Source organism: Dreissena polymorpha, chromosome 2 (genome assembly GCF_020536995.1).
Source record: "Dreissena polymorpha isolate Duluth1 chromosome 2, UMN_Dpol_1.0, whole genome shotgun sequence".
NCBI classification, from domain to species: domain Eukaryota; kingdom Metazoa; phylum Mollusca; class Bivalvia; order Myida; family Dreissenidae; genus Dreissena; species Dreissena polymorpha.
In genome coordinates, this window is record NC_068356.1 from 94,442,658 (window position 1) to 94,731,015 (window position 288,358).

Consider the following 288,358-nt stretch of genomic DNA (forward strand, 5'->3'; position numbering starts at 1 on the left):
AACCAATGTGTATGCTTTATTATCTTAAAAATAACAAAATATATAACCTTGGCATACGAAGGCTTGTTGGAAATCACACCGGAAGGTATTCAAGTAGCAGTCCGTTCTGTGTTTAATTTGGACACAATCTTCTTTGTTATCAGCACATTTGCTTGGTTCACCTTCATTCCAAAGATCGCTAGACACACCAGTGGCATCTTTCCACACAAAACCATTCGAGTAGTTGCGAGCACCGACCCAGACATCGATGGATATATTCGCCGCATTTAGTCCAAGCTCTGCACGGGCATTGTATAATTTTGAAAATATTACATTATCAAGTCGATACAAATGTATTTGATAGTAAGTGTATTTAAAACAATGTTAATGCACTTAAGATGTTAATTTTTTTCAAAGATCAACAGCAAATATGCATACACAGATAAATCTCGCACACACAATGCAATTTTCGGTGTTGTTTGAACATGAATACAACATGAATTATAAACAAAAAAATCATAAGGCTATATATATATTATTTGTATGGCTAAGAAAATAAGCTGTGTTAAGCCTCAATCGGTTCATTAGTTCCTGCAGTTTTTATCGCATGCGACCTGGTTTCGAAATAGCCCAATATATAATAATAGCAAATGTTAGGAGCAATTATTTTATGTGCTTAAATATTTTTCTTAGAATGTCATCAAGCGTTAGAATCATATTGACGTGATGACTTAGTTTAAGATCCGCGTAAATAAATACATAAGAAATTATTATAATAATACATAGGTCCAAACAAATATTCTGATAAGGTTTCATGCTGATTTGGCAAACTGTTCATTACTCATGTAAATATGTTCCCGTTTAGCTAATATGTGCACATTGTTTTCTGGTAGAGGCCTATTGTCACTTGCATTTGTTTGTTGTGCGTCGTACGGCCACAATTTAAAACAAATGCCACTTTAGGAAAATTTTCACATTAGTCATAATAGGGATCTTATAAGAAAGCAACTCAAACTAAACATAGGTTTGTTTGTTTGTTCATAGTGAAAATCATTTTCTAAATTAGTAAAGTGACCTTTTATTAAATATGGCAGAGATAATATTGAAGTGGTCTTATTTAAATGCTATATTGTTCAAACAATCATATAAAAACCTATGTTTACCTTCGGTTTGTATGATTGACTTTACAACACGCAACTTAGTCAAGCTTTCCAATTTTATAAGAAACGCACCATCCTGCTCACACCTCGCATCGGCCTCGTTCCACGTTGAGCGACTTGTGTAATAGTACTTGTAACAAAATGTGTCAGCCATTTGATAACCACTGAAGCATTCACCTGGTCAAGAATATAGAAACAACACCAGAAATAGTATTTTTAATAATATACACAACATAGCAATTTGTTGGGATAATTTATACTGAACGGATCTGATTTAACAAAAAAAAACACTGCCAGTGTGATGATTTCTTATTTGCTTTATAAATATTTGGAATGATTTTATTTTTGTTCGAACTTAGAATATCGTTTTCGGTTCATTCATTGATTACTACTTTATATTGAATGCTATGTCGGATCTATATACACATGAACTAAACAAATTACACTATTTTGAGTGTGATAATACGTACCTATATATTGTGATTCACATTTTGACATCACACTTAAACATAAACTGAACACAATTATATTGTTAACAGAAGCAATATCCATGTTAGTGTGTCTTATTCTTGACAATAATACAGAGAGTGATTTGATTGTATTATTGAATACGACAAGCACAAGCAATACAGTATTTAATGAAAGGCAATATAATCGAACAACTGTTGCTGACAATGATAAAACCCGGTTGAAGTGCTTCTATCCGACGTTAATCTAACGTATTGAGTAAGAACTACACTTATTTATTATCCGGAAGTACGCACATTTGGATAACAAAAAATAAGTGTTCGAGCTAGGCAAAACAAAGAGGATCTTGATTGTGAGCATCCGTGGTATGATTAACAAAGAGGAGCTTGTTTATATGTTTGTAGAACTTATCGCAACGCTGTTGACAATTTGTTAGTTTTTTAATGTCCTATTATATCTTTGTTTGGATCAAGACTTCAAAGATCCGTTGCTTCAAAACGCAATGTTGATGGGCTTTCTAGCGATAGGTCTTGTTATAAATAAAGCAAATTCCAAGTCTTTATATGTTATTTAACGGTTACAAAAATAATTTAAATATTTGTAATAGTAGTTTTTTTCAACAGGGTGTATGTGTATGCGTAATTTTACTATTAACCGTATAGTGTTATAATGTGTACACTTTAAGTGGGTGTACCCCGTGGCTGAGGACGCATTCATTGCCGCCGCGGTTTCGTCACCGACGACTTCATCTAACCACATATGGAAGGAAAAGTGAGATCAAAACCTGGCTAACTCTTTCGATTGGACAGAAGATTTTAGAAGCGCCATATATGTTTGGCTATTTTTTATCAAGCCCCAGCTAAACAATTTTGAAATAGTGTTTCGTTTTGCATTAAGGTGTTTACATTATCTATGCATAAACACCGGCTTGAACCCAAACTCTGTAATCCAGAGACTGTAGCTCGATAAATCGTTGTGTCCCCTTATAAGATTTTCCACATGAACATTGTTGTGTACTCACAGGCCGGTGTGACTGATAATAACTCACTAAAATCAACATATATAATATACACGGAATATCCCAAGGCCGTATGTTTGGTCCAATGAACTAACATTGTTTACGGTTGACTTTGATGGCTAAAACTCGTAAAAAAAGTTCGAAGATAAACCGCATATAAATTGTGTTTTATTAAATGCGAATGTATATATTCGAATTAAGTTTCCAAACATTTTATTTCAATAACACAAACAATAAAGTTACTGAAACATTAGATGACCTTTATTTATTATCAATGTGCAATAAAGAAATATAAAACAATAAACACTATCAATTTGGTCAGTGAATCGTTGAAGTATTAAGCTACGTAAAAAATTAATAACATTCGGTGGTCGTAAGCGCACACTTAAACACTGATTGAATATTAATATATGAAAAATGCCATCTCCCGGAGGCTATACTAAATATGCACTCATTGGACCAGACCCTTCAATCTTGGAACTGAACATTTAGATCGACATTGGACAAACATACATTGTTCCTGTCTGCAACATATTTTCGCAGAATTAAACCTTGGTACAAATATAATCATTTTTCTTTGTAGAAATGGTCTTTTTAATTCTAAGAACGATGTTGATCTTTGAATTGGAGCCCTGGTTCTTGTACGACATACTTTGCACTATTTTCTCATCTATAAAAATTAAAACCTACTCACTTTATCTTGAAATACAAGTCGATGCAAGTGTGTGCAATAGATTCGTATATTCCAGTAAATTTGTTAATTCTAACCTTTAATTGTGACCTTGTCCTGAGTCAATCAAGAATTAGCCTTGCGTGCGAACAATAATCAAATAGATCATGCCAGGATTGGGTCTTACGAATTATCCGTGAAAGATAGCTGGACGAACCCATTTTATCGGACCTGCACATGATACAAATAACTCAGATTTTCAGCGTCGACCTATTAAGTCACAACAACACCTTATTTTGTATTTCAGCCTTAGCGCGTTTTTTTTTTGCAACGAATTTATTTGCTTGGACGGTCGCGAATGAGACATCTGATTGAATGCTATAAGTTAGATTTCAAACGACATGTGCAACAAATTGAACACGAACAGTTGCAAACAAACAAGATTTTCTTGATTTAAAACACGGTCAAAATAACGGAGAAATTTATAAATGTATAAAAAGAATTGAACAGAACAGAATAGTTTATTCAGAATTAAGCATGTCAAGTCCATCGGCATTTACATACATATACACTAACAGCATGCTTTTAAAGTAAATGCAAATTATGATATCGAAAAAAAGATCAATTGATATAAACAAGAAATAACCGTGTTTTCGTGAGAGTGGTAAACCATAGTGACAACATAAGCGTAGTTTATTCATTATTGCAATCATTACATTGTTCTGTACGTAATTCTTTACTGAAAAATATAATTATTTCAAACAACATATATATGATATTTTCGTTTTATAATGCTAAACTTGTAGATTTTTTCAATAGAGACATGCATGCATGTGAAGACAAGACGCATATTCGCATAAATCCGACTTGGCGGTTGTGTGTTTTATAGCATATAGCTGTAACGTTTTTAGCATTTTCAAGTCTATATTTCTAATGTTATACGAATGAAAATATCCATGTTAGACTTAATTATTAATAGGTATTGTTTTATTATTATCCGGTTGTTGACCACCTATAGGAAAACGAAACTAGAATTGATCTATATGGATATTGTTCCTTAGTGAATATTAAATATGTACTGTCATATTATTTAGAAAACTAAAAGGTCTTAATATAATAGCTCTCTATATATAATAGGATAAACCATAACCCAAAGTCGACAATTTCAGCAAATGGGGTAAACATGACCTATTTGGATACATTTGCTCGTATGCAATTAAATAATCTCGTACGATTTAGACAATAAATACAAGAACATTTCCTTAGCAATAATTATACAATACCTTCAATATTAAAGCGTAACATTAATACAGCAGCAAATAACATAGACATACATAGGACAATGAACATTCAACTAATTCAAGACTAGGGTACGTGGAGAACTATATAATCGACCGAAATAATCATTTAAAACTGTTTACTTAAATGTGTCTCTTAATTTGAAAGCCTTATAATAGTATGTTGCCAACTTCTTCAAACGTGTTTTGTTTTCGCTTTGCATTAAACGTTCATATTAAATCACACTCGTAAGGGTATAGAGATATTTTTTAATATTCTCTCGTTAAATATGGATATATATCAAACACTTAAGAACAAAACGAAAATCGTCTTCAATATTCTTAAGATTGCAGAGGATATATTTTCTATCCTGTCTTGGCACATTATTGTTACGACCGATCTTAATATTTAATTTTTCGGATGATAACTGTAATTTGGCCAATTAATTACTGTATTTTGGATTATCACAACTATCTTATGTTTGCTGAATGTTTTATTTATTTCCGTTTTATTCCTCTAAACACACAACGAGAGACGTTGAGTCTTCTAGTCCTGACCGCCAGTTACTTACATTGATATCGAAAAGCTGGGTTCTTGAGCTTTAGGATGAATATGTATATTTTATTTGATTTCGGATATTACATGGCCTATTTATACAGAAACAGATCACTGTGAAAAACACATAATTTGTGATGGAACAATAGAGCGTATTGCAAAATGTATACGTAGATTATTGGCAGTAAAAACGACCAAACAAAATACGTACAGACGAAAAAATGATCCTCAACACAATAGACGCCGTAGAGGTACTCAGTGTGAAAACGAATAACATACGAATCACAGTTAAACGTATGATGGTTTTGGTAAAACAGTTCCCTTAAATATGTTTTTTTTTCTAATACAACAAAAAAATCTGGCTGAGTAAAACCATAGGGACCTAAATTAAAACATCCCCTATGTATATTATAAATATAAATATACAATAGATACAATTGTCGAATCTCTTACACAACTTAATAACTTAAACAATAGCCCAAAGTTCACTTCTAATGGCAATGAACTGCCTAAATAAACTGTATTATCACAAAACACTCTGCAATAATCTGCCATGTATTATAGCAAAAAAATGTTATTCTTAATGTAAATTAATTGTTACATTAAGATATTTATACAACGCGAAAAACTGATAAATCTAATAGTAAGGTCCGTGTATCTTTGTAATTATGCTCATTTGTTGGTTTAAAATCATTGGCTTGTTTCATTTCATAATGATTAAGAACTAATCCACAATTGGACGCGCATTTTGGCAAGAAATTCGTTGAAAAACTGGATAAACGTTTAGCAGTAATGTTTCACTTTTATTTTTCGGCTTAAGTAATATGTCTCAAACGCGACTTCGATCTTCCCTACAATTAATATCCAACCAATATTGCTTGTTATTACCTGACTAATTGCATTTTAATGCCAGAAGATTCTAGATAATTTAAACGAATTTTATATGTATGCCTTTTACACATATGCAGTTTCATATGCAGTTACATGTACATGCGATCATTATACACGGCCGTTAATCACGGGTGCCACCTCTTTTTAAGATGCATTAATAGATGAGCCAATTCAACTTCAGGGGTGGAGCTCAAGCCCGGATGTTTTGTTGGATAATTTTACAGTGTGATAAGGGTTTATATGAGGGTTTTTTCAGCATGTATCGCATTATTTTTAAAATCGTGCGATGAAGTGCGATTCAGCTATGATGAATTCATCCCAAAATATACAAAACACACGTTCTTAAACCATTTAAAAACGCGAGAACCTTTATAAGTTGTGGCATGGTGGAGTTTAAAAAGCAATTTGATGAGTTTTTCCTGTGTGTCGAGCAAATTTCCACCCAATTAAATCGCTAACAACGTCACGATTGCGTACAACATATATTAGATGCTTCATGCACAAAAATAATGGCTTCTTGCCGTCGGCGTTTATGCAAATAAGGCGCAATTTTCCCGACAGTTCATACACCGATGAAATGCAGAAAAATGCTATTCCATTCTTAAATAATTACTACTCACTTTTATATGAATGCCCTCGCTGATGAATAATTCTAAAGACGAACGACCTTCCATGTTCTGAATATGAACGTAATTGATGTGCATGTTCACAGACATGTGTGCACAATTTGTGTAGTTAACACATATATTTAGAAAAGCTTTTACAGTAGCATAAAGCAGAAAAAATGACAGAGCTAGCAATTAAAAAAATTATCGTGCAAATGTATATATGCCGCACAATGGCCAGTGCTTCATTTGAATGTTACAGTAATTCGTAGCTTTTGAAAGATTTGCACGCAAAGTATATAAAAATATCAAAATAATTGTTTACTTGCATATTGGTATATCCTCCTTCCACACAAGATGTGGATTTGTTGAAATAACAATTGTCTGCCCCTATTAATGTTATAATTCATCATGATCTAAGACAGACAATGTTTTACAGTTCTCGTGGGGCTGTACATATTTACGCTGCTTTTTTCATGCTGTTGTAAAATTCTTCGAAGGCGTAAATTCTCAGTTTGAAAGACCCTTAAGGTCGACAGATCGAGTTTGGCACGATACCGTCTTTAGTGGTCCGAAAAAACGTGTGTATAAAACGTTGGAATCTAATTTTTTCGGCTATTTGCTCTTATCCAGTATTTTTTCGTATATTAATCCTTTGGTAATTAACTTTTTTTCAGAAAATGTCTGACTCTGCTGATAAAATTGTGACATTCAAAGATGAAGCAGTAGTATTTTCCCATTGTTTATATTGACACTGGAATAGGTATACCGTCCCGCACGAACGACAACTCTGTCAGAATTTGATACCCTGATGAACAAATTTGACATGCTGCAAACAAATCTCGAAAAAATTGCCAACATTGAAAAATGCATTAGCAAACTGGATAAACTTGACAAACTTGATGCCATTAAAATCTCAATCAAAGATATTGAAGTAAAACTGTACGACATGGATCACAGATTGACTAGCGTTGAAAAAAATACAAATGCTCTTGAAAGTACTGCTCAGTTCCTCAGTGACGAGTATAACACGGTAAAGAAAAATCAATCTGAACAGAACAAACAACTAGCAGAACACTCTAAAACTATCTATGATTTGTCTACCGAATACCAATGCCGAAAGGAATCTCTAATGGACATCCAATCTCATTACTGCCAAATAAAAACCCAGCTCCTTGACAGTAAATGCAGAGAAATGCGGGGCAATTTAGTGTTTACAAATATTGACGAGATTTTAAACACAAATGCATATGGAAAACCGTATGAAAACACTGCAAACGTATTGTCTGAATTCCTCTCCGCACGTTTGCATCTGACCGACATTCAATTTGAACGTGTCCACCGTGTGCCCACCAATGCTGATACATCACGGAAATTCCCCAGACCCATTATCGCAAAATTCCCATATTTTAAAGATAGGGAAACGGTTCGCCGTTCTGGACAAGAAACTGCGTGGAACAAAATTTGGCATAAATGAACAATTTCCGGAAGAAATCGAACACAAAAGACGTGTACTTTATCCTCTCGTGAAATATTTCCGGGATCTGAAAAAACGGGTGGTTCTAGTGCGTGACCGATTGTTCGTTGATGGCAAGGAAATCAAAGCCGGTGATGTCGTGATTCCTGGTGGTCTTTCAGTTTCATGTTTAAATGTGTGCGGACTCAGATCAAAACTTAACATACCAGAATTTATTGAAAACATAAACAAATTTGAGATTTTCTCCTGCTTTGAAACCTTCTGTGACAATAGTGATGTCATAAGTGTACTAAACAATTACTCATGTTTTTTTTAAACATATCACAAAACGATCGTAAACGATCTAATGGAATCGCTACATTTATAAAGAAAACAATATCGGAAAATTTGAAGAGATTAATACTGAATGTGAATATGTACAATGGTTTAAACTACCGAAAAAAGCAACTGATTTAGATGAGGATGTTATATTCGGTGCTATTTACATGCCACCTGAAAATTCTAAATATTGTGACAAACGTTTATGTGCAATGAAACTGTTCTTTGCAATCTTGCAAAATTTATTACAATTATCTTAAAACGTGTCAAAAAACCACCACCTGGCAAACACCTAAATAAAACTAAAATCAACAAAAGTGCATATATTATGTATTACCACCATGTTTTTTGTACCTGTTTATTTGTTCAGGTTGTCACATATGTCTGCACTTTCTCAAACATGACATATATTTGTTAACTCATATCACATATGTATGTGCTGAGTACTAATAAACTGTTGAAACTGTCAACACGGCATTACGAAAATCCGGAATATAACTGAAATGGTTCGAATTATTAAGCAATGCGGGATCACGGACTCTGGCATTGGAAAACGATCCAAAAAGGAACTTGAACTTCCATTGAATTATGTGCAGTGCTGTGACAAGCTTAATTTTAAAATAAAATGTCATGCTGTGTTGTATGTAAAGTTCGCATTTAATTGGCAATTGATCACCTGTCTCGAATAAAAGACTTGCCTATGTTAAAGAGGCCTCTTCACGTTTTGGTAAATTGACAAAAAAAATGTTCCAGATTCGCAAATTTTCGTTTTTGTTTGTGAGAAAACAGTAATATTGATCATGTACCATGCTCTAAAATAGCCATTATGTGCATCTTTTGACGTTTCAAAAACCTAAAAAATATATAGCGTTGCAACGCGAAACGATTTAATCATTTGGAGAGTTCTGCTGTTGTCGTTGTCTGTTGTGAAACTACGAGCATTGCTTATATAAAGTATAAAATACATCACTCGTTGAATAAGCACGGATGGCCGGATGGTCTAACTAGTAGAATTTTACTCCAGGGGTCAGTGGTTCGAGCCCTGTTGACGGTTATTTTTTTTCTTTTTTTACATTCTATTCTTGATTTTTTACTGGAGCTTTTTAGATTCATAGTTTACATATATCAATATAAAGCATTTAATGACAAACTTCAATATATGCCAAAATCTTTGAAAAGGCCCCTTTTATATAAGTGAAACACAAAAGCGAACATAAATCAAGGAAATGCTGCTTTTATATTATTTCTTATTTGCTTGACACAAGATTAAGAAACGTTTCGATTTATTTTTCTACGATCTTTTAATCGCATGTATTTTCTTACTAAGGAACGTTTCATATTCCTTATAGCACACGCTTTGTATTCTCTTTCACAGCTAACGAGTTTATGTTTATCGCAATTAAACAAGTGTAAAATTTGTAAAAATCGTGCTCGTTGGTCCCTTCATTAATTGTCGAACCATTCCGGAATGTTAAAAGTACTTTTAAAGTTTTTATGAATAGTTATTCGGAGTTTAAATCTGTTTTTAAGATTGTACTTTTCGATTAAATCTCCTAGGTCACTGTTATCGATTGCCTGAATGGACATGTAAACTAAGTTTTGCAAGATTTGTCCATTGCAGTAGCCTAATAGATTAAATTGGGCGCAAATCGGCTTTTAAACTAACGGTTTAAGCTTTGGCTTGATAAAAGTAAACAGGAGAGGAGAGCTAGACAAATAACAAAGTTTAAATGTTGGTATTCTCACCGGCGACACTAACAAGCATAATACTTCAATCATTCAATTTTGATTTGCAGGTAGAATATACTGATATATTTTGAAAACTGTTAACATATGATTAATTACAAAAAAATATCTTCTACCCGATAAGTACGGGTCAATAATTCAGCAACGCTTGTCGAAGAAATGAATAATGCTTTCAACCAACATGCGCGTATTACAACTTTGACAGTTGAGATAAATGTACTAAACATTTATTAAAATGCGGTGCATGAAGACAAATACAAAAGATCGGCGACTTGCCCTATCGTGTTTGTAAAATAATGAAACGTTTATTTATAGTTCCTCTATTTGGACAATCAGTTTTAATAACACTTTTATTACACGCTGTTTCTTTTAGATGACTCACGGACGAAATTGGTTTCGCAATGACTCTGTGGATTTGTATTAATTTTCTTAATATTGCAAATGTTCAGATATATCACTATTTAAATAGACTTAATGTAAGTTGTGTGTGATCAAGTTATTTATTAGATTTTATATGATTAAGTTGTGTGTCCAATTTGTATGAATTTAAGACAATGTTTTTATGTACACACTTCCTTATACTGTCTCTTCGGTTTTTCTTTTATAAACGGGAAATGTCACTCAACAAATAATTTATCGTTTAAAACCCGTCATGTTTTTTTTTAAGTGTAGCAAGAAGTATCACATATTCCACATTAAATAATGCGACAACAAATGGACATAAATGAATCGATACATGTTTTACCATGAGCACTTATGGTGTTATAAATAAAGTCCCTAACAGAGATGCATCTATTTCGTAATCCATGTCATCGATAAATGTTCATATTACCATTGATATATGTAAAAATATTTACATGATGTTGCAATAATCTACTCTTAAAGTCACCAAAATAGAAAATTCCCTTGGTATTTATAGAAAGTTTCTATGTCATGTTTTAAAAACTCACAACAATCAGCGTTTAAAATTCAAAATAAAGTGAGTTCGCTCATCAAATTGTACACCTTTCCGTAATATTATATGCACAAATTACAATTTAAATTATTTTATCGGATGCTTTTGATTCAACCAAACGACAAATAACGAATATCTTCAGATGCTTAATTTTCTTCTTTCTATCTGTGCGACCTCTTTCAGAAATCAAAACAAAGAACACATTAACACAAATCAGAGATCTATTTGGCAAGAAATACTGCGCCAATCCATGCAGTTTGTGCAAAGACCGGATTTGTGGTCTAGTGCTACAACATTTTTGTTAAAGCTCAATGGTCGCAGATTCAATGCCCCGTTCAATCCTTGCTGAATAGCTCTGTTGTTGCACGCGACATTATACCGATGTGCGTTATATTCGGTGCTTCACACCGGGTACTCAACGACCTAGGAGCGTTTCTAAAACGTGTCGTGTAATGTATCTCTCACTGCCCCCCTTATCCGAACTAAAACGTATTCTAGGGCAATGGTCATATGGACAATTTCCGTTGTACTCGATACAAATCTACTAAATACGTAAATACATATATTTTTGTAAACCGATTAAAGTAGCCAGGGCAAAGCTTTAATTGTGTTATTTTATTAATTGCTGTAGCACAACAGCATTGAAATATGGGGATCTACTTACCATGCTAACTACAGAGTCAAGTATATGTATGCTTAAAATAGCCGAATGTTACAAAAATATTTAATCAGAGGGTAAAAACACAATTTATGTCGGTTAAAGCAGTTAATATTGCTTATGGCCACTTTATAATTAATTGTAAAAATAGGTTGCACTGTCCGAAAAAAAAGTATGTGTAATTCATCTCGCACTTTTAACATGATTTTATGGAGACAAATCAACTTGATTTCAATTTGGCTAAAATAAATAAACAGGAAGATAAGGTTTGGATTAATCGCGTGTAATTATCTGCTATCGTAGTTAATACAGAAAGTAAGGGTTTATCTCGCCCAATCGTCTATTATCGAAGTGTTAAAAAGATTCGATCGTCGTGACGTTACAATTATGGTGTCCGCCTAGCGATCGGAAGATCACGGGTTCCACTGTGGGAGCGTTCTTTAAATCTCACCCAGACACCACGCACTGGTTCTACCCCGGGTCCAAGACTCCTTGTAAAGTCAAACTGTTGAACAGTCAATGTGCGTCGATGCTCTAGTGGAGCCCTGTACTGAGTGGGAAAGAAGAAGAAAAATGTAGGGTTAATTGTGCGTAATCGTTTGCTATCATAATTCAGGGAGGCAAAGTTTATCGTGCGCTATTTCGTCTTATATCGTAGTTTAAATCGAAGGTATGGTGTATCGTAGTGTAACACGAGGGTAGGGTTTATAGCGTGCACTCGTCTGCTATCAGAGTGTATACAGGAAGGTGGAATGCATCGTGCGTAATTTTGTCTGCCATCGTAGTTAAAACAGTAAGGTATATTTAAATACTTTTATAATGTTTACAAAACGATTGGTTTAGCCATTTGTGATAGTCCATTCTCGTAGCGTATACATGCCATAAGAAAATTAAAAAGATACAATTCTTGTTTTATGTTTGAACTACGCCAAATATGGGAGGTATTATATAAATCGATACCAATGCGGATAAAAGATGGGGATATTAGCCATATGTGTATATGGCTTTAAGAAATCCAAAATTTTTCAATGTACAAATATGTCAATAGGACGAACGTGCAAAAGAAGAATAAGATATAAAAAAGTACACGCATCGTTTTCATATCTTTAATTGTATATCCTGCGTCAACTTCACATTTAAGAGGAGTTTTTGTCGTCGCTTAAGATGACCCTGAAAATCAACAATGTAAAGTAAATTGTAATTCAGGAGTAGAATATACACCTTAATAACCAATATTAAAAAGTCTCTAGCAAATTAATACTCAACGAAAAAATAACAGAATAAACATTCATGGGTCACGGCTCACCATGATCCTTGATAACCATCGGTAAAAGTAAACAACACAGCAACAGTAGTGAGTACACATACCGAATGACTGACCTTAACACCCTGCCCTCCTTCTTAATAGTACCTTTCAAACAAAGAATGGCTAATAAGGGTTTATATATTTGGGGAATTTAAAATGGCCGATTCATGATGTTTAACGAGCGTTAACGGCAATGTCCCTATATAACCCATATATTCAACATTTCTAAAAAAATACACATTCTTGGAGATGTAACATTATAATTATAATTAAATAGTAGATACACAAACAATATTTTAAGGATGAAACTGACGAATTTGACGTGCATGTTTCATGAGAAACAAACAGCAATAATTTACATAATTGAATTACTTTAAATTAATAGCCGGGAAAAAACCCATGTACTTCAAATGGCAGAATATATTACAGAGACAATATGTTAGTTGATTGCCGCGAAACGTATACTTTATGGGAAAACCGAGACTGTCTTCTAGTTATTTGTTGTGTAACTAACCCTTGCATGGCCACGATAAATAAGATGACAGAGACAGTATGTAAATTGCTTACCGATATAAGCATTATTTCATGTCTTCTAATTATTTGTTGTCGTCTATAGTTAAATTTTACCAAAATTCATTTTTACATTGGTCCTTTGCTAGTAAAAATTTGAGGAAGTAATACCTGCACAGACAAAATTGATTCCAGAAGTCGTTTGTTGTTAAATAGTCGGAAAACTAATATTTACATGGTCAGCATTCTTTACAGAGTTCGTTTCCGATTGAACGGCTGTGACACTAATACTTTAACGGTCAGAGTTGTTGGCATACTTCGTGTACTATTGAAATCCTTCCATGGACATCGTTGATAGCGGATTTCGTGTACTAGTGCATTCTGAGAAACTTAAACTTACACATGATGGATTACACATTTCCTCTATTGGTTAATTGCCGCCAGGAATCATATACTTAAATGCATGGGAAAGGTGTTATTACAGAGCTCGTCGACTAGATGATTGCTTCAAAATATTTATTTACCGGGGCACGATTGGTTACAGAGGTCTTCTTTGCAGCATGCCCTCGTACATGGTTTGCCTGAAATAGTTAAAATGCTCCGTTCAATAACCGCAAATGCATGATTACGATCTTGTGTAAAGTGTTAAAAAATAATATTTGTATAAGTGAAAGAACCCATCATTGCTCCACAACCTATCCAAACGTTATCGCTATAGATCTCGGCGTGATCATAGCCCAGGCGAACTTTAACACGCGCGCTGCTGACGTCATAACACGGAAAAGGTGGCCGACATTTTAAATTATTAAATCTAATTAGCTTGAAATGGGGGCCGATATATGCTGTTGTGATAGTCTAAAACGTATCTTACACACGTTGAACGAATTTCACACTGCATGAATTACTATGAAACTGTAAACTTCGGATACTAACGGAGGAACGGTTGTTAACATGCATTTATCACAAACAATCTCGGATGATGAGCCGATGTAGCCATAAAGCACAAAACAGTATCAATGCTTTAGCATTAGATGAGCTTGTAAAATAAATATCTGGAGTTCTGAATTGACATGCACTTTAAACTTTAAAATACCCCAAATTTGTCATACCATTCAATTGAACTTTTGGAACAATTTATTATTTTAAATCAACATAAACTTGCTCTCAGACCGGCCTCTCTATACTTATTTGCTTATTGTATTGTAAGAGACCATTAATTTCAAATGATTTAAATCGATAAAAATGACATTTAAAAAGTATATATTAAACCGGTCAATTTGTGAATCTATAACAGCCCCAATATTTAATATATTGTGTTGATTGGGTTAATATTTAGCCTTTCCCCGGCTCCGAAATGTATTTATCGCTTAATAATAAACGCATATTCATATGCATGTGCTTTTAATGTGCTTATACCTTGATATGTTTTCCTAAACATGAAAACTTTTTTTGATGGTGATATGTCAAAACAATAAAATCCTCCACCTACTGCGTATTTTTTATATTTGTTACACTAACTTACACTCCCTAAAAACACAAATCAAAAGACAATGTACAAAAAGGGTTAAAGAAACATTTCAAATCTCATTGTACAATGTATAAAGTATTTTTTTCGATTGTAATAAACTGTGATGGTGTGTATACAAAAATCGAAGCTGTAACAATAAAAAAAGTTTTGTTCATGCATTCGAAATACATGGATATAATAAAAAAAACATTAATTTGCTTACCATAAGCCATTAACTGCGCGTGTATGGCTTGCGTTGACCTGCAAGTCTTTGAAACAGACGAAAGATATAAACATTTGAACAACCCCCATGTAAAATTCTTTATCAAAGTATCATATTTATCAAATAAGAACTTTTATTCAAAGCGTATACACTTTCGTTCCAAGATAAGAATATCGTTATAAAAATATATTTATACATTTTTTAATTTAACGTGTCATTTAGGAAATCTAAATTGTATCCATACGGAAACACATGTTTATTTACCCGTTCGGGAACACACCGTGTTCTCCAATACGCCTGGTGCCCATCTGCTGATGACATATCTTCTATTTCACACATCTATAACACACCATATACGTGTCAAATAGGGACAGCGTCATATGATAACACAAAATGCTCGCAGGCATCAACTCCTATAGGTTGACTTTAAATACTACATTCACACCTTAAATTAATTTACATCTGGAAGTATATTTGGTGCAATTATTTCTTATTTCTTGAAAATAAACGGTATATTGCGAATAGATAATTACTTAACATAAAGATAAAAACATGAACTTCACGAATTTTACAACCGATTATCCTCGCATGTGGTTTGATAATGCGGCAGGAAATTGAGAAGTGCTATCTTTCATAATTATAATAACATAACATATACGTGTAAATGGGGGCAGTGCCATATTATGACACAACATGGTAGGATAAAAAACGGAATACATGCCATATAAAGCATTTGATTGTCAAACGGTGTGGCATGATTAGAGAATTAGGAACATGCACAGTAGCATATTATCAAAAAACATGTAATCTTCAAACAGAGATTTGTCGTATAATGACACGCCATATAATCATCTAATAAGGACACAATCATATCATCTCACAACATATATGCGTCAAACATAGATGGTACTATACTATAACGCAAAATAAACCTGTCAAACTGGGAAAATACCATATAATAACACAGTGTATAAGTGTTAAACACACCCATTGCCAATATTCCAACTAATCGTCAAACAGGGGCGATATCATATTATACCATAATATATACAAGTCAAACGGTTCCATATTATAACCCAAAATATACCCATATAACCGGAACAATTTCATATAAAAACACAACGTCTACGTGTCAAACATATTTTTTCATATTATACTTGCACAGCTAATACGTGTCACACTGGGCTTGTTTCATATTATTGCACAACGTCTACGTGTCAAACATGGCTTTTTCATATTTTAACACAACTTCTACATGTCAAACAGGGCTTGTTTTATATCACATGTTTAACACAAATCATACGTGCCAAACAGGGCTTGTTTCATATAATAACACAACTAATACTTGTAAAACAGGGCTTGGTTATAAAATAACACAACTAATACGTGTCAAACAGGGCTTGCTTCATATTATAACACAACTAACTAATTCGTGTCAAAAATTAACGGTTCTGTGTTTGAAATAAATGTTGCGCCGTTGAAGAACTGACAACAAACGGCACGTGTACAGTACGAAAACAAATAAATAAGTCTTAGATAGATTTATAATGGAACACGACGCAAAGTTCGGATCTACAAAACAGCTTACAACAGAAATGTCGGTTTTGCGATTAAAAAAATAAACACAATGTATTAATGAATATGAGAACATACAATGTGAAACCTATTGCGACGATATTACCTCATCACGCCCGCAAATACGGATCTTATAACAATCGTCAATGTTGGCCTGTTGTTCACAATTGAAGCACACTGGACCGCGTACAACGGGGCTGATTGGGGCAAATGCTGGCAAAACATGAAATATGTATACAAGATGGTCTTAAATTTGGTCATTAAACATGTGAAACACATACATATATTGATGTATTGTTTTAACTACACACACAATAAACCTGGATTAAGTGTTGATTTATCCGCTCGTCGTTCCATATCACATTTCGCTGTGTGCGTATAATTATACTATAAATATCGCTGTTGCATATACTTGCTCTTCCATATCACATATCACATACACTGGGTACATACTCAGGCAACGACAGACAAAGTTCGCCGTGGCGTAATGGATAAGGTGTTCGCCTAGCGATCGGAAGGTCACGGGTTCGATCCCCACTCGGGCTGTCTATGAGATGCTCAATAATAGTACTGTTATCTAAAATATTGTATACCATACAACCCAACTTACCAGGACATATAGTCTGGCTGAAGGAAATGTCAGATACAAAGAAGGGTCAATATAAAATAGCTCTCTTTCATGATAAAAAGTTTAATTGTGAATCATAAAAACAGCGCGCTTGGACAGATGGCCTAACTGGAGAAATTGTGAATATAAATGCATATAAAGGAGATAAAACATTCACGTTGCGACGTTTACACCACGACAAAACAGACCTCAGAACTTAGTTAAAATAATCCTAAATACAAAAAAAGCAATTTCCAACAATCACGTTAGCATAGTTGAGGCTGTTGAAACACGATATATTAAGAATGCATCTTTATAAACATTATCAAAATAATTTGTATTGTTAACATAGGCAAGTCTTATAGTTAAGGCTAGTAATCAATTGCCAATAACACGCAAACCTTACATACGACAAGGTATGACTTTTAATTCCCCCCCCCCCGAAAAAAAAATTAAAGCTTAGGTCACAACACTGAACATTATACATATTTGTTGATTTTATATAAAAATGCTGCAGTACCGTCGGAGCCACATCCCCCGGCGTTGCAAAGTGTTCCGTTGCAACACTGTGTGCATGTAACGTTGCGTCCGTCGCTTGCCATGACGTTCAGTGGAAGGTCAAGTTCATCTTTGGATCGTTTTCCAATGCCAGAGTCCGTGACGCCGCATTGCTTTAAACATTCAACAGATATAGATTATGTTAAATATTAAATATTAAATATAAAATACTACTACTACACCAACTACTACTACTACTACTACTACTACTACTACTACTACTACTACTACTACTACTACTACTACTACTACTACTACTACTACTACTACTACTACTACTACTACTACTACTACTACTACTACTACTACTACTACTACTACTACTACTTCTACTACTACTACTACTACTACTACTACTACTACTACTACTTCTACTACTACTACTACTACTTCTACTTAGAATACTACTTCTACTACTACTACTACTACTACTAATAATAATAATAATAAAATGAATAATAATAATAATAATAATAATAATATCATACTAATAATAATAATAATAATAATAAAAATAATAAAAATAATAACAAAATAATTGTAAAAATAATAAGAGTAATACTAGTAGTAATGATGATGATGATGATGATAATAATAATGATATTAATTATATTATTAATAATAATAATAATAATAATAATAATTAAAAAAAAAATAATAATAATAATACTTATTATTATTAATGTTATTATTAGTAATAGTATTAGTATTAGTAATAGTATATGTATCATTATTTTGTCATACCTGTACATCACGTCAACCAAGATTGAAACGTAAGGAACCCACAGACGTCACGTAGGAGTCCACATAGCAAATCTAAAATAGGTCATAAAGCATATCTGCATTTCCAAAGTTATATAAACATTCAACGCAAACATTTTAAATTTAGTAAAACAACAACAGTTTAACAAATCTTGATAATTTGTTTTATATATGTTAACCTTTGTTTTACGCTGCGTTGTGAATCTTTGTACTTTCAGGTGTGTCATCCAAATTTTGCATCGTTTACTTTTTCTTTGGCTGCTACTCAATCATAACCATACGCAAGTATAAAATAGTTTATATCCTTCAGTTGATCACGTGACGATATTAATTCAAATGTGATTTTGAACACTTATCTGGTAGTGAGTCTATGTTAATTTTAATTAGTGTTTTCTGTTTTCATATCTGACTTGTGGCTGGTCTTTCTTTTTATGCCAAACCAACCGCTAGGCCGTCTTCGGCCAAAAATCACCAATAGCGAAAACATGTGTGTGCTTGACATAATGCATGTGGTTCATAATTTTATATTAATCGTCAAAAAGGTATAGAATAAATGGAATATTACTTTATTGTCATTTTGTATCAGTCGAGTTGGTTGTGTGAAGCTGTACCGCGTAAGAGGCACTTTTAGACCAATATGATATATCTGGTATATGTTTCAGTGCAATATACAACTTTTTGGTAACAAATAATGCGATCTCAGTAAAACTACACAAGTATGTTTTTCTCAAATCAAAATAAAACATAAATGCAATATCTTTGAATTAACAAAATCGGTTTGCAATTGTGAGATACATCTCTAAAATTTGTTTTATTCGGTGTATGATCGAATATGTTGTTTTCTCATTGATACAAAAATTTATTATCTTACCATTCTTGCAATTAAATAGAATAGTCATCAAACCAAACAAATATGCGCTGTCAAATGTTCCTACCTCATGACTTCCGCAAATTGTGATCTTGTCACATGTGTGCGGGGACACGGCATCATCACAAGCCAAACAGAACTTGTTATCTGTAACGCGTAAAATGAAAATAAGTGTTTCCACTTACCCTACAGACACAAAATGTCGGTGCCGATAGTTATCATTTCTTTTGTTTTATACCATCATAATGAATTAAAATCGCAAAAGTAACGTGTGCATATAAATAAAGATACGTCGCGCAGAAAGTTTGTATTATTCTGTGATTGAGCACCCTTTTTATAGTGGGAAAAGCTTTATAAAAAGATTTGCCGATCTTTCTTAGTATACGACTGTTTGAAGATTTTAGAGGAAACAATGATTTTTTTTTACTTAATAAGTAAACGAATATATATTTTTCAAGACATCGCCTGCCTGGCCGTTGTTTTTAAAATAACAGTTTTATTTATAGATCATACTGCAAAATTTAGCTTACATAGCGAAGTTAATTATAATTGGCACATAGAAATGTGTTTCCTAACTTTTGCCATGCATAACATTTGAAAAAAAAAGCGTGAAAATCCGCAAGTTTCATATCTTATGCACCAACATAATAATGATTGCATTTGTTAAACAGCAAATACACATACAATATAAACACTATCGTGATCGTCGTGCAAAGGTTGATGCAACGAAAAATAAAAGTAATCAAAACAGCATTACAATTGAAATTACATCGAAAACATATTAGATATATCACTCCATGTACAGCTCGTTATTTGGATTTCTTACCGCGCCTACAAGTATAAAGATCGATAGTGAACTTGTTTAAAAAAAAGCAAATTCTTTCGATGAATGTGCAACTTTCTGCATGGTTATACATTAGGTCAATCAATATGACTGTGTTAATTTAATATTGAGGCAAAGAAAACATTGATACAGGATCGCATAATCATTTATTTAATTTAATTTAATTTAATAGAATGAGTTGGAACGTCTGTCGTGGTAAATGTTGTTGACATAAGCGTGAGACTGTTCGTTGACATAAGCGCAAGACCATTCGTTGACACAAGCGTAGGACCATTTGTTTACGCCAGTGTGGTTATATTAGTTGGTTGGTGCGTCGTGGTGTTTGACGGTGCATGATTAGAAGGAGTTGCGGTATCTATGAGATCTGCGCATACATGGAACCAAATACAAACGCATTTAATACTTTACGTCCAGTAAATATCTTATTTATTTATCAACAAAACGTCTGCTACACGAATTCAACTAGTTATTCGGTATAAAGTACATATTCAATAAATTATAATGCCATAATCAACAGCAAATTTCGCGTTTACAAAGGAGACTAAAGAAAGTTTGTAAAGAATCGCAATTTATTATTTTAAATGACCTCATAATATTTTATAACTAACTACAAGTAACGACAACGTCTGAAAAGTTCTAATTTAAAATAAAATTATCTAAATTATACGTGTTGGAGATTACAGTATGCTCAAAAAAGGTATTTAAAAAGTTTAAAGAACTGCAATTGAAAACAACAGATTTACAAATCGTAGATATTTTTTTAAGATTTCTCCACCATGATTGTATGTGTTACGCAACATTTAAATTTCCTTTGATTGTTAACGTGATTTACCGTTCACCAGCGGAGTGTTTTTAATCAAACTATACCAAATTGACTTCATAAAATCTGGTGAAAAATACGATGTATCGGTTCCTCCGAGGAAACGGAATCGATAGTGTCTATGTAAGCATACTGTTTTGTCCATCAGTGTGGATCAGCTAATTGGTTACCTTGATGCCATTTATAATCCATAACGACGTTCGTTTCGTATAAATGTAGTGGTATGAGTTATTGTCCACAACAGAGACATGGTTAAATACCGCTACTTGGTTTCGCAAACAATTTATAGTGAACGCCATGTATTGATTTCGAGTTGTGATGACGTTGCTTGTGTTCAGGATCTACTCGCAACTTATTGATATAACGACACCGTCTTTACGGAAGGAGCCGGAAACCAAATAAGCCCCTGTCTTGATCAAGAACGCTAATATTAAGGTGCGAAACACTAAGTACATCAGTTCCTCCATGTTTGTCAAGGGTGGTTTCTATATAGATCAAGCTTTACACATCTTCCAATGACTCGATTGTTTCAGAATGATGAGCCGATTTCGATCTGTTCATGATCTCCCCTTTAGGAAGACGGCGTGTAGGTGTTTTTCGTTTAGTTCAGCAACATGTGAATCATTTCCTTCTTGGTTGCGCAGCACTTTATTGGGCGCTTGGGGCTGGCGGTATCAGCGGTGAGTTCACAGGAGCTGTCTGTTGAGTAGCACCTGGAAGTCCTAGATCCACCTCCTCTTCTGCCCTTTGTTATTCACTAACAATCGACCGTTCTGATGGAGTACTTGTCCTTCGTTCTGTTTTGTTCTCATTTTTACTTTACATGACGTTTCTATGTATTCCTTGTTTACTCTTCTACTAATGTTGTTTTATCTGCTATTGTTCTCAAGTTGTTGACAAATGTTATTTGTTTTTCTTGCTTCAAATTTCTCTAGGGCATTTGCTAACATCTACTCCTTGTGAGTGTTCGACTTGGGGCCCTGCTACTTTCATTTTTTGCAATTTATGGGCTATCGTCTCTTCTTAAAACAGCTCCTTTCGGGCATGCTGGCGTTGGTTGCACTCAACTGCACACTTTTTCTGCAGTTTCAGTTTTAATCGGAAAACAAGGAGATGCTGGTCGAAAGCAACGAAACCAGCAATCAATGAGTTCTACATTTCGCGGAATTTAAAGATTTGTAAGATTCTGACAATGATGAAAAATCGAATTCTTTGAACCAGTAATACGGCCAAGGACATATGTGCCAGATTCTCGTTATATGATTTAACAATGCAAAATACAACCTAAAACTCGACAAAGAATGCTTCGAAAAACAACTGTCGATCCTGCATAATCCTGAAAACAAAACAAATTGTGTAATGTTTTTGTTGTGGCCAAGAACTGTTCAATGCCGTAATGGCGATATTAAAGGCTATGCTATTCTGGATGGTGTCGGTGTTTGATACAATAGTGGTAGATATCCTAAAAGATGGGCCTCTTTCTGCTTGCAACTGAGTATATCTCCCTCCGAGTATTCAGAAATAAATGACAGCTGTAGTTTACATCATGGACATTCATTTTAATGCAATTGGCAAGCATGATAGGACTCATGTACCATAAGGTAGCATAAAAGCCAGTCAAATACTTTTAGTTGTGCCATTTCTGCGTTTGAACTACGATTATGGAATGGTCGTTACAGAAATATACCAAGTGGCTGAGTTTTGCATTCATTGGAGCTTTAGAGAGTTTGTAAAAAGTTTGTGATCATTGTTCGATATCAATGAAATAAGGACCCAGTGCACTGCTATCATAGCGTAAGATCATTGTGTTTCATTTATCATAGATACAAGTAAACATATACACAAAATTTATGTTCAATGAGAAAATGATTCGTACCTTAAAGTTAATTAGCCACAACTCCAAACGTAAGACCATCTAGACCCCAAATAACAGCATTATAAAATCAAGTTCGCTATGACAAAAATCAAATTAGACCTAACAACCAAGATCCTAAACACGCCCTATTGTATTGTGCGGTGGATAAGGTAAAGCTAGTCCAGAAAAGAAGGGATATTTGTGTTTGAAAGAAATAAAAGTGATCATTTATTAAAGCAGAAAGATTATGCCGTTTATCGCGAAGATCATATAAAGTTTCATCGACGAAAGGTACGTACGCCTTACTTGGACAACTATCGGGAAACGAATGTTGCTTCAATGAATCATTAAAGACGAGAAATAGCCATTGTGTCCAATACTTTGAGACGCCTGAAGTCTTTAAAAAAATCGTTAAGACTGTACCGTTACGTATAAATAGCGGTAAAGAGGCACAGTAAATTGGAGAATTTAAATCGATTATTGTACAAGGGAGGCGACGAAGATTTATCAGAAGCAATTCATGGACGGAAGGTTTAATCAAGGGGGTTAACCAGTTTCGTTCTTCACATGGCAAACGACGATAAAACTGCTTACGCCGAAAAGCAATAAAACCATCTAATCACGACTTATTCGCTTATTGATTCATACAACGATCTTAAATGGTTACACATACTTTAAGATGTGATGGAGAGCTAAAACACAGCTTAGCTTTAAGAACACTGGTAAGCATAAAAAGAAAGATTCTCACGAAGTATGGAAACTTCAATATAGGATTATGCCTCTAAAAAGCGATTAAGTTTGACACATGTTTATTGAACCGGTGATACGTTCGAGAAGCAATTGCAACGAAGAAAGGAATATTAAGTTTGAAAAGATTGAGCAACATTTTGGATGAACGAGAAAATTAACACATTATAAAATAAGACGAAACTGCTATCCCAATGTCCAAAAAGGACACAACACAGCTACCTTTGTTTTAATCACTCGTTGAATCAACAGACAAGCAGCGACTCGCCTAGTTAACGATTCCTTCTGACACTCAAATTATGGCTTTAATGGTAGTTGTATACAAAGCTTGAAAAGAAAACTGTAAGGAGCAACGACTTTTATGATATATGCATTTACTTATTTTAACGTTTTAAAAAAAATTCGACTTAGAAATACATCTACGTTAAAAGCGACGACAGAAACTCGTACTTTAAAGGCGGTACGACGCACACATTCAAGTTACCTTTTTGTTCCGGAAATGGAAGGATGCGTTGATTCATTTCCGCGCCAAAGAGAAATGGAACGAAATTAACTATATGGATAAAGGACTTTGCATATACTCAGACTTGTGCAGGGAAAGCAGTGTGTATGGATTAGAACGGCCTGGTTGGACAAAACAAGCAATGGTCGGTAGGAGTATACGTGCAGAACCCCATTTCACGTCTCGGTCGGAAAACAGAAATTTGATCATTCGAATTAAGAACGTGGACGTGCCAAATCCTAAAATCATGGTCGGACTATTTCGATGGAGTAAACTTGAAAAACGTCGTTGAGAAAAGTCTAATCATGATGACAATAAGTAAAAACGGGAAAACATCCTTAACCGATCCGGAATCAGTTTTACAATTGTAGACAAATAAACATTGCACTGCAGGCGGTCGTACGTTTGGAACAAAACAACAGATCAGCCTGAATCGGCGCTTGAAAGAGACGGCATAAAACAAGACGATTGTGAACGATTTATAAGTCCGAACGTGCTGAAAAAGGAACATTTATATCGTGTTTAATAAGACATATTTGATATCAAGTATTTTCTGTATATTATAAGGGAAACGGATGTGGTTGTTAGATAAGCTGGGACAAAGTTGAATGGTAATAATTGCAAGATGCTCAGTAAATACTATGCAATTTACGGATCGCCACTCTTGCAAGGGTTCTGGTCGTCAGGAAAACCTATTGATGCAATGAAGTGTATGGTCAGCCATTTTGACTAGGGTTGAGATTAAAAAGATGCGCTAAAAAGGCATTTAACTGCATTCGCCGCATTTTTTAGCGTTGTATTTTCAAGGTTTAGCTAATAAAACAATGCAATCTTATTTCTGCCATTTAACAAGGGTTGTGGTCATTAAGAATCGATGAGAACACAATGCAATGTATGGATGTATTGGCTGCCATTTGGCCAGTTTGGTCGCAATAGTACGCTGTGAAGACGACTTGACGTATATACCGTTATTGATAAGTGTTGTCACACAGATGCGCTGTAAAGACAATGGTTGTTAAGTGCTTTAAGTGCCATTTCGACAGGGTTTGAAATTTGAAAAAAAAAGTTTTATTAATCGAGATCTTTACGTATGTGTATGCTAAGGGCCATGATGGCCCAGAACGTCTGCTGTACAAATATTGTTTTTGCAAATTATCTTTATTTTCCTCATCGGTGAAATACGGCATAATTATGAATTTTTAATTGATGTTTTGTTTTGGTCTTCTTTAAAATGAATTCGTTATCCATGCTAGGAGAGTTGCCCAATTTCAAAATTAACAAAAGGAATCCGTATTTTTATCAAGTACGTGCACGATTTTCTCGAACCATTGTTGTTTAAGTAGTTGTGTAATACTTTACTTCAAGGTAAATGCAATTTGTCAATAATATTCAACATGTCTCAGATAAAAATTAGTGAAACGGTGACGGGCATTGTTTTAGGCCTTTTGAGATGCAAATGCAGTTATAGAAGCAGTCAAAATGAACTGAAACACATGGGCCATGCTTCTTTGGGCAGTATACGGAATATTCGACATGATGCTACTTTACAGCGAAATGATAGATAACAATTATTTGTATTTGTAAAATAACACATAACGGGAATTGTACATATTAATGATTGAGTGTGCTCAAACGTTCATTGATGTAGTTTAAAAATTTCAATTTTAATGAAACATTTGTCCGTGAAGTTTTAGCTAACGGCCAAATTTGTCTATTAATATATGGGTAAGCTCATATCTAGTACTGATTGATCTACTTCATAATTTTTCAGATTATTATTTTACATTTTGTTGGTTAAAATATAGGTAACGGGAATTCGTGCCAATCAATATATGGATATAATGTATTATTTACTGATTTAATTATGTGATTTTATTTATAATAAGGCCTTTATCGGTGTGGTTGTATGTGACGGACCTTTGTTTTATACATTCATGGGTGAATTTGTATTCTTATGATTATTCAGGTATAGATAAACCTTATAGAAAACCTTACGGGAAACGGGCATTATTTATAGATGCAATTGTGTGATGGAACTTAACTGCTTTATTTTTGCAAGCAAATGATACTAATGCAAAGGTTTATTTGAAATATTAATTTTTAATGTTATTATGTTCAGTAGTTGGTTATAATGTTGGTTAAATAATGTATGACCCATTACATTTAGGCCGTGCAGTCCGAACAGGCTAATCAGGGACAACACTTTCCGCTTTTATTATATGTTCTGTTTAAAAGAAGTCTCTTGTTAGCAAAAATCTAGTTTGGGTGGAAAGTTTCGTACCGGATTAGCATGTTCTGACTGCAAAGGCTAATATTGGACGACACTTTACTCACATGCATAAAACCTCTTTTAACAGAGCACGGCTCATTTCCAAAGACGGTTTAATTAGACTAGCCGATCTGTCCGCTTCAAGGCACAGCCTACTTACCGCCACTGTTTTGGTGGCCGGGTCTGCATTTGCAATGGTAGAAAGGCACTTGCGCACTCGCGGTACATGTTCCGCAATTTAGACAAGGAGAGGAATCACAGTGATTTGCTTATCGACATAAAAAACGTCAACATTAGGGCAGTACATGTAAGGTAAATTTATTTGAATTATATAGATAATTAACATAAACTTTCTTGGCATATCAAGCTTGGTTATATTTATGTTAAGTGTAATTTTCAATTAGGTGAGATATCAATATTCGCTTTGATCACCGCAGTCTTATGTCGGGTTTCTAATCGATGTACAATAGTCAAACGTTCTTTCAATGGCATGATTCATAATGCACACTAACAATTCGTTTCAAAATAGTGCATTCTGTTAACAAAAACTGAAATTTTATTTCTTACTCGTTCACACATTATTATTACAACATGAATTGCTGGTACATCCACATTGGTGCCCAATGTAACCGTTTAGACACAAGCATGTCAATTACGGTTTTGTGTTGCTCTGCTTACAAGTACCCTCGGTGTGGCAGAGGTGTGGATTCAAGCGCGAAAATCGTGCCGTGAAGGGAAAGATATAGTATAAGATGTAAACACTAATACTTTAGATTTCACATCATGCAGAGCAAGTGAAAATACATGTGTAAATGTAAACAATTATAATGAGATGTAACATAGGGAAAAGCAAGTGAAAAAAACATAACTAAATAAAAATCTCAAAATAAGATTTGCCATCGTGAAAAGAAACTTGGAACATAATCTCAAATGTAAGTACTTGGGTTCATTTTTTTCTATATGTTAACACTTAATTCCGAGCTTTTACATCAGAAAATGAATTGAGAAGTCATTCTCAAATTAAAATGTAAGCGCTCCCAATACATGTTTGTAATCGGGCAAGGCCAATGAAACTATATTTTTAATTAGTCGACTAACGTTGAACAGTTTACAGTGCGTAAAGTTAATAATAGTGGCACTAACTTCTGACAATGTCAGCATTTAATTATCCCAATTATTTTGTATGTAAGGAGGTGTATATGTTTCAAATTAACATTTCAATATCATACCATACCTTGATCTTTTTTACATGATGTTAACTTCGTGAACTTTTTCTACATGAACTAAAATTTGGTCGAAGTAATAGCTTGTAGTAAACTTGATAATATAATATAGAAAATTAACACGGACAGTTAAATGCGAACACTATCGTATTAGCTGTCAGGCTAACGCATTGGTGAGTAAACGCGCTTATCACCTAAGCGACCGCGGTTCAATCCTGATCCCGTCGCATGTGACGAATAAAAAACACTTTCCACATCCATTTTTTAACGTATGCGCGATAGTGCTTGTTTTCTTTCCTTCAGTATCTTACCATTGTTTTAAGGCAGTTCTAAGTTAAATTGATTAGCAAAGTTTTCTTCAGTTTTAACTTTCTATTTTATTTTTTGTGCAACATTGTTGAAATGATGAAAGTCGAAATGTATGTAATTGTATATTTTAAGCAGAATTCTTAACTGCGATAGTCTTTTATAATTCCAATATGGAATGGCAATATACATTTGACATTTTGCAATTATTTGTATTGTTATAATCATGTATGTATATTGATGAGACTTAAATAAAGATAAAGATACACATGTTAAAACACACGTTATATCACTTTACTAACCCAAAACTTCGCAAACACGAATCAATGACTGATGATAGACAATGAAGATTTCACACCTCAAAGCAAAGGATAAGTCGTTATTGAGATGACGTAGATCAACATTTTAAAAACCTTCACTACAACACATGTATGCTTGCATGGGCGTACACTATAGGAATCATTTGTGAGGTGTATAATCTCGTGCTTACGACATTGCTTACATTTGTTAAGTTACATGTCTGTAATTTTAAGCTATGGCAGGACATTACACTATTTAGAAATATGCACATAAACATTTGTTTCAGTACTTGTTATGGTTAATTGTCTGCCTTTGAATTACAAAAGCATCCGATTAAGATGTATGGTAGATAAAATCGATTCTCAACAGTTCATCTTGACATTTTACATATCATCAACATAAGTTATGCTTTACCTTCGCAGTCGGTACCACTGAAGCCGTGTGTACAATTACAATGGTATGTGCCATGATGCTCCACGCAAACACCGTGATTTTGACAAGGATGACTGGCACACGGATGTGGTACTTAAGCATAATCATGATATTCAGCAGATTATATGATGCCATGTTTAAATTACGATTCAATAGGAAATAACTTAGACTTAAGCAGCAAAACAATTGTACATACAATATATTACATGTAAAGTGGTTTGTCTAAACTTATGGACTAAACACATTCAGTACTTATTCAATAAGCGAGCTAATGAATCTCTTGAATTCGATACATATCTACTTTTAAATAACTGGGAGACCCGAGCATTTGCTATTTATACCGCGTGTCACAAGGCTAAAAATTATGTTGTTGTTATCTTACTTTTTGTACACTTGAAAACAATTATGTGCCTGATAAGGGATTAATCATTCGTGAGATCGACGTTTTGCTTGTGAAGCCCTCACGGTCGTTCAAAAAGTCAAGCGCAATTATACGAGCGTGGGCCCGACGATGACAACGTGTTCATACTCATAGTATAACTCTATGTCTTACAACAAACGGAGTTTGTAAGGAGTTGTATATGTTTAAATTAAAATTGCAATATCATACCATACCTTGATCTTTAACATGGTTTTAACTACGTAAACTTTTTCTACATCAACTTAAATTTGGTCGAAGAAATAATAGCTTGTAGTTAACTTGATAATACAATATAGAATATAAACACGGACAGCTTAAATGCGAACACAATCGTTTTGGCTCTCATGCTAACGCATTGGTGAGTTAACGCGCTTCTCACCTAAGCGAGAATGATTCAATCCCCAATCCCGGTGCATGTGAGTGTGTTAGGGGTTGAAGCCCAACAAGCCGGAAAACAACATTTAAAATCGATCAAAGTGTACTGTTGGAAAAAACAATTATAATTCGAAATTGTCCTCAACCTGTGTGATTCTAGGAAGACTATTAGGTAGGATTGCTGGGACACACTCCTGATCCTAACAAAATGCAGCCTCGTGCGCGGATTGACCTCATAAACTTAAAAATACACACGAATACCGTGTGTTTTGCTTGCATCGACATTGACATATAAAACGATGCACATGGTGTCGTTCCTAAAGTCTATGTCGTAATTTGGCGCGACGTCGCATGACGTCGCTGCGCGAACTGTAACGTCATTATAGACGTCACTACTATTGTTGTTGTTATTGTTGCTTTAACGTACAAATAAATAGGTCGAACCTGGATTGAATATACGTTTTTTTCAAGTACATTTGCAATAACTATACGATCGCCGACATTGGTGCCGTGAGATAAAAGTATACGAGAATGAATTTGCAAAAACTACAAACGCTCCGAGATGGCAATAAACGGGTTATTCAGCGATATTTGGACACTCTGGCAGACGCCTATACGCTATCGCTCATGGAATTTATTGCCACACTCGACGCTCTGGAGAAGAAAATTACGCAAGTTTCGTTGCTCAACGAGGACATATTGTCAAAATTGGATACAGAAGGCATTGAAGAGGAAATATTAGCCACTGACGCGTACATGTTGGAAATCGACATCAAACTTCGCACGTTGCGCACGGTACGAAGTGAGAAAGAGGGCGGCCTCCAATCTTCAAGTGTCGTTACAATGCCGCGATCCGAACTTTCGGTTCACACACCAAGCGCCCACTCCGCGGAACCCATCAGTGAGAAACATGCACAACTAAACCTACAGAACAACAGCCAAACGCTAAGTGATATTTCGTATGTTTCCAACTCTTCACAGTACCACCGACTTCCGAAACTCTCTCTGCCTACATTTAATGGTGATATTTTACAATGGCAAACATTTTGGGACTCGTTTGAAACAACTGTGCATTTAAATACAAATCTATCGGACATTCAGAAGTTTAGCTACCTGAAATCTCTGTTGGAATGCGACGCGTCTAGAACTATTGATGGTTTCGCTTTGACAAACGCTAATTACAAACGGTCTATTGAACTGCTGAAAGAACGGTATGGACAGCAACACAAAATCACCCACGCAATTATGCAGGCACTGCTTCAATTACCGGCTCCTCTCTACAACCTGCAGAGTGTTCGAAGTTTTTATGACAAAATGGAGACACACATCCGGAACTTGGAATCCATCGGCCAACAGCAGGACACGTATGGCGATCTACTTGTTCCGGTTATATTAGAGAAGCTACCGGCAGACATTAAGCGAAACCTGGCCCGAGAACGAGGAGATACTAACTGGAAGCTGTGTGACCTCCGCCGCGCTATCTACAGAGAGCTCGACATCATGGAAGCCGGAAGTGCATCGTATCCGAAAGTCGCCCAGTTCATGAAAACTGCGTCATTCTACGCAGGGACGAACCACGCTAATAAGGCTCAATTCGACAAGAGCGAATCCTTGAATGTGAAGAAACAAACATTTTCTTGTCCATTCTGTCACGAGAAACACAAACCCACAGAATGTTCGAAATATTGCAGCCCTTCCGAGCGAATAAGCGTAGTCAAAAAGGACAAGCTGTGTTACAATTGTCTAGGTAAACATCAAGTTTCACTTTGCAGATCGCGTGGTCGTTGTCAGCAGTGTCACCGGAAACACCACACGAGTATCTGCAACGCCAGCAGCGATGACAAAATTAGACATGAAAGCACACCGGAAACATCGTCTTTGAGACCGGAAGCTACTGTTTTCCACTCTTCTATGAAATACCCACACTCTGGTGTTCTTCTAAAGACGGCAATTGCTACTGTAGGTATCAAGGAGACGGCCGTCGATGCAGCTATCCTCTTCGACGAGGGCTCCCAGAAGTCTTTTATTACGCAGCAGCTGGCAGACCAACTTCAACTTCCGGTTGATGGTATTGAAATGTTGAACATTGCGTCATTCGGTGGAATCACAACGAGAGTCCAACACGTAGATCGCAGTACAATTTACGTGAAAACAGACGACAACGGAATGATCCCATTGAGCGTCCTGGTTGTTCCAACAATAGCGAAACCCATTGACACAAGCCTCGTGTCAGTTGCAGCAACATTTCCCTATCTCCGACGGTTGAAATTAGCCCAACAAGTCTCAGTCGATTCAATGCTAGACATTGCCGTTCTTATTGGCGCAGACCACTACTGGGACTTGGTTGAAGACACTGTCATTCGCGGGAACGGTCCTACAGCTGTGAAGTCAAAGCTAGGCTACCTACTGTCGGGTCCTGTTCATACGGGGACTACATCAAAAACAAAAGGCAAGAGTCACATGATGAACGTGATCGCAACCCGCCCGCCGAACGACTCAATACTTGAGCGATTTTGGAAACTTGAAAGCATGGGTGTCACGTCAGATGGTCAGGACCAGAAAGAGCTGGACTACATACAAGAGTACCAAGACAAGTGCATTGCATTTCGTGACGGACGTTATGAAGTCAAATTACCATGGAAACAAGACCACGCACCATTACCCACGAACTTTGAAATTGCCCTAAAGCGGACAATGGGCACTATTCATAGACTCCGTCGTGAACCAGAAATGCTTCAACAGTATCATGAAGTTATCAAGGAACAGGAAAGACGTGGTTTATAGAGAAAGTTTGTGTCGATAAGGAGTCACCGTCTCAAACAGTTCACTACATTCCACACCATCCAGTACGGAAAGACTCATCTACAACCCCTGTTCGTGTAGTCTATGACTGTAGCTGCCGAAAGTCTGCAAGTCACCCTAGTCTAAATGATTGCTTGGAGTCAACCCCGCCTCAACTGAATGACTTGACAACGCTGCTTGTACGATTTCGAATGCACAAGTATGCCGTTACTACAGATATAGAAAAGGCATTTCTGCACGTCGGCCTCCACGAAAATGACCGAGACATGACCAGATTTCTTTGGTTCGAAGATCCTTACGATACACAGGATAAAGTCGTAGTGTATCGCTTCAAAGCTGTGTTGTTCGGCGCGACCTGTTCACCTTTCATTTTGAACGCCACACTTTTAAAGCACCTACGCCAGAACAAAGACTGTAACGCTGTAAACGTGATTGAGCGTGATCTTTACGTCGATAACGTCATTTCGAGTTTTGAGTCTGAAACGGAAGTGTTGAAGTATTTTCATGAATCTAGAACGTTGATGTCAAAAGCTGGCATGAACCTTAGATCGTGGTCGTCAAACAGCGAAGCACTTCAGAAAGTAGCTTTACGGGAAAACGTCCTAGATGAAGAAGACGTCACCAAGGTTCTCGGTCTACGGTGGAAGACGGAAAGTGATACAATGCAGTTTGTCATAAGGAACATTCCAGAAGTACCTGAGGTCACAAAAAGAATGATACTGAAGTTTTCGTCTCAGATCTACGATCATCTTGGCCTACTCAGTCCTGTTACAGTGAGGGCTAAGATTATGCTGCAGGATATTTGGAAAGGAAACTATGATTGGGATACGCCTCTGCCATCTGCTATTCAAACATCGTGGTCCAACATTGCTGCTGATCTCAACACGGCAACGGAGATGACAGTCAAACGCCAGTTCCTATCCAGCACGGATAATGGCAAAGAAACGAAGTCACCAAAAGAGCTTCATGTGTTCGTTGACGCTAGCATGAAGTCATATGGTGCGGCAACATACGTATCGAATGGGACAGGTACATGCCTAGTGATGGCGAAAAACCGGGTTGCACCGCTGAAATCGTTGACATTACCACAATTGGAACTAATGGCTGCCTTAGTAGGGGCAAGGTTAGCTGCACATATTCAGCAGGCAATTATGGCGGACAAGATAACGTACTGGTCTGATAGCCAAATTGTTCTTCAATGGTTATCAAGTACAAAGGTGCTGAAACGATTTGTCGCAAATCGAGTGTGTGAAACTAAACAACTGACTAAATTTTATGAATGGAGATATTGCCCTACGAAAGACAACCCTGCTGACCTCTTGACACGCGGGATATGTTCTGAAAACCTTTTACACAACAGGTTGTGGCAAGAAGGTCCTCGATGGCTAAATGACAGAGGTCGTTGGCCGACATGGATTCCCAGCAATTCGCATGTTAACACAGTAATGAACGAGCCTATGCCAACGCAACAAAGAAGTGAAATCTTGAACTCAAATATTTTGAATGTGATTGACATAACGAGATACAGTTCATACAAAAAGTTACTTCGTGTGACAGCATTTGTACTGAAGTTCGTAGCAAGATGTAGACGAGAACTTGAACAGAACGCATGCAGTGGTTTGTCAGTACAGAATGTATACAAGGCTGAAACCCTATTGATTAAGCATTGTCAAGAAATGGAGTTTCGAAATGAAATTACTAGCTTACATTCCGGACAAAGTAAATTACCACTAGTAAAACAACTCAGTTTATTTCTGGATGATCGTGGGATTCTTCGATGTCGAGGGAGAATACACAATGCGCCAGTTGACGAAGACGCCAAATTTCCGTTCCTGTTGCCTAAGAAGCACGTGCTCACTCGACTCATAATCCAGGAAACACACGCCCGCCATCTTCATGCAGGAGTGAATGCTACAGTAACCCATTTACGACAGAAGTTCTGGGTTCCCGCGATCCGTCAATGCCTACAAGCCACCCTTCGCCAGTGCGTCACATGCCGCCGCGTTTCCGGGAGACCATATGTGGCCCCAGACACACCCCCATTACCGAAGGCAAGAGTTCAAGATTCTGCGCCATTTACAGTAACAGGAGTGGATTTCACTGGCGCTCTTCACATTAAACAGACTACCGGAAGTGACATGAAGGCCTACATATGTCTGTTTACATGTGCTGCAACGAGGGCTGTTCACCTAGAATTTGTTACCAGTCTGTCAACACAATCATTTCTTCAAGCGATTAGAAGATTTACAAGTCGGAAGTCTTTACCTAAAATTATGATTTCTGACAACGCCACAACATTCATCGCAGCTTCTAGAGAGCTTATGAATCTAAGATATTCAACCTTAGTTCAAGACACACTGAGCAACCTAGGAGTCGAATGGCGATTCATTCCCCAGAGAGCCCCTTGGTACGGTGGGTGGTGGGAGCGTCTTATTGGACTTACTAAGACAACCCTAAAGAAGATACTCGGACGTGCCTACATCAACCTCGAGTTATTACAGACGATCATTACGGAAATCGAGGCTGTCATTAATGATCGTCCTTTGTCACACACGTCTTACGCAATCGATGATCCGGTTCCTTTGACGCCTGCACATCTACTTTACGGTCGTCGCATTACGTCACTTTCGCATGGTGAGACTTCTTGCGTCACTGATGGACTATGGACACCAGCGAGCCATGACACTATACACGCTATGGCTAAGAAGAGAGCGCACATCATCCAGCAGTTCTGGGGTTGCTGGAAGAAAGAGTACCTGACAGCCCTTCGTGAGCGACATCGTGTATCCGGAACCAACGCCCAGACGATTCGGGTAGGTGATGTCGTCCAGATACATGACGAGACATCGAGATGTGATTGGAAAATAGCTGTAGTGACTGACGTGTTGACCGGAAATGATGGACTTATTCGCGCTGCACGTGTGCGCACAAGCAATGGTCTGTCCACAAATAGACCTATAACAAAACTATATCCACTCGAAGTGAGCGAGTTGACAAACAATACTCAGTGAAAATAGTGTAATACGATAGACATTGAATAGTGTGGTGTAATTTCTAATCAACATTGACATGTATTATAAAATAGTGTTTATGTTATGTTAATATTATGTAAGTATTCACTTTGCTTTCTTTGCGCGGCCCCGAGAATGTCGTAACTTGGCGCGACGTCGCATGACGTCGCTGCGCGAACTGTAACGTCATTATAGACGTCACTACTATTGTTGTTGTTATTGTTGCTTTAACGTACAAATAAATAGGTCGAACCTGGATTGAATTACGTTTCTTTCAAGTACATTTGCAATAACTATACGATCGCCGACAGTCTAATATACAATTTTGATAATTGTGTGAAATTTCTTTCCGCACGAAATATAGAGAACATTTGTGATTTGCGGCCCCCTTTATTGATGGGATTGTTACTAGAAGGCAAATGAAGACATCCTATTATTTTGATGTGAACATGTCAAAGGCGTACCGCATAGGTAAAAGCACTTAGACATACAAATTGTTTCCGCACGTTTTCTATAGAGCGCTTTGACATTTTGATTTGTTAAAATTGCGAAGCTGTAGTTGTTAGCATTCGTAAAAATCAAAACGTATGTTCCACAAACGATGTAATTATCTTTGAAAAGCTGGGTAGCATGAAGCAAATACAAATGTATAATCAAACCCGCGACATTTTTGAATTGATGTACTGATGCAAATGACAAATCATCTGGAATCGGGGTATTTTTGCATGATATGTAAGGAAACCGTTAATTAAAAAGTCATGACAAGTTGTGACCAGTTCATACCTGCTGTTGTTGCGTGTGATGCATGCGCCCTAGTGGTCGTCGGGAGGTGGGTAGAATGTGGCGTGCATATTCGGGTATGGTGAACGATGTCTTCGGTGCAGTCGTTACCGTTTGGACACGGTTGCGACTGGCAGAAGCTCTGGACTGTAAGAAAACGGACATGTATCAGATTGTTACTTAATGATCGCGGACCCTTCGCTTACTTGGAAATTGCGCAGATTCTGGTTTCTGCACAATGTTCGGAGACCCGAACCTGGGGAAAAGTCAACTTAGCTTTGAACCGATTGAAAGGCTATCAGAACCGCATACTTACATCAAATATGTATATATTAAAATTAAAATCATACTTATAACATACAATAAAACAGCAAGCAAATTAGAAGCGGTGTATATGAAGCGGGTAAATTCATTGTTTAATGGTCCCGTGTAAGTCTATCAGAGCAATATTGGACGTATTTCCGGTTAGACTCCAAGAAAGATAAGATAAATGAGAATGCTTTCTTTACACTCATGATCGCGTTAAACGTTAATTATACACGTTTTCATTCGCAATGTATTTAACTAATCACGACAAATATCAAATACAATACAGAAAATGCATAGTTGTTTCTTTGATCTATAAACATATAATGGATTGAATATAACTAACTTAAAATTAACGTTTTCAAACTATTATTAAATCTGTATCCCAGAATATGCTGTCCTATTTATAACTGAGCTTCCTTTACCTTTATCAATGATATTCAGCGAGGTATGCCGATTAGAAAAATCGAGCTATCTCAATCGGACTGGCTCAGTCTTTTACATAGGTCGCCATTGTGAACAATTTGTTCATGGTATGATAACTTAGACGAGCTGCTTCGCAGCATCGTCAATAAAAGTGGTTCAGTTAAATCATAACACTATTATAACACATACGCATAACGTCATGAAATAAAGGTTTCATTTTGTCAATTTGATTATAAGCACCAACAATTGTGTGCATCATATATTTATAAAATATAATTATCCCCACGCTTTTAAAAGCGTGGGGATATTGTTTGGTCTCCATCTTTCTGTCCGTCCGTTCGGCCACTTTCTCCTCCTACACTATTAGCACTAGAACCTTGAAACTAGCACACATGTTAGCTATGAGCATATGTGCGACAGTAACGGCGACGGAATTTTCAATTCTAACACGGCACGCGACTTGTTGTCAATAAACAAAGAAGGAAATCAAGTGTGGGTTATTCTGCAATAAACTATGGGCGGAGCTTAATGGTTCGAAAATAGTTCCGAATAAAGAAAGAAAATATTGCAGTAAAATGCACGTGCTAAATCCCGCTCTAAAAGAAATGTAATAAATGTAGCATGTATATAAATGTAATGAAACAACAAATTGTATATTTGGTGATTAGTGGCATAACCACGCCTGCAACGAATGTTATTTGTTAAAAAACATAATTAAGAAAACATTTATAGCATGTCAGCTTTTCAGTAGCATCAATAAACGTGACGTCATTTAGTTTCTACGATTGTTGTTCTCAATGAAAGTGACGTCATTTCCAAAATATTTATGAAAACGACGTAATATGTTTGTACAATTCAATGACGTCACTTTTTATGAACTTTGTACTAAGAAGGGCGGAGTATTGAAAAATATAGTTCAAGTCCGAAAGCTTGAACCAAATCCATCAGAATCGTGTTAGAATCGAAATAATATTTTTCTATGATGGTTTGTTGTCGAATAACCCACAGTAATGAGTATAGATGCGTGTTATCAAATCACTCGTGCTTCGCACTCGTGATTTAATTCCTACGCATCTATACTCCTTACTGTGGGTTATTCGACAACAAACCATGATAGAGAAATATTATTTCTTAAATAAATGGGAAAAATAGGTAAAAAACCCATTTTACTAACAACATGCGACGCAGATGATAATAACGTTTGACCCAGGGGTCAGATCAAAATTCCAAATAGTGCAACGTCGCAATATGCTCATAGCTTCTATGTGTGTAAGTTTCAAGGTTCTAGTCCTAATAGTGATGTAGGAGATAGTGGCCGACCACGCCCACGCAAAATTTTGTTTTAACACAACTTCTTCATTTATTCACCAATTGACTTATACTGGGCACCTATCCAAATATAATCTAATGTATTATTTTCTCAATCAGCATCATTTCACTGAACTACATGCACATTTTTAGGTAGGCTTTCCGTGCTTTAAAAAAAAATTGATTTTTTCAAAACCACCTCCATGATCGGCTTGTGCCCAGTTTATTTGCATCCCTGGTGTATATTAAAGTTCCATAATTCATCCAGACTTCCAAATATTGGAATGCAGTTGGTGTGTACAGATGCAGGAAAGGTGTTTAAAGTTTAAACAAGATGAAATAAGTATTCCTTTACAGACATTTATTTTTTATAACTTGTTATCGTGGAAGAGCGCCATGAAATGTAAGTGGTTTCAGCCAAGTAGAAATTGGGTTGGTTAAAAACAAAGTGTCATAAAATTCAACATAGTATTATTTAAGTAATATGTTGAACTTAGTTTTTATAGATACACTATATACAGCAAAAATACCAAGAAATAGAGAGATTTATCCTTTACTTTTTAAATAAAAATAAAAATGCAACATGCATGATTCGTATTTTCAAAAAATTGAAGAATGGGCATACAAATTGCAACATATTTAACAATTAACTAAGTTTATATGCTATATTAAATCAAATTAAGTTAGAAAGAAAATAAAACGCGTCGCAAAAAGTATGCGTTGTCGGCAGGATTCGAACCTGCGTGGGAAGATCCCAAAAGATTTCAAGTCTATCGCCTTAACCACTCCGCTACGGCAACTTTTACACAGGCTCTTCAATCTTCGAAGAAATCTCGAGAAATCATTATGGGTGCGCTACCTTAATACTGAACATCTCTTATGACAACACGGTCAATCTCGACCATCCATGTCCTAATTACCCACCCCAGGGCCATTGATAAAGAAAAGTGCAGCTTGGTTTCCGTCCTCTTTAAACTTTATCAAGAGGTCCACGAGTACTACTTCCCAGTACCCCCATTTTTTTTTCTTACCCAACATTTTTCGTTCCCAATTTTTGTTCGTACCCAAAAAAATTCGTACACAATTGTTTTTTCTTATCAAATTTGCTTCGTACCCACAATTTTTCATACCCATTTTTTCATACCCAAATTTTTTCGTTTCCAAATTATTTTTTTGCCCAAATTTGTTCGTACCAAATTTTATTTCGTATTCATTTTTTTTCGTACCCAAATATTTTTTGTTCCCAAAATTATTTCGTACCCAAATTTTTTTTCTTACTCAAATTTGTTTTCGTATCTATTTTTTTTCTCATACCCACATTTTGGCGTACCAAATTTTTTTTTTTAGTAACCAAATTTTTTTTTGTACCCACATTTTCTTTCGTACCCAATTTTTTTCGTACCCAAATATTTCTGGGGGCATGATTTGTTCCTACCCAATTTTTTGTGTACCCAAATTTTTTGTGTACCCAAATTTTGTTCGTACCCAAATTTTGTTTTGTACCCAATTTTATTTCGTACCCACATTTTATTAGGTACCACAGTTTTTTTCGTTACCTAGTTTGTTTCGTACCCAGTTTATTTTTCTTACCCACATTTTCTTCGTACCCATTTTTTTTGGCATAATATTTTCGTAGCCAAAATGTTTTAACATAACTTCTTTATTTATTCACCAATTGACTTCAAATTAATACTTAACATCTCTTGTGACAACAAGGTCTATCTCGACCATCCATGCCCACATTACCCACCCCCTCCCCTCCCACAAACATAGGCATTGCCCACCCAAAGTTGCCTTTTAATATAACATCTATGCGGCGTGAGGATACGCGTCGGCCTCTGCCGCGCCACTTCTAGTTTAAAAATGTTTTAGTATCACTTTAAAGGTATATAATTATGTGAAAAAGGAAAAGCGTCCTTCTTTTGGGGGCTAATTTGTTGTAAGGATGTTATGTCTAAAATATTATGCCGTATGAATTCATTATCAAAATGGTGGCCTCCATAATAGCAGGGACCGGTGTCCAGGGTATATATTTTGATTTACGAGATATATAATTGTGTGTGGGGGGGGGAGGGGTTCTCAAACGGTTATGGTCTAAATGAACTGTGGCGTAGCCATGATGACAAATCAAATAAAAAATTGCAAACTGTATATAGAACGAAGAAGGAACTTATTTGCGCATATGTACCATGATTTTAGTCGTTTGCAAGTTCATTTACAGTTTATGCGATCTTTATGGTCGACCTTCAGTGAGGGATATTGAAAACCAGCTATTTCATCTTTCTGTCATTGTTATTTTGTGTAGGAAACGCGTCACTTTCCTTAAATAAAGGACTAGCGAGTGTTAATGAAAAATATCCTGATTTCTGAAATATTACAGTTCCTATGAATATATTCAACGATATTAAATGTACACATTTGGTAAAAAGCTTTATGCTTTCATCCATTTTTAAGTTACAAAGTTAAGTCAGCACCGCATGCAAACGCCGATTTGGGTCTATTACAATATTAACATTATAATGTTAGAAATTAGATGTTAAAATGTATATTATGTGTGAAAAGGCTATGTACGTGGCGAAAGGGAATTCCGCCCCGGTGGATATAATGACTATTAATGCACTGTATGACAGAATGTTGATGAGACGAGATCTTATCCGTCATCAAGTTGCATTAACGTCTATTTGGTAAAATAACCAAATATAGGTATGTGCTATTATGCTTATGGCAAACCCCGTGATTTTGACAAGGTTAACTGGCACATGAAATTCAGCAGATTATATGAGGCAATCGTTAAATTAGGATTCAATAAGACATAACGTAGATTTAAGCAGTAAAACAGTTGTACAACCAACATATTATATGTTAAGTTGTTCGTCTAAACTTATGGACTAAACACATTTAGTATTTAGTTAATAAGATAGCTTATGATTCTATGAAATTCGGTACATATCTTCTTTTAACGGGGCCTTTATGGACTAAACTAAATAAGTATTTATTCAATCAGCTGGCTTATGAATATCTGAAATTCGATACATAACTACTTTTTAAGGGGCCTTTTCACAGATTTTGGCATGTATTAAAGTTTGTCAATTTTAATGCTTTATGTTGATAAATGTAAACATTGAATCTAAAAAGCTCCAGTAAAAATATCAAGAATAACATTTATAAAAAAGGTAAACCTCAACAGAGCTCGCAACACTGACCCCTAGAGTCCAGGAGTAAAAGTCTACCACTTAGACTACACGGCCATCCGTGCTTATACAATGATTGATGTATTTTTTACTTTATTTAAGCAATCCTCGTTGTTTCACTAAATATAACGACAACAACGGAACTCTAAAAATTCAAAACCGTTACATTTTTGTATTGATGTACTGATGCAAATGTACTTATCATCTAGTATCGGGGTAATTTTGCATGATATTACAGCCATACATTAAAAAGTCATGACAACTTGTGAACAGTTCATACCTGCAGTTGTTGCGTGTGATGCCGGCGCCCGTGTGGTCGTCGGGTGGTGGGTTGTATGTGGCGTGCTTAAGCTCTGGACTGTAAGCAAACGGTCATAATCAGATTCTTACTTAATGATCGCGGACCCTTCGCTTACTTGGACATTGCGCACATTCGGATTCCTGCAAAATTTTTGGAGACCCGAACCTGGGGAAATGTCATCTGAGCTTCGAACCGATTGAAAGGCTATCAGAACCGCATATTTACAACACATATTTATATATTTAAATTAAAATCATACTTATCACATACAATAAAACCGCATTCAAATTAGAATCGGCGAATAAGAAGCGGAGAAATTCATTGTTTAATAGTCCCGTCTAAGTCTAAGTCACAGAGCAATCTTGGACATATTTCCGAGTAGACTACAAGAAAGATAAGACAACCGTTCTAAGAAGCTGAAACGGTTGCACTATAAGGAAGAATGATCGTACATGAACATGTAAATTCGAAAACCTTCTGTTAATTTTAAAACTCCAACCTAAAAACAAAAAAAAATGTAGTAACGAGTTTTTTGTCGTGGGTAAGCTGGTTTGCAGGAATAAAAAAAACTTTCGACATACACATGATAAAATACATGGTATATCACTTTACTAACACAAAATTTCTCAAACACGAATCAACGACTGATGATAGACAATGGAGATTCCACACCTCAAAGAAAAGGATAAGTCGAAATTGAGATGACATAGATCAACATTTTAATTACTAGTACCTTTTCTTCAACACATGTATGCTTGCATGTGCTTGCAATAAAGGGATAATTTGTGAGGTGTATAATCTCGAGCTGACGACATTGCTTTCATTTGTTAAGTTACATGTCTGTAATTTTAACCTATGGCATGACGTTACACAATTTAGAAATATGCACATAAACATTTGTTTCAGTACTTGTTATGTTTAATTGTCTGCCTTTAAATAACAAACGCATCCGATTCAGATTAATGGTGGCTTAAATTGATTTTCAACTGTTCATCTTGAAATTTTAAATAACTTCAACTTAAGCTATGCTTTACCTTCGCAGTTGGTACCGTTGACGCCGACTGGACATTTACATTGATATGTGCCATGATGCTCCACGCAAACACCGTGATTTTGACAAGGATGACTGGCACACGGATGTGGTACTTAAGCATAATCATGAGATTCAGCAGATTATAAGCGGCAATGGTTAAATTACGATTCAATAAAACATAACTTAGATTAAAGCAGCAAAACAGTTGTACATATTTTATCATATTACCAGATGAAAATCGATAGTATAACAACGATTGCAGAAACTTGAGCTTTATACTATCGCTATATTTAGATCAAAAATTGGAGAATCTGTTTTTGTGAACTACGGACAAACAAAATCGCAAAAAATGCGATATTTGATATTTATTATATTAAATGGGGGGAAATGATAGGATAAACAGAATATTATGTGAGTTTTGGATAAAAATCAAGTTTATCATGCTCGGCTAGCCTCGCGGTACCATGGTTCTAAGCCTCGAATTATAAACTTGATCTTTATCAAACACTCACATTATATTCCCTATATATGTTAAGTGGGTCGTCTAAACTTATGGACTAAACACAGTCAGTCAGTGTTTATTCAATAAGCGAGCTGATGAATCTCTGGAATTCGATACATATCTACTTTTAAAGGGGCCTTTTCACAGATTTTGGCATGTATTAAAGTTTGTCAATTTTAATGCTTTATGTTGATAAATGTAAACATTGGATCTAAAAAGCTCCAGTAAAAATATCAAGAATAAAATTTATTAAAAAAGGTAAACCTCAACAGAGCTCGCAACACTGACCCCTAGAGTCCAGGAGTAAAAGTCTACCACTTAGACTACACGGCCATCCGTGCTCATACAATGATTGATGTATTTTTTACTTTATATAAGCAATCCTCGTTGTTTCACTAAATATAACGACAACAACGGAACTCTAAAAATTCAAAACCGTTACATTTTTGTATTGATGTACTGATGCAAATGAACTTATCATCTAGTATCGGGGTAATTTTGCATGATATTACAGCCATACATTAAAAAGTCATGACAACTTGTGAACAGTTCATACCTGCAGTTGTTGCGTGTGATGCCGGCGCCCGTGTGGTCGTCGGGTGGTGGGTTGTATGTGGCGTGCTTAAGCTCTGGACTGTAAGCAAACGGTCATAATCAGATTCTTACTTAATGATCGCAGACCCTTCGCTTACTTGGACATTGCGCACATTCGGATTCCTGCAAAAATTTTGGAGACCCGAACCTGGGGAAATGTCATCTGAGCTTCGAACCGATTGAAAGGCTATCAGAACCGCATATTTACAACAAATAGTTATATATCTAAATTAAAATCATACTTATCACATACAATAAAACCGCATTCAAATTAGAATCGGCGAACAAGAAGCGGAGAAATTCATTGTTTAATAGTCCCGTCTAAGTCTAAGTCACAGAGCAATCTTGGACATATTTCCGAGTAGACTACAAGAAAGATAAGACAACCGTTCTAAGAAGCTGAAACGGTTGCACTATAAGGAAGAATGATCGTACATGAACATGTAAATTCGAAAACCTTCGGTTAATTTTAAAACTCCAACCTAAAAACAAAAAAAATGTAGTAACGAGTTTTTTGTCGTGGGTAAGCTGGTTTGCAGGAATTAAAAAAAAATTCGACATACACATGATAAAATACATGGTATATCACTTTACTAACACAAAACTTCTCAAACACGAATCAACGACTGATGATAGACAATGGAGATTCCACACCTCAAAGAAAAGGATAAGTCGAAATTGAGATGACATAGATCAACACTTTTAATTACTAGTACTTTTTCTTCAACACATGTATGCTTGCATGTGCTTACAATAAAGGGATAATTTGTGAGGTGTATAATCTCGAGCTGACGACATTGCTTTCATTTGTTAAGTTACATGTCTGTAATTTTAACCTATGGCATGACGTTACACAATTTAGAAATATGCACATAAACATTTGTTTCAGTACTTGTTATGTTTAATTGTCTGCCTTTAAATAACAAACGCAGTCGATTCAGATTAATGGTGGCTTAAATTGATTTTCAACTGTTCATCTTGAAATTTTAAATAACTTCAACTTAAGCTATGCTTTACCTTCGCAGTTGGTACCACTGACGCCGACTGGACATTTACATTCATATGTGCCATGATGCTCCACGCAAACACCGTGATTTTGACAAGGATGACTGGCACACGGATGTGGTACTTAAGCATAATCATGAGATTCAGCAGATTATAAGCGGCAATGGTTAAATTACGATTCAATAAAACATAACTTAGATTAAAGCAGCAAAACAGTTGTACATATGTTATCATATTACCAGATGAAAATCGATAGTATAACAACGATTGCAGAAACTTGAGCTTTATACTATCGCTATTTTTAGAGCAAAAATTGGAGAATCTGTTTTTGTGAACTACGGACAAACAAAATCGCAAAAAATGCGATATTTGATATTTATTATATGAAATGGGGGGAAATAATAGGATAAACAGAATATTATGTGAGTTTTGGATAAAAATCAAGTTTATCATGCTCGGCTAGCCTCGCGGTACCATGGTTCTAAGCCTCGAATTATAAACTTGATCTTTATCAAACACTCACATTATATTCCCTATATATGTTAAGTGGGTCGTCTAAACTTATGGACTAAACACAGTCAGTCAGTGTTTATTCAATAAGCGAGCTGATGAATCTCTGGAATTCGATACATATCTACTTTTAAAGGGGCCTTTTCACAGATTTTGGCATGTATTAAAGTTTGTCAATTTTAATGCTTTATGTTGATAAATGTAAACATTGGATCTAAAAAGCTCCAGTAAAAATATCAAGAATAAAATTTATAAAAAAAGGTAAACCTCAACAGAGCTCGCAACACTGACCCCTAGAGTCCAGGAGTAAAAGTCTACCACTTAGACTACACGGCCATCCGTGCTCATACAATGATTGATGTATTTTTTACTTTATATAAGCAATCCTCGTTGTTTCACTAAATATAACGACAACAACGGAACTCTAAAAATTCAAAACCGTTACATTTTTGTATTGATGTACTGATGCAAATGAACTTATCATCTAGTATCGGGGTAATTTTGCATGATATTACAGCCATACATTAAAAAGTCATGACAACTTGTGAACAGTTCATACCTGCAGTTGTTGCGTGTGATGCCGGCGCCCGTGTGGTCGTCGGGTGGTGGGTTGTATGTGGCGTGCTTAAGCTCTGGACTGTAAGCAAACGGTCATAATCAGATTCTTACTTAATGATCGCAGACCCTTCGCTTACTTGGACATTGCGCACATTCGGATTCCTGCAAAAATTTTGGAGACCCGAACCTGGGGAAATGTCATCTGAGCTTCGAACCGATTGAAAGGCTATCAGAACCGCATATTTACAACAAATAGTTATATATTTAAATTAAAATCATACTTATCACATACAATAAAACCGCATTCAAATTAGAATCGGCGAACAAGAAGCGGAGAAATTCATTGTTTAATAGTCCCGTCTAAGTCTAAGTCACAGAGCAATCTTGGACATATTTCCGAGTAGACTACAAGAAAGATAAGACAACCGTTCTAAGAAGCTGAAACGGTTGCACTATAAGGAAGAATGATCGTACATGAACATGTAAATTCGAAAACCTTCGGTTAATTTTAAAACTCCAACCTAAAAACAAAAAAAATGTAGTAACGAGTTTTTTGTCGTGGGTAAGCTGGTTTGCAGGAATTAAAAAAAATTCGACATACACATGATAAAATACATGGTATATCACTTTACTAACACAAAACTTCTCAAACACGAATCAACGACTGATGATAGACAATGGAGATTCCACACCTCAAAGAAAAGGATAAGTCGAAATTGAGATGACATAGATCAACACTTTTAATTACTAGTACTTTTTCTTCAACACATGTATGCTTGCATGTGCTTACAATAAAGGGATAATTTGTGAGGTGTATAATCTCGAGCTGACGACATTGCTTTCATTTGTTAAGTTACATGTCTGTAATTTTAACCTATGGCATGACGTTACACAATTTAGAAATATGCACATAAACATTTGTTTCAGTACTTGTTATGTTTAATTGTCTGCCTTTAAATAACAAACGCAGTCGATTCAGATTAATGGTGGCTTAAATTGATTTTCAACTGTTCATCTTGAAATTTTAAATAACTTCAACTTAAGCTATGCTTTACCTTCGCAGTTGGTACCACTGACGCCGACTGGACATTTACATTCATATGTGCCATGATGCTCCACGCAAACACCGTGATTTTGACAAGGATGACTGGCACACGGATGTGGTACTTAAGCATAATCATGAGATTCAGCAGATTATAAGCGGCAATGGTTAAATTACGATTCAATAAAACATAACTTAGATTAAAGCAGCAAAACAGTTGTACATATGTTATCATATTACCAGATGAAAATCGATAGTATAACAACGATTGCAGAAACTTGAGCTTTATACTATCGCTATTTTTAGAGCAAAAATTGGAGAATCTGTTTTTGTGAACTACGGACAAACAAAATCGCAAAAAATGCGATATTTGATATTTATTATATGAAATGGGGGGAAATAATAGGATAAACAGAATATTATGTGAGTTTTGGATAAAAATCAAGTTTATCATGCTCGGCTAGCCTCGCGGTACCATGGTTCTAAGCCTCGAATTATAAACTTGATCTTTATCAAACACTCACATTATATTCCCTATATATGTTAAGTGGGTCGTCTAAACTTATGGACTAAACACAGTCAGTCAGTGTTTATTCAATAAGCGAGCTGATGAATCTCTGGAATTCGATACATATCTACTTTTAAAGGGGCCTTTTCACAGATTTTGGCATGTATTAAAGTTTGTCAATTTTAATGCTTTATGTTGATAAATGTAAACATTGGATCTAAAAAGCTCCAGTAAAAATATCAAGAATAAAATTTATAAAAAAAGGTTAACCTCAACAGAGCTCGCAACACTGACCCCTAGAGTCCAGGAGTAAAAGTCTACCACTTAGACTACACGGCCATCCGTGCTCATACAATGATTGATGTATTTTTTACTTTATATAAGCAATCCTCGTTGTTTCACTAAATATAACGACAACAACGGAACTCTAAAAATTCAAAACCGTTACATTTTTGTATTGATGTACTGATGCAAATGAACTTATCATCTAGTATCGGGGTAATTTTGCATGATATTACAGCCATACATTAAAAAGTCATGACAACTTGTGAACAGTTCATACCTGCAGTTGTTGCGTGTGATGCCGGCGCCCGTGTGGTCGTCGGGTGGTGGGTTGTATGTGGCGTGCTTAAGCTCTGGACTGTAAGCAAACGGTCATAATCAGATTCTTACTTAATGATCGCAGACCCTTCGCTTACTTGGACATTGCGCACATTCGGATTCCTGCAAAAATTTTGGAGACCCGAACCTGGGGAAATGTCATCTGAGCTTCGAACCGATTGAAAGGCTATCAGAACCGCATATTTACAACAAATAGTTATATATTTAAATTAAAATCATACTTATCACATACAATAAAACCGCATTCAAATTAGAATCGGCGAACAAGAAGCGGAGAAATTCATTGTTTAATAGTCCCGTCTAAGTCTAAGTCAAAGAGCAATCTTGGACATATTTCCGAGTAGACTACAAGAAAGATAAGACAACCGTTCTAAGAAGCTGAAACGGTTGCACTATAAGGAAGAATGATCGTACATGAACATGTAAATTCGAAAACCTTCGGTTAATTTTAAAACTCCAACCTAAAAACAAAAAAATGTAGTAACGAGTTTTTTGTCGTGGGTAAGCTGGTTTGCAGGAATTAAAAAAAATTTCGACATACACATGATAAAATACATGGTATATCACTTTACTAACACAAAACTTCTCAAACACGAATCAACGACTGATGATAGACAATGGAGATTCCACACCTCAAAGAAAAGGATAAGTCGAAATTGAGATGACATAGATCAACACTTTTAATAACTAGTACTTTTTCTTCAACACATGTATGCTTGCATGTGCTTACAATAAAGGGATAATTTGTGAGGTGTATAATCTCGAGCTGACGACATTGCTTTCATTTGTTAAGTTACATGTCTGTAATTTTAACCTATGGCATGACGTTACACAATTTAGAAATATGCACATAAACATTTGTTTCAGTACTTGTTATGTTTAATTGTCTGCCTTTAAATAACAAACGCAGTCGATTCAGATTAATGGTGGCTTAAATTGATTTTCAACTGCTCATCTTGAAATTTTAAATAACTTCAACTTAAGCTATGCTTTACCTTCGCAGTTGGTACCACTGACGCCGACTGGACATTTACATTGATATGTGCCATGATGCTCCACGCAAACACCGTGATTTTGACAAGGATGACTGGCACACGGATGTGGTACTTAAGCATAATCATGAGATTCAGCAGATTATAAGCGGCAATGGTTAAATTACGATTCAATAAAACATAACTTAGATTAAAGCAGCAAAACAGTTGTACATATTTTATCATATTACCAGATGAAAATCGATAGTATAACAACGATTGCAGAAACTTGAGCTTTATACTATCGCTATTTTTAGAGCAAAAATTGGAGAATCTGTTTTTGTGAACTACGGACAAACAAAATCGCAAAAAATGCGATATTTGATATTTATTATATGAAATGGGGGGAAATAATAGGATAAACAGAATATTATGTGAGTTTTGGATTACAATCAAGTTTATCATGCTCGGCAAGCCTCGCGGTACCATGGTTCTAAGCCTCGAATGATAAACTTGATCTTTATCAAACACTCACATAATATTCCCTATATATGTTAAGTGGGTCGTCTAAACTTATGGACTAAACACAGTCAGTCAGTGTTTATTCAATAAGCGAGCTGATGAATCTCTGGAATTCGATACATATCTACTTTTAAATAACTGGAGGCCCCGAACATTTGCTATATATACCACGTTTCACATGGCTAAACATTAAGTTGTTGTTATCTTAATTGTACACTTAAAAACAATGTTTTGCCTGATAAAGAATTAATAATTCGTGAGATCGACGTTTTGCTTGTGAACCCCTTACGGTCGTTAAAAAAAAGTCAAGCACAATTAAACGAGCGTGGGCTCGACGCTGACAGCATGTTCATACGCATAGTATAACTATGTGTCTTACTGCAAACGCATGTACGGTTGTTACACCTAAGCTCCTCTCCGTGTGTACATGTGGTGATGTGGCAGTCGCCAGATCGGACACACTCTTCTGCAAAGGAAACCCCTACAGAAAGGCAAAATAAAAAGGATAACGCATACACAAAATGAACTGTAAAATAATATTATATGGAAACAAATTAATATATCGAGTGATGATGGAGTCGAATAGTCGGTTGCTGAACTCTCGCCACATTTGTTTCTGCGGTAATGATTGCTTTTAAATTGCAATGCTTAATTGTCAACACATATTCACATTTTGTTTTCTTTAAGATATTAACCTACATTATTTTTTTCCATTATTTGGTTGCTTCATTTAAATATTTGAATTCGTCATAAAGGTGTGCTTATATGTTAAGTGCTACAGGAATACAGGTGAGCAGTATACATAATTGAGTGTACAAGACCGATGCGGATGACACGTTTATATGGGTTATGCATATGGCGGAAGGTAAAATAATAATCAAGTACAAAATAACATCGTGCATATGGTCACTCCATCATGCTTTAACAAACATTCTTTATTTGTACACTGTGTGCACGGTCTACCTATGTGTATTGACTTGGGAAATCGATCCAATAAATATTATTTAATAGACCTTATATTATGTAAATCAATTTTCAAATGTTTACGTCTAACTTATGCTTGCGCATTTATCTTCTATAGAACTGTTCGTGTTGTCTACATCGCCAAACCATAAGGTCCACATATATTGTCAAACAATGATCTTAGAAAAACATGGAAATTTTAAATAAATTCATAGACAAATTATGTTGTTGCAGTACAGTATGCCAACATTTTTCGTCATGCGCTGCATTGGGTCATTATCGGATTTTACTTTTTGACCATATATTGTTATATTTTTTATATATTTTGCCGCAACCTATAGAAATACTTCGTGACTGTAGTGTTCTGATGGGTTTCATCGCAGAAGTTGATTCTGTAATGATGAATATCGTGATCCCGAGTGGACCACATTTACGTTCAATCAAGGAATGTGATACAAACAAATAGAACACCATACCTTCTTTAGATGAAAACCCCATTACAGATCACAAACGCATCAAATGATGTATAAATCTCGAACACAATCATAACAGTACATATGTAACATCGAAAATATGTACATGCTGTCATGACATTAATATGATATGCACATTTATTTTTACCAGCCGTTAAATACGGAAACGGATATCAGTCTTTGAGGTACGGAGTTTTTGATACCCAAATACGAAGGATAACATAACTGTGGTTTTCGATGATGGTTTTCATCGCATGAGTTGACTGTGTGACGTATTTGACAATCCCGCGGGGCGAGTATATTACAACTTTACGAAATCAATGAGCAACACCAATACTTTCCTAAGACGAAAAACAAAATAGAAACGTCACCAGCGCAATAAATATCATATAAATACCGAACATAAACATAAACATATATTGATGTGTACATGCTATCATGGCGTTAGTATGATGTGCACATGAAAGTCGACAAAAAAGCCCGTTTTTAAGCCCTTTAATGTGGAAACGGATTTCACAATTTCAGATAGCGTTCTTGATGTGGTCATTTGTATTTGATACCAAAACTACAAGAAATGCGCCAGTCTAACGGTCTTAAAATGCACACTGTTCTTATGCATAGATCCTTAGATAGTGACATAAAACCGTCAGCTAAGCATGCTTACCTCTGACACCTTTGAAAGTAAGCCAAGCCAGTAACCTCACGGTGCCTTACTTTTTTATTAGTTTGTACCTTTCCACTCAGTAAGTATATTACGTCTAATTTTCGCAATAATTATACGGTGACTATAAGTCCCGTTCATAGACGCGTTAGCAATTATTCCACCATTGACAGAAAACGAGGTGGAATCATTATTTTTGATATATGAAATACAAACGTGACTGTATCTAAAAGGCTGATTTGAGAAATACAAGTGGTTGAGTTACATCGTAACACTATCAAACATATGCGTATACCGTCATGACAGAAAGGTTTAATGTTGTCAATTTGATTTTAAGCTCCAACAATTGTGTGCATCATATATTTATAATTTAATTTAATATAATTTACAATTTATTAATGTTTTAATATAACTTTAAAGGTATATATGGAACACGAAATATCTTAACAAAGATATACGGCGTTGATGTTGTAATGTTTGCGACCAGTGAAAGTAGACGGAATGAAGAGACCATGTATTTTAATGACGGTAGTGAGCGATTATAAGATAATATATTTTACTGTATTTATAAATAAGAAATGACGAACATGAAGAGGTGAAATTGTATGTTTTATTGTCAATAAGTATTGTAATGACTAGGTTTTCATGATTGAATGAGTAATACATTAGTTTCAATAGGAAAAGAAAACATATTCGCCACTGATAAACTATGAACATAATGTTAGAATGAACTGAAAGATAATGTGTTATAATGTGCTAAGATGGACGTACAGTGTAGACATACTCACTATTACAAGCATCATAGTGATAAGAATTGTTTGCAGAAAGATAGAACATTATATAAAAAAATGAACAAAACAAAGTACAAAGAAACATATTTACACTAATAAAGGCAAATATGAGTTAGAGTAAATCAAAGACAGATTAGGATAGAAACAAGTGAAAATTCGTGGAATTGGAACAATGATTTTGCCAAATGTAAACATATGAATGAAAATAAATAAATATTCCTGCACATATTCACATAATTTGGTTGACTGGACAGGGATTCGAAAGTGCAATCCAGAGATTTCTAGTTTAGAACTTGAAAAAAAGCTAGTACTCCTAGTTAACATTAAGGAAGTATATATGTTCTATATAATAGTTTGATAGAAGAACACAAGGATATTAAAGTCGGTTTCTGAACTCTCGCCACATTTGTGTCCGCGGTAATAATTGCTTTTAAATTGCAATGCTTAATTGTCAACAAATATACACATTTTGTTTTCTTTAAGATATTAACCAACATTATTTTTTCCACGGTTGCTTCATTAAAATATTCGAATTCGCCATAAAGGTTTTTGCATTATTAGCCAATGTACCATTCGGATTTATTCATTTGGGGCCTACTGGCGGGAATTTTCATATGAATTTTAATGGTCACGATTTAAGGTCACATCAGGTCAAAAGTGACGTAAAACAGCTATGCCGAAAAACGAACAGCAGCCTTCTTGTGGGGCTAATTTGTTGTAGTGGTGTTTAGTCTAAAATAGTATACCGTGTGAATTCATTAGCAAAATGGCGGCTTCCATAATAGCAGGCACAGGCGTATTCTTTCCAAGGTATATATTTTTATTTACGACACATATAATTGGTTTTGTTGTTGTTGTTGTTTGTTTTTTCAAACGGTTATGGCCTAATTGTACTGTGGCGTTGCCATGATGAAAAATCAAATAAAAAATTGCAAACTTTATATAGAATGAAAAAGAAAATTATATTTGCGCATATGTACCATGATTTTTGTCGTTTGCAAGTTCATTTACAGTTGATATAATCTTTAAAGTCGACCTTCAGTGAGGGATATTGAAAAGCAGCTATTTCATCTTTCTGCTATTGTTATTTTGTGAAGAATACGCGTCACTTGCCTTAAATAAAGGAATAGCGAGTGTTAATGAACAATATCATGATTTCTGAAATTTTACAGTTCCTATGAATGTATTCAACGATATTAAATGTACACATTTGGTAAAAAGCTTTATGCTTTCATTCATTTTTTAAAGTTACAAAGTTAAGTCAGCACCGCAAACGCCGATTTGGGTCAATAACAATATTACCATTATACTGCTAGAAATTAGATGTTAAAATGTATGTAATGTGTGCAAAGGCTATTTACATGGCGAAAGTGAATTCTGCCCCGGTGGGCATAATGACTTTTAATGCACTGTATTATGGCAAGCGGTTCGACGCATAATCCCAAGAAACTAGGTTTCTCATGAGAACCTAGGTTCTCAGAATGAGAACCTAGGTTCTAATGAGAACCTAGGTTTTCAAATGAGAACCTAGGTTCTTGTGAAAACCTAGGATACCAAACGAGAACTTAAGTTTTCAGAATGAGAACCTAGGTTCTCTTCAGAAGCTAAGTTCTATGTGTCTATGAGAACCTAGGCTCTCATGAAAAGCCTAGTTTCTCATGAGAACCTAGGTTCTCAAGCGTAAACCAAGGTTTTCAAATGAGAACCTAGGTTCTCATGAGAAACCTGGTTTCTTGGGATTTCATAAACCTTGGTTCTCATGAAAACCTAGGTTCTCATGAGAACCTAGGTTCTCGTGAGAAACCTGGTTTCTTGGGATTTCATAAACCTAGGTTCTCATGAGAACCTAGGTTCTCATGAGAAACCTAGTTTCTTGGGATTATGCGTCGAACCGCTTGCCATAATTAACCTCCAGTTGTCTCCCATTGCTTGGTACACGCTGGCGGCATATGTGTAAAATGAATAGAAATAGGCGTGAAACCGTGAATGTTTCTCCCCAAGAGCATTTTCTGAACAATGTTCAGACAATGTTCAGTAATATTCTACGAAACTTATCTGTTGAATATTTGGGACAACAGGCATTAGCCGTCGGTGACCGCCTCTTGTTCATGTTTCCGTGCATGGGTGTTCTTGAGGAATGAAATTAGTAAAGTAATCGGTCGACATTGGTCTGAACACGTTAATAAAAAAATGAACTGTTTATGAAATACATCTTTAATTGTAAATATTATTTTGAGACTAAAAATTCAGATCAATCGTTACATAATGCATTGTTACAGCATTAAATGAGTTTCAAATATACAGTTCCCTTGTTCGGGCCTCAAACGACTGTATGGTACAGTTTTCTATTTTAAGAATGTCTGTGACCTACATGTAGGAAGCAATCATTATGGTATAAAATACAAGTTTTATCTCTATTGATTATGTGTAAAAATGTATTATTCAATCGTAAGATATCGGCAACACTGCAAGAAAAACTTATGCGCTAAAGACTTTGCAAACATATTTCAATAACTTGAGATATCTGCAAAAATAAAGTTCTTAACGGCGTGTTTTCATTCTGTCCAGCCCGTGTGTAATTATTTGTGAACCCCATTGATCCTGCGCCCTGAATAATATGTGTCCCATATTCCAAACAAGCAAGTTTACGCCGTCCGACGCATAATTCTGAAAACCTAGGTTCTCTGAAAACCTAGGTTCTCAGAGAACCTAGGTTTTCAGAGAACCTAGGTTTTCAGAGAACCTAGGTTTTCAGAGAACCTAGGTTCTCAGAGAACAGAGAACCTAGGTTTTCAAGGAACCTAGGTTCTCATGAGAACCTAGGTTCTATGAGAACCTTGGTTCTCATAATGAGAACCTAGGTTCTCATGAGAACCTAGGTTCTCTGAAAACCTAGGTTCTCAGAGAACCTAGGTTCTCAGAGAACCTAGGTTCTCAGAGAACCTATGGTTCCCAAATGAAAACCACGAATATGGCAAGCAGTTCGACGCATAATCCCAAGAAACTAGGTTTTTCATGAGAACCTAGGTTCTCAGAATGAGAACCTAGGTTCTCATGAAAACCTAGGTTTTCAAATGAGAACCTAAGTTCTCATGAAAACCTAGGTTCTCATTTGAAAACTTGGGTTCTTGACGCCATGTGCAATCTTCAAGCGAGAACCTAGGTTCTTATTCTGAGAACCTAGGTTCTCATTCTGAGAACCTAGGTTCTCATGCGAAACCTAGTTTCTTGGGATTATGCGTCGAACCGCTTGCCATACTGTATGTCAGAATGTTGATGAGACGAGATCTCATCCGTCTTCAAGTTACATTAACGTCTATTTGGTTAAATAACCAAATACAGAACTATAATATAGCGACAACAATACAGGAGCTTTAATTGTGTAATTAAGTGTTCTTATATATTCTCTTTTATTGGTATTCTGACTTTAAAATTGCGTTTCGCTATGTTTTATGTCGAGACAGATGTGGAACCATATGACCTTGACTATGAGACTGATAAGGTTGGTTGTTAGATCAGGTTTTTATGTATGTCTCACTAGTAAATTTATCAGATAGTCACCTTTTCGGTGCGAACGCTTCATTAGCGCGGACTTATCTTTTTTAACAAATGAATATTATCTAAAAGCTCAGTCGAGAGCTTTGTTTATTGCATATGTTGCTATAAATCGAAACATATTTACGTTGAAAATATGACTTAACATGTTTGAATTCGACCTCGATAAATCGGGTGTGCTTATTACGTACAAGCAGCACACTCGACTCGCGGTTAAAATTTCAATAATGCTGCATCAGGCATTTGCGCACGTGACCTCATTTCACGTAAACGGTGCGTGTTGGTATGGAACCAAACGTTATTTTCTTATTACTTTAATTTAATGTACATGCCTTAGCGTTTTCAACAGAAAGAAAAACTGTTGCTTAACAGTTCCACTTAAGCTGTCGATTATTTTATAACTTGCAATATTCATTTAGTTTCAAATAATGATCTAAACAGATTCATTTTGGTATTTTCTTGAAAAAAAGAATGACGAAATAATCTTTATAAACAGAATATGCAATAAACTTATTAAAACACGACACGGGTGTTCCTGATGTCCGTTATGGCAAACCTGACAAGTAAAGCCCTCAAATCATTACTGAGCTGTTGTGCAATTATAAACAGCTGTAACGCCGGGGCCGATTTTTTACGTTAAAGCTTTTGGTTTATGGGAACGTTGACTAGTGAAAGAAAAATTGTGAATGTAAAATTAAGGTTTGTATAAAATTTCTTTAAAAACTTCGTTTCACATAGAAATAAAGTATAACAAAAATACCGGTTACACATGATGATATAATAAAATAAAGATATTGCAAAATACACATACGCAATAAGAATATCTTAAATCCCATACCTATTAGACCATTCAGTACTAAAATTAGTCCAAACGGGCCCATCTCTGTCATTGTGCACACTGCCAATGTCAGCACGAATGTTAACTATCTATTTATGTTCAGAGATAAATTCAAAAGTGGAACAATATATGCTTGAGGTTAAGAGGTAAACTGTACGGTGATGTGAATGATTATACCAATTGGTTATACGGAGATTTTTTAACCTTTAAGACACGAATGGCTTGATCTTTAATGCATGTCTTTAATAATTGCAACAAAGAGAACCTGACTTTTGAATAAAACACTGAATTGCAAAAAGATATGTTAAGATAAAAAGCAATATCAGAACATGACACGTATATTTATTTTAATACTATGAAAGGCATACATTTTAAGGCATGCATGTACGATTTATCGAGCTTAAAGGGTAAAAACATATATCCAACGAACAATTAAATGAAAAATATGTGAAATGATATTTTGAAAAAAAAGTTTGAATGTTGAAAATCATTATACGTCCAAATAACTGACTAGACTGAAGCATATGGAACATATTCAATCAATGCTAGTTCACATGCACTCACAGTAAGATAGTCGTTAGTAATGAGCCAGAATGCAAGTGTGAGAAACGTGCGATTGGTGTCTCATATATGTAAAATTTAGAAATAGGACAGCATTGGCAGCAAACAACAATACACGATATTACAAACGAACTTTATGCTGCGTTCAGCCAACGGTTTCCCATCCAGAAATTTGGAACAACAGTGTTTTTATTAACGACGTGACACATTTAATATGCACATAAATGAATAAAATCGACCAGCGATATTTTAAAATTGCGATAAATAACATTATAGCTGAATTTTTTGGATATTTCGCTAAAATAAAACTCGAGACTACTGAAACATTTTTTAAAGTTGTGTACAATATGGCAAATGAAAAAAGACCCATTATAACATTTCCCGATGTTACTAGAATGTACAGTTTTTATTGTTTTAAATATAATAAAATTTTCACTTGGCATCGCTTCCGCCAGTATCAGCAGTATCATGCGCATCGGGCGTGTCCGCTTCTTCCGTGGGCACGTCTTTGCTTTTGGATGTCGTAACACTTATCAGAGGTTCGGATGTTGTAGATTCGGAAAGTGAAATTGTCTTAACTTTTGTTGTTTTTTTTTGTTTGGAAAGGACCTGGTTTTGTGATGCTTTATTCGGTCGACTGTCCGTTTTTGCTAGTTTAGATTCATGTTGCGGAAAGGCGTCTGTGGCTGTTGAGTTTGTTCATAATTGCAGTGTCAGTTGTTTTCTGCGAAACGGAACCGACTTTTACCAAAATGTCAGATTTCGTATTAAGTAATGCATTGTTGCTTGCACTTTCTCTTTTGGTAGACACTGATAAACCAAGGTTATTTGCGTTCATGAGTGCATCGACTAACGTCCTCGCTATGTCTTTCACTAACGATGGTTCTACCTCATTTGTGGTGTGTGGGGCAGCGTTTTCTTCATTGGTGGTTGGCAGTGGTTTCGCGGTCGTCAGATTTGCAGTTGTATTCACGGTAAAATAGGTCGTGGGATCGTGGACAGGCATCTCAGCATTTGAAACTTCAATAAAAATTAAAAAAATACATTTTTTTTGCTTTGTTCATTTGTTCATAGTGGTGAAAGCCTTGCTGAGTAAAAGGTAGTGTGCTTATAAACCGTAAACCAAATGTAATTATGCCGAACGGCCGATATGGTACAAGTACTTCTACAAATACGTGCTAATTACTTTGCATAGTGCAGAAAGTGCGCTAAAAACAAATGACTTTCTTTCGATTACGCTGGTTTTTAAGATTTAATCTCAGAAAAATAAAGTAACGTTTAGAAATAATATTTGGTAAAATAGCAGTTTCAGGACATAAGGTTTATAAAGCAATTTTGCGAGATTACGAGTGTTCCTCAAAATTTGAAGCAAATATTATACATTAGAAATGAATGTACCTTACTAATTGCAACATGTGCATTTATACAGCATATTCGGAAAATGTGTTCTTTATGTTGTGGTTTTCAATAACGGTGTTGAACTTAACAGTGAACTAAACGGACGAAGCAATCTATGCAAGCTGACATCTATGCTAAACTTTTGACACGCCACACTTGATTGGTATCACATTCCGTGATTCTAGATAAAAGTCATTTTGATCTGTACCGTAAAAGTGTCATCGCGTACAAAGTTCGTTTGACATAATTTGACCACAATAGATTATTTATTAGGCATAACACTGTGGTTTACTCTATTACATAAGTATATTAGAAAACAATTCGGTAGTGTACGTAAATTAATATTCGCCAATACGACGTGTTGTTATGCAAAATTAGTTTGCCACTTAAATTCGTTGATTTCCAATGTTATTAAATATTAGGTTCAGGAATTGCGTTTCGTTTCGTAGTACTCTGTCAAAAAAATACGGTTAACAAGGGTACCGCCAAGCGGAAAGTGTAACCCATAATAGACATGGACGATTTAGCAAAAGCCGTTGGTTGGGACTCGGGCTGTGCGGAGATCTTCGATACTTCACTGTTAGCAATGCAGGTACTAACATCCGGTATCGTTTCAAAAGCTATGGTGTTGACAGCGGCATTGCCAGTCGTTAAAGACTGCGTATGAAGCGCAGATACATCTGACCTCATCAGATCGCGTGTGCCAGTTGCAGTATGGGTACTCTGAGCATAATTTGAGTTACTCTCAGCGATTGGAATGTAATGCTCGGATAGAGAGGGTTTTATCTCAATGCCGTTATTCTTTGCAAAATCTGTATTGATATCTGATGATGTGAATTGGCATTGCAATTCTTTCTAAAACTGTTGATTTTTGTTTTATCACCAAACTTGTGTAACCGAATATCGGCCTCTGGGGTAGAATGTCTTAGCTTGATGTTTCTCAATCTAAACCCGTTTATAAAGTAGCGTGTGTTGTTGACTTTTTCATCGCCGTTCAAACTGACGTTCAAATTCAACATATTATCCTGAGTGACGGTCACAAGTCTCTTCAGTTGGTGTAAGCCAAGGGTGCTCGTTTGCCCCAAATTATTCCATTGCATTTTCGGACGGCCTTTGTTTACTAGAGAAAGTCTGTAGCAAAATGTCCGGTCGTAAAGGAACAGTTTAATATGTCGATAGTGCAATATTTTGTTGTTGTTGTTGCTGCTGCTGCTACGGCAACGGTTGTTTTCTGGTAAACAGTGACGTCATCTCTCGCCGCTGACTGGTGAGTGGCTCTGCACGAGGTCTGGTCGTAATGGAGTATTTCGGAATGACGAGGCGCGATCTTGTGATATTTGTACCTGGTTTGTGATTGGAACCGATGAGGTCATCACTTTGTGTTGTCTGCCAGCTCCCTGCACAATCTCGATTTGCGTTCTTTTGGTCTAGAAATTCCTTGTACTAATTATCGTTGCAGTACAAAGTATTTAAAAGCAATACATGAATATATATATAAATTTTTAATGTAAAAAGTATCATTTGACATTTTTACTCAGGCGACGCAAGTGAAAATAAATTCCTAAATGTTACATTAATTATAATGAGATTTAATATCATGTTAGTAAAAATAGATTCCTTAATAAAACACGCATAGTTAGATTTTACATCAAGATAATAAATAAAATTACGATTCCTAGTAGAAGCATTTGCATTCGAGCTTTTACGTACGACAAAGCATTTTAAAAGACATTTCCAAATGCTAACACTGAACGCTGAGATTTTGAATTCAGAAATCAATTAAACATTCATCCCCAAATGCAAGAATTCAAATCTTTTTCAAGCAAATATTTGTTTTCTAAGGTTGAAACTTTCATTGGGCAGACGACATTGAAAAAGTTACTAATGATGGCTGCAACCTCTTGTGGTGTCAAATTTTTATTATTCCAAATATAATATGTGTATGCAATTGATGTTTTACATTTAAGTTTATCTATTAACTCCTGCGTCGATTTTGACATACTGATTCAAGTTACAATTACGATTAATGTGAGTAATAGCTTTTATTGCAGATATTTAAACAATTAAGAATATAAACATGCATAGCTAAAATACGAAAACTGTTGTATAAGCTGTCCGGTTAACTTGGCTGGTACACACGCTTTTTACCTAGGCGACACGCGTTCAGTACCCTCTCTCGGCTAATGTGTGTTTGGTGGTTTGGTTCGGTCTCTCTGATAAATCCGGTTTAGCACAGAGCGCAAGATCACAACACACATTCTATTCTCTCAGTGAAAGGTACATGGCTGGCAAGTGTATGTATAACTAAAATTTGACGTTTATGAAAGTGTCGGGAGTATGTCCTCACGTAATGCATCCGCGGGCTTTGAATTTTATAAATGTTTAATTGTTCCTCTTTCTTGCAGATCTTTATTTATATCTTAATAATCTGTATTGGTTTTAAATATACTATTTATACATGGGTGTATATTTATGCTGTTAAATTAAAGTGCATGTATATGATTTTCCTGTGTATATTAAAAGATATGACCCGATTATAGGAATCGAGAAGTGGTTGTCTATAACTGCCAGCGTTGAATGGAACTATTTCTTGTGCATCAATCATATTATTTGCTGTTATAAATATACGTTTATGGGTCAAAGAGAAGGACACGGGTACTTTTTCACAACTACTGCCTTGGTGTAATCAACTTTTGCTCGCGTATTTAATGATCTGAGTGTATGATTTTCAATACACTTTTGTTGCCATACAGTTTAACCCCACGTACAATATAGAAAGTGGTTGATTCAAACCTGGTTAGGAAAGTTTGTTTAATGTGTAAACAAAGTCTAACTTACTTTCACAATCGTCTCCAGTTATTCCAGCAGGGCAGTTACATTTATAGAAAGGAGAAGTAGAGGCGTGTACACATGTGCCGCCATTCGAGCATGGCTTATGGCTGCAAGGATCTGCTGCAACGCAATAATTAAATGTGCAAATTACTCTCCATTCACAATGGTTTGTGACAAGATACTACACTTAACGCGATAATGATAAAATGGTCGCAATGAAAATTCGAAACATGATCTAAACTATAGATGCTTATTAAAATCGGGAGTAATAGTGAGCTGCACAACAATACACACTACACTTGCCGTTACAAGAATGGAAAGGAAGAGTTTTGATTTAGACGTCACCAGGTCATAGGCTAAGATCACTTGTACGTATATCATGATTTCTTCCGATAGATATCTAGAACCCGCGTTGACATCTGATCATCTAAAATGGTATGCTTGTTTCTTTTCAGAAATGAAAGACGATTATTTTAAGTCACAAGGTGAAAATGCCAAAGTCGCAAGGGCTATCAACATAAAATTATTGTTAGCATAACAACAAGAGAACGCTTTTACCCTAGATCATCGGAATTTGTTTCTGATCACTCAGGAGAAACGAATATGGCATTGTTCTTAACTCTTAACTGTTCAAAGCTCAGGGTCACGGTTGAATGCAACAGTAAACACATTCTTTTCAAACTTTCACATGACCTGGCTGCATGTCGGGTATATACATTTTTTTTATTCAAACAAAAGCGTTTACTCCACGTTCGGCCTTGTATTGTACATACACGTATGGTAAATCATAGTATTATGTTTTAGTTCCCCATGAAGTATTTTCATTTCACATAACAGATTAAACACTTGGCATATCACGTAACGAAGCCACAACTTCACAAACACACAATCCTCAGCATTCAAACACTTTAATTCTTAAGCTTAATTGTATACTCCTTATTAATGCGTATCTACCCTGTTAGACGTAGAAACTACAACTGACGGTAGTAATGTCCCATCTCACAGCAAAGACTGAGTCGCACTGTCATCACGCAGAATCCCCTTCTTTCATAAATTGACTATGACACGTATATGCTTGCATGCACCTATAGCTCAGGATCGACGGAATGGACGGCTTTGTTTCGTTATGTTTTCTGTGAACCTTGTTAGTTAGATTATTCAGGTCTAATGTTATGGTTTCCGAGTATTTATCATCGCAATTGACGCCACAGAAGCCTAGAACTTTGGTATTCATTACAATCATCCATGTGACACCCCTATGATTTTGACATGATTTCGAACACATTGGATTGGGTACTTCTGCATTGTCTTGAAAATCAACATCTAACATAAGGAAAGGGTTTACTTACGATTCATAGAAACAAACGCTCTCGTTTACAGTCAACATTGTATACATATGATATTTTATAAGTTATTCGTGTTAACCATTTGGATAAAAAATATCCTTTTTATTGAAATGATCGGGCATTTGATTCTATGGATCTTAAAGTCGTGTACGATTGTATATACATGTGTCCATGTTACACTACATGAAGGAGGAGATTTCTCCATAGAAAATTTTAGACCTTCTGTATATAAATTCAATTCTTTAACGGGATCTGTGAACGCATATGTTCTTAAAATGTTGCAAACTATATAGAATATGCACTATATATAAGACAATCTGTTACAGTGTAAGACATGTACATCATTCTCCAAGTGTATGTTACGTAGTCTGTACACTGTTCTTGAATCAGTATTTGTATTATTTCTGTTATAAACATTACATAAACAAACTGGCCACTGATTTATTGTATTCAATCACATTACTTTGTAGATTATGTACTCTGTACTGATCTTTGCATTGCCTGTTCCAAGGCGGTGACCCCAGCTTTATTCTTCTATGTTTGTATGTTGTTTCGTATTGTGCTGTTTCGTACTGTTTCGGCAATTGGTCACATGCCTTAAATAAAGGACCAACGAATTGTATAAAATGAGAATGCAATACTGCTCCAGCAGCTGGAGTCTCACTTCGTTATATTATTACCAAAAGTCACTCCATATTATCAGTTGGCAAATTGTATTGTTTTCAAGACATCACGTTCTCATTTTCATCACAACAATTGTTTCAATACCTTGCCATTAATTGTGTTCAAGGGTTCCGAGGTGTTTGAAAGTGCAGCACAACTTTTCCATTGTAAAATCGATAACCATATTATCTGGCAAAATTTGCAAGAGTTTCTGGATAGATAACAAGTGCGCCGTTGTCTTCTATTGCAGCTATGGTTCGCGTCACTGGCTTCAAAGTCGTCTTCATAAACATCCTTGTAGCCCACGACAACCTTATGCTCGCTTTGATCAGCATATTGACGAATCAGAGAGGCATATTGGTCAGATTCAAAGGTACCATGAACTTAGTGGCTGAACATCATAAGGTACGCTTGTTTGTCATTCTCGAGCTCGTTTACACAATTTGTTTTATGCATTCAAAGCATTTCTTAAATTATTACACGTTTTCCATGCTCTTTTTTAAATAATGTAAATATTTGTATCAATCCACTTAGAAATGACATAAAAATATACACACGTTTACAGTCACGTCTTTTAGGTATTTCCTATTGACAAAGTTGTCTATTCAACGTTTGGAATATGAATTAGATATACCTTTAACGCGTCTAGAAAAAAACAGCAACGTTAACCTCATATTGAAAATAACGTGCACAAATACTGTGTTAAACCATGATTACCGGTATACAACCAGTAAGGTTTGTAAATATGAAGTAACGTTTTAATAAAACTCCTATGCCTCAAGGCAACAAAACACGATTCTTAATGAGGAACGAGTAGAACTAAAAAAGACGGGCCATTTCTATGCTATTATTCAAACAACTTATCCAGATAGCCTTTTTATCCCATTTGATTTTAATTCAATATCAATGTTAACGGAAAACAAAACGTATTTAATTGTTTTATTTATACCTACATATTCATCTTAATGTATTTCAATACGAGGTCTACCTAATGGAAACTGGTTAAGGTGCTGTTATTGCTATTTATTGATTTTAAAACACATCTTCATTTTAATATGTTCCAGTTGTTTAAGGTAACTATTTCTTATACCACCACTAACAATAATGCAACTACCCAAATGTCCTGACAGTTTGGGTAGCAAACTCCGTGGCATAATGTTGTCTGATTCAATGCTCCGCTGTTCTATTACACATCTTAGCACTTAAATGTTGCAGTATGAGAACCCGACGTCACCTGTAGGTAGCCGCCGTCTACAAAATCAAACGTGTACAACAATTAACTTTAATATATTCAGATGCAAACAGAATCATCGATAAGAAAATGATCTCCCCTATTAGATTAATAAGTGTTATCAGCCAACAATATTCGATCCCATGAATAACACATTGAGAAATGCATATTCATGTCTAGTACTTGAATGCATGTTTAAGTGCGACCTAAGACAAAAGAAGGAAGACTCTTAACAGTAATATGCTCTTCTTGAGCACCAAATATTTGTGAAACCTTTTGTACCAAGGATGAGAAAGGTCGCCATGGTGTAATGGATTTGGTGTCCGCCTAGCGACCGGGAGGTCACGGATGCGATCCCCACCGTGGGAGCGTTCTTTAGATTTCCCCCAAAGACACGTTTTACGTTATATACGTTTACATATGCAAATTAAAACAGCCACCAATAATAAGTTTAAACTAAAATCTGTTATTAGGGACTCAATGTGTAAGTTATTCATATTTAAAAGATATAAATTAAAATAGATATATGGTGAAACCATTCCGTTAGTATTAACAATGTGTTTGTTCCGTCTGTAGTGGCGACGCAATCGTACTGATGGTCTTCGTTAGAAGCGCGTGCAGAGCATTGGTCAGGTGGCTTTATAGCGGGTTGTGATCTTTCAGCAGACGATCTTCAAAATATGTATTTTTTAATTCACATATTTCTATTATGTCTTGAAACGATGACGACCAATGTTGTAAATATATAGATCACGCTATAGGGAGAACATCTATATATATTTACTGTTTATATAATGATATCATACGCTTAGAATCGCAACGTTGCATTACATTTGAAATATAAAATTCACTTACCGACGTTTCTTTTGAATCAGGCAAATGTAAATAACTAAGATGACCGCCAGAAGTCCAACCACAGACAATGCGGACGCTAACGCAATGATTATGAGGTATGACGCTTCAGTTTTATTGAGTTTTGGACCTTTATGCAAATATAAGCAAAGTGAAACTTAATCTACACCAGCACGAAAGAAAACTGGTATAATATTTAAGCCAAATCACACACGAAACGAATAGTTACACATATTTAAAGATCATATCCATTTTATATAATCTAATTACATCATATTAAGATTAAATCATAAGAAATGCATTTTTGTTTTTCGAAAAAAGGGTCACTTAAACAATGCATACATTAACTACATTCGACATAATAAATATATGTTGAGCTGCATATTGCTGGAAATGAAACATTTTTTAACATACGATTTATTTATAATGTTAAACCATAAACGTGTGTTATGACGAAGGATAAACAATTTCATATTAATGATACATCGTAACTATACAATACGTTTTGCAGTTATTATCAGCGGAGGTCAACACTGATTTTAATTCGCACGTTTTTACAGATAACAAGTTAAACGTGTTGGTGACGGCGAAAACTTGGTGTTCACTTACAAAAACAGTTCAAATCACTTGCAATAATACGCAATAGGCTTTTACTGCAATCAAATCGTTCAGATCATCCTGTGACGTATTGAAATACGTTGTATAAACTTGTTGTTGTATACTAATTACCTTAAACCCAATTGCCCTAATCTTTACAAATTTCCGATACGTACGACACTTAAACACTTAAGTGTTTAATATTTGATTCGAGCGTCACGTTTTGGTTTCCTTTTTTGTTTGTACAGTGTATGCGTACATTTGATTACAATCGTTACGGAAGCGCGTATATTAAATTAATAAAGGAAGTGTGAGGCTAAGCTAGTCCACAACCGGTTCTAACACCCAATGCTTCCATTGACGTTTGAAGGCGGTGATCCTATATTTACTCTTTTATGTCTATACATGTCGTGTTCTGTTATAAAAGAACAAGTCAGCGGAACTAATGAGTATTCTTAACTATCTGACAATTAACAAAATGTAACCTTGGCATACGAAGGCTTGTTTGAAATCACACCGGTAGTTATTCAGGCAGCAGTAACCCTCCGTCATTTGGACACAATCTACTCGGCAATCATCACAGTGGCTTGGTTCACCTTCATTCCAAAGATCGCTTGACACACCAGTGGCATCTTTCCACACAAAATCATTCGAGTAGTTGCGAGCACCGACCCAGACATCGATGGATAGATTCGCGGAATTTCGTCCCGTCTCTACACGGGCATTGTATAATTTTGAAAAATATTACATTATGAAGTCCATACAAATGTATTTGATGATAAGTATATTCAAAGCAATTTAAATGCATTTAAGATGTTATTTGTCTCAAAGAACAACAGCAAATATGCGTACAAAGATAATTTTTGCGAAAACAATGCATCTATCAGTGTTGCTTAAAAATGAATAAAAATGTATTGTAAACAATAGAATCAGAAGGCTATTTATAGATTATTTGTATGGCTAAGACAAAACGCTGTGTAAGCCTCAATCGTTTCATCAGTTCGTGCAGTTTTTACCACATGCGACCTGGTTTCGAAATGTTTTTATGTGCTTCAATATTTTTCTAAGAATGTCACCGAGCTTTTGAATTATATTGACTTGGTGACTTAGTTTTAGATCCGCCTAATTAAACACATAAAAAATAATATAAATAAATCGGTCCAAACACATATTCTGATAAAGTTTCATGCTACTTTTGGGAGATTTTCACATTAGTCATAATCAGGATCCTATAAGAAGGCAACTCCAACTTAACATGGGTGTGTTTGTTTGTTCATAGTGAAAATCATTTCTGAATTAAAGTGAGCTTGTATTAAATATGGCAGAGATAATATTGAAGTGATCCTGTTTACATTGCTTTATTGTTAAAATTTTTATATTAAAACCTATGTTTACCTTTGGTTTGTATGATCGACCTAACAACACGCAACTTAGTCAAGCTTTCCAATTTGATAAGAAACGCTCACACCTCGCATCGGCCTCGCTCCACGTTGAGCGACTTGTGTCATTGTACTTGTAACAAAAGGTGTCAGCCATTTGATAACCACTACAGCGTGCACCTGCTCAAGAATAGAGAATCAACATCAGAAATAGTATTTTGTTCGCATACACAAAACAAGTCGTTGTGATTATAAATACTGAACGGATCGGATTTTTAAAACAAACACTATCAGTGTTATGTTTTCTTATGTCCTTTATTAATATCTGGAAAGATTTGATTTTTTTTCGAACATGTGAAGATATGGCACATATTCGCATAAATCCAACTTGGCGGTTATGTGTTATTTTCATTCGTTTAACATTAGAAATATAAGATTTCGAAATGCTAATAACGTAACAGCTTTATGACGTCCAATTTTATACCTTCAATAAAGGATTCTGCGTCTTTTGAAATCCCTGCTTTCATCCGTGTTAGACTTAATTATTGGTAAGTATTGTTTTATTATCATCCGATTGTTGACCACCTATAGGAAAACGAAACTATAGTTGATCTATATGGATATGGTTCCTTAGTGAATATTAAATACAGTCATATTATTTGAAAACTAAAAGGTCTAAATATATTATATCTCCATATATCTTTTTTGGATATATTTGCTCATATGAAATTAAATTATATCGTATGATTTAGACAATAAAGGAAAGAAAACTTCCTTAGCAACAATTATACAATACCTTCAATAATATAACTTTTAATTAAAGACAACAACAAATAACATAAACATACCTAAGACAATGCACATTCAATTACTTCAAGACAAGGGTACGTGGAGTACTATATAATCGACCGAATTAATCATTGAAACTGTATACATTAATGTGTCTCTTAATTAGGAAGCCTTATGATAGTATGTCGCCAGCTTCTTTAAAGTTGTTTTGCATCCACCGTTTATGTTTAATCACACTCGTAAGTGTATTGTGATATCTTGGAATATACTCTCGTCAAATATGGATATAATTATATCGGACACTTAAGAACCAAAGGGAAAATATCAATATATTCAATATCATTAAGATTGCAGAGGTTACATTGTATATCCTCTCTTGGCGAATTATTGTGACGACCGACCTTAAAGTTTAATTTGTGGGATGATAACTGTAATTTGGCCAATGCATTATTGTATTTTAGATTATCCAACTATCTTATGATTGCTTATTTTGTAAACTTAAGTTTTATTCCTCTAAACACACAACGAAAGACGCTGAGTCTTCAAGTTACTGACCGCCAATCGTTAATATAGATATCGACAAGTTGGGTTCTTAGCTTTAGGATCAATATCTATATTTTAATAGATTTCGGATATAAAATGGCCTATTAATATAGAAAACAGGTCACTGTGAAATACACATAATTTGTGGTTGAATCCGATTTATTGGCATGCCAGTCCTCATGTTCAAGGATTTATCAAAAACACACATGAGTGTATTTAAACATTTACGTCAGAGCATCACACTTAAAAGAGTAATACTTAATAATAGAAATTATTACATTACTAAGTGGTTTATATTTCACCACAGAAACGTAATTTTATTTTTCTGATGCCATTAACTGGCAGCTATCTTACTAAGATCAAATATTTTGAATAGCAACAACAATAAGGAAAGGTAAACCCAACAACAAATCATGATGACGGGTCTTGGCGACAACTCATGAACCAATGAAATGCATTTTTGCGATCGCCTTACTGAGCACATTGCATCTTCACATTATCTATAAGCCAATGTTGTGGCAAAGGTTTCAGAAAAGAGAACAGGTTTAAAAGTATAGCCCATCTCTGTCTAACTACAGACCTAAACGACAACAAGTTCAACGTTCTATCCAACTTCTATCTAACTACAGACTTAAGCCGATGTCTATGCCAATGTTCGGATCATGTAACAAGTGCAGTGTTTTCCGTGGTTCTTAATTGTTAAACCCAAATCCAAGCTTTCTTGCTATTGTGCCAAGAGTTTCGGGAAAGATAACCAACGCTCCCTTTTTCTTCATCACTTTTTTAGATTTTCTTTCGTCACTGGCTTCTTGATCGTCTTCAAAAATATCTTTGTAACCAACGACGACCCTATGCTCCCTTTTCGCGGCGTATTGACCTATCAGAGAGGCGCACTGATGAGATGCAAGGGTACAAGGCACGTAGTGGCTGAACATCATGAGGTACGCTTGCTCGTTATACCCGAATTCTTTGACAAAGTCATTTGACATAGCCTCCAGGTAATCGTAACTTTCTTCGTTGTCGACACTCAGTCCTATCAGTAAAATAAAAAATAAACATGTTAAGATCAAGAAGGGGAGAGACGCTATAAAAAAAAACTCCGTCCCTTCTTTTCAGTCAAGCGATATTAAGCCATTATGGACAACCTTAAACGAACCATAATTAACGAACAGACCAATATCGGATGGAGAAATTGTGACTATGTGCGGGAATTTAAAATAGTTATAATAATAAAGCACAAGTCTTTATAAACTCATTAATGCCAAATAGGTCATCATACGATCAAAATAAAAGGAAGATATTAAAATCAAAATATATTGTGACAATAACAATGTATAAAATAAATACTAGCTTACCCAAACAGGTGACGAAGTTCTCCGTCGAAATCGAGCAACCTCGCCTCTCCGTGTGTATGCTGCCCTTCTGCGTTCAACACAACAACTACGCGACCATGGCGGGTGAATCTGCCACCGAACTGAGGCCGTTTTAGATCACAAAGAAAACTTTTATATTTATCCAGAACGCCGGTTTCGTTGCGCCGTATTTCGTCCCCCTTCATCAGGCAGGCAATCAGGAACTGCTCGTGGTCACCATCCCCTCTGCCGGGCAGATGTTGGGACATTATCTCGTTCGTGTACAGGCCCATCCCTCGCAACCGGAACATGAACTATGCGTATTTATTAATGATTATACCATCCATCCTCTTGATCGGTTATGGACAAATACTATCAATATTTGAGAGTATGCCTTTCTCGCTGGTTTGTAGTATTAAGATTTTGCTACAGAGTATGTATAACAGTTTTTTGCAACGTGGCCAACACAGTGATATGGTTCTATTTCTGTTATTTATCAATTGTATGGGATCCTTATTGTTGCATGTAAACAAATAACGTAAGGCCTTGTTTGTTCGAATAATTAATCAGATAACACTACGCCCATACATGACCTAATTTAACACCTTTACAGAGGGAATGTACGTAATTGTTCACGAAACATACATGATGAAATCTCTCATTTGTTACATTGATTTCACAAAAATATATTTATAATAAATGTTTACATTTTATATAGATAACGGTCAATTAAATGTCAGTATAAACAGCATCGGGACAGGTTACGCCCATCGTAAACGCATGTATACTCCTTGTTTTCTGTTTCTAAAAGCGAAATAGCGGTTTAAAACGGGCATCTATCGATAGAAAACAAACATTTGTCATAACATTTCTATGTGTATGTATGTATATTAGATCTCACATAATATATCATATATATTATATATTGTGTTTTTTATTCTGTTAGGTCTAGTTAGCCACGCCAGTGACATGCAATAAAAAACAATATGTTTATAAACTTCTAAAACTTGTTCCTGCTTTAAGGTTTATGTACATGCCAGTGTTGTCACATTCATAAAGGTAAACATTTAACTGAATATATAATGCAAAGATAAAACATGTATAACACGCGGTATTATTAATAAGCGTATTTTGTCATCAGAATTTACGAAAAATGATAATGGGTTTTTCACCCTACTTTCCACTGATAAATTTTCCAAATGCGTGCATTGATATCATTTTTCGATAATGTAAACATTCTTCTTCGCTGTGCACATGTGACCTAACTTTTTATTGTGATTGTAAGACGTAGTTTTGAATCAACTATGTAATACTAACAATGAAGCGTTTTGCAAAAGGTATATGTGGATTAAAGGCAGTAATAACAACAAAACAAAATACGTAAAGACGAAAAAAAAGAACATACGAATAACAGTTAAACGTATGATGGTTTTAGTAAAACAGCTCCCTTAAATATTGTTGTTCTACTACAAGTACGAAATATGGCTAAGTAAAACCATAGGGACCTTCAATTCAAAAATCCCTATGTATAGTATACATATTAACAATAGATACAATTTTCGAATCTCTTACACAACTTCATGGCTTGAACAATTGCCCAAATTCGCTTTTAAGGGCAATTAACTACCAAAATAAACTGTATTAAATAAAACACTTTGCAATGATCTGACATGTTTTAAGCAAGAAAATGTTATTCTAAATGTTCATAAACCGTTACATTAAGACATGTGTACAACGCTTAAAACTTATAATTCTAATCGTAAGGTCCATGTATCTTTATAATTATGCTCAATTGTTGGTTTAAAGCCATTGGCTGGTTTATTTTTATAGCGATTAAGAACTAATCCACAATTATATTTCGGCTAGAAATTCGTTGAAAAAAATGGATCAACGTTCGATAACTATGTTTCACTTTTATTTTGGATATGAGTAATATGTCTAAAACGCAACCTTGTGGTTCGAATTTCCCTAAAACGCGACTTAGTTGGTTCGATCTTTCCTAAAACGCGACTTTGTTGGTTCGATCCCTGCAACTAATATCTAACCAATATTGCTTTTTATTACCTGACTATTGCATTTAAATGCCAGACGATTATAGATAATGTAAACGAATTTAATATGTATGCTTTTTTAAAATATGCAGTAACTTATGCAATTACATGCGACTATGATAGCGGTCTACTTTGTTACAGCAACTGCATCGGGTTATCAAAGAGTATAGAATTTGCTTAAAGCGTCTGAAAATTAAACAAATATGAAAGAAATTGTGTCAAAGTTCAGTTGCATAAATGTGTCCGAGTTCATAAATTTCACTGATTTTATGTTTCGTTTCCAGCAAAACATCATACATATTTACTGTTATAAACAAAGTATATTTCTGAAATTTAAATGCCTTGGCAGTTGTTATACAATTCGTTTGATGTATGCTGTTGTTTATGGAAGTGAATATAGTGCTAGTGTTCAGCCCATTTTGTTGATCAGGAATTTTGGCAGTTTAATCCCTTGCATTTAATTGTAAGGTACTTTTTTTTATAGGTCCGTGTTAGTAAAACTTACAATAATATGAAACACTCAAATCACAGGAAATACACACTATTCAACACTTTGACTCAATAATTAGATATATTTCCGCGTTTCATGAATATTCGTTGAGAGCCACTACATTTATCTTCCGTGTAATTTGTGTTGTGATATGCTTTGCTTGGTTTCATGATAAAGAGTTAAAGATCAAATTTGGAGTTTATTCAATCAATACTGTAACACCGCTTTAAGGTAGATTGTGATTATAACATTTTAGATGAATATTGGTTATTATTGGTAAAATATTAGTTAGATCTTGGTTTAAATTGGTTCTATTATGTTTCATTTACCTTTCTTGTAAGCAAATCTTTGTTATGGACACAATTTATTAATTATGAAATGAGCGTGAACTTTGATTGAATGTTTGCCAAAACTTTACTTCTAACAATGTGATTTAAGTATGCATTTTGACAGAATGTCTGTTGGCTTGAAAGAACAAAGCCGGTTTGATGTACATCTTTGAGAGGCAAAGGTGTTTAAACATTTTAATCGATTATGTTGTAGACAAATCACGCTCTGTTACGTTTTAAAGGGAGATTATACGATTTTGTCACATATTTATGAATTTGTATAAAAATGTGAAAAAACAATTATACATATATTTCAATATACATTAAAATAAAAGGTAAGAAGAACATGTGTCGAAAAATGCGAAATAAGCCAGATACTTAATTCTGAAATTGAAAATGTCAGTACAGTCGAATTCGCCAGCATGCATATCATGCATGTACGATGTGAATCTAAATTTAGTTTTACGGATCATTTTTAGCGTGAGCGTTAGCTCACACTAATGTTACAGACCATATTTTGCAAATCAGTATGTGCTTAGGAGCCTTAGGTACGGTATGAAAAGACAACCACTGCCTGTTGCAGCAGACAACAAATGCTTTATAGAGCGTCTGCTAGGAAAGATAACCACCACATTTGCCTGTTTATAGTTCACCACTGGTACACTGCAGAGGGTTTATATGACTTATAGTGTTTAACAGCTTGTAAGACGAGATTGGCCAGTCTAGTGTTTATCATTGAAATCTGTACATATTGGCTGCTTTCAGGGAAAACGGGGCTTAATGCATGTCAAATAAGATTAGCCTGTGTATACTAATTAGCATGTGCAATGCGCACAAGCTAATCAAGGACGACATTTTACAACAGCGAACACCTACAGTGCCTTTAGCGCTTTGATAATTTCCTGCAACGATATATATTCATACGACACACGAACACTAACTCTGATCCTAATAAAAGACGAAAGCTTTGGATATTGAAGGAAAATATGTACGAAATATCTTCGTCACAATCGTCTCGGGGCGCTAGTTTGTCTTTGCTGCAGTTTATGAAATTCGTCTTCAATGTACAATTTGTCTTGCCTATTTTGTGTTATTGTAACATATTTTTATCAATATATTACAATTTAACACATATAAAAATCGTATAATCTCCCTTTACGTATGAAATCTTCTTTTTAAATCCTACGTTTCATCCCTCATTTAAAAATGATATGAGCCGCGCTCTGTGAACAGGGGGTCGAATACATGTGCGTTAAGTGTCGTCCAAGAATAGCCTGTGCAATCCAGGGACGACATGTTTCGCCTAACCTTTACGTCAAGAAGAGCCTGCCTTAAAATGAAAATTAACATAAAAGCGGAAAATGTAGTCGCTGATTAGCCTATGCGGATGCACATGCTCATCTGGGACGACATTTTACGCACATGCATAAAATCTTCTTTTCTCATAACACGGCCCATACAAAAAATGACATCGTATCATGCACATACCACAGTCGTTCGTACCCAATAGTTTGTGAGGGTTATGGCCTAATGTTTTCAAGGATTTTGACATTGAAAGCAAATAGGATGATTATGAAACAACAAAGTTTAGCCTGTTAATTGTTAATTCCATCGTCACACTACAATCTTTTAACAACTAGGCCAACCATTTGGCGATATCCATAACCCATAAAAATCATGTTGTCTACATAATAATTGATATCAAAATCCCTTATGTATGCATGTTTTGTGGGACACGAACTAAAATGATCTTATAAAAATGTTATCACAAAATACATTTATACCAAAATACCATCCATCAAATATCTGGACTTCATAACTCTTAACTATATCGAAACTAAAGCAATCTTGAAACATTTACACAGTGTTCACATATTGGGGCTTACACGTGTTACATCTATAGAGGACCACGAGTGGTGAACACTCACATAGATAAGAACAAAGAACAGAGTGATGTTTCGTCTGTTAGTTAGGTGACATTTGTTTTCTTTAACAGATGTAATCACACCAGGACAATGCTTTATTTGCTGATAATAGTGGTCGTTTCCTGCTTACTGGGGCTACTTCCGGGACGGATAGCCGTTCGGCTGGACCCGGAAGCGCGCATGAACACGGTAAGCAGGTCATAATTAATGTGTTTATGGTAACTTTGTATGGTTTGTTGTATACGTTAATTGTTCAATATAGGTTCGAAATAAATCTGGCATGTAATTCGTTTAGAAACACTTGCATCTTAAATATATTGACAGGGCCTTGTTAAAAGATTGTCGAAATAAAAGAACACTATACATTAGAGAGTGAAATACCACTGATGACGTAGACACATATTGAAAAAGAACAGCTTCGTGTATGAAATATAATCAGTACACATTGATTAAACTATGAAGCATTTCAAACGCGAAGCGATTGAATTATGTAAACTGTTTTCAGTTAAATGTGTTACAACACGTGGATTACTTACATCAAGTATAACATAACGGTGATTGAATCAGAATGGCGAAGTGGTCATGACCGTATCGGTTTGATCAAAATTACAATGGTTCTAGCCTTGTCGAGGACAAACTTTTTTCCTTAATTCCATTCGTGTGATTTGAATGGAGCTCTACAGTTATGTTTTTAAAATCAATCAATGTAAGGCAATTTCTTACACACTTCATAAACACGCCGTGTATGCGGATACTTTGATTACAGATGGCACTTCGATACCAGATAACAACAAAAGCCACGCGCGAAAGTTGAGTTCTTCAGCTTTTTTGCATTAATGTTCTGTTTATTTGGTTTAAAGACACGTAACATTGTTTGGTCGATTAATGGTATAGTACTTTGTATTGCGAAGCAAGAAAGTCGTGAAAAAAAAACAGTGGATTATAAAAAAGTGATAAAATTTCATCGATAATCGTCATGAATTCGATGATCAGTACGTATTTCAACAAAATTAAAATACTTGGAAATAAATCAAGAACGTGCCAACTATTCGAAATAAAATATCAATATGTCCATTAATGTTACAACATGTTTAATTTTAGTTGAATAACGTATTTGAGTAAATTCAAATGTTTTAAGAGTCGGATGCCAAATTTTCATGGACACTTCTTTTACCGATCATCTCAAAGACAATGGCACTTCGATTCCAGATAACTCGAAACTTTTTACCAGATATAACACACTCTATTTAGTGAATCAGAAATGCAGAATTCGCTGTGGAACACTGCTATAGTTGCCAGGCAATAAATAAAAATGTATGTACTGACTTAAATTAAAAACGAATTACCGAAACATGTTCTTATCTCTTTGAAATATGATAATAAAAGGGAATGGGAAGTGTAAAGGGAAGTGCTTCCTATAAGTAGAGCTCAATATAAAGGGAGTTTTCCAATCTCTTTTAAATTTTGTGGCTACGCATTAGTTTCGTCTGCATGATGCGATTCTAATGAGCACCAATGACAAAGGATTTTATGAGGTGTATTGGCCGCTTTAAGACCGCTTGCTCCCCTTTTCTAGAGTCCTGCTATAAGTTAAATTGAACACAGTCGTGTTGATCCACATGATCCGTTGTATTTTCAATTCTCTTTATCTTAGTTTACCACTTAAAAACAAGTTTATTATTTAGACAATTATTTTCGGTCGTCACTTGAAATATATTACTTCAGAAATAAGCAGTTGAATCTTATTTAAAATTTGCACTTATAATATTAATTATATAAATTAATAGATATAAGATTTTTGAAAACGAACAACGCCATTGGTTATATTTTACATGTGTATGTAATTACGTTATGCATAGATTCCCAATGTGTCGGGCTTGACAATGCAAATTGATTCGTACTTCAAAATGTTTGGTAAGAATAGCCATAATATACATAAATGCATTTTAGGTAGAAGATAAAACTCGGTTATCAGAGTGCCCAATTTGTTGAAAGTCTCTGTTATCCGAAGTGCCCTATATCGGGAATCAAAGTATCCGCAACTTCATGAATACCACCTATTAAAACATGCTCTATCTTCGTTTATATTTCATTAAATACTCTCAAAGTTTCAGTATTTGAAGCACGGTGAGAAACTCTACATGCTGTAATATCAAACAATTTCTTGCAATATTTTTAAGTAGTTTTATTTTGTTGAAATGTTTACTGTTCATCCAGTTTATGCTGTTTTCCGACCGAATTGTCTATTTTTTGGGCAAAACTGTACCATTCTTCCGTGATGTTTTTCTTTGCAATAGAAAAGGATACACCATTTATAAACTCGCCTTGTCTAAAAACTAATTTTTATGATATAACTTTAAAAAAAATGATGAACTTACCTCTCGCGCGTGGCTTTTGTTGTTATCTGGTATCGAAGTGCCATCTGTTATCAAAGTACCCGCATACCCAGCGTGATCAATGTCCAAATCTGTGAACAAGTCCCTTTAACTCAAAACTATGTTACTCGTATACATATACCTTTCTAAACACAAAATTTACATTATAATAAAGATGAATTAGATCATGACAAACATAAGGTGGAATAGAGAGATAATATGTTATGATCATATGATTACTTTAAAAAATATGGCATTTCAAAAAATAACACAATAGGAAACAGTCCTACGACTTTCCGGAATACCAAAACACAGCAATGAGACACACATTTGATAGGCGACGTATACCTCTGTGTAAACAATGCCGGTGAAATAACAATAATCGTTAAAACGTATCGAGTAAGTTTTGCGCACTACGCCACTAGTAAAACATGACATAAAACAAACAGATCTAGAATAACTGTGTAAACAATGCTGGTGAAATTACAATATCGTTAAAAAGTGTCGAGTTAGTTTTAGCACTACGCCACTAGTTAACATGACATAAAACAAACAGATCTAGGATTACGGACGTTATACACAAACAGTATTTAATACGTAATACCGTGAGTGCCATCGTTGTAACACATAAAAATCCAGATGCGATAGTGCGATAGTTCGATGGCGACAATGCGATAGTACGATGACGACAGTGCGACAATAAGATGGCGACAGTGCGACAATAAGATGGCGACAGTGCGATAGTACGATGGCGATACTGCGATAATACGATGACGACAGTACGATAACAGGATAGTACGATGGCGACAATGCGATAATACGATGACAACAGTGCGACAATACGACGGCGACAGTGCGATAGTACGATGGCGACACTGCGACAATGCAATAGTGCGATAATACAATGACGACAGTGCGACAATACGATGGCGACCATGCGATAGTACGATGGCGACAATTCGACAATGCGATAGTGCGATAGTACGATGACGACAATACGATAAAACGATATCGACAGTAAGACAATACGATGGCAACAGTGCGATAGTACGATGGCGACAATGCGATAATACGATGACGACTATGGAAGGGAAAGACCGCCAATATTATTTATCACGAGAAATGTTGCACGTGTTGAGTATTCAGCTGATATGTTCCATGTTGCAATTATAGATTATAGATACATGTCAAATAATATCCGTTCAAATAAACAATGTTTGATAATTAATGTTTCAATTTTCAACAATGTTAATTTTTAAGGTGGATACATCTCAATTGTTCATTTTGTACATTGTCCAATTAAAACTGTTCAATGACTAAAACATGAAATGTTCAAAATGTAAAATATACATTTACTTTTATTTTTAAATCACATACACAACGCACAAAACTGTGTCACAACTATAACGCTTCTTAACAAATGTGAATGCTAAAGTATACAAATTTGCAATAGTAACTTTAACGAACCGCCGATTACCACTGTGAGCATGTAAACACGTCTGGATTAGTAATCGCGTATCTTTACATCTTGCAATGTTACAAGTTGACATTTGAACAGTTGGAAAGTTAGCCAGGAACCAATGCCTCGCCTACGGACCGGGAACCATTGTAAATGTAAACAATGATTCTTCTAGTGCACAGGTGTTGGGCGCACGACCAAGTCACTTAAAGTAAACACTATCAATATGTCATAAAACAACATAACATGACAAAAAAAATCTGAATTAATATATATTTATATATACAAGGTAGGTATCTCTTGCCACAGGAAAATCACCTACATCAACATTTTTACGACATTAAGTGCCTAAATGGCGGTCGATTTTCGTAAACTATGTACCATTTTGTTGGGAAAGTTTGCCTCGTGACGAAACATGACCACGAAAGGCTACTTGCCAACATAAACTACAAGAAAACACTTCTCGACCTCGTAGACATGCTAGGTCGGCTCTCGTCTGACCGAACGTTCAGTGCCGATTTTTACAAGAGTAAAAGTATCGAAATACCCCAGCTACCGAACATAATCCGCATTAGTACAATAAAGAAATAGGAATTTATCAACTAACAACACATATTTGTCTTTTTGTCCACACCAAACACTAATATAATCGTTATGTTCGAAAGTTTATTTCAATCGTGTACGATGATCTGTCCTTCACCTTACGCTATTTATCTAACTATTGGTTCCGCACCTCAGAGTTACCGAATACCTGAAACCGAGAACCGTATTTACATTGAGTGTCTGATCGACATGGAGCTGGACTCGAAATAGCCGATTAACAATTCCCGATTTACAACGATTTCGACGTTATAACGCAAACAAAAGGACACATCTGTGATGTTCGTGGTCATTTTTCGTCACGAGGCAAATTTTCCCAACAAAATGGTACATAGTTTACGAAAATCGACCGCCATTAAGGCACATAATGGCTTAAAAATGTTGATGTAGGTGATTTTCCTGTGTCAAGAGATACCTACCTTGTATATAGGTCAAAATTATGAAAAATGTTGTTTTATGACATATTGATAGTTTTAAAGTGATTTGGCCACGCGCCCAACACCTGTGGCTACTACTAATGACAAGTTGTACCCTAACACAGGTTGACTTGAAAATTCGTTGTAAAATGTAATAGTGAACACTTGTTAGATGCTGACTTATATCAGATTACTAAAACCGATCGTACACCTTAGAAAATATTCAACATGCTAATGTAACTAGTTTGTCACCAACTTACTTTCAGATGGATCTATTATCTTTTATTTATTATTATGACAACAATATTAGGTATATGAAAATGTAGACCATATAATGCACAATCTTCATTTTCAGATCTGTAGTTTAAGAAGTTACATGTTTGTTTTTAAACATTTAAACATTTTGTAGAATCGGAACATACAACATTTAACACTTTACACTTGTACAAAACATATATTAAAATGTTGCATTTAAAAAATTCTCTTTTAAACAAATGAGCTGAATATTCAACACGTGCAACATTTCTGTAGATGAATAATATTGGCGGTCTTTCCCTTCCATAGACAATAGTGTGATAACGCGATAGTACGATGGGGACAATGCGATATGACGACAGTGCGACAATACGACGGCGACAGTGTGATAGTACGATGGCGACAATGCGATTGTGCGATAATACGATGACGACAGTGCGACAATATTATGGCGACAGTGCGATAGTACGGTGGCGACAATGCGATAGTACGATGGCGTCAATGCGATAATACGATGACGACAGTGCGACAATACGATGGCGACAGTGCAATAGTACGATGGAGACACTGCGATAATACGATGACGACAGTACGATAACGCGACAGTACCATGGCGACAATACGATATAACGATGGCGACAGTACGGTATGTCTTTCGCATTGTCGCGATCGAACTATCACACTGTCACCATCGTATTGTCGCATTGTCGCCATCGTACTATCGCGTTGTCGCATTGTCGCAATCGAACTATCGCATTGTTGCCATCGTACTATCGCATTGTCGCCATCGTACTATCGCATTGTCGCTATCGTACTATCGCATTGTCGCCCTCTGGATTTTAATGTGTAACAACAATGACCTAACGGTATTCCGGTATTTAACGACCGAGGGTAGGGTGTTGTTTTTCAATGAAACCCATTAATTGACAACTATTTTTCTACACAAAACGAATGTTCTGTACGATTTATATATACAACATAAGTCGAAACATTTTTGGTGTTTTATATCATTTAATAATATTATTGACAGAAATTCAATATTAAGATCTGCGATTTCTGGCTTCTCGCAATATATTAAACTGATATTTGAAGATGTATATTACACAAGCGGCTAATAAGATATTCTTATATTTCGGCTGTATTTCGGTATTTTGGTTAGTCATGTAACCCAATAAGAAACATTCGTGGTAAAACACACTCGTGGTGTGATTTCCTATAAATCACATAACCCAAATCTTGTTTATAAATCATTATACAACAATTAATCGAATATCAATTTTTGAAAAGACGTGGGTTTACAATTTCAGACCCAGCTAATCCGCTACCAAGGCTACCTGTGCGAGGAGTACACGATAAGCACTAGCGATGGGTACCTGCTGCAAATCCAGAGAATACCACGTGGTCGCCTTAGCAACACAACAGGTAACTCGTGAAGCACGTGGAAATCAGCATACCATGTATGGGCTGGCGTTCGTTTTTGATTTTCAAAAATCGTTCATATTTTCCACACACTTATATAGGTAGAATTATACCTGTATATTTGTAGTCGATTAACAATGTCTACATTTTTAGTATGAGTAATACAATAAGTAAAAAAACCTGGTATGCATGAGTACACACATTTTAGCGCTACTTACGATCACTTACGTTGGTACGCGGTAAGACTTTCACAATACTTTGTTTGGGCGGTAATGCAGCGTCTAAATTCCAACAAGATATATCTTTAATTTGACCTAGTGACATAGTCTTAAATCCAAAGTCTTACACCCTAAGACTGAAATTGACTTTAGTATAATTGACCAAGTTTCTTGAAAAATAGACGTTTACGTGACATTTGAGTGTCTAAAACATCTGAAAACGCGATATTTGATTTGTATGCACGTTTTAGAATTATTGTATTTTTTTAATGGACCTTGTACTGAGAAAAAGAAGTCTCATGCATGTGCGTACAGTGTCGTCCCGGATTTGCCTGTGCAGTCCACACAGGCTTCTCGGGGACGTCACTTTCCGTCTAAACTTGATTTTTGCTAATAAGAGCATTTCTTTAAACAGAAAATATCATAAAAGCGGGAAGTGTCGTCTGCGGACTGCACAGGCTAATCTTGGAAGAAACTTAACACACATCCATTAAACCCCCTTTTCACAGAGCACGGCTCAAATGTATTTTAAAGGCCACTGTTATGTTTTGTGTCATACGACTAGGTGGACGTAGTCCGGTACTTCTTTGGCACGGTCTGCTCTCGTGCTCTGCGTGCTGGGTGGAGAATCTCGCCAACAACAGCCTCGGTTTCATCTTGGCAGACGCCGGCTTCGACGTGTGGCTGGGAAACAGCCGCGGTAACTCGTACGGACTTAAGCACGTGACCTTGAACACCAGTCAACCTGAATTCTGGGCGTTCAGGTTAGATTTAGTTAAATGGTTGGTATTATAATTTTTAGTGTATGATTGGAGACGATTTCAATTATTTACCATTCACATGTATCTTCAAGTGAACGGTCAATGACAAACGATACAAGCACGACAAAACGTTTGCGACAATCAGCCGACATGTATTCAGCATGCGATTGTTATTTATGCGATGGGGGGAGGGGGCTGAATTCACCAAGGGTGTCTGTCCGTCTGTCTGTCCTTAGACTCAAACTTGTTCGCAAAGATTCTTCTACACTGTGTAACGTGCATTATTCAAGTTCGCATGCATCGCTTTTCACGATATAAAGTTGTGCATGCTCAACATACCGTTACTAATCTACGTATTAACCCAGGATTACTTAAACAGCATTTTAAAATATGACTCATTTTCAAGAACAATGTATGAGCGATGTTATTCAATCAAGTATAGTCTATGTTGTCGGTTTCTGCAACTACTTTGTAACATAACATAACGTTTGAGCAGTCCTTTTGCTGTATGTCTTGTCTATGCGGTCTTGATCAAACACTATCTTCATATACCTCTATATGCCCTGGTCATTTTAGGAAAGCTACCATAACTAGCAGTAGACATTTTAATGAGTCCGCTAATAATCAAATGCTTATAGTGCGTACTTAAAATTGGTGAACATACCATTTACATTTTAATACTCAAAAACCAAGACACAATTTTCACTTAAATCAATTACATGCATTTAAAATAACTAATATGCACTTACCGAATCGCCAACTACATACCTTTAAATTATAACTCGAAGACAAATTAAGGGCTTTTCTATAAACGAAAACATACAGTAAACAAACTATTTCGAAAAAAGGGAACACCACATAATTATTCACTTTTATGTAACCTCCAGTTTTGACGAGATGGCGCTTTTAGACCTTCCGGACACGGTTCGCTTCATCCTTGGGGTGACGGGCGCTTCCAAGCTTCAGTACGTGGGTCATTCCCAGGGGACGGAGATAGCGTTTGCAGCACTGTCTCGGGACCCGGACCTAAACGATTTGATCGGCATGTTCGCCGCACTGGGGCCCGCGGCGTACCTCGCCCACGTGAAGAGCCCCGTAAAACTGCTAGAGGATCTCTCTGAGGATGTAAGTTAATTAAAACAAATAAGCCTCACTATAGGAAAACGGGGTTTAATGCAGTTGCGTAGTGTCGACCCAGATCAGCACAGGCTAATCAGGGACGACACAATCCGCTTGTATGATATGCTTTGCTCAAATTCATTTTAGTGGGAAAGTGCCGTCCGGATGGCATAGTTAAATCTGGTAAGAAACTTTACGCACGTGTATTTACTCCCATTTTCCCAGAACGAGGCTCAAATCGAAAACGCAACAGAGGGATCGATGACAAAATAGTGACCAACCAATCAGCCCAAAATGTTATATTGACCGAAGCCGAAGCTGATGTCCGTACACACTTTTGGGCTTCCTTGCTGAACACTATAATGCCATTGGGACTGAAGTGAGGTTTCATATTTCTTATATTGTAATGACGATTTGTATCATGTTGATCAACATGTGTCTCATCAACTGTTTAATTAACACACATCCTAACCCCCAAAAAATGTATAACTCACAAATTTGGTTACAATCTGGAAAAAAATATTTACACTTTGAAATATGCTTCAAATAAAATGATTTAGTTGAGAATCATTTCAAATACGTTTGAAGAATCTATATTTACCATATAAAGGCATATAACACACTATTATAAACATGTCCAAAAATTGTAGGAGGTCCACAAGTGGTTCGGTTACAACGACTTCCTGCCTCGCTCGGACCTGTTACCGATCATATGTGAGGATAGCATGGCCAGCACGTGTGAGGATGTACTTTTCCTGCTGTGTGGGCCCGATTCCGGAAACACAAACAAGGTAACAATGGCAACGCACCGTGATTGCAACGATGCTAGTGGATTTTGTGCTTGAGATCTTGGTTGACAAAACGATAAGCACTGTGGTCACAGAAGGGAGGCCAATAGTGGTATTATATATATATATATATATATATATATATATATATATATATATATATATATATATATATATATATATATATATATATATATATATATATATATATATATATATATATATATGCTATAATAGAAACAAGGAGTGCAACTTCATTTGCCGTAAAACTACACCATCTTTACTGTAAACCATGTCACTCGAAAAATTTGTTAGGAATCAACTAAATTAACATCAGTGCCCTTGATCCAGTATTTCGATACCAGCCCTCAGAAGTTGAAACTCGTGGAAAAAAATTTGGTCGGACACAAGTATGTCCAATATAGCTTCAATTTCCGATCGTTTCAAACAGAAGAAACACAAAGATTACATGACTGTTCGTCATTTAAACGGTTAGTTCCCAAACAATACATTTTATAGTCATTCACACACCATCAAAAGTGTTTTTCACTCCGATTTGTAAATCAACAACCAAGAGCTTTAATTTTTAAAAGGAAGTACGGGAATCCTCTGACGTCATTGAATAAAGCACACATTTGCTACGGGTCTTTTTATTGGTTGGGCGGAATTTCCCGAGGATCTCCGTAAAAAGGTGAGTGAGAAATTGATGAAAACCGACCAATCGTATTTTGTGTTACAAAATCTCTGACGTCATCAAAGGGTTCCCCAGAGTCAAAATAGAATTGTCTGTTTAGATTTTATACTCGCGGATCGAAAGACGCGATAAAATGGTGTTTACCATACTTTTTCGATAACAATAGGTATTGTAACCGATTGAAAAATGTTTACTGTGCATACAGGTGCTGTATTTCTACCGTTTAGTGACTTGGTTATTGAGTTTTAGCTCTTTAAAGTGATCGACATGGAAAATCTCTATGTCGACACACTTGTGTCCGACCAAACACGATTTTGGAAATGGGTCAATTTCTGAGGGCTGGTATCGAAATACTGCTGGATCAATGGTACTGATGTTAATTTTTCCTGATAAACTATTTTATTAGCTTTCGAAAACAACCGGTGTGTAGTTGATTCGTTAAAACTTGTTCGAGTTACATGGTTTACAGTAAAGATGTTGTAGTTTAACGGCAAATGAAGTTGCACTCATTGTTTCTATTATTGCATATATATATATATATATATATATATATATATATATATATATATATATATATATATATATATATATATATATATATATATATATATAGTATGCATGCTTGATCAAATATATATACACAGATATATGCGTATGTCGATACATATATACACATATTAAAATCACCTGTAGTGAATATGGGCCATTACTCTTGATTAAGCAAGGAAGGTACCTAGTTTTGGGAAATGCCTATTGTTTGTAATGTGCCCCATAGCGAAAATCAAGTGCAATAATCAGCCAAATGGCCCGAGTAACAGTTAGTTCTGGCCCTTGATGTCTCCTAAATTGGTTTAACAGTTTTCATACAGTATTGATGCTTTAACCTTCAGAGAGCATTTTTTACAATTTATTATTGTTTTTTAATGTACGATCTAGTGTATACTGTGAACATCATCATTGAATTATTACAATAACATATGTAAAATATAACAGTATCCAGATTAAGTTTGCAAATCCAGATTATTTGCAAACTTATTTTTTTTATTTATTGAACAATTGTAATGAAATTTTGAATATTTGTAGGGGGGGGGGGGCAATGAGTACATACATATAATTGAAAAAAAGCGTAAAAATGTTTTTGGAAAGTAGAATTATTTGATGATAAAGTTGCCATCCCCCGTTGGGTCCCAACGGGTTTTTTGCTGCCCCGTTTAGAATTGCAATTATTCCACGGGAATTTTTTCCAGACGGGAGAATTTTACCTATATTTTACAAAAAAAGTAATTCATATATTATGCTTTGTTTTCTCTTTCAATATTTACAAATACACATGATTAAGTTATAATTGTAAGAAATATGTACTTTAATAAGAAAATTAAGTGTTTGTAGATTTTTTTTCCCCGTGGGATTTTGACAGGGCCACCCGTGAAACTCCCATTTCCATTAAACTCCAGCGGGGTTTTGACGGGGAACTCCGTCAAACCCCCATTTTCAATGAACCCCAATGGGGGTATTGCGGGGCCTCCCGTCTAACTCCCATTTACAAAGAACACCCATGGGAGTTTGATGGGGGGGGGGGGGGGAATCAGACTTCAATAAACATTTAATACCCATTGCAGTATATTTCAATCCATTGTACAAAGACACCAAACTTTATTAAATAATTGATGTTTTCTTTTTAAGGTGTCAAAATCAATTTATAATTATTGAATTTTCTTAAATCAGTAAAAAATATGTTGAATAAAATCTTTTTGGTAAGAGATTAGACCCACATATTTCTGTAAAGATGAATTTAAAACATTCCATAATTTTGAAAGACTCACTGTATAAAGTGACTTGTCTCGAAAATATATTATATTTACCTTTTGATAATTCAAACGTTGCTTTTTTCCATTACTGTGATGATCAATACAATTCAGAAAGACAATAACATTGGAAACATACTTATTGTCATTCGGAATTGTATTTCTTTTGTTGTTTATTCCCGTGTAACAGTTTTTGAAGTTTTTTGCTCGAAATATTGCTTGGAACCACGTTCGGTGGAATATCGTACCTTAGTGTACCGGTTACATTCCACAAGTTTTTACACAAAATGCCTGAATAGGGCAGTGTGTTATGTTCATTGTTTTGTTACTGTAGTAGTTTTTTATCTTTAACAACACCGTGCACTGGTGGCGTTATTATAAGAGAAATTAGGGAGTCTTCTTGAAACATACTGTACTGGCTACAGTACATTACAACATAACCAATACAAGCAGTTTCAATTATGGGACATAACACCACTTCTCCAATAGAATCGATAATGTTGAAATAAATTTGAATTATATTTGCAGTTTCAGTTATTAACTCTTTTTCTGATAAGGATATAATATCCCAGACGTTAGTTACTGTGCTGTTTATTTTTTCTCTAAACAAACAGACATTTTACATCAAGGACTTTGATCACTTTTCATTATTGTGTATACAATACAAAAAACCACACAAAACTGAAACATATTTGATACAACCCTTATCAGCAGCATGATTTCCTTTCTAAATGTTATAAAAAACTTAATTTCTAAAAAACACTTGTTGTGATACACATCGTTAATTCATTAAACAGATGTTGTTTTCTTCAATGAAGCCATTGTCTAGCACACCCGCACACATGCCAGGTTTTATAATCTTTATCAGGTTATTAAATAGATGTGTGATGTGTATTCGGATCAACAGGTAACAAATAGGTAGATTTAAGATCATAAATGGTAGATTTAAGATTATAAATAAAAAATAATCTTACAGAAGAATTGTGTCCGTACAATTTGAACTGACAATAAAATTAATTAAACAATTTGCAAATTATAACAATGTCAACGATTTTCCTTTGTTAATATATGTTCAAGCTTACATAGGAAAATAATTTATATTTCGAAAATCTTAGCTTGTCAGTTTGCATAGACACTTACATGTATTGCATCATCATCTTAATGTTTTATAGATGCAAAATCGTAAAAATTGTAAATATTGGATGAGACTATAATAATAATATACTCACTATCATAATTCATTTGTGAATTGAAACAACGAACCTCATAATTTTTAAAGCAATTATCAATTTAATTGCATAAGCAATCAGAGTAAAAAAAATGGTTCTTATTGACAGCATACACTTAATTACTACGACCCCGTCTTTCATTATCGGGTGAAGCCATTGTCTAGCAACCGCATCTATGCCCGATTTTATGACCTTTATCAGGTTGTAAAATGCATGATTCACCAGATTAACAAATTGTAATAATGCCATTAGATTAATCCATGTTTGCACGTTTGCATTCTATGTCTCAATTCTCATTTAAAAAGCATTTTTACAATATTTCGGGAGAGAAGTTTGAATTTTATTGTTAGTATTTGTTACCAAAAGTATAAATGTATGCATACCACGTCGGCTATAATAGATTTTGGTATATTGGTATTTGTATAAACAAAACATATGTAGATTAAAGATTGTATAAACGAAACATATGTATATTATAGATGAGAAATACACTCTGAAATAAAAACGTGTGAGGGGCGAGTGGAAAATCTGTGTTAATTGGACATAAATACAAATCGATCACATTGGACAATTAATTGACTGTCGAAAATCTGGCACAATGTAAAGCCTCTATTACGCTAAAAATCAACGAAAATTTCGTACAATATTTCGTAAAATTAATTTAAACAATTAAAAATCAGTGTTCTTTTTAGCAATTGACGTAATTTCAACGCCAGATGTGGTCTGGTTAAATAGATGTTAGTAGATACAAAATGCTCGTTTGTATTATTATTTTGCATTTTTAATTCCATTTTAATTTTCCGCAACGATATCTAATAATACGACACATGAACACTAACGTGGTACTATTTTAGTGTTCGTGTGTCGTATGAATAGATATATTCGCGGGAGATTTAAATGGAATTATTTGTGTCACAAATAAATAAAAACGAGCATTTTGTATCTACAAAAATTTATGTAATCATACCACATATAGCGTTGAAATTGTGGCTATTGCTAAAGGAGCACTGATTGTTTAGGTGTTAACTTTATTTTACGAACTACTTTAAGAAATTTTCGTTGATTCTGAGCGTTATAGAGGCTTAAACAATTAAAACTATTACATACATTGGTAACAGTTTGTTAAACGATAATGGTTTTCAATAAATTTCATTTAATCATCCATAATCAAAAGCAATACAAAGAAACAAACCGACAGCACAATATATCATTTAAAACACCTTTGTTCAAATATAATCAAAATATATTGTCACCAAACGGACCGCTAGCTAATATAACACCCACTGTATTCAAGTAAGTTGTACAGAACAGGTGAAATAAAATATAAATAAGATAGTTTATTAAAGTCTCATCATCATGTACCTAGTAATATAGGACCGAATGAGCCTGATCGATTTGGGGCCGAATGAGCTTGGGGCCGAATTTGCCTGAATATCCACTTGTATAATCGATTATGGTTTTTTTTGTATTTTATGTATCTACTAAAGTAAACATTTTGATTGTCAAATGTTTAAAAAAAAATCCAATAACTGAACAATGATGAAATTATTCACATACTAAAGTGCAATTCAGTGTCGTTAGAGTATTGTAGATCCAGTCTGTGTGGTTAATCAAGTGTACTGTAGATTATTTTAATTTATTGAACATCAACTGTTAGTAGAGGCTGTGGAAGGATATACCCGGACAAAATTGGAACAGATTTGAAACTTATATTTTCTGAAAGGTTATAGCTTGTAGATTCTTAAATCACAAAGTTCCCGAAAATTCCCATCCGGGAAACCTCAGAATCCAAGATGGCGTCCAAGATTGCGTCTATTTTGATACTATGAGCACTTATAAGATTATTTCTTTAAAAGAATAACTCTTTTGTGCATAAATCTTTTGAAAAAAAGGATATAATAGCAAACTTCTACAAATCGCTTGTTTTCATACTAAAATAACCAATATGGCGTCCAATATGGCGTTCAAAATGGCGTTCATTTACCTAACAAGGCTTTTTTTCTAAATTATTTATACAATTTACAGTATTTTATTGTGGAAATTGTTGCCCACATTTACGTAATGTCACAACAATAACATGTTTGCACTTATCGTTTGTTTTATCGACTTGAAAATCCAATATGGCGTCCAAAATGGCGCCCAACATGTCAACAATGTTCCTTCAAATGACCTGTTCTTATATTATATAATAATGTTCGCTCCATTTCGAAGTGGAAATTATCATTACACTATACATAATGTCAAAATTTAAGTTTCAACTTTAATGATTTTGACTGAATTCAGGTATGTACAACGTTTCAGGTATGTTATTGTAGAAGTGGATGGGGTACCGTTAATTTTTACGGCATACAATTAAACATTCTTTAATTGCTTGAAATTTATCATTTTATATATATTTCAAGTACATTTAAATTGAAAATACACTTACTAATACTTGCATCGTAAAGAGTCAAGATATAAACAACATTAGTCTATCAGAGCTCATTACCCTTTAAAACATATCATAGAATAAAGTATACTTTCTAAGCACATACTCCTTTAGATCTTCAAAAGCAATCATGTTCAATTGCACCATTTGAATTAGTCAATAAATATTTGAAAAAAAGAAGAAAATTTGGTATTACATACTTATTAAAGCAATTCATTCTAAATAAAGGTGATTACAAAATGTCGAAACCATAGAACTCTTATCGTATTTGAAATTGTGCCATAAAGTCATGAATCCAAGTTTCAGTTCCAACACATGAACCAATTAATCTTTCTTTGAATTAACGACTCTGCCTGAATCCAACTGTAATGTACAAATATAGGCACCGTTTACTCCACTGATATCTCAGATTGGTTTGTACATGATCCATCACAATGTTTACAGACACTACTGCATTTGAGTCCAAGTTTTCTGCAGGTACATATTGGATTGGCAGTCCAGGTTCATCATTTGTTGGCTCAATGCATTTGGTTGAAACTTTGAATAGTTTAGGGTTATGTAGCTCTTATAAGAAGGTTCTGAAATTTGAAGCAAGTGCAGCTGTCGTGCAAGAAACAACTTTACGAGCACAAAATAATGAATTCGTCCAATACATAGCTGACAATGTAGACCATAATATTGTACGCTGGATGGGTCAACCACTGTCCATGGAATGGGAATAATTGCAACCATAACACCAAAAGTTGAAACAAGTCAAATCATTCCGCGCATCAAGGTAACACGTGAAGATGTTCTTGACGTTGAAAAAATAGAAATTCATTTCTACAAACAAAAAACAAACACTATCAAAGAGATAATATTCAGAGAGCTAGCAGATTTGAATGACATTGAGACATCTGATGCAGAGTTTGAATTTCTCTTAAAAATCATTCGTCCACTGAAACTGCAGTTCCCAGGATGGTCTGGAATAATGCAAATGGTACAGAATGGAACACACCCAGGAGAGTTATCTATCATGTTTATGCCTATGATTAATAGTGCAAGTGACATGTCTTGTATCTACTAAACATTGCACTTTGTAGCACTGCAATCAAAATCATGGGATACAACACCAGCCCTTACTTTTGACCAACCTTTGTACTAGTTACAAATGAGCCAAATGAAAGTTACATCAAATTTGTTGTGTTAAGATTAGGCGGGTTTCACGGTGAGGTGAGCTTCCAATGCTGCATCGGGAGAGAGTAGAAAACTCAGGTATGAAAGAACTTTGAGGGACTATATATGCAGAGAATACAGTAGGTCATATGCTTAGTTGAAAAGCTGTAAAAAGGACAGTAAGAGGCAATTCCTTGTAGACGATGCACTGCAATCTGTATTGTTTGCAAACATGAAAGGACCGCAGACTGATCCCCAAGACTTAAACAATAACCCTTCGATTTAGACTGATCCCGGTAATGAGAACGAGGGGGAAATAACCGTTGAAGATGACATATACAAGATACAATCCCACAGTCCATGAAGCATTTTGTGATGGATATCATGTGGTTCGAAGATGTAATTGCTATTGGAGAGGTCTTTTGACAGATCTAGTGATTGAACAGGTGTTAATGCGGAGCATTAAATCAGTGGGGGGTCTGACGCGAGGACGCGGTATAACGGAAGCTCAGAGAGCACATTGGTTACTATTTGTTCCTGCAACAGCTGAAATAAATCGTGCAATGCAAGACTTTACAGATCAGAAAATGGACACAAGTGAAAGAAGCGAGAATTGAACGAGACGAAAAAAGACAGAAACACGCTTGAAGAATTTCTAAATTAAAGGAATCCCTTTTCAGAATAATCTCATTTAAGAAACATTGAAACATGAGTTAGAGCAGACAAAAATGTAAATGCAGATATTGCAAAAGAAGTGGGACAAAATATATTAAAAACCATGAAGGATCAGAAAATACAAGACTTCAGTTTTAAGAGAAAACATTAAGTTATAACAATGGGTACAAAAGACAGTGTAAATTTTAATGGTGAGGAGTTGAACGTTGATCCACAACTTTTATTCTAAAGGCTTATAACTGTAGCTGACAGCTCTCAAGATGATGTAGAAGGTATGTTTAAATACGAACTTTCTGGGAATCCATCATCTTTATTCGAACCATCGGGCTTATTACGCGAAGCAGAGAAACCATTACTGGCAAATTCCATATGGGAACAAGGGGTATGTGGTGTAGATGAAATTTTAGATGACAATTTACAATACGTGTTGGATTGTGGCTCATTAATAAAAAAGATTCCATGGACCTTTGGAGAGACATTTAACACAATTTGTTTGCACTATACAAACTATGTATTAAGGCATAATGGTAGGGCATGTGTTGTATTTGATGGATATGGTGGCAGTGCATCAACAAACAAGAGGGCCATGATGGCCCTGAATCGCTCACCTGACTCATTAAGATCAGATGAAAACTATGACCTCTATTGTCTACACAATGTTTTTCTATGATTTGACCTAGTGACCTAGTTCCTGCATCTAGATGACCCAAATACAATCCCAATCCAGATTTTATCAAGATAAACATTCTGACCACAGTTCATAAATATTGGATGAAAACTGTGACCTCTATTGTCAACACAAGGTTTTTCTATTTATTTGACCTAGATTTTTGCACCAGATGACCCAAATACAATCCCACCCAGATTTCATCAAGAATTCTGACCAAATTTCATAAAGGTTGGATGAAAACTGTGATCTCTAATGTCTACACAAGGTTTTTCTATTATTTGACCTAGTGACTAGTTTTTGACCCCAGATGACCCAAATAAAATCCCAATCCAGATTTCATCAAGATAAACATTCTGACCAAATTTCATAAAGATTGGATGAAAACTGTGACCTCTATTGTCTACAGAAGGTTGTTCTATTATTTGACCTAGTGACCTTGTTTTTGACCCCAGATGACCCAAATACAATCCCAAACCGGATTTCATCGAGATAAACATTTTGAACAAATTTCATCAAGATTGGATGCAAACTGTGACCTCTACTGTCTACACAAACAAATTGTTGACGGACGAACGCACGGACACACGCAGGCACGCACAACGAACGCCGGACATCACACGATCACATAAGCTCACCGTGTCACTTCATGACAGGTGACCTAAAAATATGTGTCGGAGATAAACATGAACAGTTGTGGTTAAAATCCCATAGAAACAAGGGCTGTTTGTAAAACATGCATGCCCCCCTATATGGGCTATAAGTTGTAGTAGCAGCCATTGTGTGAATACGTTTTTTGTCACTGTGAATGGTGGTGGTGGTGGTGGTGGTGGTGGTGGTGGTGGTGGTGGTGGTGGTGGTGGTGTGGTGGTGGTAGTAGTACTAGTAGTAGTAGTACTAGTAGTAGTAGTACTAGTAGTAGTAGTAGAAGTAGTAGTAGTAGTAGAAGTAGTAGTAGTAGTAGTAGTAGTAGTAGTAGTAGTAGTAGTAGTAGTAGTAGTAGTAGTAGTAGTAGTAGTGGTAGTAGTAGTAGAAGTAGTAGAAGTAGTAGTAGAAGTAGTAGTAGTAGAAGTAGTAGTAGTAGTAGTAGTAGTAGTAGTAGTAGTAGTAGTAGTAGTAGTAGTAGTAGTAGTAGTAGTAGTAGTAGTAGTAGTAGTAGTAGCAGTAGCAGTAGCAGAAGCAGTAGCAGCATTACAAGACCAATACTTAAGAATGATCAAATGGGAAAAGGTAACCTAGCACTGGCAGTAATAATGGGGCTCATTTACAGGTCAGATTTGGAATCTCTGCTGTAAAATGAGATTTTGAATGAATTAAAGGGAGGCAAATCTGTAATTAAAAGAACATGCATAAACCGTAGTTGTTTTCCTTGTTTGAACCATGCTAAATCCTTACAAGTTTGGAAAGAATTGGATGAAAAATTTGGACTTTATTGCATAAACACCATTTTCTCAATTCAAGGGGAGGTAATTCTGTACTTCATGGACCAATAATGCTCATTTTTTGTAGGGTTCGTGTCCTCATTGATATAAAGACACTGTGCAATTTTGGAAAGGATCGGACAAAAAATGTGGAAGATTTTTGAAAGTTTTCACAAAATAGGCAAAAACGAATAAACATGCAAAGTTCAACGAGCTCCTGCGGCCATGTTTTTTGACGAATCAAATTTCTTTGAACAACTTTTTCAGGGGAGCCTTCAAAGGTCATCCCTGTGAAATTTTTTGAAAATCTGATGTGCGGTTTCTGACAAGAAGATTTTTTAAGGTTTTTACCATATATGGTCATGGCGGCCATCTTGGTTATGTGATCAAATTTTTTTTAACAATTCTTTTGTCCCATGACCTAGGGATGCTCCACATGAAATTTAATTGAAATTGGCTCAATTGTTTAGTAGAAGAAGATGTTTACAAATTGTTTACAGACGGACGGACGGACGGACGCCGGACGCCGAGTAATCACAATAGCTCACCCCGAGCTCTCGCTCAGGTGAGCTAAAAATGTGACACATGAGAGGAGAACTAAAGGTATTATAGGAGAAGAAATACAATTTGAAGACAAAACTCGGTTCAAGACTAAAAAAAATGTCTGTTTTGTCAAATGTTGAAAAACTAACAGAGATTTATTAATCTACTATGTAAACACATGAAGGAGAAAGAAATATGTGTTGCCAATGCCAAGAGTGACGTACTGATAGTTGAAATCGCCGTAAAGTATGCCTTTAATGTGCCAACAGTTGTAGTAGGTAAGGACACAGATTTGTTGATTTTAGTATGTTATCATACTGACCAAAATCGAAATAACATGTATTTTACATCAGACCCGAAGATTTACTTGAAAAAGAAAAAGATATGGGATATTAAAAGGACACAAAATATATAAGCCATATACAATTGCAGACTCTTGCCATGCGTTTATGCTTTCAGTGGATGCGATACAACATCACACATATTCAGTATTGGTAAAGGGGAAGTTTTCAAAAATTCAAAAATATGTTGACGGATACTCAATTAAAATCGCAGGCAAATGTTTTCATCAGTCAGAATTCTTCTCATGATGAAATAGAAAATGCTGGGGAACAATCATTTAAGTGCGTGTATAATGGTAAAAAGAATGAGAAATAAGATAGCTTAAGGTACAGAAAATTCATTACTTAAACAGCAACATGTACATGTGTTGTACAAGTCAAAACTTTACCCCAACGGAAACAGCTGGAAAATATCACAGCTTTAGAGTGTATCGTCAAGTAAAAACTTTGATATGACATGAAACAAACCCTCTAGAGTGGCGTAGGTGTAAAGTTATAGTGACAAATTTGTTCCAATAAAGACTGATCTACCTGCTGCACCTGAAAGGTTGTTGAAAATAATTAAATTTAATTGTAAAACAAACTGTGATACAAAGAGATGCTCCTGCAGAAAGCATGGACTTGTGTGTACTTCGTCTTGTTTAGACTGTAAAGGCACGGGCTGCTCTAACAGTATACAGGTTGAAACTGAAGAACTTGAAGAAACATAATATTGTATGAACATATAGATTTGATGTTATTTGATTTGGTACTCAGTGTTGTTATTAGAAAATAAATTCAGAACAACACAAGTGTGATATTGAAAAGAAATTATCTATTTTCCTTAGAAATGTATGTGTTTTGAAAATGTTGACATTTGTGTAATGTAACGTATGTTAGGTGTAATTATGTTAAGTATATTATGTATCAAATTGATTATATAGATTTGAAACTTAACATTCATATACACTGTATATAAGATATTAACTTAACTATAACTGCATGGTCTCCACTAAACGTTATATGGGTTAAAAGCTGAAAGCAGGACAGATTGTATTGCGGCTTTATCCAGATATTTTGTCTTTTGAAATGTAACCAATTATTTTTGCCAAGACATAAAAGTATTTTTTATATATAAGTGTTTTCTGATATAGATGAGAACAAGATTTAAATGTTATTAACATGAAGTCTTTAACTGATCATTTATCACAAAGTTTTAAGAGAAATTCTCATAAAAATAGAAGTCTTGATTTGTATGTAAGTGGGTGGGGTATTGTTATATTTAACGGCAGATTTTTTTTAAAAAACAAAAGTACCTGTTGTATTTCAATATTTTTTAAATGCAGATATCTTATCTGAATATATCACATGTGTCAAAATAAAGGAGACATACTTTATTCCAAGTGTAGTCATTTTATACTAGTTTAAATTCTGATTAAAGGATTCCGAAGATATTTTCTGTTGAAAACAGCCCTTAAACATGACCCGTTTTCATAAAGTTCCAATCGGCTGCTGTCTTTGATAACCAGCGATTGACCCATCAGAGTTTTACTTGTTCTCTACTACAGTATTAATATGATATGTTCATCAGAATGCACACACATACTCTTTAAAACGAAACTGCTTTGTGTTAAAACAGGCAATTGCCTTCCAAAATTGATATTGTGACCTTCAATTTGAGTTTGACCTTGACCTCAAGTATGACAACTAAAAATGATAAAATGTATTGATCTAATGTCAATTAGTTACAGAAGTATTTATGTTTCAATTCTCAATCATAGTTTTTGGGAAGTCAAATTTACGATTTTCCTCTATTTCTACATAGTTAATGGCGGCCATCTTGGAAGCCACTCTGGCTGTTACCTTGGAAACCAGATATTGCTTTACTTCCAGCTGAGAAACAAGTTTTACTTGTATTCTACTACCGTAAAGATAATTATATCAGAATGCACCATTTCCTCTTACAAACGTAACTTCTTTGTGGTAAAATGGGTAATTTTTTTCAAAATTTGACCTTTGACCTTTAATATGACCTTGACCTTGACCTCAAATATGTTAACGACAGGTGATAAAATTTCTAATCTAATGCAAATAAGTAACACGAGTAATACTATAATACTATTACTAATCATACCTTTCAAAAAGTGATATTTCTGATTTTACCCCTGATCTTAACTTACGGCGGCCATCTTGGACGCCATCTTGGATTCTGAGGTTGCCCGGATGGAAATTTTCGGGAACTTTGTGAATTCAGAATCTACAAGCTATAACCTTTCAGAAAATCTAAGTTTCAAATCTGTTCTAATTTTGTCCTGGTTAAGACTGCTTTTAGGTTCTACAGCCTCTACTATGTTCACACCAGGTTTGCGTCTGCTGCATATTCTAGGCTTGAAAAGCCAAAGGTTGTGAATATACATTATCGTGCTTATGACAATGTGTGGACCTGGTTGGAGCTCCTGCAGTTTAGACTCAAAAGGTGGGAAGAATTTTAAATATTAAGAGCTTAATTCTATGCAATAATCTCTGACTCACTGAAAGTGAAAAACATATTTTAAAGTTGACATGGTCTTGTGCAATGTGGGTCAACCAGAGTACCTTTTAAGGGTGTCAGACAATTCACCCCCAAGACAATTCACCCCCTGGACAATTCAACCCCAGAATTTTATTTCTTTGGACAATTCACCCCCAAAGACAATTCACCCCCAAGACTATTCACCCCCATATTTGTATATGAGATTTTATTGTCATTTGCTTTTGTCATATTTGAAATTATGTTGTGAGCAGATGTTTAGGGGTTATAAATTTGACTTTGCAGCACAATTTTGACATGGAAATAATAAATGTAGTATGTAAACGAAAGATGACATTGTAATTTTTGCCAAATGCAATTCAACCAATGTATTTTTCTATAAACTGTGTTACAACAACATAAAATTGAAATAAATTAAGTATTATGTAAAATATTTGTGCATTTGTTTTAAATACTATTATTAGGTGACTATTTTATTATTACTAATTTGTCAAATATTGAAGTCGATTAATTAGTTTCATTGAATTCTTAGAATTTTACATTATCATAATTACTTATTTATTCATGTTAGATAGTATAATTAATTTAATAAAATACAATGGTTTAATTGATAAGAAAACCTTTATTAAAGAAAGGAAATTTAATCTGGTTGGGACCGTGTCATTAATGGGAATCCCGGACAATCGCTCCTACGGACAATCGCTCCTTCGCTAAATTTGACAGGGCGGACAGTCGCTCCTACGATGTTTTGACAGGGAGGACAGTTGCTCCTACGATGTTTTGACAGAGCGGACATTCGCTCCTACATTATTTTGCCAACCCGGACAATCACTCCTTCATTCTTTTGTACACCCGGACAGTCGCTCCTACACAATTTGACTCCACGGAAAAACGCAGTATAGGCCGATCAAAGGCTAATACCTATAATTAACAGACAATCAAATTTGCCAACTTGTTAACAGTAAGCCGATTCAACATGGGATATTCGTTCCTACTGGATATTCATTTATTGGAATAAGTGACATTTTGCAAATGGAATGAACATAAAAACCGCATAGATGAAATGTTGTTCTTTTTTTCATTTGTATTTATGATGTGACATCTATATGACATTTATAAACATATATACCCACAAAATGCGCAAACGAAAGCGCATACAAACGAAAGGAAACACATATGTACATTTATACACACAGCTCGATTTATATAACATATTTACATTTATAAACATATATACACACAAAATACGCAAACGAAAGCACATATACAAACGAAAGGAAACACAAATGTACATTTATACACACAGCTCGATTTATATCACATATTTACGTTTATAAACATATATATACACAAAATACGCAAACGAAAGCACATACAAACGAAAAGAAACACATATGTACATTTAAAAACACACTCGATTTTTACGAGTCAGTTATCTTTATTCTTAACACATCATAGTGGTCAATACGAATTCGGTGCCCAACACTCTGCAGGAACTCCACCATCGACATGGTTTCAGCCACATACATTTGTTTCTGGCAGATTAGGTAGCAACATTCAAAAAGTGTTAATAAAACGCAAACAACCTTTTCCAGTACAATCTTTCAATAAATATCATGTAATCAATAATTGCTATATCAACAATGGTAGTATCAGTCGATAATGACCACTTCGACACCTATGATGTGCGAACCGTGCATAAAGATTACATACTTGCGTCACATTTAAGTTAAAGTAAGTAAACAATTGGTTAGGTCATTGTTATCCCATTTGACCCATTGATATATGACACTGAACTATTTCTTAATTGGCATTTCTATTATTATTTAACTAGTGTGTTTAAGTGATACTGCACGATAATATGTTTATGTTACAATTACATAAAATTGACAAGAAAAATTATGAAACGAAATCATAAAATGCAACATGCAGGCGAATTCGACTGTAAAAACATTTTCGTTTTCAGAATTAAATATCTGGCTTATTCCGCATTTTTCGACACCTGTTCTTCTTAATTTTTATTTCAGTTTATATTGAATTATATGTACAATAAGGTTTTTACACATTTTATATAAATTCATAATTATTTGACAAAATCGTGCAGTCTCACTTTAATCGTGAATTGTTTAGTATAATATTTACACAACGAATGGGTATAATAACAATAAAATTATTTTTATGTGTCGACTTACACTGAGATCTGTTATGAGCAAACCCTTGCAGGAATCGGAAACGACTTTTACTGCATACCCATCGTATAGTAGACTTTGACGTGTGCTTCTTTGAATACCGGTACGAGTGATCGTCTAAGCATAGCACAGACTGACCGCGTTTGTTCATTAGAAGTTCCATGTTGGAAGTGAATTTGAAGGTGTGGGGCATTACAATATATACACATTATTTTCACAGTTTGCTAACTTACATTTAACGAATCGACAAACTGTAACATAGTTTCTTAATAAGTAAATTAATTAATTAAAATCACATTGATCGCCTCATGTTGAATCGGCTTACTTTTAACAAGTCGGTAATTTTAATTATCGGTTAAATATAAGTGTTAGCCTTTGATAGGGGTATACTACATGTTGCCGTGGAATCAAAATAATGTAGGAGCGACTGTCCGGGTTGACAAATAATGTAGGAGCGATTGTCCTGGTTGGCAAAATAATATAGGAGCGACTGTCCGCCCTGTCAAAACATCGTAGAAGCGACTGTCCGCCTTGTCAAAACATCGTAGGAGCGACTGTCCGCCCTGTCAAATTTTGCGTAGGAGCGATTGTCCGTAGGAGCGATTGTCCGGATACCCATTAATGGGTATTGCAATCAAGCATTCACACCCCTAACGAGACTTTATCAAAGTGTCATAACAGATTAATCAAAGTGTCAAAACAGATCAACAAAGACTTCAGTTACGTATATTGACAATTAATTATGTTGGGCTAGGCAATTCTAATACCTGGTAATACCTGTATTAAAAAATTCCATTTTTGTTCACCTGATATTTTGATTATTATTTTTATTTAACTGCCTATAAACATAAGTGTTTATAAAAAAAATAATTATTTTATCTTATTATCCATTAAGTTGTTGGATTTTCTTTCATTGAAGGATTAGTGTCAGTGATAGAAGTTATGTTTTGTCATGTTGTGAATTGAAACATATTTAAGTCTGCAAATATCAGTATTCATTTCAAATCCAGTAATTAACACCAGTTTCTGTTATAATTTTTAAAATGCTACTTATACACGAGTACTCCAGGATTTATTAAATCCACTGTAATACCGCTAGTATGATTCTACTCAAAATGTTTTGAAATGTAATCTTATTTTTACAAAAATTGTACTCAATTCAAGTCCACTTCAATCATACAGTATGTTAACTCATTCCATACTACAGCCTTATCTCTAAGCAACCCCTATCCATAAAAGCCTAGATAATCAGAACCCTCATCAGCTCTGAATGCCTGACAGATTATCTGTTTATTGTTACCTAATGTTGTGTGAAAAAGGTTGTTTTTAGGTGTTGTTACTTTGTTGATTGATTATATGACAAATATTTTATTATTATATTTCCCATTTAAAAATAAATATAGTAATATTATGAAAAATTTCGAAATCTTGCATAACTTATCAAATAAAAAACATTGGATTATTTCCAAATAATATATCCAATACCATTATTATTTATGTATACAATGTTTATGCCCCCGGATCGATTGATCGGTGATATATCGTTTTTGGCCTGTCTGTCTGTCATTCTGTCATTCTGTCCCAAAACTTTAATATTACAGTAAAGTTTTGCTATATCTTTTGAAATATTCAACATAGCAACTTCATATTTGGCATGCATGTGTATCTCATGGAGCTGCACATTTTGAGTGGTAAAAGGTCAAGGTCATCCTTCAAGGTCAAAGGTAAAAAAAGCGGCGCTTTAGGGGGCATTGTGTTTCTGACAAACACATCTCTTGTTACAAATATAACTGTTTTAGTGAATAAAAACAATCTTAAATAAAACAAAAACACATAATTAATGATTTAATTACATAAAAACAATAATAAGATATTGTTAATAATAAAAATAAACATCAATAGATAAAAAGTTATGTTTCAATTGCAAGTAATTTTATGAAAAAAGAAAGCAATTCTGAGAACATCTTAATATGCTTTTATTAGAACTTTATACAAATTAAATAGAATATAAATAACTATCCTTAGAAAACAGATAGGTACAGTCTTAAAAATCTCAAATCACTGTTAGTGTTTATTAAATATTTACATTATTACTGTTTACATGGTGTATGTTTTCTGGGGAAGGTATTTTGAGAATTCATTCTGTAAATTGAGTTTTGTTTGTTAAGTCATAAGCTTTAAGTTTATTTAATTTTGTTCTTATTGTTACAGCTGACTTCAAAATTTGTGAATGTTTAATGTCATGGTAATTAAGACACTTAAAATTATATTATATCCATTATGACCTTCCAGCCATTAGTTTCAGTTACATGTTTCTTGTTTTGCCCATTTCTCATTTTGTCTTATATATTTTATGTCATTTATTGAATAATAATAAAATAACATCACATTTACTATTTATGATATGATTTCAATTTTAAAAGTCATTTTTGTTGCCATAGTTTTAATGAGTCAACTGTCATGCAATGTTGTTGTTTTTTATGCCCCCCGATGGTGCCTGCATATAGTTATCACACTGTGCATCTGTCTGTCTGTCCGTCACACTTAAAAAAAATGCTCAAAACGTCTATGTCGCTTAAGTTGTAACATTCATTTTTGGTATGAATGTGTATATGGACAAGGCCTTTCCATGCGCACACAAATTTCGACCCCTTTGACCTTGACCTTGAACTTAGGGTCCGCGTTTAGGTTTCAAAATCTGCATTTAGGTTTCGAAAAATGCTCATTACTTCTATGTCGCTTCAGATGTAACCCTCATATTTGGTATGCATGTATATATTGACAAGTCCTTTCCATACGCACACAAATTTTGACACCTGTGGCCATGACCTTGAAGTTAGGGTCAGCATTTAGGTTTGAAAATGTGTTCTGCTATTTAGCTGTCTAACATAACTTTAAACTATCAAAGCGTTTTTTGGGGGCATATGTCATCCTATGGAGACAGCTCTTGATTTTAATTCAGTTACATGTAAGTTGTGTCAATACCATCAGTGAATTCGTAAAAATATGGGATATTACATAACCAAATGCATTGATGGTGTGTACATCACAATTACAGCAAGAAAAGATTTTTCGGATACCAAATAGACAATTTTATGTGTAAAGTTACTCTTTGATAAATTAATGCAGTTGTTTTTTACAAACAATATATTATGATCATTAATAAATGCCCATAATCTCAGAGCTGTTAGTTTGTTAAAAATAGAGAACATTCTTGCACTTGTTTCCATTTTTATTTAATGTCATTTATTAATATAAAAAAATCCAAATAGTGCCTTATGCCCTCTTAAACACATGCATCCAGTCTTATCTGATAAGCTGAAGGACAAACTCCTCACAAATATCTTATTATCTACAGGTCATACTATATGGAGATTTGAGTTGTTTTAGTAATTTTAAATGAAAACGAAACAAGGTTTTTTTATTATTGAGGAAAACAAGTATTATAATATATGTTTTAAAAAATGTGTAGGCATGGTAAATCTATCAGTTGTATTTGATTTAATTATTGAGAATGATGGGCTAATCAATGTGCAGATTAATTTCACAAAGACAATATTATTAGTTTTAGATACACAGTTTTATTTGTGTGTAATACTACTGGCAATCTTCCTAGTTTTTTTTTTGTTTTCTACAAATCCTTACTTGTTGTTTATACCAGTATTATATTTTTGTTTGGAGTTTACTCAGGAGTTATAATGCTAGGATCAAAAAGTGATTGAAAAAGTACCAAAAAAATATTTGTGCAAATGGGGTGTCACTGGGCCAATTGTTATACTGCTTATTTGACGCTTTACAGTAAAACTTGTTGTTCAATGTCATAAGTCGGCAGTCATTTAGTCCAGCCCAAAAAAGGGACCTCTTACACAATTCAATATTCAGACTCATAATTGAAGATTCAATGTGACAGACTTACGATTGATATAAGGGCTTCTAAATGCTCACACCTCACATTATAGATGATAAACTGTCTCTGGAAAAAACACAATGAGATTTCAATCTGGCAACATTCATTTTAATTTGTTCCCAGTATTTCATTAGCACTTTTTATATTTATCATTACATTTTTCATCATCATCCATAAATAAAGCATTGTAAATGTATTTACATTTTCTTTTGAACATTCTCTCAAAATGCTGTGTGACACTATTTCCAATATGACACTTTTTCCAATATTCTATCAGAAATTGTGTTTTTGTTTTGTCTCTTTTTAATTCACCCTAGGGTGTGATGAAGATACACAAAATAAGTATGTCAAGAGAAGCTCTGATTTTCTCATTAATTATTTAAAGAAAAAAGAGTTGTACATTTCATGCAAAATATGTTTCAAAACTTAAGGGTATTGCACAATGCTTTCAGATAATAGTTTCTTCGTATCTCACATCACTGAAGCACACATTGCTATCTTCTGTAGTGCAAATGTCAAATTTTAAATCTAGCTTTCATTTTTACCTGATGTATTTTTTACAAATAACATTTCATAATTATTTGATTAGTTGATAACACTTTACCTGAGAAATGGTGTTATATTTTCAATAAGTTGCCAGACATGGGGTAATCATAATTGATATAATCTGTTATCATCATGATTATTAATTGATTACTTTTTTCATTAATCATGGATTGATCATTAATTATAGCTTTTGTATTACTTAAATAATAATTATATATATAACTGCTACAAGAGGTCATGACTTATTATTATTTTATGATAACTTTATGATTACTTTTGACCACAAAGCAGATTCAATTTCGATTCATGAAGACACATGACACATTAACCACATCAGATACTTGCCAACTTATCATGTAGTTAATTACTCAGGTGGTGTAGATCTCTAATAGTTCTTGGCCCTAGGGTTATTTCAAGGGATTAAGTATGAACAATAGTTCTTATTCCGAACTTGCCTACAACTGGTTTTTCTGCTAATTTACATGAGGTACAAATAAAATTGACCTAGATCCACGGGGTTGCGTATTGTTATTCCCCCCTACTGGTGAAACTGAGGGGACTTATGGTTTGTGCTCTGTCTGTCAGTCAGTCAGCCAGTTAGTCAGTCTGTCATACTTTTCTGGATCCTGCAATAACTTTAAAAGTTCTTCATATTTTTTCATGAAACTTGAAATATGGATAGATGGCAATATGGAGATTATGCACGTCATTTCATGTTGTGCCTACATCAAGAATTCTGATTGCTATGTCAACAAATAGACTAGAAATATTACTGAACATGGTGGAGTTTCATCGGTAGGGGGCTTATATTGCATGGCAATAATCTTGATCAAACTAAGTTAGTAGGGGACTATTCATGTGACACTGGGGTCATAACGTTAAAAAGTTTATTTTACCTAACGATTAGTGGAGTTCCGAATACAGTCTAATGAATTGATGATCTGGATTTATGCAAAAAATAAGTGTTGGGGCAAGGTGTGGGAACAGTTAAGTAATCAGTCAAATAATTGATTTCATTAAATGTTTAGTGAAGCATGTTAACCCATATATAAAAGTAAATTTGTGAAAAAGCAATTGATGCAACTTCTGCACCAGTGGAGAGACTCTGGGCATTTTCTATCCATCCTGATATAAGTCTTATGAGTGACCGCACTTTTCAAATGCCCATGAACATCAAATGCAATAATCATACAGTACGCTACATCTTTCTTTTTGTGTGCAAATTAATAGGATAAGAATATGATATTTTATTTTTTTAGATAAACAGTGGTTGATATAGGGTCTAGAAGCCCAAATATTATTAAATGCATGAATAAATCCATTAATAATCAATTTGATCACTTTGGTTGGGATTACAAATTAATAATTGATCAATGAACAACAACCATGTTTGAAAACAAAAATCATTAATTAAATTGATTACTTTTTGAGTACCGGTAATTGACCACATGTCTGCCCAGTTGCAATTGAGAGTAACATTGTTTTGTGATATTGACATTTTCTTAAGAAAATTACACAATATATTATACACCCCATTTTGCACGTGCATGTTTAAAGCAAAAAAATAGCTTCCATCTAAACTATTCCTAGTTGTACTGACTAAAACTGAAAACATATACTATGGCTTGTATCATAAACGGTATTATTTTAAAGTGCAAATTGAGTTTTATGGCTGCCCATATTTACATTGTGATATTCCTTTAAATGATGAAATTATGCAAACTTTAACTTATCCAGTTTTTCAGATATTTGCATTTAGCCATTTTGATTTTCTGCAAACAAATTGCATATTTTGAGTGACCAAAGCTAAAAAAAGGTTGCATTCATCATGTGATAACTTATATTTTTTTGAAGTGCTGATTGTATGAAATTTATTATTACAAGTCCAATTTTTCATAGTGAGATTCTGTTGCATAATAAAATTTTACCAGATTTTAGTATACCCATCTTGTAAGTGCATGTTTTAAGCTTATTTTGTTTTCAATCAAACTCCTCATTGTTGTAGCGACTAAAAATGAAAACATATACCATGGATGATATCATAAACAGTATTATTTTATATGCTGATTGAGTTTTATGGTTTCCCATATTTTCATAATGATGTTCCTTGAAACAATCAAATTATACAAAATGTTATTTACCCCATTTTTCACATACTTGCTATCAGCCATTTTTAATTTTGGAAAAACCTTCCATATTTTGAGTAATTAAAGCTTTACAAATGGTGCTTGAAGCATCATAAATTTTTTCTCTAAAGTGTGAATTTTATTTTATGTTGCTCACATTTGCTTAGTGAGATTCCTATATAACATAAGAAATGTACTACAGACTTCTTTGATCCTAATTTGCAGGTGCATGAATAAGGGCAAATGGCTGAAAGAATGTGATAAACTTGATTTTTAGCGAGGCTGTTTTCGGACAAAACCCGAGCTATTGTAATAGCCTGCTCGTCGTCCGCCGGCGTCGTGCTAAAACTCTAACATTGCCTCTAAAATCCAAGTGCTTCCACCTACAACTTTGAAACTTCATATGTAGATGCACCTTGATCAGTTCTACACGACACACCCATTTTGGGTCACTAAGTCAAAGGTCAAGGTCACTGTGACCACTAAAAAAAAAAAAAAGCTTTCGCAGCGGAGCGTGGCACCCGTTATGCGATGCTCTTGTTTATAGATAATTATATCTCAAGATGCTTGAAATTTGACAACAATGAATAAAAAATAAATTTGTTACACAGAAATGGACCTAGGCTGGCAATTCAAGGAGGGAGATTATGGGAGATTACAGTTGACAAGGGTTATGGCTAGTATTTGAATGGAATTAAAGCTCAAATTAAACCTGTGCAGGTTTATTACAGTAAAGTAATTTTAAGTTTAATATGATAATGGTTCATTATTAAAGTATTGATTTCTTAAACAATGAACAACTAAGCACATCTCAGTATCTGGATTCAATTTAAGGGCACACAGAGATGGATTCCTTTCCTCCTTTTTTAACTTTCCTAAATATCAATAAAAACCACCCAAGAAAGTTGTCAAATTGATACCATTCACTAATGTTGTGTATTTAATACCACACAATACCTGGAAATAAGAAAACATTTTGTGTGTATTTTGTTGTGTAAATTGTGGATTGGTTGTTTATTGTCTTTCAGTATTCATTTGCTGAAATATGACAATTAATTTATAAAAATGAAGCTCATTCTATTACAAGAAACGGAATTTGGTATTATGGAAGTGTTTTTAAGTTACAATGTAACATAATTTCATGTAACACATAAATCCTATTTTAAAGGTAACTGGCTTTTGGAACGTCAACTGCAGTAGCCCGTTATTATCTTATAGAGAAATTGCCATTATTGTCCCCTACCGGTTTCACCGAAGGAGACTTATGGTTTTCGCTCTGTCTGTCTGTCTGTCAGTCCGTCACACGTTTCTGGATCCTGCGATAACTTAAAAAGTTCTTCATACGGTACTTTTTAATGAAACTTGAAACATGAACAAATGGCAATATGGACATTATGCATGTCATTTCACTTTGTTCCTATGTCAAAACTTCTGGTTGCTATGGTAACAAATAAAATAAAAATCTGACAATGGTGTAATTTCTGACAATGGTGGAGCCGGTTTGGGACATATATTGCTTGGCAATAGTCTTGTTACAATATGCAGTAACAAGTCAACTGAACAGCATGAATGTTGTCGGGTTAAAATGCTGATAGAAAGAAAACAAATTAACCTATGAAACATCATAAATTGCATGCTTATATGTCTTCTTTACAAATTCGATGAGGCCTTTATATTTGTATGCACCCCTTCGCAGGAGAGGGGGCATATTGTTTTGCACATGTCGGTCCGTCCGTCCGTCTGTCCGTCCACCAGATGGTTTCCGGATGATAACTCAAGAACGCTTAGGCCTAGGATCATGAAACTTCATAGGTATATTGATCATTACAAGCAGATGACCCCTATTGATTTTCAGGTTACTAGGTCAAAGGTCAAGGTCACAGTGACTCGAAAAAGTAAAATGGTTTCCGGATGATAACTCAAGAATGCTTTGGCCTAGGATCATGAAACTTCATAGTTACATTGATCATGACTGGCAGATGACACCTATTGATTTTCAGGTCACTAGGTCTAAGGTCAATGTCACAGTGACTCGATATACTAAAATGGTTCCCGGATGATAACTCAAGAATGCTTACACCTAGGATCATGAAACTTTATAGGAACAATGATCATGACTGGCAGATGACCCTATTGAGTTTCAGGTCACTAGGTCAAAGGTCAAGGTCATAGTGAATCGAAACAGTAAAATGGTTTCCGGATGATAACTCAAGAATGCTTACGCCTAGGATCATGAAACTTCATAGGTACATTGATCATGACTGGCAGATGACCCCTATTGATCTTTAGGTCACTCGGTCAAAGGTCAAGGTCACAGTGACTCGAAATAGTAAAATGGTTTCCGGATGATAACTCAAGAATGCTTACGCCTAGGATCATGAAACTTCATAGGTACATTGATCATGACTGGCAGATGACCCCTATTAATTTTTAGGTCACTAGGTCAAAGGTCAATGTCACAGTGACTCAAAACAGTAAAATGGTTTCATGATGATAACTCAAGAATAATAAGGCCAAGGATCATGAAACTTAGGTACATTCATCATGACTGGCAGATGACCCCTATTGACTTTCAGGTCACTCGGTCAAAGGTCAAGGTCACAGTGAAAAAAAACGTATTCCCACAATGACTGCCACTACAACTGACAGTCCATATGGGTTGGCATGCATGTTTTACAAACAGCCCTTGTTTATCTTAATTTAGAATAGCATATAATACATATCATGATTTGGTGCTCATCTGATATGCTTATTTGTTTTTTCAGTTTGGCCATGCCCAGGAGGGAGTGACTGAGTTATGGGGTGCAAAAGAAGCACAAACCATTTCGACATAATGAATCATCCCCAACAGCGCTTGACGATCGTTTCCTGCTAGATGTGGATGAATCCATAACTGAGAACTGAGGATGATACTTCTCTCAACACTGCATTGTATGAAGACAAAGCAATTCAGTGTGGTTCGCCATCTTCAACAATATAACCATACTCAGCTGACGTTGGAGACTGTCAAGTTTAGATCACTGTGCTTATCAGGGTTGAGTGTTACATACTGAACGAAGTGATCCAAAGCCATATATTGTCAATACGAACGCTAGAGACCTGGACATTCTCTGTTAACATTCAGATCAAAGCAATGGCAAAAAGTATGAAAGTATATTTTAATGAAGCAGGACACACTACTGTGTATGTTCATGGTAAGGAAGTTGCCCAGGACCATTTTTTTGTGGGAACAAATTTCTAGTGATTATCTTTTTGCCCTTTAGCTCACCTGAGCACAATGTGCTATTGGTCCGTCGTGCGATGTGTGTTGTGCGTCGTAAAAATTTGCCTTGTAAACAATCTAGAGGCCACGTTAATTGTCCAAACTTCATGAAATTTGGTCAGAACATTTTTTCCACTGATATCTTGGACAAGTTAAAAAATTGTTCTGGTTTATTGTCCGTCATCATGAAACTTGGTCAGAAGATTTGTCCCAATGATATCTTGGGCAATTTCAAAAATGGTTCCGGTTGGTTCAAAAACATGGGCACCAGGCGGTGGGGCATTTTTCCTTATAAGTCTATACATAGCTATCGAAAAACCTAACACTCTAGAGGCCACATTTATTGTCCGGTCTTCATGAAACTTGGTCAAACAATGTGTCACTATGATATCATGGTTAAAAAACATGGCCACCAGGGGGCGGAGCTTTTTTCCTTACATGGCTATGGTAAAAACATGGTAACACTCTCAGTGACATTTATAGTCCAATCTCCATGATCAAGGTGCCTGAACCACGTTACTTTTTCGGCTATGTGTGGGACAATCGGATGTAAACAAAACGTCGCTTCAGGTAACGTTTTTGATTATTTCTTCATTATTTCAAAACCATTTTCAAAAAAAACAAAGACGAGTGCCCGGTCATTGTCAAAAGACACAACTTTGGTAAGTTTGCGCTAAATTAATTAAGTAATTTTTCCAAAAAGTGCAACCGCGTGCTTGAAAACACACGAAGTGAAATGCTATGTGTGGTATATTTTTTATTCGATCAACAAAAACGTTGATTACAATGTTGTCGAGGGTTTAAAAAATAGGGCGGACATTGTAATTCTTCATAGAGAAGCTACATACATTGTATGTTTGCGCAAATACATCTGATTCGGAGTGTGTGTATTAAAATGTAATGATGCTATGTGTGGGACAAATTTTTTAAATGCTATCTGTGGTATACAAACTAAACTAGAGAATCGAAAGATTGACATTAACGTCAATAGTATTTAAAGTCTGTCTGAATAACAAAAGTTGGTCAATAAACATTGTTGGTAGTGTTTTGCGCGACTTAAATATGATAATCCTACGTTCATGTTACTCAAAATTATCATGATGGTCGATAACTTATATTCATATTCTGTTTACTTTTAGAATGCCATTTGTTTGCGAACAGTGTGACAGAGAGGTCAAAACACGGTCGGGGATCTCCTAACACAAAGCCACCCACGAACGGACAGGAAAATAGTTTTGTTGGGCAAACTTTTTCTTGTTTGTTTCTATAAAATTGATTGTTACAAAATGTTGAGTTTTCAGTGAATTGTTACTGCCAACTAATACACTTGTTTAATACACAAAATCGTAAGGAATGTTTGTACAAGATGTCATGTGAATATTATTGCAACAAAACTACAAAAAGTGTTAGTTGTGTGTTTTTTAGCAGGAATGTGTAGGCATTTTTGACTGTAACGATAGTTACAAAATAAGCATAAAGAGATCATACAGTATTTTTAAACAAATAGACACTAGCATCAATAACATTTTTTTTCCTGGAAAATCATGTATTTGTATCTAAATCCTATTGAGCTATCTGATATATCACGCATGCTATTTTTTTTTAAGTTTAACAGTTTAATTCATTTGTGTTTTGTTCTTTTCAGGGAGATTAAAGTATTTTTGGAAGCACCTTCAAGAGACGTACTGATATCTTGATCAATGAAAAGTTGTCATATACAAACATGTATAGTAAATGTTCCAAAGTTTAAATGACTGTTTGTTTTATCACCAGATGGTGCAAGTATTGCAGGGAAAGAAAACAATCAAAGTAAACATTACATAAAAATTTGACATTTCAACAAATTGAACAACATTATATGATTTAATGTTAATTACTTGTTGCAGTGGTAACAAGATCTTGCAGCGCCCTTTCATGACCGGGGCGAATGAGTATTTTCATTAAACATCTCAAACTATTTTCAGTTATTCAGATTTCATTTGAATTTTAGTAAATGAAGTATTGATGCAATTCAATATGTTTGTTGGTATAATAACCCCCACATGTCAAGACGTTTTGGCGATGATCATTTGTTATGACTTAATTGGAGCATATATATGTTTGAATAGCAAGATTTGCAAATTCATAAATTGACTGATTACAATTTCTTTGTGAATACTAATGTACTTCTTTATGTATTTGGTGCTTTAATTTCTATTGTTACATGTGCATGCTAGTTATAAAGTAATGTTATTATTAATGACGTGTTTATTTTGATATACTGAAGATATTCATATGGAGATAATATTGGAATAGACCACAAACAAGCATTATTGGATTCGAAGATGTTCATATGGAGATGATATTGGAATAGACCAGGCAACAAGCATCATTGGATTTAAATTGTTATTTGTTATGAAACACCTGTTTTATTAACACACATAATCAGATTTTATATCCATCTAATCAATTTTAGTAATAACATAGATACCAAAACCCATAAATATACACACATATCAATACACACACTTTGTTTTACTTATGCAAAAATACATGTTAAATGGTATGTTTGCATAGTTAGTTGAAATAGCTTTCCATAAACATCACAGAATGAAGCGGGGTCCCTGTCTCTGTCACTGTGGTTTTGATAATTAACTTGTCACATATCACCTTCCGTATGGTTTGATGGTGTTCATGTAGTTCTTACACAGCTTCGAACCTTAAAAGCGTTACAGATCTTTCGACCAATCCTTTTCAAGTCTGAAAAACAATAGAAGTAAACCCATTTTAAAGCATGTGCTCTTATTTTCTTTGTCATTTATTAAAAAATGGACCAAATTCAATAATCAGGCAGAAATATCAATCATTATATTTATTTAAAGACAATAAGTAAAACAAAGAAATATTATATTTCAACATAACATGTATGCTTTTATAAGAATTATGTTTAGTTAAACATAAATTGTTTAATCATTACACGATAACTTCAGTATTCAATAATGTAACATTTGGTTAATTTGATATATTTTCAGGACAGACTAAAGTTTATGTTCTAGATTCTTACAAAACTGTGTTCAGATTAAATGCAGAACTGACGGGCAAATTCTTGTATACCACACATAGCATTTAAAAAATGTGTCCCACACATAGCAGTATAACATTTATATACACACACTCCGAATTAGATGTATTTGCGCACACATACAATGTAAGCAGCTTATCTATGAAGAATAACAATGTCCGCCCTATTTTTTAAACCCTCGAAAATATTATAATCAATGTTTTTGTTGATTGAACAAAAAATATACCACACATAGCATTTCACTTAATGTGTTTTCAAACACGCGGTTGTACTTTTTGGAAAAAATACTTAATTAATTTTGCGCAAACATAACAAAGCTGTGCCTTTTTACAATGACCGGGCACTCGTCTTTGTTTTTTTTAAATGGTTTTGAAATTATGAAGAAATTATCAAAAACGTTACCTGAAGCGACGTTTTGTTTACATCCGATTGTCCCACACATAGCCGAAAAAGTCACGTGGTTCAGGCACCTTGATGATGAAAAATACTTAGGTGACATGATTTTTCTTCAGCAACATTAATACCCTGCCTCATACGATAATGGCTCTTATGCTTACATGTTTGTTGCCTGCATAACTGCAGAATATTAGCTATTTTCTTCCAATATGTTATTTGTAATATCAACAACTTGCTTAATATTTGTTCATGAATTATGAAGTTTTGATGAAATATCGTTAAACTGTAAAAACTGTGTTCATACATTCTTTTATTGCACAGACTAAAATTGTTACTACAGAGGTTTGTTAAGAGACTGTATCACATAAATGGTTGCATAGGCTCATCTGTAGAAGCCGGGACACATTTCATTTAGTTTATCATTATGTACATAAGGGGACATACTTTTCAAGTTTAGATTATGCTTTCTAACAACATATGGAATCCATATGTTCTTTTATTAATTTTTTGCATTCTGGGCACTCATACACAACTGACTGATTAATGTCCTGAACAAATTCACTATCACAGTGTGCATCATCATCGGTATACCTAGAAGTAAATCCAGATTTAAATCCTCATCATCCCATGGCGCATAATCCGTTTAAGACATAGTGAAGAAACACAGAAAACTGACTAAATAACTTGATCGATATGCTAAATATCTGAGAATGGCACAGTATACGGGTCTGAAGATTTCTAGATGGTAATGTTATTTATAATTGGTAAAATTGTGCATTGAATTTAACGGTAATTAAAGAAAACAAAGAACATATACAGCCGATTAGAGCAGACCAAGAATAGATTCGCTCTATAAAGAGAAAAATTTGTTCAGAGCTTTATTCAAATTATACTACAGGTAAATGGCATTCAGAGTAATCAAATTTAAACACTGCAATTAAAATAAAAAAACAAAAATCTAATTAAAACAACCCATTATTAGTTGTTTGTTGTAAGATTCTGATCGCTCCTTTATCTTATTACAAAGGCCATCTTTATATACCGGAAATCATTGGGTTTTTTCAAACTGGAGTCGGATAAAATCGCTTAAAGGGGCCTTTTCACGCTTATGTAAATTGACAAAATTGAAAAAAAAGTTTTGTTTTAGTTATGATATTTGTTTTAGTTATGATATTTGTGAGGAAACAGTAATACTGAACATTTACCATGCTCTAAAATAGCCTTTATATGCATCTTTTGACGATTTAAAAAACCTGGGAACCGTTTCAATAAACTCTCGTAAGTATGTTACGACTCGTAAACCAGTTCCGATTATCGCAACTTACCATTTTGCGTTTCAATAAACTTTCGTAACTTACGATATCGTAGAATGCTCTCGTAAGTTTACGAGAAGTAAGAAGCAGTCGTAGTGACGTCGAAACCAAAATGGACGCTGCGTATGTTGTTCGCAGACGCCGAGAAAGACGCTTTTCGCCCCGTGTTTTGTTAAACGATATACCAGATGATGTATTCATTTCGCGCTATAGGTTAAGCAAAGAAAGTGTCCGTGAAATAGTGGACTTGCTTCGCCATGATTTAGAGCCGCTTACAGTCCGTGGAAGAGCAATAACTGTGGAAACTAAAGTAAGTACTTTACGCCCGACTACGGGGTGATCACTTTTCTTAATGCACATTTTGTTTTGCATGCTTTCTATAAATGTTTTTTCTTATAAGTTGACTACTTTCCTTTAAATAGTTTTAATTGGGATCAATAAGTCAGTTACTGCCCTTTGTTGATATTTGGATAGACACCGAACTAAATATTGAAATTTACGTAGTGAATATTATTTACGTCAAAACCTATGTATTAATTATTTTTGTTATAAAATTATAAAGTTCAACAACAGTTGAACTAAATGAGCTTTCCGCCGCTCTAACCATTTGTGAAATAAATGATTACTGTGGCTGTACGCTTCTATCTACATTGAATGGGATGGGATTTCGGATTTTGTTTGTGTTCGGATAAAGTTTGTTTAAGATAATCGTTAGCGCGTTTTACGACATCGGATTTTGGGCGGGAATACAACTGGGGTACAGTCTAATATCGACCGGGTACATGTAGGTAGTACCCGAGCCGACAATGACCAATCGAGCATTAGTAACCCATTAATACAAACATTTTTAAAATGTGTACGGAAATTAGGAAATATTGTTTTTTGTGAAGTTTACGCGCTTGATTTAATGTTAGCTGTTGAAATTTAGTCAACTCTTCAGGACACCCTCTTTTTACAGACTTCGCATTACAGTCAAAAAAGAAAAATGCATTGATAAATGTTGCTAAGTCAGAAAGGAAACAATTAGATGCGTATAATGTGGGATTCAAGCAGACGGATGTTACGTTCCCGTCTTCAGACGCGGACAAGATGGCGATCAATATTCTGCACAAATTTCATCCTGAAATGAAATGATAGGGCATTACACACCTATAAAACAATCGGTGACGGCAACTGTCTGTTTAGATCTATTTCAAAATGTTTGAATGGTAGTGAAGAGCAACATATTTTGTTTAGATTGTTATCTGCTCTTGAACTTATTGAAAACGCTTTTATGGTATTTTTAGTTTCAATGAGTCACTCCTCACCGAAAATCAAGTTTGGGCGAAAAGTGTCGTCCCTGATTAGCAGTGCGAACTACACAGGCTAATCTGGGACGACACTTTACGCACATGCATTAAGCCCATTTTTTTCAGAACGCGCCTCATATATATAGTGCTTTATTTTTAAACTTAAATCAATATTTAATGAAGTCATTATTGACAAAATAAATATGTACATCTTTTCAATCCATTATAAACGGCACTTATAGCTTAGTATCGTGTATATATAGAGAAATTGAGTGCTTTTCGGTGATTCTGTGCTGTCGCGGGAGTGCTTTTCGGTGGCCACAAAATAGTAATAAGCTTTATATTTTAACTTAAATCATTATTTAATGAAGTCATTATTGACTAAATAAATATGTACATCTTTTCAATCCATTAAAATCGGCCCTTATAGTTAAATTTCATATATATATAGAGAACTTGAGTGCTTTTCGGTGATTCTCTGCTGTCGCGGGAGTGCTTTTCGGTCTTCACATGAAGTGCTTTTCGGTCGGTATATTGCCGATATTTATCCAATTTTGGGCATTAATACCTCATAATAAACACAAGGTAGTATAAAAATGCATGAAATATAACCATTTAAAACTAATTTAAACCGTTTACACACAATAGAAACGCAAATATTTATATATATAGCGAGAAATTGAGTGCTTTTCGGTCTTCACATGAAGTGCATTCGGTCGGTTTATTGCCGATATTTATCCAATTTTGGACATTAATACCTCATAATAAACACAAGGTAGTATAAAAATGCATGAAATATAACCATTTATAACTAATTTAAACCGTTTACACACAATAGGAACGCAAATATTCATATATATAGCGAGAAATTAAGTGCTTTTCGGTCTTCACATGAAGTGCTTTTCGGTCGGTATATTGCCGATATTTATCCAATTTTGGGCATTAATACCTCATAATAAACACAAGGTAGTATAAATATGCATGAAATATAACCATTTGTAACTAATTTAATCCGTTTACACACAATATAATTGCAAATATTCATATATATAGCGAGAAATTGAGTGCTTTTCGGTCTTCACATGAAGTGCTTTTTGGTCGGTAATTGCCGATATTTACCATTTTGGGCACAATGTAGTATAAACATACAATCATGTAACCATTATTACTAATTAAACTCGTTAACACACACTAGAAACGATATATTGCATATATATAGAGAGAAATTGAGTGCTTTTCGGTGCTTTTCGGTGCTATTCGGTGCTTTTCGGTGCTTTTCGGTGATTGTATGGACCGTCGGATAAGTGCTCAATGGAGCTGAATGGAGCCTTGTTGTTTAACAAAATAATTTGCTAAAGGTTTGTTTATCAACGCTGTAAGTCTCGTAACAATGTATAAAAAATTGTCTTGTGATTCTTCAGTATTCTTTAATATATTGATATTTCTAAATGATGTAAAGTGTGCCTTGTTTTGCAACTCTGTTATCAAACCCCAAACCACTGAACACTGAATTGGGGATATAACAATTGAGTAAGCAGGATATCTTGTTCTTAAAAGCACACATGTTACATATTAAAGTAAACTTTTCATTTCAAATACATAAATGTATATTTAACCTCAAAAAGTATTCAATTGTTCATGCTGTCCTACAGGTTCTCATTAGTTTAAGATTCTTGGCGAAAAGAAATGTAACCGGACCGGGGAAAATCTATGCCCTTGTTGTTAATGGCACAACACAACTCGCTTTCTGCGTTTACTCTTTTATTCATTTATAGTTCACATCATTTTCAACAAATTCCATCTTTATATATTACATTCTTAAGCATTCCTTCTTATCAGATCTTCTTTAACAAATTCCATCCTCCTATTTCCAACTGTCTCTCTAACTTGTAACTGACTTTCTAACTTTTCTCTTACTGACCTCTACTTCCTTCCTTTATAAACTAACTTGTCACTCTTTTGAAACCCTCTCATCCCTAATACCAAGTCACACCCACACATCTCACTGACCAATAATATCTCTCATTCATCCATCGATCATACAGATTCTTAATGCCAAGTCACACCCACACATCTAACTGACCAATCATATCTATCTCTCATCCAACATACAGTACCTTTCTTCCTTACTTCTACAAGACTGTAATTAATTAGCACCTAGTCTAGAATCTTTAGTCACAGTCATTATTTATAGCTAGAGCTGATAAGTATACAGTCAGCATACAGTCTGCATATTGAGTGTGAATTTAACATGAGAAGACTTCCAAGACTGTAACTAACACAATGTTATCAATATCAAGTTAAACATGGGGTTCCAAGTAACCTTCTACTGCAATTCAGTAGACAAAGAAATCATATTCAAACATATTCACAGAAATCAATTCAATATCTTTAAACCTGTAACTATTGTATTGTATGAATTTATAATGTACTCAATCAAAAATCCCATAATAATATAATAATATTTGTAACTCTGTGACACATCCTCACTCTCCCAAACAATTTGCTCCGCAAATTAACAAAGCAACGCTATATGAAAAACACAATTATTCAAAGTAAATTACATAAACAAATAAAGTCATTGTTTATAATATACAAACATACTCACAGAAGTTATTTCTTGAATTTCAAAGTTCATCAATAGGCGAAGTCATACATTAAAATTGAACATTCTTTAGTACATATATTTCTAACAACAAATCAATAATCATTCATATGTCTGTCAAATTATTGTCATTAAAATCATACGACAAAGAACAAATATTCAAGCATATTTGTCACTTCATATGAACATTTTTCACTTTTCACTTTTACACAGTTTGTAAGTACAACCACCCTATTGGTTGCAAGCATAATAGTGCCATTTTTTTTTTAATAGTCATGATAAAACATGATTTTCTAAATTGATTGAGACAACATATTATATTTTATACAATGTACATATAGCAAGGCCACACACATTTTTGTATTAAAGATGTTCCCAGTTTGAACTCATTACATTCATCATTACAGTACCCTTATTAATTCTGTAACCATCTATAGGTTTACCTTAATTAAGAATTATGATATGCCATAATAGTCATATTGTAATTAAGACCTACATCATCATATTTCTCCATTGCGCCTATATATATGTCTACCTACATACATCATGAAAATGCGCCTTCCTTAAGTCGGTGATCACCCTTTGTACACCTTGATCATATATACACCTTGTATATATCTTCTAACCTTATAGATATCAATGGTTAACAGAACCCCATATTACACAAGTAACTTAAATAATATTGTTGAAAATATAAAAGTCAAGCATTAGTTTACTTATAAAAACTAGTACCATATTTCCCATTCCCCCCAAAAAATCAAATAATTACCGGTCAAATTTTGAATTTACACAGTACATAGTAATATATTAATAAAACTTAACTTAGACATTTAGCCCAACATTACAGGTTAATTGCTATGGTAAGGTAGCTTATTTGGTAAGTAACTGGCTTTTGAATTGTCTTTCTACTTCAAGTGCCTGCTTCATTGGAGAAGGGTTCACCCCAGTACACTTCTTATATTGACATCAGTTAACATTGTAAACACATGCTACATTGAATATGTGTACATTATTTTAACTGATTTTACTTTATGAATGGTCGTTTGCGAACCTTTCCAGAAAATGTGTACTTAATGTGAAAATCTTTCCTTCTATTTTCTGGTACCTCCTCAGCATTTTTCCATTGTGACATAGTCTTACCCTTACAATCTTTGTATCTTACTTTGTACACAATATGTCCTTTATGATATGCAGCCATTAAACTTTTATCAAACTGCAATGAACTACCCTGCACTGTCTCATCACTGCCTGACTGATCCAGTGATTCGTTTGCAATAATCTCACCATTAGTGACCTGATCAAATTGACTTAAATCCAATTGAACAACATCCTGTCCTACTAGTTCAACAGGGACATTTGTCGGTCTTAAATTTGGGTTATGATACGGTCTTAGCCTGTTGGCATGAACTACATTTTTGATAGCCACATGAGATTTCAAATCTCGAAGCCTGTAGTTAACTTTACCTATCTTTTCAGATATGTAAAAGGGGCCAACCCATCTCTTGGTCAGTTTTGGTGACAGTCCTGGCTGTGTCCTAGGATTATACAGCCAAACATTGTCTCTAACATGATATTCCACAGCACTAGCTTTCTTGTCAAACTGATGCTTATATTTCTCTTGTGCTTTTGAAATATTTTCTTTGACCAGATCCCTACATACAGCTTGATTTTCTAGAATGCGCCTTAGGTGTGCCTGCTGAGATGTACCAGCCGTTTCTGTAGGTAACAAAGCTGTGTCCAACGGTAACCTGCATTCTCTACCAAACAAGATATAATAGGGAGAGTAACCTGTGGAGTCAATGCATGGACTAACTCTGTAACTTAGCATGATGCTTGGAAGTAGTTGAGCCCAGTTTGTTTGCTTTTGATTACAAAAGATCCTCAATTTTTGTAAGACCACACTATTCATTCTTTCAACAGCTGCATTTGTTGCTGGATGATAACTGCTAGTATTTATTTTACTGATTTTGAAAATACTACACAACTCTTTCATCAGCTTAGAAATAAAGTTTGCACCTCTGTCCGTCAAAATCGAATCTGGACATCCATATCTGCAAATAATTTTATCATACAATTTCCAAGCAACCTCTTTTGCTTCCATTGTAACTAACGGAAACGCTTCACACCACTTTGTGAATGAGTCTACAATTAGCAGAACATACTTGTAACCTTCCTCAGTCTTAGGCAAAGGGCCTAATATATCAACATGGATACGGCTAAAAACATCACCAATTGGCATGGGTTGACGCAGTGCATTTTTGTGATTGACAAATCTTTTAGCTTGCTGACAAGGCTCACATGATTGACAGTAAATTTTAATATCCTTGTACATTGATGGCCAAAAGAACTTCATCCTAATTGCCTCATATGTCCTTTCAATGCCATAGTAACCTCCACTTAGAGCATCATGGTATGACCTTAAAACCGTATTCCTAAATTGATGGGGAACGGCTAACTGTTTTTTGACTTGATCCCATGTGTGACCTTTTGTCCTGGAATGATAGAAATGATAAAGAATTCCATTCTCTATTTCATAGTACTGCGCCTCAGACACTAGCCTATTTGCATCATTTCTATCATCGGGCACCCTCAAGTTTTCTTTATAGTCAAACATTGGACCAAAACTTGCATCACTTAACTGAGCTTCCCTCATTGTTTCATTTGTTAAGTCACATATGCTGAACATGTGTTGAGCTGGATCCAAATTCTCGTATGTGTCTATTGCACAAATAATTTCTTATAATGCATCATTTTTGTGACCAACTTTAAGAGAGTTTACCTCAGAACAGTTGTTTATGACATACTCAATTTTGTATTCTTTTACAATCATATCAGTTTGAATTGAACAGACTTGTGGATCAATCACCACATCATCACAATCATCATATGTATCATCTTTCTGAGCTTCATATTCACGTCTAGACAAAGAATCTGCGTTTGTGTGTAGTTTCCCTGGTTTATGTACTACATCATATTGGTAACCTTGCAGAAAAACAGCCCATCCTCCAAGACGACCACTCATTCTATTTTCTTTTAGTGTCCTCAAAGCTATGTGATCAGTAATGACTGTGAATTTGCGGTTTGCCAAATATGTATGGTAATGCCTTATCCCTTCTACCAGAGCTAAACCTTCCAGATCACTAATGCCCCAATTCCTTTCAGCCTGGCGCAAAGCTCTACCACCATATGAAATGACCTTCTCCCTACCTTTGTCATCCTTTTGACCCAAAATGTAAGAAATGGCTTGATGGCTAGCATCTGTATACAAAAGAAATTCTTGTTCGAAATCAGGGAATGACAGTATGGGTGCCATTGTCAACCTTTCTTTTAACAATTTGAATGCTTTCTCACATGATTCATTCCAATCAAACACAGCATCTTTCTTTAACAGATCATTCAAAGGTCTAGCAATATGGGCAAAATCCTTAATGAAACGTCTGTAATAATTTGCAAGTCCTAAGAATGACCGGACATCAGTTTGATTTTTCGGGCAAGGATAATCTGTTACAGCAGAGACCTTTTCAGAATCTACCAGCAAACCATGCTCTGTGAAAACGTGCCCTAAGAATTTTACTTCTTTGGCAGCAAACATAACTTGCTTGGTTTCAATCTCAAATTTGCCGCACGAAATCTCTTAAAGACCTCAGACAAATGATCCAAATGTTCTTCAAATGAACGACTGAAAATCAGGCAGTCATCAATGTACACTAGTGCATACTTGTAGTTGATCCCTCTGAGAACTTCATTTAGAACCAAACTTAATGCCGAACTACTGTTCATGAGATCAAAGGGTAACCTATTGAATTCGTAGACACCTTGATGGGTTACAAAACCTGTTCGATCTTTTGTTTCTGGATCTAATGAAATTTGGAAGAAACCTTGTGCCATATCTAAAACTGAGTAAAAACTTGACTTGCCCTAAGGAGTCTACAACATCTTGGAAATGTGTGATTGGGAAATTCATAGGCCTAGTAACCTTATTCACACAACGAAAGTCAATAGCAAACCTATATTCACCATTCTTTTTCTTTACCAGAACAACAGGACTTTGCCAAAGAGTATTTGATGGACTAATGATGCCATGTTCTTCTAACTCATTAGTTTGGCGCTCAATTTCAAGTCTTTGTTCAGGGGTAACCCTATACGGACGTCGCCTTACTGGAGCAGCATCTCCAGTTTCAATCCTATGCGGAAAGTATTTAGTATGCCCTAATTCTGCAGTATTTGTTTCAAACACATCTCGATTTTTACCAAGAAAAACCCATAATTTATGTTTTTGTTCTTTGCTTAAATTTGAGTTTTCCAGATCAATACCAATAGACTTTGCAATGTGTATATATTCTTCATCAGACATCTCATAATTCTTGCAAGATATTTTATCTATATTTTCTATAGCTTCAGTTTTATACTCCAAATCCATTACACTACTGTCATAATCTATTCTTTCTACTCTCGCTACTGGCTCATTTTGGCTTAAGTGGACCCAATCATTACTAGGATTCATGATTTGCATACAAGTCTGTCCCTTTTTAACCTCAGCAATTGCTCTAGCTCCTACAGCATTGTTTGAACTTGGCAATGTTCTAAGAGGTTCTATGATTGACATTGAATTTGAAACATCACCTTTATCTTTGACTCTAGCAACCGTAACAGACTGAGGTGGAATACTTATTCGATTAACCAGTCTTGCTAAACTTGATTTGCGAGGTGACGCAAACATTTTCGCTACAACACGACCACCCTGAATTTCAACCACATCATTCTCAAAGTCAATCCATGCCTTTTGATCCTTGAGGAAGTCACGACCTAAAATGACCGATTGATTCAGCTTTTTGAATACATGAAAGGTCTGTGTAATTGTTAACCTACTTATTACCATAGGGATAACAATTTTACCCATGATTTTCATTTCTGTACCATCTACTGTCTGAGCAACTTTTATTTCAGAATTTTGTATTCCATATTCATTGTGCAGCCCACTTTTCCTATACATGTCATAAGTCAAGCATGAAATTGATGCTCCACTATCAAGCATTGCAGCCACAGAAAATTTACCTAGTCTTATATCAATTAGGTTTCTTTCTTCCCCTAATGTGGAACATTTACCAATTTTATGGTTTTCTTCCCCTTTTTGCCCATCCCCAAAAGTGTGTGGGACAGGCGCGCGTCCCTATTGCCTAACATTGTGTGTTCTTGCTATATGACCTATTGCATGGCATTTATAACATCTGGCACCCCTATGCCTACAATCAATAGATAGGTGATTGTACCTACCACAATGTTCACATCGCCCCGCCTGTCTTCTTCCTTCATGTGGTTGCCGCCGCCCAGGTGTGTCATACGCCTGCTTGAACATGGGTCTTGCCTTCCTTCCAGTCCCTCGACTGTTATGTTCGGTGAAAGCAGTCGTCTGGTTCACTGATGCTTTGCTGCCCTCCGCCATTTTCGCCAGTTTCACCAACTCAACAACGTTTGTGACGTCTTTTAAGAAGACAAGCTTCTTAACATCATCATCCAGTCCATGGACTATTTGGTCGAAGACCTCCTTGTCTGATCTTCCAAGCCTCTGGCCAACTGCTTGAACCTTCTCCACATACGTAACTATATTCTGTTTGTCCTGCTTTCCTGATACAAATTTGTCGTACAATGACAGTTTTGACTCTTGTTCTTCAAATCTCAACATAAACGCATCCTTTAATAGCACATAATTGTTCCTTGTGTCTTCTTTTAAGGACATAAACCATGACTCTCCTTCCTTTGGTATTGCTAAGCACAACTGTAAGTATTTTTGTTCGTCATTCCATTTGTTTAAGTCTGCTATTTTATTGAATTTTGCCAAAAAGAAAGCAGGATTTTGTTCAAGATCAAATTTTAGCAACGGAATGTCCATTTTTGGCATTTTGAAACTTTATGTTACCAATTTAGTCCACTTGTTTAATAATCACATCTACCCGTATTCTCCACCATTATGTAACCGGACCGGGGAAAATCTATGCCCTTGTTGTTAATGGCACAACACAACTCGCTTTCTGCGTTTACTCTTTTATTCATTTATAGTTCACATCATTTTCAACAAATTCCATCTTTATATATTACATTCTTAAGCATTCCTTCTTAACTCTATTAAATTCTTATCAGATCTTCTTTAACAAATTCCATCCTCCTATTTCCAACTGTCTCTCTAACTTGTAACTGACTTTCTAACTTTTCTCTTACTGACCTCTACATCCTTCCTTCATAAACTAACTTGTCACTCTTTTGAAACCCTCTCATCCCTAATACCAAGTCACACCCACACATCTCACTGACCAATAATATCTCTCATTCATCCATCGATCATACAGATTCTTAATGCCAAGTCACACCCACACATCTTACTGACCAATCATATCTATCTCTCATCCAACATACAGTACCTTACTTCCTTACTTCTACAAGACTGTAATTAATTAGCACCTAGTCTAGAATCTTTAGTCACAGTCATTATTTATAGCTAGAGCTGATAAGTATACAGTCAGCATACAGTCTGCATATTGAGTGTGAATTTAACATGAGAAGACTTCCAAGACTGTAACTAACACAATGTAATTAATATCAAGTTAAACATGTGGTTCCAAGTAACCTTCTACTGCAATTCAGTAGACAAAGAAATCATATTCAAACATATTCACAGAAATCAATTCAATATCTTTAAAACTGTAACTATTGTATTGTATGAATTTATAATGTACTCAATCAAAAATCCCATAATAATATAACAATATTTGTAACTCTGTGACAGAAACATATACTCAGAGCTGGCTGACCTACATGGGATTAGCAGATCATCTGTCTCACGAATTCTACATGCGTTTGTGAGTTCAGTAAACAAGCGTATGATGAACATTCGGTAAATGTCTTTATGCCTTTTAAATAAATAATTTTCATTTTTCATAAATTCATCCATCATGATTTTAAACTCCATTATTTCTAAATAAATAATATCTTACAATAGACATCATCTAGATACAACTTTTGACCAAGTTTGGTAAAGATCGGATGAAAACAAATCAAATTAGAGAGCGGACACCTAATACGGACAGACAGACCGACAGACAGACTAGCTCACTCCTATATACCCCCCTAAACTTCGTGGCTGGGGGTTTAATAAATAATGAAAACTAAATCAAAATTAACAAAATGTAAACAAATGATTTAAAACATAAACACATGATACATTCCATAGGTTTCCAGTCGATGTACAAGATAAAACATGTGTGAAGGTTGGCTTCTTCCCGACTATGCGGTCTGCCACAAGTCCTGGGAGCAGTGGACGGTACTTTGATACCCATAATAGCCCCGAAGGAGCACGAGGAAGCGTTTGTATGTAGAAAAGGGTTCCACGCTCTGAATGTTCAGGCAATTGTTGATTCAGAATTAAGGTAATTCAATTAATTGACACCATTTTTTATAGATTTCAATAAATTATTTGAAATAAGTTGTTAATATTGTGCAACCCAGCCAGACAAATCCATGACAAACAGGTTGATCAAATCCGGGACCTCCCTGTTCCAAATCAGGCAGACACTCTACCACGTCGTAATAAAAGCTAGCTCATATAGCAAGGCAGTTTAAGTTCTCCTTATACCTAACCCTGCTACACACACCACCTCAAATTCTGCAATTCTTCCATGAATTTCCTACTGTCACGACATCTTTGGGATGTCTGACACACATGGTGGATTTTAAGTTGGGCGCCAATATAACCCAGCCAGAAAAATCCCAGACCGCCATGGGGATCGAATATGGAACCTCCTGATTTCAAATCAGGCACACTTTACCGCGTCGCTTTAAAAGCTAGCTCATATAGCAAGGCATTGTAAGTTCTCCTTATACGTAACCCTGCTACAATTGGTGTATACATCATAATGCTATACTAAATATCATATCATAAATAATGATTCACCATTATGCATTCATTTTTGCCTGTTTTGTAGACTGAAGAGGCTTATGTAATAGATATATATAATTTGTGTTTAATGTATTTCAATTATATTTTAGATTGTTAAAAAGATTAAATGAAGATTGTTGTTTTTTAACTTAACTTTAATCACACAAAAAATATCATGTTATATCAACTTTACAGATTCCTAAACGTGGTGTCAACCTACCCTGGGTCAACACATGATGCATTCATGTTTGAAGGTTGTGGTGTAAAGGTATAACGATATTGCAAAAAATTGCTGTTATTAAAAAAATTTATCATGTATTGACAATCCAATATAAATGATAAAGCGCTATATTTTTATGCCCTCAGTAGGGAACTGTCAGTCTGTCCGTCTGTCTGTCCGTCCGAAATCTTTAACATTGTCAAGGTCATCCTTCAAGGTCAAAGGTAAAAAATGAATATTTTGAAAGCGGCGCAGTAGGGGGGCATTGTATTTCTGACAAACATATCTCTTGTTTATTCCTAGAACATTATTCAAAGGTGCTGTATTGGGGCAGCTATTGTTTTATATTTTCCTTGAATAGAACAACAACAAATAACACACTGAAAAATAACTTAATTTCAATGATAAAATACTAGTTGAAGAAGCTTAAAATGATCTACCTTTGAACATCATAGTATATTATATGAATGTTTGATCCATGTAGGACTATCTGGAGAGAAACGATGTGGGCTATCTGTTGGGTGATAGCGGATATACTCTTCGAAGATACTGCATGACACCATTTGCCAATCCAAACAGTGTCCAGCAAACCAGGTTTAATATAGCCCATAAGAGAGGACGAGTTGTTGTCGAGAGGGCCTTTGGTGTTCTTAAGAGTAGATTCAGGTAAATTATCATAATTTATTAATGTAATTAAACATATACATATATAAATCGTCATTTAAAAAACAATTTGTGCTCGTTTTAAATTTTTAATTACCCCCTTGAGTTTTGAAACAGTAAAATATGAGATTCTTCCACATGTCAACATTTTATTTGATAAAAAAGTGTGTGTCTTTCTTAGTCTTTCTTATGAAAGGTACAATCTTAAAAAAAGCAAAATACATGAAACAATTAATATGACATCATTTCTGAATATGTGATAGCATATTTTAAAATTTCCTGCACATTTATGGTTTGAGAATTGTGTCATTATTTTCTTAAATTAAAATAAATAATCAAAATTTATCATTTAAAAATTGCAAAATTATATATTTATTATTATTTATAATATAGAGGATATTTGTTGGATTCGGTGGAATATCAATTTTTATTTCACGAGTGATCATAGAAAACAATATTTTCAAGAGTGGCGCAGCCACGAGTGAAAATATATATTTTCTATGATCTCGAGTGAAATAAAATCGATATTCCATCGAATCAAACAAATTTTCTTTTTATTTTATGCTTTTTTCACTGTTTATTCGATACTTTTGCTGGATTTATGATGTCATTTCGTTGAAAAAAATGACGTCATTTCAAAGTAAAAGAGTGACAAATATCAATATTTTTCAATGTTATTTTTCACTGTTATTTTTCACTGTTTAAAAAAGTGGAATACCAGTTTTATTTCACTGATATGTCTCTATAAACCACCGGAAATCATAAAATAAATTGTATTATTATTTATTTTCCTAATAGATTGAGAATCAAATTTGAAAAGTTAAACAAAAACGCTTACAAAAGCCAACATACAGACATCTTGTTTTGTGTACCTTCAGATGCCTACATAAGACTGGTGGCTGTCTACCATTCACGCCATCGAAAAGCGCCCAAATTGGCATGCATGCATCTTCACAATTTTTGTATGGACAGAAACATCATGGACCCAACCCTTATGCCTGATGTTGATGATGATGATGAAGATGATGCAATAGATATACAGGCTGATGGTGTGGATGGCACAGATAGAAGAAATGTAATTATTGGGAGAATGTGAACAATTATAAATGTGACGCTCTCTGAAACATAGACAAAACAAGTCTTAAAAATGTGTGATATTTGACATCTGATAAAAGACAAAACAAGTCTTAAAAATGTGTGTTATTTTACATCTGATAGAAGACAAAACAAGTCTATAACATGTGTGTTCATTTACATCTGATAAAGACAAAACAAGTCTTAAAAATGTGTGTCCATTTACATCTGATAAAGACAAAACAAGTCTATAAAATGTGTGTACATTTACACCTGATAAAGACAAAACAAGTCTTTAAAATGTGTGTTCATTTAAAGTGCTGTGCCTCCGAACACAAGTGACACTCGGATTTTTAAACTTTAAATGGGAGGAGAAGCCGATATTAGCCGAACCTAGCGACAATGAGTCGGGTGGCGCCCGGTGATACCCCTGCCACAGAGCAGCTAATACGAGGTATAACTCGGGGGACTAGGCGCCTGAGCTACTTTCAGCGATACAGGGATATTGAAGCACTAACCTATTTTAACTAAGTTACGGGAAAACAGATTAAATTATTGACCTAACAATTTCAATATGAACATAAGAGTGAATATCAATATACACATTAGAGTGAACAACCCATGTACATTGCACAGGCTAATCTTGGACGACACTTTACGCATTTGCATTTAACCCCTTTTTCTCAGAGCGCGTCTCATTTATAATTGATCACATTCTTCCAATAATGCAGGTGCATTAAACCCCCTTTTCACAGAGCGAGGTTGAAATGTTATTTTTATGCCCCCAGTAGGGTGGCATATAGCAGTTGAACTGTCCGTCAGATTGTCTGTCAGTCTGTGCGTCTGTCCGAAAACTTTAACATTGGCCATAACTTTTGCAATATTAAAGATAGCAACTTGGTATTTGCATGCATGTGTATCTCATGGAGCTGCACATTTTGAGTGGTGAAAGGTCAAGGTCATCCTTCAAGGTCAAAGGTAAAAAACAAAATCCAAGGGAAGTAACAAGCTTTAAAGGGAGATTTTTTAAGGAGAATTTCTTAACCTGCCAAATGATAAATATAAATTTTATTTCAAAGGTTTTATTTCAAAGGGGCGCAGTAGGGGGCATTTTGTTTCTGACAAACACATCTCTTGTTTAAAGATGTGAATGTAAACAATATTAAAATTTACAACAGTGAAATTATTTTCTACTGATTGTTGAAAGTCGTGTAACTGACATGTTTATAAAATTTTACTGGTTTTATTTTTTTGTTTATTTTGCTGACAAACATCATTAAATGGTCAGAGTAATGTAAGAGCTCTTTATGTATTTTGTGCATAATATTCTCCATGAAAAATTTACAATATGTCAGTTACACTAGTTTTAACATTCAGCAGACGAAATAATAAAACTGTATCTCCCTCATACAAAATCATAAAAATACATAGAATTCATATTACAATGTATTTATTCATTGCAAACCACTGACTATTGGAGTAAAAGTTTAGCAATCATTGTAAATGTCAGAAAATATAAAGATAACGACAGAACTTTCCAAATTATTATTTTTCTTGTTTTTTTACTGGAGCTTTTTAGTTAAAACAAGGGCTGTTTGTAAAACATGCATGCCCCCCATATGGGCTCTCCGTTGTAGTGACAGCCATTGTGTGAGTTTTGTCACTGTGACCTCGACCTTTGACCTAGTGACTTGAAAATCAATAGGGGCCATCTGCCAGTCATGATCAATGTACCTATGAAGTTTCATGATCCTAGTCATAAGCGTTCTTGAGTTATCAACCGGAAACCATTTTACTATTTCGGGTCACCGTCACCTTGACCTTTGACCTAGTGACCTGAAAATCAATAGGGTTCATCTGCGAGTCATGATCAATCTACCTATTAAGTTTCATGATCCTAGGAATAAGCGTTCTTTAGTCATTATACGGAAACCATTTTACTATTACGGGTCACCGTGAACTTAACCTTTGACCTAGTGACCTCAAATATGATAGGGGTCATCTGCGAGTCATGATCAATGTACCTATGAAGTTTCATGATCCTAGGCATAAGCGTTCTTGAGTTATCATCCGGAAACCATTTTACTATTTCGGATCACCATGACCTTGACCTTTGACCTAAAGACCTCAAAATCAATAGGGGTCATCTGCGAGTCATGATCAATGTACCTTTGAAGTTTCATGATCGTAGCCATGAGCGTTCTTGAGTTATCATCTGGAAACCATTTTACTATTTCAGGTCACCGTGACCTTGACCTTTGATATAGTGACCTGAAAATCAATAGGGGTCAACTGTGAGTCAAAATGAATGTACCTATGAAGTTTCATGATCCTAGGCCCAAGCATTCTTGAGTTATCATCCGGAAACCACCTGGTGGACGGACCGACTGACCGACAGACCGACCGACATGTGCAAAGCAATATACCCCCTCTTATTCGAAGGGGGGAATAATGATTAATTAATCAATTCAAAGCATTTAATAACACACTTCCATACATGCCAAGATCTGTAAAAAGGTCCATTTAACAAGAACATTTAAGATTCATTAACATGTAACAACTCCGTGTCAGACATCAGGTCGCTGACCTTTTGGGCTGAAAGCAAACGTAATTATTCTTTTTTTAATTCAACCACTGTTGATAAAGAAGCCTGAATGGCTTCAAGGCATATCATCATGCGCTCTTGCTAATTGATGAAAGTCTCGTCAAATGTTCCTACAAAACAAGTATAAAACATTTCAATTATAAATGTTTTTGTTGTATGTATTACTTATTTGATAATTGAACGTATTTTGAATTGATCAATTGTGTAATGATGTGATCATCAGTTATGAAAACATATGTGGTTAATATATGACATTAACTTAGGCAAATTGTTTATTTATTTATATTTTTCAAAAAATACCTCCACACAATGTTGAACATTGGTTGAATATAAATAAATCTTGGGTGTGAAATGCACACCTAGTGATTGAAAAACTTACACAAGCATAGACACCTGTTAAGTTTAGAAGTCATGTTTGTAACATAATCTTAGTTTAAATGTTTCAAATAAGTTCAAAATTTTGGCTTGCTTTGTTGACGAATGACTGGCATAACACTATGTTATTGTTTGCTATAAGCTTAAATGGGTTAATGATATTTACTTTTTGAAGATTTCTTTGGTGTTGTTCTGGAGCTGGTAGTGGCTGAAATATCATATGCGTTAAGTATATCTTTATCACATTTAAGTTGCATACAACAACACAAATCTAGTTCCTAGCAAGTGTTTACATTTTCAACAAAGTATGATATTGTTTATGCCCCCTTCTGAAAAAAGGGGGTATATTGTTTTTGGCCTGTCTGTGTGTCTGTCTGTCATTCTGTCTGTCTGTCCAAAACTTTAATAAATCTTAAAGTGTTGTCATACCTTTTGCAATATTGATCATAGCAACTTGATATTTGGCATGCATGTGTATCTCATGGAGCTATGACTGGCTGCACTGCTTACAAATGTATTAATGTGTTTGAATTTGCAATTAATATAATAACCTGTTGCACTTTCTTGGAGACTAGTGCTGGCATGTCCTGCAGTATCTTTGCACAGTGGTTGTGGTTTTACTATATTGGGTACAACAAGGGATGAAATAAATAGTAAATAAAAAATAAAAATGCTATTTTTCATACATACTTATGTATATCACATTTTGTTCTTTTTGAAATATTAACATTATGGTAAATATACCAATCATAAGTTTATAAGTGCAACCCACAATGTAAAAACATAAATATTCCAAATTTTCTTTTACTTAATTGCAGCAACATAAACAGACAAACATTACAATATGTACATTAAGATGTTTCTACAGTTGTACAAGTCATGTTGTTAAGATAAGCTTTTTACTGATGGTGAATTTATATTTGAAATTTATATCCACTATGACATGAATTACTTTTATGATTTATCAGTTATAATGCCAATGTTTTAAATGAGTTATATCTTTACTAAATTTATATTTAAATAATTATTAAAATTATTAGAAATCTGAAAGCGTTTTCTACCTTGATATGATACCGCAACATCCATATCTTTAGCAGATGGACTGCTTGAAGATGCTGAAAGATATGTCAGAGATTTAAAATAGTGAAACCCTAAGCCTTGAAACAATATAAAATGTATGATGTTTCATAACTTTTAATATGAAACTTTTAATGTCATGATAAAATATAAGTGTGTATATCTATGGTCAAAAAAGTTCTTTTATGAACATTATCTACGTAACATAGGCATTTTTCCTTAATCGTACTTATGTTACATAAATGTATGAAACAGATACGTTGTGAATTAATATTTATAAATATCTGCTTTTGTTACCTTAATTTTACAAAAGAAATTTTATGACTTAAGATATACAACAAGTGGAATCCCAGTAGGCTCAACTGAGATCCAGTGTACCTAAACTGCTTTTATTGCATGTTGAGATGTTTCAATCTAGCAAGTTCAGAACTTGGGTAAGCAAACATTAGAACAAGTATTCTGAACAAGTTTAATGATGGTTGGTAAAAAAAGTTCACTCTTGAATGTTCACACGCCTTTTAGTTCATATAAGCCAGTGGCCGTTTTTTTGTAATGGTTGATTACACAAAAACGAATAGGAAAACGGACAAAAGGTAATCCAAAAAGTTCACCATGAGCATGTTGTGCTTAGGTGTGTTTAAAAAATGGAACATACACATTTCAACGAAAGTGTCGACTCCACCAACCCCATCAATCAAGACTGGTGGTATCATGGTTAGAATCTGAAAAAAAAATAAAAAAAGGATGTCTTAATTAATTTTATGAAATTACCAGGTGTTGATTATTATACCCCGCAAATGTAGTTTAGGGGGTAGGAGTAAGCTTTTCTGTCGGTCTGTCTGTCTGTCGGTCTGTATTAGGTGTCCGCTCTCTAATTCGAGTTGTTTTCATCCGATCTTCACCAAACTTGGTCAGAAGTTGTATCTAGATGATGTCTAGATCAAGTTCGAATATGGGTCATGTCAGTCCAAAACCTAGGTCACTGGGTCACTTAGTGTGTATTCTGTTTCAATGCCGTGTGTGGGGTATTGGTCACCTTAGTGACATAGCTCTAGTTTGGCTTGAAAACAATGTTTCTAAAACTACACCACATTGTAAAAATTCATTCTATGCCATATTATGGTCCAAAATTGCAAAAATGCAATCTTTGCTAAAGCGTGGCTCAAAGTGAAATTGGTTTTGGAACCTTTTCTTGGATAGGCTTTAGGCTGATATCTGTTTCCGGAGGCCCGCCTCCTGTTCGCTGCATGGAAAGTCGCCTTTTCTGTTCCTTTTTTTTAACCACACTCTGAAATAGTATTCAAAATGGTCAATCCTGAAATGTGAATTATGATACAAGGAACATAAACCTACACTATTAATTGTACATTTGAATGAAAGTATTAACATGATTCAATTTTAGAAAATATGCATCTTTTGTTATTTAAGGATAAATAGTAAACATTTGCATCCAAAATACACCCTATATTTAAAAAACAAGACAAGAAACATTCCTTAAAAACTCTTGCAAAGCAGGGTTATATAAGGTCGCCGTGGCGTAGTGGGTATGGTGTCCGCCTAGCATCCGGAAGGTCACGGGTTTGATCCCCACTGTGGGAGCTTTCTTTAGATCTCCTCCATAGACATTAAGTACTGGGTTTAGTCCCAGGAAACCTACTCAAGAGCGTTTCAAATAAGCCTAAGGCTTTTGATGCAATCAAGCTTAAATTATTTTAATAGGTTTAAACTGAAGCAGTGTTATTTGCACACCTACCTTCAGGTCTGTCCACTTCCGTTGACAGTCTTCGCCTTTTCGACTCCAACCACCAACAGAATTAACTCTTATGAAATCAAAATATGTATTGTAAAAAGTGTGTGCAATTACATCATAAAAATGACCAAACATAGATATAAAAAATATGTATAATTATTTTATGCTTTCCGGTGGTTTATAGAGAAATATCAGTGAAATAAAACTGGTATTTCACTGTTTCAAACAGTGAAAAATAACAGTGAAATGCTGTGAAATGACGTCATATTTTTCGACAAAATGACGGCATAAATCCAGCGACTTTATGCAGTTAACTTTACTACAATGAAAATTAACGGTGAAAAAAGCAATAAAATAAAAAGAAAATTTGTTGGATTCGTTGGAATATCGATTTTAATTCACTCGTGATCATAAAAAAACATATTTTCACTCGTGGCTGGTGCCACTCGTAAAATTTTTATTTTATATGATCACTCGTGAAATAAAATATTCCATCGAATCCAACAAATATCCTCTATTTATTACAATTTGTAATTCTAGTTGTAGTCTTCAATATCTTTTGGGAGCACTTGCCTGAAATATCAAGTTATGTAGTCAACTTTTAAAAACTTATAAAGTGTACTACTTGCCCAAGTTCCAACAACATTAATTCAATAAATTAACAATTTACTTGTTAAGGTTTTGGTAAAGTGGGTTAGTGTGCATAATTATTCCTGACGATGCTGTTTTTCTCAATCCAATTTTAAATATCACATCATTAATCAGTTAATAAAACACCCAAGTTTCTTAAATGATATCGTTATCAATAGTGGCATATGCTAATTCCACCGTGTCAACATATATCGTCATACATCTGCGAATATTTGTAGTAAGTCTTATTCCTTATTATTATTCAATAGTGTGAATCTATTATTGCTACTTACTCCTCGGCGATCATCTTCCACAGCGATGACTTATCCTTCGAAGTTAAATTTTGGCTGAACCTTCAAAACAAGCTTGTGTTGTGTTTTTCAATTGCGCCTGCAAGCGCAGCAATTTCACCGTCTGACCAATTTTTCGCCCGTCGGTTTTTTTCAGACTCCATCGTCAAAGTTGCAGACGACAGTACGTAAGATAAAAACTACCGGATATTGACAGTACGCAGGAAAAAATAAAACCGGATGTTGACATTTTGAAGAAGAGAAAAAGAAAACAAAATGTACAATAAAGAAATCGTAGATTACGAGAGCGTTTTACGAGGAAAGTTACGAGGGCGTTATTGAAACGGTTTACGAGAATCGTAAATCTACTCGCAACTACCCGAGTTACGATATCGTAATATTTACGATACGATATCTTATTGAAACGGTCCCCTGTACATTATAAAGCATTGCAACGCGAAACGATTGAATAATTTGGAGATTTCTGTTGTTGTCGTTATATTTTGTGAAACCACGATGATCGCTGATATGAAGTATAATATTCTTTTTTACGGAAGGTTGACCGAGTGGGCTAATGCGCATACTTTTTTCTCCTGGACACCAGGGGTCAGTGGTTCGAGTCCAGCTGTGGGTTACCTTTTTTCTATTTTTTAATTTTATTCTTGATTTTTTACTGAAGCTTTTTAGATCCAATGTTTACATTTATCAATATAAAGCATTTAATGACAAACTTCAAAACATGCCAAAATCTGTGAAAAGGCCCCTTTAATAAAACAATGCGGCTGTGATTTATTGTCCCCTACCAGTGAAACCGGACGGGACATATGGTTTGCGCTCTGTCCGTCAGTCAGTCTGTCACACTTTTCTGGATCATGCCATAACTTTCAAAGTTCTTCATATTGTTTCATGAAACTTGAAACATAGATAGATGGCAATATGGACATTATGCACGTTATTTCATTTTGTTCCTACGTCAAGAATTGTGGTTGCTATGGCAACAAATATATATAAAAAATTGACATTGGTGGAGTTTCACCGGTAGGGGACCATATTGCTTGGCAATCTCTTGTTTTAATTGACACATTACAATTGAGGGATAATACCGCATACATTCTTATTTTAAAAATACATAACAGTTTATTTGTTTCAAATCACAAAAACTGGAATGTAAAAGCGTGTTTTCGAAATGTTGATAAGCGTGTTAACTACGGTTGCAACCGACAAACAGTTGCGCGCTTAGACTCATCTTGCCAAAATCACTCGACATGCGAGAGTTTGCCGATATTTGGCGAGCTGCCTATCTCTGTTATTTGTCTCTGATAAACCTAATTACTGCTGTGTTTTTTTTTCATCCTTTCCATTTGTCTTTTATATACGTAGAAGTAACTAATATAGAACTATTTTGTGTTATTTTTTAAGGCATATACGTAAACCAAAATTTGTTCAGAACATATATACACATTCTATAAAAAACAAGATGTAAATATATAAGAAACCAACTCAATTAAGATGTCAGCAATCTAAAAAACATATTGTACTATAAAAATCGAAATTGTGTGATACTAAATAAATCCAATAACAAAATTATCAATATTTTCAAACGATTTCTTCTACAAAAAATGTGTTTATACAGAAAGATAATTCGATAAATAATCAAAAGATGTTACTTCTGCTTGAAACGATGAGATGTGACCCCTAATCGAAATGATTTATACACAATGATGGGAAAGGTGAACGCATCTTAATAAGGCTAAAATATAACGTTTAATTACTTCTCCAATAAAAAGGATCGCCCTTTCTTTCATCCTTAACTTTTTTATTATACTGAAGTTACTTTCCAGTTGAAAAACTAAAATTGCATATGCAATGGTCGAAATCATCAAAATATGTTTGCAACACAGTCATGTTTGTTCAGAACTATGTAAACTTTACTTCTTCGATTATATTTCACTATCATTGAATTAAGAAACAAAGATCGAACCTGGAATACCACACAAAACGTAGGTCGGTAAGTTACTTAAGAAAATTAAAACAGCTAAAATTGTGCATTGGCGCCACGTCCTGTCATTAGCGTCACCTACTTGGCATTGGCTCCATCTCGTTTGGAAATATACAAAATTATATATTAGATCGACTAGTGGCAAATGCTTTTGTGTGTGCAACAGCATGTATATGTTCAAAGCAATGGTCTGATGTCTTTGGCGTTTTAATTGGACCAAAATTCGCTCGTCACGCAGGAAAAAAACATAGATATGCTTGAAAATAAATGCCACCATGACACAATTCATAGGTCATCACGTTTGCAAATGGGTTGAAATTTTGTGTTTTTGTACATGTGTGGATGATTTAATCTTCGTTGAATCGCACAACATGCGAACTATGTGGAAAATCATATAAAACGTAAGCACCCTGTAGATTTATCCGTGAATTTTCAAAACCATCCCGTTTTTAGCGCGATCTCGAAAGTAGCAATGGCTCATGTATTAATGCATCGCCAAAAAGAGGTGGCGCCCGTGATTAACGGACGTGCCGTAGCTATCTACGAAAGTCACCATGACTCTCTCTCTGTCCGTTCGTCCGTCCGTATATATGGACATATACACAGATGTCTCAAAATCACAAAAACATGCATTTGGGGGGAGGGTCATTAAATAACGAAGTTGTCACTTAGTATCCGTCCGCCCGTTCTTTGTGAAGAATACAGCTGAAAAAAACAACGACATACAACTCATTCGAGCAAAGAAGCTCCAAATGAACTTCATTAAAAACGAGCAGCAAAGCGACAATGGAGCCCACTATGTTAACTAAGGCACACACTAAAGGTGGAAACACGTAATCCTCGCCAATCAAATAAATATCAGCCTTTTGCGTAAAATACATTCATTAGCATGCTTACACATTTCCGAAATGAGTAATACTTGTATTTAGAAATCTGAACTGAAGGTTTTGTGTCCTTTAAAAGTCGAAACCGAAACCTGTTCCTAAAAATAGAAGTGATGGACACAGCCTTTTCAAAAAATGTGTCTGGGATTCCAGTATTACGAAAACAACAAAAAATATGTGTTGCATCACTGTTTGCAAGTACACGATTGAACACGGAATTTGATCCTTCTTTTATTGCAATAATATATGCTTCATATAACGTTTTAGCTTTTGTTGCAATAATGCTCTGAAGGTGGTTGAAGTAACATTTTATTGGATTTTTTTTTATTGGATTTACCAATACATGAATTTAGAGATCGATTTGCCTATTGTTGTTGTCATATGTTGTTTAAGCCACGTCGTGCAATACGCGGCTAGACAAGGATGCGCAATCACACAGTATTATCAGGAGCTACTTTGTCCGCTTTTAGTCACGCAATATGTTTGGTCTCATTGGTGGAAATGGTTTCTCCTTATCAGACTGAACGAATGAGGCCACGCTGGTCGCATATGACATGAGAGACGTTTTGACCTGACGCGGCTCGATTGCCCACCATTTTGAGTCAATAGATTGGAGTGAGCAAACATATGTAGTAACTAACCACTTAATTACTCAACAATTAATTGTCAAGTATCTACAAGTATATAGTATTGCTGTGTCTTAATTAAATACAAAATAAGCTTAAATAGAAAAATGACATATGTTTGGTCTTATATATTTATGTTAACATGTAAATGAGTATTGGCGTATTCGTGATATGTGTGAACATTTTTTTATTAATGTTAAAAATTTTGATTGAATCGTACATGATATGAAAAAGCAATTTGAAAAAATGTCTTAACTGCAAGACAAGTAAAACAAATTTAAGATTCGTTATGAATTTAATGTGCATTTATAAGTGCACTCATAAGTAATTGTTTTCTAGAGCTCACATTCTTTAGCTTATTCTACTGATGACACTGAGGTTTTATTGTTTTTTTTATAAATAAAAATTTGGTTGAACAGAAAGTGATATATATTTTTGCCCTAAAACCAAAATGGCAATTGTATTGAAACCATGTGAAGATTTGAATTTATATAAATATTTTCTACTTAACGTTGTGCAATCAACCAGGATGAATTTATATAAATATTTTCTACAAAACGTTGTGCAATCAATCAGGATGTTCTGTTTTAATTATTTTACCTCGAGTGATGGACCTGTGAATACTTCTAAGTTGTGTAAAGTGCACAATATTTGTCCAATCTGCGTCTACTCGCCTATTGTTAAAATTACAATGCGTTTTTCGGAAGGCTACATTACTTTGAGTATGCCTGAACCATGACATGCCATTCAATATGTTTCTCAGAATACATGGACTTTCAAGATTTTTAGACTGCGGGACTTTGACGATTTGAGACTGAGGAGATAGCAGTACTATTTTAGTAAAGTACATTTCAAAAAGATGCATGGCGATTGAGACGACAATTGCACAGTCGCTTAATTGTCTCACTGCCGTCAATATTAATAATATTTGGGGAATAAACTGATCATACATGCAATTAGAACTGCAAAACAACCTTGCTATCAGTGGACTTGACTATTTTAATTTTATTCTTAATAGTTGTTTGTGTTTTATTAATTCATCAATTGCAAAATTATGTGTATTTATGACCTGTTAAATTGAGTTAAAATGTCCATTTCTGGGCACTCAAAACGCTTTATCTTTAAACAATTATCAAGCTTAACCAACTTTCGTGAATATGTGCTTTAATCGTAATGCGACCTCAAACATAAAGTGTGTCAAGCCACAGTCACTAATCGTTAAATGCTTTGATAAAACGTAGAACATAGAGCGCAGTTCATGTTCCAATGTTTTGATTCCAAATTCTATTCCACCTCGTTGAGTTTAACTAAATCTTTTGCTTCGTGTTTCCATTTTTCTCAAGTCTTATAAATTACCAATAGTTCTAATATGAGTGTTGAATAATCTGCCTGTCTTTTATGTAAACAAATGAAAACGTATTTAAAACAAGAGCACCGCATAACGGATGCCACGCTCGGCTGCAGGTGCAGTTTTGAATAAATGAAAGCTTGTCAGATTTTTTTGATTTTTTTTAGAGGTCACATTGACCTTGGCATTGACCTAGTGACCTAAAAATGGGCGTGGCATGTAGAACTCATCAAGATGCAGCTACATATGAAGATTCAAAGTTGTATGTTGAAGCACTTTGATTTTAGAGCCAATGTTCAAAACCTAAACAAAATGTTAAGGTTTTGCGGACGACACGGATACGTTGGCTATGACAATACCTCGGGTTTTCTCCGAAAACAGCCGAGCTAAAAAAATCAACAACAGCTTACATGTGTCTGGATCATTGATAGAATTATATACACGTGTGTTGTTAACAAGTGATTTGACACTCATTGTCAGTGGTTATAGCGTATGGCATTAGCTTAGTAGCACTCATGAAAATACTATTTGGTATTTATTGGTTTACCTAAAGGTACGCTGATACCTTTCTATGAACACATGCTATGCAGGCATTTAAACAATCCAGAGTTCTTTGTTAAATCAACGTTTTTATCTTTGTGGAAACAATCGTTTGGATATGATCACATTCATGTGACATGATTGATTTTGCAAAATTGCCAAAAAGCAAAAAGCTAATATTTTAAGCGGAAAATAAAGCCGTTCTAAAAAGTGCTTTTCCAAAATCACCACATTTACGCCGATTAACCAAACATGCAGCGGACTGATAAATGGAATCTTTAGTTTGATGCAAGTTTCATACAGTATTATATCCTTTTATTTTGATTAGTATATTAACCTAAAAATTTTAACAAATGCAGTTTATTTGATTGCATTTAATACTCAAAGGCAACACATTTACACACGGCTGTGTTACAATGTAACTTGATGCACCGATTAGACATTGCGGTGGTCTTTATATTTCTCAAATATTTAAAGTACGTGTCTATTATTTGAATGTTTTTTACAAGCTGAAAAGCACTTTGATACGCGCGATACCAGTGTTGGCAAATCGTCAGTTTTGAGACCACGATATTTTACTCGACAGCCATGAAGTAAACAGAGCTTTGCTCAATATAATTTTGAAAATTTAATACATTTATATTCTTTGGCACGTTAATGTAATTTTTTAAGATGAAAATCTAGACTGTATACAACGCTAAACTGGACATACACAATATTGCTCCAAAACTACGTTTATAAACTGTTTAACTAAGTGCAGACTGCACAGGGTATTCTTGGACGACACGTGCATCAAGCCCCGTTTTCTCCGAACGATGCTCCAGTGGACGTTGATGATTGAACGTTGAACATGCATTATACAATATAACGTTCACAATAAAGAAGTAATTGTGACTGAACAGCTAGGTGGGAACGGTGAAGAGTAGTTTGTAATAAATCAAGGGTCTAAAAAGTAAACATTTAACATGATTGTACGAATGTCATATATCATGAATTTTGCAACATGTGGATGCTGGATTTCGGGCGTCTGACATCAAGTTAACGCAACAATGCCTAGTTTGATGCAAGACAGACACGCGGAATCCCAACGATGTAAACACATTCGCAGAAAAAATACGTGCAAGCGATTTCATTTTATTTTTGTTTTAAGTTTTACGTTTGTTTTTCATTATATTCTTATCCGAGGGGCCAGATCAAAGTGAGCAGGCAAGTTGATTTGTTTCTCAATGTTTGTTTAAGTCTAATTCAAAAAGGACGCACACATGACCGTCTCGGGTGCATGCGGGTTAGGGTGTTCGCCTACCAAGCGGGAGTTCAAGGTTTGAGTATCAGACGGCGCTTGGTCGGTTATGGTCGGTTACCTAGCGAGCGGTGGTTCGAGGTTTGAGTAGCAGACGGTGCGTGTTCGGATATGGTCGGTTACCTACCGAGCGTTGGTTCAAGGTTTGAGTATAAGACGGTTCTTGTTTGGATATGGTTGGTAACCTACCGATCGGTGGTTCAGGGTTTGAGTCTCAGACGGTGCTTGTTTGGATATGGTCGGTTACCTTCCGAGCGGTGGTTCAAGGTTTGAGTATCAGACGGTGCTTGTTTGGATATGGTCGGTAACCTTCCGAGCGGTAGTTCACGGTTTGAGTATCAGACGGTGCTTGTTCGGACATGGTCGGTTACCAATAAGCAGTAGCCGATTTGAACTAGGAATGGTCGTTAGTCGTGAGGTGTGACAAAACAATTAACAAGTGCTCTTCTTATCGCGCTAATAGCTGCTTTAAAGACAAACACTAAATTTAAGATAAACAGTGAAAGACGTATGAAAGCATTCAGGATTTTTGTTTCGAAAATGCGACAATCTGTACAATTACAATCATTTTGTTAAGTGATTAAGAAAACAATGTTTACAAGTATATGGGCTTAAGCCTTTTTCATCAAAAGCAGTAAAATATTGCTTTTAAATCATATGTAATTCCTTTGGGATATTCTTTCAAACTTGCATATAAACAAAGTCTAAATTTGACATTTTACGTAGTGCTTCTTTTGGATTGGGCTAAATTCTCGCTTCTGAAGGACTATTTATATGGTTGAAACCTGAATGTGTATCAAATTGCCACTAATCTTGAATAATTATGGTCTGTGTTGATTGTATTAATCGACTTTAATGTCGAAAATTCGTAGTAATGTGGGATGTTGAAATAAATGTCCCAAGCCATGATCGCTGATCGGTTCCGTTTTGAGTTTTCAGATAATTCAAACCAATACAGGGAAAAACCTCTTCCATCTAATTATATACATTAATCATGGTAAAAATGTACGTTTTATAGAACAGGTGACGTTAAAAACGCCTAGTATAATAATAACATACGGTATTTTAGAAGGTTTTTTTTAATCGTTAAAAGTTTTATTAACAAAACAAATGTTTAGATTACTGTGCTTATTATTAGATTACACATACTAACCATGCGAAGGCCGAGTTTAAATATAGCCTATCGTGATACATCGACTATCTCCGGTCTTAATAACGCGTTGTTTGACTTGTACCGGTCTAAACAAAATGTTGTTTTACGGATTTAAAGCGCAATCACTTACAAAACAAAACAAGGTAAGTACATTATGTACTATAATGTTTATATGTTAACTCGATGAATACGTTTCTTAAGTTTTAAGAAATAGTCTTAAATGTTGTTTATGTTTATGCTATCAGAGATAGCCAGTATGAATCGAACAATGTTATTTGATTTAAAATTATCTGCAACATTCAAAATACTGTTATTGTGTCATGAACACAATTATCATGAACCATGTTGTACAACTACATGTATAGTTTTTTTATCTGCATGAACTTAAAATAGTTATGGACTATAAATTGGGGTAACGCAATTAAACGAGTAACATTTTGACATCGAATAATCGATGCTGAATTAAAATGTATTATGAATTCGTAAAACGTTTGCTATAATCTTTATTTGCCTTTTAATTTTGAAACATGAAGTTGCAGTTTTTTTAGAAATAGATCATCATCGATTCATTACAACAAAACATATTCACAACTGCATTAAACGCAACGATTTATAAATATACAAAACATTCACATCATAACCACCACCACTACTATAATTACCTTCAACCACCAATAATGATAATCTCCACCCTTCAACCATAAACTAGTACAACCATCACATTACCACTAGCGCTGCTCTCCTAGACACTTATCAACACCACTTTAGCGATAACATATACTTATGACATAACAAACAACCACCAACTCCGCAACCGCAACAATAAAATAACTATAAAGACAACTATCACAACCTACGTCAATACAACCACAACAACCAATACTGCAATCGCGGCTACAACCACAACCACAATCCAAACCTCCATAAACATAACCACCATCACTACTACAACAAGCATCACCATTATAGCCACTACAGCGTTTACTTCCACAACCATCGTTAAACGAGGCATCACGATAACAACAACAAAAAACATCCACCACCACGACTTCTACCGCTCAATCATTATCGAAACCACCACCGCTAAACAAACGCCAGTATCACAGCCACTAATAATAACCTCTACTACTGACTCAATAGCCACAACAATTAAAACAACCATCGTTGCAATGTCCACCACAAAACAACCAATCCTACCATAAAATACCTGAACGTACACCACAACGACAAAAACTACATGTACCATAAACACTTACCACAATCACACCCATCTAAACTGCTAATAAGCACTAACAACAACATTATCAATCACAACTACAACCTCCACAATAGCCCTACCACTGACACAACCCCTTACTCAATCAATCTAAAACAACAGCGACAACCATCGATTAACCTGCTACAAACCACCGCAATTAAGATCTTTGCAACGGTAACGGAAACCAGCTCATCTCAAACCACATTCACAAGCTCTATGAACAATACAACGACCACAGTAGACACAGCGCTTAAACCAGAACTACCAGCCCATGCATAAAAAGCACAAATTACCACCACAACAAAAACTACCACAACAAATGCCACGCACTTTATAACAAGTGCATACATAACAACTGCAGATACTACGCCGTAACTAAACTACAACCACAACTTATTCAGCAACCAATACAAAGACCACCATATCCACCACTGCAACCACCACGAACAGTCACAGTAACAATAACGGCATGAACCACCCTTAACAGCCACCCGAATGATTCGAACCACCGCAACAACCCCATAGTTACAACAACGAACACCAAAACTTCCACCACCACCTCTAAATCAACATCTTCAGTACGACAAAACTACAACCACCACCAAAACTACCACCATGACCACTCACAAACACCATGACCGCCACCACCAACCACTATCACTTTTAACAGCAACTACGCTTCAATGCTCACCACCACCACCACAACCGGCGCCGCAACAACTACTAAGCCACATTTATGACTCAATTTTAATGACACTGTCAGAATGTTTATCTTGACAATATCTAGGCCAAGTTCCAATCTGACCCATGTGCGACACAGTTCTAGGTCACCAGGGTAATATATGAGAAAACATCCTTCTAGTAGCTACATGCTCTGAAGGAAACACATTTTGTTACAGATTATCGTATTTTTCACGTATTATTCTTCACTTGACTGGTAATTGACATCTTACTTTTCATACATTTCATTAGTGTCTGATATTATTCGCGTGTTTTTCAGTTCGTGATTGCATGCAATAAAAGCACAACTAATATAAGTATTCTGTTATCCTACCGTATACACCCCTTTATGCCAATCGCACACACTCGCTTAAAAATGTCAACATATGCTTTACAAACACTTGTGTAAACAATCTGATTCTTTGGGAACACTATACTAGGAAACACATAATAAATATGTATAGTTGTCTGTCAAACACACACGTTGATTTGATGAATGTAATGGCATGCTACATGCACGACTATGACTATTTCAGTAAGTGCCACAACTATTCCAACATTCCTGTCTTACTGGAATGTGTTATTGTTTTAAATGGTGTTATTTACTTACAAACATAATGTTCAAACATAAATCTTAGTTATATAGCTTTTTATCTGTGCATGACATGTATTTGAAAAAAAAATCATTTAATATTGGTGACAGTATTTATAAGAAATGCAGTTGCTTGAACAGATCACGACTTATCTCTGAAGGAGAACAAGCTTAGTTCATACCAATCTTTAACAAATATTAATATTGAAATATTGAACCTCTAGATAAATGTTTTTGTTTAATGGTCAAACTTTATCCCATTCTTCTTAGAGAGTATCTCCCAAAACAGATAAACTGTAGTAGATGCATTCACAAGTAAATATCCATATTAGGTCGGGAATGATTGCTAGTATGCAGCGTTTTGTATTGTATGCAAAGCAGTGGTGTTGTTTTTCTTTTCCATACGTTAACATTAAATAAATTGTTTACAGTCAGACACCAACATATTACTAAACTTAAACAAAAACATAATTTTAACATACGTGTTATAACCGAATTATTAGAATCAACCATCGGGGCGTGGTGCCTATTGCGGCTAGGATTACACAGAGGTAGAAACGTTAAAAAGACCGTGTTTTAATTGCGTCTAACCTTTCTGTTATCGATAGGGGAAGTAACCACTTGGACATGTTCGTCTTATTACGATAGTATAGTTTAAGCGAACTAGTTATGATATTATTATTAACTATTGTTCTCCAAGTATGTTCTTAATGGTACGGATTTATTATTTTCGCGTACGAATTATACGTGACACGCGAAGGTTATGTATTAGTAAAAGTATACCGCTGTTTAACTCATTGTTCTTAGTATGAAATCGAAGGTGACTTGGTTTTATTGTAAAAGGAAAATATAAATGTTTTGATGTAATAAAAGTATATATTTATTGTGTGTGTGCTCGTCTTATAAATAGTGCAATAGCTTTGTAAACTGTAATTAATTAATTCAATGGTGAGATAAAACGCACCCATATTTATAATTTCTGACATTAAAATTCATTTCTAAAAATAACCGTCTCTCATCTCAAGGGGATTCCCCTCATGGGTTTGAACTTGTTTATTGAGAAGAATAAATTACTGATGCTATCAAAATGCACGGCGGATTGCAAACTGAGTGACGTTGAGATATGCCCGAAGATGTGTTTGTTTTATAAGCCTGCGTTCCGAACTAAATTTGTGTTTATGTTCGCGTGTCTATTTCAAATATTGGTACGTTATGATGACGCTAAAACTTCATCTTGTTTCTAAATGCAACATTGACGAATGCAAATATGTGACTGGATATGCTGTGCTGTAATCAACCGATATCGGTTAGGCTTATCCAGATTAAATTAGGCATGATGCTAAAAAAATAACAACATGGCATGATATATCCGAGGGCTAAAGGCACGTCAGTTACTTAAAATTACGTTATACTCTCCGAATTTTAGTTTACTTGTTTACAACAGCGCGCGTTTAAATTAATATTAACATACTCAAAAGGATTTGTTATACTCCAAAGTGAGATTTTTGGCAATTGGAAAAACAAATCACTGTTCCATGTTCAATGTTTTGTTCTGCAAAATGATGGCAAATATTTAAGAAAAATGTAAATATCTAGTTAATGAAATACCATAGTAAATCGGCAAATTCACAGGTTGCGGACTGCAATTGCCTGGTAGCGAAGGTCACGGATTGAATGATAAAAATGCCTGGCAAAGCAATTCATTACTTCCAGATGAAATGACATTGCTTATCTTACTCATTATCATGGAATAATTTTGTCTATTTTTAAGGTCTTTTCACTTAATATTGTTTCTTTCTTTTTTTTTTAAAAAAAAAACATTGATTCAATAATCATTATTTCCGATGCCGGTGCTTTAAATTACTATCATAGAGAATATTGTCTCAAATAGAAATATGGCTGTAAGGAATTTCAACGTAGTTTGGTCGAATTTGTAATGCTGATTTACACGACACTATCAAGTCCACAAGATATTTTAACTATACATTGATAAAAACTGTTCTCCTATGGGAGGTCCCATGCCAGTAAGAAAACATTCCATTCAAATTATATGACATGCATAACTTATTTATCATCTAACTATTTGGATTTGGAGGTTTGTTTAGGTGTCATGACACGCAGGGTATTTTATTTGGCAGGGTTTTCTATACATTAATGCAAATAGCAATGCAGCTGACATATTATGTAATTTGCAACAGACATAAACCTCATTGCCTTCGCTAAATTAAAGAGACGAGTCGTCAGTAAACGTTGCAACGTCATTCCCATATTTCTAAGAACTGAAACGATACTCAATCAATTATGCTTGATAAGTCGTTACACGTATAATTAAACCGGCACAAGTGTGGCATGCGAATAATGTAATATTTTCAGTAAACTCAAAATCACACTAATGCACAATTTAACTACACAATTCAAAAGCCCATGTGCGCCATGGTCCGAACAATCCGCCCGTCCTCGCCGATGCCCAAAATGCCCACCATGCCTATCCACCTTGCCAATCGCAGAACGTGCACAACGTGGAACATTAGTTTGTTAAAAAGCTGCAATATTTGCAAGATGTATCCACAAAAAATTAAGATACGTGCACATGACTCAAATACACCCCGTTTTTATGTTTCATTCTTTTTCTTTTAATGACAGGGGGTGGGTGAGTATGAGGAACCATAGCTCAATACCATGGTGTCTCGATGTCTGCATCACCTCCTGAAAACTCTTATGTTTTGAACATCTGCATATAATCAGTTTTTACTAAATTTAAACATTTAAGTAGTCTATTATAAAACCATGTACACAGAACTGAGAAAAATTGAGTATAACACGTATACCCGTAAATGTCAGGAACCAATGCCCTTTTCTATCTCAAGTCATCCATCTGCTCAAATTAAACTCACTGAAACACATAAAACACGATATTAACATTTAAACAATCAGAGCAAAATAAGTAAAAAATAGTTCAATAACGTCTGCGCTCTACCCTGCTTGCCTGTCGAATGACCAAACCTAAAAATATGTGCACGAGGAAATCTAGATTTCCGCACCATTGAACATATATCACATTCAAACATCAGTATAATAAGTTTATTCAATCACACAGCGATGATAATTACAATTATATGCAGAGGTGCCGTGTATATAGCAATTTGAACAAAAATGTACCGTTATGATAAATATGCTCTATAATGAAAATTATCTTTAACAAGAAATCAACCATATTCGTGGTCACGACAATCTTGTTTATGTATATGTTTAAATGTAATTTACAACTTGACCCATATACTGCATGACATGCTGATACGCTTATGATAAGATGGAATCGGCTAAAGTCATATACAACTAGAAATGGCGCGGCAGAGGCCGACGCGTATCCCCACGCCGCATATATATTATAGTAAAAGACAATTTTGGGTGGGCAAGGCCTATGTTGGTTGAGCCCCGAGGTGGGTAATGTGGACATTGATGGTCGAGATAGACCCTGTTTTCATAAAAAAAGTTTCAGTATTAATTTAAATTCAATTGGTGAATAAATGAAGAAGTTATGTTAAAACAAAATTTTGGGTGGGCGTGGTCTATGTGGGCGGGGCGCCCCAGGATTTGTAATGGGGTCATGCATAGAGGTGATTGACCGTATTGTCATAAGAGATGTTCAGTATCAATTTGAAGTACATCGGTGTAGAAATGAAGAAGTTAATGTAAAATAACCTAAAAAATGAGTAAAAATCTCTGACCCGGCCCCACCCCAACCCCCATCGGCCACTATCTCCTCCTACGTTATTAGCACTAGAACCTTGAAACTTACACACATGGTAGCTATGAGCATATGTGTGACGGTGCACTATTTGGAAATTTGATCTGGCGCCTGGGTCAAAAGTTATTATCATGTGCGTCGCATATTGTTAGTAAAAACACATATTCTCATAGCTACTTTGTGTGTTAGTTTAAAGGTTCTAGTTCTAATAGTGCTAATAGTGTAGGAGGAGATATTGCCCAGGACGACCGGACAGATTGCGAGATAACCACAATATACTCACGCATTTAAAAGCGTGGGGATAATTAGCATTGCGTAATCCCCTTGTACCACAAATTGGTCATTTACGTTCGCTGTTGTCAGTTAATCACCCGAGGACTGGTACCGTCGATACATAGGTTGTTTATCATTGATTGTGAATGTCACGAGTTATGTTATATGGCATCAAAGAAATACCGTAGCATCTCAAATTTGCTGGACGTTGAGATTATTATAGCTGGTGCAATTTATTCTAGAACCGTCTTGATTGTCAGGAAGTTTACGAAATCTTCGGTAAACTGATTGTCTTATTTGCTTCTATTAGGTATCATGAGCAACAATCGGAAATCTACGGGCGATCTTTCATTGTGGACATTTATGTAATCAATTACACTCGTCTAATGTCATGTAGAGTAAGTTTTTATTTCTTGTGTGAGGTCGATCATTGCTTTTAGGGATTTATGGCGAGTGAATAATGTGAATTTCAACCCGAAGTGGTGCAGATGAACGTGTTGATATTTGAAGACACATGCCAATGCATCGCGTTCTGTTAATGAGTAGTGTTGTTCAACAGGGGTTCATGCTCGGCTACCATGCGTCACGATTCAGTTTTTCTGGATGGATCACTATCGCAGATTACCCGACTGAACTAGCATCCAATTATTCAAGTTAACAGCTTGAATGTTGGTTGAAATATAGGTTTCGTATTACATGTTCACGTGTCTTGTATTAACTTGCACTTGAGGCTAAAGCGCACCGACCCACAAAAGGTGTTTTTATGTTCTGATATTTACGACATAAACATGTAGGTGTCCACGGTAAATGTTCATTTAAAAATTACATGGCACCAGTGAAAATAATGCGATAATTAATCAACTGCCAAAATAAATTTAAAATAAGCACAACTATGATATTATCTAACGGATTTGAAATCATTTGATGTTATCAGTACATTTTGAACGTTTACTTATATTCTTACGGCATTTCACCGATATAAAACGGACATTATACTTTTTATTCACGCATGTCAATGTTCAGAGAACGTCCTTTTCGTTTAGCAAACTCCATGTTTGTAGAGATTTATATCGTTGCACGTGTTGTTTTAAAATGAAGTATTTAACTAATTGTATCAATTAATTATTTATAAGCATGACAATGTGTACTATGAAGTATAAATATAAATTGTTGCAGAAGCTTTTTTTAAATGTGTCTGTTTCTATTGCGTAAAGAATATTCCTAGTATTTTGCAGAACGACATCGCAAAACTCGAGATTAAACTAGCTGCCTTGCGGTCCACATGCCATATCAGTACAAGTCACGTGCGAGACTCCAGTTTGCAAACATTACGCGCCGCAGAACAACCTTACTGATGGTATCGGATACGGTATTATATTGTATGTCATTGTATTGCGTAATCATAATGAAATTATCGTTCAATATATTCTACCGTTAAATGTATTCACATATTTAAGTCATGATACCGCAAAGAAACAATAGGACGATGCATTAAATACACCTCCATGTTCTTATGTTAATTTGGCCATCGCATCAGGTAAGCGAACATTAATAGCAATGCATTTTCCCACTAAATCGAAATTATTATTTTACCAGTAGTTTTGCTCGCGGCTTCGAACAAACCCCGTTGCAGTTTCAGTAAATTTATATTCAATATAGATTTACTACCATTTATTAGAACGGTTTAGATATATTAGAGGCCGTGGAAAGAATTTTTCTATTAAAAAACAATCACTTCCCTCGCCCAAGTATATTTAATGACGTAATCTTGTTAAATAGCGTGGGGTCATTTTACTTCCATATTACCTTGCTAGTCCATTACAATTATGTATAAGGTAAGGCATGTTGCATATGCGAAGTATCTTTAACGCGAGCATACGCCATCTCATTCGCACTTTTCAATGAAAAATAATTCAATCAGATTGGTTAACGTTAGTTCGCATTACTTCAACTAATTTTATATGCTACAAACATGTCATTGATTACCAAGTATATGCATTAGTTTTCGGAATCGTGTTAATACCATTTACGTATGGCATGACAATTAACCGAACTATCACAAACATTCTTGTCCATATTAGCTTATCGAAGATCTTATTGCAGCACTTTATAGATGACTGACAGTGGCACGAGACTTGAGGAACCAGAAGGATTCCCTAGACAGGGCCGTGTGTCCAGCCAACAAGATCTGGTAAGATGACAAATCGAGTGTAGTTTGTTTCCAATAAAAATGACATTTAATGCTTAGTTTACCCGTATAGATAAAAAATGACATTTAATGCTTAGTTTACCCGTATAGATTTATTCGCCGCCCCCCCCCCTTATGATATTGCATAATTAAATTTCATGAATCTAAATGGTTAATAATTACATCATTAAAGGCAGGTTTAAGTTAACAGTGTTAAAAGATAGAACAACGTTAAATGCATCCTGCATATCAAAAACTGGTCCCACACTAAATACTAAACTTCTTTAAAAATGTGAATCATGCACAATGAACTCACTCGTTCTCAGGAATCGTCTTAAATCACCTTTTCACTGTCTGCACGTGACAAAGTACACTTCTTTTTTTGCAAACTGTGTTTCAAAGTTTTCACTAAAAAATTACTAACTATTTAAATATCAAGCGTTGCATTTACGAAAACAATACAACAATACGGTTTATATAATTTCGTTAACTTATGAAGCTTAAATAAAATCTATTTTAGTTTAATATCCATATTTAAAACACTTATTGGTCTGTTTTACAATTTCAAATAATAGAGATTTATATAGTATACGTTAATGAATGAATGTCATGATTATATCAACTCTTATAGCGTTTATTATTATTTATATTTCAGTGCCTTTATTTCAATCCTGTTAATTCAATCGACTATGGTTGGAAATTATAGTATCGACTATCGGATTATTCACTGAGAACATAAAAATTAATTTTAAATCTTTTTTTCACAAGTTAATGCTTTTTAATTTATAACACACCGGATGGCCGAAAAGGTTTTATTGGGCAATTCAGGGATCATACCTCATGAAAAATAGTTTAAGGTACATTCACTGTGCGTGTTAGATATAGATAATTGTATTTGACGACTATCAATATCATGTTTTATGAAATATAGTATGTTTCTATTTAATTGACACATATTCCATGTTCAGTTGGAAAATGTCTCTGTTGAGACATGTACTGTGATGAGCTGGCTCGGTTATAGACCGGATATCATACAGGCTCGGAGAGACACATACAGGGAGTATGACAGGCTTCTAAATAGCCGTTTTTCATTTCTAACGTAGATTGCTACGGGTAGCAAGGCTTAGGGGCTTACCCGCTACCTGGAAAATGATAGAGACATAATGCTTGTACGCAGGAATGTCATTTGCATAGAAGATGGTGCTAATGCTGATAACTTTCCAAGAGAGATAACTTTGTTAAGGTCACGCAGCCGTATAAGTTATCCCGGACACTGTAGACTGCTTCTAGAGTGACGAGGTACAACGACTCACAGGGAAATAACCGATGCGTTGTGTGATGATGGGTATGGTAACACACTCCTGAGCAGTGACTTATTTGTACATAGCTGGTCGAATGATCCAATGATGTAAGGCATAGTGGAGCATGATCGTTCGGGGCCGTCAGGGCCAAATACATTGCCCGATGGATTTCACTACGATATAATGCATGCATTTCGTTTTTACTGCCCCAACATCCTGTCCAAATGGGCCATAAGACCTCGCCACTGGCCGTCACCGGAAGTCGTTCAGCAGGTCGTATCACTAGGGGCGTTTCTTACGCCTGTTGGATTTAAAGGAAGTGAATATCAACATGTTGAATGGAGAGTTTGTTTCAACGTTGGTGAGATCGAATTATTAAACAATATTAATGCAACTCAAATTAAATTGTATGTTTTATTTAAAATGGTAAAAACCGATCTTTTAAATCCACGTTGGAAAGAAGTTTCATCGTACACGTTGAAAAATATTGTTTTATGGATAGCGGAATATAATCATCAGTCCTTGTTTAATGAAAGAAGTCTGTTGCACTGGTTGCACGAAGGATTGGATGCGCTAAGAGTTGCATTGATCACCAGAGAGCTGCCGTACTATAAGATTCCAGATAGAAATCTTATGGCAGCTTGTGGACTGGATGAGGAACAGCAACGCATATGGATATCAACGATTACAGAAATGCTTAATGAAGGTCCAAGGATGATACTAAGACTTCCAAAGATACGACAAGCCCTTATCGCACATCCTGAACCATTCTGATGGTACAACAGAAGGAGAATGGAGCTGGAGTTGCTGAGGCTCATGCACATGAACAGATTGTACCTCTGCAGGGATGAGAACCGGGTGGTTGACGAGACAGATGTTACTATGCTAGCAAGACAGAGACGCACGCATGATATTATGCGGGAAGTTGGACTAAAGATGTTTATGGAAGGGAGTCGCGTTATAAACCTGCAGGATGTTTGTGATATAATGTTGAAGTAAAACGAAATCATTGATATTATGAACGGCAATAGTGTCTGGCATGTACTGAACACATACTTGTTGCAGTTATCTATAAAAATAAATTCATATCTGTATTATGCTGCCTGTTAGATTGCTTCAAAAAGTTAATTTATAACAGTGCATGTATTCGTAGCATACTTTGAACAGTTTGTTCTTATTAAATAATAGGTCACTTTTTAGGTAAACATAATATTGCTAGTGTATACGGCTATTCACGTAAAGTTTTAAGTAAAATAATTATTGACACCGAATGTATTGTTGCCCAATTAAAATCGTAATTGTGTTTTTTGAAAAAAAAACGCACGTACGTTCAAACGTACCTATCCCGTTATTCTCGTTTGAGCTCTACGTGTATGCATGCTTTCGTAACTTTGGTTCTTGGTAGCTTGATTCACGTATTGCTAAAAACGTTACAGATTTATTGGTGCATTTTCTGTTATGTACCCTTTAATTCAGATAACTCCCTGATACATTTACATACAATGACAAAGGTTTTAACAACGTGTACTCTTCTTTCGCTGTAGAGTTTATATTGTAAAACAATTACTCTGTACAAGTTGTGATGGGTTTTGTTTAAATGTCGCTTTCATATAACTAAATTATATTATTCACCGTGTTTATTTCGAAAGGAACATTTGTGATATTATTTACATTTTCTTTATTTCGAAGGAAATACATGTAAAGGTATGATAGCGTTAGGTCTACTGTTTCTGTGAATTTATTGACCCACATTATGTAGCTGCACATTAATTGACACATATTATTGATTTAAGTCGTTGTGGATTGATTTATTCATTACATTTTTATTACTATCTTGCCTTATTTATTAGCGAAATGATTGTCATTAGTGTCCATGATAAATTTATATTGATAACTTTTTATTTATTTAACGGGAAATACCGTCTTTACATAAATGTCATTTTGAATAAAGTTATCCCGTTATTATTTTTCTTTATCTTAATTTATTGCTAAAATGTGTATATTCATTAGATGTAAATGTGGTGATTTACGTATTTCTACTGTTGTTGGTGTTCTTAGTGTGGTCGTGTTACAACTTTTTATGAAAACATTGTTTCTGTAAATGCTGATAACGTAATTGTTATGTTCGCTAACTATTCAGTTGTTTATTTACATTATGTATGAATCTGTAAAAGTATTGATATAATTAGAACTACATTCGCTTTGAATCTACTGATACAAGTACTGTCCTTGTTTATTTTTAATGGGCAATACTGTTATAGTTGATATTGCAGTGAATTAATTACATTAGTGAATTAACGCCTTCCTAAACTTATTTTCTCACGGCTCTATTAATTAGTGCATAACCTAACTACCAGCACTGTTAATGCTCTGAATATGTATCTATATTAATAAGTCTAGCTTAGTTCCGTATTAAATACATTTAAAATTAGAGCCGACTATATCTAGCTTGATTTGTTAACATCGTGTTTGTCCAAAATTGAATTTTCTATATAATATCTAACTGTATAATTTTGTCTCAGTTAATAACGGATTTTACATGTTTACTAAACTTTGTTAAACAAACAGACTTCTTGTTTACACTACATTCTATAACAATCATTGATTTAAAAAAAAACTGCATACAAAGTTTTGCTATTTTGACGATTGTGTATTTATGTTTGCTTTATTTTTGTTGGTTGTTTACGATGAACGGTATATGCTTAAGTCTTTATGAATTTAGTGATAAAGCAATGCTTGATGTGAACGTATTAACAAAGCTAATGCGCTGTTGATGTCATTGCTTTGACCTATTTGATGATGTTGGTGAAGTTGGCGCGGGGAATATATTTATTAATAAGCGTGTGAGTGTTGGTGTTGATAACATTACAGGGGATGTGTACTTGTGCATTTTTGAATATTTTGTTAAAAATTATGTTTTGATTTCATTGATGCATACTTAACAATGTTATTTATATAATGTTAAGTTTATTTATTAGAGTAAATATTTTAGACGTGGGGCAATTTTAGTGACTTTTAAGCGCACTTAAATAAAAAAATAAAACAATACGTAAATTCTATCAGCGCCTTCAAAGTGTTCTCCCAATATTCATTTACGCTTTCAATTAAGACTTATTAAATAATTTTATAATTTTCAGACATTGAAACATGTATTAAACACGTATAGGTCACTTTAAGTGGTATAATATAATCTACTGATAAATTGCATCATTTATATACAATGTTTTAAGAATGATACTTCCTAAACATATATAACATATTAAACCGATGATTTGTACCAGGCAAATACGAACTAAAATATAGTAATATGTGTGGCACCTATGTGCACATTTGTATTTATATAACTGTTGCCAGTTAATGAAGCAAAAAAGTCAAAACTGCAAGGGCATTGGCAAAGCACTGTTAGGGAATATGATTACAATCAGGTGCCGAAAATTAAAAGTGTTATATCTATTATATTACCAAAGGCGATCCGTACTAAACCGTTAAGCTTATTGCCTACGAGACAATCATAACACGACTTTGAACTGTAACTGAATGGTATACTCTTTCCATCGACATTTAAATACTGGTTCGATCCACTCATTAAAAAAGCTTTTTAAGAGATCGGACGATTCCCGATCTTTCATTTACATACGGCAAAGAAGCCATTGAAAGTTACACATGCGTCTCTGAACAACGTGTAGCGCCTTTTAGAAGGAGAAACCTATGTTGATAAATTGAGACGCCGTTCCATTACGGTTTGGAATGTAGACCGTATTTGAATATTCTGGAAGAAATTTAAGATACTATATCCATATTCCATATTCCGCCCTTAGTATTTTAGCTGACATTCCTTACAAACAAACCAACGTCATAATAATCGATGCTGTTCAAAAATGTATTGTTATAGTACACAATGTTGTGATTTAATAATGAGATTAAATTTTATTTTCCACCACTTTATCGACGTTTATTCTTGCTGTGCTGTTTACTTGTAAAAATGCATTAGTATTCTGTTATTTAACTATGTTTTCGTATTCTTCCGTATGGTTAAATAAGATAACAGCCAGTAATGTTTGGTTTGACAACCTGCAGCTTAATATTTTTTAAGAGGAAAGAACGGTATATGAGGACTTAGTTCGTTTGTTTATACGTCCTTTAAAAAAGGACGTATTATAAATAGTGTTTATTTGCAATTGAATGTATGAACATTGTGTTTGTTTGAAAGAAATATGTTCAAGTCAGTTGCAGGCATGGTTCTTACACAAAACATTTATGTAAATAAGCCCCTAAATAGTCTGATTTTGATATAACTTAACAACTTAAACAGTATAAAATTAATACCCAACACGATAACTTATTTTAACAAAATTTGTTATGCAATCGAGAATCAATCGATGGCGAAATGCTCAAAAAAAATTGTTAAAACATCGCCTTTTAGACATTTTCACACGTACCTAATATTAATTTAACCTACACTTTTAAAGTTTTTACGAAGAACAAAATAATGCACGTTAACAGAAACTTTTAAGAACAGAGATCAGGGTCTCGACTTTCCGAATGTTCCCAATTTAATTATACAATAATGTACCACTGCAATTCACTTTAATGTTAGGATCGCTTACACCAAACGAAATGCAATTGAGCCAAATACTAAAGAGATGATGACACCAAAGTGCATTCCTAGGTGGAAGTAATTTGAAAGTCATACCTGTAAACGTAACGCACTTTGGTGTTGAACATCGAGATTGATGTGAAACCCAAATGTGAAACGAAGATAATAAATGATCGAGGACATGAAACCAGAGATGTTTGTTTAAAACTGGGAATACATTAGAAGAGAGTATACGTTCCGCACCCATTGCCACGTTATTTTTGTCGTCGTCATCATCATCGTCATCTTCGTCGTCGTCATCGTCGTCGTCGTCGACGTTGTCGTCTTCATTATCATCGTAATCATCATCATAATCATCAGCATCATCATCATCATAATCATCACCGTCATCATCACCGTCATTATCATCATCATCATCATCATCATCATCACCATCATCATCATCTTCTTCATCATCATCGTCATCATCATCATAATTATCATCATCTTCTTCTTCGTCGTCGTCATTTCGATCATCACAATGATTACTATTATGTTTTCATAATAATTATTGTTTCTATCGTTGTTGTTGTCGTTTTTACTATCATAATTAGTATTATTATAATTAATATTGTGGTTGTTCATAAATAATCCGACTTGTGTTATTGGATCGTTATCATACAAATTTGTATTTCTTTATATTAAGCAACAATTTTGTAACATGGGATTGAAAACAAATACATATAAACTAAATATAAATTAACAGGCAATTCTTTTGGACTGCATCGTCTAATTAGATGTAAAAGGCATTTCGAAATAGCTAACTGAATACAATGAACGTACTTTAAATTGCATTCGAATCCAATAATGGGTCATTTTTTGCATTATTGGTATGAGTGCAAAACATTATTAAAGCAATTTAACGCGTCTCAAATAACATTTCCTTACCCGACAATTAAACACAGAGTTATACAAGAACGTTATAAGAAAATATTATTAAATGTTATGTGAACAAACAATTAAATGCAAGTTAGAATAGGTATAACCATATGCAAACCATTCTGAAATATCCTTTTGACATTATTTTACACCGCTAGTATAGATGAGGAACATATATGAATACGAACGCATGTGGTGATGTAATCGTGATAATTTCACATACATGAATTCACGGAGGACGACAATGTTAACGTTGTAGCTATTCACAATTTGTTCAAGTTCTTTATAGATTTTTTATCATATAATTGGATAATACAATAACATTAGGTTTGTTTTTTGCACTTAACTTGGTAAAATAATTCAACTGAACTAATCGAAGTGGACTAACGATTTGTGGGAGATGAGTAAACTAACCAATTGTGTATGAATGTAGTCGAACATATAAATAAAGCTGTTGGTGTGTTTTCCCCATTTTATCATTGATATCAACATCATAAGCATTCTATGAAAATTTGGAACGTGCTCACATACAGGCATGTATATGAAAACACGCATTTGATGCAGAACCCCCAGGTCTGAATCCATGTTATTACTGTTGGCGAAAAGACGATGCGTCAAACATCCTTTAACCCATTACAGAAGCATCATATGTTGCTTAAGCTCCACCCGATGTATTTAACATGATAGAATATTGGTGTATAAGCGATAAGCCATGTTCAACACTTTTGTGCCAATGAAATTAAGCATGAATATCATGTTTTATATACTGTGCTTGTCAAAAGGTTCAGGTTTATAATGCTATGTAACAATTTAACAATTAGAAGACAAAAAATGCCCGTAGGATAACATACTTTGTCGATGAGAAAAAAAAGATGGTGACTTAAAGGGTGTGTCGTTATGTAATTGCTGATATGAAAGAAACAAAACAAAACACATGTGATCTGCACTAATATTTACATAAGAACATCACTCTACGCTAGACAACTCAGAGCATTAGCTAAATTAGTACATATATTACTTTATACCAGGATGTTTGAAAAATGTGACCTTGCTGAACAAAGGTTGAATTATACGTATTATGTCAAATGATTTAAACTGTGACATATTACATTGCATCGGTGTATGTTTATAACACAAATCATACCTCTGATTAAATTGCTGTAAATGTACTCAAAGATACAAATTTGTTTATCTAATGGTCAGGATTAGAGTGATATTTGTATTGTATACTATAATCTGCATATATATTATTTAAAATATGTAACCGGACACTAATGAAACACTTTTTTGCAACTACGTTGTATTATTTGAACATATTCATTATAATAATAAAATTTTTGAATATAATCTTGGTTGTAGGAGTAATTTTGGAGCAGTCGTCTTGACCTTTGTGACATTTTTTGACACTTTTTAATGTAGGTGCATATCGACTTCGCTATCGTCGCCATCAGCATCATTATATCATCAGCAACACAAACGGCGGCATAATCATAATATCATCACCATCATCAGAAACAACATTATCGCAATCAGGAAAAAACCCACATACTGTTATTCAAGCAAAGTTGTGTCGTGATAAGTTAAAATTAAGTGATGTATATATTAACGCCTTAAACAAATACTGAATGATTTCATGAGTTTGCACACAAATGCAGATTAAAAAACCAAAAACAAATCGAGTTAGTATATAAATTCCTTATTTTCGATAGTTAAGTGCTTAAAAGGCTATCCAGAGCCTTTTTTGTAAACTTGGTATGTTTCTATTTGTAAAATTGAACTTTTTTGCCAAGTTTTGTTTTGTATTAAATATGGATTTGGCAAAAATTCAAATACTGACGTATGGAGACACACTACAATACATAAAAAAACGTCATGTGAATGGCCGAATGCATTAAGTATAGACCCGTTTTGTGACACTATTTTGAGAAAAGTAACTCATAGTATCAGACAAAAGTAAGGTTTATACGTATTACACGTTGTCAATGTTAGATAGACACGTAGACCTACCAATGGATACAACTCCAGCCTGACGATCCAAGTTCTTCCTATATTATTTCTTACCATACATTCACGTACATCCTTTCACTTACGTTTGTACAGACCATTTCACGTGGAGATGATAGATATTCGCAAATATTCTTGGAAACAAGTATCTAGGAGATCGACCATGTGACGTTTACAGCCTATCGATTATTCCAATACATAATGCGCCTGATTGAAATCATTGTGTACATAATAGACGCTGGCACTCCTGCAATATATTATTTGACAGGTACATTACATTCATATATGTGTTGGGCTCGGAAAGTAGTTATCCCAAGATATTTGATTCAAATCGCATGACCAAAACTTTCAAGATGGAGACGCATTTGATATGTCAATATTTTAACATTTAAATGGTTGTGTCTCCAGAATAAGACACATTTAATTAAATTAGGCATAAATCGCCAAAACTCTAAAGAAGCAATTTTTTTTAATTAAAACATGATTACTGAACAGAATTACGACTTCAATTATTTTGAACTGAAGATATCTGCAACTAAATAAATTACCCCCGTCATTAGTTGAATGTTCTTAAATGAAACCGAAAGCGGTTTATGTGGTCAAACACGAATTATAGATTGAATCGCTGCCATTTTAACACCTGAGACTTCACTATGCCATTCAAGTACACAACATGTCAAGGATATTATGTGTTTATGTAATGCATGTTTATATTAATGGTGATGCTCAATATAGGTGTGATACAGAAATCAAAGTAACTACTTAAATGTTTACATTATGGAAGTTTTATGTATATACATTGGGCCTTACACATTTGAGACATTTGATAGCGTTCATATGTCTTTTTTGAAACCTTCAAACTAGCAGGATAAACTAACAACGACTCTATACACACTGTGTGTTTCTGTTCAACTATTTATATTACAGAAGTATGTATTTGGTATATTTATTGCAGTTTGCATATAATAAAACCTGTATATAGGTATAATATATACTTAAGTAACTTAAATGCATATTTTAAACTGTTATATGACACGTTTGAAAACAGCGAACATACACATATTCTGGATAAGTCTTAACTCGTTATAATATGGCAATGTGAGCTACATGTAAAATAGGCGTACGCATGTACATCACATATTATTTTAGATCTGCGGTATATGAATACATATTTTGAAAGTGTTTCAAAAAGGGCAACACACAACACAATATAAAACAGAAGTATTAACGATAAAAACTACGAAATTGCAATGTTTAGATGTATAAAATTTCTGTCAATCAAAGGAAAAATATTGTTATGAACTATGAAGTCAGGAAGTAGTTTTTATCTAAACAAAAAAGAAAACATTGTGGACTGTCAATTGGAACTAAAAAGCAAATACAAAATCCTGAATTGACTAGATTTGAAAAGGCCTAGTTATCTTTGGGTACATACTGACACATTTAAAATCCTTTTAAAATCTCATACCGTATCAACCATTATTATTTGAACGGATCTTATATTGGTTCATTCAATAGGTTGGCCTTTTTGTGACTAAACATGAAGAGTTTTCTTCAAAAATGTTGTTAAAACCCGAATAACACCTATTCCCAAAAGACTGATAAACATTTTTATGGAAAAGCGCGGTTGTTGTCTTCATATGGTTCATTAAAGTTATTATTTATAAAGGTTTTACCTCAATTCTCCGCATTATCAATCACGTATGGGCGTTGAACATACAATAGTCCAGTTTGGACTGCAAAATATGTATATAATTAGACACATACTGTCGGCTTAAACATCAATGTTGAATATTTAAATTTGATGTTTAAGTAAGACGTGTTTGTGCCGATGGTGTTCGCATAGACAAAAAATACAACATGTGTAAGCCTGATTTGTTCGCAATGGTTTGTCGAAAGCAATCAATGCATATAGAACGGACAAGCTTTGCTTCTACAGAAAAACAGTTGATGTCTGACATGTTACATATGAACATTGCTTTATATGCCTAGAGTGCTTAACACACCGACTCATATAGCTAAACATCTCTACCAAATGACTAGTATTCTGATTATCTGTAATGCAGGTGCAATTTAAGAATGAAAACATCTATTTAGTCGTTACGTGCTGTATTGTGACCTTTAACTGAGTTTTTACTATGACTTTAAGGTAGGCTTGTGAGTTTTGCTAAAAGCGCGTTATGTCCCGGAGGTTACCAGTATGCTATATGAAAACCATTATATATGTGTTCAAGTTATAAAGCGGAAATACCCTACTTTGTCATGTTCTGTATTTTGATTTTTGACCTTAAACTTTAACACCTACCTTAAAAGCGCACGTAATCTTGCGCGTGACGCAATATATCATGCGAATTCACCTGTGTGCGTTGTTTCAAATACATGACATGCATTATTGCTATGTATAGTCCGCTAAAGTTACAAGACAAAAAACAGGTTGTCACTCCAACGTATGGGACACCTATGAAACAAAGCGATACTTAATAAATAATGGCCAATGCGTCTGTTTAAATCCAGTTCCTAAATGATGGCAAAGTAAATATAAGCGCAAAGTTAACATAGACATGAAATAAAAACTTTCCCGAAATGCATCTGCTAAAGCAAGGGCATGTGGCCGGAGTAACCGATTGTTTTTTATCTTTCATTCAGATCAAGCATAAATAATGACAATACTTCCAACCATGTATTGTTTGGTATCTCACACAATTTGTTACTGTGATCTGCTAAATTGATAGCAATGTAGTAAACAACAATTTCGGGAAGTTATGTTTACTTCAATACTAATATGATACATACATGTTGGGAAATTATGTATCTTGATAATAATTTTACGAACTCCAAACAAACAGGAAGATTGTGGTGTTTCTATTGAAAAGCTTAACACGATAGAGATCAAAACCCGCAATATGAACAATGCAATCTAATCTAGCATACCTCACGAAACAAAACCTGCATACACGTGTGCGTATATTACATATTACATCGGTTTCACGATTCTAACTGAAGCATCAGGAAGTAAACAACAGTTCTTGTAGTTTGACATTTGTTAGCGCAAACATAACTCTCTTTGAAGTCAATCAGTGACAAATTGACCCGAATCTATCCATAAATCATGGGATTACAATCGAAGGCGAAACTAGTCGGGGCAATATGTGTTAGTATAAAGTGTATTGAGCTTAAGAGATGTTCAAACAATGTGTTATTGTATAGATTGTATAGACATCTGACGTATTTGAGTCAATGTCTATCCTTATGTTATGTAAAAAAAACACAAGCAATCTCTTAATGATTAAATAATTGCAAACATTCGTTTAGGCTTAAATTAAAAAAGAACGGTAAACACGTGTTTTAAAACATAGTGATTTAAAAGTTTATGCACCTTTGATTCTCATGACTAGTATGCTTTAACGCATAGATTGTGTGATGCATTTACAGTGTAATATCACTTTTTTGTGAAGATAACATATTTTACCATATTTAGTTTCAGTATTTAAAAGTGAACGAATTTCAAGATCGAACGTTGACGAATTATATGAGCGCAAGCCGATACAGCACTTCCATCGCTAACTGCCGCTGCGCCTTCAATTATATATTATAAAATTAACAATTTTTGTGAAGACGGTAAAATGCAAGCAGTTGTTCAACTACAAAACGATTCATAATGACCTGAGGAAACTATATTCGTACATTTCAATAACACACAATGAAGAACTATGAATTGCAACTTAAATCTATCCTTCAGATACTCATTGTAAGCAAGGACGTAAAGGCATTACGTTAATGACCACGTAAAACGCACTGCATTTATGATTGCATATACCTATTTTGTTTGTAGGGCCTTTATTCTGAATAGTTTTCTAAAATGTGTTATAGTTTATAGATTCTTAAGCGCAAGTTGTTTAACTTAATGTGTATAATTCTACATGCATTTATGAAATTCAATACATGTATTGGCTATGAAAAGTGTTTATTTGTTTGTATGTTGGCATTATCATCCGGTCTACAACTAATCAATGTCTAACTATGCCATTGCAATAAGTACTGAACAGTTTCGGATGATTCGGTTTCAATGACATATTTATGTCAGTGCATGACCTTATTTATGTTATTACTGCGACTTAGTATCTCATTCTCAAAAGTTTTGTATCGGATTCTAAATACGTTACTCGTGATAATACATGGATATGAACATTACAAAGAAAATGAAAGATCAAACGTGTTGCAATATACAGTTTGTTCTCGCCTTCAAACGGTTATACCCGAAATCATGTTATCAATTTTCACGTCAAAAAACAAAATACATAGAACGAAATACCAAGAGTCCCATGAAAATGTATGAGTCTAATGAAGATTTCCATTACTAAAAGAGCTTACTGAACAAAACGAGCCTACTAAAAAATGGCAAGTACGCGTTCTTTGTAATCGGGGGTATACACACCAATTTAATTCAATTATTTTATTTCATATGCAAAAGCGTGCATGTTAACAAGAACTCATACAAATTATTGTTTATTTATACGATTAATGAACCATTAGTTTAAAATCTGTTATCATGCTTGATATTAAATATTGCAAGTGTCCCTTTAACAAGTTATGTGTGTTTGTTTTAGAGACGATCAGATTGTAACATGTCATTTTGGTATTCCGGTGTTTTCCGTTTCTGTTAGTCAGTGGTTTCGTGTGTTCTCCCATTTTGTAAACCGATATTTCATCTTAATCGTCTCAATCTGCTGACTGTTATCATGTATCGCAGGTAAACAAGGATAGTAAACAATGGTCTTTGTTACGTCATGTAGAATCTCAATCTCGTTAAACAAAACAATTATGTTCCGCTTCTGTCAGCTAGGGAAGTTAAAGATGCAACAAAAACATGCAGTTGACTCGTTCAAGGATTGACAAAATTCCAAAATAAGATAAAAGCGCCATATATTCAAAAAGCAAGATACTCGGTATTTTAACACGCTAAATAAAACTTCTGCCCAAGGAAAAGTAACACAAAAGATAGTTTCGATAAAATTTGCACAATGCTATCAACGTCACAGACTTGGACGTGCCCCGAAAAAAGCGTACGTATTTATTGAATGTCATGCAATGAAACTACCGTTTGACCTAATTTGTAATAAAACCAGATATAAATTGTGATTGTTAAAACCATATACCTCAGTTTGTGTGGCGATTTAGGGAATCAAAGAGATGTCGAAAAAACCCGATAATACATAGCAAGTTGTTCAAATCGAGCAATTTTGTTTAAATGGTTTTGAATGATACTTATTGATCTTAATAATCACGAATACCCTTTAACACAATTATAATCTCATCCTTTGTGCTTGTAAATGCCCTCAATCTTTTTTTGAAAATTAGGAAAATTCGTCTCATGTGCCAGTCATTTTATTAAACAACTTTAACCAGACAGATAACAATATAATAATTTAAATCAAACGCCCGGTAAATAAATCAGTAATATAACACCTAAAATAATATACGCACAATAAAGTCATATGTTAATTTGTATTACAAACTTTTTTGTCTATTCGAGGGCATATTTTAAATATGGATTAATAGTGAATGACAGTAAGCTGTATACAATGAATTTGTATATAATATATATATATGTGTAGCACACATTTAATAAGTTTATATTTCCGTATAACTCGTTTTTGCAATAACTTCACTTTGTTAACGTACATGAAAGGCCCGTTTTATAATATCATTATTTTATTTTATGATTTTATTTTATTATTTGTAATATACGTATTGGACTCATGTACGACAACTTTAAACAGACGCACTGCTTTATGATGTTTTTATCAAACACAATGGCTGATCATATTACCAGACCGTAGTTGCTTTAAATGATGTGTAGTTTTTAACCATAACATTGCATTATGTTTTTCATATAACCCGGCGGTCGTTAAGACTGTCCCTAACTAGTATTAATATCTTTCAGTAGTAGATAAAACCGCGTGTGGAAACCTGTGTGAACGGTTTATGGAGTGTAACATGAAGGGTAAGTCGCCTAACGCTGTTAATTTAAATTTTACTTCTACTACTACTACTACTACTACTACTACTAATAATAATAATAATAATAATAATAATACTAATAATAATAATAAAAATGTTAGTATTATTATTTTCATTATTTCTACATATTTTGGGAATCAGTATCTTCAGTATTTTTATTAGTTGTAGTGGTAGCATTAGTAATAGTAGTAGTATCATTGTTATAATAATAATCATAACTATTAAAATAATAATTATTATTATCATTATTAGTATAATAATTATTATTATATTTCGTTTGATGACTGTTCAAGCATTTAATTATGTTACCCATACAATTTGAAAGCTGTGTAAACGTACTTGAAATATAACACACTTTCGAACTCAATTGATTTAGTAAATTAAATCGTGTACATGGCAGTGACAATTTCACGCTTATCATTTGGCATACATGGTCACCTGGAAACGATGCACGCATTATCATATATCAGACAGAGTGGTTAACGCGTATGTTGAACTGTGAGTTGTAATTAAGCACGTTAATTGTTTATATCAACACAACCAAGCCTAATCATAACAATGCTGGCTATTGTATCTGGGTTGAATGTAGGGTACTTACTTCTTACTTTTAGCTAAATGTAAATTGCTAAATAATACCAGTGGATCGGATATATAAAGACAGTGCAGTTATATTAAAGTCCAGTGATGAATTTAAAACATATACGTGTTGAATGTGTCAAACAAAACGTATGCAATAATGCGTTGTTCATTCAACTACTTGATAAGTGTTCGCTACAAAATATAAATTTATATTTTTAATTGATGGTGTATGTAGGCAAAACCTTTACCGAATTTATGAGCGTAATCACACTAGATGATCCAAATCTTTAACACTCCATTACAACATGTATAATGAATATGAAAAGAAATATAATAATGTTGAATATTGGCAAATATGATCTTTAACAAATTACACATATAGAACTTAAGATAACATGATAATATTGTCTAGCCTTATCAAGCTTATGTAGGCGAGCGTATGCTCAACTAACACAGCCAGTATTGAACTCGCAATGGCCATCGTGTCTGGAAGTATTAACTGTAAATAATGCATGTATTACACGATAGGTTTAACCTACCAACATAAGTGTATGCCCATCATGTTAAATTGCCCGAAACGAAAACGGTGTAATGATTCAAAACACATGGTAATACAACCACAATACATATAAACAGCGACTTAACAGTAACCATACATTCCAATGGTGCAGTGGATCAATGTACGGTTCCTAAGCGGAATCGCACATGTTTTAATTAGCTATTACATATGTATGTTTTACTATTAATGTAAACTATAATCACTGTTTAGTTATAAATGACTGATTAATGATAGGAACATAATTGAAATCTATTTAAATATAGTTGTTTTTCTTGTGTTTTTTTTCGCACAATATTGTATATACCATATGATTTCACGAAATAACCCGTTTGCATTTACTATTCTTTAAAGGGACTGTCAACCACGAATGACGAAAAAATAAAAGTTCTAAAGTACCGTATTTTGTTACAATTATAAGTTAATATTGATTAAAATTTCACGACTGGTATATTACATTACTTGAAAAAAGTTCATATTGTCAGTATATTCGGTAATAAAATTTCGCGATGTGAAATCGAAAGTACATCGGGAAAATATGTGATATAACGATAAACACACTATAAATAACGCGAGTATATTTATCATTTTATATATAAAATATATACAATTCACTACGCATGCACAATTTGCATTCCTGGGTTTACCACGTGACGATGATGATTAATCTACTGGCGTCATTTAAAGTTAACTAGTAGTTACCTGGTAGACATACCCAGTAAAATTTAATACCGAATATACTGAAAATATGAAAACTTAAAAACTTTTTGCAAGCAATGTAATATACCAGTCGTGATATTTTAATCAAAATAAACTAATAATTGTAAAAAAATACGGTATTTTACAACTTTTCTTTTCTTCGTCGTCGTGGTTGACAGTCCCTTTAAAGTATCAGTGTATCCAGTAGTATCGTTATACAGTCAATCAACATCATGTTTTACAAATTGTTTTAATGCATAATTTCACATACAGTTATGCTAGTGATTAATGTCAAATATAAACAATAATTAAACAGATGTGCACAATTTTAGTCCTTAACTTGACATAACCGTTTTTGGGGTTTTTGCTGTTACAAATAGGTTATTTGTCGAAGTGCGGCCATTCTATGCATAAGATTAGACATGTGGCTTTAATTAAGAGTTTTTAATATACATGCCATTTATAATTGTAATTTTAAATCAGTTTCGTTTATACAATGAAATACTCATGGAAGACAGGTTAAAGGGGCCTTCTCACAAATTTTGCCATTATTGAAGTTTGTCATTAAATGTTTTATATTGATACATGTAAACATCGGATATAAAAAGCTCCAGTAAAAACAATAATAACATTTAATAAAGACAAAACTTAACCCTCAAGCTGGGCTCGAACCACTGACCCATGGAGTAAAGGTCTATCGCTTATACCACTCGGCCATCCGTGCTCATTCAGTGAGTGATGTATTTTATACTTTAAATAAGCAATCCTCGAAGTTTTCCAAAATATAACGACAGCAACTGAACTTTCAAAAATATTCAATCGTTCGCGTTGCAACGCTTTATAATTTTCAAGTTTTTATACCGTCAAAAGATGAATATAATGGATATTTAAGAGCATGATAAATGTTCAGTATTACCGTTTACTCACAAATATCACAACTGCAACGAAAATGTGCGAATCTGATTTTTTTATTTTTTGTCATTTTACCAAAACGTGAAAAGGCCACTTTAAACCTAACAAATACATGTTCATATTTTACCAGATTTTTCGCGAAATATATGTTATTACTGTTCAGCGTACTCACCGTGGTTACTATGGAAACGATTAGTTCTGCAAACCACACTCACTTAAGTTTGTTCGGATGTGTTCATTTCCTGTATGTAACTTACGGCCCCGAAGTGTATTATGATGCATCTATAACTGCATTGTTATATTACCATTTATTTCCATTTGAAAAGCATTTTAAAACATACATTCAAAGCAATAAACCTTATTTATTTATGTTAATTAAAACCATAATAATACAATCATTTAAAACAATAGTAGTTTTGCATACAACATGTTGATACACATATAAGAGTACACATCTTTCCTACGCGTATTGTGTGTACACCTGCCATATACGCGTGTTAAAGACATTGTAAAAAGTGTGTATATTCTGTTTAGGAAGTCCTTAATATATAATTTTAAATAATGAATAATACTAGTCAATTACTTTACTGATATTGTTTATTGCAAAGCCTTTCGCCACATATTTTACATATCGAGACATTACGAACTACTTTCCTCCTGCGATTCGCGCGATGAGCAACACAACAATGAATCCATTTTGACCATATTGAATGTGTTATAATGCACAATAGAACACTAGCATACACATAGTATCTTCCGACTGGAAAATATAAATATATGTTGTTATTTTTTTCTGGCTAAAAAAGAAAAGAAATGCAAGATCTGAACACACATAGTAAATAGCTACACCACATACATACCTAAAAACAGATTTTAACACCACATATATCCCAGATTAAACTTTACTTAGAATTTTATACTTGAAGAGCGTTGCATGCGTGCTTTGGGAAGCAAAGTTTAATGAAACAATAGCCATATATTTCATCTCCTCTGTTGAAACTTAAACTCCCTATATTCCCTATAAAATGAAAATCTCTGTTGATTATTTATTACCATGAACACACGATGAAAGTTGATCAGTATTTATATTCTGTTGTTTACTTCGTGTGCTTGCGGAACAGTATAATCAAATCAAAACATTATTTCACAGTACACAACAATGTTCAATGGAAATTCGCATACATGGCTTTTAAAGCCTAAATTTAAATGCTATCAAATCGATTTCTTGCAAGAAAAAAAAACACACACATAACAAAGGCTAATCTAGATTTACTGTACTTAATTGGATAATGTACAATTGTAATCTGGAATATGTCGTTTACATGTTTGGTGATATAGATCATTGTTTCCGACATATATTAAGACCAGAGTGTTTCTTTAAAGTTCAGATATACGGCTGACAAAATGACATAATCTCGAATAATATGTTTAGGTAGGCAGTTAGGCTTTTTTTGTTCACAAAACGTATATGAAGGTTCACTGAAATTCAAATAAATGTGTGTTTACAATACATTCTTAAACACGTGTGCATTTACTACAGGCTCGTTTTTAAATGGACAAGACTGTAAAATATATCACTATATTTCATAATGAAAATATAAATATTCTTGATAATCAACAATGACAGCAATTTCTATAATATTTATTGATGTTCTATATATTAAGTAACGTTTTGTGTTATGTGCAAATAATGTGTATTTTTCGTCTAATGGTAAACGTTTAATGCATCGTTCACAGTCAACAATGGACAAATACTTATATGCATTGTTTACAGCCAAACACTGACAAATAATGATATTTAAATAATTATATCAAATTTGCATACGTTGTATAACAAACAAAAATAAATCAACCATCGGGCTTGGTGTCTTTTTCGGCTGGGATTCTATTGGGATTGAAACGTTAAAGCGAATATGTTTAAACTAACTACTGTCTAATTTTTCTGTTATTGATAGGGAAGGAACCATTTGGACAGGTTTGTATGATTCAATATGGATAGTTGAAACGAACTAAATATGTTATTATAATTTACAATTTTTCTCAAAGTATATTCTTTATGGAAAGGATTTATAATGTACGCGTAAGAATGCTACGCGAAACGCAACGGTTATTTATTAGATAAAGTATATCGCTTTTAAACTCATTTATGATAGTGTGAAGTCAAAAGTGAATGCTATTTTTGTTAAAGGAACGTCAAAATGAATTGCAAACTTGAGAGACGTTAAGATGTGCACTAAGATCTGTGTTTAGCCTGCGTTCCGATAAACATATATGTTCACGTCTGCGTGTCTTTTTCAAATATTGTTACGTTTATGATGACGTTAAAACTGCATCTTTCATAATACACCATTGACGAAGGCACAAGTTTAAATTAATATATACACACTCCAAAGTATTTTGACAGTTTTGAACCTTGGAATAATAAAATACCAGAGTAAATCGGCAAGTTTACGGTTGCAGAATGACAATTCCTGGTAGCGACGTTCACGGATGGAAGTATAAAAATTCCAGGAAACGCAATTCATTACTTCCAAATGAAATGACCCTGCTTAACTTAGTCAGTTTAATGGAAAATTTCGGTCTTATGTTAACAGTATTTTAGCTTGGTGAAAATATTTTTTAAATACATTAATTCATTAATAATTATGCATAATTTATCACACTTTCTGATTCATTTAACTGTCACCCATTAAACTGTCGCGGAAATCGACGATAAAGCTACATGGGTCATCATTGCCCAATCGGCGTTTAATTGTGTTAATTGTCTGTTGCAACATGTCCGCATGTTTTCGCAAGCTTAAAATGCGTTCCGGCGAAACTGTTTTACTGTGTGTTGCACCGTGATTGTAGAGCCCTTTGTTTAATGACTTCGACAAGATTAGAATTAATCCAGATTATAGCGGAGTATTTGACATAATAAGACTATTTCGCTAAAGTTGTTTTCTGACGGTCTTTATTTTTGTTAAACGTCTTAATTTCGTTTTTATTTGCCTTTTCAGACTTAGTCCGGCTTTTAAAGATATTCATCGTTCTCCGCATGAGGTTTGTACGTTGGAATTTTAGTTTAAAGTCCCCTTCTGTTGGTCAGCATCCTCAGATGAAATATGGCCTCCTTAGGTAATTTAAAAGGAAATGTCACTGTTCTTGTCGCTTCTGTATCACTTCCTACCAGTATAAGGCTGTCTGTAATCAGACGCCCCATGACTGCTTTAGCCAGACCGTATACTTGTGAAGTTTAACTGTGAACAGAACGTTAATCATTGAAATGCTGGCAGTTAAACGGTGCTCGTTTGTCCTATAATAGTATGCTTAGAATTCATATCATAGGGATTATTGATCATGTAGAAATATCACTGTATGCGCTTGCTACATAGTTACGTCCAATAAGACGAACACAACGCGACAAAGGTTTTATTAAAGTTTATAATGTGTATTTACACGACACTTTGAATTCCACAAGGTAGGTTAAGCAAACACTTATACATACGGGCCCCTTATTAGAGGTCCCTCAACTCTAAGAAAACTACGCCGAACTCTACCGCTATCAGACGTTAACAGGTTCCAGACTAAGTGGTTTATTTACAAGATTAGGCTGGTACATATGTACTCATTGTTTTATCTGATCGTAAACGCATCACCAGTCTGTCTAATGATTAGTGACTACATGCGGGAAAGAGGTATTAAATGGATAATTACATATTCATTAATTGAAAACTAGAAATGGCGCGGCAGAGGCCTACGCGTATCCCCACGCCGCATGTTCGACTCAGGGGCACCCCAGGGTTGGTAAAGGAGCCATGCATTGTTGAGATTAACCGTATTGTCATAAGAGATGTTCAGTATTAATTCGAAGTAAATCGGTGTAGAAATGAAGAAGTTAATGTAAAAACAACTAAAAAATGAGTGAAAATCTCTGACCCGGCTCCACCCAAACCCTCATAACGTTTAACCCAGGGGTCAGATCAAATTCCAAATAGTGCACTGTCTCACATGTGCTCATAGCTATCATGTGTATAAGTTTCAAGGTTCTAGTGCTAATAGTGTAGGAGGAGATAGTGGCCAAGACGGACGGACGGACAGACGGCGGAGATAACCACATAATAGATTTTAAAATCTAAAAGCGGACCCTAAGTTTAAGGTCAAGGTCACAGGGGTAAAAAAAAATATGCGGATGGAAAGGTCTTGTCAGGATACACATTCGTACCAAATATGAAAGCAATATCTGAATCGACACAGACTATGAGCTTTTTGTTAATCGCAGTCGCAGATTTCGAAACCTGAACGCGGACCCCAAGTTCAAAAATGTCATGCGCATGGAAAGGTGTTGTCCAGATAGACATGCGTATCAACTATGAAAGCAATATCTGAAGGGACACAGTAGGTATGAACCTTTTTCGAATCGCGGTCGCAGATTTCGAAACCTGAACGCTGACCACCAGTTCAAGGTCAAGGTCACAGGGGTAAAAATTGTATACGCATGGAAAGGTGTTGTTCAGCTACACATGCATACCAAATATGAAAGCAATACCTAAAGAGACACAGTAGTTATGAGCCTTTTTTTAAGCGCGGTCGCATATTTTGAAACCTGAACGCTGACCTGAAGTTCAAGGTCAAGATCACAAGGGTAAAAAATTGTATACGCATGGAAAGGTGATGTCTAGATACACGTGCATACCAAATATGAAAGCAATATCTGAAGGGACACAGTAGTTATGAGCCTTTTTCGAATCAAGGTGCCAGGAAAATCTCTGACCCGTCCCCACCCCAACCGCCATAACTTTTTACCCAGGGCTAAGATCAAAATTCCGTCGCCGTCACCGTCGCACATACGCTCATAGCTACCATGTGTGTAAGTTCCAAAGTTCTAGTGCTAATATTGTAGGAGGAGATAGTGACCAGGACGGACGGACGGCGGAGATAACCACATTATCCCCACTTTTTCTGGGGATAACAATGACGCATATATGCACAATTGTCGTGAACATAGATATTTGAATATTAACTTTAACAATTAATAAACAGCATTTGTGGCCACGGAAATCTTATCAATGTTGGTGTGTATCGGAAATGTTAAGATAGACTTATGATACATTTTGTTGTTTACAACTTATCTAATGTACTGCATGACTCGCTGATACGTTTCTGATACGTTCGAATCGGCTCTAGTCACATACAACTGACCTAGCGTAGTCCCCGTTATATGACTTCCGGTATATGAAGTCTTGAAAAAAGTGCACTATAAATTGATCATTTATGTTCGCTGTAGTTAGTACTGGTACCGTCAATAAATACGGTTGTTTCCATAGATTGTTTATGCCGCGAGTTATTTGATATGGTATCAATGAAAGACAGTAATATATCGTCTCTTCTTTTGGTCGCAGTTATTTATGCATGTGTCTTAAGTCTGAAACTGCCGAAATTGCCAGGAAGTTAATGTAATCCTCGGTAAAACAGATTGTGTTGTTTGCTTCCATTAGATGTCTTAAGAAGCAATCGGAAATCTCCGGGCGATATTTTACTGTTAAGTTGTATGTTATCGATTTTGATCGTATCGTTTCAATTTGGGCACTTGTTCATTCTTCAGTGTGGGTGAATATTGATTTCAGAGTTTTATGATCTGTAATGAATGTTAATTTTGACCCGAACGAGTGCACACAAACATGTTTGTATCCGAAGACAGATGTCAAAGTGTCGCGTCCTGTTTGTGAATATTGTTGTTCTACGCGGCTTCCAAACGCAACGATTCAGTATTCGTGGATCAATATCACTGAATAAACTACAAGACAGACTAGCATCCAATTATTCAAGTTAACAACTTACACTTTAAAAACCAGGTCTCGTATGGCGTTTGCATTTGTCTTGTATTAACGTTCACTTGAGGCTAAAGCGCACTGTACCATATAAAGGTGTTATATGTTACCTTAATAAAGGCATCAACATATAAGTGTCCACGGTCTATGCGCTGCTACCATACGCAACAATTCAGTTTCATGGATCAATATCGCTGAATAAACACTGGGCTAGCATACGATTATTCAAGTTAACAGCTTACATGTTGAACACCAGGTTTCGTTTGGCGTGTGTATGAGTCTTGTATTAACTTTTACTTGAAGCAAACCCGCACTGAGCCCTGTAAAGGTGAATTTCCGTTACAGTCATTACGACATTTACATATTTGTGTCCACGGCAAATGTTCATTGTACAATTACATGGCGCCGGCAAAAACAATGCGTTCATTAAACGATTTCCAAAATAAATTAAAAAGCAATACAAATATATAACCGATTTGATATCATTATATGTTCTCAGAAAATATTTAAAGTTAAGTTATATTTATTCGGCATTTCACCGAAAGCAAACTGACATTATAGTATTTATTCACGTATGTCATTCTTCAGATAACGTCCTTTTCGTTAAGCAAAGTCCATGAAGAGGTGTATATCGTTTCTCATGTTGTTTCAAAATGAAGTGTTAAACTCATTATATAAATTCATTATTTATAAACATGAACATTTATACTATAAAGTATAAAATATAAATTGTTGCAGATGTTTTTTATAATGTTGTTTTTTCTTTTGCGTGAAGAATATTCTTAGTTTTTTGAAAGACGACATCTGACTCTCGATTACACTAGCTTCTTGGCGGTCCACATATCACATCAGTACAAGTCGCGCGCAAGACTCCATTTTCTAACATTTCGCGCCGGACAACAACTTTACTGATCGGTCACGGACACGGTATTACATTGTCTGTCATTGTATTTAGTAATCCTAATGATACTATCGTTCAATATATTCTTACTTTAACTTTATTCAGATATTTAAGTCATGATAACGCAAACAAACAATAGCATAATGCATCAAATACACCTCAATGTACTAATGTTTATTTAGCCATCGCACCAGGTGAGCGCACTTAATTACCGATAAATGTTCCCACTTCATTGATGTTATTATTTTATCAGTAGTTTTGTTCGTGGCTTCGCACAAACCCCGTTACAATATCAGTCAATTAATATTCTATACATATTTACTACCATTTATTACAACGGTTGAGATTTATAAGAGGCCATGGAACGCCGTTTCTTTTCAGAAAATTAATATCCCTCGCCCAAGTATTTTTAATGACGTATGTTGTTTAATTCGGTGGAGTCATATAACTTGCATATGGCCTGGCTAGATCAATTGAACTATTATTATGTATAAGGAAGGCATGTTTCGTATAAGACGTATCTTCAACACGAAGGGACGCCATCTTATTTGCGTTTTTCATTGAAAAGCAGATTGATGAACGCTATTACGCATTACTGCAACAAATCAATATGTAACAAACATGTCATTGAAGACCAGTTTATGTGTATTAAGTATATGCATAAGTATTCCGAATCGTGTATATAAAATTTACTTATTCTTATTTCATGACCATTAACTGAATTATTGCAAACGCTCTGGGCAATATAAGATCTTCTACGATCTTATTTCATAATTCAGTATAGATGGCTGAACGTGGCTCGAGACGAAATGATCCAGGAGGGTTCTCTGTACAGAGCAGTGTGTCCAGCCGACAAGACTTGGTAAAATGAAATTTCGAGTGCGGTTTGTTTCCAATTAAAAATGATATTTCCGGCATTGTTTTTCCCGTCAGTGTCGGCACCTTCCCCGTAAGATATTGCAAAATTAACTTTAATGAACCCAAATGGTGTGATGTTTGCATAATTAAAAGCAGGTATGCGCTTACGGCTTCAAGACGAAATAACAACCTTAAACTCCTAATGCATGTCAGTAATTGGTCCAAAAAGTATATATGGACCTTCTTAAAATTATTTAAGCACAAAATTTACACATCCGATCTCGGGAATCTTCTAAAAATAAACTTATCATTGTCTACACATTGCAAAGTACGACGATACATGTTTTTTTTTGCAAAACAACTGTGTTGCAGAGTTTTAACACATATTATTAAAGAACTGTTTAAATGCCAAGCAGTTGTATTTTACCACAATACGTTAAAACTATATATAATTATGGTAAATTATATTGCGCAAATCAAGTCAATTTTTAATTCATATCAATGTGGATAAACTAAAGTGTTATGTTGTAACATTATCAGACAATATATTGTAATAGAGTATCAATGAATGTCAGGAATATATCGACTCTTCGCTTTCGTATATTTTGAGAGTGTCTTAATTTAAACCGTGTAAATTTAATCAATTTAATCTATTATGCTTGGCATTCATTGAATATTCAATAAGCATACATACACATGAAAATTCAGTCTATTTTAACTAATTATTGCTTTTAAATTAGCCACATCGGATGTCAGATGCAGGCGTAATCGGCATTTCAGGAATCATTCCATATGTTAAGTAGTTTTGTGTACATTCACGATGAGTGTTAGATGTACATTATTGTCCACTTTTCAAGTAAATATAATGACATCATGAACATGTATCCAAATTTTAGTATAGCTGATTAAGTTGACGACTATCCATAGCATGTTATTTATGATATAAATATAGCATGTGTCTATTTAATGGAAATATATTTTAGGTCCAGTGGGAAAATGGCTCCATTGAGACATGCACTCTTATGAGCTGGCTCGGCTATGGACCGGAGATCATACAGGCTCGGAGAGACGCATACATGGAGTGGGGCAGGCTTATGACTGCAAGGGCGTGTGGAGCTGCAACGGTCATTTTAACGGGTAGCAAGGCTGAGGGGCTGACCCGCTTCCTAGAAAGTGATAGAGACATAATGTTTGTACACAGTAGTGCCATGTGCATAGAAGATGGTGTTAATGCTGATAACTCTCCTAGAGAGATAACCGTGTTTAGATCTTACAGTCGTATGAGTTACCCAGGCCACTGTATACTGCTACTAGAGAGACGCGGTACAATTATAGACTCTGAACTAAACGATGCGTTGTGTGATAATGGGTATGGTCAAGAACTCATAAGCAGTGATTTATATGTACATAGCTTTTCGAAGTTTCAATTTGAGGAAAGCATAGTGCAGCATGATCGCGCGGGGCCGTCAAGGCCTGTTACACTGCACGGTGGATTACACAGCGACTTAGTACATGCATTTCGTTATAACTGCCCAAACATCCTGTCACAATGGGCTTCAAGACCCCGCTACTGGCCGCTACCGAAAGTCGTTCAGCAGGTCGTATCACTTGGAGCATTTCTTTCGCCTGTTGGATTTAAAGGCAGTGAATATCAACATGTTGAATGGAGAGTTTGTTTTAACACTGCGGAAATCGAACTAGTAAATAATCTCAATGACACTCAAATTAAAGTGTATGTTTTATTGAAAATGGTTAAACGCGATGTATTAAATCCACTTAAGAAAGAAATTTCATCGTACACGTTGAAAAACATTGTTTTATGGATAGCTGAAAATAATCCTCAGTCCTCGTTTCATGAAAGAAGTATGTTGCACTGGTTGCATGAAGGATTAGATGCGCTAAGAGTTGCATTAGTCACCCGAGAGCTGCCATATTATATGATTCCAAATAGAAATTTGATGGCCGCATGTGGACTGGAAGAAGAACAACAGCGTACATGGATAGCCACGCTTACAGAAATGATGGATGAAGGTCCCAGGATGATCCTGAGACTTCCAAAAATACGACAAGTACTCATTGCACATCCTGAACCATTCCGATGGTACACCAGGAGGAGAACGGAGATTGAGTTGCTGCGGCTCATGATCATGAACAGAATGGCACTCTGCATGGATGAGAACGGGGAAGTTGACGAGACACATGTTACACTGCAGACATTACATAATCGCGAAAACATGATTTTAAGAGAGTTTTACCTGAGGATGAGTATGGAAGGGAGTCGAGTTAATAACCTTAATGATGTTTTAGAGGGAATGTTGATGTAAAGCTTTTACTGTGATAGATTAACCAGATACTAGGCATGTATAACACTCATTTACAAATTGTGTGTACGTTCATCCTTCGAAGTAATTCAGATAATTGTTGAGAAGAATGTGATAATAACAACGACTTCACGGAATTATTATTTGGTCATTAATTGATGATAACTTTCAGACGTACCTTGAAAATGTTTAAAAATGTGAACAAACTGTTTTACAATTGTCTTGTTGACAGTCAACTGTAACCTTTACCAGGGCAATAATATTTGCTTAACTTTATTTAAAAAAAAATCTTCTAGGTGACAAAAGTTTACAAAAAATAAAGTTGAATGATTGCTACATTTTACATGATCGTAAACTACTATGTATGTATCTCTCTTGGAAACCAGCGGTATCATATAAAGGTATGCATATAAATCGTTTTAAAACTGATAGTAGTTGCTAGCATGTTGTCTATGTATTTAATAATGCGACTTTTGTGTATTTGTGTATGCGTGTTTGGAAATAAGTCGTAATATTATTATTTGTATTTCCGTCTTTCAAGCTACAGTTTTACTTGGTGCGTTGTTGGTATTGTTAACGCATGTATACCTATTCAATTTATGTATTACTGGTAGTCAACTGGTTATGTTGCAATCGCAGTACATGTTTAGATAGCATTCATGTTTTTCTAGTTGATAATAAACAGTTATTGTGAGCGGCAATAGTATGGGCAACGTAGTTAATACATTAATATTGCAATTATCGATAAAAATGTTGCACATCTGTGTTCGTTCATACCTCTAAAATGTCTTCAATAACGCAATTGTTGAAACATAGTGCAGTTATTAAGAGTGAATTGATTAAACTACTTGTGTAAGATTGATAGGAAATAAAGTGTGTTTGTATCATGTGTATATAATCTTTCAATCTACATTTTCACTTGATGTATGATTGGTATTGTTTGCTTATTTGCACTTAATGAATATATGTATTACTGGTAGTTTTTAGTCCACAGGTTATGTTGTAATTGCTGTACATGTATCGAAACATTATTGCTTTTCTCTTTGCATATAAACACTTATTGTTATTTGCAATATTGTCCAAAATATATTGACCAAATATTGGTGCAATTATAGATAAAACGTGTGCATATTTGTGTTCATTCAAACCTCTAAAATGTCTTCAATAACGCAATTGTTGCGTCAACATAAAATAAACATAGTGCAGTTGCTTTATGCGAATTGATTTAACTACTTCTCATGAAAAATCATTATTTTTCGTGGTTTCGGCTGAACACGTTAAAGTAAACTTTTATTCGAAACAGATAATTTTTTCTCATTAGTATTATATTATTGATGTTTTTATGCGGAAAGATTTCCACACATAATAAACGTTAGGTTAGATTTTTGTGGAATCTAGTTATACCGTTAATCTCGATTTTCGCTCTTAGCGTATGTATGCTTTGTTGTTGTTTTTTTTTTTCGTTTTTTATAGCGTGATTACCGTATTGCTTAAGTCATTGGTGTGTATGTGTTATGTACCACTTTATTGTGTTATCTTCCTATTGAATTCATATACAAAGGCAAGTTATAAACAACGTCTTTAATGATCTCGCTTTAGGGTTAATGCTGATAAAATGTTTATTTCTGAAGATGATTTGATAGATTTTGTTTAAATGTCGCTTTGATACAACGGATGGAAATTAATCACTTTTTGTGTTATGTGATCATATTGATAGCATTGGTACTGTTGCTGTAAATTCATTGAACTAAATAATGTCTCTTCTAACTTATTGATACAAATATTGATGATTTGAGTGACATAGATCGTTGTAGGTTCGGTTATTCATACCATTTTTATTGCTATATGGGATTTATTATGGTCGATATGTTAGAAATTGTTTTAATTGCTATATTTATATATATGTGTGTATGTATTTAACAGGTATACATGCACCACGTAACATTTCATATTTTCTTTCGTTGTAAATACAGTAATCACGTAATGTGTTTTCTTTCTTTGAATATATTAATACAATGTGTATACTTATATATACTGATATACAAGCTTACTTAAAATATAAAATAAACAGTAGGTAAATTCTAGCTGTGCTAACAAATATTATTTTACGCTATCGCCGAACGTCAATAACAACGTATCTGCAAATTTACATTTGAAATATATTGAATATTTTTGTAATTTGCATACATTGCCAACTTTATTAAAAGCGTATGGGTGCCTTTAAGTGTTGTGTTAAAATAAACTTATGAACGACATTATTTATAGTTAATCATGATACGCGTTATACACATATACTACATTTAAGTCGATGATGTGCACAAAGCAAATCATAACTAAAATTGCAATGACATACATGCATATTTGTATTTGCACAACTGCTGCCAGTAAATAAAACTCAACATCAAAGCTGCCAGGGCATTTTCAAATACCATTTTGGGCATATGATTACATACATGTCCTGAACATTTCACGTTAGATTGATGATATATTATATTACAATACGCGAACCGTACTTAACTGATTACATTTGTTTCCTCCCGTCCTCTGTATCTGAATGGAATACTCTTTTCAATAACATTCAAATTCTGACTCGATCCACTCATTTAAAAGGCTAAGAGATCGGTCGATGTGTTATCCAACATTTGCATTTGACGAAAGACGCCGTGTAATGTTACAAACACACATACCAACAAAGTGTATCGCCTAAATTAAATATATTTTTAGATACAAAACCTTGTATATGGAGGATCAACTAAGAAACCAATGTGTTATGTTTTGAAATGTCAAAATATGTAAATATTTAAGAATAAATTTTAACTACTATATTCCATAGATCCATGTATACTGTACGTGTCTATCATGGTCCAGTATCAGTCATCAACAGCAGCGGCACTGATGGCAAGTGATGGTGGGAGTTGAAAACAATGAAAGAATGTTTTTTTTAAAGTAAAGACGACAAAATAGGGCATGCAATAGAACGATATACACACGCATCTAAGAATTGACCAAATACATGTAAAAGTATTGTTGATTTGTTATTAAGCACAACATGTTGTACATGTACGTGGTAACATGTATTTATATGAAACGGCCACCGGAAAAACTTTGCGAAACCGAAATTTCGCAAACTTAAGTAACATTTTTCTTGAAGATTTGCTAATTTGTGATAAAGTATAAGATAAAAGTCTTACTTGTGATTAATAATTGGTTATTTTTGCTTAAATAACGCGTTTTCTTCACTATGATCTTTATTTGCAAAGGTGGGGTTTCCATGGGATTTTTGTATAACCCATGGGATTTTTGTATATCCCATGGGATTTTTCTTTACCCATGGGATTTTCGGTTTCTCCAATTTGATTTTTCTCCAGCTTTTTTATGGGAGAAAAAATCTCATGGGATTTTCAAAAAAATAAAACACGTTTGTTTAGGCTAAGTTATCGATTTTAAAATTTGTTAAAGCATTTGTGCTTATTTTCGTTCAATTTTCGTTGATATAAAAAAATCGCATTTTGATTTTTAGAGATTTATTCATGTAACGTTCAGAAACACTACATTTTAACAAATGATGAACAATTATCGCGATTTAAACGCGTTAAATCGTGTTTAAAAAAAAATACAAAAAATTCTCCCATCGGATTTTATCCCATGGGATTATTTTTACCAATGGGATTTTTTTAGGTATAAGTTTCTAAAAGCTATATAATAATAATAATAATAATTATTATTATTATTATTATTATTATTATTATAACAATAATAATAATAATAATTATTATTATTATTTTAATAATAAAAATAATAATCGTGCTCAATTTGAGTAATTTGTACTTTTAAGCGACTTACATTTTTATTCGAGCCGATCGTCGAGTCCGACTTGTGAGCATGACAGCAATTTACCAGTACAAATAAATCTCACTTGTGTAGAGAACGCTACCGTACTATACAAATAATCTTGATAACATGTAATATCATTTCTCGACTGAAAATGAAAACAGTATGGATATTGATGTCAGCAATGTCCCCTGCTATGATAAATATTGACAAATTGAAAAACCTTGACAATAATTCCGTGTCGAATACGCATTGGATTATAGCAATCAAATTCATATAAGCATTGATAAGATAATATGCGAAAATGGGTCTTATGGCATATACGGCCAGCGTAGCTCCATTCCGTAATGTTCGGTTTTAAGTCACGTCAAGTTTCGTGGTCGAATTATAGCATGATAATTATTTTCACATTACGCGAATCATATGAGTTTCCATATATATATTGTATTAAAATTTATGTTACGCTATTGTGCGATGATGAAAATTGTTTGGATTTTTCGAAACACGCTTTCCTGATTGTGTTAATATAAGCTTTGCATTACCGAATGCGGTTGACGGTTAACACAGATCAAATAGAATGAGATAGCCGTTATATAATGACGGAATACACAAAATGCAAGAGCGCCCAATATTTATTATTCTATTTTCTATACATGTATACACAAATCGGCCATCTTCATATAGTTGCACAGTCTTTTAAAAGACGTCATCATATTCAATGTTGCGTCAACTTCACGAACTAAGAGAATGTTTAGGTGTTTTTTAGTTTTTTATTCCACACGTTATACACTGTTGAAGTATTACATTGTCCTGTGAATACAATTGTTCCTCTCAATATTTATATCACATATGCTGTCGATTTGATTTCATCAGAATAAGTCAGCGAACACTCAGAAAAAATCCTGAAAACAGTGAAAATTATCCACTATACTAGATTCATTAAAATCATGCGAGAAATCTAACAAAAGGAAATCTATGTAAAGCTGTTTTCAAAGAATGTTTATATAAAATTATGTACACTCCTAAAGAAATCCAACTAAGATAATTATAAAATCATGACATTTTACGCATACGCTTCTGACACCGATTTTGCTTTGTACGACTATAAATCGTCTTCTATAACAGCGACCGCTTATTAAGAATACACTGAAGATGGCACGTGGTGGGTCAACCCAGAGAAAAACTTAGAGTGGATGAATTACTCAACGTGTGTACAGAAACGGGTGATTTTAAGATATATATTTATGTATAGTACAATTGTATTTGTAAATATTATATTTCAAGTATAAACAAGCATTAAAATTTGAAATTACCGTCGTGAAGGATATAACGACATACATGTTTTAAATCAAAACGCAATTTATAATTTGGATTCAATTACATATGATATATATACGGAGCCAAAATCCCGTTATATTTTCGACTTTATCAAAATGTGTCCGTTTTTAACTTAACTAGTAGCCATTTAAATACCTTCGTCTGACCGTTTACATCCGAAACGGCCACCAGAAAAACTTTTCGAAACCATAATTTATGAAAAATTAATTACCCTTTTTATAGTGTTGCTTCTTTTGTGATAAAGTATGCGATAATACTCGTTAAATAATGATCGCTTGGTCAATAATTCATTTTCGATCATAAACGTTTTTGTTTTAATATTGGGATAAAAACAAAAAACAATTAGTGATTTGATTCTGATTATTGTGAAATGAGAAATAATTATTATTCCATCCGAAAATGTACACACTATATACATAACATAATTGCTTTGGTAAACAATAATTCGAGAACATAATAAATATCATGCGAAAAATATAAAATAATGGAACATTTTACATTTTATATCGTTTATATATGTGTATATCTAATTAGTGTGTATAGGGAATGTTTTAAGATTTTTGGTACAAAAAAGATGTATTATTTTAAAGATTTGCACTAATCTTTATAGATTAAATTCAAAACAAATCAATAAACGATGACAAATTCAATAGTGATACTTCTGGATACTTCTGGATAACAATTTAATCGACTTAATAAAACGACTTGGTTAAAATATGTTTCTTTTCTGCAAATACACATTAATATTAAACCCAACAATACAGTCACCAATAACCTTTTCCAGACGCGGCACGTCTACGGTACATAGTTCACGGTGACACTGTGCATATGATGAAAATGCACTAATTTATCGAAGTACCTGCGCAGGCGTGAAAATAATTACACCAAACATATATCCACGATGGAGACACTATATTATATTATATTATATTATTGTAACCTCCTGTCACGCGGGGTATTTTTATTAACTTTTACTCGTAACAAGCAAGTTACAGTTTATTTTATTATCAAAATTCTTATAGCTTTTGTATAGGAAGTCAGTAGTAGAAGATGACGTCCTGAAAATATACAACACAACATACATTTATTTAAACATATGTGGTTCCCCTCAAGAGTATATGACAATACGCATACACACAAGAATCAAAGCACTATAATTAATATTAAAACAAGTTAAAACAATAAATCATCTTGCACAGATATAAATTCCTACATCTACTGCATCATACAATGATACAAACATACATGAACAAATACATACAAATGACTAACTAAACACAATTTACTCACTGAATATGTACTATTCACGACCTGCTGTTCCTATATATGGCTGGTGGGGTTAGTTCTGCTAGCTGAAATAGTAATTATAACAAAGTGAAAGTGATAATTCATAACAACGTATTTTTACCGATAGCCCGATAGTTTGAGTAAAGATATAAACGAATAGAAGAAAGAATCGGGGATGATAAACACAAATACAAAAGCAGTAATACCTCTTAATGTTATGACTTACTTATCATTTACTGATTCCTATTGGGATATATAAAACTAACTGGATTTCTGTTTCTGTCTCCAAATACGTTCTATGAAAATTGACAAGCGAATGACTTCCGCTTGGGACAAACCAAAACATAATTAACCGCAGCCTTAATGTACAGGTTACACTATAATAAGTTTTACGCCTAGTTACATTATATTACATTTTATTATAGTATATTATAGTATATTATAGTATATTAGAGTATAGTATATTATATTATAGTATAGTATATTATATTATAGTATAGTATAGTATAGTATAGTATAGTATAGTATAGTATAGTATAGTATAGTATAGTATAGTATAGTATAGTATAGTATAGTATAGTATAGTATAGTATAGTATAGTATAGTATAGTATAGTATAGTATAGTATAGTATAGTATAGTATAGTATAGTAAGGTATGGTATGGTATGGTATGGTATGGTATGGTATGGTATGGTATGGTATGGTATGGTATGGTATGGTATGGTATGGTATGGTATGGTATGGTATGGTATGGTACGGTACGGTACGGTACGGTACGGTACGGTACGGTACGGTACGGTACGGTACGGTACGGTACGGTACGGTACGGTACGGTACGGTACGGTACGGTACGGTACGGTATGGTATGGTATGGTACGGTACGGTACGGTACGGTACGGTACGGTACGGTACGGTACGGTACGGTACGGTACGGTACGGTACGGTACGGTACGGTACGGTACGGTACAGTACAGTACAGTACAGTACAGTACAGTACAGTACAGTATAGTATAGTATAGTATAGTATAGTATACTATAGTATACTATAGTATACTATAGTAATATATATCAAATTGTGCGTACAATTAAGTTTGGTTTTTCGTTTTGATGGCCTATCTGAGAGCATATTCACAGAAAAAAAACGATAAAACCTACGTGATATGAAATCATACTCATTTTTTACTTTGCGAAAATTATAATATCATAGGTATACAATGAACCACAATTGTATCGTATCGTAACGAAGAGCTTTGATCTTGGTGATCGTGTTGATCGTTGAATTTCATTGACATGTGTTCGTGTGCGTTTGCAAAACAGCAAGGACATAGAAAAAGCATATCTAAAAACCCATTTTTCTCAATTGGAACGCTCTTAACGGACCTATGTAATCGTAAACGGGTGACGCATGGACTTTTGTATCGGGAATAGATCGCAAACGGGCGCAAAGCAATTTATCTTCACGGATGGACTGACATCGCATCGTACCAAAGTCTAAACTATCAAATAAAGTCCACGATCAGTAATGTGTTGTTTGTAAAAGAAATTACGACAGTAGAAACATAGCACTTAAGAGAGACCACAATCTGGTTCATTTTATCAATCGTTGAGACCTTGGCGGACAAAATATTTTGAAAAAAACAAAGCATACAACAAGAAAACACAAAGTTCTTTAAAGGCGTGTTTCAATCTCAAATACACATTATCGACAGTAGTTCCATTCAAGGACAATACTTCAGTCAGCACACTAGAGATCAAAATTGAGGATATTAATTTTCATTCAGGGATGTCAATTGTATCAAGTTTACAATCTGGAAAATAAACCCGGGAGTCTGAAAAAGTAGGTTCCTTACAGGGATAATAGGGAGATCAGCCGCCCGAGCCGTGGCTAATTGTTTTATTGTAGTCTTCTAGTTGCTTGCTATTCCTGGTGAGTACATGCGGAATATTATGCATGTGCATATGTCATTCTATAAAAAATTGACAATATAATTAACAACGTTAAAAATAAATTAAATCGTCGAACCATATCGTATCGGACAATTAATGTCTGAAAACATATTGAGATTCGTCTTTTGCACATGAAATGAAATATGCATGTCGTTTGACTTAAGAAAATTTAAACCAGTCACCAGTAATCTAGCAAATGAGCAATATATATATATATATATATATATATATATATATATATATATATATATATATATATATATATATATATATATATATATATATATATATATATATATATATATATATATAAATATGGTAAACATAGCGTTTACAATGCGCTACTGCAGTGATTTAATTTGCTAATCGATCATTTTTAATTTTCAAGATGGCGGATATTTGCAATTGTAAGATTTTCGAAAAGTAGCGAAGAGGTTTCGTCAGTTAATGTTCATGTCCGTGACGGCAGCTAATTTATCAATAATCAATAATAAAAGACCAGGAAAAATCGGTGTCAACATCATTTCTTCTCAAATGATCGCGCACTCGAACAAATTTGTCACTACGCCCCAACCCCCTTTAACATTTACATTGATCTCAAAATCGATCCTTGACGGCTCAAATACGATTTCCGGAATAATTTTGACTATTGACACCCCTGTAATTATAAAAATGATCTTTCGAATAAAAAAAACACGCTATTTTGTTACAATAGACTAACAGTTTATAATATTGTCAAACGTTGTAATTTTTTAAAATAATTAAGTCTTATTCGTGATTTCAGCGACTGACATCGGGAGCGGCCGGACGTAGATAAATACACTTTACCGCTACCGTGTACATGTACATGTATATTGAATATCTTGAAAAATAGTAATTTCAAAGCGTGAAATAATATTTAATTTTGAGTATGTTTATTTTTTCATGTTTTTTCGTATTGCTCAGATGTTAAGTGTTTCTTTGCAAAAATCCAGCATCGGCAAATTGCAGAAGAACTAAGGTTAAGACTATCCCACTGAGCTTTTATGAACTCCGGCCGTGGTAAATAAAAAAGTTCTTTTAAAAACTTTAGTAATACTTGACGTTAATGTTTAAGAAATATTTTGTTGTTGTTTCTCATATACATATGGTGCCTGTTATATGCTATTGGATGTTATGTAGATTGTATATACTGCATAAAGCTTAACTAAAACTAAAACTAAAAGTGCAGCTAAACTTATAGCGGGGATTTCGGTAATTCTACATTCGCCCGCCTAGTACCGAAATCCCCATATTTACGCCTTAAAAAGTCAATATGTCATCGGTATGAATGGTTTTTGACTTCACATGAATGTTAAGGTGCAAAAAAATGATATTAATGTTAATTATTAAGCACTCTTGACAGCATTTAGTTGCCTCTCAGTGGGGATTTCGGTAATTCTACACAAAAACTTAACGCGCGCCGGTACCGAAATCCTGCTGTACAAACCTTCAAGTGTCAACACAATTATTATAGTGTTTTTTTTTTAATTAGCAACCAGTGGCATGTATTATCTCCCATTCGGTTACTTCTTTTGGAAAATAATTAGCGGGGATTTTTGCACTGCTACATTCGTACGCCCAGAGCCGAAATCACCCATATTTACGCCGATCCCCCATATTTACGCCTTAAAGGGTCTATATGTCATTATGTTTGGGTTTCGGCTTTTCATTAATGTTTATTTGCACACAATCATATTAGTGTTAATCATTAAAACACTCTTATCAGAATATTTTTTCCATTATTAAATAGTTTATTAATGTGATAAATGTGTAAACGAATGTAAAAAAAGGTAAAATGTATATTTAAAATATTGGTTACACAAAAGTATATGTAAATATAACATGACATAGTAATAATAAGTCTTCAGAAAGTATTTTCCAAACAAATCAGATGAAACAAATGATATCGTACTACCTTATTTACAATATGCAATACACTTTTGCAATTTAGTTATCAATGTTAAATCAAAGCATAAATCAGCATATGTTGCCTCTTAGCGGGGATTTCGGTAATTCTTAACAAGCACATAAACCCGCGCCGGTACCGAAATCCCCGCTGTACAAACCTTCAAGTGTAAAAAAATACTGATTTAGGTTTAAATAAAGGGCACAATAGTATTTTCGGCCACCGAAAAGAACTTCCGCGTCAACAAAACGATTGAAATTATGTCAGAAACCCAGCTTTTCATTGTATATATTGCAATACACCATCGGCCGCCGAGAGCGGAATACTGCGCTTGGCCGCCAAACAATGTGGATTGCATCAAATTAAATGTCAATTTTCGATTTTATTACAAAAGAAACACTGCTATTTTATAAATATGTCAAGCACGTACACTTAACAAAAAATCGATATATCTTTATTTAATGCAGAATTTTGCAAAAGTAAAGCGCTTTATATATAACAATGTTTTAATATGTCTCTCTGGTTGAGTAAAAAAAACTAAACAAAACCATGTACAACATATAATATGTTTTCATAATTAAAAAAATATATATAACGATGCACGTGATGTTTTATAATTGTTATAAGTGCACGTGTCATTGAACGAGTTAAGCGAGAGATGCGAATTAAATTACACATAATTAAAAACTGATACTTTACTGTCAGCTTGATTTATAAATTGTGTTCCATCGCGCCAATATATTCATTGTTCCATGAAATTGTGTATAAAAGCAAAACGATTAAAATTATGTCAGAAATCCTGCTTTTCACAGGAAATGATCTTTAACACTTTATGTATTCCAATCAGGTAAATAACAAATACAATAATAGGTGTATTAGCAACCTGCTGTGGTGATCCCTATCTTATCCGCTCAATACACATCCACCTGGCTACTGTACAGGAAAAATTGGATTTACTTCCAAAATAACTGATTTCATTAATTGTAAACTTGTTGTCTACATTTAAAATTAACAACGATAATGGATCAACATTACCGTTGCACAATTATTAAGTTGACAGTATTCTGTACGTTAAATAGAGATAGCCTAATTAAAGACGGTGCTTATAAAGAACAAAGCGTGAATGTGGATAAGATCCTTTTTTGCATGACACTGGTAGTATATCATTTAAACTTATATAAATAAGCCACATTTAAGACATGGATAAAATTAAAATAAGACCCATTTGCATCTTTCATTTCTTGAAAAAAAATAAGCACGCAGTCACATATAAATAAGATACATTGAAGACACAGAAAAAAATAAATAAGACACATTTGCATCTTTCACTAAATTTTCTTAAAAAAGCAGGTGAAACTGAAGAAAAGCATTTATTAGTGACACATTATTCTAAAAGTCGACTGACATTATAAGTTCAAAGTGGGATTTACAATTAAATAAGATCCATTTTCGCATGATGCTGGTTGTAGAGCAAGCAATACATTTCTTACTGACACATTATTCTAAAAGTCGACTGGCAACATAAATTCAAAGAGGGAACCACAATTAAATAAGATCCATTTTCGCATGATACTGGTTGTATAGCAAGTAGTTACGTATTAATTACAGCTTGCATTAGTTGCAATAATTTTGTTAAGTGCACGTGCCACTGAACGTTGCGTTAAGCGAGAGTGTTGTCATTTTGTTAGTTTTAAATTTTGGTATTATGTATGATTATTGCTTGTTTTGAATTTGAAATAAACGCTTTCTGGCAAATAAGCATCGTCTTGATTTTTATACAAATAATGAACATTTGACATACGAAATGTCCAATAACATACCGGCGATAACATTATATATAGGTTAATTTCTTTGCATGTTTATACCGAAATTATAGCCGACATCGGCAGTTAGGGAAATTTTGTGACACACTTTAACACATCAAACATGCATGATAGTTCTTTTTTCATATGATATCCCCCTGGTTGCTTACCGGTGTATTGATGCAGTTGATAACGAGCACCCCGCAGGGACTACAGTAGGGTGCTAATACACACGTGTATCGTGTTCAATACCCGACCCATGCTACAAAGTGTAATAACGGGAATTTCGGTAATTCTACCTTTTTAAGGCTCGGATATCGAAATCACCGTTACTCCGATAAACGATCATAATAAGGCTTATGTACGAAGTGAAAGGACCGTTGAAAGTTTCCATTTTGCACGTTAATGATTCTGATAATATGGTGACAAAGGCAGCAGTCCTATGTAGTATTGTGTTTGACCGGAGAGTAGCGTGATCTGTGTCGGTGTTGGGCGCTCTGAGGGCGCAATCCGGCTATATAGGTACATAGGAACCTCTTGTGGCTATAGTCCATGGATCTGGTTCGGCAGACAGGGAACATGTTAATTTTTATATGTATGTTTTATACCTTAATTACCTAAATGTATATTTATCCTGGTTACTTATTTACCGAGGTTTGAGTTAGTCGCAATGATTGTAGATACGTTGTACTATATTTAGTAAGTATTTGGAGGACGAGTGGCACGGGCACGCGCTTTATTATCACTTATGAAAGGAACGCGTTTTGTTTATATACTTATTTTTGATATTCCGATAGGCTTAAGTGAGGTAATTTATTCAAGTAAAACGCGAGATTTTTTGCGATGCCTTTTTATAACTCTTATTTAATTAATTACATACGGATATACAGCTGAATTTAAGATGAATTTTACCAGAAAAAAAATTTGGAGAAAGATATATTGAGATTTTGATATTCCATAGAATGCGAGTTTCCTTATATATTTTTTATTGCAGGGGAGGTAATTATAAAATGTTCAAGTCTCCGAATTGGTCTTTGTTGTATCTATTTACGTTTATTTTCAAGCTTATGGCGATTAAAAAAATTATTATTATTAGTATGTGCTCACATGGATATTGGTACGGATATATCGTGTTCATATAATTGTTACTACATCCATTTCATTCATCATTCAGGTCGGGCTACACAAATCTCGTGAAGAGGCCAGTAGGACCTGTAAACAAACTCTGATACACACACTCTTCACTCATCGTGGCGCTCATGCATGTCGGAGGCGATATGTAAGACCGATGTCATATTTAATACTGTATTCGCTGGTATTTTCGGTTAATATGTTGGATTGCTTAGGACACAATGAATCTAGTGTATGTATATTTAATCGAAGTGAGCTCATTGTTGTTTCTGGCGGTATTCAATTTCTGGTAATAGTTTCGCGATTAAAGACGGCGGTTCTCGGTTAGGAGTTAGGTGTGGAATGTTCTTATTTGTTAATGTCCCAAGTGCTTAAAGGCGGTTTATCGCACTTTATTAGTCGGCGTTTCAAGAGAATGGGTAATAAATGCAAATCAGTAGGTGCTTAGAAGCCTTAAGTACGGCAAGAACCACAACTCACTCTGCTAGGAACGATTACCGCTGCCTGTCTGCAGCAGACGACAAATGATTCTTCTCTAGCAGTGAATTTATATACCAGCTTGTAAACGCCATTGGCCAGTCTAGTGTTTATCAATAAAATATGTACATATTGGCTGCTTTCATGGAAAACGGGGCTTAATGCACGCCAAATAAGATTAGCCTGTGCACAATGATAAACATATGCAATGCGAACAAGCTAATCAAGGACGACAACAGCTTCAGTGCCTTCAGCGCTATGAGTTATAATATACATTATGTCCTATGTTATATGGTATAATATACATTATGTCCTATGTTATATTGCGCATAGCTGCTAATATATGTGTGTATAAAATATGTTAACCGTCTTTATTTTGTAAATAAATGAAATCATACTGAAACTCTACGAATTGAGGATTTACATGTTTTTATGAGCTGTAAAAGATTATTACAAACAACAATTATTATCTTTTTTAATGCAGACACTTTAAAAGACTGTGGATGCGGACCCAGGATCCTGCGATAAATCAAACGGAAAGGTACTTAAGGTACTTAAGCTACGTTGATGAAACTCGGACATTGTTGACGCCCTGTCTTCAATAAATACTGTTTTTGAGTCAGGTAAAACTTACAAATGTATTTGTTAGCCAATTGACGTGTATCGTGGTATTTTGAAATTATTTTTTAATAACTGGGCTAAGCATTGGTTTCGGTAGAAAGGTACTGCAACAATTTCGCTAGATTTGAACACATTTTAACACTCCGCATTATGATATTTTGATTCAATTTTTCACATTTATACCAAGTGAGTTTTCATTTAAACCGCCTTGCGGATAAAGATCCATTAGCATGTGCATGTGTATTATAATAACAATTAATGAGTTAATTTACTACTTACAGTATCTTTATTTTTATCAACATCATCGTTTTCATCGTTATCATCATCATCATCAACATCTTATCTCATCATCATCATCATCATCATCATCATCATCATCATCATCATCATCATCATCATCATCATCATCATCATCATCATCATCATCATCATCATCATCATCATCGTCATCACCATCGTCATCATCATCATCATCATCATCATCATCATCATCATCATCATCATCATCATCGTCGTCGTCGTCGTCGTCTTCGCCCTCGTCCTCGTCCTCGTCCTGCTCCTCCGCCTCCACCGCATCATCAGCAGCAGCAGCATCGTCATCAGCAACAGCAGCAGCATTATCGTCACTATCACCAACAACATCGTTATGGTCGTCATCGTCGTGATCATCATCATCAGTGTCATCATCATCGTCATTGTCATTGTCATCGTCGTTGTTCTCCTCCTCGTCGTCGTCATCGTCATCATCGTCGTCATCGTCATCATCGATATCATCATTAACAATTTCAACAACCGTAAAACCTATCGCTCAGCTCATTTTTGCAGTGAATTCGGATGATTCTCTTTTTAATAATGACTTATATCAAATCTGATTGATTAATAGAGTTTGCTTCTTAATGTATTAATAACTAAATAATAATGTTGATAATATTGAAAATAAATGGTTTCAATTTTATTTATCCGTCTAAGATGCAGTATTTGACCAATTCAATTTGTCGCTAAAAGTATTCATTACACATTCAATCCAAAAAGCGTTACGAGTTGCTATAGAAACTATAATCGCATTCCGATAAAAATGGTGTCTGTATTAGGGCCTGTTTAATTTCTACGCTTTATTGCAATTCATAAAAAAATTGATAAGGGTACCGGTATATCTGGACACACTCTGTTATCCAAACATGCCTTGTGATCATAAACAAATAAACAATGAAATATAAATAAAATTAAATGATAAAAAATGGTATTTTCCTATAATCATGCACAATATCAAATATAATTTTACTAATTATGTCTGAATAAAACATTAGCATGCAAGGAAATGCATCTTTGGAACGATTACATTGTTGTTATTATTATTTGTTTTTTTCTGACAACGAACTCGGGAGTGGAACACAATCTAAGAGCTCGGTATGAGGTTAAACAAAAATCTCTCTTCTTGGCACTTCCTCGCGACCATTTTTAGTTAAAAAATGCTCAGAAATTGAAATTCTTTCAGAATAAATTAAATTTAATAAACGAAAACAAATAAGGATAAAAACAAACAACGAATAGGTCAATTGTATGTACGCGACATAGGGTAACTGATTTGAACCTTATTTGTCTGGAAAAACTTACCTTCTTACACATTCAATAAATTTTATTGTTTAATGTAATTGTTTTAATTAATTGTTCACACTAATTTTGGCATTCTTTGTAGCAGCATTTATATCCCGGTGTTTAATTGCATCTTTGTTATCACTAACCGATTATCTCGTTATGATCGGATACTGTCCAGACAATTACAAAGAAAACATGGTGTCATAAACCCAGGGACCTATACTTGGGCCCCAATCTCTTGCACGACGGTTACATTACATTCACCTCTGTGTTGGGCTCAGAACGGACTATTGTTATGAAAGCGTCTCATTTATGTCATGATCATTCCAAGCGTTCATCATTGAGGTTACAAAATACTAAACAATCTCTTGCACGACGGTTACATTGCATTCACTGCATTAAAGAAAACCATCTCATACCATGATATCTTATATCAGTCTTAATTCATTATTATAAAATTGATATGTTTTTTTATGTCAAGAAACCAACATACATACACACGTCGAAGCAATTCCTAACGTCACTCAAAAAAAATATGTTCGATTGTTTACATTTCTGAAGTGCGTGGAATGATTCCATCTGCGTAAATGGGCAATAAATTAGTTGCATTAAAACTCGCAAGTTTTTGCACGATTTATCGTACATTTAAAAGTCATATTTCTTAATGTAATGCATGCGATCTTAAATATCCAATCAAATATACGTTGAATGCGTTTGTTCGCTTTTATCTATTTCATAGACAAAATGGAGGGCTGAGCCTTTCGCAGAGTTGTATGTGAGAGCAAGGAACGACAACTCTGCGTGGAGATTGCTTGGGCCATTGCATAAACCACATGTTGCAGACGAGTGTCTGGTCAGTAAACATAAGTCACGATACCTCAATGTCATCTCTTGGTATATTGAGCAATCAATTAAGCCACTTTTTAAAGCTTAAAATACTGATAAGTTAATGTTTAAATGAAATATTTTGACATTTTAACAAAAATGAACACATTTGTCGGAAATGTATTAACGCGAACGAGTGTATGTATTTATTAGCCAGTTAAACTTAATAATACATTGTTTAATAAATATACATTTTAAATATTGGGCAATTTTACTGCTATGCGATTAAGGTATTTAACGGGTACCGGCAAAAGTTAACTCCGCTATTACGTGTAAAGATTTACATTACTGCAGTGTCCGAAACACGATCATGAACATAAGCAGTCACGAAAGGAGCCGTTAGATAAATGAAATATATGCATTTGTCATAAAATGCTATATTTTCATCACTCCTTATTACTAATAGAGATTTCAATATACATGCAAAAACAGTTTAATTTGCGTAATTAATATGCAGGGTTTTTCCGTTTGCATGCTAAAGTGAATTTATATTCATTCAATGTAAACGAAACGTAAATTCATTCAATGTAAAAGAAAATTACCACAATATTTAAAAATAGTACTGTACGCCGCTGTTTAGGGCTTTGTTTTTATAATTGATTAAATGCACCTCTGACTCTATCGATCGCTGATGAAATAAAACACTATCCACACCACTTATAATTATAATACAATTAATATATGTTTTATAAGTGTTGAAATATAATTTATTCAAGTCTTATTATCAGAAAGAATGCGGATAATGTATTGTTTTGTTTTGTGGAATTGTCAGTATTTAATCTTCCGATCACGTTTACTATATGCTAATAACTACTTCGTATTTTTATGAAGAGGAAATTTTATTTGTGAATATACATTTATTTGGTACTAAATATGCTATATTTGCACTTTTTTAATAAGAGTTTTAATGTTTATTTCGTTTTTATTATCAATTTATTGACTAAACAAAAGCCCTTTATACATGTTTTACGTTACTGTAACCAGTGTTTTTGCCAACCAGTCCGTGCGCATGCGCGGAAAATCCCGAATGAAAACAATAACTATTAACTCGTCTATATACGTTTGGCTTTCTTAATACGATATCATTTCAAACGCTGTTGGAAGGAACCATTGCTTATTAGAGGTTTAAAAGGTAATTTACCCAAGTACGCAAATGTAATGGTCGATTGCCCTTATGTATTATTCTTTTTTATTACTTTAATCCGGTTGTAAAAATGCATGATCGAAGGGTCATCAAATAAGCAAGAACAGGGCCAAAATCTGATAAAATAGCGCTATTTAACTGACTGTACGAAAAGCCGTATGTCCGAAAATTTATAATCATGAAAAAATAAATATTTTGGCTTAAAAAGGAAATGTAAGAAATTTTAGAATGTAAGAGAAAATACGGTGGTTTTATGGTGTTTAGATCAATTAGAAATAGCAACACCCAAAGACATTATCTCAAGTGTGATTTTCAAAAGATTTTATATGAATGTACACACATGGTAAAACTAGTCTATTAAAATGTAATACCTTCATTGGTTCTCATGTTTAGTATTTCAATAATTATTAAACATAGGTATTTGTGAACACTTGTTGTTATATAATATTGAAATGTACACGCATACTGAAAATTAAATCATTAGCATAACGGCTAAGTTGGTTTTTACTAAGATTGCAATAGTGTTTATTTTATTATTATGAATCTTATGAGGAAAACTTTGATAGTATGACAAAGAATATCTGAAGAAGATATATACATAATCACATATGTTGTTGTTGTTGTTGTGGTTATTGTTTCAATATCATACATTCAATGACGAATAGCTATTAATTTGTCATACAAACACCATAATTATTATTGGACTGCGGGGATTCAACACATCGATTCCCTAGTAACTGATATAACTGATACATATTTTGAGCGACAATTTGAAACTAAATCTAGTAATATTTAAATTTGATTATTTTAATTGCAGACTTTTTTTATTAACCCCCATAAATGTGAAGGCAACGTTTCTTTTATTTAAAGTACGAAGCATCAAGCTATATTTTTATTAATTGACAGTTATCTTTAATGTATGTCATAATATAAATTGAAATCAATTTTAATTAAAGCCTGAGTGATTGGTTTGTAATATAAGTTTTGTAAATGTTGCTGTAGTATTAGTATGCACAATAAATACTAACGCTCTGGCATATTGTGATGGTGATGTGATTATATGTTACACAAAGGATATGTGATGATGTTCTTGTGATAATAATGAGGCTATAATTAGTTTTTGAATTAAGCTAGCTAATTTCAAATAAGATACAAACACATCCCAATCCCCAAATTATCAGTAAGTTATAGTATTGTTTGCCTCTCAGCACATAATTAATTGAAGGCCTAGTTTATCTGTTAATCCTCGCCCCATGTGGTGTCCCAGTGGGTACACTGATATTAATACACGATGTATTGGTCCACAATTAAATCTTTTATAAAAACATATCTCTCAGGTGACTGAAAAATGGCTGTGTAGATACAACAAATACTACTACAACGGAGACTAAGATAACACATGTTACAATTAATTTGTCTTCCTTGCGTTCTTCTTATACGACAAACACTTCTAAAACAAAAAAGCAAATAGCTGCTACTGCTACTGCTTCGGCTACTCTTACTGCTACTGCTACTGCTGCCGCTGCCACTGCAACTGCCACTGCCGCTGCCACTGCCGCTTCCACTGCCGCTGCCACTGCCATTGCCACTGTCACTGCCGCTGCCAGTGCCGCTGCTGCTACTGCTACTGATAGTGCTATTGCCACTGCTACTGCCACTGCCACTGCCACTGCCACTGCCACTGCCACTGCCGCTGCCACTGCCGCTGCTGCTGCTGCTACTGCTACTCATAGTGTTACTGCTACTGCTGCTGCTGCTGCTGCTTCTGCTGCTGTTGCTACTGCTACTGTTACTGTTACTGTTACTGCTACTGCTACTGCTACTTCTACTGCTACTGCTACTGCTACTGCTGCTGCTACTGCTGCTGCTGCTGCTACTGCTACTAATTATAATAATTCTCCTTCTACTTCTATTTCTACTATTGCTTGCGATTCTTCATAATTTATTTTTAAATGTATCATTTTGTTAAAACAGGAAAGAACTGTTATATATATTTTCTTAAAGGTGTAAAGAATCTAAACTTTTCTGCGATTACTGTTTTATTTAACTGGATTAGTTTAGGCCACATAACAGACGCTATTGTACTGATTTGTACTAAACAACATTTTGTCATAATCAACAGTTTTAACATGCCGCAGTTTCCTTGGAAGTTAACCTTTGATTGGACTTATGTATAAAACATTAACAAGGTAATTGTTGACCGTTTGTCCTGTCACAATTATATATTAGTTGAGCCAAACGTGTGATAAAAATCCCTTTTTGGGTGGCGATAAATACTATTTATATTGTTCAACAGTGGGTGACTGAGAAAACATATGTTACAATTAATTTGTCTACTTTGCCTGCTTCTTCTTTATATATTTTTCTTGCTAATCGTTTAAGTTTAGTTTTAGTTAAGAAGATATATCAATTTACATTTTTTAATAGATATTTATTTGGATAGTAATAGTATGTTTTATTTGACTTGACATCATTGAACCGGTTTATTCATTGATAAGATCGGGATTTCCACAGGTTTTTAATCTCGATTGTTAGGTGGGGAGAAGGGTCCGAATGATAATGTTGTCGTCGGCTTACGAATCACATTTCACAAGACTAGTTTTAGACAAATATGCATACGTTATAAACGGTTATAAACCTAATTTAAGTATTACATAGATAAAAACTTATCTTTATTTTGATGAACTACGTTTAAGGTATAAAACTATAATTATCTATTTGTTGTGTGTCGCATACATACACACTTGCTTTTTTTAAATTTGATCACAACGGTCCGAAGTCATAAACATTCATTATGCATGGTTGCTAAAGCACAGTGTATACTAACCTATGTTTATTGTTGTTTACTAGGGTTATTATTATTTTATTTTATTTTATTTTTTATGGGGGGGGGGGGGCTTTTATAGAAGATTTCAACTAGTCCTTCAATTAACGAAAAAAAATATTGGTATAGGAAATATAAAAGAGTAAACAACAGCTTTCCTTCATGCTGTTCTATTATGGTGTTTTAACGCATATAATTATGTATGGTTGATGAAGCACATTGTATGCTACCGATGTTTATTGTTGTTTGATGATTATGTTAAGTTGGTGTTGCTGTTGTTGTTGATGATGATGATGATGAGGAGGAGGAGGAGGAAGAAGAAGAAGAAGATGATGATGATGATGATGATGATGATGATGATGATGATGATGATGATGATGATGATGATGATGATGATGGTGGTGGTAGTGGTAGTGGTAGTGACGACGACGACGATGATGATGATTTTGATTATGATAATGGGATTTGAATTAAATTAATGCGTAAATATTTTTCTTTTTAGCGGCCAAGTGCAGATATCTGCGCTCGGCCGCTGTAAGGGTTATGTAATATTTGCAATCTACATAGGAGTCAATAGCAGATACCAAGCACCATATGTTTATGAGAAACAAAAGCAAAATATTGGCAATCGCTGTAATCTCGAATATGACTTAATCATTTTATTAAATGAAAACCGGTAACTATTTTAAACTGTTATTATATTGCAACAACATAGCGTTGTTTATCCAAAAGACCATTGTTATAATTACAGGGACGTCAATAGGCCAAACTATTCAGGAAAAATGATTTAAGTCAAGGATAGATTTTGAGATCAATGTACGTCCGATGAGATTTTAAGGGAGTTGGAGGCGTAGTGACAGATTTTTTCGAGTACGCGATCATTTGAGAACAAATAATGTTGATGCTTCATCGGAATTCCGGAAATTTGCGATCAGTACCGATTTTTCCTGGTTCTTTTTTATTGATTCTGATAAGTTAGCGGCAGGCACGGACATGAATATTAACTGACGAAAACCTCTTCGCTACTTTCCGAACATCTTCGACATGTTGCAAATATCCGTAATATTCCGCATTGTACTCACCAGGAATTGCAACTAGAACGACTACAATAAATCAATTAGCTACGGCTCGGGCGGGGATTTACCTTTTATCCCTGTAAAGGACCTTATGCCCCAGACTACCGGCTATTTTTTCCGGAATTCGAACTTGATACACTTGATATCCCTGAATTAAATATTAATATCCGCAATTTTGATCTCTAGAGTGCTGACTGTTCGTATTGCATTTGACTGGTATGACTGTCGATTATGTGTTTTGAAGATTAAAACAAGCTTACAAAGAAATTTGTGTTTGCTTTATTGTACGCTTTCTTTTTAAAAATGTATTGTCCGCCACGGACGCAACAATTGACCAAATGTATCAGATTGTGGTCTCTTTAAAGTGCTATGTTTCTACTACCGTAATATCTTTAACGAACTACACATTATTGATCGTGGACGTTTTATACTCTTATGGAATCTGATTCCCCAAAATATGCTGTTCTATAAGTAGATGATTAGGTGACGATGTTCTAATTATAGATTTTACACGGCCAAGAAACACTAGATAGGCCTTTGCAAAGACAGCTGTTGGATATCGTGAATGCGTTCAATGTGGCCTGTTTATTTCAGAAAGCTATGTGCAATGTTTTATGGGGATTTCTATCAAATTGCCAATTGCAAAATTTTATTTAATTCATTCGGACCTACTAGCGGGAAACTTCTTCATTAAAATTCTTCTTAAAATTCAATGGGCTTTTAAGAAGTTCGTTGAAAGGCCAAATTTGACGTTAAATAGCAACGCCGAAAAAATTGCTACTCACTCTTATATATCACTTTTTTGTAAGATTTACCAGTAGACGTTCTTCAGTGAAATTAAACAAACACACAGTGCCGACATGTATGGAAGGGTATTTACTGTGAAACCATTTATTTTCGTCGGCACAAAATTTCGCCCTTTTCATAAAAATGACTATTTCGTCCGCTCTTAAATTCGTCCATTTCTGGTTTTGAAAAAAACAAAAAACGTCCGATTTGTTTGTAATACATGTAATACGCGGTTGCAAAAAAGTCGTGCTGGGGAAAGAGAGGTGACACTTGGTAGTCACTTGCAGGAGGTGGGCCTTGTTTGGCATATGCCAATTAACAAGTCTGTTATTTTAGGTGATAGTAACTGTCCCTTATTCTTTTTCCATTACTATCACGGTCAAACTGATAACAATCTTACCTTTATCGGCGCCAATTAGAGAAGGTGCGAACATTGTCAACTGTGTACCTGAACATGTTTTGATGAGCTAAACACTATTGTATGTTGTTGTTTGTTTCGTGTTCGCTATATGAATTCCATTTTCACAAATAAAACAAAATTAACATTTGTGCATTTTTTATGAGTATGGTATTTAGTCTGAATGACCTTAGTTTCATTAAAATTTGGTCAATGATGTTATCAAACTTGTTCTATTATACGAAAGAGGATCTCGTTTGTTAAGTGTTTTTTTTCTGAATGGAACGCTGCATTTATTGATTAACAACAGTATTAAATCTATAAAAAAAATGTTTTTGTTATAAAAAAAAACCAAAGGTACGGGTTTTGATGTATATTTACAAAAATAGTAGATGTAGTTAAAACCAAACAACCAAACACAAATCAAAATGTTCTTTATTAATTTGTAACAAAGCGCAGAATATATTTCAGTCAGGTGTTGATCACACATCGTCATATTTTAATTGCGTGTAATAGTATTGTCTTTAATCCGGATTCGCCGCGTGTAGGCTGTATAATCTGCAACACCCCTGAAAAACACAATACACACAATGGGTAATCAAGTTGTTAACAATTAGCGCTAATCAACACTATTATACCTAAACGAAGTCGACGCATTCGATACAGCCTTATTGCATTCGCGTTTTACAGGAAATGTCAGTTGCCAGTACAATGTATAATGAACACCCCTTTGTGTCAAAACCGGATTTAACTTGAGTGTGAATAGTCGACTGTTTCATGTTCTTTGTATCAATACCATCTGTGTATCTGTATTATAAGTATACCAGTCAACAAACAAGGTGCGCGCTTCCGCATATGGGTATTCGGACGTTCAAAAAATTGACCTACGGTTTAGCGTTCATGCCGTCGAACCCATTAAGGAATATAACTCGTTTTTCTTTCACTATTTCTTTATTTGCAAAAAATACTAGTGGCTTATAACTTACCTTGCAATCTTTTTTTCTCGCATTTTGCGAGTGTGCGAGTGTTAATTTCGAGCCCTGTGTAAATGCGTGGATTACGCTGGATTTAAATGCCTCATGTCTACGGTAATTCAGTCTTATTTGTTTCAAATATGGGACATGATTGTTCGTTAGGATCTTGAATTCGTCCATCGGTCGAAGGACGAAAAAGGCGAAAATTAATGTCGGACGAATAATAATGGTTTCACAGTAGGTAAAAATTACATCCTTCTTTGTGACTGTGTCATGATTCTTGATGGTACTTTCAATTTGTATGTAGACACATTTTCATGCTTGATGACACTTACATCTTGCCTGATGTCCAATGTCTATTTACATTCTGCTTAATGGTATCATGCATGTGTACAGATGCAACATTCTTGTTCGTTAATTGCATGCTGCATATGTGTATGTTGGTTTGTGCAGAGAGACTTGTGCAATAGGCGCAGTGCAAAACGGAATCAAATATTGATGCGTTGAATACATTAACGCGATGGCAAGATGTGAGTTTCACCCAAGCACAAAGCAACATACAATCATGAATGATACAATGATTTCAATTGACAGTCATTCCGAAATGCTACGGACGACTACGGAAATTTTTGGCGTATAACGGAAATTTTATGTTATAGGAGAAGTTGCGCCCCTTTGTAAGATATTTGCTACTAAACCGAAAATAACCGCGTGTTTGTAGACGTAACTTTTTTTTTGGTTAATGACTAACCATAATTTTTGTACAGTAATTTACCTTCAATAACCAAAGAAATTCTATGGATATATTTCAATATATGCTACTAATGCATGAATGCAGAGCTCCAGATAAGACGCTTAAAGTCGTAAAAAAATGAATTAAATTTAGTAAAAAAGTAGACTTAAATTCTGTGCGTACGGTTACACATTGCAAAAATAAAATAAAGATTCAAAATGTGTGATCATGCGTAAAACTCAATATCAATGCATATAATGTAAACATTTTATCAATGAGTTCCCACACGTCTAGGCCCTCATTACAATTATGAAATCAACAGCACTTTAACGTTATTATGAATAACAGACCATCTTTCAAACAGTCGAAAAGCCGAACGTTTTCCATTATCTGGTCCTTTTATCGCAAAAAGTCTGCTGTACCCCGGCAATTGTCATGAGCTCTTCTTAGACTATAAACCTAAATGCGGATGTGCCAAAAATTATACTTACCTGAAAAAAGGAATTAATAATAGACTTTAAGGCTGGATTTTTTTATAGAGTGTAAACCAAGATTTTGCTGAAAAAGTTATCTGGAACTCTGCATGTATGTTGACAGGAAATCAATTACATAATTTCAAATTTACTAGAGTTCTTTTATATTGCACCACATAAAATGCTATAAAACTATAATATTGAAGTGCACATATAAACTTTATTAAAGATGGGTAGGTATTTCGTGTCAATCTCTTTCACATATGAAAGAGCTGTTGGTCATGCTGCTTTTAAAGTTTAAGTACATATAGATGCATGACACAATTTAGATTAAGCAAAATAAAACACTAGGTATTTGCCAAGAGTCAAATATATACGAGCAGTAAGAGCGTAATCGTGCGCAGCGAGACTTACTCATGCAGAATTGAAACTCTTATTGCTTTCTTTCGAAATGATTTCATGTGTCCGATCTAATATGCAATATGCCCGGTGTTTTTTTAAATGCGGATTAATGCTCCGTTTTAGATCCATAATTAACGAATGCCTCAATATTTTCAAAAATTAACATCGGATTAATGTTCACCGACATTTTTTTCATACAGATTGGATATAAATATTATAGAGCTTAACAACAAAATACATTAAGCCCTGTTCTCCCGGCACACGCGCTGGACACACAGGTGGTTAGCGTGTGGCTATGATAATTCGTGAAAACATCTTTTTGAATGATAAATAATCATATTATAACGATAAATCAACTTTTCTATAAAAAATGTCACTATCGTTTTATATATAACAAGGTATCCAATCGAAATCATCCGAAAACGGGGTGCATCGTTTTGAGCAGCCATTACTAAATTAATTTTGCAGCGATTTTCATGAACCCGGTCTTATTCAACGCAGAAAATGAATTTCCTTTTAGGAAATGTATATATCTTGTTATATTTCTACACATGCTGGGTCAAATTTAAAAAAATAACGCTATACACAATTCGCTTGACCCAGTTGTGATCGATCAGACCGTATTTATGAATGAAATCTCCAGTTGTAAAGACACACCTCCGCATTGGAGCAATGAAATCACTCGTGTGTTTAAAATGTCAGTTAGTTGAAATGTATGCAAACAAAGGTTTCAAAATCCGCTGGACAGTTAGTTTTGATGCATAATGCAACGGCAAGCACGGTAAGAATGTTTTTTCATACGTTTTATTGAATTATGGTATCGAGGTTCGTGAACTTTGCAGGGAAAATGCCCTTTTCTCCGTGAAGATTTCAGTCATGAATACTGTCTGATCGATCACAACTGGGTCACGCGAGTTGTGTATCGAGTTATTTCTTAAAAGTTGACCCAGTATTTGTAAAAATATTGCAAGACATATACATTTCCAGAAAGGAAATTTATTTCTGCGTTGAATAAGACCAAGATCGTGAAAATCGCTGCAAAATTGATGAAGTAATAGCTGTTTAAAACGATGCATCCCGTTTTCGGATGATTTTGAGTTGGATACCTTGTTATTTATATATATTTGATAGTGAAATTTATTTTTTTTAAGAAAAGTTGATTTTTCGTTATAATATGATTATTTATAATTCCAAAAGATGTTTTCACTAATTATTATCATAGCCACACGCTAACCACCTGTGGCTGGACATACACCTTTAAAAAACGCTATACAAATTCAAATACTTGCGTGCGTGGGAATTTTTCTGGTAACCAAGAGCGACGTCAACGTTCATGACAGACCTGTTTATATGACATTTATTTATTAATTTTTTCAAACTTGATTGAAAATTATGTTTTATGATATTTTAATACATGTAGTAAAAGTTGTTGTTTTCTCAACGAGGAGTACAATAGTTGTACAGTACTAGACACAAGTACTTGTAACTTTCAGGTTTCTCTTTATACCACAGACATTTTATAGTCATAAAATGATAAATATGTGTTTATAGACATTGTAATTATAGCCTGGTAAACAGACTAGAGAAATCTGAAAGTTTAACGCACAGATCTGTGGCAATGGGGGTTTGGGTTACTTTATAAATATGAGGTCGATATGCAATGCACATCGGTAGATTACGTCTACTGTAATTATTTGGACTAGGGAATGGCCACACTTCCAACACATAAGCCCCGTTATGTCCTGAATAAAATACATGTATAATTTCTTAAGTGCCAATTGCATCTTACAAATATCATTAACATTCACGGCAGTCAATTCATTGTGTAGGCCTACTGGTCTTCATGGCGTATCAACGTATTTAGTTTAATGGAGATTATATAACAAAGGGAAATAATTCAGCTGATTCAGTTTACTAGTCAAAATGATTCGGATGTTTTCGCTTTTTTTCCGAAAAGTAATTTATTCAACATACGGAAAATAAACGCGCGCTACCTGTTTTCATAATTTAGTAACTTGCATTCTGCTAAGTTGCATTCTGCTTACTGCCTGTTGCTAACTGCCGTTGTTAATGACGCTTAGTGGCAAAACCGATTATGACTGGTTTCAGGAATAATGAACACACAAACATTGGATAGTCACCAAGCATGTTGAAACAATCATCAAGTATAACCGATAGAGAACAAGCATGTTGGAACTGTCATGAAGCATGTTAGAATAAACATCACGCATAATGTAAATATTCATCATGAATGATGTAATGTTGCAGCAATCATCAAGTATAAACGAATAGACAACAAGCATGTTGGAATTGTCATAAAGCAAATTAGAATAAGCATCAGTCATAATGTAAATATTCACCACGAATGATGTAATTTTTACATAAATACCCTTCCATAGACATGTGTTGTTATCAAAATAGACATAGAGATTTGAGCATTGGGAGTGACCTAATCATACTGTGCTTTGGCAGTACTACGGAATACCGTTAGTGCCATCGTGGTTACACATTAAAATCCAGAGGGTGAGAACGCGAGAACGCGATAGTACGATGGCGACAATGTGACAATACGATGATGACAGTGTGACAATACGATGGCGACAATGCGATAGTACGATGGCGACAATGCGAGAACGCGATAGTACGATGACGACAATCAGACAGTGCGATGACGACAGTGCGACAATACGATGGCGACAGTGAGATAGTACGATGGAGACAATGCGACAGTTCGATAGTGCGATAATACGATGACGACAGTGCGAAAATACGATGACGACAGTGCGACAATACAATGTCGACCGCCGACAGTGCGATAGTACGATGGTGCCAATGCGATAACGCGATAGTATGATGGCGGTAATTCGAAAATGCGATGGCGACAGTGCGACAATACGATGGCGACAATGCGATAGAACGATGGCGACATTGCGATGATACCACGGCGACAGTACGATATGACTATCGCATAGTCGCCACCGTACTATCGCACTGCCGCCATTGTATTGTCGCACTGTCGCATTCTCGTCATCGTACTAGCGCGTTTTCGCAATCGTACGAACGCATTGTCGCCATAGTATTGTCGCACTGTCGTCATCGTACTTTCGCGTTCTCGCATTCTCGCCCTCTGGATTTTAATGAGTAACCACGGTGGCCATAACGGTATTTTGTACAGTAAAGTGCGTAAAATCTGGTTTGGAATAACAATTTATATGCCGAAAACAGATGTTGAAAACCCGACTTTGTTTTATAAGTAGTAGTCTAAATATACAATGAGTTTTCCGAGCTTTAAATAAACATATTAAAATAAAATTCATGTTCGTATCGGTTGAAGTTCTTGTTAATAGTAGAAGCAAAGAACACAATAAAACGCTGATTGGGCTTACTAATTTGAGGCAAGAAAAAACACATCGCGCTATTATATATAACATATAACGCGCATCCGCGAAGTTCGAGCGCCCGTCTCGGTGCCGTCGTTTCCGGTGAAAGTTTCGCACAGGAGCTAACGAGTTCGGATATGAGACCACGAATCATTGCTTGACTTTATATTTCAGTCAGCGTAGAACCTGACCAGACTGCGCGGTTGGAGAAGCTAGGATGGACCAACTTTGGCCGCATATGACATTAGACTCATTTTCGCATGACGCGGGTCATCTGACCTTTATAATGTGTATATAGCTTTGAATGGAATTTGCACATAGTTTTTTGCATGGACTTATTGTTATGTTAATGTGTTGCACGCTTTCAATAGCAGGGGGCATATATAAGATCAATTATACTACGGAGTTCATTTTCTGTTGCAAAATGAAATGTAATAAAGATTGTTACTCAGCAGTGTGTACAGTATGACAGCGTTGTCTGTCTGCGATGCATTTATACTAGTTCTAAGCTGGAATACTCACCAATTGGACTCAACCATCTGCTCGAACAAGAAATGATAAGTTCTACTAGCATAAACCTGAAATTGTAACTTATTTTAAAAATATTCATGTTATTTATATTATTCAATTTATTATTCATAATTATAATTATTATTTCCTTTATTGTTTTTTTCATTAAGAAACTTATTCGGCTTACGAAACTGAAAAATCCCATTGAAAGAAAAATCCCATGGGGGAAAAAAACCATGAAAGAAAAAAATCCCATGGGTTAAAAAAAACATGTTTTTTTTTATTTTTTTCAAACACGACTAAACGCATTAAAATATCGTAGGTTGTTCATCATTTCATAAAATATGATGTTTCTGGAAGTTTCATGAATAAATCTCTCAAAAAAAGAAAAAAAATCCCATGGGATTTTTTTCTCCCATTTTAAAATGGGATTGTTTTATTACTTAATATTTATATATATATAATTTGCATAAAACCAATATACAGTCCTTAAATAACGTTAAAATACATGCAAACGCAAATAAAACGAGTTTTTAGACTTAAATTCGTTATGTATACTTTAAAGTAAATAAACATATTGAACCCTCAGCTGTGTTCAATATCCACGTTTAATCAAAGTTTACATGCAAATATCCTACTTAGCACTTGCAACTGGATAAAACATGTGAATTATCTATTATCTATTATAACATGAAACCAGTATTCATCACACAATTCAATTTAATTCAATTCAAGTTTATTCAGGTACAAGATCAAGGTATAATATAACAAACAATATAGATAAGAACATATAAAAGTATACAGATATGGTCAAAAGATAACAGTAAACAAATATATATTGATCTTGCAGACCTGGAAAAAACCAATAAAGTACAAGTACTTATTTCCATTGGGGTCCCTTATCTTAAGCATACAATAAGTTAAATGTTACAACTTAAATTCGTTATGTATACTTTAAAGTAAATAAACATATTGAACCCTCAGCTGTGTTCAATATCCACGTTTAATCAAAGTTTACATGCAAATATCCTACTTAGCACTTGCAACTGGATAAAACATGTGAATTATCTATTATCTATTATAACATGAAACCAGTATTCATCACACAATTCAATTTAATTCAATTCAAGTTTATTCAGGTACAAGATCAAGGTATAATATAACAAACAATATAGATAAGAACATATAAAAGTATACAGATATGGTCAAAAGATAACAGTAAACAAATATATATTGATCTTGCAGACCTGGAAAAAACCAATAAAGTACAAGTACTTATTTCCATTGGGGTCCCTTATCTTAAGCATACAATAAGTTAAATGTTACAACATTGTGTGAGAAAGTTATTAAACACCCTCTCAAAAGTTAAGGAGACGCACGGCAGATTACAGATGCGGTACGGACGGTCACACACGCACGCCTATATCATACCTTGCTAACAATAATATGTAAGCATAAAACACTGTTGATTTAAAAATAGAAAATTGTTTAAGAATAAAAAGAAAATTAAGACTAGACGACATCTTATTACTGCACCTAAATATTTTTCACAGACAAATGGACCAAAATAGCACTAATTACATTATATACAACGTTTAATAATAAAAAGTGTCAGAGTTTTCTCTATCACGTGCAGACATTTTTAAGTAACGTTTAACTTCAAGTTGGAACCCCTGCTTAGATTTGATCTCTTTGATGTTATTTGGCAAATCATTCCAGTCATGTATGGCCGTGGAATAAAACGTTCCAGATTCAGAGCCAGACGATAGTGGGACTTTAAAGTTTTGTGTACTAAATCTTGTTCTGGAGTGAAATAATGATATTCGTACAAAATTATTTTCAAGGTATTTGGGGGCCTTACCATTGTTTATATTAAAAACATGATTTAACATGAGCTGGCAAACTCTATCATTAACATTGAGCATCTGACCGGACTCAAGCTCGTTACAAGTAATGCTTGTTCTTGACGGAAGTTCTTATAAAAATATAATGACCTTGTTTTGCGCCACCTGTAATTTACCCTGTAATTGTTTTGTAAGTCCTGCATACTAAGATGAACAAGCGTAATCAAAGTAGCATTGTACCAATGCGTTTGTGTTTGTTTGATCTGTAGACTGAGGTTTTTACAGTTTCTAAATATAAAAATCAGTCTAGAGTTGACCCTTTTGACTATATTGTCTATAATAGCTTCACAATTTAAGGTGCAATCAATATTTAGGCCTAGGTATTTTACTTGGTCCTGAGATGGTGTCGTATTACCATTACAGCTTACATGGAAATGTTGAACTTTCTTTAATTTCCGTGCAGAGCCAAAAAGCATACATTCGGTCTTGCCTAAATGTAAGGATAACTTATTGTCAATTAGCCATAATCCGAGAACGTTTATTAGAGATAGTGGCAGGATCTTTGTGTGCAAACAAGATAACGCTGTCATCTGCATACAAGATAAGCTTACAGTCAGTGTCTATACATGTGAGCATGTCATTCACATAGCAAAGGAAGAGCAAGGGACCAAGAATGCTTCCTTGCGGAACTCCACATGTAACTTTAAGGCTTCTTGAAGACATTTTGTTAGTGTGTACTAGTTGTGTACGGTCAGTCAGATTCGACTTAAACCAATCAAGAGATTCCAATCCCAACGCATGTAGTTTGTTATATAGAATTGAATGGTCTACCGTATCAAATGCTTTCTGTAGATCGAGTAGCACCATCCCAGTATAAAGACCCTTAGCATTATTTACTTTTATAAAGTCGAGAAGATTAATTAAACATGTGTCTGTTGAATATTTTGACCTTAATCCCAACTGGAATTCATAAAGAATGGAATTTACGTTAAGGAATTCTGGTTGTATATAGATCTCTCGAGTATCTTGGATATTACACTAAGAATACTAACCGGCCTATAGTTGCCGACTTCGAGAGGACTTGACTTTTTGTATAATGGACTAACACGAGCTGATTTCATATCATCAGGAACCACGCCTGAGTCAATGGACATGTTAATAATGAAAGTGACCGGGATGTTAGTACAAAAGCACCATCTTTAACAAATCTAGCAGGGATTCCATTTAAACCTTTACTCTTTGACGCATTTAACTTGCACAACACACATTCTTCTGAAACATGTTTTATTCTAAAAATAGTATTTTCAGATTAAAAAAAAATATATTTTTGGCACTTGGTAGTTTGTCAACTAGACTTGAGGCTACTGTGGTGAAAAACGTATTGAAATGATTGCCAACAATAGACGAGTCGTGGCATATTTCATCATTAATATTGAGAACAATATTACAACTAGATTTGTCCTTAGTTGTATAACCAAGACTTTTAAGATGATGCCAAAGTCCTCTTGAGTCATGTTTATGTTCCTCAACTTTATTTGAGAAGCATTCAGCTTTAGTTTAAACCTATTTTATTTTAGCTCGATTGCATCGAAAGCCTAGGGCTTATATAAACGCTCTCGAGTGTGCCTAGAACCAGTACTTGGTGTCTTTGAGGGAGATCTAAAGAACGCTTCCACGGTGGGGATCGAACCCGTGACCTCCCGGTCGCTAGGCGGACACCATATCCATTACACCACGGCGACCGCTTTGGTTGACTTTACTAAATACTGGAGTTTATTTCTATACATTGTAAAAAACGCAGGTTATCGTTAGTGCGAGTTTTCTTGAAATTATATAATGCAGTACCCCAGAGTTTAATGCGCTCATTAATTTCAGACGTCATCCAGGGTTCGCTACGCTGTTTTTACCTAATTTCTTTTACAGTAGCTACAGTGTCAAGTATGGACATAAAAATTGTGTGAAATGCTGCCCTTGCAGTGTTTACACATTACGCGTTAAACATTTGCTCCAATCGGCCGCTGTGAGGCGCTGAATGAAGTCGTCAATGTTATACGAAATGGTCGCTAACACCGATTGGAATAATACCGGATTGAGATATATTATCTTTATTGCTGCAGACAATATGATCGATCAAACTTTTGGATGTCTGTGATACCCGCGTAGGTTCAGTAATAATCTGATCAAGACTAAAAGTACGCACAATATTTACATATGATCGAAAGAGTAAACTTGTCTTATTCAGACAGCAAATATTGAAGACACCCAAAAGAATAGTTTCACAATCAGATCGAAGATGCATCAAGTTGCTCTTCAAATCTCTCAAGGAAATCAGATTGTTTTGGTGACCTGTAACATGTACCAATCATCATGGGTTTTGTTTTAGGAAGAAATAATTCGATAAATACAAAAAAAATATCCGCCCCTTCTTTTCAGTCCAGCGACATTAAGCCATTATGGACAACCTTAAACGAACCGTGATTAACAAACAGGCCAATATCTGATGGAGAACTTGTAACTATATGCGGGAATTTAAAATATTTTAATAAAAAATAACAAGTCTTGATAAACTCAGTTATGCCAAATAGGTCATCATACGATCCAAATAAAAGGAACATATAACAAGAGCATCGCATAACGGGTGCCAACGCTCGGCTGCGCATGCAGTTTTAAATAAATGAAAGCTTGTCAGATTATTTTTTTTAGAGGTCACAGGTGACCTTGACCTTTGACCTAGTGATCCAAAAATGGGTGTGGCATGTAGAACTCATCAAAGTGCATCTACATATAAAGTTTCAAAGTTGTAGGTGGAAGCACTTTGATTTTAGAGCCAATGTTAAGGTTTTATCATGGCGGACGGCGGACGACGAGCTGGATATGACAATACCTCGGGTTTTCTCCAAAAACAGTTGAGCTAAAAATTCAGAAATGAATAGTACGGGAAATTGTGAATTTTATGTTAAGACTGTGGAATATTGACGACCTTTTTTTTCTTTTTTAGAGGTCACAGTGACCTTTACCTTCGACCTAGTTACCCAACAAGAGATGTATTTGTCAGAAACACAACGCCCCTACTGCGCCGCATTGAAATATCATTTATATTTATCATTTGGCAGGTATAGAAATCATCTCCCTTTAAAAGTTATTACTTTCCTTGAATTTTGTCCAATCCAACCGGCCGGGGAAGGGGGGTGGGGCTGGGGAGGGTCTCTCAGTCAATTATGACCATGTCAGACATCACTGACAACCAAGGCCGGTGGTTTAAAAGAGATCATAGCCAGAGTTTTTTTCTTTTTCATAATCATAGCCAGAGGTGATCAAGTATCTATGAACATAGGTACACAGGTATGTAATGAACACCAAAGACATTATAATTATATCATTAAAAAAAAACTTTGACAAATCAATAATTTGGGTTTTAAATAATCAAAATAATAAATCTGTACAGTAACTGTGAAAAGAACTTCAATTCTTGGTAAGGAAATATATAATATGAGATTTATAATTATATAAATTACTTCCCTTGAAAATAATTGTCTGTAACAAATCTCTATTTTTAGTAGCAAATAATTAAAAGCCACTACCGTGGCTGTAGATTCACCACTCAAAATGTGCAGCTCCATGAGATACCCATGCATGCCAAATATATAAAGTGGCTATGTTCAATATTGAATAATGTTCTCCCTTTTTAAAACTTATTACTTCCCTTAAATCTGTAATTTTTACCGTAGACCGTAAAGGATGACCATGACCTTGACCTTTTACCACAATGTGTTTGTCAGAAACACAATGCCGCCTACTGCGCGCCGCTTTGATCTATTTAACAAAACTATATACGTGGGACGGTCAGATAACTATGTCCATTTAAAGCTTATTACTTCCCTTTACTGTGTTTTTTGCACCCTAGACCTTGAAGGATGATGTTCACCTTGAAATTTTACCACTCAAAATGTGCAGCTCCATGAGATACACATGCATGCCAAATATCAAGGTGCTATCTTCAATATTTAAAAAGTTATGGTCATTGTTAAGGTTTAAGCACGACGCATACGGCTGACGCCGGACGGCGGACGGCAGACGACGAGCTGGCTATGACAATAGCTCGGGTTTTCTCCGAAAACAGCCTTGCTAAAAATTAAATTATCTTATGACAAGAACAATGTATAAAATAAACACTAGCTTACCCAATCGGTGACGAAGTTCTCCGTCGAAATCGAGCAACCTCGCCTCTCCGTGTGTATGGTGCCCTTGTGCGTTCAAAACAACAACTACGCGACCATAGCGGATAAATCTGCCATCGAACTGAGGCCTTTTAGATCACAAAGAAAACCTTTATATTTATCCAGAACGCCGGGTTCGATGCGCCGTATTTCGTCACCAGACAGGCGATCAGGAACTGCTCGTGGTCACCATCCCCTCGCCCGGGCAGATGTTGGGACATTATCTTGTTCGTGTACAGGCCCATCCCTCGCAACCGGAACATGAACTGCGCGTATTTATTAATGCCTATACCATCCATCCTCTTGATCGGTTATGATAAAATAATATTAATATTTGAAAGTTTGCCTTTCTCGCTGGTTTGGTAGTATTACAATTTCGCTACAGAGTATATATAACAGTTTATTGCACCGTGGCCAACAGAGTAATATGGTTGTATTTATGGTATTTATCAATTGTATGGCATCCTTATTGTTGCATGTAAACAAATTTCGTAAGGCCTTGTTTGTTGTGTTCTGAGAAAACTGGGCATAATTCAGGTGGGTAAAGTGTCGTCCCAGATTAGCCTGTGCAGTCCGCACAGGCTAATCAGGGACGACACTTTCCTCTTAAACTAGATTTTCGGTAAAAAGGGACTTCCTTTAAACGAACAATACCATTAAAGCGGAAAGTGTCGTCCCTGATTAGCCTGTGCGGACTGAACAGGCTAATCTGGGACGACACTTTACGCACATGAATTATGCCCAGTTTTCTCAGAACAAGACACAATTAATCAGATAACACTTCACCCATACATGACCTCATTGAACACCTTTATAGAGGGCATGTACGCATTTGTTTACGAAACATATATGCTGAAATCTCTCTTTTGTTACAATGATTTCACAAAAATACATTTATAATAAATGTTTACATTTTAAATAGGTTTCGGTCATTTAAATGCCAGTTTAAATAGCATCCGGACAGGTTACATTAAACGTTAATGCATGTATACTCCTTTTTCTGTTTCTGAAAGCGAAATAGCGGTCTAAAACAATATAGAGAATAAACGGGTATATATCAATAGAAAACAAACATTCGTTTAAAAATGGAATTTTATGTATGCATATTAGATCTCACATAACATATCATATATATTATATATGGTGTGCTTTTTTTAATTCTGTTAGTTTAGTTAGTCACGCCAGTGACATGCAATAAAAACTATATAATTAAAAACGTTTTAAAAATATCCTGCTTTAAGGTTTATGTACATAACAGTATTGTCACAGTCATAACGGTAAACATTTAAAGGGATCTTTTCACGCTTTGGTAAATTGACAAAATTGAAAAAAGTTGTTTCAGATTCGTAAGTTTTCGTTTTAGTTATGATATTTGTGAGGAAACATTACTGAACATTAACCATGCTCTAATATAGCCATTATATGCATCTTTTGGCGATTTTAAAACCTAAAATTTATAAAGCGTTGCAACGCGAAACGATTGAATAATTTGGAGAGCTCTGTTTTTGTCGTTAAATTTTGTGAAACTACGAAGATTGCTTATATAACGTATAAAATACGTCGAGAATGTGTACTCGGCGGAATAGCTCAGTAGGCTAAAGCGTTTTTACTTCAGGACTCTGGCAGGACTCCAGGGGTCACTGGTTCGAAACCTGCTCCGGGCAATGTTCTTTTCCTTTTTTAAATTTTTTTCTTGATTTTTAACTGGAGCTTTTATGATCCAATGTTTACACTTATCAATATAAAGCATTTAATGAATAAGTTAAAAAAATGCCAAAATCTGTGAAAAGGCCCCTTTAACTGAATATATGATGCAAAGATAAAACATGTACATCACGCGGCATTATTAATTTGTGTACTATGTCATCAGAATTTTCGGAAAATGATAATGGGGGTTCACCTTATTTCCCACTGATTTATTTACCAAAAACGTGCATTCATATCAATTTTCGATCATGTAAACATTCTCCTTTGTTGTTCACATGTGATCTAACTTTGTATTGTGTTTGTAAGACGTAGTTCTGAATCAATATGTAATCTATGTAATACTAACAATAAAGCGTTTTTCAAAAGGAATAGATGGATTAAAGGAAGTAATTACAACAAAACAAAATACGTATATACGACACAAAAACAAATAACGAATAACATACAAATAAGAGTTAAAAGTATGATGGGATCTTTCTTCTACAAGTACGAAACTGGCTGAGTAAAACCTTCAATTTAAAAAATCCCTATGTATAGTATACATAATATACAAAAGATACAATTGTCCAATTTCTTACACAACTTCATGGCTAAAAAACTGTATTTACACAAAACACTCTGCAATAATCTGACACTTTTTAAGCAAGAACATGTTATCATAAAAGGGGCCTTTTCACAGAGTTTTGGCATGTATTGAAGTTTGTCATTAAATGCGTAATATTTATAAATGTAAACCATTGATCTAAAAATCTCCAGTAAGAAAAACAAGAATAAAATTAAAGAAAGAAAAAAAGTAATCCTCAACTGGGCTCGAACCACTGACCCTTGGAGTAAAAGTTTATCGCTCGGACCACTCGGCCATCCGTGCTCCTAAAACCTGTGATGTATTTTATACTTTATATAAGCAATCCTCGTTGTATCATACAATGAAACGACAACAACAGAAATCTCCAAACTATTCAATCGTTTCGCGTTGCAACGCTTTGTCATTTTCAGGTTTTTAAATCGTCAAAAGATGCATAAAATGGATATTTTAGAGCATGGCCAATGTTCAGTATTACTGTTTCCTCACAAACATCATTACTACAACGAAACAATTTTTTAATTTGGTCAATTTACTAAAACGTGAAAAGGTTTATAAATTGTTACATTGACAATACATGTATAGGACGCTAAAAACTGATAATTATAAACGTAAGGGCTATGTATCTTTGTAATTATGTTCATTTGTTGGATTAAAGTTATTGGCTGGTTTCTGGTCATAGTGATTAAGAACTAATCCACAATTGAATGCGAATTCGTTGGTTCGATTTTCCCTGCAATAAATATCCAACCAATAATGCTTGTTATTGCCTGACTAATTGCATTTTAATGACAAAAGATTGCAGATAATGTAAACGAATTTTATATGTATGCTTTTAAAACATGTGCAGTTACATGCGATTATGATAGGTATCTACTTTGTTTCAGCAACTGAATTGGGTTATCAAAGATAATAGAATTTTCTTAAATTGTCTGTGATGTAAAGAATTATAAAACAAATTGTGTCAAAGTTTAGTTGCACAAATGTGTCCGAGTTCATAAATGTCACTGATTTTATGTTTCGTTTCCAGCAAAACGTTATACAAGTTCACTGTTATAAACAAAGTATATTTCTGAAATTAGAATGTCTTTGCAGTTGTTATGCAATTCGTTTGATGTATGCTCTTGTTTATGGAAGTGAATCTAGTGCAAGTGTTCGGCCCATTTTGTTGATCACGAATTTTGACAATTGTATCCCTTGTATATAATTGTTAGGTACTTTTTGTTATATGTCCCTGTGGCTCAAACTGAGTCTTACAATTTTATGAATCACTTTACTCACAGGAAATACACATCAGCATTTTGACTCAATGATTAAATATATTTCCGCGTTTCATGAATATTTGCTGAGAGCCACTACATTTATTTTCCGTGTATTAGTTGGTATTCAATTTGGTTAAATGTTAGTTAGATATTGGTTTAAATCGGTTCTATTATGTTTCACTTTCATTTTAGGCTAAGTAATATTTCTAAAACGCGACTTCGTTGGTTCGATATTCCCTGCAATAAATATCCAACCCATCTGGCTTGTTATTACCCGACTAATTGCATTGAAATACCTTAAGATTGTAGATAATCTAAACGAATTTAATATGTATGCTTTTTAAAAACATGCAGTTACATGCGCTTAGGTGTTTACTTTGTTTCAGCAACTGTTTTGGATTATCTAAGATGATAGAATTTGCTTAAATTGTCTGTAATTTAAACAAATATGAAACAAATTGTGCCAAAGTTCAGTTGCACAAATTTGTCCGAGTTAGTAAATGTCACTGATTTTATGTTTCGTTTTACAGTTAAACGTTAAATATGTTTACCGTTGTAAACAAAGTATATTTCTGAAACGTAAATGTCTTGGATGTTGTTATACAATTCGTTTAATGTATGCTGTTGTTTATTGAAGTGAATATAGTGCAAGTGTTCAGCCCATTTTGTTGATCAGGAATTTTGACAATTGTATCCCTTGTATATAATTGTAAGGTACTTTTTGTTATAGGTCCTTGTGAGTAAAGCTGAGTCTTACACTAATATGAAACACTTTACGCACAGGAAATACACATCAGAACTTTGACTCAATAATTAAATATATTTCCGCGTTTCATGAATATTTGTTGAGAGCCACTACATTTATTTTCCGTGTAATTTGTGTTGTGATATGCTTTGCTTGGTTTCATGATTAAGAGTTAATGATCAAACTTGGAATTTATTAAATCAATACACCGCTTTAAGGTAGATTGTGATTATAACATTTTAGATAAATATTGGTTATTATTGGAAACATATAAAGTAGATATTGGTTTAAATGGATTCTATTATGTTTTAAAGGGAGATAATACGATGTTGTCAAATGTTTATGAATTTAAATAATGTAAAAATACTTATTATACATATATGTCGATATAAATTAAAATAAAAGTTAAGAAGAACATGTGTTGAAAAATGCGAAATAAGCCAGATATTTAATTCTGAAATCAAAAATGTCTGTACTGTCGAATTCGCCAGCATGTAAATTATGCATGTACGATGTGAATCTAAATTTAGTTTTACGGATCATTTTACTTTCCTGCAACGATATCTATTCATACGACACACAAACACTAATTCTGATCCTTATCAAAAGACGAATGCTTCGGTTATTGTCGGAAAATATGTACGAAATATTTTCGTCACGATCGCCTTGGGGCGCTAATGTGTCTTTGCTGCATTTTATGACATTCGTCTTCAATGTTTAATTTTTCTTGCCTATTTCGTGTTATTGTTACACATTTTTATCAATATATTACAATTTAACACATATAAAAATCGTATAATCTCCCTTTAAGTATGAAATCTTCTTTTTATATCATGCGTTTCATCCCTCATTTAAAAATGATATGAGCCGCGCTCTGTGAACAGGGGGTTGAATGCATGTGTCGTCCAAGATTAGCCTGTGCAATCCACGGACGACATGTTTCGCCTAACCTTTTCGTCAAGAAGAGCCTGCCTTAAAACGAAAATTAACATAAAAGCGGAAAATGTAGTCCCTGATTAGCCTATACGGACTTCACATGCTCATCTGGGACGACATTTTACGCACATGCATTAAACCTCCTTTTCTCATAACACGGCCAATATAAAACATTACATCGTATCATGCACATACCACAGTCTTTCGTACCAAATAGTTTGTGAGGGTTATGGCCTAATGTTTTCAAGAATTTTGACATTGAAAGCAAATAGGATGATTATGAAACAAAAAAGTTTAGCTTGTTAATTGTTAATTCCATCGTCACACTACAATCTTTTGACAACTAGGCCAACAATTTGTCGATATCCATAACCCATAAAAAATTATTTTGTCCACATAACAATTGATATCAAAATCCCTTATGTATGCATGTTTTGTGGGACACGAACTAAAATGATCTTATAAAAATGTTAACACAAAATACATTTATACCAAAATACCATCCATCAAATATCTGGACTACAAGTCCAGTGTTTTATAACTCTTAACTATATCGAAACTTAAGCAATCTTGAAACATTTACACAGTGTTCACATATTGGGGCTTACACGTGTTACATCTATAGAGGACCACGAGTGGTGAACACTCACATAGATAAGAACAAAGAACAGAGTGATGTTTCGTCTGTTAGTTAGGTGACATTTGTTTTCTTTAACAGATGTAAACGAACGCTTGTAATCACACCAGGACAATGCTTTATTTGCTGATAATAGTGGTCGTTTCCGGCTTACTGGGGCTACTTCCGGGACGGATAGCCGTTCGGCTGGACCCGGAAGCGCGCATGAACACGGTAAGCAGGTCACAATAAATTTGATTATGGTTACTTTGTATGGTTTGTTGTATACATTAATTGTTCAATATAGGTTCGAAATAAATCTGGCATGTAATTCGTTTAGAAACACTTGCATCGTAAATATATTGACAGGGCCTTGTTAACAGATTGTCGAAATAACAAGTTTCCAACTTTTTGTAAAGGATTCGAAAAATAAAAGAACACTATACATTAGAGAGTGAAATACCACTGATGAAGTAGACACATATTAAAAAAGAACAGCTTCGTGTATGAAATATAATCAGTACACATTGATTAAACTATAAAGCATTTCAAACGCGAAGCGATTGAATTATGTAAACTGTTAATGTGTTACAACACGTGGATTACTTACATCAAGTATAAAATAACGGTGATTGAATCAGAATGGCGAAGTGGTCATGACCCTATCGGTTAAATCAAAATAACAATGGTTCTAGCCTCGTCGAGGACAAACTTTTTTCCTTAATTCCATTCGTGTGATTTTAATGGAGCTCTACAGTTATGTTTTAAAATCAATCAATTTAAGGCAATTTCTTACACATTTCATAAACACGCCGGGTATGCGGATACTTTGATTACAGATTGCACTTCGATACCAGATAACAACAAAAGCCACGCGCGAGAGTTGAGTTTTTCAGCTTTTTTGCATTTATGTTCGGTTTATTTGGTTTTAAGACACGTAACATTGTTTGGTCGATTAATGGTATAGTACTTTGTATTGCGAAGCAAAAAAGTCGTGAAAAAAAACCAGTGAATTATAAAAAAGTGATAGCATTTCATCGATAATCGTCATGAATTCGATGATCAGTACGTATTTCAACAAAATAAAAATACTTGGAAATAAATCAAGAACGTGCCAACTAATCGAAATAAAATATCAATATGCCCATTAATGTTACAACATGTTAAATTTTAGTTGAATAACGTATTTGAGGAAATTCAAATGTTTTAAGAGTCGGATGCCAAATTTTCATGGCCACTTCTGATACCGATCATCTCAAAGACAACGGACTTCGATTCCAGATAACTCGACACTTTTTACCAGATATAACACACTCTATTTAGTGAATCAGAAATGCAGAATTCGCTGTGGAATACTGCTATAGTTAGCAGGAAATAAATAAAAAATGTATGTACTGACGTAAATTAAAAACGAATTACCGAAACATGTTCTTATCCCTTTGAAATATGATAATAAAAGGGAATGGGAAGTGTAAAGGGAAGTGCTTCCTATAAGTAGTGCTCAATATAAAGGGAGTTTTCCAATCTCTTTTAAATTTTGTGGCTTCGCATTAGTATCGTCTGCATGATGCGATTCTAATGAGCACCAATGACAAAGGATTTTATGAGGTGTATTGGCCGCTTTGAGACCGCTTGCTCCCCTTATCTAGAGTCCTGCTATAAGTTCAATTGAACACAGTCGTGTTGATCCACATGATCCGTTGTATTTTCAATTTTCTTAATCTCATTTTACTACTTAAAAAAAGTTTATTATTTAGACAATTATTTTCGGTCGTCACTTGAAATATATTACTTCAGAAATAAGCAGTTGAATCTTATTTAAAATTTGCACTTATAATATTAATTATATAAATTTATAGATATAAGATTTTTGAAAACGAACAACGCCATTGGTTATATTTTACATGTGTATGTAATTACGTTATGCATAGATTCCCAATGTGTCGGGCTTGACAATGCAAATTGATTTGTACTACAAAATGTTTGGTAAGAATAGCCATAATATACATAAATGCATTTTAGGTAGAAGATAAAACTCGGTTATAAGAGTGCCCAATTTGTTGAAAGTCTCTGTTATCCGAAGTGCCCTATATCGGGAATCAAAGTATCCGCAACTTCATGAATACCACCTATTAAAACATGCTCAATCTTCGTTTATATTTTATTGAATACTATCAAAATTTCAGTATTTGAAGCACAGTGAGAAACTCTACATGCTGGAATATCAAACAATTTCTTGCAATATTTCTAAGTAGTTTTATTGTGTTGAAATGTTTACTGTTCATCCAGTTTATGCTGTTTTCCGACCGAATTTTCAATTTTTTCGGGAAAAATCCACCATTCTTCCGTGATGTTTTTCTTTGCAATAGAAAAGGATACACCATTTATAAACTCGACCATGCGCCTCGTCTAAAAAACTAATTTTTATGATATAACTTTAAAAAAATGATGAACTTACCTCTCGCGCGTGGCTTTTGTTGTTATCTGGTATCGAAGTGCCATCTGTTATCAAAGTATCCGCATACCCAGCGTGATAAATGTCCAAATCTGTGAACAAGTCCCTTAAACTCAAAACTATGTTACTCGTATACATATACCTTTCTAAACACAAAATTTACATTATAATTAAGATGAATTAGATGATGACGAACATAAGGTGGAATAGAGAGATAATATGTTATGATCATATAATTATTTAAAAAAAAATATGGCATTTCAAAAAATAACACAATAGGAAACAGTCCTACGACTTTCCGGAATACCAAAACACAGCAATGAGACACACATTTGATAGGCGACGTATACCTCTGTGTAAACAATGCCGGTGAAATAACAATAATCGTTAAAACGTATTGAGTAAGTTTTGCGCACTACGCCACTAGTAAAACATGACATAAAACAAACAGATCTAGAATAACTGTGTAAACAATGCTGGTGAAATTACAATATCGTTAAAAAGTGTCGAGTTAGTTTTAGCACTACGCCACTAGTTAACATGACATAAAACATACAGATCTAGGACGTTATCCACAAACAGTATTTAATACGTTATACCGTGAGTGCCGTCGTGGTAACACATAAAAATCCAGATGCGATAGTGCGATAGTTCGATGGCGACAATGCGATAGTACGATGACGACAGTGCGACAATAAGATGGCGACAGTGCGACAATAAGATGGCGACAGTGCGATAGTACGATGGCGACAATGCGATAATACGATGACGACAGTACGTTAACAAGATAGTACGATGGCGACAATGCGATAATACGATGACGACAGTGCGACAATACGACGGCGACAGTGCGAAAGTACGATGGCGACACTGCGACAATGCAATAGTGCGATAATACGATGACGACAGTGCGACAATACGATGGCGACAATGCGATGGTACGATGGCGACAAGGCGACAATGCGATCGTGCGATAGTACGATGACGACAATACGATAAAACGATATCGACAGTAAGACAATACGATGGCGACAGTGCGATAGTACGATGGCGACAATGCGATAATACGATGACGACTATGGAAGGGAAAGTCCGCCAATATTATTTATCACGAGAAATGGTGCACGTGTTGAGTATTCAGCTGATATGTTACATGTTGCAATTATAGATTGTACATACATGTCAAATAATGTACGTTCAAATAAACAAGGTTTGATATGTAATGTTTCAATTTTCAACAATGTTAATTTTTATGGTGAATACATCTCAATTGTTCATCATGTACATAGTCCAATTCAAACTGTTCAATGACTAAAACATAAAATGTTCAAAATGTAAAATATACATTTACTTTTATTTTTAAATCGCATACACAACGCACAAAACTGTGTCACAACTCTAACGCTTCTTTACAAATGTGACTGCTAAAGTATACAATTTGCAATAGTAACTTTAACGAACTTCCGATTTCCACTGTGAGCATGTAAACACGTCTGGATTAGTAATCGCGTATCTTTACATCTTGCAATGTTACAAGTTGACATTTGAACAGTTGGAAAGTCTGCATGAAATCTACACGCGGTAAGGGCGACAAAATTATTTTTCGTCTTAGCCAGGAACCAATGTCTCGCCTACGGACCGGGAACCATTGTAAATGTAAACAATGATTCTTCTAGTGCACAGGTGTTGGGCGCACGACCAAGTCACTTACACATTATCAATATGTCATAAAACAACATAAAAAACAACAGTTTTCATCATTTTAACCAAAAAAAATCTGAATTAATATATATTTATATATACAAGGTAGGTATCTCTTGTCACAGGAAAATCACCTACATCAACATTTTAAAGACATTAAGTGCTTAAATGGCGGTCGATTTTCGTAAACTATGTTACCATTTTGTTGGGAAAGTTTGCCTCGTGACGAAACATGACCACGAAAGGCTACTTGCCAACATAAACTACAAGAAAACACTTCTCGAACTCGTAGAAATGCTAGGTCGGCTCTCGTCTGACTGAACGTTCAGTGCCGATTTTTACAAGAGTAAAAGTATCGAAATACCCCAGCTACCGAACATAATCCGCATAAGTACAATAAACAAATAGGAATTTATCAACTAACAACACAGATTTGTCTTTTTGTCCACACCAAACACTAATATAATCGTTATGTTCGAACGTTTATTTCAATCGTGTACGATGATCTGCCTTCACCTTACGCTAGTTATCCAACTATTGGTTCCGCGCCTCAGAGTTATCGAATACCTGAAACCGAGAACCGTATTTACATTGAGCGTCTAATTGACATGGAGCTGGACTCGAAATAGCAGATAAACAATTCACGATTAACAACGATTTCGACGTTATAACGCAAACAAATTGGACAAATCTGTGATGTTCGTGGTCATTTTTTTTCGTCACGAGGCAAACTCTCCCAACAAATGGTACATAGTTTACGAAAATCGACCGCCATTAATGGCTTAAACATGTTGATATAGGTGATTTTCCTGTGTCAAGAGATACCTAACTTGTATATATATATATATATATATTTTATCAGAATTTGTTTGGGTCAAAATTATGAAAAATGTTGTTTTATGACATATTGATAGTTTTTAAGTGACTTTGCCACGCGCCCAACACCTGTGGCTACTACTAATGACAATTTGTACCCTAACACCGGTTGACTTGAAAATGCGTTGTAAAATGTTATAGTGAACACTTGTTAGATGCTGACTTGTCAGATTACTAAAACCGATCGTTCACCTTAAAAAATATTAAACATGCTAATGTAGTTTGTCATCAACTTACTTTCAGATGGATCTATTATCTTTTATTTATTATTATGACAACAATATAAGGTATATGAAAATGTAGACTTTATATATGCACAATCTTCATTTTCAGATCTGTAGTTTAAGAAGTTACATTAAAGATTTTGTAGAATCGGAACATACAACATTTAACACTTTACAATTGTACAAAACAGATATTAAAAAGTTGCATTTAAAAAATTCTCTGTTAAACAAATGAGCTGAATATTCAACACGTGCAACATTTCTGGTGATGAATAATATATGCGGTCTTTCCCTTCCATAGACGACAGTATGATAACGCGATAGTACGATGGGGACAATGCGATATGACGACAGTGCGACAATACGACGGCGACAGTGCGATAGTTCGATGGCGACAATGCGATAGTGCGATAATACGATGACGACAGTGCGACAATACTATGGCGACAGTGCGATAGTACGGTGGCGACAATGCGATAGTACGATGGCGACAATGCGATAATACGATGGCGACAGTGCGACAATACGATGGCGACAGTGCAATAGTACGATGGAGACACTGCGATAATACGATGACGACAGTACGATAACGCGATATTACGATGGCGACAATGCGATGATGCGATGGCGACAGTACGATATGACTTTCGCATTGTCGCGATCGAACTATCACACTGTCGCCATCGTATTGTCGCATTTTCGCCATCGTACTATCGCGTTGTCGCCATTGAACTATCGCATTGTCGCCATCGTACTACCGCATTGTCGCCATCGTACTATCGCATTGTCGCCATCGTACTATCGCATTGTCGCCCTCTGGATTTTAATGTGTAACCACGATGGCCTAACGGTATTGCGTTATTTAACGACCGAGGGTAGGGTGTTGTTTTTCAACGAAACCCATTAATTGACAACTATTTTTCTGCACAAAACGAATGTTCTGTACGATTTTCATAAACAAAATAGGTCGAAACATTTTTGGTGTTTTATATCATTTAAAAATATTATTGACAGAAATTTAATGTTAAGATCTGCGATTTCTGGCTTCTCGCAATATATTAAACTGATATTTGAAGATGTATATTACACAAGCGGCTAATAAGTTATTCTTATATTTCGGCTGTATTTCGGTATTTTGGTTAGTTATGTAACCTAATAAGAAACATTCGTGGTAAAACACACTCGTGGTGGGATTTCCTATAAATCACATAACCCAAATCGTGATTATAAATCATCATACAACAATTAATCGAAGATCAATTTTTTAAATGACGTGGGTTTACAATTTCAGACCCAGCTAATCCGCTACCAAGGCTACCCGTGCGAGGAGTACACGGTACGCACGAGCGATGGGTACCTGCTGCAAATCCAGAGAATACCACGTGGTCGCCTTAGCAACACAATAGGTAACTCGTAAAGCACGTGGAAATCAGCATACCATGTATGGGCTGGCGTTCGTTTTTGATTTTCAAAAATCGTTCCTATTTTTCACACACTTATATAGGTAGAATTATACCTGTATATTTGTAGTCGATTTACAATGTTTACATTCTTAGTATGAGTAATTCAATAAGTCAAAACCTGGTATGCATGAGTACACAAATATCGCTTTGCAATAATTAAACACATCAAAAGAAATTTGCGATTAAAAAATTCACATAAGTTGTTTTTGTTGATGTTTTTTATGTTTGGTAGGACATCATCGCTGGCTTTTTAGCGCTACTTACGATCACTTACGTTGGCACGCTGTAAGACTTTCACAATACTTTGTTTTGGCGGTAATGCAGCGTCTGAATTCCAACAAGTTATGTCTTTAAAGGGGCCTTTTCACAGATTTTGGCATTTTTTAACTTATTCATTAAATGCTTTATATCGATAAATGTAAACATTGGATCGTAAAAGCTCCAGTAAAAAATCAAGAATAAAATTAAAAAAAGGAAAAGAACATTGCCCGGACCAGGTTTCGAACCAGTGACCCCTGGAGTCCTGCCAGAGTCCTGAAGTAAAAACGCTTTAGCCTACTGAGCTATTCCGCCAAGTACACACACTTGACGTATTTTATACCTTATATAAGCAATCTTCGTAGTTTCACAAAATTTAGCGACAAAAACAGAACTCTCCAAATTATTCAATCGTTTCGCGTTGCAACGCTTTATAATTTTTAGGTTTTAAAATCGTCAAAAGATGCATATAATGGCTATATTAGACAATGGTAAATGTTCAGTATTACTGTTTCCTCACAAATATCATAACTAAAACGAAAATTTGCGAATCTGAAACAACTTTTTTCAATTTTGTCAATTTACCAAAGCGTGAAAAGATCCCTTTAATTTGACATAGTGACATAGTCTTAAATCCAACAAACCCCCCTAAGACTGAAATTGACTTTAGTATAATTGACCAAGTTTCTTGAAGAATAGACGTTTACGTGACATATGAGTGTCTAAAACATCTGAAAACGCGATATTTGATTTGTATGCACATTTTCGGATTAATGTATTTTTTTAATGGACCGTGTACTGAGAAAAAGGGGTCTCATGCATGTGCGTACAGTGTCGTCCCAGATTTGCCAGTGCAGTCCGCACAGGCTAATAAGGGACAACACTTTCCGTCTAAACGTGATTTTTGCTAAGAAAAGATTTTTTAAACAGAAAATATCGTACGTGCGGAAAGTGTCGTCCCTGCGGACTGCACAGGCTAATCTGGGACCACACTTTACGCACATCTATTATACCCCCTTTTGACAGGGCTATTCTCAAATATATTTTAAAAGCCACTGTAATGTTTTGTGTCACACGACTAGGTGGACGTAGTCCGGTACTTCTTTGGCACGGTCTGCTCTCGTGCTCTGCGTGCTGGGTGGAGAATCTCGCCAACAACAGCCTCGGTTTCATCTTAGCAGACGCCGGCTTCGACGTGTGGCTGGGAAACAGCCGCGGTAACACGTACGGACTTAAGCACGTGACCTTGAACACCAGTCAACCTGAATTCTGGGCGTTCAGGTTAGATTTAGTTAAATATTTGGTATAATAATTTGTTTTTCTTAGTGTATGATCGCTGATTTTAATTATTAACCACTTAGATGTATCGTCAAGTGCACGATCAATTATAAGAAACTTTGTTAGCACGACAGAACGTTTTCGACAATCAGCCGACATGTATTCGACATATGATTGTTATTTTGTGGTGGGGGGGGGGCAAACTGAATTCACCAAAGATTTCGGTCCGTCTGTCTGTCCGTAGACTCAAACTTGTTTGCAACAATTCTTCTTCACTGTGTAATGTACAACATTCAAGTTCGCAGGCAGCGTTCTTAATGATATAAATTGTTCTGGTTCAATTATTAATGTACTCAGGATTACTTCAACAACATTTTGAAATATTACTCAATTGCAAGTAAGAAAGTTTGTTCTATAATGTCGTTTCCTACAACTACTTTGTAAAGTTCATAACTTGTGAGCAGTCCTTTGCCTGTATGTACATGTCTTGTTCATGCGGTCTTTATACCAACCATTATCTTCATATCTTCATATACCGCTATATGCCCTGGTCATTTTAGGAAAGTGATCATTACTAGCAGTAGACATTTTAATCGGTCGCCTTATCATCAAATGCCTATAGTGCGTATTTAAAATTGGTAAACATATATTTTACATAATAATGCTCTAAACCCAGATCAGAAGTCACACTTTTTACAAAAATCAATTACATTTATTTAAAATAGTGACCCTAAGAGAAAAAACAATGACATGAAACAAAAAAGAAATACAACTATTATGCACTTACCGAATCGTCAAATACAGACCTTAATTTAAAATAAATTATCTTTAAATTATATCTCGAAGACAAAGTAAGGGCTTTTCTATATAGTCCAGTTCATTTGTGTAAAAATTGTTCAGAAAATGATAAAAGCATGAAAATTTGCAGAATGAAGTTAAGATTATAGCAATTAATTTCGGATATGGACCCATCTGAAATAATCAAAATGGCGGATTTTGGCAGCCATTTTAAAATGGCGGCCGTAATTTGTTCATAAAAAATTCTTCAAAAAATCATAACAAATATATATTTTTTCATCTATTTCAATAACATTTGGTACACAAATCTCTAATAATATCCCCAATCAATAAACATCTTCAATTTGCAAAATTACGAAGGCTATCTTAAATAGCGGCCATTTTGAAAATTACATTTTTCGAAATTGCAAAAAAAGACAATACATTTTGTTTAATTATTTTTTATTAATAGTAGGTAATCTTTTTTTCATTAAAACGCTTACACATTACTTTAAATGTATATCCTAACACATTATCTATGTCAATCATTTTTCAACTCAACACATGCACATATCTATTCTGGTTGCCAGACTAAAATGTTCTGTAGTAATTCACGCGACGACCTTAGCAACTGCATTCGCAACGTCTGTCATTCCAGCGCATGCTTGTGTAAATAACTGGGAGACTTTAAAGAGAGCAATACTGGTCTTTCTAAATGACATAAGCCACGTCAATAGAGTATTACAACACTCCCAATTGTCAATGACATTTAAACGGTGTCTACGAACTTAACAGATCAGTTTGACAAATGATACAGGATGCATATGGCCAATTTTTTGTATTATTGTCACATGGTAAATATTTTTATTTGGATAGAATTGCATATATTTTTTGATGATTTTATTGCAAAAGGTTGGTGGTGAAAAAAAAATAATCGGATTTTGCACACAGAAAAGTCGCATCGTTAAATAAGACGCGGGTACAAATATTGTAGAAAAAAGTTGCGTCTTATACACAGGAAAATAGGTAAATGAAAGGTTTGTATGCAAGTTTTTTTTTATAATTGCAGGTTCACCCAAGTAGTTTTTTGCATTTGAAAACATGTGACTTGTAAAGACATTATGGCAAAAAGAATAAAACTTGTAGATGTTTATGTTATACCTACCGAAAAACCCACTGATCCATTGGATTGGAAAGAATGTTTGATTTGTCAAGAGAGAACACACGAGGAATTACAATGTCCTGCTGATACGAAAAGAACTGATGTAGATATTGGAGCTGGTTACTATTCATTTGAATCTAATATACAAAGATGTATAGCAATAAACTGGTTCCCTGTAAAACTTAACTTACAGCAACTGGATGAAGGGAATGGCATTGCATCAACACTTCAAAACCACAAGGCAAAGTGGCATAAAACGTGCAAAAACAACTTTTCTGATCTTAAGATATCACGTCAAGAAAAAAAATAAACAAACACATGATTTTGTTGGAGATTCACAATCTAGACATGCAAGTTAACTAACCAGACGCAGTTGTGGTTATTCAACAAAACAATGATGCCCGGATGCTTTTTTGTGGTGATGAGTCAGGAGACCTTCACGAGGCATCAATATTCATGATAGACAGACGAGTGCGGGAATGTGCACTAGAACTACAAGATACAGTTTTTTAAAACTAAGTGCTGGTGATCTAATATCACAGGAGGCGAAAGATCATACCACCTGCTTGATAAATCTTTATAACATGACACGAAAACATATTCCAAAAACCGAGGAGGAACGTCAGGAAACGGTCGTTCATGGACTCGTTCTTGCCGATTTGGTAGAATATATTGATGCATCACGATCTGAAACTGATGCCGTCCCGGTATTCAAGCTGATAGACTTGCAAAAACTGTATACCGAGCGTCATGAAAAATTAGGCGTATTTGTTGAAGGTCGTGTCAATGCAACACGTTTGAAAAATAGGATATTGGCTGCTTTACCAGATTTTCAAGCCCATTAGCAAGGGAGAGATGTTCTTTTAGTCTTTAAAGAAGATGTTGGCGAGGTTCTCGGACAGGCAACATCTTGTAATTACGATGATGAAGGTATAATCTTAGCAAAAGCAGCATAGAGAGTCAGCAGAGATATACACTGAATACTAAGTATCGATTTGCAGGAACATTTAATGAACGCTGCCAACAAGAATCAGTTGCACAAACTTTACTTTCATTAGTTAGAATGATCCTAGGAGGACCCAGCATCGAGACTCATTCTAGTAATGTTGTCGAATCGCAATCAATACTAACCATTTCTCAGCTATTACAATTCAACTGTGCAATACGTCGTCGAAAAGATGCAGATTCAATTAACTTAGGAATGGTTATCCACGCAGAAACAAGAAAAAATGATCTTATTGATAAAATTTTCAGTTTAGAACTCAGCATATCATATGGCAGAGTGATGAATACATCGACAGCTATGGGAAATTCTATTTGTGATAGATTTCAAAATGATGATGTTGTGTGTCCAGCGAAACCTCGTGGCAATATTTTTACAACCGGAGCAATTGATAATATTGACCACAATGCAAGCTCCACTACAGCTAAAGGATCATTACATGGAACAGCGATTTCTTTATTTCAACACCCAGAAGTTGATAACCTAGGTACTGACAGAGAAGGGATCTTTATCAATGAAAACCTGAAAAGAGACAAAATAAAACCATTACCAGAAAGATTCTCAATAGTACCACCTGTCATCCTCCCTAAGGAGCCAGCTGCTGTACCACTTTTGGAAGGACCATTGATGATCCATTCAGACCATTTCAGTGATGCACAAGACATAGAGTATAGGTATATCTTATGAGTAAAGCTTATAATTTATATAATAGCATGTTGTATAAAAATAACACTAGCGCATATAACTTCACAAATTTGCTTAAGAGCCATTTCGCACACGAATACAAACATACATTTTATATCTTTGTAGCATTTACCATTGCTTTGATAATGCAATTCTGGATCTAGCATCAAACTTAAGATTTTATATCTGAACATATTAATGCTTATATGTATTCTTAATTGTGGTTAATCTTGCTAATTTACAGGTGGCTCAATCATGTACGCCAGGAGATCGAAAAACGTGATGATAGAGACAAGGAAACAATGCCATGCTCTGCCTTCCATTCAAATTTATCTCAGAGTCATTTGGTTAAGGCCATTCCTTTGGAATTTAGTTCCGTTTTACCCTTGTTTCAGGAAAAGGCAAAGTCTGCTGCAATGATTCGGCACTCAATGACCATTACCAAAGAGTGTGTCAGTTTTCTTAATCCAGGACAAATACCTGCTATGGCATGCGATCAGCCACTTTACGCCCTAGCCAAAAACATTCAATGGATTTTGCCTGAGAGATACGGAGAGAATCTTATTGTAGTGATGTTTGGTGGTCTTCACATAGAGATCGCTTCTTTGAGAACGATTGGGGATTGGCTACAGGATAGTGTCTGGGTGAATGCGTTAAGTCAGTCTAATGTTGCATCTGCCGGTACAGCAGACTCATTCCTTAAGTAATCACATGTAACTAGAACCCGACATGCGCACCCGATAACTGCTTGCTCATTACATATTTTGATGCATAAAGCCTATACTCAATTCATAGAGTTTCGATGATATAGGGGTCAATTGTCTCAGTTTTGAGGAGTCGAAAGAAAGAAGAGAAATGGAAAGTCAACTGTTCAAACTCTGGTCACTTACATTAAAGTTTGAACTGATAGTTCTTATCTTTGTCAGGTCTCTACGAGAGGGAAATTTTGAGCTGTATAAAGAATCGTTTACCATGTTAATTCCTTGGTTCTTCGCTTTGGACCATCCAAATAACGCTCGTTGGCTCCCTATTCATGTGAGAGATATGATAGCATTGGACGGCGTAGCACCAAGTAAAACGACAGAATTCAAGAAAGATCTTTTTACTCGAAAAAGGCGTGCAAGCGATAATATCCCGCCAAGCCCTGCCGCGTTACACCAACACATCAAGAGAGCAGCTTACCAGGCAGGATTTTGCTGGGGACAGTCACTTGACAAACAACAAGAGCCCCAACCACCTAGCTCCTGGGGTTGGAAGCGCAACAAAGATGGAACGTGGGAACCTTTCTGGACAACCTTACAGCAAGCTTCCGAGTCTCGTGCTGAACTCATCAGATGTGGATGCAAAAGTGAAAATGGCTGCCGAGGACGTTGTGTGTTAAAGCAGCTTTGAACTGCACAGCTCTATGCAAATGTGGAGGGCAATGTGATAGGGAATTAATACATTTACTTTTACTTTGGACTTGACAATAAATGTTTATTTGATCATGTACACGTGATCTGTGTTGTTTACGGATAGTGAACTCTTAATTAACCTAATTTTGTTTCCAAAAAATGTTCAAGACAGTTTAATATAATATTTTGCATTGATTTTGACAAATGTGGCTAGAATTTCATATTAAAAGATTTTATTTGATCATATTTATTTTTAGTTTGGTTTTTGATAACATTGATACGGTCATTTGCATGGTAAATACAAGATTTCATGTCACTTAATACACTAATAAAATTTTGATGAATTTTTAAATGTATCTTTTGGAAAAGTGACGGTTGCCATTTTAAAATGGCCGCCATACCCCTATATGCAGATTTTTTAGAATGGGTCCCTATCTGATATTGTTCAGTATGCTCTTAGCTAGTATTCTGCAAATGCTCATGCTTTTATCACATCTTGAACAATTCTGGTGAAAATCTGCACAAATCGACTGGACTAATAAACGAAAACATAAAGAAAACAAGTTATTGCGAAAAAAGGGAACACCACATAATTATTCACTTTTATGTAACCTCCAGTTTTGACGAGATGGCGCTTTTAGACCTTCCGGACACGGTTCGCTTCATCCTTGGGATGACGGGCGCGTCCAAGCTTCAGTACGTGGGTCACTCTCAGGGGACGGAGATAGCGTTTGCAGCACTGTCTCGGGACCCGGACCTAAACGATTTGATAGGAATGTTCGCCGCACTGGGGCCCGCGGCGTACCTCGCCCACGTGGAGAGCCCGGTGAAACTGCTGGCGGACCTCTCTGAGGATGTAAGTTTTTTTTAAAGCCTCACTTTATGAAAACGGGGTTTAATGCAGGTGCGTAAAGTGTCGTCCCAGATCAGCATGTGAAGTCCGCACAGGCTAATCAGGGACAACACATTCCGCTTGTATGAAATTCTTTGCTTAAATTCAGTTAAGGCGGAAAGTGTCGTCCGGATTGCATAGCATAATCTTGTACGAAACTTTACGCACGCAAATTCAGTCCCATTTTCCTAGAGCGAGGCTCCATAAAAAAACACAACAGAGGGACCGATCACATAATCGTGACCAGCTAATCAGCCCAAAATTGTATACTGACCGAAACGAAGCTGATGTTCGTACACACTTATGGGCTTCCTGGCTGAACACTTTTATGCCATTGGGACTGAAGTGAGGTTTCACATTTCTTTTATTGCAATTCAGATTTTCATCATGTTGATCAACACGTGTCTAATCAACTGTTTTATTAACACTCATCTCAACCATAATGTTTAACTCACAAATTTTGTTATAATCTGCAAATAAATTACACTTTGAAATATGCTTAAAATAAAATGATTTTGTTGAGAATCATTGCACACACGTCTTAAGAAGCTAAAGGTAAGAGTCGATATTTATCATATAAAGGCATATAACACACTATTATAAACGAGTCCAAATATTGTAGGAGGTCCACAAGTGGTTCGGTTACAACGACTTCCTGCCTCGCTCGGACCTGTTACCGATCATATGCGAGGATAGCATGGCCAGCACGTGTGAGGACGTATTATTCCTGCTGTGCGGGATCGATTCCGGAAACACAAACAAGGTAACAATGGCAACGCATCGTAATTGCAGCGATGCTAGTGGATTTTGTGCTTGCGAACTTGGTTGACAAAACGATACGTACTTTGGTGGTATGTTTAAATTACTTTGAATCAATTGGGTTTTTCTGTTTGTTGTTGTTTGTTGTGGTGTTAATGATTGTAATGGTTGTAGATATGCTGTCGATGGCTGTGCTCGTGGTGGTGGTGCTGCTGCTGTTGGTGATGGTGATGATGGTAGTGCATGTTGGTTTTGGTGGAGGTTTTGTCTTTTTGGAGTAAATGTTAAAATTTAATTACGTTGAAGTTGTTGGAGCTCGAGTGGTGATAAGGGTTTGGTTGTTGTTGGTTATGAACAGTGATCGTGTGTGGTTATTTAATACATATCGGTTTTAGTGCTGTATCTTTAAACACAACGGTGGTGTCGACAATAAGGGCGGTACAGTGCGTTGTGATATGTATAATTATGACACGGCGGTTTATTATTCTGACTGAAATACTGATGGAGACGTTCGTCATAGCATGAATGATGGATACGTTTGCGAAAGCTTTGATGATGTCGATTTTTGTGATCTCATAAATGATTGAGACTTTTCTGATTTTATGAATGTTACTTATGTAAGCGGTAATGATGTAGCGTGAGGTACCAACATCAATGGTTCATGTTTTCGTTTTCAGAGCCGGATACCGGTTTACATTGGTCAGCATCCTGCAGGAACCTCCGTACAGAATATGATCCACTATGTGCAGGTACAAGAACGTCAAAAACGCCCTTAAATATGGGGATTTCATTTCGATTGTATTTCTTATGAATACTTTCCAATACACTTTTTTATAGTCTGTGTTATTTTTCAGGCCGTCAAGACGGGTCGATTTCAAATGTTTGATTTTGGCACGGAAGGAAACATTAAAAAATATAATCAGGTAAGTATTGAATATAAAGGAGTATTATCATATTTTCTTATCCGGTTTAAGTTTAATTAAATTTGATTGTATCGAAACCCAATCGCCGATTTGATCACTTTCGAGTCTGTTTCCTTGGAAAAGCAAGTACATTTGTCCGTTAGAAAGACCATTCAAATATTCGACTTCCGGATATCTTTATTTTATGCCTCACTATTTAACTTAATTATTATCAAGTATATTTAATCATATACTAATTTTACAATGAGCTTTCTCTCCAATGTAAATTCATTGGTATGGGGTGATCCGATTGGTCTCTGCACTTTAAATTTATCGATACGGGGTGGTCCTATTGGTCTCTGCTCTGTAAATTCATCGATACGGGGTGGTCCCATTGGTCTCTGCTCTGTAAATTAATCGATAGGGGTGGTCCCATTGGTCTCTGCTCTGTAAATTCATCGATAGGGGTGGTCCCATTGGTCTCTCCACTGTAAATTCATCGAAACGGGGTGGTCCCATTGGTCTCTGCTCTGTAAATTCATCGATAGGGATGGTCCCATTGGTCTCTGCTCTGTAAATTCATCGATAGGGGTGGTCCCATTGTTCTCTCCACTGTAAATTCATCGATACGGGGTGGTCAAATTGGTCTCTGCTCTGTAAATTCATCGATAGGGGGTGGTCCCATCGGTCTCTGCTCTGTAAATTTATCGATATGGGGTGGTCCGATATATCTTCTAACCGCGTAGACCTCGATATGAGGTGGTCCGAAAGGTTCACTCAAAGTTCAGACCTCAATCTGAAGTTGTCCGATTTGTCTCCTTACCAAGAACACCGCGAAAAGGCAGTCTTTAAGATCTTTTAAGCGTGAAAACCTCGACATGAGGTGGTACATCATGATTCCTTTCTATATGCAGTGGTTAGGTAATAACAGTATAGAATCCGACAAAAGGCGTTCACACTTTTTTCGTTGAAATTCTTCTGAATTGGTACTAGAGAAGCATACATTACGAATAACGCGGTATCCATGTACAAATGTAAATACAATAACGTGGCGTCCATGTACAAATGTTAATACATAGTATTCATCGACTCAACAAGAAGGTAAATGAAAGAATAATATTTCGGACACAGTTGAGACTTTAACTTGTTTCAGACGATGCCGCCAGCGTACAACGTCAGCCAGATCCGGACGCCAGTAGCACTATATGGGGGTGGGAACGACTGGCTGACCACGCCTACTGACGTCGCGCGCCTGCGCAGCGAACTTCCGGGTCTGCCGCCTCTCCTGCAGATACCTAACTACAATCACCTGGATTATATCTGGGCAATGGACGCACCCAAACTTCTCTATCCTGACGTCATCAAACGAATATCGGATGGTGATAAGTGACGTCATATAATTACATTTTCCAGTTATGATTTACTTTCCATGAAACGGCCACCAACTAGAGAAAAGTCAAATGTGTATATTAAATTATTAATTGTTAACGCGTTGCTTTTGTTTTGCATTCGTTGATGAAAATTATCGTCATATTCTGGAGCAACATCAGCATTACCATCATTATAATTATTTTTATTAATTTCAGTAATCATTAGAATCAACAGTATCTGTATCATTATTTTATCTTTGACCTCATTATTTTCACCTCCAGCACCAGCAACAGAAGTAATATTAATATCTTTTATTTTAAACACCCGAACGATTATGATCAAGAAGATCATTAGCCTGTTAACGAATAGCTACGAAATTGCATTTTGAATCTCGCTCTGGGAAAATGGGGTTTATTGCATGTGAAGAAAGTGTCGTCCCAGCATGTGAAGAAAGTGTCGTCCCAGCATGTGTAGAAAGTGTCGTCCCAGCAGCCCGCATAGGTTTATCAGGGACGATACTTTCAGCCTAGACTGGCTGTTAGTCGTCCCAGCAGCCCGCATAGGTTTATCAGGGACGATACTTTCAGCCTAGACTGGCTGTTAGTCGTCCCAGCAGCCCGCATAGGCTTATCAGAGATGATACTGTTAGCCTAGACTGGATTTTAATTCATAAGAGACTTCTTTTTAAAGACAAATACAATACAATCGGAAAGTGTTGTCAATAATAAGCATGTGCGGACTGCACAGGCTAATCTGGATAGACACTTTAAGCACATGCGTTTAATCCCGTTTTCCCAGAGCAAGGCGACATTAGGTTCCACACTGAACACGCAATAAAACTAAATTAATTTTGTCTGTACATTGTTATTTTATTATTGCCGTATGCATATTTTTCGCTTCACTCATTACGCCATTACTTTTCACATTCAATGTGTTGTTGGAATCCAGACAAAATTTAATAATTAAGAGTGATTCCTAACATTTAATCAATAATGAGACTATTCAGACAAAGTGAGGATTAGAGCAATACAATAGTCTTGAGAATTCATAGAGAATACTAGGTCGGTGCCGAATAAAGCAAAGTTTATTTTGCGAGGCTTAGAAAATCTGAACCACGAGCCTTGGCGAGTGGTTCAGATTTTCGTGCCGAGCAAGATAAACTTTGCTTTATTCGGCACCGACCTAGTATTCGATTTATCCCATCAATTTTCTTAGTCGTAAATTATTTCTTTAAACATAGAATAGGAAAATCGAACTAGACGGAAAATCCCAAAGATATTTTAAGCAAACATTGTTTCATTATTTTAATCGTGTCGAGCCTAATACATTACAAAAAGATCAGTAACCAACCTGTTTTTCGTTTATCATACCTCTACGTCCCCGATTTTTAAGAAATAATGAAAATAAAGACACTAAACAACTGCATCTTTAGCGTGAAAAAACATGCATTGTGTCGTATGACGTATTAATAATGACGTCACGAGTACGCGCACTTAATATTTGTAAATAATGTTTATTTGCTTTTTGAGTTGCATTATGTGTAAAAACTATATTACATCTTGGTATCAAATTGTTTGTTTTGTTGAATCTGATTCGATTTTACTAAAAATGATTACTTTATAGTTGATTCCGAGTAATATGAACATTCTTCGCCGCGCGTGACAGCTATATTTCAGCACTGCTGAAATAAAGGTAAATTTATTCCACAGTGGTTTATTTCGACAATGCACGTCTGATGATGGGATAAATTTAATAATATGATGGAATAATAAATAACTTGCACATATAATCGTATTAACAGTGAATGATGTTTTCTCAGAAACTGATGATCACTGGAAATATTTTTTCGCAAAACCATCTTCAGATGAATTTCGTGAATATATCAAACCTACATTTGTGTGAAAATAATTATTCATTCTAAATAACGCTCACTTTCCTTCATTAACGACAATTTAAATTCCACGATGACTTCGTAAAATTTGAACCTATCCACCTGAACAAAATAAAGCCCGCTTTCACCGATACAATTTAAAGACTGGTTGTGAACCTATTATGTTTTGCGATTGTATAAAATGTTTAAATTAAAATCTGCATTAGAAATATGTTTGGAAATATATCGTTTATTTATGGATTACAAAATGAGTATCATGTTTTCACGATTTTAACGTAAATTGCTTACTGTATTAAATAATTTCCAAGACAAATATACCGTTTCTTTTACCGAAACACACCGGTATTCAACACACATGAGCTGCACACTTTTTTCAATATGTTACAACAAAATAATTGTTCATTTTTGTTGTTTTTTAGTTATGCTAGTCTTAGTGAACTCTTCATTCCAGTTTAGCGCAAACATTTTGTCCATGTTCCAGTTTTTAACCACCCCCTTCATGTATAAGATTAAATCTTAACAGTTTTCATTAGTTACATTTCCTTCGACTGAACAAGCGATATATTGCTCAATTGACGTTGTCAAAACCAGTATTATCCAGTAACCTGCAACCTATTACATAATTTCTAATCAAGTTTTGGGTCAACAAGATTTTTTTTCGCAAATAGATATCTTATCACTCATAGCATACTTCCATTTTTCTGCTCAACATTTGGAAAATCCTTTTAGACTGTATCACAAGGGAAAGAGAAATGGCTCTGTTTACTGTAGTTAGCGGATTGAACTCCGAACATGGGCACCACTAACACGATATAGTAAATAGTAATGATTTCAATACATAAATATACAGTTACCTCAATTTGCTATTTAAACCGATCCTCACAGTTACACCAGATGCCGACCTCGTTGTTATTTTCCTACGATATGTATCCTAGAGACCGCCAGTTGACAATATCGGATCAGATGACAGCATCTTGCGGAGTCAATAACTCTTATGGCTTTTAAGAGGATAGCGCGCACTGAGACGTAAGCCCAATACACGGGAGATATTCCAACTTCCTATGCGCATGTAAAGGAATAATCGGATATTCGGACTTATAGAACGCAGTTAGAGAAAGGCATACTTTAATAACTGTACTGAGATTAATTGGAATATTGGGCAATTTACTTCTGTCTGAGATTTCGGATCTATCCACTGCCAGACAGGTAATCTTCGTCTTGTTAAATATATCTTGTACCTACAATAACGAGTTTATATATTTTAAAACCTATTTTCAAAATGATGTTAATTGTTCCGTTTAATAGCCCCATACGAGTGTTACCAATGCCAATGGTTTCGTAACTAAACGTATCAATTGCAATTTTTACAGCAAGTCTGTCTTATCAATTACATACTATATACGATGCAAACATCACTCGCTTAAAACAGAAAACAACAATAACATAACTAGCTAAATTGCGTCTTGTGATCGTTTGTGTAGGTGATAAAATTTGCTAAATAATTGTTAATAATTAAAATTTGAGTTTACCAAATCATTGCTCACGGATACAATATAAAGATAGTGTTGGTTAACACCGGTAATAGCATTGTATATATTAGTACCCGAAAAAGGGCACGCGGTCACATGATACATTCGATCACGTGTTTCTTTCGTGGTTATGATCAATATAATGCAAAATCACGAGCACAGCGATCATATTTTATTACACATATGCTCAATGGGTTTTTTCAGGATAATCTATGCCATTATAACTACATTCACTTCCAAATTAAACCTAGAACCCAAACGACACTGACCAACCTCTTGCAAAAACACATCACATTGATTTAATACTTTTTGAACATTGTCTTTTGAATGACTTGTTGTTTATGTCCTACAACTGAAATAACGCATATATCAAACTTGTCATCGTCAAATCTTATTGGTCATGTGAATCCATACATGTTAAATCGTGATGGGTCTTATGTATGCATTTGCCATAAACTCGGAGAATCAAGCCATAGTCTTTCTCGATCACTTGCGAAAATGAAGCCATTGGAAAAAAACGTATCGTATTACAGCATCTTACAACTGCCCCAGCGAATAAATTGGATTTTCGTCTGCAAAGTGTTTCCTTACATAATCCCGAGTAATTTTTAGAGATTTTAGTAGTACTATGTGCTTGGTATTTATTTCGATTATGGTAAAAACGTGACAAGTTCTGTGTTTGTATTTATTTTTTAAACGTTTAAAACATAATGTTCAATGTTTTATTGCAAACAATTTCCAAAATGTGTGATACAGTGCAATATGAATAACGTAACATCGTTGTTTACTCGTTGAGTATCTCGACCTTCAAGCAACTGGAAATCAATGCAAGTTTCTATCTTTTTGCGCCTGTATAATTTATCTGTCAACAGATGGCTGCAAAAACAATTTGCACGAAGCGTTTTTTTATAACCTGCTACATGTGTACAAGGAAAATGAAATTACAAAGCAAATCTTTTTAATCGTTTTATGCAAGCCCTACAACACTTTTTATCATAATTTAACGTTTTTCAAAAAAATGAAATGAATGGTTCTCAAAATATGCTATGAGGTATTTACTCTCAGAGATTAAGTGCATAATTATCATTCGTAAGACGCTAAATACGGCGGGTTCTGTGACCAGGCTGCGTAGATCACTTCCAAGACAGGATTCTGTACTCCTAATACGTTGTCTGTCTCTTCGAGTGCACGGAGAAAGTGTTGTTGTAAGGGAGTTAATGATTTCATATTGTAATGTCGTATTCTATTTAACAGCATGGTCTGTTGATAAAATGGGCGTTTAAAAAAAAAATCAAAGCAAATGAAATTTTACCATCAGACTTTCAATGCAATGACCATTTAGCAGTCAACAAATTATAATGTTGGTTTAAGTTAACATTATGTCCGCTTAAGGTAACATGACTTTGGGTTAAGTTAACATTATGCTGGGTTAGCTTTGATTAAGTTAACATTATGTTGGTTAAGGGCAACGTTATGTTGGGTTAAGGTGAAATTATATTTTGTGAAGGTAACATTATGTTCAGTTAAGGTGACACTATGCTTAAGTTAACACTATGTTGGGTTAAGGTAACATTAGTGTAATACCTAGAAACTTCTGTCTAAGTTGACAGGATTGAACAAACGACCGAGTAGTTTTAACGAATCTATTCAAATCGTAGAACGAGACTTAGGAAGTTTAGTTTACAAATAAATAACTATGAATATGATGAAGGTGCGCAGCATCACTGTCAGTCGGTTAGTTTTGTATTAACTTAAAAATACTTAAGGGCTTATAGAACTATTCCCTACCATTTTGGTGACTTCAGCTTAAACTGGTAGGTTTCCGACTTTAAATGACATAGATGTTGAGTCAGGGACCGAGGTGACGAATCCCTGATGCTGCGCGCTATTTATAGTGTAGATGCTTTAGGATTCCGAAACTTAGGCTTCTCGACCAATCAACGAGCACTTAGGAATTCCTTAACCAATGAAAGAAGTTTACAAAGAACCATTTTCCTAAACAGCATTTCGGAATCCTAAATTGACAAAGTAAGTCAATAATATGATTTGTAACATTATAAAAAGCAATTCATATTAAAACACATTAAATTAAAACATCATATTAGGCAATAATGTTCTGCATTTAAAGTCTGTTTAACAGTTTAATAATACAATGAAAACACGAAACTGTACGATGCAAAGACTTTCTACACGTAACAAAAAAGTTCCAAAGCATTTGCAACTGGAACTGCAACATTACCAAATGCAATAAACAAATGCATCCTAAGATTAATAATATAAGTGAAAATCATTAATTTTGAGGAATAATAATTAGGAAAAATAAATTACATTGTGCAATTGAAAATGTAGGTTGTATTCCTACATAGTTCGCTGACAGCGTCATAGTAAACAAACATGGAGCGTATTTTTGGATTGGAATTACTGTGTTGTGATAAACAATGGATTGTTAGCAGGTATCTGGAGTTAATAAAACATGTGTAAGTAAATTTAATTGTTAATAAAATAATAATATATAATATCATAATATTACATATTTCTTTATGTTGTGTTTAGGTTTCTTTATGTTGGGTTAAAGTAACAATATGTTAGGTAAAGTAAACATTATGTTGGGTAAAGTAAGCATTATGTAGGGTTAAGTTAACATTATGTTGGGTTAAATGGACATAATGTTTCGTTCCACAAACACTGGGATAATTTTAACGCGATGTTATGCATGATTAAAAAAATTCCGGTTAGTTTTAGTTTATGGAAAAAAAACATTATTTAAAACATTTTTTTTTCAAGAAATGTAGCCACTGTTCGCCTATAGCTATATTATTAAACAGGCAAAAGGTCACTGTAATAATAGCCATCATGTTATGTCATACACAATCAAAGTACTAGCATTTTATACACGTTTAAAGCATTGGATGTACAGGAGTGATAATACTTGTAATATGTGCACAAAACCGTAAGTTGTCATTGACAGCAAATTAATGTTACGATTATGATGCATGTGACATATTAGGAACTATATTTGTTCACATTATATATCCATAAATAATGAATTTGAATTTTTAAAACTACTTTATTCTCAACAAAGTAGCAATACGTTACTGTGTATGTAAAATATCGAAAGATGGGCATGTTGCCATTATTAATTATCATATATTTTGTTAATTATTGACATTAAACTCGTTTACAATCGCAGTAAAATGCTTACATTTTATCAGATTAAGATAAATAGCTTCTTTTATCAATAACAATAAGTTCAATTTAATGATATTGCCTGAAAAAAAGGCATATATGTATTTAAACCTTCAGCCAAAACACCCCTTAGGTACTCTTGAACTTGCAATTTCCTTGATAATCAGGAACGCAGCAAACACACATATATCATCCAACAACGCCACTGGATAAATAGTCAATATGATCGATGTGTGTTCAGTGCATTATGGAATATTTCATTGAATAGGTTATACAATATTTACAGCCATTATTTTGTTTCTACAAATTCAAATCGCATTTCCATGTTCGTGCTTTTGACACGACGCCAATATGACACTTCTAAACGTTGATTTTATCAATTGTCTCTAATTGCTCAGTCAATCGATTCGAAAATCGATCTTGTATAAGGCAAACAGTAAATATGCAACTGCTTCCATGTTGTATTTTATTAAACTGTCGTTTCGACGGATTTACTGCTTGGTATAGTTAAATGTACGGTATAACAACAGCAAGTGTATTTATAATCGTTATATTTAGACTTGTATCCACATTTAATCTCTTCAAAGAAATCTGTAATTACATTGGGGTTGAACAATTTATAATCGAATTACATGAAAATTAGTTGTATTTCGATATACACTTTAAATAAGTTGTGTTACTTGTGAAGTATCAAACTTTCGTTTCTGAGAAGAAACGTTGCCTTTTACAACAAAAAGTCCTTTATGGCTCCGTAGGTGGCAAGGTCCATGTCAGCAGCATAAAATAGTTTATGATAGATTGAGCGTTTATGAAATACCTCATGCTTTCTGACGTTTTGGCCTCTTTCTATTAGTGTATGGATTGACTACTTCCTTCAGAATGCGTTTGTAAAGAATTTATTATGGACAACATATTGATGAATGTATGATGCACAACATGTTGATAAAATCCATACAAACCGCATAATAATACACAACGACACGACTGTGTGTTAAACATTAACGTGTCCGAGAAGAAATTCTCATATCAAACTAAATTCTACCATAGGGTAGCATATCATGCCCCGACAGCCCGTTGGAAGTATATTTTTTTACCTTAGGAACTATGATAACTAATTTATCTTTGATTTCAAAGAATTATCAAGTCGTCTTATTGTTGATATATTTAGAGATCCAATTACGTTTCGTTTTAATATCAGTTTTGCTGCGTTTTAAACACATTTTTAGTTTATGCATAGATTATTTATTACATATGTCATGTTTAGCTATGAACTATGTATAACGTAATGGAATGAATTCTATATCAAAAACACATAAAGAAACTTGAAGAAAAAGAGCCTTTTTATACAATACAATTCGCTCCTTAATAAATGCAATTGAACCAATTCCAAAGCAATGAAACTTACATAACGTAAAATTTAATAACACACGCAGAGACTGTTTACAACAGTGGTCATCGCCTTGGAACGGTCGATTCAATCGCACTGATTTAATTTTATTCAAAACCACACACTTCGCCTAAAATTGTTAATTTAACATCTAATTGAACCGATGGTCCTTGATATGATAACATTCCAACCTCATTATACAAGACACTATACAAGATACTTTATTTAAACAATATATAAAATATACATATACATAACAACACAACGAGTAAGATTTGGAAAGGTCACAACATCACAATTTGTTAACTTATTGAACACTCGAGCGATTTGCAAATGTATAAGAGTTATTTATAACCATGTTAATATATTCTGCGCGGAATTGGTAATTCACCTCAGTGATAAGGCGAACACAAAAATAGATTTATCTGGCAAGGACAGACAGAGATTATCCAATAAGAGTCACAAAGGAGGCGTAATATAACGCGGGACTACTGTAGGAAATGATAAATACCTATTAAAATGATTAAAGAATATTACAAGTTCCAAGTACGAAAAGTACAATACAATAAATAAGAGTTAGTTCAGGAGCACAGTTTGATATACCTACAGCGAAACTGTGAGAATCTTGAACAATTATTTTTTTTATTCTGTCAAAATGTGAAAAGGTCCCTTTAAAGATTACCCACTTGATTGGATCAATAAATTCGATTACCAAGGTTTGTAGACAATCGCCTAATTTTATTCCCTTCGTGTTTTGTGTTCGTAATATATTGGCTAGGCTGGGGACTAAAATGTTAGCAAGTTCATAACCTGATATTTTATAGTCACTATTTATTGCTAGTCTTTTTATACTATGTTGCTAATGATCCATTAAAAATATGTCTGTTAAATTTTGAACTACATAGATGCGTTATTGGTCTTATATTACTGTAATATGTTCCAAACGTATAACAAAAGGCACTATAAAAGCTCGTTTTGTATATTTTAGCGAGATATTTCGATGCATGTGATGTGATTTGATGAAGTTAAAGTATATTATGTGTTTGTAGTATGTAGATTTAGGTTCCACACTGCAAACGCAATAAAACTTAACTAATTGTGTATGTATATTTTTATCTATTATTGCCGCATGCACATTTATCGAATCACTCATTAAGCCATGACTTTTATCACCCATTGTTTATTGGAATGCAGACAAAAATTAATTATAAAGAGTGATTCCTAACATTTAATCAATATTGAGATTATTCAGAAATAGTGAGGTTTAGAGCCTTGTAGTAGTCTCGGGAATTAATTTAATAATATAATGGAAGAATAAATAAGTTAGACATATAATAGTGAATGATGTTTTCTGAGAAACTGAGAAATCACTGGAAATATATTTCGCAAAACCATCTTCAGTTGAATTTCGTAAATATATCAAACCTACATTTGTTTGAATATAAACACGTATATTAATTCTAAATTACGCACACTTTCCATCATTGACGAAAATTTTTGCATTAAGACTTCGTAGCCTGGAAACTGGTAGGTTCGGACACTTTAATTATACGACTGGCGCATGCGTATTGACATTAAGCGAAAAGTAGCAAAAAAGTGCAGGATTATTGAAATATGAACAGTAAACAAACTAACAACAACATGAAATTTCATCAGAACAATCCGAAAACATTTACTTACTAAAAATAGAGAATGACCCATTTGACCTCTCTGTGTCGCTTGGGCGCACCGGTAGGTTCGGACGCCCGGATGTTGTGAAGTTGCATGAGGCTCTCGAAGGGGGATTTACATTGATTTTTAGTGCAACGGTATAAGGAGAGTGTCTTCTTCATTTTAAAACAATTAACATGCCAAAATGGGCTCAAACGAATAATAAATAGGTACAATTGTGATATAACCATGAAGAAATAAATATAACGTCAGTAACGTTTCGACGGTCTCAGTTGCAAATGACGTTTACAATTCGAGCTGATAAAACGGACCAGTATCCTTTTCGATCGAGACCCCGTGTCGTAAAATAAATTTTAACTGTATCTAACTTCCCTTATCCTGCTTATATATATATATATATATATATATATATATATATATATATATATATATATATATATATATATATATATATATATATATAATTTGAAACGACAATATCCTTTTCAGATTTTACACAGCAAAAATTGAAAAATGATAACAGTACGGATATGTGTATGGTTTTGCCGTCAATCACAACTATACACACATCCCTTCCGACTTGGTGTTTTTAAGATTGGTACTTATGTTTCTCGTTTAAAAGACTACGCACGATTATATAAATGTTAAGACGAGAACAATATGAAAAGCATGATAAGGGAGAACACGTAACGCAATAATTAATTAACTAAACACAGTGGGGACACAAAAACGTGTCTCCTCTCCTTATGACTCGTTTCTCGTGACAAAAAGATAGATGCACACAATGACTGCATTTATCGCAATAGGCCCAATTAACAATTTTAAGATAAGGATTTTTTTCCGATGGTGGGTAAAAACTCTTACATACACAGCAAACCTCAGAGTCTTCATCGGAAATATCATTATCGCTTAAAGCAATTTCAATGGAGTTGTTGTGAATTCCACTTGTCGATGGTTGGGGACTCTTCGGATTCGTTGCAGTTGTGCCAGTACGGGTTTCTTTTGCATGCTCGTATTCGTACAGCTGTTGCAAGAAAGTGGCCTCGGTTATTTGTTTTCCACTGGGTTTAGGTTTGAATATGGTCTTTTTGCAAGTGCATTTGGATACTTGAACACCTGTCTTTGGTGACATAGGGCTAGAACTTCTACGGTTGTACTTGTCTTCGAAGTATTTATCAACTGCCTCTTTACCAGTTTTCATTGCAATCACCTTCTGTAAGGGCGTGTCTTCCCTGAAAGTCTCACATGGGAACAATTTTTCAGCCTGAATCTCCTGTTGGTTAAAGGGGTATATTCCCGTCTTTCTAAAGGCCGATACAATATTTAAGGGACTCATTGCATGCAAATATGCCGTGCACGCAATTTCTGCCATGTCGTATTTGGTGACTGATCTACCCATATGCCTATGCATAAATGCAGCGCATTCCCTGTAATAATGACCTTTAAAGGGGCCAAAAATAGCTACGTCCAATGGCTGCAATATGTGTGATGTATGAGCAGGTAATACAAATAAGATAATATTTTTTGAAATGGCCCATTCAATAAGATCAGTGGATGTGTGAGAACTATGCCCATCAAAAAGAAGCAATATCGGTTGCTTGTCATTCTCTCCACGTCGGACGTTCGGAATGAAATGCTGCTCAAGCTAAATTTTTAAAACGTTACTGTTTGACCACCCAGAGTCGGACATACAAAATCTTGAACCCGGAGAGCTACCTTTCATAAGCTCGGGATTCTCCCGTTTCCCTTTAAAAACAAAGAAAGGTGGAACGTGATTGCCCATAGCATTTGCGCACCCAATTACGGTAGTTGTTGTTGATCTCGGGGATGTAACTGACTGCGCCTTTTCACAGGTGGGGGCAATAATGTTAAGGGGGGCGATGTTCTGGCTGGATACCGGTCTCATCTAAATTGTAAATGCACTCTGGCTTGTTTAATAAGTCATACTTTTTTAATGTTTCTTCAAGATTTTTGAAATAATGATCCACCGATTCCGGAGTTGCATACTTCGCACGGTAAGATTCCAATGCACTTGGGCGAACAGATGACAGGCGTGTTTTCCATCTCTGTAAAAATCCCGAGACCCAGTCGTTGCTTAAAGGCTTATTCTTTCCCCGTTTACCAAGGCTAAAGGCTAAATCCCCAGCCAAATCTTTGAGTCGACTTCTAGTGGCCCCATATCCGAGCTGTGCCAGTGACTCTAAATACTCCACTAACCTCAATTCCTCCTCTTGGTTAAAGAGTGTCTCCTTGGTTACTGTACCACTTATCCGTCCCGATACTCTATCAGCAAGGGTGGCCCGTGGCACACAAAATTGTGCTGCGGCTCTCCGCACCGACAATCCCTTTTGGACAGCTTCGACAGCCAGAACAAGTGCCTCTTTTATGTATCCCCTGTATTTACCATGATATTTCGATGCTTTCGGCTAAAAGAAAGGGTAATACATAGTACAAGATATCCATTAAAATATGATATCAAACTTTACTGCTATACTAATTGACCGCTAATTGAAAACCAGATGACGTTATTTGCAACATAAAATTTACACGCATAAAACTTCCCCATACGGGGCCTCTATTTATTTAAAGCGCCTATTGGTTGTGACGTATAATCATAATATTATGATTGTCTCCCTTTGCTGAATTCCCTGTCGGATATAAGACAGACGATTTTTGTTGATTTCTTGATAAATTTGTGAGTTTCGCCATGGAGACCGTTGATAAATAGGTTCGTTTTATGTTTTTCTTACACAAACTGTTTAATTCTTACATGTTTATGGCGCATTTTGCTGATTTTTCTTACTGGAATACGACAGTGTGTCTTCTTGTCAAAATATTGTCAGAAGATTGGCTCGCGACGTCGCGTTTATACCTTCGATTTTACGTCATTTTTAAAACGTCCGAACTTACCGGACTGTCCGAAGCTACCAGTACACAGGTGGTTAGCGTGTGGCTATGCTATTAATTAGTGAAAACATCATTTTGAATGATAAATAATCATATTATAACAAAAAATTAACTTTTCTGAAAAAAAATATTTCACTATCAAATATATATATAACAAGGTATGCAACTCAAAATCAGCCCAAAACGGGGTGCATCGCTTTGAACAGCCATATCTTCATCAATTTTGCAGCGATTTTTACGATCTCGGTCTTATTCAACGCAGAAATGAATTTCCTTTCTGGAAATGAATATGTCTTGCAATATTTTTACAAATGCTGGGTCAACTTTTAAGAAATAACACGATACACAACACGCATGACCCAGTTGACAGTGATCATGTATTCTTTATGAATGAAATCTCCAGTTGTAAAGACACACCTCCGCATTGGACCAATGAAATCACTCGTATGTTTAAAATGTCAGTTAGTTGAAATGTATGTAAACAAAGGTTTCAAACGGCGCTGGACAGTTAGTCTTGATGCAGAATGTAACGACAAGAACGGTAATAATGTTTTTTCATACGTTTTATTGAATTATGGTATCGAACTACATGAACTTTATAGGGAAGTTGCCCTTTACTCCGTGAAGATTTCAGTCTTAAAGACAGCATGATCACTGTCAACTGGGTCATGCGTGTTGTGTATCGTGTTATTTCTTAAAAGTTGACCCAGCATTTGTAAAAATATTGCAAGACATATACATTTCCAGAAAGGAAATTCATTTCTGCGTTGAATAAGACCAAAATCGTGAAAATCGCTGCAAAATTGATAAAGATATGGCTGTTCAAAGCGATGCACCCCGTTTTGGGCTGATTTTGAGTTGCATACCTTGTTATATATATATTTGATAGTGAAATATTTTTTTTCAGAAAAGTTAATTTTTCGTTATAATATGATTATTTATCATTCAAAATGATGTTTTCACTAATTAATATCATAGCCACACGCTAACCACCTGTGTACCAGTATAGAGGCTAAAATTCGAACCTTTCCACCTGAACAGAATAAAGCCCGTTTTCACCAATACAATTTAAAGACTGGTAAATCAACTATTATTTTTTTACAAGAGTATACAATGTTTAAATAAAATCTGTATATGAAATATGTGTGGAAATATATCGTTGATATTTGGATTACTGAATGAGTATCGTGTTTTTACGATTGTAACGTATATTGCTTAATATATTAAATAATTTCCAAGACAGATACACGGTTTCATTTATCGAAACACATGCACACTTTTTTTCAATAATGTTAAAACAAATTAATTGTTACTTTTTGCTTTTTTAGTTAGGCTAGTTTCAGTGAACTCTTCACTCCGGTGGAGCGCATACATTGTGTCACTGTTCCAGTTTGTTTTTAACCGCCTCCTTCATTTATAAGATTACATCTTGACAGTTTTCATTAGTTACATTTCCTTCGACTGGACAAGCGATGTATTGTTCAATTTACGTTGACAACACCAGTATTGTCCAGTAACCTGTAACCAACGTGTAGAATTTCTAATCAAATTTGGAGTCAACTAAAATAATGAATTTCGCATAAAGATATCTTGGCGCGAATAGCACTTACTTCAACTTTTCTGCTCATCATTGTCAAAGGCCTAGTAGACTGCGTCATAAGAGAAAGAGAAAATAGCATTTTTAACGGTAATTAGCGGAGCGAACTTCGCACATGGGCATTATACTCGATAGTAATGAGTTCAATACATAAATAAACAGTTACCGCAATTTGCCATTTGAAGCGATCCGCACAGTTGCACCAGATTCCAAGCTCGTTGTTATTGTTCTACATGTTTCCTAGAGTCCTCCAGTTGAAAAAATCGGATCAGATGACAGCGAATGTCTGGAGTCAATAACTCTAATGGCCTTTGAGAGGGAAGCGCGCACTGAGACGTGAACCCAATACACGGGAGACATTCCAACTTACTAGGCGCATATAACAGAATAATCGGATAATCGGAAATTCAGGACGCAGTTAGAGAAAGGCATACTTGTAGAGCTGTACTGTGATTAATTGGAATATTGGACAATTAACTTCTGTCTGGGATTTTAGATCTATCCACTGCCAGACAGGTAATCTTCGTCTTGTTAAATATATCTTGATACCTACAATAACGAGTTTATATATGTTAAAACCTATTTTCAAAATGATGTTAATTGTTCCGTTTAATGGCCCCATACGAGTGTTACCAATGCCAATGGTTTCAAGTCTAAATTGCAATTTTTACAGCAAGTCTGTCTTATCAATTACTACATACGATGCAAACATCACTCGCTTAAAACAGAAAACAAAAATAACATAACTAGCTAAATTGCTTCTTGTGATCGTTTTGTGTAGATCATAAAATTTGCTAAATTATTGTTAATAATTGATATTTAAGTTTACGAAAACATTTCTCACGGATGCAATATAAAGCTAGTGTGGGTTAACACCGGTCATAGCATCGTATATATAAGTACCCGAAAAGGGGCACGCGGTCACATGATACATTCGACCACGTGTTTCTAACGTGGCTATGATCAATATAATGCAAATTCACGAGCACAGCGATCATATTTTATTACACATATGCTCAATATTTTTTTTCGGGATAACCTATGCCATTATAACTGCATTCACTTGCAAATAAAACTTAGAACCAAAACAACACTGACCAACCTCTTGCAAGAACACATCACAATGATTTAATACTTTTTGGGCGTGGTCTTTTGAATGACTTGTTGTTTAGGTCCGACAATTAAAAGAACGCATATATCAAACTTGTCATCGTCAAATATTATTGGTCATGTGAATCCATAAATGTTAACTCGTGATCGGTCATAAGTATGTATTTGCCATAAACTCGGAGAATCAATCCAACATCTTTCTAGATCACTTGAAATGAAATGAAGCCATAAATAAATACCGTATCGTATTACAGCATCGTACAACTGCATCAGCGGATAAATTGGATATTTGACTGGAAAGTGTTTCCTTACATAATCCCGAGTAATCTTAAGAGATTTTAGTAGAAATATTTGCCTTGTATTTATTTCGATAATGGTAAAAACTTGACAATGTCAGTGTCTGTATTTATTTTTTAAACATTTTGAAGCCCCAAAACATAATATATTGTATGTTTTATTGTAAACAATTACCAAAATGTGTGATATAGTACAATATGTATAACGTTACATCGTTGTCAACTCGTTGAGTATCTCGACCTTCAAGCAACTGGAAATATATCTTACATGGTCTTGCTGGATATTCAAGTTTCTATCGTTTTGCGCCTGTATAATTTATCTGTCAATTTATCTTGCTGAATATATAAAATTTGCACGAAGCGTTTTTATCACTGCTACATGTGTACAAGGAAAATGCAATTACAAATTAACGTCTTTTGATTCTTCTTATGCAATATAAAGAAGTGAAAATCCAGCTGCTGGAGTAGTATTGAATTATTATTATAAACAATTTATAGGTCCTTTATTTAAGGCAAGTGACCGATTGTCGAAACAGTACAACATAGCACAATATAGCACAATACAAAATAAAATAAACACAAATAAGAATAAAGCTGGGGTCATCGCCTTGGAACGGTCAAAGCCTTGCAAAATAGTTTTATCATCCATTCAACGGTTTTCAAAATGGAATTGATGGTTCTCAAAATATGCTATGATGTATTTACACTCAGAAATTAAGTGCTAAATGATCGTTGATCACTTCCAATACATGATTCTGTGCTCCTAATACGTTGTCCGTCTCTTCGAGTACACGGAGAAAGTTTTGTTGAAAGGGAGTTTTAGATTTTATATTGTACTGTATTATATTTAACAGCACGGTCTGGTGATAAATATGAGTGTCTTTTAAACAATGAAAGCATTTTATATAAAATTTTAACATCAGATTTTCAATACAATGACCATTTAGCAGTCAACTTATTATAATTTTGGTTTAAGTTAACATTATGTCCGGTTAAGGTAACATGACGTTTGGTTAAGTTAACATTATGCTGGGTTAAGATAACGTTATGTTGGCTTAAGGTGACATTATGTTTGGTGCAGGTAACATCATGTTCAGTTAAGGTGACATTATGTAGGGTTAAGTTGACATAATCTTAAGTTAACACTATGTTGGGTTAAGATAATATTAAATTGGGCTAAGGTAACATTATGTTGCGTTAAGGTTACTTTATGTTGGGTTAAGGTAACATTATGTTGGGTAAAGTAATTATTATGATGGGTAAAGTAAGCATTATGTTGGGTTAAGTTAACATTATGTTAGGTTAAATGGACAGTATGTTTCGTTGCACCAACTTTGGGATAACTTTCACGCGATCTTATGCATGGGAAAAAAATTCCGGTAATTTTTAGTTTATGGACAAACTGCATTAATTACATAATTTTATCAAGAAATGTAGCCACTGTTCGTCTATAGCTATATTATTAAAAGGGCAAAAGGTCATAGGAATAAGAGCCATCATCTTATGTCATCCATCATCAATTCACTAGCATTTGTATACACGTTTAAAGCATTGGCAGTACAGGAGGGATGCTACTCTATTGAACTCGCCGCTCCAATTATTATTGTCGCACTTTTTAGATCATATGTGCACAAAATCGTAAGTTGTCATTGACAGCAAATTACTGCTACGATTATGCTGTAACTTACATATAAAGAACTATATTTGTTTACTTGCTTTATCCATCAATAATGAATTTGAATTTTTAAAATTACTTTATTCTCAGCAAAGTAGCAATGCGTTACTGTGTATGTAAAATATCGAAAGATGGACTTGTTGCTGTTATTTATTATCAGATATTTTGCAAGTTATTGACATTAAACAATTTTACAATCGCGATAAAATGCTAACTTTTTTTATCAGATTAAGATAAATAAATTCTGCAAATCTTTTCTCAGTAAATAAGTTCAAATTAATGATATTGCTTGAAAAAAGACAAATATGTATCTTAACCTTCAGCCAAAACACCCCTTAGGTACTCTTGCACTTGCAATTTACTGGACAACATTAATTAGTTACGCAGTAAACACACCATATATCATCCAACAACGCCACTGGATAAATAGTCAATATGATCGATGTGTGTTCAGTGCATAATGGCATATTTCCTGGAATAAGTTATACAATATTTGCAGCCTTTAATTTGTTTCTACAAATTCAAATCGCATTTTCATTTTCGTGCTTTTGACACGACGCCAATATAACGCTTCTGAACGTAGATTTTATAAATTGTCTAAAATGGCTCAATCAATGGATTCAAGCATCGATCTTGTATAAGGCAAACAGTAAATATTCAACAAATTCCATTTAATATTTTAAACCAACGTTTCCATGGACGAACTGCTTGGTATAGTTAAATGTACGGTTTAACAACAACAATTAAAGTGTATTTATTATCGTTATATTTAGACTTGTATCCACATTTAATCTCTTCAAAGAAATCCGTAATTACATTGGGGTTGAACGATTTATAGACGAATAACATGAAAATTAGTTGTATTTCAATATAAACTCTTGGAAATAAGTTTTGTTACTAGTGAAGTATCAAACTTTCGTTTCTGAGAAGAAATGTTTCCTTGTACAACAAAAAGTCATTTAAGGATCGGTGTGTGGCAAGGTTCATGTCAGCAGCATTAAATAGTTTATGATATATTTAGCGTTTATGAAATAACTCATGCTGTCTGACGTTTTGGCCTCTTTCTATTAGTGCATGGATTAACTACTTCCTTCAGAATGCGTTTGTAAAGAATTTATTATGGTCAACATATTGATGAATTTATGATGCACAACATATTGATCAAATCCATACAAACCGCATAATAATACACAACGACACGACGTCCAGACGAGTGTGTTTAACATTCTCATATAAAACTAGATTCCACAATAGTATAGCATATCATGCCCCGACAGCCCGTTGGAAGTATATTTTTCTACTTTAGGAACTATGATTACTAATTTATCTTAGACTTCCAAGAATGAGAAAGTAGTCTTCTTGTTGATACATGTAGAGATCCAATTACGTTTCGTGTTATGGTAAATATCAGTTTGGGTGGCGTTTAACACAATCACAGGTTTAGTTTATGCATAGATTACTCATTACATATGTTATGTTTAGTTATTCTATGAACCTTGCATAATGTAATGAAATTCTTATTCAAAAACACATAAAGAAACTTGAGGAGAAACAGCCTTTTTATATAATACGGTCCTTTATACATATCATTGAACCAATTTCCAAGCAGTGAAGCGTACATAACGTAAATAACACACACACACACACACACACAGACATGTTCAAAACTGTTGTCATCGCCTTGGAACGGTCAATGCAAACGCATTGATTTTTTACCGATTTAATTTGATTCAAAACCACACACTTTGCCTAAAATTGTTAATTAAACATTTTATTGAACCGATTGTCCTTGATATGGAAACATTCCAGCCTCATTATACAAAACACTATTACAAGGTACTTTATAAAAACAATATATAAAATATACATAAACGAAACAACACAACGAGTAAGATTTTGAAAGGTCACAACATCACAATTTGTGAACTTATTGAACAGTCGAGGTATTTGCAAACTTATTTCCGTTATTTATAACCATGTTAATATATTCTACGGGAATTGGCAATTCACCTCAGTGATAAAGCAAACACAATTATAGATTTATCTGGCAAGGACAGACGGAGATAATCCAATAAATGTCACAAAGAGGCATAATATAACGCGGGGCTACTGTAGGATATGATAAATATCTACTAATGGGGCCTTTCCACAGATTTTGGCACACATTGAAGTTTGTCATTTAATGCTTTATATTGATACATTGAGATATTGGACCTAAAATTCCTCAGTAAAAAAACAAACAAGAATGCAATTAAAAAAGAAAAAGCAAGTGACACTCAACTGGGCTCGAACCACTGAACGCTGGAGTACTGGATTTAAAAACCTTCCGCTTAGACCACTCGACCATCCGTACTCATGCTATGATGCAATGTATTTTATACGTTATATATTAAGCAATCCAATTTATTTTAACAGAATATAACGACAACAACAGAACTTTCCAAATTATTCAATTGTTTCGCGTTGCAACGCTTTATAATTTTCAGGTTTTCAAATCGTCAAAAGATGAATATAATAGATATTTTAGAGCATGGTAAATGTTCAGTATTATTTTTCCTCGCAAATATCATAACTAAAACGAAAATTTGCGAATCTGAAACAACTTTTTTTAATTTTGTTAAATTACCAAAACGTGAAAAGGCCCCTTAAAAGCAATTCAAGAATATTTTCATGCCAAGTGAAAACAATCGATACGTATATAATAAACAATCAAACCAGACTGTCATGTCAAGCGCGTCTTTCAATTTTGTGACATACTGATAGTGTCATGCAATTTGCAAATCATCAGTGCTGGTTAACATACAGAACGAAAAAAATGATGAGGAAGTCCAACGCAAGTGACTAGTTTAGAATACTTTTTATCATGTCAGATATAATGATTGGCAATCACAAAACAGTCTTACAAGCTTTAGACCGTTTCTTTCAAACAAAAGACACACGCATACATTTTAAATTACAATTGTTTCCTTAATGACCTTAATAATATCACTGACAGGTTTCTTGCGTAACGTCTTAGTAAATCAATACTATATTGGACTCGACTTGATCTAAAGGCAACGTTATTAAAATATCACGCTAGTATTTCAAGTAATCTTTCATTCTTGTTCATCATTGATTGGCACGACATTGTTTTTCCAGGACATATACTAATTATGAAGCAAATGTTAATTAACCTATGTGATTCTCGACATTTAAACAACTGAAAGTCTGTTGCTTGAATCACCTTTCGTGATATTAACATATTGTTGTATCCGTCTGCTAAATTGGTGTGGGCAGCTTTAAAAATGTTAAAAGTTTATCCAAGCTTATCGTGCTTTAGAATTACTTAAATGAAACTTTTCACAGATGTTGGCATGTAATGAAGTTTGTCATTAAATGCTTTATATAAATGATAAATGTAAACATTTGATGTAAAAAGCTTCATTAAAAAAGAAATAAGAAAGAGAAAAAAGAAACCCTCAACTGGGCTCGAACCACTTACCCCTGGAGTTAAAGTCTTACCCTTAGACCAATCGGCCATCCGTGCTAAAAAAATGAGTGATTTATTTTATACTTCATAAAAGCAATCCTCATAGTGCCACAAAATGTAACGAAAACAACAAAACTCTCAAAATTATTCAATCGTTTCGCGTTGCAATGCTTTATAATGTTCAGGGTTTTAACTCATCAACAGATGCCTATAATGGATATTTTAGAGTATTGTAAATTGTTGAAGTATATCTATTTTCCTCAAAATATCATAACTACAGCGAAAATGTGAGAATCTGAAACAATTATATTTGATTATGTCAAAACGTGAAAAGGTCCCTTTAAAGATTACCCACTTGATTGGATCGATAAATTCGACTACCAAGGTTTGTAGACAATCGCCTTATTTTATTTCCTTCGTGTTTTGTGTTCGTAATATATTGGCTATGCTGGGAACTAAATTGTTAGCAAGTTCATGATGTTATGCTCACTATTTATTGCTAGACTTTTTATACTATGTTGCTAATGATCCATTTAATATGTCTGTTGAATTTTGAACTACAAAGATGCGTTATTGGTCTTATATTACTGTAATATGTTCCAAACGTATAACAAACGGCATTATAAAAGCTCGTTGTGTATATTTTGGCGAGATATTTCGATGCATGTGTAGTGTTTGATGAAGATACAGTATACTTTCTGATTGAAGTATGTAGATTTAGGTTCCACACTGCAAACGCAATACATGTAACACTTAACTAATTTTGTCTGTACATTTTTATTTATTATTGCCGCATGCAAATTTATCGAATCACTCATTAAGCCATGACTTTTAACATTCAATGTTTATTGGAATGCAGACGAAATTTTATTTACAGAGTGTTTCCTAACATTTAATCAATAATTAGATTATTCAGAAATAGTGAGGTTTAGAGCATTACAATACTCTTGGGAATCCATTTAATAATATAATGGAAGAATAAATAAGTTAGACATATAATGGTTAAAATAGTGAATGAAAAACTGATAATCACTGGAAATATTTTTCGCAAAACCATCTTCAGTTGAATTTCGTGAATATATAAAACCTACATTTGTGTGGAAATAAACACGCATGTTCATTCTAAATTACGCACACTTTCCACCATTAACGGCAATTTTTGTATTATGAGTTCGTTAAATTCGAATCTATCCACCTGAACAGAATAACGCCCGCTTTCACCAATTCAATTTAAAAAGTGGTTGTTAAACTATTATGTTTTACGAGTGCACACACTGTTAAAATTAGCATCTGTATAAAAAACATTTGTGGAAATATTTCGTTGATATTTGGATTACCGAATGAGTATCGTGTTTTCACGATTTTAACGAATATTGCTAAAAGGGTCCTTTTCACGTTTTGGTAAATTGACAATTAAAAAAATGTTTCAGATTCTTAAATTTTCGTTGTAGTTATGATGTAGTTGTGAAGAAACAGTAATACTGAACATTTACAATGCTCTAAAATATCAAATATATGCATCTTTTGACGATATAATAACCTGAAAATTATAAAGCGTTGCAACGCGAAACGATTGAATAGTTTTAAGAGTTCTGTTGTTGTAGTTATATTTTGTGACACTACGAGGATTGCTTATATAACGTATAAAATACAACATTTATTGTATGAGCACGGATATAAAGCATTTTATGACAAACTTCCATACATGCAAAAATCTGTGTAAAACGTCCCTGTTATATATTAAACAATTTCCAATATAAAGAAGTCAAACTCCAGCTGCTAGAGCAGTATTGAATTCTTATTATAAACAATTAGTTGGTTCTTTATTTAAGGCAAGTGACCGATTGGCCAAACAGTACAAAACAGCACAAAACAGCACAATACAAAACAACGTAAACACATATAAGAATAAAGCTGGGGTCACCGCCTCAGAACGGTCAATGCAAAGCATTGGGGGTTTAAACCGGTTATAGAGCGCTCAACCTCACACTTGGCCCAGCAATATTCATGATATATCTACGTGTAAATAAAATTTAACCTCATAGCATTGTAACTCAAATTAAACAATAATAAAAGGGAATTTAAACGCATTCAATTTAATTACCATTTAATAACTCAATAGTAGGAAAGATACCAGAGCAACAGAGTTACAATTTTTTGAGGAACGATGAAATGAAACTACGAACAAGACGAATAAAATGGTTATACCATTAATGATTCCAAATTTTAAGAGAAGAAAGATATAGTGAATCAAAAACTAACTAGCACGTGTTTCTAAGTACGTTAACATCATATCCTTTTGATACAAATGAGTTTATTAAATTGAAAACTTTAATATTAACATTTACTTTAAGATATATTAATTTGCGAACACGCTTTAAAACATCTCCATAAAATGATGGGTGTGAAAGTCCATTGGTTTAAAGCCATTTTAAAGAAACATTATATTTAGAAATTAAATCACCATACTTTAAGAGAAATTTAGCGAATTTATTTCTAAGGTTATGATACAGAAAACCTCGTTTTAGCAATTGCTTTGTTAATATGCGATTACGATCACTAAAATCTTGAATACATGAACATGCTCTGGCATAACGTACCAACTGCGAAATGTAAATACCAAAGGATGGACCTTTAGGGATGTTGCCATCTAGGAACGGAAATTCACAATTTCAAAGTTAAAGCCGTCCCGTTTGTCGTATAAACTAGTTTTGATCATATTATTATTTATAGTAATATGTAAGTCTAAATACTCAGCATCTGTATTTAGGGCTGCAACGAATCCAAAAAATTTGTTCGGATCCGAATCCGAATCCAAATATGGTTTCTTACAGTTTTTCGGATCCGGATCCCTCATATAAGAGAAAATTAGAAGTTTCTGTCTAAATTGAAGAAATCAATGGTTTTAGAAGTATGATTTGACTTAAAAACATTAAACATTTATTAACAAAAAAACATAACAAAGTTCTCGTTTAACATTGTAGCAATGTCAAAATAAAACGAAACCTTAACAATTATTCACTTAATAGTTTGTCTGTTAACATATGCTTTTCACTGTTCATACAGTTTGATGTTTGTTTTCTCAAAAATTAGCATTTCAACATTGTCCGGGTCCAGGCAAGCCCTATGAGCACTGGCGGGATCTCCTGCTGTGCAGAAGATTCTCTCACTGTGCACTGAGGTTCCTTGCATCACAAGATAGCATTTAAACTTAGTAGATGATGCTTTCAAGACATTACAATTTACATGATTCAGGAATTCAATTGGACAGGTCGCGAAATTATGCAAAATTTACCCGAATAACATTTCAGACACACTGGATCCACTACCGTTGTTTTTAATACAACTCAGAAAGACAATAAGGATTGAAAACTTACTTATTGCAATTATGAATTGCATTTGTAATGTGTAAATCCTCCATGATTTCGAATTAGTTTTGCTTTGTCGCAAATGACACTCTTATACAATAAAAGTCGAAGGATCTCGAATGATCTGCTATTTGACTGTCACACGTCAATAAATATCGACTATTATACGTTTCTTTTATATTTTAAATGGAGCCAATCTGTATAAAAAACAATACTCGTGTAAACAGCGCTAGGTTACATACAACTATAAAAATAAATATTCGGAACCGAAATTTTCCAGGGGTGGATCCGTACACGCGAATCTGAAGTAGGATCCGATATCATCGGATATTTCGGGTACCCGTTGCAGCCCTATCTGTATTGGATGTACACGATTTATTTAAGACTAGTTATTTCGGGTAGTTTTTGCGAATATATTGTTCAAAGAATGGGTTATCTAAATTAAGTATGTCATCAATGTACCTGCTAGAAAGGTCAAAACATTGAATTTAATCTAGCTGTTTAGTTTTAGATAATTCTTACATAAAATCCCTTTCATAACAATATAAAAAAAGATCAGCTATAATAGGCGCACAATTAGTACCCATAGGAACGCCGATAATTTGTTTAAATATTTTACCATTAAATTCAACGAACAAGTTATCCAGAAGAAAAGTAAGTGCTGCACAAAAGTCGAGGCAAGTACAAATGATGTTATTATATAATATCTGATTAGAAAAAAAGCTGTTTTAGTGTTTAAAGCTAGATATGAACACTTCTCTCTAGCAAAAGTTTTTCAAGCAAAGAAACAAGTTTGGATTTTATTAAAGCGTGAGGTAGCGTTGTATATAGTGTAGAAAAATCATAAGTACTTAGTTGAGACACCTTATATTTTTTTCTTTTCAATGTTATCGTATACTTCTAAGGAGTTTTTTATTGACCAAAATAAGTTAATATTACTATTTTCATAAACTTTATTACAATATTTAGCTATATGATATTTAATAGCACTTAATGCAGATGTAAGATACACTGATAATTGCTTGGTGGTACAAGACACTGAATTAGCGATAAAACGATTTTTATATGGCGCTTTATGTAATATAGATATCCAGTAAAGTGATGGCAATTTCTTGTCAGTAATATTGACTATTACATTTAATTTTTCGGCAATATGGTCGTCAATAATTTCATTTGGTTGCTTATTGTTATCACAAGATGATGTAGTTTGTGAAAGTTCTTGTGAAATAGTTTGAACATATAAACTCATTTTTATATTATTATAACATTATTAGCAGCCTTATCTGCAGGAACTATGACGAATTTAGATTTTAAGTCTTCTAGCAATTTGCAGAATTTTGGTTTATTAAATTTAGGTAAATGTGGTAAGGCCAAAGGATTAGTATCATAAAAATATATTTTATTCATAGCCAAACTAAATACTTTTGTTTTCCATTCATTGAGTGCAGTAATTCCAGCATTTTCCTTCCTGCACCATTTAGTGCAATAATCCTGTAAGGATGTAGACACATACACGGGTTCATTTACCGAAACATACTGGTATTTAACACAAATGACCCACATACTTTTTTCAAACCCGTCAAAACTAATTAATTGTTCCTTTTTGTTTTATTAGTTATGCTAGTTTCAGCGAATTCCTCACTCCGGTTAAGCGTATACATTGTGGTCCTGTTCAAGTTTTTAACAGCCCCCTTCATTTATAAGATTACATCTTATTTCATTAGTAACATATCCTTCGACTGGACAAGCGATATATTTTTCAATTGACGTTGCCCAAACAAGTATTATCCAGTAACCTGTAACCAATCTGTAGACTTTTTAATCAACTTATGGATCAACAAGTAATAATGTTTTTGGCTTAAATATAGTTTAGCCCACATACAACTTACTTACATTTTTTTGCTGAACATTATCAAAGGCCTCGTAGACTGTATCTCAAGAGAAAGAGAAAAGAGCATTTTTACTGTAGTTATCGTAGAGAACTCCGCTCATGGGCATCATTAACTCGATAGAAATGTGTTCACATTCTAAATATGCAGTAATCGCAATTTGCTATTTGAAGCAAATGTGATAAAGTAATGGCTGTTCAAATCGATGCACCGTGTTTTCGGGGCATTTTGAGCTGAAAACCTTGTTATATATGATAGTGACTTCTTTTTTTCAGAGAATTTGAATTTTCGTTAAAATTTGATTATTTTTCATTCAAAATGTTTTTACTAATTAATATCATAGTCACACGCTAACCACCTGTGATTTGAAGCGATCCGCATATGTGTACCAGATGCCAACCTCGTTGTTATTTTTCTACGATATGTTGCCTAGAGCCCGCCAGTTGACAATATCGGATCAGATGACAGCGACTGTCTGAAGTCAATAACTCTAATGGCCTTTAAGAGAGAAGCGCGCACTGAGACGTGAACCCAATACATTTCAACTTACTATGCCAATATAAGGGAATAATCGGATATTCGGAATTTTAGGACGCATTTAAAGAAACGCCTACTTGTATAAATGTACTGTGATTAATTGGAGTATTGGCCAATTAACTTCTGTCTGGGATTTCGGATCTATCCACTGACAGACAGGTAATCTTACGCCTTGCAAAATATATCTTGATACTTACACTAACGATTTGTGATATTTTCAAACGTATTTTCAAATGATGTTAATTGTTCCGTTTAATGGCCCCATACGAGTTCTTCAAATGGTTTCGTAACAAAACGTAGAGATTGCAAGTTTTACAACAAGTCTGTCTTGTCAATTACTACATACGATGCAAACAACACTCGCTTTAAACAGAAAATGACGATAACATAACTGGCTTAATTGCGTCTTGTGATAGTTTTGTGAAGATTATGAAATTTGCAAAATAATTGTTAGTAATTAATGTTTTAATTATGTTTAGTTTACCAAAACATTACACACCGATGGAATATAGCGCTAAAGTGGGTGTACACCGGTCAAAGCATCGTATATAATAGTACCCGAAAAAGAGCAAGCGTTTACATGATCAATATGATCAACATAATGCAAACTCAGTGATCACGTATTTCAATGATCACGATGACAAATGGCCGACGCCTATGCTGGTACATGTACACCTATCCATAAAAGGACTATCAGTGTTAATACACATATGCTTAGTGACTTTTTTTCAGGAGACCTTATGACATTGTTTCTACATTCACTTGCAATCAGAACTGAGAACCAAAACGACACTGACCAGCCTATTGCAAATGAATACCACATTGATTTAATTGTTTTTGGACGTGTTCTTTTGTATAAACTGTTGTTAAGGTCCGACAATTAAAATAACGCATACATCAAACTTGTCATCGTCAAATCTTATTGATCGCGTGAATCCATAAATGCCAAATCGTGTTCGGTAATATGTTTGCATTTGCGATAAAATCGGAGAAGCAAGACAAAATCTTTCCCGACCACATGCGATAATGAAGCCATAAAAATAGCCGTATCGTATTCAAGAATCGACAAACGCACCAGAGGAAAAATTGGCTTTTCATATGGAACTTTGTTTTATAGCATATTTCCGAGCGTTCTTTAGAGATTTTATTAAAAATATTTGCTATGTATTTCTTTCGACTATGGTAAAAAAGTAACAATGTAAACCTTTTGAAGACCCAAAACCTAGTGTTCAATGTTTTATTGTATACAGTTTCTTACATGTTTGATATAGTGCAATTACAACTTTAAATCTTTTGAATCGTTTTATGCAAGCTTGCAACACATTTAAATCATCCATTCAACGGTTTTTAAAACATGGAATTGATGGTTCTCAAAAGTACTCAATGATCATCCGTAAGACGCTGACTTAACCCATTTATGCCTAGTGGACTCTCCCATCCTTCTAAATTTGATCATTTTATTTCAAACATTACGGATGTCTTGTATATTTATTTCTATATTTAGAATATTTCTTACAGCAATTCCTTTAAGAAAACAGCGCAGTGCCTGATGAGATGCATCATGCGGCGTCTCATCTTGGTCTACGCTGTTTGCCAAGGCCTTTTTTCTAGACGCTAGGCATAAACGGATTAGTCGGATTCTGTGACCAGGTTGCGTGGATCACTTCAGATGCATGGTTCTATACTCCTAATACGTTGCCCGTCTCTTCGAGTACATAGAGAAAGTGTTTTTGTAAGGGAGTTTAAGATTTCATATTGTAATGTCGTATTATATTCAACAGGACGGTCTGGTGATACAACTGATTGTCTATTAAAACACCAAAGTATTTGGAAGAACATTTAAACATCAGACTTTGAATGCAATAACCATTTAGCAGTCAACTTATCATTAAATTGGTTTACGTTAACAGTATGCTCGGTTAAGTTGACATTATGTTGGCCTAGTTTAACATTATGTTGGGTTTAGGTGTAAGTATGTTTGGTTAAGGTAACATGACGTTGGGTTAAGTTATCATTATGTTGCGCTAAGGTAACATTCTGTTGGGTTAAGATAACATCATGTTGTGTTAAGTTAACATTATGTAGGATAAGGCAATACTATGTTGGGTTAAGGTAATATTATGTTTGGTTACGTTAGCATTATGTTGGGTTAAGGTAACATTATTTTGTGTAAATTGACATAATCTTAGCTTCAGTTGACATTATGTTGGGTTAAGTTAAGATTATGTTGGGTTAAGGTAACATTACCAGTGTCCAAAAAATTTCTTATTTTTCAGGTAGCCCACTGGGCTACTAGTACAAATATTTGGTAACCCATCAAATTAACCTACAAAATAATAAAAGGCAAGTTTTCATCTTTATTTTATTTATTCATTTATACTCACATCATACAACAATAGTCTGACGTGACATGCAGTAGACATAACGAATCACTTGTCAACAGTAGCACACAGTGACACAATGATTTCATCCAACATATAGTGCTGAGCTCTTGTCTGCCAATTCAGGATAGGCCCTGCATATAGCACAGAACATGAGTCCTGGCTTTTAGTCATCGTCATCAGCTTCATGTGTCAACCAGGGGTATGTAGTTTTCCAAGATTCCTGGAAATTCCGCAATCTTTTATTCGCATCATAGTTCTTGTCTGAAACTTTTGGACGCTTTTATGAAACAGAATGTGGCTAATGATTATGTTGGGTTAAAGTAATATTATGTTGAGTTAAGTAAACATTATGCAAGGCAAAGTAACAATATGTTTGGTAAGTTAAAATTACGTTGGGTAAAAGGACATTATGTTGCGTTGCAGCCACTTTGCGACAACTTTCGCGCGATGTTATTTATGGTGGAGTGTAATGTTCAGGCAGGTTGCAGTTTATGGTGAAACTGCATGAATTAAATAGTATATGTTTTGTATACATAGAGCAAATTTTCTTCTATAGCTGTATTATTAAAAGGCCCTAAATACACTGCGGGTACCAAGCTTAGAATGCCGATCCGCCTGAGGCAAAAGGTCATTGCAATAAGAGTCATCATCTTCTGTCATCCGTCATCAATGCACTTTCATTTTTAGACCCGTTTAAAGCAATAGTTTTCCTATAGTGATAATACTATATTGAACTCGCCATTCTAATTATCCTTGTTGCGCTTTTTAGCTTTTATGTCAACAATACCTTGAGTTGTCATTGACAGCAAAATACTGTTACGATTATGATGTATATTACATATAAGAAACTATATTTGTTCACATGCTATATTCATTAGTAATAAATAATTTGAATTTGTAAAACTACTTTATTCTAAACAATGTAACGACGCGTGACTGTGTGTGTACATAAGATCAAAAGATAAAAATAGTGCCATTATTCATTATCATATATTTCTAAAGATTGACATTTTTTATCAGATTAAGATATATAACTTCTGTATGTATTATTTCAATGTAATTATATTGACTGGAAAATATATATATATATATATATATATATATATATATATATATATATATATATATATATGTCTTTTAGCCTTCAGCCACAACAGCTCTTAGGTACTCTTGCACTTTTACTTGAAATTTCCTAAATAAACATTAATCAGGAGCGCAGCAAATACACATATTTCATCCAACAACGCCACTGGAAAAATAGTCAATATGATTGATGTGTGTTCAGTGCATTATGACATATTTCATTGAATTAGTTATACAATATTTACAGTCATATTTTGTTTATACAAATTCTAATCTCATTTCCATGTTCGTGCTTCTGACACGACGCCAATTTAACGCTTCTGAACGTTGATTTTATCAATGGTCTCAACTGGCACTATCAATCGATTAAAGCTTCGATCTTGTATAAGGCAAACAGTAAATATTCAACAGCTTCCATTTTATATTTTAAACTGACGTTTCGATGGATGAACTGCTTGGTATAGTTAAATGTACGGTATAACAACAACAATTAAAGTGTATTTATAATCGTTATATTTAGACTTGTATCCACATTAAATCTTTTCAAATAAATCCGTAATTACATTGGGGTTGAATAATTTATAGTCAAATTTCATGAAAATCAGTCGTATTTAAATATAAATTCTTATTCACCACTGTCTGCTTAATGTTACAAGTATAACACTTTCTTTTCTGAGAAGATATGAGTCTTGTTCTGAGAAAACTGGGCTTAATGTATGTGCGTACAGTGTCATCCCAGATTAGCCTGTGCAGTCCGCACAGGTTAGTCAGGGACGACACTTTCCTCCTAAACCTGATTTTCGGTAAGGAGGGACTTTCTTGAAACTAAAAATACCATAAAAGCGGAAAGTGTCGTCCCTGAGTAGTTTGTGTGGACTGCATTAAGCCCAGTTTTCTCAGAACGCGGCTCATATATTACCATGCAAAATCAAACGTTCTTTATGTATCAGTGTGTGGCAAGGTTCATGTTAACCGTATAAAATATGTTATGATATATTGAGCGTTTATGAAATATCTCATGCTGTCTGACATATTGGGCACATGTTGTAATAGTATGCATTGACAATGTTTAGAATTTATTTATGGACATGAAATCCATGAACAAGTTTAACTACTTCCTTCTGAAAGCGTTTGTAAAGAAATTATTATGGACAAAATATTGATGCATTTATTTTGCACAACATATTGATCAAATCCATAGAAACCGCATATTAATACACAACGAAACGACTGCCAGTTGGTTTAACATTAACGTGTCCTTCCTAGAGTAAATTCTCGTTTACACTTATTAAAATAGATTATAATATAGTAAAACATATCATGCCCGACAGCCCGTTGGAAGTATATGTTTCCACCTTAAGAACTATGATAACTAATTCGTCTGTGGCTTCAAATAATTAGCAAGTCGCCTTATTGTTGATACATGTAGAGATTCGATTACGTTTCGTGTTATGGTAAATATCAGTTTGGGCGGCGTTTAACACAATCACAGGTTTAGTTTGTGCATAGATTACTCATTACATATGTTATGTTTAGTTATTCTATGAACCTTGCATAACGTAATAGAATTCTTATATTTAAAACACATAAAGAAACTTTAGGATAAAGAACCTTTTTATACAATGCGGTCCTTAATAAATGTCATTGAACCAATTTCCAAGCAGTGAAACGTTCATAACGTAAATAGCACACGCACAGACATGTTTAAAACTGTGGTCATCGCCTTGAAACGGTCAATGCAAACGCGATGGTTTATTTTTACCGATTTAATGGAGTTCCGTACCACAACCTTCGCCTAATATTGTTAATTAAACATTTAATTGAACCGATTGTCCTTGAAATGGGACAATTCCAACCTGATTTTACAAGAAACTATTATCCAACTTTATCAAAAACAAAATATAAATAAATAAACGAAACAACACAACGAGTGAAATTTGGAAAGGTCACAACATCACACTTAGTGAACTTATTAAACAGTCAAGCGATTCGCACACTTATATCCGTTGTTTATAACCATGTTAATATATTCTTCGGGAAAAGACAACTCGCCTCATTGATAAAGCAAACACAATTATAGATTTATCTGGCAATGACAGACAGAGATAATCCAATAAGAGTCCCCAAAGGAGGCGTAATATAACGAGGGACTACTGTAGTAAATGATCAATATATAAATATGGTAAAATAATATTACAACTTCCAAATAAGACAAGTGCAATACAATCTAAATATAGTAAGTTTAAGTGCACAGTTTGGCGAAGCCTATTTTTTTCAAACGATAACTACTAGTATATAGGGCTGCAACGGGTACCCGAAATATCCGATGATATCGGATCCTACTTCAGATTCGCGGGTACGGATCCACCCCTGGAAAATTTCGGTTCCGAATATTTATTTTTATAGTTGTATGTAACCTAGCGCTGTTTACACGAGTATTGTTTTTTATACAGATTGGCTTCATTTAAAATATAAAAGAAACGTATAATAGTCGATATTTATTGACGTGTGACAGTCAAATAGCAGATCATTCGAGATCCTTCGACTTTTATTGTATAAGAGTGTCTTTTGCGACAAAGCAAAACTAATTCGAAATCATGGAGGATTTACACATTACAAATGCAATTCATAATTGCAATAAGTAAGTTTTCAATCCTTATTGTCTTTCTGAGTTGTGTTAAAAACAACGGTAGTGGATCCAGTGTGTCTGGAATGTTGTTCAGGTAAATTTTGCATAATTTCGCGACCTGTCCAATTGAATTCCTGAATCATGTAAATTGTAATGTCTTGAAAGCATCATCTACTAAGTTTAAATGCTATCTTGTGATGCAAGGAACCTCAGTGCACAGTGAGAGAATCTTCTGCACAGCAGGAGATCCCGCCAGTGCTCATAGGGCTTGCCTGGGCCCGGACAATGTTGAAATGCTAATTTTTGTGAAAACAAACATCAAACTGTATGAACAGTGAAAAGCATATGTTAACAAACAAACTATTAAGTGAATAATTGTTAAGGTTTCGTTTTATTTTGACATTGCTACAATGTTAAACGAGAACTTTGTTATGTTTTTTTTTGTTAATAAATGTTTAATGTTTTTTAGTCAAATCATACTTCTAAAACCATTGATTTCTTCAATTTAGACAGAAACTTCTAATTTTCTCTTAAATGAGGGATCCGGATCCGAAAAACTGTAAGAAACCATATTTGGATTCGGATTCGGATCCGAACAAATTTTTTGGATTCGTTGCAGCCCTACTAGTATAGAATATTATGCGGGTATGGTGTTCAAAGTTAGCTGTGAAAAGCCGTGTCGATCTTTAGGCGAAGCCTTTATGCGATGCTACGCTACACAACCAAACGGACTTATGCACAGTCTCATAACTGCATGCTTATAAAATATTCCATGTTGTCAATATATTATTTATAAATTTAAAAGCAATTCACAAAGATTGTCATGCCAAGTGAAAACAATGTTCGCGGCATAAGGATAAGCGCCGAAGCAGTACGAGTGTTTGTATTGACATAAAAAGTAATCCGACTTCTTACTTTATAAGGACACATTCAACATGTAATAGCGACTTTGGATTCTTGTATATGAATGTTGAATACAGTGGTATTGGTGGTCGAAAATTGATACGTATATTATAAAAAATTCAAACTGTCGCTTATCAAAATTATAACATGGTAATAAAAAATATCAGTGAAGATATCCATTTTGCGGAAGTTTACTTCTCTTTGAAAATTGTCATTTGCACCTTTTATATGTCGCCGAAAGTATATGTCGCCCGAGATGGCCATGTAGGACTTAATCGTTCCTGACAAAACATGGCACATTGTCCTTAAAGACCATCTTGCCTAGCCTGCCATGTCAAGCGCGCCTTTCAATGTTATGACATACCGCTATTTTGTCATTCAATTTACAAATCATCAGGGCTGGTTAACATACAGAGCGAAACAACTATTGTTTATAAAGTCAAACGCACTTACCTAGTTTATGTCACTTTTTTATCAAGTCAGATATAATGATTGGCAATCGCGATACAATCGTAAAAACTTTAGACCTTTTCTTTAAAAAAAACGCATTCATATATAATTGCAATTGTTGTCTTAATGGCCTGAATAATATCACTGCCAGGTGTCTTGCATAACTACATAGTAATTCAATAATATATTGGATGCGACTTCAAATAAAGGCAAACTCGTCAAAATATCACGCTAGTATTTCAATTCATCTTTCATTCTCGTTCATCATTAATTTGTACGACATTGTATTTCGAGAACATTTTCTTATTGTAAAGCAATGCGTAATTTACATCTGTTCTCACCCTATGAGCTTCTCAATATTTTAACAACTTAAAGTCTGTTGCTTGAATCACCTTGCGTGATATTCACATTTTTCACGTTACATACATGATAATGTTTGTTGTATCCGTCTGTTAAATACAAATTGACAGCTTTTTAAAGGTTACAAGTTTGTCGAAGCCATTCGTGCTTTAGAGTTACTTTAGACTACCCACTTGATGGGATCAATAAATTCGATAACCAAGTTTTGTAGACCATCGCCTAATAAAATGCCATGCGTGTTTTTTACGTAATATATTGACCAGGCTGGGAGACTAAATTGTTAGCAAGTTCATAACATGATTTTAAACTCACTATTTATTGCTAGTCTTTTTAAAACCATTTTTATAATGGTCCATTAAAAAGGTCTGTTGGCTTTTGAACTAAAGAGATGCGTATTTGTGCTTATATTACTGTAATATGTTCCAAACCTATAGCAAACGCCATTATAAAAGCACGTTTGGTATATTTTGTCGAGATATTTCGATGCATGTGATGTGATTTGATAAATATATAGTATCTGTTTATAGTATGAAAACTGTTCGCCGCTTTGTCTTCAGCATGTTAACCAATTTGGATAAATGTTTCAGAAAATGTCTTCTCGCTCTGTACTTGTAATTTAAACATAGTTCTCATCTGGTATACCATCACGTTTTCCTTTCTGAGAAGTTTTGTAGCATAGTTTCTCCGATGGGACCGCATCTTGATGAATCGTTTACGTTAGCTTGTAATTCCTTTTTGTTACTAGCAACATATTTTTGGAAGATTTTGACGTTCGTAATATGCGACTTGCAGTGAGTTTTTTTCAGCACACCCTTGGTTACAAATTACCAACTTTTAGTTTAAAGCCATAATTATGTTCCTTTAAAACAACTGCATTTATTTTCTGTTTACACAAGTCGAATGATTACTTAATCAGTTCTAAATAATAAATGCAGATAAAGGGGCATGCGTTTGTTATTTTGATAGCGCACATCTACACTCAGGCTTAGGAATGGCGTACACTGGTGAAGGTTCCTTAAATACAATTATGAAACCGAGAGTCTTTGCGTATGGATAACAAGGCTAAGAGATATTGATGATAAAGGTAGTGTGTCTGTCATTCAAAACACTATTTACTTATAAAAGCAGCAATATGTAACTTAAACAAGATACCCGTTAGCTTTTTTGCAATATACAATAAAAATAAAACAAAATGGCGGTTTTGAAATTAAACATTATTATAATGGTGTTATAACTACTGCAAGCCAATACTTGGGCAAACGGAAGGGTTGGTTTTTTTGTAAGAGTGTTGTTCCCTTAGCATACATTCAATCGTTCTAACGTGAGTTTTCACCTAAAGCCGAATATCTGTATTGTTCTTGCATGAAGGTTTAAAATAAGAAGCCGTTTCTGTTTGTTTCGATTGTAATTCATTATAACTCTGATTTCATCGCGAAAAAAGTATTACCTTATCGGACTTTACTCTTAAAATGCCTTGAGTTTAATTGTAGGGCATTAGACGTTTTTCCACGGATATGTTGAATGTTACTCCTCACTGTACATTGTAAATAGACTATCAATGTACCGGCCAATATCACATTCAAAATTACCCACAAGTCAACTTGTGAATCGTAACAGTTCCTACATAAAGTATGTAAGAAATATAATACATAGAAATATTTACATCTTATGAATGGTATATGTGTCCCTTAAGTATAGTATGGTCTTCTCTTAAAACGGGTCCAGTACTATACATTACATAATTATGAGTGAAGTCATTATTAACAATTGCCGATTCATTATTATTGAGTCCGTTAACAAATACAATACTTTACAATACGCTTTAAGAAACATACATATACCATTACCAAAACACAATTATATAGAATAGCTTTAAAACTAGTATCTCCAAAGAGTGTTAAAACAATACAATGAAAATCTATATTTAAAACATGTTTGGGCAATTTCGGTAATATTTGGATTACTTAATGTGTATCATATTTTAACGATTTTACCCTTAGATCGATAAATCTTTTAAATCATTCCCAGGGCATATCTACTGTTTCGTTTAACGAGATACGCTGGGGTATTCAACACAAATCGATCGCACACTGTTTCAATAATGTTAAAACAAATTAAATGTTCCTATTTGTTTTCCGATGTTTGATTGTTTCAGTAAATTCCGCGCATCATTGTGTGATTGTTCCAGTTTCAACCGATTCTTTCATGTGTAAGATTACATCCTGAGAGTAGTTTTCTTTGGTAACATTTCTTCCAATTGACATTCGCATGTCGATACTGTTTTCAATCGACGTTGTCCAAATTAAATTAAGACAGGCCAGTAACCAACATGTATAATTTATAATCAGGTTTTGAGTTAAACTGCGACGCAATTGGTCTGTATGATGACATAGAAAGAGAAAGCTTTATGAAAAGACTGAAATGCTTTGTAAAAATAAAGTTAACACATACAAAATCAATGTTCCTTTTAGCGATTTCCAACTGTAGATGTGGTCTGGTAATATAGATTTAACAAATACAAAATTCTTGTTTGTGTGTTTTTTTGCGGGAAAATATATTCGTGTTTCGTATGAAAAGATATCGTTGCGGGAAATTAAAATGGAATATATTATGCCACAAAAATCACGAGCATTTTGAATCTCGTTAATTCTATGTTACCATACTACATCTAGCGGTGAATGTTGGCTTATGCAATAAGAAACACTGATTCGTTATGGGTTAACATAATTTTTGTCGAAAAAGTGTACGAAGTTTTCGTTGAGTTTGAGTGCTTTTTTTAATTAAATGTATTTCGCAGACAGATAACTTAGCAAGCATAGTATCAGCCACATTTTTTCTGCTCAACATTTTATAAAACCTGGTTGACAGTACCACAAGAGCGTGAGAAAATGGCAAACTTTTACAGTAATGGCATCATTAACTGCCAACACTCGTTTGCATCTGCTCGGTTTTATTTTGCTCTTATCCCATGTAGTGCATTGCTATTATAAAAGGCATTAAACACGCTTAGTAAACACACATTGATTAGCCCAAAAGGGAACAAAATGCAGATTACACCCAAACGTACTATATTGTCTTAGCATGCGCCATTGAACCAGTGTTCATTTTACTGTGTGCTTAAAACCAGGCAGAAAAATCGTTGTAGAGTGGGGCGTCACCTGTGTCATACTTTCTTTCGTCAAAGACGCTAGCATGATGCATTAGCCTAACGGGAGAAAATCCCGGTGCATTTGATAGTCAAGATTTCAGTACACATAGTAACTAATTTTTCTATTTGAAACGATGCACAAAGGTGAGTGATTTTCAAAGATCGTTGCCATTGGTCTACGATATACTGAATATAGCCCGCATGTTGACAATATCGTATCAGATGACAGCATCTTGTGGAGTCAATAACTCCAATGGTTCTGGAGAGGGAAGCGAGCGGTGATAGGAAAACCCAATACACGAGAGACGCTCCGGCATACTATGTGCATATAGGGGAATAATCCGGCTTCTAGGACACGGTAAGAGAAAGGCATAGTTGTAACACTGAAGTTCGATTAATTGGAATATTGGACAATTTAGATTTTTTGGGATTTTCAATCTATCTACCGACAAACAGGTATTGTTTTGCTTTGTTAAACGTACAAGTTGTTTTTCAGTGATTTGTTGTTAAGGCCCGACAAATTAAAATAAAGCATTCGTAGATCTTTTCATCACCCAATCATTTTAGTCATGTGAATCCATAAATGTAAGTTCGTGTTCCGTATTATGTATAATTTGCCGGCACATGGCAGTATCAATCTTCCATTACCATTTGTTCAACCGAAGCCACAATAAATAATCGTAACGGATTCCAGAATCATACAACCGCATCAGCGAAGACATTGGATTTTTCTACTTGACGTGTTTCCTTATATGAGGTTTGTTCTGAGAAAACTGGACATAATGCATGTGCGTAAAGTGTTCTCCCAGATTAGCCTGTGCAGTCCGCACAGGCTAATCAGGGACGACACTTTCCGCTTAAATCGTTTTCGGTAAGGAGGGACTTCCTTTAAACTAAAAATACCATAAAAGCGGAAAGTGTCGTCCCTGATTAGCCTGTAGGGACTGCAAAGGCTAATCTGGGACGACACTTTACGCACATGCATTAAGCCCAGTTTTCTCAGAACAAACCGTATATAAACACGAGAAGTCGTAAGCGATGGGCTTAGCCTTGTATGTTTTTCGAGTGTGGTATTTTTATATTTAGCTGGTTGAAGCGCCAAAGAACAAATTTCTATTTTCTGTCCTAAAACGTTTCGAAAATGTTTGCTTTAGTGCAATATGTAGAACGTAACATCGGTGTGAACTCGTTGAGTAGCTCGACCTTCAAACAACTAGAAATCAATATCAAATCGTCTTGCTTTATACTCATGTTTGTATCCTTTTGTGCCTTTCTAATCAATCTGGCTACAGAAGGTTGTAAAGGAAATCCGCGCGGACCGTTTATTTACCAGCTGCTACATAGTACACAACACTGATCAGACAAATTAACATAATTATTCCGTTATACGCTTAATCAGGCGGGTTCTGTTACCAAGCTCTATGCATGATGTTCATGACATGATTCTCTACTCTCAGTACCTTACCAGTCTCTTCGATTTCACACGGATAGTGGTTTTGTAAGACTGTTAAAGATTTCATATTCGTTTTACATTTCAAAGGACCGTCTGATGATTCATTTGAATGTCAATTAAAAGCTGTTCAAACATGTATAAGACACATAAGACATCATACTTTCAACCGCAATCATTCACCAATTTCGACAAGAAAGCGGCAATAAAAAAAACTATCAAATAAGTATATTGTTTGTATATTAGCAAACCAAATAAACCAATTAAAAGAGTAAAAGTGTGACATGTGTGTTATTTAAAATAACTTGATTTTAATTTATGAGATTTGTATTCATATATAATGTAAATAATGTTAGAGGCTTTATTTATAGTAAACATAGTATTGTGCACAAAATCAAAATCAAAAGCACGCATCTGCGGTTTATCAAATAATGGATATAACGATATATACGATATCATAGACGATGTAGGAATGTATTGAAATCAGAATTATTGCATTAGGAACGTAACGATAGACACTAAAATTATGTGACGTAAACCCTTTTGATCCAATGCTGCAACATTCCAGTTTTTGTAAAGGCTCGGGGGAAAGGGCTCAAGCTTTTAAGAATCTCGAACTTAGCGTTTGAAAACCAACTTTGAAGATCACTTTCAAGCGATGTTAATGACAGTGGAATAAAGTTGCATGGGCAAATTTATTTTTAGGGGAAACTGCAAAAATTTTAATACAGTTTTTGAAAATATGTATCAAACATTCACATACAAATATAGACTTGCAAAGCCCTGAAAAAATTGATGTAGTTATTTTTAGATTTGATCGAGAATGTAACCCGCCTCCTAGTTTCACTGAATGGGTCAAGCTCCCCACGGGTACTCCATCCCCGTACCCCCAAAACTTTTCGTACCCAAATTTTTGTCGTACCTATTTTTTTCGTACGCAATTTGTTTCGTACCCAAATTTGTTTAGTGCCCAAATTTCTTTTCTTACCCAACTTTTTTTCGTACCCAAATTATTTTCGTATCCATTTTTTTGGGGGGGGGGGGAGGGCATAATTTTTCGTACCAAAAATTTTCGTACCCAAGTTGTTTTTCATACCCAAAATGTTCGTACTAACATACACAATTGTGGTGATGTAGGTAAACTTTAATTGATTCTTTTATATCCATCGTTTTCAAAAGCATCGTCACACCAGTACTGTCAGTACTGTGATTCAAGATATGTATCAAGCATTCACATACAGCTATAGAATTACAAAGCCCTGAAGAAACTGCTGGGAACCACGCATAGAACGCCGTTCAGACTTGACAAAAATTCATTTGAATCGTGTCAACCCAACATAAATGTACTTGCATTTGTATGGTTGTTTAAATCATAAGTTGGTTAACAGAAAAATACACTAGTGAACCTCGGGATTCCGCTTATTATTGTCCAACTTCATGTCTAGTATGTCTACAATACCGTGAGTTGTTCATGACAACCAAAGACTGTTATCATATGACTCATATAACATTTTTGGTAATTTATTTCTTCCGATGCTATTACAAATAATTTACGATTTTTAAACTTTTATTTTCCAAACAAAATTATATTGAGTTACATGCTATGTAAATATTCAATTGACGAACATGTTGCCATTATTTATATTACAATCACGACATAATGTTAGTTTTTATCAGTTAAAAATAACTAACTGCTGAGAGTTTTTAAAATATAAGTTCAATGTAATTATATGTATTGATTCTAACATATTGTATGTATGTCTTCTACACGTTGATCACAAACATATCTCATGTACTCTTGCACTTTCTCTTTATTACTCAGTCATTACTCCGGACTGCAGTTAACACATAGATATAATCAAAACTGCGCAATATGACAAATGATGAATATGATATTGTGTGTGTTCGTTCCATTAGGATATTACAATATTTACAGCCGTTGAAATATGTCCACAAATTCATAACATATCAGTTTTCGTGCTTTTGACACGACGCCAATATGAAACTTTAGAACGTTGATTTTATCAATGGTCTCAAATGGCTCAATCAATCGATTGAAGCATCGATCTGATTTTAATCAATTAATAATCAACGAAGCTTTTTACATTTTGAGCTGTTGTTTCGATGTATAAGCTTCTTGATATTGTAATGGTAAGTTGCAACGTGTACATTAATAGCATGTGTTATCTTAAGACTGATATCCATTACAATGAAATGGCACTTTCTTTCACAATAAGAAATGTTTCTGAACCATCCAAGTAAACCATTGTCCTTGATAAGGCAAAGACCGACTGCATTATAACAACTCTTAAAACTATACTTAAAGAAAAACAAAATGTAAATAAATTTAACGAAACATCACAACGAGCAATATTCGGAGAAGTCATAGCATCACACTGTGTTTACTTATTGAAAATTAATATGCGATCTTACATTTGTTTTTTCTAACAAAGCTTTTATAGTTACCTTAGTGAAAAGGCAAACAACATTTTTAGAGTTATATTGTACTTTGAGAGAGATAATTCAATAAGAGTCATCAACTAACGCGTTATATTATATGGGGCTGCACTAGGAAATGTTTAATATTTATTAATAATGTAAAAACGATTACAGTTTCCAAATATGCAATTGCAAAACAATAAATAGAAGTAAGTTTAAGAGCACAATATTTGACGAAGCCTTTGTTTACTAAACAAAACATATAGAATCGTATGCGTGCATGTAGTTAAGCAGTCGAGTAATTAGTGAAAAGCCGTGTCGAACGTTAGTTGCAGCCTCTAATTCGATGCTACTTTACACTTCCAATCGGTAGGATGCACAGTCTTATAATTATATACAATTTTATTTCTAAAAGTTAAGAGCACAATCACACACAATGCAATGCTAAGTGAACACAATATTCGCGGAACGACGATATGTTCAGAAGCAGGCCGTGTGTTTGTATGGACATACAAATTAAACCGGCAACTATGATAGTACGGAAACAGAAAACGCTAGTAACGAATATGATTCTTCAATATGAATGTTAAATAGAATGGGCATTGGTGGCCGGGAATCGATGCATATGTAATAAAAATTCAATCTTTCGCTTTATCAAATTTATATCAAGGAAATAAACTATCAGTGGTGATCATTTTGGGGGACTTTAGTTCTCTCTGTAAATTGCATTTGCACTTTTTAAAATAGCCCGAAAGATAAGACATTGACGCCAAACCATGTAAGACTTATGGATGATTAATCTCATTAAGCCAGAGTGTGCATTCTGAATATCATTTCTGACAAGAATTGACGCCTTTTCAATCTCCAGAGACCGTCTTGCCTAGTCCATCAATGTCAAACGAGTCTTTAATTTGTATAACGAACAGAGATTTTTTCTTGGCATTTACGAAACATCAGCACTGGTTAAAAGATCTTCGGAAAATAGTTCCTGAGGTCCAACGAAATTGATAATTTAAGTTCACGACTTGTTCACGTAAAAGATTATGATTGCCAAGCACAATTCAATCTAAGTACCCTTGACCGTTTCTTTTCTTTTTAAAACCACAGTAATTTCAAAGTGAAGGAGTCTTCTTAATTTACTTGGCTGCTTAATACCACTGCACGGTTTCTTACATGACGTCATATTCATTTCATTATTGATTGGACTTGATATGAAGGCAAACCATTTCAAAAATCACACTTGCAACTTTTAATATTGTTTATTATTGATTTACGTCGATTAAATATGGTATGTTTCCAGAAAACTATTATATTTGTGTAGCAATTGTCAACATGCATTTGTTTTAAACTAATTGAGTTTTCGTTTTTGTTGAACATGCAACAATTTGCTTGAATCGCGTTTCATGATATGAACATTGTTTACCTTCACGTGTATTACATTTTTGCCGTGTCTTTCACCTGTCGTGGCTAATGCGGCAACATAAGATTGCAAATTAAAAAAGCCTGTTTAAGATCAAATGCTTAATTTGCTCAAGAAAATTGCAAATACAATTTGAAGTTTGTTTAAATGTCACACGTGTATTCAAGCCATATGTGCTTTGGAGTTACTTAAATATTATTTATTTGATGATTTCAATGACTTCGACAAAGTATTGAGCTTGTAACAAATGCTAAATAACTTGCCCTTCGTGTTTCATTATGTTATTTATCGACTAGGCTGGCTATGTGACTAAATTGTTGGATCGAAGTTCATAACATGAGTTTGTACTCAAAATGCATTGCTTGTGTTTTTAATGTGATGTTGTTAAGTGTTTATTATATGTCCGTTGATTGTTTTACATAATTAAGTTCTTTGATTTGTTCAATGACTTGTATTTATTACACACATAAAACAAAGGGTATAAAGAATCAAATGCTGATTGAGTAAATAAAGATTCAATATAGTATCTGTTGTAAGTATATATACATGTTTGTGTAATATTTGGCGCTTTATCTTCAAAACGTTAACGTCTTTGAAAACATATTTCATGAATTATCTCCTAGCTATTTTGCAAAAAGCTCTGTCATTTGTTTTGCCTTCACATTCGTGTGCCTACGAAGAGTTTTTGCATAATTACTCCGATTTGACCACATCTTGATTGATCAGTTAAGTTTTATGGTAATTCCGTGTCGGGCTCATGGAATAAATTATTAGTGGTGGACGATTTGACGGTTGACATTTGCGAGCCGTTGGCTACTTAACCGGAAGTCGTTGCGTATTGATTACCACCATAAGAGATCACCACGCATAGCATCTCATTCAGAACAAAGTTTAATTATATTAAATATTTAATTAAAACAGGATAAAAGTGCTTAATTTGTACTATAAACCAACCAGAACAACTGACGGCGATTATGAAAAGCATTTATTAGTAAATTCTTATCCCCACTCCAACAATTTTCAAAATTCTTCATGTCTACAGCCACAAAGTTGATGATCAGATCAGACTTTGTTTTGTATTTATTCCTATCAAAAGCACCTCTTTATGTATTCATGGCATCTTTTCGCAAAACCAATTTCGGTAATTGTATAGACCGGATATTAAAACGATGTTGTTAACAGTAGGATAGTCTTCAACGATGCCCATTTGACAGTTGATTTCTTCGAACAAACGCCTCGTGTAATTAATCTGGCTCATTTATTATACGCATTTTATAGATGCAAGTAAGGCGAAAGGCTTACGTTTGGACGCAACAGAAGTAATTTGATTCACAATCAATAAGCGTTGTTTGTGATTACTTTGTGGATTGCATATAAACGAAGCATTATCAGAATATATGTTACCATTGATTTGCATGCATATTACAAAATTAGCTTTATTGGCAAAATGCCTCTGTAGACTTACCTTGACAATATTAAAAGCATTTAGTGCGACTACGTTCAACTGAACCCACTAAGCACAAATACTTAAACGGTGGTCATTAACTGCATCAGCAGCAGAGCACCCTTTAATAGCACTTGAAACGCGAAAATTATTTATTGATCTGTGATATAACCTAATTAAGAGGGTTTCCACAGGACTAAGCTCTATTTTGAAATACTTGTTAAAGTGCTCTTATGTTTAAAATGAAGGTCTCTTACCGAGAAAGTCATATATTTCGTTTCGAGAGGGCTTACAACTCGATATACAATTTCTGTCAATTATCTCTAGGCCTTAACTATATACCTTAAATTCAGCTATACCATTTTTAAGCAACCTATACGCAGGCTTTTAGACTTTTTGTAGGTTGAATGCAGGGGTTAAACCGTTGTAAATATACTCCATTACATCTTAATATGTGTATGTATGCATATAAATAAATATATTTATATACATGTGTGAGTGTGCGTGCATGCGTGCGCGCATGCGTGTGTATCCGATGAAAAGATGTGAATATAACTTTTTGGCTCTGTTACATGCAAACGCTGTATAATGCTTTATCATGCTATTGTTAAGCATTGTTCACCATTGGATAATATGTTTATATAATATGCCAACCAATAGTGCACACACCATTGTCTTGCATGGATTGTAATGTATATGCCTATGTCTGGGACCGGAGGCCTATAACACAAATAATCAGATTTATACGATTCAATAGCACTAGGTAAATATATTATTGCAACAACTACATTGCAAAACACTGTCCAGCACAATGGCAATAAACGCAACGCACAACAAACAGAGCAAACAAAAGGAATAAAACTGGTTAAATTGCATTGGAACGGTCAATACAGAGCAGTCAATGGGTTGCAAGGTTGTATTTGTTCTAGAAAATTAGAATATCCGACTATCATTGTTATTAGCCGTATGTCTCATACCACATACATAGGTCTTACTAATTAAAAGCCTAGGAAGACTGAGTTATGAAAACAATGAGACCATATATGCGCATATTTTGTCTGGTTTCAACACAGCGAACGTAATCACACGCTCGTCAAGATGGCGACGTCCATTCAAAGACAGGTATTTTGCGTCGTTTTATACTCTTAATTACTTTAATAAAGTAGCGGGATCACAAAATTACAATCCCGCTAAGAGAATCGTATCGAGTATTGTCCGGATATACAGCGAATATTAATACGAAATAAACTTTTATAATTTTCTTATTGCTATGGCTGGAAAGTGAGCGGCATTTAAAAAATCAAAGTACTGACAGTACTGGTGTGACGATGCTTTTGTAGAGTCTGGATATAAAGAATCAATTTAAGTTTATCTAAATTACCACTTTTGTGTATGTGGGAACGAAAATTTGGGTACGAAAAAAAAATTGGGTACGAAAAGTTTGGGTACGAGAAAATTATTTAAAAAATTGGGGAGCGAAAAAAATAGCTACGAAAAAAAATTGTGTATGAAACAAAAATGGGTACGAAACAAATTTGGGTACAAAAAAAAATAGGGTACGAAAAAAGTAGGGTACAAAAAAAAACATTAGGGTACGAACAAAAAATTGGGTACGAAAAATGTCTATGTACGAAAAAGAATTTGGTGGTTCGGGGAAGTAATATCCGTGCGGAATTTGAACCATTCAGCGAAACTGGGAGGCGGATTGCATTCTCGATCAAATCTAAAAATAAGTACATTTTGGGATTTCCCAGCGTCACAGCGTTTGAGGTGCCACCTGGCAGTTTCGTGTCTGGTTCCTGTCCCGAACCTCTCCATAAATTTGAAAGAGTACGGGAACCAAACTTCCTCTACCTTTAGCATTGATATTCAGCGAGGTATGCCGATTGAGAAAATTAAGCTAACTCAATCGGACCGGCTCGGTCTTTTACATAGGTCGCCATTGTGAAGAATTTTTTCATGGTATGATAACTTAGACGAGCTGCTTCGCTGAAGCAGCGTCGTCAATAAACACTTTTTATCGTCACGTGATTACCTCTTCTGGCAATTCCTATAGAAATAATGTAAATCAGAAAACATTATCAGGTATTAAAGGAGCTTTTTCACGCTTTGGTAAATTGACAAAATTGAAAAACATTGTTTCAGATTCGCAAATTTTCCTTGAAGTTATGATATTTGTGAGGAAACAGTTGTGCGTAATACTGAACATTCACCATGCTCTGAAATATCCATAATGTACATCTTTTGACGATTAAAAAACCTGAAAATTATTAAGCGTTGCAACGCGGAACGCTTGAATATTTGGAGAATCTGTTGTTGTTGTATTTTTTGATACTACGAGGATTGCATATATAAAGTAAAAAAAATACATTTGTTATGGTATGAGAGTGGATGGTCTAGTGGATAGAGCGGTAGACTTTTGCCCCATGGCTCCAGGGTTACTTTTTTTAAATTCTTTAATTGTATTCTTGTTTTTTATTGGAGATTTTTAGACTCAATGTTAACATTTATCAATATAAAGCATTTAATGACAAACTTCAATACATGCCAAAATATGTGAAAAGGTCCCTTTAAATTATAATTATAATTACAGCTCAAAATGGCTCTAATGTTAACAGCCATATATATATTAAGCATAAAGCTTATACTTGATTTTTTCTTAATGCGAATTTCTAAAATATTTAATCGCAATGTCATCCATTTTAATAAAAGTTCAATATTATGCTTTCGCTGCTTTCATGGCTTTGAACTTAAAGGATACAAACAAACAAAATAAACATTTAATGATTTATATAAAATGTGTTCGTTAGCGGATATAATGCATTTGAAGTCAACGGTATGAAAGTCGACATCATTAAACGTCTAAATGTATCATAATATTTATGTATGCAACTTTATGTGCATTCTCAAGGTGAAAAGTGTAACAGAAGGTTACTAAATAAAACGACACGAACCATTATTTTTTAGGTTTTTATGTTTTTATACAAAGATCTTAAATGTCATCATTTTATATTCTTTTAAGAGGAAAACATTTCCAATGTTTGTAAGCAACACATCGTCAGTGATGCGTGGATGTTACCGATTAATATTTCTGGTTTCGCTACCTAAGTGTCTGCTTTATGTTCATAACATGATTCTGTACTCTTGAGAATTGCTCTTCTCTTTGAAGACAGCGTGTAACGGTAATTGTTCGACCCCTTTTTTCAGCTGCATGAGATTTCGTTTTATATTTGAATGGACCGTCTATTTATGAGTGTAAAGAGCAAAATAAATTATCAATATGTTATGATACTCCCCGCGCCTTTGCATTCTTAACGAATTTACATATCGTTTGCCAGGATTTATCAAATAATCACAATGTAGTTTCAATTTAAATTCGTATAAGCATATGCAAAATTTTTTGTTTAGGCGGTGTGTAAATCGGCTTTTCACGTCGTCATGGAAACGTGAAAGTAGGTTACATGTCAGAAATAGTTATAAGATATCACAGGTTACCCATCGCTCTAAACACTCACAAATTGTGTTTGCTATATTAACAAAAAAAAATTGAAAACTATATTCTGAATTCTGCTATTACTTAAATGTACTTAGGAATGGTTATTCACACTCGGTGTTTGAATGAGGTTTGAATGGTGAATATGCACGTTTTTGTTTTCGTTTTTTCTCATAAAAAATGAGTTTGCTATGTGTACAACAAAAAGTGAAAACTTACTTTTTATACCGCGAAAACTCCCAAACTACTTAAGATAGGTGGTTAAAACTTGATGTGTATATAGAAACACGAGTATGCACGTATGGCATTTGTGTTTACTGAATTTATGATTGCTATGTTTTCAGTAATAATAAATAAAAACAATAATATGGATCCCCCGTTATAACAAAAACAGAACTGATTGTTTTTATAAAGTTCTTATTCTGATCCGTTGACAAATCTTTTGTCAAATTCTCAACGTGCCTGTTTGAATATACTGCTTGTGACAGCTTCTTATTAATCCGAATCGTGTATATGATTGTTGCTTCTACAATGTATACATGTGTATATACACATATTATGAAGCAGTCGATATTGTAAGACGAAGTGAGAGTGTTTCCACAATCATTCATGCTCTGTATTAACTATACTAATTGTAAAAGCTTCCCATACAATATAGTTCACAGATATGTATGCAATTTAACAAATACATGCTCTATGCTAATTTTTGTTAGTTTTTGATTCGATAAAGATGAAAGATCGGTACTACCTTGCTTATGATTAGCATTCTTGGAGCAGTTTATGTATACTATGAACACGTTTAAGTTTGAATTAATATACATTTGATAAATATATTTGTAATGCAGAACTTAGTTATTCAAAATCAATAAATCGAAATATAGGAACGATTAATATGTTTGTTTGTTTGTTTGTTTTGTTTTTTTTTCAGAATATATTGGGCTTGAAGCACATGAGAACAAATTAATAACACACAATGTAGTCAACAGTGGAGCATATGCATGAATGCAAACTACTTAATTTAAGCAATGCTTGGCATCGAAAGAGAAAAGATCGATGGACGTTCATGATAAATGTCCGGTTTTCCTCCAAGGATTTGCTTCGATATTATTTACTCAGTTTTAACGTTCTTACATTCTGCAAGTGAAGGTCGCATTACTTGCTTCGTTTAATAGATAGACGCTCAGATGACATGAATTCCAAAGGTCGATTTTATTAATTAAATGTATCCTGTAATCTAACGTTTTTTTTTACGATACACGATACACATGCATGTATTTCCGTTAATTAGTTCCACCACTATCTTGTTTCTCAGAAAAAATATCGCCTAGTAAATCCATTTAGATGACATTTTTATAGGTGGGCAAAGAGAACTTTTATGTCTGACTCAAACAAGGGAAAATTGTATGTAGATCCATTTATTGTTTGGATGTACGAGAACTGCCCATTAGTTCTTATGCACGGACTTCGTCCGTTAAAATCAAACAATCAAGAAGACGTCATCCGATGTGTTCAAAAATGTTAAGGTCAAATTAGGGAAATCAGCAATATACCTCAATAAAAAAGAGGATGATATATTTCAAAGGTCAACTTGGGGAAATGAGCAATTTACCTCAGTCAAAAGAGGAGATATTTACAAAGTTCTCTTGAAATTTCGATCGAATCAGATTCGCACACAGCTTATACTTTGCCTCTTGAGTTATGGTTTGACAAAAAAGTATTAACCATGCAAATGAATACTATGGTAATCAACTTATACTTCTTTTGTATAAGAATCACAAAACAATGCTAAATCATTTTTATTTGAATGTCAGAATGGCAGATCGAATATTATAATATTTTGCTAACAACATTTGAATTTAAAATACTTATTTTCAAGAGAAATAACAGGAAAAAAATAACGACGGACAAAACTACGCATTTCCTTGCTCAATCCAAAAGTGTTATCTCAATTTACGAAAACCTTGAATATGTCATTATTCTTTTCAGAGATAATTCGATACAGTACCGCTTTAAGAGCCCATGAGGCCCCAAGTTCAGTTGTTTTTTCAAATGGAAATAATTCATTTTGAGGTTTATACGTTAACTTTGAGAGTTTAAGATAAATCTTGAGTGTTCAGACAGATTTTGTATAATTTGTATATGAAACTATGTGAATACCATGACGAAGAACCGAAATAATTACTTTCATGTTTACAAGGACAAATGTATTTATTTTGTATCTAAAGGTAATACAGGGGAATGTAGTGACTGCACGGGTTAAGGTACACCGATAACCCCGATGACTTGTTAAAAAGCATATG

The 288,358-nt window shown here is 34.6% G+C and overlaps 6 protein-coding genes, 2 long non-coding RNA genes and 1 other non-coding gene across 22 annotated transcripts in view; 3 read left to right on the forward strand and 6 right to left on the reverse strand.

Moving 5' to 3' along the window:
• The window catches only part of LOC127868110 (C-type mannose receptor 2-like), a 5,342-nt gene extending 3,538 nt beyond the window's left edge, over nucleotides 1–1,804 (reverse strand). The window contains exons 1-3 of the mRNA XM_052409721.1: nucleotides 1,610–1,804; nucleotides 1,143–1,316; nucleotides 48–278 (exon numbers count right to left, since the gene is read on the reverse strand). Coding sequence (XP_052265681.1) covers nucleotides 48–278; nucleotides 1,143–1,316; nucleotides 1,610–1,691 — 487 coding nt within the window. The 5' untranslated portion in view covers nucleotides 1,692–1,804. The remainder of the gene's footprint in view (nucleotides 1–47; nucleotides 279–1,142; nucleotides 1,317–1,609) is intronic.
• An 11,066-nt stretch (nucleotides 1,805–12,870) lies between these two features.
• Nucleotides 12,871–57,206, reverse strand: LOC127868109 (sushi, nidogen and EGF-like domain-containing protein 1). 8 transcript variants are annotated; one of them, XM_052409713.1, is made up of 19 exons: nucleotides 57,061–57,206; nucleotides 50,159–50,260; nucleotides 49,282–49,392; nucleotides 48,228–48,305; nucleotides 47,171–47,281; nucleotides 46,117–46,194; nucleotides 45,060–45,170; nucleotides 44,005–44,082; nucleotides 42,948–43,058; nucleotides 41,893–41,970; nucleotides 28,975–29,085; nucleotides 19,762–19,841; nucleotides 18,809–18,880; nucleotides 18,027–18,177; nucleotides 17,006–17,112; nucleotides 15,589–15,663; nucleotides 15,325–15,370; nucleotides 14,119–14,175; nucleotides 12,871–12,948 (listed from the first exon to the last, which is right to left on the reverse strand). In XM_052409713.1, exons 1-13 carry the CDS (start codon nucleotides 57,110–57,112, stop codon nucleotides 18,821–18,823), a joined length of 1,161 nt encoding a protein of 386 aa, XP_052265673.1. In that variant the 5' UTR covers nucleotides 57,113–57,206; the 3' UTR covers nucleotides 12,871–12,948; nucleotides 14,119–14,175; nucleotides 15,325–15,370; nucleotides 15,589–15,663; nucleotides 17,006–17,112; nucleotides 18,027–18,177; nucleotides 18,809–18,820. The 8 variants fall into 8 exon arrangements, with proteins under 8 accessions (XP_052265673.1, XP_052265680.1, XP_052265674.1 ...); XM_052409720.1 differs by lacking the exons at nucleotides 48,228–48,305; nucleotides 49,282–49,392; XM_052409714.1 differs by lacking the exons at nucleotides 47,171–47,281; nucleotides 48,228–48,305.
• Nucleotides 39,140–39,221, reverse strand: Trnas-uga (transfer RNA serine (anticodon UGA)). The gene has a single exon. It is a non-coding gene; the product is annotated as a tRNA-Ser (tRNA).
• A 7,596-nt stretch (nucleotides 57,207–64,802) lies between the features above and the next one.
• On the reverse strand, nucleotides 64,803–68,565 carry LOC127868112 (uncharacterized). Its single transcript, XR_008043888.1, has 4 exons — nucleotides 68,404–68,565; nucleotides 67,936–68,099; nucleotides 67,026–67,253; nucleotides 64,803–66,073 (listed from the first exon to the last, which is right to left on the reverse strand). It is a non-coding gene; the product is annotated as an uncharacterized LOC127868112 (long non-coding RNA).
• An 827-nt stretch (nucleotides 68,566–69,392) lies between these two features.
• LOC127868111 (uncharacterized) lies at nucleotides 69,393–71,055 on the reverse strand. Its single transcript, XM_052409722.1, has 2 exons — nucleotides 70,607–71,055; nucleotides 69,393–70,284 (listed from the first exon to the last, which is right to left on the reverse strand). The coding sequence occupies exons 1-2, from the start codon at nucleotides 70,912–70,914 to the stop codon at nucleotides 70,230–70,232; spliced, it is 363 nt and encodes a 120-aa protein (XP_052265682.1). The 5' UTR covers nucleotides 70,915–71,055; the 3' UTR covers nucleotides 69,393–70,229.
• Nucleotides 71,056–73,241: 2,186 nt separating this feature from the next.
• LOC127868116 (lysosomal acid lipase/cholesteryl ester hydrolase-like) lies at nucleotides 73,242–239,194 on the forward strand. 7 transcript variants are annotated; one of them, XM_052409729.1, is made up of 9 exons: nucleotides 73,242–73,375; nucleotides 221,247–221,378; nucleotides 227,692–227,806; nucleotides 229,204–229,402; nucleotides 235,038–235,275; nucleotides 235,934–236,074; nucleotides 236,748–236,819; nucleotides 236,925–236,993; nucleotides 238,126–238,460. In XM_052409729.1, the coding sequence occupies exons 2-9, from the start codon at nucleotides 221,280–221,282 to the stop codon at nucleotides 238,360–238,362; spliced, it is 1,170 nt and encodes a 389-aa protein (XP_052265689.1). In that variant the 5' UTR covers nucleotides 73,242–73,375; nucleotides 221,247–221,279; the 3' UTR covers nucleotides 238,363–238,460. The 7 variants fall into 7 exon arrangements, with proteins under 7 accessions (XP_052265689.1, XP_052265694.1, XP_052265693.1 ...); XM_052409730.1 differs by lacking the exon at nucleotides 73,242–73,375 and adding an exon at nucleotides 219,688–219,810; XM_052409734.1 differs by lacking the exons at nucleotides 73,242–73,375; nucleotides 221,247–221,378; nucleotides 227,692–227,806; ... (1 more) ...; nucleotides 235,038–235,275; nucleotides 235,934–236,074 and adding exons at nucleotides 75,409–75,587; nucleotides 81,811–81,925; nucleotides 82,706–82,904; nucleotides 83,789–84,026; nucleotides 84,671–84,811 and having other exon boundaries at nucleotides 238,126–239,194.
• Nucleotides 166,990–181,808, forward strand: LOC127868115 (uncharacterized). Its single transcript, XM_052409727.1, has 4 exons — nucleotides 166,990–167,036; nucleotides 172,799–172,841; nucleotides 177,290–177,372; nucleotides 178,352–181,808. The coding sequence occupies exons 3-4, from the start codon at nucleotides 177,295–177,297 to the stop codon at nucleotides 179,690–179,692; spliced, it is 1,419 nt and encodes a 472-aa protein (XP_052265687.1). The 5' UTR covers nucleotides 166,990–167,036; nucleotides 172,799–172,841; nucleotides 177,290–177,294; the 3' UTR covers nucleotides 179,693–181,808.
• LOC127868119 (uncharacterized) lies at nucleotides 184,853–186,458 on the reverse strand. The gene is made up of 3 exons (XR_008043890.1): nucleotides 186,372–186,458; nucleotides 186,149–186,210; nucleotides 184,853–185,916 (listed from the first exon to the last, which is right to left on the reverse strand). It is a non-coding gene; the product is annotated as an uncharacterized LOC127868119 (long non-coding RNA).
• Nucleotides 229,409–235,031, forward strand: LOC127868118 (uncharacterized). Its single transcript, XM_052409735.1, has 2 exons — nucleotides 229,409–233,015; nucleotides 233,270–235,031. The coding sequence occupies exons 1-2, from the start codon at nucleotides 232,402–232,404 to the stop codon at nucleotides 233,730–233,732; spliced, it is 1,077 nt and encodes a 358-aa protein (XP_052265695.1). The 5' UTR covers nucleotides 229,409–232,401; the 3' UTR covers nucleotides 233,733–235,031.
• Nucleotides 239,195–288,358: the final 49,164 nt, after the last annotated feature.

Excerpts from the sequence above, each read along its gene's own strand:
- LOC127868115 (XM_052409727.1), top strand. The coding sequence starts at position 177,295 with ATGGCTGAACGTGGCTCGAGACGAAATGATCCAGGAGGGTTCTCTGTA. Across the intron at positions 177,373-178,351 it reads TGTCCAGCCGACAAGACTTG|GTCCAGTGGGAAAATGGCTC; the intron begins GTAAAATGAAAT and ends AATATATTTTAG.
- LOC127868118 (XM_052409735.1), top strand. The coding sequence starts at position 232,402 with ATGATCCTAGGAGGACCCAGCATCGAGACTCATTCTAGTAATGTTGTC. Across the intron at positions 233,016-233,269 it reads GCACAAGACATAGAGTATAG|GTGGCTCAATCATGTACGCC; the intron begins GTATATCTTATG and ends GCTAATTTACAG.
- LOC127868109 (XM_052409713.1), bottom strand. The coding sequence starts at position 57,112 with ATGACAGAGATGGGCCCGTTTGGACTAATTTTAGTACTGAATGGTCTA. Across the intron at positions 48,306-49,281 it reads CAGTGGTACCAACTGCGAAG|TCCAGAGCTTAAGCACGCCA; the intron begins GTAAAGCATAGC and ends GTTTGCTTACAG. Across the intron at positions 29,086-41,892 it reads ATCACACGCAACAACTGCAG|TACCACATCCGTGTGCCAGT; the intron begins GTATGAACTGTT and ends ATTATGCTTAAG.
- LOC127868111 (XM_052409722.1), bottom strand. The coding sequence starts at position 70,914 with ATGTTCCGGTTGCGAGGGATGGGCCTGTACACGAACGAGATAATGTCC. Across the intron at positions 70,285-70,606 it reads GAACTTCGTCACCTGTTTGG|GACTGAGTGTCGACAACGAA; the intron begins GTAAGCTAGTAT and ends TTTTACTGATAG.
- LOC127868116 (XM_052409729.1), top strand. The coding sequence starts at position 221,280 with ATGCTTTATTTGCTGATAATAGTGGTCGTTTCCGGCTTACTGGGGCTA. Across the intron at positions 227,807-229,203 it reads TCGCCTTAGCAACACAATAG|GTGGACGTAGTCCGGTACTT; the intron begins GTAACTCGTAAA and ends TCACACGACTAG. Across the intron at positions 235,276-235,933 it reads TGGCGGACCTCTCTGAGGAT|GAGGTCCACAAGTGGTTCGG; the intron begins GTAAGTTTTTTT and ends CAAATATTGTAG.